The following is a 288,358-nucleotide window of genomic DNA, read 5'->3' on the forward strand; positions in this document are numbered from 1 at the left end:
CTATGCATGTTTGGGTGGGTGGGTGGAAAAAAAAAATATTCTGTCTTTGGTAACCTTAGTCAGGACTTGAACCCCTGACCTTTGGGGAAGATACAAGCAGTGCTTTTAAGCACTGAGCTATGTTGGGGACTTGGGAATGGGAGTCTCCAGAAATGGCTTTAGGTACAAGCTTTGACAAGGGGTAATCATTGCAAGTATCTACAGGTATATTTGATCTAAGAACACCCAAGGAACGTCCAAAACTATTTCAAAATTCTAACGGCTTCTATAATGTCAGATGCTACTTTATGGTTAGGGTTAGGGCTACAGTTAAGTAGCTTGGTAGCTCAGTTAGTAAACAAGCTGTACCAGTTATCCATAGGTTATGAGTTCAACTCGCAGCTTGTCTTTTACTTGATTATAACATGAGGGGTTTATGCTGCAGGAGTGTGTTGTTGGGGTGTTGCAGGGGTGTCTAGGATGACACAGAATAGTCACTTGCATTTTCTACAATGCATTTGAATTTCTTAAGATGAAACCTTAGTGAGCCGGGGAGCAAGGTCACCGCAGCCTCACACCTCAGATGAAAAGGTTAATTTATGAGCGATCTGGGACAGTCTTCAGCGACTCGGAGCCCTCCTCCCGCCTGGCCAGAAGGAGGAAGCTTTGGCGGTGGTGATTTTGGTGGTGAGGGAGGGAGGGAGGGAGGGGGGGAGTCACCTGGCTGCTGCATCTGCACTCCTGCTGGCCACAGACCTACTGATCACAGAGCAGAGATCACAGAAGCACGCAGGTATGTGCGCATGCGTGGCTAGGGTTTATATATATACACGTATCACATCTAATTTTCATCACAAACACATTAGCGAGACTATACACAATACATTAAAAAGTTGAGCTTGGGTTTGATAAAATAAACAGCATAATTTTGACTCTGTATTACATTTATTGAACCATACTTAAGAATATGGGTGTTGCATCCGTGACAACAGTGCTTTACACCATTGAGCCTCAACTGACTGTGATATGATAGCTAAGTAGAGTATACTTTAGCACATTACTAAGGTATGCTATGACAGAGGAATTAGAGACACAGGTGTAGGTCAGTGAGTAAAAGCACTATCTCGATCATCTGTAGGTTGTGAGTTCAAGTCCCGGCTTGTCTTTTACTTGTGGCATATCTACCTTCCAGGTGCACCTTGATGATGTCACAATGAGATCAGCATTGTGCTGCTTGCTATTTCCTCTTCCTGTGAACTGGAAGCCACATTCAGGTTGAATCTGTGTTTTGATTGTGTTTCTTGTTGTGAAGAATGAGCTGATAGTAGGAATGTTTTAAGACCAGGAGAGTGTTCTTTGGAGCAAGATATCACTTCTAAACTATCCTCTCTGAAATAATGTCTCTGGCAAATCAAGAGAAAGCTTATTGGATGAGTTAGGGTGCCTTTCCTGCCAGTCTTTGTGGAAGTTATACGAAGTTTATAAAAAGTCTATATGGTGTTCAAAGTCCTATCCTTTCCACTTCTAATAGGAGGTGAGTATGACATTCCTGTATAGCTTTCTGTGTAGCACACATCTACTGGTTCCCACCTTCCATTACTGATAATGTAAGTTCAACACCCACTCGGTACGTTTCATTTTCTAGTTTTCCTTTGAAACATAACATATTTCTTTTCCTTGTATTAATGGTAAATTGTACAATTCTGATACAGTGTTTTAGTTATGTTTTTCATCATCCTATACTTATCAATGCTGAATGTGTGATAATAAAGAGTATATATAAAGTATAATTTTAAAAAAAAACAAATAACAAAAAACAAACCCGTACTCACGTCTATCACGGGTCCATGAAGGACGTCTATTTTGTGCGACGAGGGACGTCTATTTTGAGGGACGTCTATTTTGCGCAACGAGGGACGTCTATTTTGCGCACGTCTATTTTGCGGGACGTCTATCTCACGCCTAAATATAGTTAATTGTTATTTACGTTTACCGGACGTCCAAAGCACGCCTAAGTTAAACGTACTAATAGAGAATTTACTCCACAGAATATATCCAAAAAAGGAGAAGTTTTACTAATAGATGATTTTAACATGAAGGATGTTGATTGGAGTATCCCTGTTACGGGGTATTCTAGAAGTAGGGAGATCCCGTATTCTCTACAAGGAGAAATGTTCTAGCAGTTGGTAATGGAACCCATGTGAGATGGGGTCATTCTGGACTTCAGGTTCTGGAAACTACAAAGCCATGGAATAGAGGGAGATATAAAAAGATGGATAGGCAAATGGCTGGAAAACAGAAAGCAGAGAGTGGGCATAAATGGGAAGTTCTCTGACTGGGAGAAAGTGACTAGTGGTGTACCCCAGGGCTCGGTACTTGGGCCGATCCTATTTAATATTTATATCAATGACCTCGAAGAAGGAACATCCAGTGAGATCATCAAGTTTGTAGACGACACAAAGCTATGCCGGGCAATCAGATCACAGGAAGATAGCGAGGAACTCCAGAGCGACTTGTATCAGTTAGAGAAATGGGCAGAGAAATGGCAGATGAAGTTCAACGTGGAGAAATGCAAAGTAATGCATTTAGGCAGTAAGAATAAGGAACACGAGTATAGAATGTCAGGTGCAACTCTGGGTAAGAGCGAACAAGAAAAGGACCTGGATAGATAGATAGGACCCTGAAGCCGTCAGCACAATGTGCAGCGGCAGCAAAGAAAGCAAATAGAATGTTGGGCATGATTAAGAAGGGAATCACGAGTAGATCGGAGAGGGTTATAATGCCGCTTTATAGAGCAATGCTCAGACCCCACTTGGAATATTGCGTCCAACACTAGTCTCCCAACCTAAAGAAGGATATAAAACTGCTGGAGAGGGTGCAGAGGCGAGTAATGGGTATGGAGAAACTGGAATACGAGGATCGACTTATGAGACTGGGATTGTTCTCCCTTGAGAAGAGGAAACTGCGAGGGGATATGATCGAGACATTCAAAATACTGAAAGGAATAGACAAAATAGAGCAGAAAAAACTATTTACATTGTCCAATTTGACACGGAAAAGAGGACAGGGAATGAAGCTGAGGGGGGACAAGTTCAGGACGAATATCAGGAAGTTCTGCTTCACGCAGAGAGTGGTGGACACCTGGAATGCTCTCCCCGACGAGGTTATTGCGGAATCGACCATCCTAGGATTTAAAAGCAAACTAGATGCACATCTCCTTATGAGGGGCATAGAAGGATATGGATGACTACAAATTATCACAAAAAATAAATAGAACCAAGGGAGGCTGTTAAATAAATCTATATCCACATAGCACAACCTCAAGAGTATAGGATAACAAGTCCAAGTGTTACTCTTAAGGGAGAAAAGATCTCAGTGTCTAATAGGGAAAATCAAAGCAACCCATATAGACAGGCTAGTTGCAAATATAACTTGCAGCCAGCAGACACATCCTCGGTCAAAAACTCCCAAAAAGATGAGGACACAATTTCACAGTGAATTTCAACAGTCTTAATTCTAAGTCTCAAAAAGTTTTCAAAAAAAACACTTATCTGAAAATTGTTGTCTTCTCAATCAAATTGCAAACACAAGAACGTGATCCTGGAGCTTGGAAGCAGGAGAAAATCACTCCATAGGAGACAAACTCAGAGCATAGCAGCTACTAAATATCACCACTAGGGTTCCCTGTTTCGCTGGTGCGCTTCTTCAGGGATTTGCTGGAAAAAAAACACAAAAACAGAGCTTAAAAAAACTCTAAAAGGACAGGAAAACATATATTCCACTGCAGCTCAACTCACAGCATCGATTCACCCGCTTCAATTTCTGTCAAGAAAATGGCCCCCCAGCATTCTAACTGATATAGGACTCCTCCTGGCACCACACCCACGTGATGACATCAGCATCATGCATATTCACTCCAAAACAAAAGTCAGAGTGAAAAAATTCAAAACAAAAGCATTAGAAAAAGGATTTCCATTCCACACCCCAATTCAAACCAATGGGAGTACAGGAATGAAGAACACATATCCAGCGTTGTTCTCTCTTAAGTAACAGTTGTTTAAAATCCCCACCTCGAATGGAAGGAAACACACACTCCAAAACCCAGCAGCATAATTCTTCAAATGAATGCTTGTAATCCATGCAATGTTGCACCATCGGAGCTTCAGTGCGTTCTCTCAAAAGACATGACCGGTGCTCTATGAGCCGAGTCTTAAAGGCTCTCGAGGTCTGTCCCACATATAATTTATTACATGGACATCTAATGATATATACAATGCCACTGCTAGTACAGTTAGTGGAATAGTATAGTTGATAACATTTCAAATCTGCTGGATTGGTGAAAGATGAACTCTCTTCCATAACACTGCATACGGAGCAATGACCACACTTAGTATGTCCTCTTACCGTATTCATATTCCTCTGTTCACTTACAGCTTCTATAGCTACCCTGCTTGTGGGACACAATTCATCTTGAATAGATTTATTGGGTGCAAAAGAAAACAAAGAATCACATGTGTGTTGCCTTATTCTCAGCAGGCTAGCATCTATGGCCATAGTTTTAAGAAATATTGGAAATGTCTATCAGTGCATCCTTGTTTTCGGGAGTGCACTATGATGTTTTCTTTTGCACCCAATAAATCTATTCAAGATGAATTGTGTCCCACAAGCAGGGTAGCTATAGAAGCTGTAAGTGAACAGAGGAATATGAATACGGTATGAGGACATACTAAGTGTGGTCATTGCTCCGTATGCAGTGTTATGGAAGAGAGTTCATCTTTTACCAATCCAGCAGATTTGAAATGTTATCAACTATACTATTCCACTAACTGTACTAGCAGTGGCATTGTATATATCATTAGATGTCCATGTAATAAATTATATGTGGGACAGACCTCGAGAGCCTTTAAGACTCGGCTCATAGAGCACCGGTCATGTCTTTTGAGAGAACACACTGAAGCTCCGATGGTGCAACATTGCATGGATTACAAGCATTCATTTGAAGAATTACGCTGCTGGGTTTTGGAGTGTGTGTTTCCTTCCATTCGAGGTGGGGATTTTAAACAACTGTTACTTAAGAGAGAACAACGCTGGATATTTGTTCTTCAATCCTGTACTCCCATTGGTTTGAATTGGGGTGTGGAATGGAAATCCTTTTTCTAATGCTTTTGTTTTGAATTTTTTCACTCTGACTTTTGTTTTGGAGTGAATATGCATGATGCTGATGTCATCACGTGGGTGTGGTGCCAGGTGGAGTCCTATATCAGTTAGAATGCTGGGGGGCCATTTTCTTGACAGAAATTGACGCGGGTGAATCGATGCTGTGAGTTGAGCTGCAGTGGAATACATGTTTTCCTGTCCTTTTAGAGTTTTTTTAAGCTCTGTTTTTGTGTTTTTTCCCCAGCAAATCCCTGAAGAAGCGCACCAGCGAAACAGGGAACCCTAGTGGTGATATTTAGTAGCTGCTATGCTCTGAGTTTGTCTCTTATGGAGTGATTTTCTCCTGCTTCCAAGCTCCAGGATCACGTTCTTGTGTTTGCAATTTGATTGAGAAGACAACAATTTTCAGATAAGTGTTTTTTTGAAAACTTTTTGAGACTTAGAATTAAGACTGTTGAAATTCACTGTGAAATTGTGTCCTCATCTTTTTGGGAGTTTTTGACCGAGGATGTGTCTGCTGGCTGCAAGTGATATTTGTAACTAGCCTATCTATATGGGTTGCTTTGATTTTCCCTATTAGACACTGAGGTCTTTTCTCCCTTAAGAGTAACACTTAGACTTGTTATCCTATACTCTTGAAGTTGTGCTATGTGGATATATGACTACAAATTATGCCAGGTGTACACCTGGGAGGGCCTCCGCGTGTGCAGATCGCCGGACTTGATGGACCGTAGGTCTGATCCGGAGATGGCACTTCTTATGTTCTTATATCTGTATGTATGTGATGCCATGGAAGTTGTGGCATTAGGGAGAAGCCTGGGGTTATGTAGGTGCCAGCAATATTCAATGCCGCACCCTCACAACTGCATGAAGTAATGTGAGCTGCCGTGAGAGTTTGCAGCAGCCATTTTCCCAGGCAGCTTCAAGGGACAGGAGCAAGAGGGCTGCTCTCCTGGAGCACAAGGCTGTATGAAGCTACATTTTGGTGACATCCAAAGGGAGTTTGAATAACCTGTGATTGTCTTTTGTTACCATATGACACACTTCAACAGGAAATGTTTTTCCCCTTTGGTTCATTATCATAGGAGACACAGATCTGTAGAGCACAATCAGATAGAATCAGACAGTCAGCATCACAGCATGTCAAAATGTGACACAGCTGCTGTGGCAGAAGAGCCCCGTATACAGGTGTACTGTTGTAGGGTCATGAAATGGTTAACGGTTGTTTAAAATATTGCTCTGGCCTACATAGCTGAAAACAGTGTACAATCTATTGACCTCATCTGCCTGAAATGTATGTCCCTGCCTTACCACATTGTAAGCTAAATAGATGCCATGATGTACCCTGCCCTCCTGTACATGTAACATTTAGAACTGTAAGATTTAGATAAGCAGATAAATGAGATAGTTTCCTATAGGACTATAAGTTGTATCCCTGAGCCTATCATAAGTGCTGGCTTAGGACCAATAATAATTGTAGAAAGTTATAGAAGTAACAAATGAAAATTGTAGTTTTTGCATATATTAGTTTGCATATGTTTAGTGAAAAGGGCATAAAAGTCCGTGCATTTCCTGTTTCGAATACTCTTGTAAGCAGGCTGTTCACTGCACTAGAGTCGGGCATGCTGTAATAAACTTCTTGTACTTTCTTCACGCCTCTGACTTTGTGTGTCCAAGTGACCTTTCAATGTAAGTTACATCTCCCAATCCAGCGTGTACTCTGACTACATGGGAGACAAGTATAGCAGGTCTGCCTAATGGTTAGGGTACCTACAGGTTGCAAGTGGAGAATTTAGCCCCTAACCATGTGGATACAAAGTGCATTCTGAAGTGGCTTGCATTGAGTCATTATTGGATGTGTGGGAGCCCTCAAATAGCTGCATTATGAGGGCATGTAGGTCCCATACTTACATGCTGTTGGAAAGAAGTGGGTTGTGGACAGCTACAGTACATGCCTGTGCGACTTTCTATATTATGGCTTCATTTGGCCGTGGCCAGTGTGCTGGGTTGTAATACTTCTACATGATTTGATATGTTGGATGGTGAGGGCTGTAGTGATAGGACACTGTGGTATAGGTATGGACTGCCTGCATTGCTGGCATCCTTAGGGAGAGTGCACTTGTGTTAGGTATGGTGCTATGCATGTTTTGTGCCTGTATCTCTGCAAGCAAAGGTGTGCAAGTGTTGTCCACATCCAAGGGGATAATGGCAGGGTTTTCATGGATTGCTTACCAGTAACTGATGGACATTGGCTATATCAGCTGCTGGCTGTAATTCATATGAATCTAGGCCACACACAAGAAATAATGGTTCTTGATGTGCTATAAGAGTGATATACTTGATATGAGACCATAGACATCCTATATATAAAAGTAAAGGGCATATGGGCTTGAGCGAGTGGTAACCTTTTATTATGCTGACGCCATCTTGATCTTTCCCACTTCAACCATGTTCCCAGATCCAACACCATTACAAGCCTATCTGTAAACCCTTTCCAGATGTTCTAAATCCTGAAAAACTAATTTGCTGGATGACTGGTTCTCACCCTAAGCCTTCTTTGATTCCATTATTACTTGATATTCCAATCTCTCCCACTGATTCCTTCCACCACCAAGGTATCATTTTTGATTCTGATCTCGCCTGTCAATCAGTCAAGCCGATAGGTGCCGATTGGTGTCTAGGACATGAGCAATAGCCCCAATGTCTTTCTTCCCCTCCCATGAGTTTCCTAGTATGGATGTTTACTCTGCTTTTATTAATGGTGTCCTTTTCTTCTGATTTTCTAGTTTTGTGAACTGCTGTGACCTGGCAACAGAAACTGCACTCTAACAAGCATTTTTAATAAACAACAGAGGTTTGATAGTTTTATTATACAGACCACTACAAGGCAGTAGGGCTGGATCCTATACCTTAAGCAATGGTTCACTTGGTTTTGTATTTATAAGGATGTTAGAGTAATGAGAGGAAAGGGCAGTTAGGAGCAGCAGGGTGGCCTACTGGTTATGTGGAATGATGTGCAACATGGGATTCAGATTAAAATCCCTCGGTGGCTCCAGGTCTTATCTTACAGCTGACCTCACTATCCCTTACATCACTAGCAAACATAGCAAGGGAGCCCTGTCAAAACAGGAACTGGACCTGAGACCCCACAATAGCCGCTGTGTGGTCATATGGCCAACACATGTGAGCAGATAATGAAATGCTTACATACTTTGGGTAGTGAATAATGATGTTGAACTTCCATAGATTTAAAAAAAAAAAAAAAAATATTGGCTTCGGTGGAAGTCACTTTACAGACTGACATCAAGATTCTGGGAGCAATTTTAGATTCTATTTTGAAGATGGAAAAATGAATGAAATAATAAGAAAAGCTTTCTGTAAACTAAAACATCTTAGATGAATTAAACCTTACCTAGAAGTATCTCAAATTAGAACAGTTTTACAATCTATGGTGTTGAGTCAAATTGACTGTTGTATTGTCACTTTGCTGGGTCTACTAGATCGGCAACTCTGACGAGTCCAAATAATTCAAAACATGGCTGCTACATTGCTCTTAGGAGGAAACAATACTTTTCATGTTATCCTTGTCTTGATGAAGCCGGTATAAAGTGAGAGTTCATTTTAAGGTTCTGAAGTTCATTTTCAAAATTATATATGACCTAGCTCCAGACTACCTCCAAGATGTTCTCTCATTGTATTCTGTCCCTAGACTGACTTTATGTAGGAAATCACCCAATAGAACTAGATCTTTGTTAGTCAGTGGACCAATGTTATGGAACAGTTTGCCTCAGGATATTGAGCTATCTCCTTCTATTTGATCTTTAGGAGAGCAGTCAAAAGCAATTTACTCAATATTTAACTATGTCTTAGATTTATTTATTAACCAAATTTTTAAAGCAATTCACTCAGGGAGGTGTATAACAAGAATAAGTCAAACAGTAATATGTGTGTGTGTGTAACTTTCTTATAATTCAGAGGTTTGTCTCTAGGTTAAGCAGAATATAAATTCCCATATTAGATCACTAGCAATCTCCTAATCAGTTAGGTTAGGGGTAAGTGGACAGTGCAGCGTGGACAGAGTGCTTAGTTAGCTGGTTAGTGGCAATTTTCAGTTCATTAATCAGCTAAGTAACTGCTTAAAGTTAGTACAGCAACTGGGCATTAGTATAAACATTGACCAGTGTCTGGATAACCTCTGATACTTGGATATTCAGTGTCAGGAACTATGTATGGCCTAATATTAAATATCCGTAGTCAATTCAATCCAAGGCTGTGAGCAGCTCTGAAGCTGTATTTTACTGCAGACCGACTATCAGGAAGTATATATTTAAGCCTGCAAATGGCACTTAAATTTAAGCAACAAGTTAGAAAACGAGGGGTCTAGTGAATCCGTTTGAGCAGTGATTGGGTGGCGCAGGGGTGGAACTGGCGTTTGTGGGTGTTTTGAAAAACACCAATCTTAGACCTCATCTGCAACTTCTTTAAATTAGTCCCCTTGTTTTCTTATTCCTGTTGCTCTAATCTATATGCTCTATCTTTCCTTACATCTATATTTGACATAGTCCAGTCCGGGTTTTCCTGGAACCCTGTGCACATTCACTCAAACATTCATAGTATAACCACTTTAGAAAGTGCAACAAAAGCTTTTATTTAATACTCTTTCCTGTATTCTTGCTTCTTTTTTTCTTTTGAAAAAAAACCCCTATAAACACAATTCTTATCACGTACACACACAAAAATATGCCAGCATCAGAACAGATGCAACACTGACTCGTATGGTGCACTATTTCACAAAATGGTCGTGGTTTTGATATACTGCCTTTCTGTGAGTTCAACTAAAGCAATTTACATATAGCATATGCAGCTACATAGATGCATATGTTGCCTTTACAAAATAGGTGTGACTTATTCAACTATGTGGTTTCCCTGCTTAGCCGCTCTATTACAAAATTATTCTCCATGTCTGATTATTCATTCTCTTAAAGTGTTAAAAGTAGGAGTCTGATTCAGTATTTGAAATAATACTGGCAAAAATGTTTTTCTTTCTTTTCTTTTTTTTTTTGCCATTCACTGTTGTGCACGTAGTAAGAGTACAAGCAAAAGCAGAAGAGTGCACATTTGTCTTTGAAATGTTTATTCCTTTCCAAAGATACCCTTTGCATTTTGATATACCGAAAAGTCTCACCTATCTGTCTATTCCCACAATTTTAAATCCAAGTTACTTGGAGCCCTGCTTTATAGGTCTGCCTCAGAATACAAAACAAGCCTCAAACTGCTGCATTTAAAGCAGAGATAAGGCAGAGACAGTTTAAGAAGAAAGAAAGAAAATAGGGGATCTGGGAATGAAACCAAAAGAGGAAGTAATAATAATAAAAACCTAAGCAAGTTGACTCTTTAAAGAATTTATTTACTAATGCTTGCACAGATTGAATCAGTTTTGAACATTTCCTGTTATCAGTGGGTAGTCTTGAATGAAACTGTTTTACTGTTCCCTTCATCATTGTTTTTGTGAAAATTAGAGGCATTATAAATGCTTCCTGAAGGGAAATGATGTCCAGCTGTGTGAATTTATTTCATTAAAATGTTTTCTCACTCTGGAAAAAGACAAGGTAGACCTACACTTTGACACATCTGGAAGATTTTATTGTTTGGGTTTTTTAGATGAAATAGTCTCTCTTAACTTTTCTAACTAGACATGCTAAAAAACCCAACCTTGTTTGTTTTTCACATTTCAGGAGACTATTTGCATTTATTTATTTGCCGGGGGGGGGAGGGGGGCAATCAAAAACCTGAGGGAACAGTACAGTTTAGGGGTGAAGAACTTTTGTGCATGAAAGAGAAGTAGGACTTGGGTGTGACAGTAAGTGATGATCTAAAGGTGGCCGAACAGGTTGAAAGGTGATGTCAAAAGCTAAAAGGATGCTAGGATGCATAGGGAGAGGTATGGCCAGTTGTAAAAAGGAGGTATTGATGCCCCTTATAAGACTCTGGTGAGAATTCATTTAGAATATTGTGTATAACTCTGGAGACTGCACCTTCAAAAAGATATATAAGGATGGAGTCGGTCCAGAAGAAGGCTACTAAAATGGTCAGTGGTCTTCATCATAAGACGTATGGGGACAGACGTATACTTTGGAGGTAATGTGGGAGAAGGGAAATATGATATAGGCATTTAAATACCTACATGGCATAAATGTGCATGAGGTGAGTCTCATTTGAAAGGAAGCTCTGGAATGAGAGGGCATAGGATGAAGTTAAAAGGTGATAGGCTCAGGAGTAATTATCTAAGAAAATACTTTTTTACAGAAAAGGTGGTAGATGTATGGAATAGGCTCCCGGTAGAGGTGGTAGAGACAAAAACTGTGTCTGAATTCAAGAAAGTATGGGTCAGGCACGTAAGATCTCTTAGAGAGAGGAAGAGATAATGGTTACTGTGGATGGGCAGACTGGATGGGACATTTGGCCTTTATCTGCCATCATGTTTCTATGTTTCTAAGTAATGAGTAGATGAGAACTGTTGTGGGTCCAAATTTAACTCCCATAAAGAGTCAGAAATAAGCTCTAACAGAGTTGAGGGTTTGAAAAGACGGTGGACTATGGGGTAAGCCTCTTGATCGAGGACCACCACTGTATCTCTTGTACTCGCACCTGCCTGCAACTCTAAATCTTGCAGAAAGGAGGGCTCATTCTATGACAGTAAATTCATACAGATAGTCCCCCTCATCCTTTGAATCTCCATCAGAAAGGCCCACTGGATCCTGGGTAATCTCTGGGAGTCCAAGACCCTTCGTGTGCCTTATGGTGCACTGCCAGACTTCCCCCGGGGATCTCATCCATCCAGATAAGCTTTCCACATTAGATTGACAAATTCTGGAGAAAACGCTGTTTTAGGCAAGGAGGAGTCTTTTAGATGATTCCAGCTTGTATCTTGGGCTCCACGGTCTCCACACTTCTGTGCTTAAGATTACCACCATTCTGGGGCTTTGAAAGGGATTTACTCCCAGCCGATAGACCCTTCAATCATTCCTCAGCCCTAGAGATCAAAGGGGAGGTTAAGTCAGCCACTGCTACCCCTTCATGTGCATGTGGCATAGGGGCGCTCTTTGGGCACCTATCCAACACAAACCTGACATGGTAAAGGGCCTGAGGACTCTATCCTTGACAGTTTTAAAGCAAAAAAAGGTGATTTGGAGGTTCTGGAGAATTTTTTTTTAAAATTGGGAAATCCAAAATGGCCACCGTGGCAGCATTTTGGCACCAAAAACAAAAGAAACCGTGGAAAAGATGTTCTTGATGCAGGCTTTTATTCAGTCAGTAAATAGTTGCAATAACAATTCACATGTGTCTGGAATGACAAGGAATCAAGAACAATTTCTTTTGTTTTGGTTTCTTCATTTACTGTGGAAACATTGGATTTTGTTCTTTTGTTGCTGACTTAACATTTTGTTGCCAACAAAGTGGCTCCAAAACACCGTTAACTTATAACTGTAAAATAAACCCATAAAACTAAAACTTTTTTTTTTTTTTTTTTAAACAAGGGTAAGGGGGATTTTGGTGATAAGGAACCCTAAGGGAAGGTGCAAAAACCTGAAAAAAGGCTTTTAACATCCCCACCCCCACCCACTTTTCCTCATAGGTTGTAACAGCCTGCCTCAGCTCTTAAAGTAGTTGGATCTAGTAGAAGAAATCACTGCCTCAATTGGACTGTCCTCCAAACCTGAATCTTCAGGCTGACAGTTGTACCATAGTCTGACTAAGCCTCTGTGGGAAGGAGAAAGATGCCAGACTGCAGGAAGAAGAGAGAGATACCAGACTATAGAAAGGAGGGGAGAGAGATGTTAGACCATAGGAAGAGGGAAGGAAGGAAAGAAAGATGTCAGACCATGGGAGAGGAGAGAGATTCCAGGCTATGGGAAGGAGAGGAGAAAGATGCCAGACCTCGGGAGGGGGGAACGGGGAAGACAGAGATATTGGCCAAGGGAGAGAGAGGGATGAGATATGGACAGGGATGTAAGGGAAGGAGAGACAGAGGCAGGAGATGGTGCTCAGCAATGTGTGTGGCAGGGAAGAGATAAGAAGACATGTTTCTTATGGATAGATGAGAATAGAGGATAAGAGGGAGATGGTACACATGGATAGATGGGAAGGGAAGACATGGACAAGTAGATCTTGAGAAGAAAGCAGAAAAATGGAAGAAAGTTGAATGTTAAAAGTTAATGCTAAAGATGGATGAAAGGCAGAAAGTGAAGAAAGAAAAAAACAGCAAATGGATAAGAAGTCCCTAGATACCCAATTAAGAGCACAGACAGAAGGAACTGCAGCTAGAGTTTGGGAAAAGATGGTTAGAAAAATAAAATTACCAAACAACAAAGGTAGAGGAAATGATTTTATTTTCAATTTAGTGATTGAAATATGTCAGTTTTGAGAATTTACATCTGTCGTCTATATTTTGCACTTTTCAAGAAGAAATGCACTTGTTTCTATTTCTCTGGGGTTGTGGTGCATGCAAAGTCTGGCATCTTAGGGTTTTGTTGTACTTTTAGTTTGTGGTCCTGTATTTACATAGGGGTTATCTGTATTCTGCATGTGTGACCAAGGTCAGGTGTTCTGATAGGAATGAATGTTGAAAAGCATACAGTGTGCTTTGTGTAGCTTAATTTTGTGGTTAGCCATTATGTGTTTTTAATAAGATTATATTGTATGTGTACATATGAAAAATGAATGGAAAAATGGTATTACAATTAGTACTGTTATGAGGTGGGGTCTGGAGCAGAGCTTTTGTGCCCCCACAAACAAAAATGTGTTCCGCTGCCTATGCAGTGCTGCAGGAGATACATTTAGATGCTACAGAACATGCTAAATTCAAACAATGGTGGGTGGGGATCTACTGTATGTAGATTTTTCTGAAATTAATCCCTGGATGTCCAGATCCACAAACAACTTATAGGATCTAATGGTTGCTCAGAAAACAATAGAGGGTCAGCAAGCGATTGTGTATGCCCCCAATGTTTATAGTGTAACCCTTATTGGGGAGTTGACCTCACTGGGGGATTATCCTCTGCTTGTCGGAGGTGACTTTAACATAGTAACCGATTCCTCCTTGGATAAATTGAACCTGGGTAGACTATGACTATGACCAGCCCAGAAATGACTATACTATATGTTTCTAAAGTAGTTATTGTGATCATTTGGGGGGGGAAGAAAGCAAAATAAATACAAATTATTATTTTTAAAGTATGCTATAATTTCCTCTTTTTTTGCTCAGTATCTTGACACCATCTGCTGGAACTCTATCACAGCATGAAGGCAACTTACATAGATCATTACAGACTTATGCTTTAAAGCTTAGATTTCTTATTAATGGATTTGGGATTTTATTTTTTAAGTAGGGGATTTAAACATTCATTACTTGTCATGGGTTTCCCGATTATGTCCATTTTTCCTCTATATATCTTTTTATGGAGATCAGCTTGTAATCTAAGCCAACTCAAGTACTACAGATGCTCTAACATTTTGTGAAGTGTAGCCCAGCAAACTACAAATATTGTTATCACATTTTGTACTCCATAAAACTATTGTTTTTGCAGGGTTCATATATCATACTTAGAATAAAGTTTATTTAAATTTCAACAGCTAGACATATTATACACTTGTGCACATGAAATAATGGATAGCACTGAAAATAATTATGGGACGATAAACATGTTCAGGGACATCCATTACTGTAAAAAGCAAACAAATATGCAGTTGACAGATATTGAAAACCTTTCATGTTCTGAAAATGCTCCAGAAGAACAAGAATAAAAAAGTTTCTTCACATTTTATTGTTGCACCTTGGTATTCTCACAGACCAGCAGCGTTAGGAGCATCGCTACACAATTAAAACCAGCTGCGTTAGATATATCATTATATCACTTCAGTGGTCTAAATATCTCTACTACAAGGCACATTTCCTGCCACCATAGTACATTTTCAGTCATATCACTCAAATTTCGCAATATTAGGAACCCTGATGAAGGCAAAGGAAACTGAAACATGGACCGTGTTAGATACGATACATGTTTCTGTTCCTATTTTTATGATATATGTTGTTATCTTCATAAGCAATCGGTACTATTTAGGGGAAAAGTCTGTATAGGATGACGGTTTCTGCAGCCGCCTAAGAAGCAGCTGAGAATCACATAATGGCGTCCAATACAGTATCATATCTGCCCTAAAGAACAGATGTCCAATCCCACCTAACCAGCCTGATTCTTTAACTGGTACCTATGTCACACTCGCTGGTTAGAGAATCGCACCTGATCCCTTGCCACAGCTGATCATGGCAAGTGAATCCCCCTGCCATGATCATATGAGCAGCTGTGGCAGGGAACCCCCACTCCCCACAATCTCGGCCAGCAGGAGGCATGGTAGGAGGGATGCCCACTCCCACTGAAACCCCTGAACCCCCCCTGTGAACTTAGGCGGCAAGAGTGATGCACACTTCCTCCCGCCGGACACCTGAATCCCCACCCATTAAGTAAGCCAGGCAGGAGGGATGCCCACTCCTTCATGCTGCCAACCCTGAGACCCCCCCCCCAAGGCTCAGGTCCCCCACTCCCACCTAATATACCTAACTCTACCCCAACCCCCCCATACCGTTCAGTTGAATGTCTGGCCAAAGGGATGCTCACACCCTCCAGCTGATTAGCCTGCCATTCCCAAATGGTGGGCCTTCCAGGTGCATTCTGGGATGCACAGGGGAGTAGCCTAAGGCTTTGATTGGCGCAGATGCCTAAGGCAAATCAAAGTCTTAGGCCCCTCCCTTGTGCATCCCAGGTTGCACCGGGAAGGGGAAGGCCCGCCACTGTGAAGAGGGGGCCTGGCAGCTGGAGGGAGAAGGCATCCCTCTTGCAGGTCATACCATAAAAGGTTTGAGGGGTCAGGGGGGATTTTGGGTGCTGGGGTGGAGGGTGTGTGAGAGGGGTGCCGGGGGCAGGGTGGAAGGTTTGAGTCTGGGGGGAGGGTTGTAAATTGGGGGAAGTCATGGGTTCAGGGGGGCTGCTGGCAAGAGGGATCCTTACTGCCTATTGTGGTTGGGGGGGTTATTTTGGGGGTTCTGGCAGCAGAAATTGGGAATCCTTCCTGCTGGGGATAGTGTAGAGTGGGGAGTTTAGGGTGGAGACAAGAGGAGTTGGGCATCCTTCCTGCCAGGGACAATGTGGGTGGAAGTTCAGAGTGGCAACAGGAGGAATTGGGCATCCCCGCTGCCCATATTGGGCATCCCTGCTGCCAGAGACATTGTCGGGTGGTGATTCGTGGCTGGCAGCAGGAAGAATTGGGCATCTTTCCTGTCGGGGAAGAAGGGAGTGGGCATCCATCCTGCTGGCTGACTTGCGATAGGGTTCGGGGGTTCCCTGCCGCAGTCGCTCAGCTGATCGTGGCAGAGATCAGCTCCACGGCCACGTGCATTTGAAATGTAGGCCAGCATTTTAATGGCCTACATTTCAGACATCTGTTGTGGCTGTAGGGAGACACCTAGGACCACTTAAACTCAACGGGTGAAACCACACTCACCTGGTGAAACCACACCCATGCCCAGCCTTGAGTGAGCTTATGTGTTCCTACATGTCTCCTTAGACCAGTAAAAATGTCTACAATGTAGGCTGCCTGCCTCAGGTAGAATTTTTCTAAAAATGTGTATCCCGATTGGCTGGTTAGACAGCAGTAGGGCACCTACTACTGCCTAAAATCAGGACACCATTTATAGACTTTGCCCCTTAGTGCTCATGTTTCTTTATTTGGACTACTAATTTAAATACATGTGCCATTGTTCAACGGTTCCTGTGACACCCAGAAACTATTGTTCCTTTTTTTGTTTTGGAAGCACCATGGTATTGTAACTTCCCACTAAAATCTTGGGGTCCGATATTCAAAGCAATTGCTTTGTCAGGTCTAGCTGCTAGTATTCAGTGACACTTAACCATCTAAGGGCTAGATTCACTAAGCAAAACGATCGTGTACCGCTTGGTTTGCGCTTACTTTTCTACTACGGCTCGATTCACTAACCATCCGCACCCTATCTGATCTGCGCATGCAAATGAGTAAAAAGGTATGTAAATTTCTTAAGGCATTGATTCATAAAACTATTTCGTCCAAACCAACTGGCGTTTCTGTTCCAAAAAGTTTTGACTGCTGAGGACCAGTCGCTTTACATCCTCGCCGACTATTCCTGCCTAGCAACTGCCACATGAATGTTAAGAATGCCATTAAAAATATATATCTACCCCGCAAAAAATCCCAAATATATCTAAACTTTAAATATATGTAAACTTTCATATACATAAGCGTTAGAAATATTTTTTTTTATTTTTTTAGAATGCATATAGCATGCGCGGGAGTGAATCTTGGATTTGTAATGTGCATGGTGAGAAAATTGCGGATTAACCCCGTGCTTTCCTTGTGCATTGTACGTTTCATATATCAATGCCAAATTTTTAAAAATCAAAAATCTAAAATAACTTTTAAGGGCAAGCTATCCCTCCCCCCTTCCTTCCAGCTAGATTGTCGTGTGCATCTGATGTCACAGGGTCGCCTTTGGTTGCTTCATGCTTCACAGCAGAAAGAGCCACACAGCCTCCTGGGATTCGTAGGCCATAAATAACAGCGCGTCATCCCAGCACATTCAACTGCTGTTAACTGTTGTGCCTTCTAGCAACTTAACAGTTCTTTTCCTGAGAGAAATGTTAAGCTGTTTGGAAGCGTGCAATAAACTTCGAGGTCAATCTCTAAAATAAGGATGAACTCGAAGAATTTCACAGCTCGCTCACAAACCTCCGATGCTATTTCTCCTTAAACCTCTCCAACAAATTTTTCAAAAAGCTACGGTCTCAGCTTATACAACATGCAACAGCACTTAAGAAAAAAAGAGAGGTTGGTAAAAACTACAATTCTTATGTTGCATTTTTTACGACAACAATGCTTTGCGGTAGGTGCATTCCGAGCCCACCAATGACATCCGTGATTAAACCCAGCCCCATTTCTACGCAGTGAAGTCCTAAAGAGCTAGCGCATGCATTATGTGCTTCAAAACCAACAAGGAGACAGTGAGCACGTGCGTCGATCGATACAGCGAGACGTGTTTACGATTTGATCATTTGCATGGACAAGCTTTACTGAATCGATAGGCCAGAATGACTCGGAAACAGATTGGACACGAATAGGATAGATTTGTGGACTTTAGTGAATCAAGCCCTAAGTACCGCTGAATATTGCAGTTAGGGGAAAATTCTAGAAATGGTGCCCAAATTTAGGTACCAGTAGGTGCCATACTGGCACCTAAGTTAATAAAGAAACGCCATTTAAAATGGCAAAAAATGGCACAGTTAAAGCACCTACCAGAGCCTATATAATATGCACCAGAATTGCTCCTATGTAGGTACTTTAGGCCGCTGAACATCACTATGGGTGTAGTTAACGCTGGAGGTGCAATTCTCTATAGGGTGCCATCACATGATTGACATGTGATCGATGTCTTTTTTTAAGGCAGCTACCGATATCAGCACCTTTTAGAGAATCCAGGTCTTAGAGCCTAAATTGAAGCTGGCTTTGTTGGGGGTGTTCCAGGGTGGAATCAGCATTTGGCCACTTAAATGCTGATATTCAGTCCTTAAGCGGTCAAGCTTGCCTCATAAATGGGACTGCAGAAAAGTCTATCCTGTTTTTATTTGCTAACCCTTGGCCGCTTAAGTGCCGAATATCAAATTAAATGACTCGGTGTTAGCCATCTTAAAAAAAACAAAACAAAAAACAGACATTCAAAGCCAGAGCCTGCATAGATTCTGGATTTGATTATCCAGGATTAACACCATCAGTGTCACTGCTTGACAGCTGAATATTGACCTCTTATTTTTCTAATTTACTTCTGAATTCACAATTGGCAATCAAACATCACCATATTTTAGTCTACTTTTTTAGGTGAATTAAACTTGACCTTTTGTTTTGATCCATAATCCACTAAATCCATTTGAAGAAGAAATGTATACTGATGGACAACAGAAGGGATCTCTTGGTTTATTGCTTGTTGATTTAACTAAAGTTTACATAGGAAAAAGTACAAGTGAAATAATTCAAGAAGGGTTATTAGATCTACTGTTTGTTTTACTGTATCTGAATTGGCTACTGTTGGAATCAGAATGCTGGATTTGATTAATCTTTTATCTGACCCAATAGAATACTTCCCATGTTCTAATCTTCTTATTAGATAGACTTAGATATCTTTGAATCAGAAAGAAAAATAATGTATCACATCTTCTGATACTAAACCTATATCTGTTCTAATGTACTAAACTTTTTGAGGGGAGAATTAAGCAGTGAAAGCACTTATACCAATAATTTCCCTTGAGGATGATTTACATAAAATATAAATACTTGTTTTTGAAGTTTTCAGATTGTTGTGACTCCTGAGTTAGGCAATTGCTCCGAAAAATAGAACCAAGTTAAGTCCTTCCTCTGAACTCATTATCTTTGAGGATTTCTTTTATGCAGATCTGTTAGTCCATGTTTTATTATTAATATTTTACAATAAACTTGGTGTGAGGAGGTCTATAGGACACTACCACTCACCATACTGAATATTCCCTCTCAATGTCAGAGCTACTTCACTAGAGAGGAGTGACATGGGAAGGGAGGTGTCAAGGAAGTAACTGCCAGGAAGGGGAATGGGACAATTCAGCATGGCCATATTAAGACACCCTCTTAAAGTCAACCTTTTACCCATGAAGTCTTCCCTCTGGACAACTTTATTTCCAATAAAAAGGGAAACCTTATGATGCGCCTGAAGTCGCTAAATGATGCAGAGACAGGAGAAGAAGACCGCGGGTGGGTGAAGGGAAAGGAAAGAAGCACCAGTGGGGGCAGATGATACAAAGGCAGTAGAAGAAGACCACGAGTGGGTGACACATAGAAACATGATGGCAGATAAAGGCCAAATGGCCCACCCGCAGTATCATTATCTCTTCCTCTCTCTAAGAGATCCCACGTGCCTATCCCATACTTTTTAAAATTCAGACACAGTCTCTGTCTCCACCACTTCATCCTGGAGACTGTTCCACGTATCTACCACTCTTTGTGTAAAAATAAGTATGTCCTTAGATTACTCATGAGTCTATCACCTCTTAACTTCATCCTATGCCCTCTGATTCCAGAGCTTTCATTCAAATGAAAGAGATTCGACTTATGTGCATTTATGCCACATAGGGTTTGCTTGTTTGTTTATTTAATTTAAATACAATATAGAGCTCATAATCTAAAGAGAAAAAGTCCAAAAACCGGCCTGTCGGCACTTGGATGAACATTGTCAAAATATGTCCAAGTGCCAATAATAAAAATGGGTTTTGGACGCATTACTAAACGACCTAGGCCTTCATAGTGCCGCTGAACAACCAAAGCTAAACAGGGCATTTCAGGAGGAGTGTCGAGGGTGGGAGTTGGGCAGGACGTGGGCCGGCTTAGACTTAGTCGTACAGCATGTATAATCAAAAGTTATACAGCCCAGGATTGACGGAACTTGGACGTTGTGACTTAGACCATTTAAAACATGGTCTAAATCACAAAAACCCACCTAAAGTCACCAAATAAGCACTGAAAACACATAAAACAGACCCCACACACACTACCCCAGTGATCACTGACCCCCTCACCTCATAAAAATCATAATAACACCTTTAAAATTCAGCCTCCAGACCATCATCACCTGGCAGCCTGGCATAGGAAAGCCTAGTTGGCCAGCACAGAGGTAGCTTAAGCCATCTTGGGGGTGGGTTAGGAGGACCCATGCCCATAAGCCGCTGTAATCACTGCATTGATAATGAAACATGAGCACTCCCCTATACACTCCCCAAACCCTTTTCTACTGGCATATAAGTGGCTCCTGTAGCTATAAGGACTATTAGGGTGGTAGATAAATGAGTCTAGGGGATTCTGGAGATAGTTTGGGGGGCTCACCATGACCTATAAGGGAGCTGTAGTGAGGAGATGCCATGGAACCCTTTTTGTGAAGTTCACAGCAGTACCCTGTAAGGTACCCCAATATTTAGGTGGCATATCTGGGTTTTCAATCCATCACTTTGCAGACCCCTCCCACGTCCAACAGGGCTTGTTCTAGGCATTTTTGACTTGGATGAAAAGTTGGATGAAAATGTGGTATAAAGATGGACGATTTAGAGACTTGGACAATTAGATCGGCAGGACGTATAATTAGACGATTTTCTAAGCAAAAATAGTATTTTTCGAAAATGTGTCCTAGGCTGTTTTTTACTTTGGATGACTTGCGACTTAGACGAAAACGGACTTAGCCGTTCCTTTTGATTATGCCCCTCAACGTTTTTACACATATGAACAAGCAAATCAGGTAACTCAAATTTCCAAACGCAATATATTAAAAAAAACCCTCACATATATATTGTGAAACAGTCCACATCATGAAAGGTAAGGAGAAAATAAATCAACAATAGAAATAATATAGAAAGAAATATACAGGCTAATATAATCCTGTCTATTAGTGCCTATTATCTATTCAACCTTTAATCAAGTTTCAAGTTTATTAAAAGTTTGTTGTAAACGCAATATCAAATACTTCAATGTGTATGATAATTTAAAATTGGGAGACAAAATAAAACAATTTGTACACATAAACATACAATGTATGTACACAAATAATTAGCGATACAAAAGGGAAGAGGGGTAAACTACAATCTTTAAGGAAAGTAAAAGTACATTTAAGGAAATAACAACATCAGGAGGGTAATGAAGAATGTTTTAAAAATATGGCTAAGCCTAAAAAGAGGATAGGGGAGGTTGTGACCTATACATAAGAACATAACAATACAAGAAGTTGCCTCCGCTGGGTCAGACCAGAGGTCCATCCCGCCCAGCGGTCTGCTCACGCAGCGGCCCATCAGGCCTATCACCTGTGCAGTGGTCCCTGACTATTCCTATAACCTACCTCCACTCCTATCTGTACCCCTCAATTCCCTTATCCTCTAGGAACCTATCCAAACCTTCTTTGAAGCCTTGTAACGTGCTTTGGCCTGGTCTGGTTTGGTCTGGTTAAAATTAGGTATTTGAGCCTCCCTTCTCCCATCTCTTTGCTGAGATTATATCTTATTTCCTCCCAAAAGAAGATTCTCCAATTGATCAGGTTCAAAAAATATATAACTCTTACCTTCATAGGTGGCTAAACACTTACAAGGAAACTTCAAATAAAATGTTCCACCTTTTGAAATTAGCTGAGTTTTCAGAGCCAAAAAGGCCTTACATCTCAGCTGAGTCACCACTGGGACGGAATAGGAGGGAATTCCCTGAAGCAGCCATTCGTTGGTGAAACAAGTGCCTTGTTGGATCTGGACATCGGTTCCTTGTCTTCACTTCAGTGCCGGAAATGTGACTGCAGTAAGATCGTTGCGTCTTTGGATCGCGATCCTGGCTTACATCAACAGCTGTGAAGATAAGTGTTACCTTCTTGAAGGTTCTTTTTCCTGTTCCCTGTGCACAGTGGTGAAATATTTTCCTATTTTGAAAGATTTCATTTAGAGAAGTAGTGGAGTTTTTTTGCCTAAGATATAGAGTAAGAACGGCTAAAAAACTCATTGGGTTGCCGTCTGCATATAAAATTAGTTGAGGCTTTTTTCTCCACTTTATTTAAATGGTTTTTGAAAGGATAGTTCCACCATTTGGCTTATAACATTTTTGCAACAATGTTTTTGCTGCAGTAATTTATTTAAATATCTCTATCATATCTCCCCTCTTCCACCTTTCCTCCAAAGTATACATATTTAGATCTTTAAGTCTGTCCCCAAATGCCTTATGATGAAGACTATGCACCATTTTAGTAGCCTTCCTCTAGACCAGGGGTGAGCAACTCCAGTCCTCGAGGGCCGTAATCCAGTCGGGTTTTCAGGATTTCCCCAATGAATATGCATTGAAAGCAAGGCATGCAAATAGATCTCATGCATATTCATTGGATAAATCCTGAAAACCCGACTGGATTCTGGCCCTTGAGGACTGGAGTTGCCCACCCCTGCTCTAGACTGACTCATTCTTTTTAATATCTTTTCAGCGGTGCGCTCTCCAGAATTGTACAAAATATTCTAAATGAGGTCTCACCAGAGTCATATACAGGGGCATCAATACTTCCTTTTTCCTACTGGCCATACCTCTCCTTATGCAGCCTGGCATCCTTCTATCTTTTGCCGTCACCTTTATGTTCTTATGTTCTTATGTTCTTTTCAATCTGAATGGCCACTTTAAGATCATCACATACAATAACACCCAAATCTCGCTCTTCTGTCATGCACATAAGTTCTTCAACCCCCAAACTCTACTATTCCCTTGGATTTTTGCAGCCCAAATACATGACCTTGTATTTCTAAGCATTAAATTTTAGCTGCCAAATTCATTCATGTTAAAGCATTACTCAATAAGTATAAGTCATTGGTGAGGTCCCACTTGGAGTATTTTGTTCAGTTTTGGAGGCCATATATGGCTAAAAATGTAAAAAGACTGGAAGCAGTCCAGGGGAAGGCAATAAAAATGAGGCTTATGCCAAAAGATGTACAAGAAGAGACTAGAAGACCTGAATATGTATACTCTAGAGCAGGGGTCTCCAAAGTCCCTCTTCGAGACCGAATCCAGTCAGGTTTTCGGGATTTCCCCAATGAATATGGGTTCAGAGACAACGGCGCGAAAGACAAAAGTGCGCACCGACAATTGAGCGCAGCGCGCGCTGCCGCACCGCTCTAAATTACAGTTTTTAGGTGCTCCGATGGGGGGTTTTGTTGGGGGAACCCCCCAGTTTACTTAATATACATTGCGCCGGCGTTATGGAGGGTTTGGGGGGTTGTAACCCTCCACATTTTACTGTAAACTTAACTTTTTCCCTAAAAACAGGGAAAAAGTGAAGTTTTCAGTAAAATGTGGGGGGTTACAACCCCCCACATCCCCCACAACGCCCCCACAACGCGGCGCGATGTCTATTAAGTAAAGTGGGGGGTTCTCCCCACGCCCCCCCCGTCGGAGCACTAAAAACAGTAATTTAGAGCGGCGCGGCGGCACGCGCTGCGCTCAATTGTCTGGGCGCACTTTTGTCCCGGCGCGCTTTTGACCTGACACCATGAATATGCATTGAAAACAGTACATGCACATAGATCTCATGCATATTCATTGGGGAAATCCCGAAAACCTGACTGAATTCGGCCCTGGAAGAGGGACTTTGGAGACCCCTGCTCTAGAGGATAGGAAGGACAGAGGAGCTATGATACATTTAAATATTTGAAAGGTATTAATATAGAACCACATCTTTTCCAGAGAAGGGAAAATAGTAAAACTAGAGGGCATGAATTGAGATTGCAGGGTGATAGACTTAGGAATAATGTTATTAATTATTTTTGACAGAGAAGTTGTTTGATGCCTGCAATACCCTTCTGAGGGAAGTGGTGGAGATGAAAATGGTGACAAAACTCAAAAAAGTGTGGGATGAACACAGAGAATCTAATTAGAAAATGAATGGTATAAAAAGAAGAACTAAAGCTGGTACTGGGCAGATTTGCATGGTCTGTGTCCCATATACAGTATGGCAATTCAGTTTAGGATGGGCTGGGGAGAGCTTCAGTGGAAACTCCAGTAATTTGGAACATAAGGATAGTGCTGAGCATATTTTTATGGTCTGTATCCTACAAATGACAAGATGTTTTGAATGTAGGCTGGAGTGAGCTTGGACGGCAACATTACCAGCAGATGTCTAAGGTGTATGTCCTAGAAATGTCAAAGGAAAAAAAGATAATTTAATCATGATAATGAGTGTGGTCAGTGGCATACCAAGGGCGGGGTGGGCGGTACGGACTGCCTCGAGTGCCAGCGCTAGGGCGATGCACAGCTGGCCAGATCCACAACCTCCTGCACGGTTCTAAACAGCACCTGTACCTCAGCATGGCTGCCATACTTATTCCGTAGCAGAGTCGGCAGCCACGCTAAAATGCAGGAAGGTCCCGCGATGACTGCATCTGCCGCCTTTGCTCCAGGAGACATAAGTGACATTGGAGGGAGTGGACCGGCAGCCACAGTCATCATGGGACCTTACTAATTTGGAGGGAGAGAGGAGCATAGAAGGGTAGTGGAGGGAGAGAAAGGTGGTCAAGATGGTATGGAAGGGTAATGGAGGGAGAGAAAGGGGGTCATGGTGGTATGGAAGGGTGGTGGAGGGAGAGAAAGGAGCAGAGTGGTATGGAAGGGTGGTGGAAGGAGAGAAAGGGGGCCGATGGAATTGGTGTGCTGGGAAAGGAGAGAGAGTCATAAGGGGAAAGGATACTGGATGGAATTGGGTTGGAGGAAAAGAAAGGGGGAAGTTGCAGATGGAATTGGTTTGCGGGCAAAAGATACTGGATGGAATTGGGTTGGAGGGAAAGAAAGGGGGCAGATGCTGATGGAAATGGGGGGGAAGAGAGAGTGAAATGCCAGACCATGGGGGTGATGGAGAGATGGAAGGGGGAGGCATAAAGTTTCTGGAAGGGGAATAGAAGGAGAGAAGATGCCATATAGAAGGGGCAGAGAGAGTGTAGACAGTGGATGAAAGGAAGAGAGTGATAAGAAGATGAGGAAAGCAGAAACCAGAGAAGACAAGGTAGGAAAAAAAATTATATTTATTTATTTTTTGCTTTAAGGGAGATGCATCGCTGTTTCTGTGGTGTCCATTGTATGCAGAGTCCAGCTTCTTGGTGGTTCAATTTAACCTTTGTCTCTGTATTTCTATTTTATCCCCCCTTTTACAAAACTGTAGAGCATTTTTTAGTGCTGGCCATGGTGGTAACAGCTCTGATGCTCAGAATTCTATGAGAGTCTGAGCTATTACCACCATGGCTAAAAAACACACAACAGTTTTGTAAAAGGGAGAGGGGTTAGTTTGTGATTACATATTCCATACTAGGCGAAGCTGTTTTCTGTGTTCTGTGTATTCGAAAGACATGGTTTTCTGTTAGGATTGACTGTGCAGGATTGATCTGTACTAGTCAGGCTTGTTTAGTTTTAAATGGCTGGATTGATGTTCTACTGCTCACTGCAGTATGTAAGATGCTGCCTTTTCCTAGGTACACTCTTGTGTGACGTGTGGATTGTTACTAAAAATCATGTTTTCCATAGATTGGGGGTGTAAAAAAATGATGGGCCCCAGGTGTCACATATGCTAGGTACGCCACTGAGTGTGGCTATTGGGCAGACTGAATGGACTATTCAGGTCTTTATCTGCTGATAATTCTGCAGGGTTCATCTGAGAACATACCTACCTCCTCTGGCTCCGCCATGATTAATGTTTCATGGTAATCATTTTTTACACTGTTTTACAAATTAACATTCAATAAAATTACCTGAATGAAGGAAAACTGTTAACTTTGGCACAAAGTAAGAAAAATGGAAAAAAAGAAACAATCAATAAGAAAGCCAATAACTAATAACAAAAGTTTCCCTAACATCGACCACATAACAGGAGGAAGCTAAAAGAGAAAGTAATAAGATATAAATGGATTATGTCAAATAATTAAAATGAAAACAAAAAATGAAAGGAGTCAGCAAGAGAAACACTTTTAGCAGCAATGAGTTAGCTTTCTTTCTCAGCAGATGGTACACTCACTACAGCAGATGTCAATACAGCATTAGGAACTTCCCTAGAACACAAAAATCCTTGAATCTGTTTGAGATCAACAATATAAAACATTTACAAAGAAATTTGAAGACAGATTTAACCTCCAGGGTTACAGGATTACCTTTGTCAAAGGGCTAAGAAATCGTATGGGGTGGTTATTCAGGCAGCAATGTCAGCATTTTTATGTCCACTGCCTTAACCTCATAAGTGGGGTGGTGAAGGTGGCCTAGTAGTTAGAGCTGTTGCTTTTGCACCCTGAGGTCACAAGGTTAATCCTGGCCTGCTCCTTGTAACTTTGGGCAAGTTACTTAACATTTTATTGCCCCAGCTACCACAGTCAGACTGTAAACCTGCCAAGACAAAGAGGGAAAATACTTAAGAGTACCTGATTACTATTCAACAAACTGCAAACCACTTTGGATGAATCTCTTCATGAAAAAGACTATTAATAAATCTAAAATAATAAATAAATAAGAGCCACTTAAAGCAGTGTCCCGCAAACTTTGTCGAGCCGTGGCTCACTAAACATAGTGGCCGCGGCTCGAGGCATCTGGAAATGTGTGGATGTCAACGTGATAGCATCACCTGCATTCTCATGACATCTTCACATCGACATCTACGCATGCGCGAAGGCCCTTCAGACAGACCCTGAGCCTCCAGTGGTTGTGGGGGTGGTGGGGGTGCTGGCAGGGAAGATGGGAGGCAAAAAGGAGAGGCACTGGTGCCTGTTTATTGCCTACAGGATGTGCCTCTCGCCACGAGAGGCACATGCTTTAGGCAGTCAGCTAGCACCTCTCCTCCCCAACATCTAGTGGCACATCTGAAATTTCAGGAGGCACAGAGTTTGCGATACACTGACATAAAGGTAAGACTTATTTATGCAGCCTAATTTAAACAGTTATCTTTTGGGTTAAGGGCACTAACTGTGAATATTCAGTGATAATAACCAGTTAAGTACCACTGATTATTCATTAATTGATGCAAGTGATTTTAGGTAAGGTGTTGGGGTAGTTTAGTGGTTTTTTTCAATGTCAATTGTATCAGGTTAATGTTTGATGATAATTGACAAGATCCTTGTGGGATACTATAGGGTTTCCCCCTATACCTATCCTTGTTTAATGTTTTTCTTGTTTCTTTGGGATACAGATTGTATCAGAATGGGTTTACCTAGTTTAGTTATACAGATGACATTATGTTGGTAATCCTAGTGCCTTTTCCAGGGTCCTTAGTATCTCCCAAGGTGAATGTTGCTTTCAGTTTGTTTGAGGGCTGGATGTTAGAGCATAGTAGACAGAAGTTGAATCCAGATAAGAATAGGGGCCTCTTCTATCAAACTGTGCTGGCAGTTTGTAGCACAGTGAGCTGCGCTGAATGGCCTGTACTGCTCCCGACGCTCATAGAGTTCCTATGAGCATCGGGAGCAGCGCGGGCCATTCAGCGCGGCTCCCTGACAAAAAACTGCTAGCGCAGTTTGATAGAAGAGGCCCTAAATTTTTTCTTGCCTCTTGGACACCTGCTGTTTGTGTTGCGGAACATATGGTTCACCAAAATTTATCATACTTTTGTATCCACTATGAGGATTTTGGGAGTGATTTTGGGCCTTACCGCATGCAGCCTCAGGTTGATACGTAAGCTCCATGTTCTTAGGGGCTATTTTGTGGAATTGCAATTTAGGTTGTTGGTTCAGGCACTAGTTTTGAATATCCTTGATTATTGTAACATAATTTATCTTATGTGACCACAGCAGTTGATTAGGTGATTACAAGTGGTTCAGAATACTGCTTTGTAGTTGATTTTCTTGTTCAAAAAACATGATCAAGTGACTGAATATTATCTCAGGCTGCCAGTGAGGGTGAGGGTACTGTTTAAGTGGTTTGGCCCCACCTTATTTAATGGAACGGCTTGAGTTTGCCACCTTTCCTCATTCTACTTATAACGTTAACTGTCTTGCTTTTCCTTCAGTTTGTGATTTCTCTAAAAGCAGCTTTGATAAGATAAGTTACTTTCATATCAGGCAGTGCGAATGTGGGAGGAGATGTCAGATTGCTTTCTATCTTCTATTTCTCATGTTGTCTTTAGGCAATAGGTGAAAACCTATTTATTTGAAAAATTTGTTTTGTGTGCTATATATTGATTGTTTGAGGGCTATTTTATTATTTGTCTGTCCCTGGTGATTACCAGGTTTTTTTTTAATTATTATTGTGAACTGCCCTGAGCTGTAATGTTTTTGAAGTATATAAATAAACAGAAAAAATATTCTAACTTGGTTCCCTAAAATATGCTCATTAATATGTCTAAAGTACTCATATACAGTAAATTAGGGATATGGATTTGTTTGAAATGACATGGAAAATGTACAAGGGTAAAATGAAAGCCTCCACCTCCTTAACTTTTGTTTAAAAGAAAATATTATAATGCATACCTTGGGGAGGAATGTAGGGTGGAGGGGTTGAGGGAGGGGGGACTGCAGGCTTGCTATTTTTGGGAGGGAGAGGGAGTTTGGGAGGGGCAATTGAAGTCTTAAAAGTTATTGGTGGAGGGTGGCCCTTTCCTATATCAGTGATAGCACCACTGACTGTTTATTTCGATCTGTTTTGTTATAGTAGATTATACATCTGACTGGGGGGGGGGGGGGAATGGATGGCTTTTGCCAGGGCTTATAAGAGCCCTGGGGTGATTTGCTGTTGCATTGTGACTCTTGTTAGTTCATAGAGATTGGTTGGGAAGGGAATTGTTATATGTTATCTATAAAACTGATGACGACCGTTTCCTTATACTGAGGCTATTTTCATTGTTTCTTACTTGATTGTGCACTGTTTAGTCTCTGTTAATGACTGGATTGCTATTCTCATCAATAAAAATTGTGTGAACATAAAAAAAAAATGAAAACGATGCCTTGAAACTTGCTCTTTACTTTTCTGCATAGTCACCACTATTTGCCACACGATAGACAAATTTTTGAAAGCCGTCACAAAAGAACTGCACATCTTATCTCTTCAACCAGTTTCTCACAGTCTTTTCCTTTTTTTTTATTATAAATCTTTATTGAATTTCCAATCATTAGCAGTGCATTACAGTCTTTTCCATCGATTTATTTGAGTTAAACAGATGCCCCCAAAGTTATTCCTTCAATTTTTTTTCAAATACAGTAAAACCTTGGTTTGCGAGCATAATTTGTTCCAGAAGCATGCCTGTAATCCAAAGCACTCGTATATCAAAGCAAATTTCCCCATAGGAAATAATGGAAACTCGGACGATTCGTTCCACAACCCAAACACTTTAATACAAAATACTATACGTACTTGTATTGCAAGACCTCGCTTGTTTAGAACAGTCACTACACTCTTACAAGATCATGAAGGGCATGGAGAAAGTGGAGAGGGACAGATTCTTCAAACTTTCAAAAACTACAAGAACGAGAGGGCATTCGGAAAAATTAAGAGGGGACAGATTCAGAACCAATGCTAGGAAGTTCTTCTTCACCCAAAGGGTGGTGGACACCTGGAATGCGCTTCCGGAGGGTGTGATAGGACAGAGTACAGTTTTGGGATTTGTGACAGGGAAGCTCCTGTCACGGTTAAAAAAACTGCTAGCCCAGTCAAAAGTACAGCCCTTAAACCTGCAATCCCTAAGATAAAGCCTGTACACCCTGCTAAAAGCACTAGTTTAGTACACAAGAAGGAAGGGAGAAAAGGCAGGTGATGTCACAGCCTGGAATTCAGGTAGGGAGGGCACAGAATACACAGTCTCTTCCCTATTATTCCTTTCCCAGAGTTAGGGAGAAATGTGAGATCAACCCATAAGGGGGTGGAGTTAGCCACCAAGTTCTGCAGTCACTAATGCCTCAAGTAAGAAGACTGCAGGTAGATCAGGGAGCCTCAGCTGACTCTAATGGGAGAAGCAGAACGGAGCACACTGGAAGCAGCCCAACGCTCTGTGCAAAACCCCAGGAACATAGGATTGCCCCAGGCCAACAAGCAGGGAAAGGAATCCAGCAGCCAGCTAGGTACTGTGGTTTCCCAGGGGAGCCTAAGGGGGTAGGGCTAGAGGTTCTCTCAGAGGGAGAGGAACCTAGCCAGGACTTTCCCAAACACCCAGAGAGGGGGACGGGAGTTGGAGAGTGAAGAAGGGGAATTCATGGAGACAGAAAACGACTATAGCCCCAGTGACACAGGGTGGGGTGGGGGTGTAGTGAGGCTGAGGCAGAATTAAGTGTTCCAGAAGAATGTATGGAAACCTGATTTAGAAATTATAAGCTGCTCTAGGACTGTGGTAGCAATTGGGAGGGTCTGATGACCTTGGTGAAAAGGAGGCTTGCTCCACACAGCCTGCAAAGCAGGGCTGTGAAAGTTCTTAGAGGGGACAAAGTGCTAGAGAGGAAAAGTAGTTGCAGAGAAAATATTTTTCTTCTCTTTGTTGGGAAAAGTGTTGGGAAGAAGGGCTGGCACCTGCAGTGCTCAGCCAGTGCTGGCAAGAATTGGTGCTAATAAAAGCCAGCTGCCCTAAGGAGGGAGTATTGGGGCATTTGAGAGACTGAAAAGCTTGTTTGATTTTGGTTTATCTATTTTGCTTACAAGGACTGTCCAGTCCCTGAACTTAGGCACAGATAGAGTGCACTGGAACTAAGTGGAAGGACCTGCATAATTGGTGCCTGTGAGAAACCATTGTTTATTTTGGACTTTTTCTTTTCCTTATAATAAACCCGGTGAAGTTTTGTTTGAAAGAAATCCAGTGTCCGGGTTTTCCTTACACCAACCAAATAAAAGGTGCACTGAAAATCTTATCTGTGGTCCGAGCCAGGTTTCCCACAGGTTCAAGAAGGGATTAGATAATTTCCTGAAGGAAAAGGGGATAGAAGGGTATAGATAGAGGATTACTATACAGGTCCTGGACCTGATGGGCCACCGCGTGAGCGGACTGCTGGGCGTGATGGATCTCTGGTCTGACTCAGCAGAGGCACTGCTTATGTTCTTATGTTCTCCCTTCATGACATCTTTCCAATCGCACCCCACCCCCGTCATAATCCAGCATTTCTCCAAGCCCTTCCACCTTCCTGTAAACCTCCTGATTTCCACCTTCCACAGTTTCAGCCCATCTTCCTCTCTGTCCCTCATTATTTCTCCTGCTAATGGTTTTAGTGCACACTAAAACCATTAGTGCACTTTAATCAATGAAAAGGCAGGAACATTTAATTAGACGAACTGCAGTTACCAGTGTTTTATTTTGTTGTTTCATTATGTTTGCTTTATTTTTTTTGCTTTGTTTGGTTTTGGGGTTTTTTTTTTTCATTTGATTTAATCTATATGCTCGGTATTGTATTTTAATTGTTATTTCTTGTCATTTGTATTTTGCTTAGTTTATATGTTGTATATTTTTACTTTAGTTTTATTCTATTAAAGTTTGAGATATACAAGGAGCAGCTGAAAAGTCTCACAAATTTTTATTTAAAATGTTATATAAACTGAGGAAAGAGGGGAGGTGGAAAGAACATAAAAAACAGAAAGAAAAAAATAACCTAGTAGTTAGAGCAGCGGGTTAAGAACCAGGAAAGCCAGAGCTCAAATCACGCCTCTTCCATTCATGTTCCTTGTGACCTTGGGTAAGTGACTTTATAGTTCTATATTTCAAGTGCAGCTTAATTCTTAATTCCACCAGGCAGCGATTGGCTGGCCTGGAACTTCCTCTCCGACGTCAGAATTGATGTCGAGTGAGGAATGTTGGTCAGCTCGGCTCTTCAGCGTCCTCTTTACAGGGTCGGGAAGCAGGTAGAAAGGAAGGCAATGCGAGTCTATCATGGAGCCTGGGATGGGCTCTGCAATTGACTGGTGTTGCCTTTGCGATCTACTGATCGAATGCGATCGACCTTTTGGGCACCCCTGATCTATTATATTACTGTGTTACAGTGATCATTCTCCATTTGCTGTTGCTGCTTCTGGCATTGTGGTCGATGTCTGGTGATCACTGTGCTTCTTTCATGACTAAAGGGGGTTATTGCTGTTTGTTCTTCAACTGAAGATGCCGGGATTCAGTGCACAAGCATAACCTTAGTTGTATAAGATATCTTCTCTAAGGATAAATGTGTTAATTGGGTCATGAATCGGTTTGTGAAAAGGATGTCAGGTGAAGTGAGTTGCTATTTTGTTTGTGAGGTATCAAAGCAAGGTTGTATGTGAGTAGGTAAAGGTGCAGAAATGTGGATGAGGCAAGGTAGCTATGGGGAAGAGAGGCTTATGGGCAACATGAAGGCAGTCTTTTGGAAGTTTGCAGTTCTTTGGTGGCAGTGATGACTCTGAAATGTTTTGGTCTGGTGCCCTTGTGGAGTGAAACAATTGCCTTAGAAGCAGTAGTATATAAGTGAGGTTATTTTATATTTCAACAGTACATTTTCTCTCCTTCTGCAGAGGGAGAATGCAGAAGGAATGGGGGGATTTTAGTGCTTCTGTGCAGTGGAATTGAGGTCCCTCCTTTTACCTCTGGCGAGCCTCCTCCTCCTCCTCTTCTTATGTTGCTGTTTCTGAAGATGGAGCAACAGCATTATGTCTTGGAGAGGTTAACAGAAAAAAAAAAAAAAAGAAAGATATTTAGTCAGTCATGCAGTCAACCATGATCAGCAGGGCTTATCTTAGTGTGTTTTGTGATCTGAAGAAAAAAGGCTTTTTGTTAGCACACTGCAAAAGAAACTTTTAAGGGAGAAATTAGACTCAGATTTTCACTTTATGAAGAGCGCTTCATCCTAGGAATAAGTGAAGCATGAACTGGAAACAAGTGAGAGACAGCATTAAACAGTCTTTCTGTGATTTTCACGGAAGAATAAGTAGTTCACTGCAAAATCCATTAAAATCCAATGCAGCTGTCTCCTTGCCTGGACTAGGGGTTTTCAGTCATCCTTAGAAATCACATTAGCAGAGTACGTTATCACAGAATAAAGAGAGACCAAAAATGTGTATTCCTGACATAGAATATTAGTATTACAAAACATGATCAGGTATACTGAATTGTAGGGTTAGTAGTAGATTCTGTCTTGTCTACTGGCACATGGGGAGCCAGGAAGAAAATAATTATTAGTGATATTGGCAGCCACTCAGATCTACACTTATAAAGGTTGGATTGATTGTGATATAGGAGTCTTCAGACTGGTTTATTAGAAACATATCAAAATATAGAAAGCTGAAGGCAGATAAAGACCATATGGCCTATTTAGTCTGCCTAACCATTCTATCTAGTATCTGCTCCTCTTCCTTAGAGATCCAGTGTAAATGTCCCAAGCTTTCTTGAATTCAGATACACTTTTTATTTACACCACCTCCACTGGGAGGCCATTTCAAGAATTCACCACCACTCCTTCCATGAAAAAGTATTTTCTGAGGTTACTTCTGAATCTATCCCCTTTCGCCTTCATCCTATGCCCCCTAATTCCATAGTTTCCTTTCAAATGAAAGAAACTCACCTCATGTGCATTTATGCCACATAGGTATTTAAACCACTCTATCATGTCTCCTCTCTCCTGTCTTTCCTCCAAAGAATACATATTGAGATCTTTATGTCTGCTCCTGTACTCCTTATAACGAAGACCACTGACCATTTTAGTAGCCTTCCTTTGGACCAGCTCCTTCCTGTTTATATCTTCTTGAAGGTGCAGTCTCCAAAATTGTACACAATATTCGAAATGAGGTCTCACCAGAGTCTTACACAGGGGCATCAACACCTCTTTTTTCCTACTGGCCATTCCTCTCTTTATTCACCCAAGCATCCTTCTAGATTTTGCTGTCACTTTTTCATTCTGTGTGGCCACCTAGGATCTCACGTGTTATCACACCCAAGTCACGTTCTTCTCTTGTACACAACAGCATTTCACATGTAGGGGTGTTTCCTTATTCATACCTGAAGGTTAGGCCTCTCTGACGTCATAAAGCCTGAATCATCATTCTAGCCTGAACCATGCAAGAAGAGAAAGAAGAAAACATCTTTGCTGTTTATGATGCCTGATACACCCGGGGTTTGTACCAGAACTGTATTTTAGTCAAGGACATCCAGCTATGCCTACATGCTCAGCCTGTGTGAATATTGGAGGAGGCATGGCTCTTATGCTGTTCTTATCTAACGAAGGTGCCTCTGTTTCACAGCCTATACGAGACTCTATACAGAAAGGCTATTCATCTAAGTTCTGTTTCTGGATTGGTCCGGAGAAGTCATCTGACGAGAACCGAATAGAAGGTGTCTATTTATTAATTAGTCTGTGTTAGGATGTGAGGGAGCTTGCATCTTATCATAGGTGTTTTCTGCACATCTTCTATAATAATTAAGACCTGAAAAGTTACCTCTGGTGACTCTCTGCCTGAGAGAGAGAACCGGACTTTTAAACAGATCTGGATTCCATCACATAAAGGAAACCTTTGCTGCCAACCTAATTTACAGCTGTTCCAGTGCCTAACAGACTCTTGTTCCTGGACCAAGAGAATTCTTATCTTCAGTGCCGAGTAGAAGACATCGTCCCTTTCACCTGATTTTGTGCTACAGCCTAATCGGATGGTGAGAATAAGGAATTATATGTCTTTTCAGCTGGGTTAGAGAATTTGATTGTCTTTGGGACAAGGTTACTTAAGTACCTGTGGTGATAAGCTCTATTTTTAGTTGCTGCTAATCAGGAAGTATTATTATAAGGAATTATTTAGTGTGTGTAAGAATTAGTTTTACTCATTTATCTAACAAGTGTGGTGTGATAATTATGTACTGAGTTTCATATATGTATTCGGATATTTTGTGAACGATAATCATTATTTGATACTGGCTTGTGAATTATATTTTTATATTTCTAATAAAGTATTTCTCATAGCCTGGGTCTCTGTGTCGTGTAAGTAGGCAAAGCTTGCTGGACCTGAATGAAATATTATGGTCTTCCCTAGAAAACTAAGACAGGCACGTAACTTGTTTATGTAGCTGATTAGTACAACCATAAATCTTATTACACACCCCATAAACTGTCCTCTGCCTCAGTTTTTTTATTGCCTTGCATTTCTTAGCATTCATTCTTAGCTGCCATATTCTGGACAATTCCTCAAGATTTGGTAGGTCCTTCTTCATGTTATCCACACCATAAGAGGTTTATACTCTTTTGCAGATCCATAAACCAGGAAATCTTACCTTTCAGCAATAGCACTAACAAAAATGTTTTTTAAAAAGAAAACGTCTTGAAGGGGAGACAATAATAACAATAACCTAAACAAGTAGACTTGTAATCACTAACAGCTAACCACCTTTTTTGTAATTGGACGTTTGTCCTTTTCTTTGCTTTTTTTTTTAATCACTCATTTAGAATTTTGGATCCTTTATTTGGGACTTTAGTATTAAGTAAATAATTATCTTTTAAATTTGATTGTTTCCTTATTGTTATATCATTGAATATCTTATTCAATATTCTGTACAAAAAGTTTATTTCTTGATAATTTGTTCAAAAAAAAAAAATAGACCAAAGAACTGAACCCTGTGGCACACCACTAGTAGTATCCTTTTCCTCAAAGTGATCTTCATTTACTACTACCCTCTATTGTTCCTGACCTGTGTGGTGTTTAATAAACTTATTTATTAGACACTTGTGTGAAATAGTGTCAAAGGCTTTGCTAAATTCTAAATACACCACATCTAGTCCAATTCTATCCAATTCTCTGGTCACCCAGTCAAAGAAATTGATTATAGTTGTCTGACAAGACCTTCCTTTAGTGAATCCATGATGCCTTGGGTCCTGTAATCCACTGGATTCCAGAAACTTCACTATTCTCTGTTTTAAAAGTGGTTCCATTAATTTACTTACCACAGAGGTCATATTTACTTGCCTGCAGTTTCCTACCTCTTCCTTACTTCCACTTTTGTGAATAGGGACCACATCCATTCTTCTCTAGTCCAGACTAAAAACCTACTTATTTGAAGCTGCATTTAAACATTGACCCAACCAACATATCTGTCTGTCATTCACTTAATAGTCCCCTACCACCTTTTAGTCCCCTATGTGTTTCTGCCTTAATTAGATTGTAAGCTCTTCTGAGCAGAGCCCATCTCTTGCATGTACAATGTACAGAGCTGCATGCGCATGGTAGCACTGTGGAAATAATAAATTGTTGTTACTGGTACCACTCCTAACCCTAGAGAAGCATTGAAAAGTTGAGCAAGTGCCAGAGCTTCCTGAAGTTCCTTCAGCATTCTTGGATATACACCATCTGGCCTCTTTGTTTTGTCTACCTTTAGTTTAATTGTTCAGGGTCTACCAAACTACATCCCTATTTGCATTTGTCTTCTGCAATCTTACTCCCAGCACTTCAGCTGTGAATACAGAACAGAAATATGTGTTAAGCAATTCAGCCTTATCTTTACCAGCTTCTACATATTCTTCCACTTCACTTTTAAGTCTCATAACGCCACTTTTGCACTTCTTCATATCACTAACATATCTAAAACATGTCTTGTCCCCCCATTTTATTGTGTCGGCTATTTTTTGTTCCATTTGCATCTTTGCTTTCCTGGCCACTCGACCAGCCTCTCTTAACTTTTCCAGATATTTTTGCCTGTCTTCCTGTGATCTTTTGTAGTTAATGAAAGCTACTAATTTTGAGAACCAAGCAACCTTCTTTTCCTCTTACTTTTACTTACTTTCCTTATAAAATGCTTTGCTGTTCTTACAATAGCTCCTTTCAGTTTTGTGCACTGCTTTCTACTACTGTTACTACTTATCATTTCTATAGTGCTACTAGACATATTACAACAAATCAACAAGCCAAAAAAGAGGGACTATGGGAGGTATAAATCCTTAGAACTGAGAAGTTGCTCAGAACCATAAGATGGTAAGAAAATCACAAATCGGGAGCACGACCCTGTAAGTGTTTTCAGTAGTCTATCATTGCACCATCTTCGATAGGTAGAAAGGTATTAACTGTGCAGCTTCTTGTGACTCTGGGTAAGACACTTAACCCTCTATTACCCTAGGTACATGTATTACTATTTAAAAAGGCTTCACTTTAGACCTTCAGTCACTTTCCGCACTGGACAGAATGCCAGGAAATCAAAATAGTATACAAATTAAGTTTTATTACATATATACAATATTTCTAGCCATAATCATTGATTAAGTACAGAATTTGAATCAATACGTTACCGGTTATTACATCATCACGGTTATTACGTCATCACTCTGTCGGGGGACCACGAACAGGAGGCTTATTCAGAATGTCATCACACAGCGTATCAGTGGTGGAAATGTCCCCCCCCCCCCCTTACAGGTAACTTTCCTTTCTGGAAGGCAATATTTATACATATCCCCTCCTTGTAACTGAATGCCGGGAGGATGTTTACCAATCAATATACTCCTAGCCTGCCTCGTGAGCTAATTTCCCATCCCAATGTCGGGAGGATGTTTACCAATCAGTATGTGTTAATTTCCCATCCCCTTCCTTGTGGAGGATATTTACCAATCTGATTACACATCCCCCCTTTATGGATTGAGCTAACTGAATGCTTGTGGATTGAGCTAGAAACTCCTAGCCTGCCTACCAATCAGTATGTGTTAGAAACTCCTAGCCTGCCTGAGCTGACAATGACCTGCTCTCATAATTATCAGTAGGTGCTGAAAAATTTCTGGCCTTGCTCGTTCTCATAATACTTGTGTAACAGCTATCATGGATCCTAGGCAGTGTCATTCAATATTAATAATCCTTTCATACCATACGTTTCACATTCGTGTCACATTCGGTCCTTATTGAGTGATACTGCCATAGGATACCATCGTGGGTCGTGTTGATTTACAGCATAGTCCATAAACCACATAACAATTCCACAAGGACAGAACAAGTACTATTATGGTTACTAATCTGGTGCTCTATTATGCTTTTGTTCAAATTCCTTATGGACTGATTTATCCTACGGGATCCTAGTATTAACTTTCCCAACTTTAAATCCCAATTTGGAACGGAAAAGTTGTTCTCCCAGAATCCTATATCAGGTGTTCAAACATAAGTTTGATTCTGCCAAAGAAGTGTTGACATATTGTGTAAGCATCCTGCAAAGGGTACTATCATTTTTTGGTATTATTGGCTCATTAGTCACCACACATATTACGCGTGGTGCTATTTCAATAATATAGTCCATTCACACACATCATATATTATTGATTGTAATTTACAAATTCGCCCTTGCAATGTGGAGTCACAAAATGTTAAAATTAAATTTAGGTGCCCAGAAAAATTGCTTCTGAGGTTCCCCTAGTATGAGGGGTAACACTACACATGAGTATCATTACATTGTCTTGAAATTGTTTATTAAACACGGTCCTCCATATCTGCTCATTTCTAGTGTGTTCATTGCTTTTAATTTCTGTAATCCATGTATGGTCTCTTGTTGTCACATTTGCAATGATACATCTGGAGTTAGCGCTGCAAGTGAAGTTATCTTGCTTCCGATTCATTGAAGAATGCTTCCATCTCCATGACGTAACGACCCCTTAATACGTCACCCGGGGGCAGCGCCTCTTACCCCATACCATATTCCAAGGATTCCAAGGCACACGTATATCTGCAAGTTTCAGAAAACATTATTACTCTCTCAAATAACATTTCTCCTGAGGGACATATTCCCATTTTTCCACTCCCGGTTTCATTACAAGGAGAGCCTTATCTTTCCCGATTGCAATCACCTCCGCTGGTTCCGGAGGTCCTTTAGGATTGCTAATCCAGATTTTGGCTATGGACAGTTTCCCAATCGTCAAATTGGGGGTTACATTATCCCTCCACTGCCCATATTTGTCATCTGTAGTTAGTTTTTTAAGGGCCTCTTTCAAAAGTCCATTCATCTTCAATTAATCCCGCTGCCTGGGGATAATAGGGCATGTGATATACCCATTCAATATTATTTTCCTTAGCATATTCTTTTATCTGCCCTCCCATAAAATGTGATCCATTATCAGTTTGTATTTGTAAGGGCATACCATAATACTGAATAATCATGTCTAAAGTCCTTAGAGTGCTCCATTGTGACGCAGAAGCACAAGGGAATGCTAGTAATAATCTACAGCAGTACACATATATTTACATTTATGACTTTCGGGTAACGGTCCTATGAAACCCATTTGCCAAATCTGGGCTGGCAAATCGCCCCGTGCCCCATTACCTTATGTGGTACTTCCCGTTCTGATCACATGTTAGATCAAAGGAATCCCTCGTTCCTGAGCCCACCTGTAAGTAGCTTTTTCTCCAAGATGTCCACTTTTCTGATGTGTCCAAATGGCTGTACCTTCCAACCATTCTTCCACCTTAGGAATTTCATTAGTAGTTGTTACAGAAATGGTAGCTGCGGCATCTGCTTGGGAATTAAACAATCGTTCCATTGAATCAACAGGCATATGTGCATCTACATGAAATACTGACACTGTTGTCTCCTGTACAATTTTTTCTATGTCTTGCCACAATTCTTTACCCCACAGTTAACCAATTATGGGACTTCCACCCCATTAACCATGTAGCAAGACCATTAGCGACCGACCAGGAGTCAGTAAAAAGATATCCCACTCCCCATTTCACTGGGGATTCATGAGCATATACTGGCTTTATGATTTCCAGCTCTCCATTAAGAATATTAGCTATTTTTTCGTGCAAAGTAGCTACCCCATGCTCACCTATTTTAGCTCTTTGAGAAATGTACCATTTCCATTTAATAATACTTTGTTCCTGAGCATATCCTACTCTATTTGACTTGGGATCAGACATTATCCATTGCATAATTGGAATTTGTGGTCGCAATAGTACTGTATGACCTAAGGTAATCTGTTCGGTCTCAGCCAACGCCCAATAACATGCTAAAAGTTGTTTTTCGAAGGGAATATATTTTTCACCTGCTTCCGGGAATTTCCTGTTTCAGAATCCTAAGGGTACCCGTTTCCCACTTTGTTTTTTTTTTTTGCCATAATGACCAATTAGCATGCATTTGATTAATAGATACATGTAATTCCACTTCCCCCTCTCTCATGGGCCACAAATCTACAGCGGTCTGTATGGCTTGTTTAGCATTTTCAAAAGCAACCTGCTGTTCTTCTCCCCACATAAACTCATATTTTTTACTAGTTACCTTGTATATTCTTTGGAGTGGGAAAATCTAATATTTTTTGTTTTGCTTTCTCTGTGATTTCCCTAATATCCTCTATTCCACTGAATTCCTAAAAATTTTTACCGACGTTGCCGGTCCTTGTATTTTTGTTGGATTTATTTCCCATCCCTTCTTTTTCATATGGTCAATTAATAAATCCAACTGCCCTTTCACCTCTTCCTTCGTTGTTCCCTGTATCAATATGTCGTCAACATAATGAGAAATTTGTATAGAGGTGAATTTCTGAAATTCATCTAAATGTTCCGCTACTATTTGAGGACAAATGGTAGGACTATGTAACCATCCCTGTGGTAGCCTAGTAAAAGTAGATTGGGCACGTTCAAACAAACCTGAAACCTACTTACAGGAATATACATTAACATTTTATAACATTTCCAATATTCTTTTATCGTTCTTAAAAACTTATTTCGGACTGCTGAAAAGTCTGCGGCCAGCCTTCAGACAGTGACTAGTCAGCCTGCTTGTTACTACAACAAAAGGCACATCCTTCTTTAACACGTCTCACAAAGCTTTCTTCCACATTCTTGTACGTTCGTTCTACAGACTATCTCCCTGCTTTTAACCATCTCTTAAAGAAACAAGGAAAAGAAAAAAAAAATTCAGGCTACATCAGGCAAACAGCTTCTAAATTTTTATCCATAAACCCTTTGGTTCCTTGTTTACATTATTAATTTCATTACAAGTTCCTAAATTTAAATCCATAATTTGTTAATATTTAAGCATATTTTAAATATCGATCCCTGTTTTTGCAACATTCGTAGAATTGCAGACAGACTCCATGCTGTCTCTCTCTATTTTTTCTCCCCTTCCCCCTCCCCTCTGCCTAGTGAACAAAGGAGAAACTTAAAAAGCCCGCCGTCGTCATCGTCAAGCTCACATGATAGCATCGAAGGAGGAAAAAGGTGGGGGTGAAAATCCCTCCCTTTGCAGTTCGCTCTTTCAAACAAAGGAACTTTTACAGCAATATGAACTGCAGATTCCTCAGCTATCTTTTGATAGTGATCTAACTTATCTCTTCAAAGTTTACCACTACATTCCAGCATAAGACAACGCCTCTCTACCGCATGTGCACCATACGGTATGTAGAAGTTAATACCCAGCTCCTTCGAGCCAAAGCAACTACATCACCCGATTTATCGGGGCATTTTTTCTAAACTACATCACCCGATTTATCGGGGAATTTTTCTAAACTTGTACAAGATCAAGTGGTTCTGCCCTTCCCAGAACCCAGAGCAACTACATCACCCGATTTATCGGGGCATTTTTCTAAACTACATCACCCGATTTATCGGGGCATTTTTCTAAACTTGTACAAGATCAAGTGGTTCTGCCCTTCCCAGAACCCAGAGCAACTACATCACCCGATTTATCGGGGTATTTTTCTAAACTACATCACCCGATTTATCGGGGCATATTTTTTTTTCTAAACTACATCACCCGATTTATCGGGGCATTTTTCTAAACTACATCACCCGATTTATCGGGGCATATTTCTAAACTTGTACAAGATCAATTGGTTCTGCACTTCCCAGAACCTTTTCCCATGACTCTGCTAATCCATGATTATTGGCTAGTTCTTGTGCTATTAAATTATACGGTGCCTCGGTCCAGCTGGGCACCTCTGTAGGTTCTTTTGAGGATTTCTCTCTCTTCCTGAACATTCCTGTATCACAAGAGCGCTCAGGTTTTCTTTAGAGAAATCCTGCCGACTACGCCAATTAATGTATTACTATTTAAAAAGGCTTCACTTTAGACCTTCAGTCACTTTCCGCACTGGACAGAATGCCAGGAAATCAAAATAGTATACAAATTAAGTTTTATTACATATATACAATATTTCTAGCCATAATCATTGATTAAGTACAGAATTTGAATCAATACGTTACCGGTTATTACATCATCACGGTTATTACGTCATCACTCTGTCGGGGGACCACGAACAGGAGGCTTATTCAGAATGTCATCACACAGCGTATCAGTGGTGGAAATGCCCCCCCCCCCCCTTACAGGTAACTTTCCTTTCTGGGAAGGCAATATTTATACATATCCCCTCCTTGTAACTGAATGCCGGGAGGATGTTTACCAATCAATATACTCCTAGCCTGCCTCGTGAGCTAATTTCCCATCCCAATGTCGGGAGGATGTTTACCAATCAGTATGTGTTAATTTCCCATCCCCTTCCTTGTGGAGGATATTTACCAATCTGATTACACATCCCCCCTTTATGGATTGAGCTAACTGAATGCTTGTGGATTGAGCTAGAAACTCCTAGCCTGCCTACCAATCAGTATGTGTTAGAAACTCCTAGCCTGCCTGAGCTGACAATGACCTGCTCTCATAATTATCAGTAGGTGCTGAAAAATTTCTGGCCTTGCTCGTTCTCATAATACTTGTGTAACAGCTATCATGGATCCTAGGCAGTGTCATTCAATATTGACCGAATGTGACACGAATGTGAAACGTATGTTATGAAAGGATTATTAATATTGAATGACACTGCCTAGGACCCTAGGTACAAAATAAGTACCTGTATATAATATGTAAACTGCTTTGATTATAACCATAGAATATCAAATCCCTTCCCCCCCCTTATTTGAACTCTCAAATCACTTCTGCTTTTACAGAACACTTCTTTTTCAGCTATTTCATGACATCCAAGTATAATTTATGTAAAAATAATAGTGTGTCTTTTCCATCATTGCATAGGATAGCTGAGGAAGAATATTTGTGTTTTCCTTGCCAAATTACCACAGAGACAAACCTCCTATGATTTGGAATTGTTTTCATGGTTTTAGAAGCTAAAATGATGTTCATGAAAATTGTTACTAATTGGTGATTTTAACATGCCGGATGTTGATTGGGGCATCCCTATTGCAGGGTCTTCTAGAAGTAGGGAGATCCTGGATACTCTACAGGGAGAACTGTTCTAGCAGTTGGTAAAGGAAGCCATACAGGATGGGGCAATACTGGACTTTAGTGCTTACAAATGGGAAAAGTGTTTCGGATATTATAATGGGTGACCAATAATATTAAGACAGGTGTATAGAGGGCTCATTCAAAAGCAAAGGTTCTAGACTTTCAAGTTTCAAGTTTCAAGTTTATTGACTTTTTAATATACCGACCATCACAAAGTATCTGGCCGGTTTACAATAAGCTTTATAAAAATTTTAAATATAAAATGTAGTGAGTGAACATTAAAACATAATTTGACTAACATGAACGTGCGGATAGAAGGGAAAGGGAGGGGGAAAGTTACATATTTTAGAGAAGAAAGGGAGAAGTAGGGATGGGAAAAAACATATTGGGTAGGATCGCTTTTTTAAAGCGGTTGGTTGCATGAATTGGAATCGGAAGAGTTTATGAATAAAGTAAATGGGAAGAAAAAGGAAGAAAAAAAAAAAAAAAAAACTAAGAAAAGGAAAATGCATCTTGAAATAGAAATGTCTTCAAATTGATCTTGAATTTATCTAGATGTTGTTCTTCTCTAAGTTGTTGAGGTAAAGCATTCCATAATGTAGGGGCAACAACTGTAAAATTTATTTTTCGAGTATTATAGAATTCTTTAATAGAAGGGATTCGTAATAGTTTTTGGTCAGTAGACCTCAGAATTCGTGGAGAGCTATGGGGGATAAGTAGTTTATGAAGAAATAGAGGCTGGTTTGCAAGATTTATTTTGAAAGTAAGCAGGATGACTTTATAGGTTATGCGGTGCGCGATTGGTAGCCAGTGTGCATCTTTCAAAAGTGGAGTAACATGATCATATTTGCCTATTTTATAAATGAGTTTTATTGCAGTATTTTGTATTAATTGTAAACGGCGGGTTTCTTTTTGTGGGAGACCAGTATAGAGTGAGTTACAATAGTCTAAATGAGAGATGACAAGGGAATGTACTAGAATTGTGATTGCTTCTGTTCCTAAGATCGAGGTTAATGAACGGATAAGACGGAGTTTGAAAAAACAAATTCTTACAACTGAACTGATTTGGTCGTGAAAGGTGAGATCCTTATCGATTATGAATCCCAATAGTTTTATTTTTGTTTCCATTTGTATAGGAGTGGATTTAATAGCAATTTTATCTGGCAAAGATTCACTGTTTTTAATTGGTAGAAGTAGAGCTGAAGATTTTTCGATATTGAGAGACAATTTATTAGTATATAGCCAGTCATGTATGGTGTCAAGTTTATGATTTATGTCTGTTACGTCTGAAGTATTAGAGGTGTTGATTGGGTGGAGAAGTTGAATGTCATCTGCATAGGCGAAAATAGTGAAACCAACAGACTGAGCCAGTGTGAGGAGAGGAGAAAGGAAAACATTAAATAGTAGTGGGGATAAAATAGATCCTTGTGGAACTCCGTAGGTCAGTGAGATAGGTTGAGAAATTTCATTTTTTACCTGTACTGAAAAACTACGTTCAGTAAAGTAAGAGATGAACCATTGATAAGCTGGACCTGAAATACCGCAGTCTTTGAGTCGATTTAGAAGAAGTGAGTGATCAATAGTATTGAAGGCTGCGGAAAGGTCAAGGGAAATAAGAAGAACCGATTTTTGGTGCTCATGATAGTAGTGAATAGTGGAGATGAGGCCTAGCAAAGACAGTTCGGTCGAGTGTGAAGAGCGAAAGCCTGTTTGACAAGGATGAAGGGCATTAGTTTTTTCAATGAATTCAGTCAATTGGGTATGGATGATTTTTTCTGTGAGTTTAGAGATGAGGGGTAAATTGGCAATGGGACGATAATTTTTTGGCTGAGAAGGGTCTAAGTTGTGCTGTTTTAATTTTGGAATTATAAGTGCTGTTTTCCAAGGAGTAGGAACTATGCAGTCAGAAAAGGATTTAGAGATCATTTCCCAGATAAAGGGACCAAAGAAGGAAAAGTATTTTTTAAGGAGGAGAGGGGGTATGCTCTCTGTTAGAGTATTAGAAGTGTTAAGCGATTGAAGAATAAGAAGAAGATTAGCTAAAGAGGGCATTTTAAAATTTGAGCAGATGCTGAAGGAGAGGTAGGAGGAATCGTCTATAGAGTATGAAAGGGGAGGAGTAGGGGAAGGTCCTAAGTTTGACCTGATGTTTTTAATTTTGGTATCGAAGAAGAGTGATAACTCTTTTGCTGAAGGTTGTGCATCTGTGGGAGTGAATTTCTTTTTAGAATAATTGGAGAGAGAATGAACTAGATTGAAGAGCAATGATGAGTTACGGGTGGTAGAAATGAGTTTAGAATAGTATTCTTTTTTTGTTTGCTGTATGGAAATTTTGTACTGAGAAGCTTTTTCCTTGTAGAGAATTAGAAAATTGTTGAGGCGTGTTTTGCGCCATTTTTGTTCGACAGAGCGAAGTTGTTGCCGAAGTAGGGTAAGTTTATTGTCAAACCAAGGTTGTTGTTTTTTTTTTTTTTTTTTTTGAATCTGGTTTGGGATGGGTGCATATTTCTTGCTGAGGTGCTAGTGAGTCAATTAAGGATTTTGTAGAGACTTCCCAAAGGGAGAACTGTTTATCAACAGAGAGTGAAGAAAAGTCATTAAGGTTTAAATTGAAGGAATTTTGAATAGAGGAAAGAGTTATTTTATTAATATTACTGGGAGAGTAGTGGTTTTTGTTTGTTTTTTGTTTAAGACAGGATGAAAAGTCTGGGTAATCCATTTGCCAGTTAATTAGAAAGTAACTTTGTTCAGATGGAGATTATGTCAAGGAATTGTTGTCTGGTTCGGAACATCTCTTCACATATCCAAAAGACTGCCAAAACCTGTCATTTCTTTTTCTAAAATATCACTAAAATCTGATTCTTTCTGAGTGCACAGCTAAGACCATCATCCATACCCTCTTCATCTCTGTGCATGTACAAAGGCTTTCAAATGCGGCCTTCAAGCTCGGGGAGGTTCGTGTGGAGGCGGGGCTGGGGGAGGAGCAGGACGGAGCAAGGGTGGAATAGGGCGGGACTGGAGCAGAACGGAGCGGAAATCTGGCAACCCTATTCAAGAATAAATACTTTTGATGTGGAAGTTGCCATGTAAATGTGTAGTTGACAAACCTCTGGTGTACCTATTTGAGAGCAAAACTGAGAGCCTTAATAGAGTAATTAAAGTGAGTCAGCATTTTGCACAACTCAAAATTGTCTTTCCTTGCAATGCCAAATGATTACCGTATTTTCACGCATATAACGCGCGCGTTATACGCGTTTTTACCTACCGCGCACACCCCTCGCGCGTTATATGCGTGAGCGCGGTATACCAAAGTTTTAAAACATAGTTCCCACCCCGCCCGACGCCCGATTCACCCCCCCAGCAGGACCGCTCGCACCCCCACCCCGAACGACCGCTCGCACGCGCTCCCACCCGCACCCGCATCCACGATCGGAGCAAGAGGGAGCCCAAGCCCTCTTGCCCGGCCGACTCCCCGACGTCCGATACATCCCCCCCCCCGGCAGGACCACTCGCACCCCCACCCCGAACGACCGCTCGCACGCGCTCCCACCCACACCCGCATCCACGATCGGAGCAAGAGGGAGCCCAAGCCCTCTTGCCCGGCCGACTCCCCGACGTCCGATACATCCCTCCCCCCCGGCAGGACCACTCGCACCCCCACCCCGAACGACCGCCGACTTCCCGACAATATCGGGCCAGAAGGGAGCCCAAACCCTCCTGGCCACGGCGACCCCCTAACCCCACCCCGCACTACATTACGGGCAGGAGGGATCCCAGGCCCTCCTGCCCTCGACGCAAACCCCCCTCCCCCCCAAGAACCTCCGACCGCCCCCCAGCCGACCCGCGATCCCCCTGGCGACCCCCACGACCCCCCCACCCCCCTTCCCCGTACCTTTGGTAGTTGGGCCAGAAGGGAGCCCAAACCCTCCTGGCCACGGCGACCCCCTAACCCCACCCCGCACTACATTACGGGCAGGAGGGATCCCAGGCCCTCCTGCCCTCGACGCAAACCCCCTCCCCCCCAAGAACCTCCGACCGCCCCCCAGCCGACCCGCGATCCCCCTGGCGACCCCCACGACCCCCCCACCCCCCTTCCCCGTACCTTTAGTAGTTGGCCGGACAGACGGGAGCCAAACCCGCCTGTCCGGCAGGCAGCCAACGAAGGAATGAGGCCGGATTGGCCCATCCATCCTAAAGCTCCGCCTACTGGTGGGGCCTAAGGCGCGTGGGCCAATCAGAATAGGCCCTGGAGCCTTAGGTCCCACCTGGGGGCGCGGCCTGAGGCACATGGGCCCAACCTGACCATGTGCCTCAGGCCGCGCCCCCAGGTGGGACCTAAGGCTCCAGGGCCTATTCTGATTGGCCCACGCGCCTTAGGCCCCACCAGTAGGCGGAGCTTTAGGATGGATGGGCCAATCCGGCCTCATTCCTTCGTTGGCTGCCTGCCGGACAGGCGGGTTTGGCTCCCGTCTGTCCGGCCAACTACTAAAGGTACGGGGAAGGGGGGTGGGGGGGTCGTGGGGGTCGCCAGGGGGATCGCGGGTCGGCTGGGGGGCGGTCGGAGGTTCTTGGGGGGGAGGGGGGTTTGCGTCGAGGGCAGGAGGGCCTGGGATCCCTCCTGCCCGTAATGTAGTGCGGGGTGGGGTTAGGGGGTCGCCGTGGCCAGGAGGGTTTGGGCTCCCTTCTGGCCCAACTACCAAAGGTACGGGGAAGGGGGGTGGGGGGGTCGTGGGGGTCGCCAGGGGGATCGCGGGTCAGCTGGGGGGCGGTCGGAGGTTCTTGGGGGGGAGGGGGGTTTGCTTCGAGGGCAGGAGGGCCTGGGATCCCTCCTGCCCGTAATGTAGTGCGGGGTGGGGTTAGGGGGTCGCCGTGGCCAGGAGGATTTGGGCTCCCTCCTGGCCCGATATTGTTGGGGAGTCGGCGGTCCTTCGGGGGGGGGGGGGAGGGATGTATCGGACGTCGGGGGGGGCATCAGGCTTTCAGGATGGGGACAGACCTTCAAGGGGGGACAGTGCACGGAAGTCAGGGGGGGTGAACGGAGAGTCGGGACAGCGCACGGAAAGTCAGGGCGGGCGAAAGGAGCGTCGGGCAGCATGCGCGGTATACCCGTGAGCGCGGTATATCAAAGTTTTTGTGCAAATCATCGTGATTTCTGCGCGCTATATTCGTGTGCGCGTTTTATACGGGTGCGTGTTATTTGCGTGAAAATACGGTAGTTACCTGTCCCAAGAGCCTTCTGCTCTTGGGATAGGCCACTAATCCAGTCCAGCTCTGATTCCTCCAGTTTGCCCTGTCACAACAGCAGCATATTGTTGAGTGAAGCATCAAAACAAAGGGAGGGGAGGGGAGGAAGAGGAATATTTTCTTTCACTTATTTTTCACTTGGAAAGCCCAAAATATTAAAACTGGCCCAGTTTAGGCTCGGAAAGGCACAAACCACTTCATACTTATGAAACTTTAGCTACAACTTCTTGATAGATGTCCCCTTTAAACTATGCAATGAATATTTTAGTAGATTGCTATCTGTAGTAGCTGCAGTGTTTGGGATTAAAACAAAAGAGTTATTACTCAGTGTTAAAACTTTAAAGAGTCTTTGGTCTCATTTATAGCACAGGATCATTATGGAGGTGTTTACAAAGTTACAGCAGTGAATTGTCTTTTATCATAGGAACAAAAACATCAAACAAAACGTTCCCGCTTTATTATCTTGCTAAAATTGTTGTCATAATGATGTAATTATGTAAATTAAATACTTCAATCACACTCAAGTTTTTCTTCCATTTTTTGTTTGTTTTTATGTTTTGGGGTGTAGGATTTTCTTTCTTCCTTTTTATTTTTTTTTTTAAATACATAAGTATTGGATTAAGGAAGCTCAAAATATATAATTGAATGACCAAAAGCAGAGAGTGTGAAAGAGCATGAGAAATTCCCATTGGAACTGCTCCCAATACACTGCATAAATAAAGGTACTGTAACCCCCTCCCCCCCTCCCCTCTCAACCTCCCACCATATGCTAAGAAAGGGCAATGTTGAGTTTGGGAAATGAAGCATTGCCGAAGCGGGCAGCAGTACCTCCTCTGCCCCATTTCTCCCTCAGTTTTCCTTTTCAGAGCAAGTATTTCTCCAGCTTTCTCTCGTTCCTCTTACTCCTCCACAAAAGACTTCCAGCAGAGAGCAGCTGCTGCCTCGTTTTGGCTGCCTTCCCTCGACTGTGGGGGCTTTCACAGGAAATCAATGGTTGCTTATTTTCCCCCTGTACGTCATTTCTATACACGAACTGACATGGCCTCGACCATACTGACCCATTCCACTGAGCTATTTCCATTCAAATGTGCCTCTTTACAAGTAGCGGAAATTAGCAGAGGACCGGTGTCAAACTGCTTGTCACATCTTGTTTTCAGTCTGCTGGAAGCAAATTTTTAGTGTCCTATTCAGGAGCTAAAACTCCCTTTAAAGCTACACAATGCATTCCAGGAGTTTCCTCGGGCGATAAATGCAGAACTACACGTTGCTATTAAAAAATAATCAAAACGATTAGTCTTTTGAATTTCTGAAGTAACTTATTTGCCAGGCATTTGTTGTTTTTAATTGTACAACGTCACTTCTTTCAGGCTATTCATCTAGCAGATATAGTGTAGCAGGCAGTCTCTGCTGGCCTCCAGCATTACAATGCCTCCATAACTTTGGATTTTGTGTTCCTATTGATTAAGAGCAAAGCTGAAAAGTTAATAAGTTTTTATTACAAATAGAGTGACAGTTGGACAGTGGCTGCTCTGAGCTTCTTTTGTAAATTAGCTTGTTTGCACATGATCTCAGAAAATACCCTGCTACATCTTTCCTTCTTTAAATTAAATTTTCAAAACCCCTCTCATTTCATTTATTTCAATATTTAATTTGCCCCTTTGAAACACCCAAGGCAAGTGCATAAAAACACTCATAAAATCTTAAAGTACAATACAAATATAAAGATAATGGAGTTCATAATCAAAGCAATATATGTGAACGTCCAGGAGACACCTCTAATCATTTATACCATTTGTCCAGGGCCAAAATGTGGATATTTGGTGGCATTTAACGTGGTTTAAATGGCAAAAAAAAAAAAAGAGTTAGAGTTAAAGCACCTACCGGTGACTAAAAAATTGGGGCCAGAATTGCACCTCCATAGGCGCTTCAGGACGTCTGTGGATGTGGCTAATGCTATAAGTGGCGTTAGGCAGCCTAAAGTACCTACATAGGCGCAATTCATGACAAAGATAGGTGCCAGAAATATAGGCCTGGAAAAACCTTGCCTAGATTTCTAGTGCCTATCTTTCTCAGAGGCACCATTCTGTATTCAGCACCGTTGCGTGATTGGCATGCCATCAGCGGCCACTTTTTAGGTGGCCACTGATATCAGTGCTGTATAGAGAATCTGGGTTTTAGTGACTAAGCTGAAACTGGCCAATTTGTGGGTCCAGAGGCGGAGTTGGCATTTATATGGTTAAGTGCCAATATTCAGTGCTTAACTGCAAAAGGTAACCACATAAATAAACTCACATACAATGCAGTCCCATCTCTATGCAGTTCACCTTATGCAGTTAAGTGATGAATATTGCACTTAACCACATACACGTGTTAGCTGGCTATGTATGCCCGAATATTGAATGCCAGTGCAAGGATATGGCCTGCCATTGATTGCCTAGGAAAAATGTCAGCAATGACTTAAAAATGCTGAATTCCGCTGGCTGAATGTTTACCTGCAAAACAGCAACGGTAGCAATTTTAAGAATGCAGAAACTGTGATCTTATACCCCAGCCCCAGTATGACTTTTTCAGTGACATTTCACCTTGAAACAATTATAAACAACAAATTCATTTCTAGTCTACTTTTCTCTTTATAAAGCAGCAAAATAAATGTCATATCTTTTGGTCATCTAGGGGCCTATTTAATAGAATCTGCTAAAATGGGGCACAGTCCACAATTTTAACATCTAGTTTGGTATTCGGACAAATTACCAATAGCTAATACTAGCCACCTCACCTTGCCAAAGCAAGAAGACTTCAGATGAGACCATGGAAACAGGAAAACAAGCAACAATATTTGGAAAAGCAAAGAAAAGCTAATAAGAAAGCACAGGTGGACACTAGAAGAAAAAAATAACCATTATAATAAAACCGGTGGGAAAAGACTATATATATATATATATATATATATATATATATATATATGTGGAGGGGCATAATCGAAAGGAACGTCTAAGTCCGTTTTTGTCCAAGTCGTAAGTCGTCCAAAGTAAAAAATAGCTTAGGACACATTTTCAAAAAATGCATCCAAATTATTTTTTCTTTCGAAAATCGTCTAAATATACGTCCTGCTGATCTGATCACCAAAGTTGCTAAATCATCCATATTTATACCACATTTTCGTCCAACTTTTCATCCAAGTCAAAAACGCCTAGAACAAGCCCTGTTGGACGTGGGAGGGGTCTGCAAAGTGATGGACTGAACACCCAGACATGATACCTAAATAGTGGGGTACCTTACAGGGCACTGCTGTGAACTTCACAAAAAGGGTGCCATGTCATCATCTCACTATAGCTCCCTTATAGGTCATGGTGAGCCCCCCAAACCACCTCCAGAATCCCCTGGATCCACTTATCTACCACCCCAATAGCCCTTATGGCTGCAGGAGCCACTTATTTGCCAGTACAAAAGGGTTTGGGGGGTGTATAGGGAGTGCACATGTTTTAATATCAATGCAGTGATTACAGGGGCTTATGGGCATGGGTACTCCTCTCCATGGTTTCCTAACCCATCCCCAAGATGGCTTAAGACGCCTCTGTGCAGCACGACTAGGCTTTCCTATACCAGGCTACCAGGTGATGATGGTTTGAAGGCTGAATTTGAAAGGTGTGATTAATATTTGTATGGGGGGGTCGGTGATCACTAGGGTAGTGTGTGGGGGTCTGTAGTTTGTGTCTGCAGTGCTTATCTAGTGAGTTTAGGTGGGTTTTTATGACTTAGAACATGGTCACAACGTCCAAGTTCCGTCGATCTTGTGCTGTATAACTTTCGGTTATACATGCAGAACGACTAAGTCTAAGCCAGCCCATGTCCCGCCTAACTCCCGCCCTCGACACTCTTCCTGACACGCCCCATTTAGCTATGGTCGTTCAGCGGCACTATGAAGGCCTAGGTCGTTTAGAAATACATCCAAATCCCAGTTTTATTATCGGCACTTGGATGTATTTTGACAATGTTCGTCCAAGTGCTGACTTAGGCCGTTTTTTGGATGTTTTTCTCTTTCGATTATGAGCCCCATACTGTATATATAGTGACAGGAAGAAGAACAAAAGCATGAGTGTAGGAAGAGGGGGCATTTGCCCTCCTTCCCCTGGATTTGAATAAGCATCACCCTTAATATTATTGTCTGCTCCCTAGAAAGCTCTGTTGGACAATGCAAAAAATTACTTTGCCAAGCCCTTGGAGAAATTCCTCCCTATACTACTGGAGGAAAGGTGGGATAGGGGAGATATGATAGAGATGCTTAAATGCCTACGTGGCATAAATGCGCCTGAGGCCAGTCTCATTTGGAAGGAAGCTCTGGAACGAGAGGGCATAGGATGAAGTTAAGAGGTGATAGGCTCAGGAGTAATCTAAGGAAATACATTTTTACAGAAAGGGTAGTAGATGTGTGGAATAGTCTCCCAACGGAGGTGGTGGGGACAAAGACTATGTCTGAATTCAAGAAAATGTAAGACAGGCACATGTGGGGTTACCAGACATCCAGATTCGAATTTACCCGGACATTTCCTTTTTTTAGAAGACTCTCCGGGTGTCCAGATGATTTCCTGGCCTGGAGGGAGTTTGTCCAGGTTTTGGACTCTCTCCTGTCCAGCTCCCACCCTAGAGTCGAGTCTGGGTCTCGTTGGACTCCCCTGTCCCTAGAACCTTCTCTGGCACTGCAGTTTAAAAACTTCAGGCAGCTTTAGCGATGAGATCCTTCTGCAGTCAGCCTATCCTGGAAGCCTTCACTCTGCAGAATTTCCTGTTCCCTCATAGGCGGAACGCTAAAGAGTGAAGATTTCCAGGGCAAGCCAACAATAGAAGGATCACGTCACTAATGCTACTGTCTGCTCAAAGTTTTTAAATTGGACAGAAATCTTACTATGCAAGCACAAGTAGATGCTATAGTAAAAAAGAGTTTTATCAGTGGGACTGTTGTAATATAGTCTATTCTGATGGTCTACAAAATAATTTTTGGAAAATGCAGTTAATTCAGAACTCCGCGGTACGACTAATTTTTAATTTGAACAAAAAAAGGATCACATTACTACTTATTTTCATATACTATACTGGCTTCTGATAGAGGCAAGGGTAGTTTCCAAATGGGCTATTTTCATTATAAGGCACTTTATGGTCTTTTGCCGTGCTATCTGATTAATCAATTTGCTTTCAATATTTTGAGGTGCCCTTCACATTTTTCTGTGTTTTTTTATGTTTCCTACTGTAAGGGGCTGCTCTAAATTGAAATATGTAGAAAATATGTTGGCTTTTCAGGCTGCCAGTTGGGAGACAAAACTTGGTCCTATAATACAAGCATCTATATCTTATGATCATTAAAGAAAATGTTAAAAACGTACCTATTTAAACAATTTTGAGAGGAATAATGTGGACGCAATGCTTGTTTTCATTGTTATCTTATAATTCTCTGTGAATGCACAGTTCTCTTTATGTTAACCGCATAGAACTGCGAGGTGTTTGCTGTATACAAAGAGCGTGTTATGTTATGCTAAGAAAGGAGTGAATGAGTAAAGAAGAAAGTAAGCACTTGGATCAACAGGGAGCCATTGAAAAGCAGAGGATACAGTAAATATCCCCTGGATTTAGGAAGGTACAGCCAGGCTACAACAAAGCACTGCATCTGCAGTCACATCTGAATTTTGACCAGCTTTAGCATGTATTCAGGTTGAGATGGGGTTAGTGTGGAGAGAAGAATTAGAGAGAAGAAGTTCTTCACCTGCATATAAGGGAGAGTTCAAGTGTAACCTAAGAAACTAACTTTAATATTAATTTTTACCTCCCATTATGACACAACATTATGACACAAATTGAAAACATATCTGTTTATAAAGTATTTATTATAATATATTACTTGGGTGTTCTACTTGAAAGCCCCCTTCTTATTTGAATACCTAGGCAAATGCCTATACCCTGCCTGGATGATGGAAGAAGGGGCCCATAAAGAATTTCTTTGACAGAACCAAGGCTGGGGCCAACTATACTGTAAAGCTGGTAGGCTGGACAAGCTGTGCATCAGACTATTCATTGTACTCATTCATTAGCTCCAGACCACACCAGGTATTGAACTCCAAACTTGAACTTTACTGTCTCTCAATTATTGAAAGCACAGTTCCATAACTGCAAACTGTGTCAGCCCTTAAAATATATACACAAGCCTTCCTATCTTCCACTAGCAGGAAAAAAACATTAGTGTTACAAATGATGGCAATTTTCTTAAAGCACCCCCCCCCCCTCCCCCGGTCACTGGGTAAGTTGGAGATATGCATAATCAGTTTTGATTCAAGTTGTTCCCTTAGATGTTATGATCTTATCAGTACAGATTAAGATGATGCACACTTACAAGGTAGTAAGAATCAGGGTGTCAGACACTCTGGCTAGGATGTTAATCCCTCTTGTTATCAGAGCAGGGAGCCTGGATAGTTTAGGCAGATGAAGTCCTGTGAAAATCCTCATCTCCTTCTCTGAGGTCAAATGGAGAGCTCATACTTGTACTGTTACCTCTGTGACATTGCTCCTCTAACAGATGCCTAGACAGGACTAGTCATGAGAGTATAGTCTGGCTGTCACTAGTCACAGGGAATTTGCTGCAGATATTTTCAAGTAGGGTCTCCTCAGGACATGGATCATAGGTGGTAGAAAACCTAAGACCAATTTTTGGTAGCAAAAGTCAGAGCTTAAATCTTTGGGGGTAGGGGTAGGGAGGTGGTATACCACTGCCATTAGCAATACCAAGATCCTCCTCTACTTCTTACAGAATCCAAGCTCCCCCTCTGCTTCTTCCAGAAACTTCCAGAAGCTAAGATCTAAGGCCTCTGACGGGTATTGGTGTCAAAATGTCTGCAACCCCCCCTGCATATAGCAGGTACAGGAAGCTCACATGGGAAAAAAAACAAAGGGTCAAAAGTGCATTCTAGAGTTTCTAGGGTTGCAGGTAGCAGAAAGAAAAAACAACACAGCACTAATAATTTACTGTTATAAACTGGCAAAGAAAAAAAGACTGCCAGATAGCTGGAAACAGAACTGATGATCTTAGAAACAGCCTAAGGAAAAACACACAAACAGCTCTACACTGTATATTTGTCTATGCTGTTACATAATTCTGCTTCAACCTACTGCTGTGGGCTTTATTGGGAGTTGGTGGACTATAATTGACATATTGCATTGTTTCTTTTTGCTATTATGTTTTTGGGGTTTTTTCAACAACACCTTAAGGTGTTCTGTTCTTTTTTCAGAATTGATTCATTATGGAGGAAAAAATGTGGCAAAAGAGTAGATTTTGGTGCCATGTTAATGCACATACAGTATAAGATTGCATAAATAAGCTTCCTATCTTTATTTTATATATCTGTCTATATCTACATCAATTAATTCACTATTTTAGATTTCACCCAAAGCAGCTTTTCATTGAGTAGTAATCAGGTACTCTTGGCATTAGCGCTAGATATTGGCTTAACCTAGATTTACCATATGGCTCTAGAAAAAGGAGAGAAATTGAGACATCCGGGTTTTTACTTCCTTTGCTTTCAATGGAAGTAAAACTCGGATGTCTTAATCCGTCCTTCTTTTTCTGGAACCATATGATAACCCTATAACCAGTTATTGGCTGGCAGTCAAAAATGAAACTGGATATTCAATGTTGGTCACCAGAAACGGCCCAACATTGAATATCTGGGTTCAGCACTGGCAGTTTGCAGTATGGTTAAAGCCTGCTGCCAGCTGAAAATCAGACTCTAATACTAGGTGAAATATGTGCCCATAATGTAGGCACAAGTGTTTCCACCAGCTGTATAGCTGATATAAGTCTGTGAACCTACTCCTAAATGTCTCTAGCATTAGGGAAGTTATACACGTAATTGTAAGTTATTGGACGGGAAACCAAAATGGTATTGCAAATAGACACTCTGATTGTGAACTCCTTACCTTTAGGTTGGGTTTGTTGTTACTTTCAAAACATCAACTTGTCCAAAAAAACAAATAAATTGGCACAGGGCCGTTTTTCTCACTAAAATATCCAAATGCCAGTAATCGAAACAAAAAGGTTAGACCTTTTACGGGATGTTCTACCTCCAGAACATCTAAGTAGTAAAGAGGCATGTTAGAGAACGACTATGGACAGGTTCTGGGCAGGCTTTGGGCGGGTTTAGATTTGGGCGTCTTGTGACTATAATCAAACCATTTCAAGGATGTCCTGGATGGAATATAGATGTTTCAGGCTAGACAAATAGACAATTATCCCATGGAGGACTTTCAAGATGATCCCACGGAAGATTTTCAAAAACAGGGTTTTGATATACTTTCTCAAGCTAACACACAAGGGGTTATATCCTCTAAACCTAGCCCAATAATCCCTTACATTTATTTGATTCTGAAGGTGCATAAATCTTTGAAACACCCACCAGAGAGTTCCATAGTGTTTGGGTGAGGATCTATTTTCTTTATGTTAACCGCATAGAACTGCGAGGTGTTTGCTGTATACAAAGAGCGTGTTATGTTATGCTAAGAAAGGAGTGAATGAGTAAAGAAGAAAGTAAGCACTTGGATCAACAGGGAGCCATTGAAAAGCAGAGGATACAGTAAATATCCCCTGGATTTAGGAAGGTAGAGCCAGGCCACAACAAAGCACTGCATCTGCAGTCACATCTGAATTTTGACCAGCTTTACCCGGTATTCAAGCTGAGATGGGGTTAGCATGGGGAGAAGAATTAGAGAAAAGTTCTTCACCTGCATATAAGGGAGAGTCAACTCCCATTATGACACAAATTGAAAACATATCTGTTTATAAAGTATTTATTATAATATGTTACTTGGGTGTTCTACTTGAAAGCCCCCTTCTTATTTGAATACCTAGGCAAATGCCTATACCCTGCCTAGATGATGGCAGAAGGGAGCCATAAAGAATTTCTTTGACAGAACCAAGGCTGTAGATTTTACATGCAATCTTAAATATCAGAAGCTGTTTCATATGTGAGCGATTCATCACACTACATACAGATATTAAAAACTTTAGCAGTGTTACAGAATGAGACGATAATATTAGTCACCATGGATGTAAATGCCTTTGCACATATATTCCTCAGGAACAAGCATTTCATATTGTTGAATTCAATTTGAAGCAGTTACCAATTTCAGGGGAGTGAAAAGGCGTGGTGGCCGTGTTAGTCCACACTTCAAGGTGATATGTAGAAATAAAACAAAAACATAAGAGCAAAAATATACTTTTTTATTGGACTAACTTGATGTAGTTTATGGTTTGAAAGCTATTTATAAACTACATCAAGTTAGTCCAATATAAAGGTATTATACTTTTTTCCCTATATGTTTTTGCTTTATTTCTACATATTACCAGTTTCAGTGGATACATTGAAGTTGTTGACAACATTAATTCAATTTATAGTGAGCCATAATTATTTTAAATTTGAACAGCAATACTTCTTGCAGATAAAGAGAGTAGCAGCGGGTGCAATGGTGGCACCCTTCTTAGCATGTCTTTTTATGACCCGGTTTGAAGAATAGGGAAGGGGAAAGAAGGTACCAAGCCTCGAAGCAAAGCTAAATGAGCAAGAAGAGGCACTGGAGATGTCAAATCAACCCAAAGGGAAAGCAAACAGAATGCTGGGTATCATCAAGAAGGGTATCACGACCAGGACAAAGGAAGTCATCATGCCACTGTACCGTGCAATGGTGCGCCCGCATCTGGAGTACTGTGTCCAGTATTGGTCGCCGTACCTCAAGAAGGACATGGCATTGCTTGAGGGGGTCCAGAGAAGAGCGACGAAAATGGTAAGAGGTATGGAAAACCTTTCATATGCCGACAGGCTAGAACAGCTGGGACTGTTCTCCCTGGAAAAGAGGAGACTTAGAGGAGACATGATTCAAACTTTCAAGATCCTGAAAGGCATAGATAAGGTAGACAGGGACAGATTCTTCAGACTGTGGGGAACAACAAGTACAAGGGGGCACTCGGAGAAACTGAAAGGGGATAGGTTTAGAACCAATGCCAGGAAGTTCTTCTTCACCCAGAGAGTGGTGGACACATGGAACGCACTCCCGGAGGTTGTGGTGGGGCAGAAGACACTACAGGGATTCAAAGAAGGTTTGGATAAATTCTTGAAGGAAAAGGGGATTGAAGGATACAGATAGAAGTAAGGATAGGTTTTTTTTAGGGCAGGGAACACTTTGACAGGTCATGGACCTGATGGGCCGCCGCGGGTGCGGACCGCTGGGTGCGATGGACCTCTGGTCTGATCCCGGTGGAGGCAACTTCTTATGTTCTTATGTTCTTCTTATGTTCTTATGTTCTAGATCCTTTATTTGCAGTCTGTATCAAAGTTTAAAATAAGCAAAGTTCCAAACAACTGTGGGACTGTGTTGTTTGGTACTTTGCTTATTTTAAACTTTGATACAGACTGCAAATAAAGGATCTCTGACCCTTTGGGTTGATTTGACATCTCCAGTGCCTCTTCTTGTTCATTCAGGTTTGAAGAATGACCATTTAACCCTACCCTTTGTTTTCTATCCGATAACCAATTCCTAATTCACAACTGAACTTTGCCACCTATCCCATTGTACTTTAATTTTCTCAAGAGCCTCTCAAGAGGAACTTTATCAAAAGCTTTCTGAAAATCTAGATACAGTAGATCAACCAGCTCACCTTTATCCACATGTTTATTCACACCTTCAAAGAAGTCAAGCAAATTTGTGAGGCAAAATCTCCCTCGGCTGAACCCATGCTGACTCCGTCTCATTAAATCATGTTTGTCCACTGCCTATAGGTGAACTCCATTTAAATAATCAATAAATTGACATAATTCACCTTCAGGTCTTTGCCATATGAATATGATATCATCGACATATTGTTTCCAGGAAATAAAAATACTGACTAGTGTAATCATGTAATTTTTCTCAATGGAGGAGAGTACACAATGGAGTGCCGCAGGGGTCTGTACTGGGACTGGTGCTATTGAACCTATTTATAAATTATCTGGAAATTGAGTGATTTAATTTGCATATGACACTAAACTGTTCAAAGTTGTTAAAACGCATGCGGATTGTGAAAAATTGCAGGTGGACCTTAGGAAATTGGAAGACGGCGTCCAAATGGCAGATGAAATTTAATATGGACAAATGTAAAGTGATGCACATTGGGAAAATAACCTGAATCACAGTTACCAGATGCTAGGGTCCATCTTGGGGATTAGTAACCAAGAAAAGGATCTGAGTATCATCATAGACAATATGATGAAACCTTCCGCCCAATGTGTGGCGGCGGCCAAAAGAGCAAACAGAATGTTAGGAATTATTTAAAAAGAGATGGTTAACAAAACTAAGAATGTTATAATGCACCTGTATCGCTCCATGGTGCAATCTCATCTGGAGTATTGCGTTCAATTCTGGTCTCCTTATCTCAAGAAAGATATAGTGGTGCTAGAAAAGATTCAAAAAAAGAGCGACCAAGATGATAAAGGGGATGGAACTCCTGTCCTATGAGGAAAGACTAAAATGGTTAGGGTTCTCCAGATTGGAAAAAAGACGGCTGAGGGGAGATATGATTGAAGTCTACAAAATCCTGAGTGGAGTAGAACGGGTACAAGTGGATCGGTTTTTCACTCCGTCAAAAATTACAAAGACTAGGGGACACTCGATGAAGTTACAGGGAAATATAGGTACAAAATGTAGATTTTGAGCCCAGTAGGGACAGAGAAAGTACCTGCACACAATGTGTACTGCACTGTGTAAGTCCAGTAGCGCAATATCAATGATTAGTAGAAGTAGAAGTTTTAGTCTGGATTTCAAAACATTCAGATGGGAAACATGATACACTGACTCAAGACGTCTGATCCAGATATATTTATTTATCTATTTTGATTTCTATCCCGTTCTCCCAGAAGCTCAGAACGGGCTACAAGTAGACATTCACAATCGTTTGAAAACAGACTAGTCATATGATGTCATATGATGACACAATGTGGAAAAAGTGGATATTGGAGTTAACGGCAGAGAAAAAGAGTACAAATTGTCAAGAGCAACATGCCAGGTAAAGAGTTGATAAAAAGTGAAACAAAACTCATGATAAGTATGGAGGACTAACATAGTGAATGCATTTGTAGATAAACAATAAATGGTACACAGAAAACATAAAAGTGGAAAAGAAATAGAACAAGCAGTAGCAGTCACAGCTACACTGAGATAACAGAAAATAAAGGAAAACATAGTAACTTAGTAAATGACAGCAGATAAAGACTTGAATATTCCATCCAGTCTGCCTAACAGTTATATTCAAAAATTGTTTCTACAAACTTTGCTTAATTCGTTCCATAACCTCTGTTCTTGAACCCACTTCAATCCAAATCCTAATTCACTCTTTAATCATTTCACACATAGACTATTGCAACTCTCTCTACCATGGCATAACTCAAAAAGAAACCTGCAGACTACAACTAATCCAAAATACCACAATCAAACTTATCTATAAGGCCAAAAAATATGATCACGTTACCCCGCTTCTTCGAGAGTTACACAAGTTACCATTCTCCCACCGAACTACATACAAAATTATTCTTTTAACTTTCAAAATTAAGACCTCCCACCTCCCTGTTTTCCTAGACAAATATCTTATCCCACATACCCCTCCTAGGGTCCTTAGATCTACAAATCAAAACTTACTGACAGTACCCTCAATCAAGGACCTATACTATACTAGAAATTCCATTTTTTTCTATAGTCACACCCTTGCTCTGGAATTCAATGCAACTTTATCTCCGCAATGAAAATTCCCTAAATAAATTTAAAACGTATCTTAAAACATTTCTCTTTAAAGATGCCTATCAATAAGTGGAAATTAAAAAAAAAGTTTTTAAGAAGCACCATCCCTGTCTTACTCTCGTTATTCCCTATCCCTCTTTTCTTCCTTTTTATTTTTATTTACATATTGTAATTAAAACTTTCCTATCCCCCAGTACCTTTTGTTTCTAATAGGTCTTAATTTGTCATAGTTCTAGTTTTACCCTCCTCTTATTTTATTTCAATTAAATCTTAAATTTTATTAGATTTTTCTAATTTATAATATTGTAAACTGTCCAGATACATGTGATAGTCGGTATATCAAGCCATAAATAAAATAAACTTGAAAAATGTATGCTTAAATTGAATTGCCTTTTTTCTATGATATTATTGGGTGCTAGACCTTAGAAGTCCACCCAGAACTACTGGAGCTGTCAAAATTTGATACCTTGAGTTCCAACTATTGGAGCTACCATTGAAGCTCACTTCAGCCTATCCAAACCATCATATTTCCAGAATGCAGACTGTAAAAGTCTGCTCAGCACGTTCCTCATGTTCTAAATTACTGGAATTTCCATTGAAGCCTTCCCAGCCCATCATAAACCAAATTGTCATATATGGGGCCAATCATTTTCTAATCAGAGATCCACTGTGTTCATCCCACCCTTTTTTAAATTCCATCAAACAATACTAAAGTGCACTGTTCATATTCAGTTTGGATGCATGCCCGTAGAGTCAGCTCATGAACGCAGGATAGGGTTTTTTGGGGGTTGTTTTACACATTTATGTTATTACATTTTTTCAACATTAGAATTTTTTTTGTGTGTAAATCAACTTTGTGCACATTAATTTATGTTAACATTAATGTACATTAAATTGATTTTGTATGCCTTATTATTTTTTAAGCACACTAATGAACCAATTGTATGGTAGCAAATACACAGCCTTAGAAATCATATTGTCATAAAAGCAAGAGAAAAGCTGTTCAATCATTAGAAAGATCATTAGCTGTACAATCATTAGAAACATACAGTAAATGACAGCAGATAAAGACCCACACGGTCCATCCATTCTGTCCAACATTCACCACACTGTGTGGCCCTAATCACTCATGTTTAAACACTGGTTGTCAAATCTCCACCATGCCAACCATATAGGCAGCCAAACATGGTGGAGTCTTGGTTATAACTTTGCATCATCTCCCAAATATTGCAGACAGTATTCAGCTTAGCCAGTCAAGATGTCTTCCTCTCCCCTTCTGAACTGCACATCACCCTTATTCACAGCATGTGCAATAATGTGATTTACTCTACTAGAGTTGCACAATCTTCACCAGTCTTTTGCCATTTGTGGGACACAGATTATAGCAGTCTGTCCGTCATTAAGTGCTGGATTTGGTGAATCGTCTTCAGTCTTTTGCCATTTGTGTTGCAGATACAGAAGTCTGTCTGGCTTTTGCCAGTGTAACAAATCAACACCCATTTCTATTTAGGCATTCCCTGTGTCTATCCCACACATTTTGAATTCACTCTGAACCTACTTACATTATATTACATAAATATTTATGGATTGCTAATATACACACAAAAAAAGTTCAATGTGATTTACAATTTAGGAGAGCTGACCATATCTTTCTCAAAGGACCCTCAGCCACAAGAGGGCATCCGCTCAAACTCAGAGGCGGGAAATTTCATGGCGACACCAGGAAATATTTCTTCACCGAGAGAGTGGTTGATCCTTGGGACGAGTTCCCGGTGCAGGTGATCGAGGCAAACAGTGTGCAAGAATTTAAGAGCAAATGGGATGCCCATGTGGGATCCCTTAGAGGGTTAAGCCAAGGGAACCTGTCACCGGAAGTGGGATCCCTAGGATAGTAGACTTGGGGGTGGGTCAGTAGAGTGGGCAGACCTGATGGGCTATGGCCCTTATCTGCTGTCATCTTCTATGTTTCTATGTTTCTATATCCAGGAATTACAATTTTTCCTTAGGGTTTATGATATGCATATCAGAGTTTGAGTTCACAAAGGCATATGAATTATATCTGGGGCTACAATCATTACATTCTAGGTTCTAGGCATACGAGTGTTCCTTTCCTGGTTTATATAGAAAGAAAGTTATGTTGAGAGTTTGATCATCTGTCAAGATGGATGGGGTGTTTGTGTATTGTTTGGTTTCTGGTATTTGTAGCTTGTTGTTTGTGTGAGGAGGTGATATGGCTTTCAAATAGGTTTTCAGGCCTTTACAAAAGATTTGTTAGGAAGGGGTGTTTCTTAATTGTTCTGGTAGAGGGTTCCACCATTTTGCTGCCAAGATAGGCCCCAACTTTGGGGAAAAAAATCCCATAATGTTTAATTTTAAGTTAACCTACTACTGTAAACCTAAGTTGTGTTTTTTGTATAATTATTCAAAGTAAATAGATTCTATTGTTAGTTACTCAGGCTTATAAATTGAGTGTTTGAATTTCCTGTTATAAAATCAAAAGGAATTTATGGCCCCATTGTCAAGCAATGTCATTGTTATATTAGTGCTATAAATGTGCTGCTTTCTTTCACAAACAAACTTTGGTTTCCTACAAGAACCTCCTGATGTTTAAAATCTGTTAATTGAACCTGAATGGCAGCTGTTAATGGCCTATTTGAACAATTTGATTTTCATAAGAGGCAATGACTGTGCATGATAAATGCTGGATTTGTGTGCAGCTGTGTTTTCAACTCACATGCCACTGGGCAATTATGGGATGGCAAGTGCTGTTTTAACTAAAACAGTTACATTTTTGGAAGCCTGCACAGGAGTTTGACTAATAGCTAGTTCTATTAGTACAATAGATTTGTAATTTGGAGAACAAGGCTTTTTTAGTTTGGTTTTCTTTTTGTTGTTTTGTTTTGGGTTGGTTTTTTTTTAGCAGAAAACTGAATGAGTAAATAAATAATGAAACCATACTCAAAGTTCTAATTACATTCTTATTCAATCTGTGTGGGAAATTCGCTGAGAAACCTAAACTTTGTAAGACACGTTTTTAGTATGTTGCTTTGCTCTATGTAACTTCATCTAAATGATCCTTCCTTATGAAATACAACCTTGTATTTTGAGGGCTCTGCTGCTCTTCCATATCCCTAGCTTTCTATCAGCTTTGTAGGGAGTTCATAAGAATAGCCATACTGCATCAGACTAATGGTCCATCAAGCCCAGTAGTCCTTCCTCACGGTAGCCAATCCAGGTTACTAGTATTTGACACAAACCCAAGGTGTGTACTTCCTAAATCAGAAGAGGAATTCTGAAGGAGGACCAGAGTAGAACTTATTTTTTGTTCTCAAAAGAAAAAACAACAACAACCCAGTAAGCCACAAAGGGGCCAAACTTACTACGTATGTTTGCCTATAAGCAGAGACTAGAGGGAAAAGCCTTACTAAATCAAGCTTTTCAGAACTGATTTTAAGAATCAGACAAAAGTTAACAGTGCATCTATATACTTATGATGTATGCACGTGTTTTCCCCTGTGGATTCATTTTCCATTTCAGAAGTTGCAAAAAGTTAGAATATAATAACATTTTCTGTTCTGACAATACCTAAGTAACATAGGTGTCAGAACGGGGGGAGGGGGGGCATGACCTCTCAAAAAATTGCCCATCCTGTGGGGGATCCTCTGAGGAACACTTCTTGGGAGGCTGGGAGCGGCACCTTGCTACTGGCCAGTGTGCCTGCTGGTCGACCGTCTCTGCCGCACCCTTTTGCCGGCATCCACTCCTCCCGCCTGCCGCCTGTCTAGCTTTAAGTTTTTTAGAAAAGTGCTGCGGTCCCGGTATCTGCTCTCCACTGCAGCTAGCCCTAGCAGAAACAGGAAGTTGTCAGAGAGAGCATGCCACAGTGGAGAGTGGCAGCTGCAGCAGCAACTCTAAAACGCAGCCTGCAACCTCCCTTCGCGCTTTCCTTGTGCCGCGCTCCGCCCACTAATGATGCTACTTCTGTTTTCAGCTTAGGCGGAGCGCGGCACAAGGAAAGCGCAAAGGGAGGTCACAGGCTGCATTTTAAAGTTGCTGCCGAGCTGACATTCCTCTGCCACAGAAAACGGATGCAAGTGGAGGTGAAGGGGGAGGATGTACCAGACCAGGAAGCCTCCTGGACTGTTTTTTTAAAAGGTAAAATGGGGGATGGGTTTCCAAAACCTACTAGACTGGGGGTGGGGAGTGAAGGGGAAGAACCTATAGGGCCAGGAAGAAAGGGTACCAGAGAGAGATGGTGGGCAATGTTGTGGAGGGATAGAAAAGTAGAGTAGTTGGGCATGGGGTGCTGTGAAGGAAAGGGGAATGAGATACTTGAAGGGAAGACAGTTGGAAAGAGGCAGAGATGGTAGACCTGGGGATGGTGTAGAGGGAGGGAGATATATAGAATATGAGAATAGGATAGTTGGAAAGGGAGAGATATAGAATTGGAGGGCAGTTGGGAAGAGAAAGGGACTTGGGGATGGAAGGAGAGGAAGGAGGGAGAAATGTTAGATCTGGGGGTGGAAGGGAAAGAGATGGTATAGATGTGGAAAGGAACAAAGGATAATTATTGGAAATGGTGATCAGAGAGGAGTAAGGTAAAGAGAGATAAGAAGGAGAAATGTTGGATGTGGTAGTGGAGAGAAAACAGTGGGACAGATGGAAATGGATGCAAGAGGGAGGAATGTTGGACGTGATGTAGAGGGAATGGAGGAAGAGATGTGGCATGGAGCTGGAGAGGGGTGATAGAAGCAGAAATGTTGGACATGGGACTGGTGGGCAGAGGCGAAAGATGCTGCACATAGTCCAGGGGATAAGAGAGGAAGAAATATTGGATGTGGCAGTAGAGGGGGTGGGAGAGAGGCACCCTAGATCCCTCTCTGCCTCTCTTTCCCTACTCCCTTTGCAGCAAGGGAAAGACTGAGAGAGATAGATGGTGGATAGTGAAAGAGAGGAAGATATTGCACGTGGGGGTGGAGAAGAGAGGAAGAAATGCTCTGCAGTAGTGGGGAGGGGAAAAAGAGTGCACTTTGTGTATTTTAATTTTGTGGTTACCATTGTGTATTATTAATAAGACTACCGTATTTTCGCGGATATAACGCGCACCCGTGTAAAACGCGCACACGGGTATAGCGCGCAGAAACCACACTTGTATGTACGGAAACTTTTGTATACAGCGCTCATGGGTATACCGCGCATGCTGCCCGACTCTCCTCTGGCCACCCCGACTCTCCTTTCGCCCTCCCCGACTCTCCTCTGGTTGCCCCGACTCACCGTTCACCCGCCCTGACTTTCGGTGCACTGCCCCGCCTCTCCGTGCGCTGTCCCGACTCTCCGTTCACCTGCCCTGACTTTCCGTGCACTGCCCCGCCTCTCCGTGCGCTGTCCCGACTCTCCGTTCACCTGCCCTGACTTTCCGTGCACTGCCCCGCCTCTCCGTGCGCTGTCCCGACTCTGGGGGCGTGGCCTGAGGCACATGGTAGGGTTGGGCCCATGTGCCTCAGGCCGTGCCCCCAGGTGGGACCTAAGGCTCCAGGGCCTATTCTGATTGGCCCACGCGCCTTAGGCCCCACCAGTAGGCGGAGCTTTAGGATGGATGGGCCAATCCGGCCTCATTCCTTCGTTGGCTGCCTGCCGGACAGGCGGGTTTGGCTCCCGTCTGTCCGGCCAACTACCAAAGGTACGGGGAAGGGGGGTGGGGGGGTCGTGGGGGTCGCTAGGGGGATCGCGGGTCGGCTGGGGGGGCGGTCGGAGGTTCTTGGGGGGGGCGGTCGTTGGGGGGAGGGGGGTTTGCGTCGAGGGCAGGAGGGCCTAGGATCCCTCCTGCCCGTAATGTAGTGCGAGGTGGGGGTAGGGGGTCGCCGTGGCCAGGAGGGTTTGGGCTCCCTCCTGGCCCGATATTGTCGGGGAGTCGGCGGTCCTTCGGGGTGGGGGTGCGAGCGTCGGGGGTGCGAGCGTCCTTCCGGATGATGAATCGGGCGTCGGGCGGGGTGTGAAATATGTAAAAAAAAATTTGTATACCGCGCTCAGGCATATAACGCGCGAAGGGTATGCGCGGTACGTAAAAACGCGTATAACGCGCGCGTTATATCCGCGAAAATACGGTAGTCTTTAAGCCTGTTACATTAACGGATGCTAGAATAAATGTGTGTGTGTGTGTCTGTCTTTCTCTCTCCTTGGCCGCTTTCTGTCTGTCTGCCTTTCTTTCTGTATCTCTCTCTCTTCGACTGTCCACCACCACCCCTTGCCTGCTCCCCCCTGTCCAGCAGTACGCTTTCTTTCTGTCTGTCTCTCTCTCTCCTTGGCTGCTGTCTGTCTGTCTTTGTTTCTTTCTGACTCTCTCTCTCTCTCCTTGGCCCCCGTGTCTGTCTGTCTTTCTTTCTTTCTGTCTCTCTCTCTCTCCTTGGCCCTCGTGTCTGTCTGTCTTTCTTTCTTTCTGTCTCTCTCTCTCTCCTTGGCCACCTTCTGTCTGTCTTTCTTTATTTTTGTTTCTTTCCTTGGCCTCTATCTTTCAGTCATTCTTTCTTTCTGTCTCCCTCCCGCTGTCTATCTTTCTTTCTTTCATTCTTTCTATATCTCTCTCTCTCGGTGTCTGTCTGTCTTTCTTTCTGTCTGTCTCTCTCCATGGCCCCCTTTGTCTGTCTGTCTTTTTTTCTGTCTGTCTCTCTCCCTGGCCTGTCTGTCTGTCTGCCACTCCTCCCCCTCCACTTCCCTGTGCAGCAGCATTTTCCTGCTCCTTCACTTCCCTGTATTTACATCATGTAATTCTTACCAGCATGGGATGACTCATTCATTCGACTAAACACCTCGTCTGACAGCCGGACGCCTTGCAGCACCCGCACCCTGTCCGCCTCATCCAGGCTGAAGGACACCCTCATGCCATTGCTCTTGCTGCCACCTATCACCGCCGCCACACCGCAGGAGACAAACTGCCGCATTAAGCGCCACACGCACTGCAAACCACTGCATGCGCCGTAAATCGAACACGGCCATGAAGGCACAAAACACAGAGGTAGGGATAACGCCATTGTAAGTGTGCATGCGCGCTTAGGGTTTTATTATAGAGGATTATATTGTGTGTATATGAAAAATTAATGGAAGAAATGGCATTTACAATTAGTACTATTATTATGGGGGTGGGGTCAGGGTGGAGCTTGGATAGGTCTGGGGTGAGGTCTAGGGCGTAGCTTTTTGGGATCCCCCAAACAAAAAAGTGTTCCACTGCCCATCCTAAGTGACATAAATAAACATTTGAATCCAGGCACCCAGTAGCAGTACTTGAGGTATCAAGAAACTGATAAATGCAAATATTTTGTTCCCTAAAAAAAAACCCCAACATTTACAATTTATAAACACCTAAAAATAGAATCCCAAATTATAAATGGCTCTTTTATTTTATTCCAGACGTATACAATCTTGAAAAAAATTCATAAAGCCAATATTCAGCAGATCCAAATATGCATAAAGATATCCAGATAGATTATCTTGATATTTTTAAATGGATACTGAAAGAGACACTCATGGTTTGAATATACACGGAGAGCTAATCCAGATATTTTGAGGCTTTCTGTTTCTGTGCCTAATATGTCCAAATAAAGGGCCCCTTTTACAAAGCCACAATAGCGAGTACCAGCGCAGCAAATACAATGCAGCCCATAGGAATTGAATGGCCTGCACCATATTTGCCATGTGAGAATCGTTCCTGCAGCTTTGTTAAAGGGGCCCAAATTTAGCAAAATAGTGGTTGAATATTGCTTTTACCCAGCCAGCTTTATAACCTACCTCTGGAGCATCCCTGACCTCCCTAAAGACATTTGAATACATTTTGGCTAGTCACAGACAGTTGCGTAGTAAGGGGGGGAGGCAGACAGTCCTGGGCGCCATCTTCATGGAAGGCGCTGGTGCTGGTGACTCTTTTCCTCTCTGCCCTTCTGTGCACCTCTTTAAACTTTCACCAGCGTAAACAGCACCTTCTATTCGCTGCTCTTGCCGGCGTCGGCTCCCTTCTGACATCACTTCCAGGTCATGGAATCAGGATGTGATGTCAAAAGGAATCCGAGACTGGTGTGAGCAGTAGGTGGAAGATGATGCTCGGGCCAGCATATATGTCAAGGGGTATGTGGGGGCGGGGGCATTCAAGTAGTAAGAAAGAGTGGGGGGGCGTGCAAGGCGCAGCGATTCTGGGCACCAACCATTCTTGCTGCGCCGCTGGCCACTGATTTGTCCAGACAAATGTTATCCATAGACTGATGCCAACATTTAAAACTCAAGGTCTTTTTCAAGTAACTCCTGACGCTTCCTCTTGTTGAATATTGGCCTCCTTTCATTATTGTAAGAACAGCAAATACACTGTAGAACTCATTAAGTTAATGGTCAGCAAGAATTTATGGAAGATGTTACAAATGTCTGCAGAAGTCAGTACAGGATTTGATTCGTGTTTTGTGGTTTGTTTTTCATACAGCATTAATAATCCTTCAGAATTCTGTCTTAGCCCTGTGTTTGAAAAATTGCATAGAAAACACAAGGGGATTTCATGCATCAGATATCCAAAGCTGCTAATGTTTTTCAGGTCTAAATATTTCAACAGAGAAGGCCTTTGCAAAGAAATTCTGTGCATGTAGTTTGTGATAGCAACCTTGGGATATTCAGAATGTAAATAGGTTTAGCTATTTCATATAACCTTTTCATAGTCTAAGTATTGCTGTACCTGGCTTTTTTCAATTCAAGAACTTTAAACAGTGAAAAAAGTATTAAACTTTGATGACTCAGTTTCAGGTAAACACAAACATTAAAATCCCTCCCTTGCCATTACTCTCTTCTCATATACGCATACACTTTCCATTCTGATTTATGTTTAAAGCTTTTAGTTTTAGGTGTTTATACATTTTGGGCCTGATTCTTGAAACGCGCTTCCCTCTTGCAGGCGGCAGTAGACGTCCTATCACCTTTTGGCAGCCAATCGGGATGCATGTTTTTAAAAAAAAAAAAATTGTTCAAGGACAGACACCTACATTGTAGGCATTTGTAGCACATCTACAGAGACGTGTAGGGGATATTTAAGCACGCCCAAGGTGAGTCATGGGTATGGTTTTTCACGGATGTAGCTTTGGGCGTACTTAAGTGTCCCTACGAATCTCCATAAGCGTGAGACAGATGCCTTACATGTAGGCCTCCAAAATGATGACCTATATTTAAGGCGTTTGTTCAGAAATATAGGCGTGATTCTCTTTAGGATGCCCATGGGTGATTCATACACAATTGGCGGCTGCCTTTTAGGTGTCCACTAAGATCAGCGTCCTAAAATGAATCAGGTCCTTTGGGCCTGATTCTATAAAAGGTGCCTAGCAGCACCTATCTCCTACGTGCCAGTTGATACAGTTACCAACCAACCACTAAACGCCATTTACCCCTCCCACTGTATCAGAAGATGCATTGGGAGGGGCTGAAGGCTCTGATTGACTTAAAATCACCATTTTTAGCCAATCAGAGCATTTAGCCCCTCTACTGCATCCCAAGATGCATTGTGAGGGGGAAGCCCCATCATTGTAGCATGCTGCCCTGTAGGCTGGAGGAAGTGAGCTTCCTTCTTGCCATTTGCTCTTCCAAAGGTACAGGGGAGGGGGGTGTTCTGGGGATGTGGGAGAGGGGCCCAGGAATGTTAGGGGGATATGGGGGGCAGAGATGTCGTGGGAGGTAAGGGATATCATTGGGTTGTCGGGATGTGAGGGTGATGTGGGGGATTTTAGGAGGATGTTGGGATGTGAGGGGGATATGGGAGATATCAGGGGGATGGGTGTAGGGCTCATTGGCTCAGCTGATCCTGGCAGGGGGAATCCCCATTAACTGAGCCGCCAGGAATCTCCTGAAACCAGCTTAGCTGATGGGGATTCCTTCTGCCGCGATCAGCTGATGGGAAGCCTAAAGGTTTTTGTTGGGCTTTTTTGCTCTTTGGGTGCTGGGAGGGGGTCATGACCACTGGGGGAGTAAGGGGGGTCATGCCTTAAATCCTCCAGTGGTCTTCTTGTCAGTTTGGGCACCTTTGTGGAACTTAAAATGCAACTCAAACGGGTCTAACTGCCAGCATCTAAGTTCCCTCTAGGAAAGTTTTGATTATGGCTGGGGTACGTCCAGATTTAAGTCTGCACAATTCCCACCAATACCAATACCATCTCCCAATACTCCCTTTTGCTTTCTGGTTGCACAGCAGCCTAGAAGTGCTGCTGAATATCCAGAAAGTTAGTTTTGATTAATGGCATTTGGACGTCCCTGCTATTAGGACGTCCAAGTACTGACTTAGGCTGGGTTTTGGATGATTTAAACTTTTGATTATGAGCCCCTAAGTTGGTTTTGATTAATGGCATTTGGATGTCCCTACTATTAGGACATCCAAGTACTGACTTAGGCTGGGTTTTGGACGTTTTAAACTTTTGATTATGAGCCCCTAAGGTCTATGGCCCAGAAATAACAAAGAAAAAAGATATTTTAATTTAATCATGAAATTGTGATTACAGGGCAGACTGGATAGACCATTTACTGTCATTTACTATGTTACTATGTAATGATGGTCTTGCATTTCCATACCCTCTAAAAGCCCGCTTTTTAGAGACTGTCTTTAACTCCTAACTCCCACTCACTTGTACAGTACCGATGTCTGTTTTATCATTTCCTCTTTGAGAAATTCCCTAACCCCTTTTTTGTCCTGTTTGTATTAATTACAATAGATTGTAAGCTCTATTGAGCAGGGTTTGTCTCTTACATGTTTAATGGACAGTGATGCGTACATCTAGAAACACCATAGAAATGATAAGTAGTAGTAAGGAGTTCTCTGTGCTTTAATAATAGATTGTATAGCATGCTGCCTGCCATGAATATCTGACAAACTTTGCCAAGCCTACAAATAACTTCTCTTCCAGATTGGTCCAGGCAGTAGAAGCTGCTTTTCAGTTAGCCAAGAGTTCTCTCAGTGATGGCCCTTGCTTTGCCAGTAGACCCTGCCATTGCCCTCTTCTGCCTCAATGTGAGGTGAGACAATGAGGGTCATATGCTACTTTTTTGAGTGTAGCCCATATCACCTGTGTTGGAAGGAATGAAGCAGAAAATAATCATGATGTGTGAAACTGGCTGTGAGCTGTAGTGATTGGTTAATGCTGGAATGTTTGTGTATATATATATATATATATATATATATATATATCATAGGCTTACATGTCAGTTATCTGGCCCTTGGTGCTATAACACCAAAAAGGGAGCCCAAGGAGGCCTCAACGATGAGACAATCAAGGTACAACAGAGGAGTCATGAGGATGAGATGTCAATAATTCAGCTACGGGTGTAAAGTTCAAAGTTCACTTTATTGAACTTGGTGCCTTGGTGTTATAAACCACCTGCATGTTTAGGGGGCAAAAGACCTTTTTGCTGTAATTAAAAGTGTCCTTCCCTCTTAGGGGCTTGATGGGCACCTGTGTACAGCCTATGACCCTCAGGACAGATGGGAAATTGGCCATTTAATAGAAGTGTGCGTGAGAACTGGGGTCTGCACTGTGATATGCCAGGCTGGCAGAGGCCCACAGTGACAGCCAGTACAGACTGGAAACTGCCAGTGGCAAATAAGGTTAGGGAAGAGGTGATCTACTAGATGAACTGGCCCAGGGTGCCTCTTGTGTTTGATGGAGCAGAGGAGAGACTGTCTTGGTGGAGATGGTGAATAATACCCTAAGCAGAACCGGTGAAGCTTTGCTCATCTGTGATGTCCAAAAACTGGGCACTGGACCTACATATCTTGAGATAGAGAAAGTACAGGGAGAGGCTCCTTCCCGACCCCCGTCCCTGCCGCGCCCCTCATACCTAAGGTGACCATTTATTTTTTTCATCAAAAGGGGACATCTATTAATTATCAGTCCTGCCCCCAATCCTGCCCTAGCCCCGCCCCAATTGTGAGCCCTCTAGGATCAGAAAAAATACCTATTGTATCTAAATATATAAAACTTCAGCAAGACTGAAAGCTAATGAAGTAGTTTACATTCAGGTACAGTAAGCATTTTTCTGTTCCTGGAGGGCTCACAATTACAAAAATAAATATGAATTAAAGTGGGCTTTGAACCTTGATCCCTTGCTTTACTATTCACTGCACTAACTACTAGGCTGTCCCTCTGCATTATACTGACAGCTGTGTGGCCATTTTATTTTTAAGAATGCTGCTATACAGAGATCCATGTCTCTTGTTTTACAGCTTTTGTAATTTTGCTGTTTCAGTTTGCATAATGGATCTTCATGCTGGATGGTTCCAGCACATGGGCATCCATCTGTTTGTGACATTCTGAGTTGGACATCTTTTTTTGAAAATGCCCTTCCACATGTCTTAAATGGCTCAATTCTCACAAAAACCAGAGCACATATACTGAAGATAGAACATCTCAGAACTCAAACTGTTCACTAAATCTAGCACTTCAGTCCTCGGCAATCTCAAATTGCAGCACATCAACCTTAACTTCTTGATTCAGCCCTCAATTCAAATCATCAGCCAACTGCTTCTATATAACTATACAAATCTTCAAATGCTCTAAAATCTTCCAGAGTTCTGATACTTTTTTAATCCCATCTACTTCCTTTTTTTTTTTTCTTTTTAACAAGAATGCATTTTAAAAAATCCTAGAAGCAGTGGCATAGTAAGGGAGGTTGGTGCCGGGTGCCTGGTGCCTGGTGCAGAGGCGCTTGGCATTGCCATACCATGCACACCCCACTCTTTCCCACCCCCAGTCTTCCCTGCTGCTTGGGTGCCCTCCCCCCAAACTTTTCCCACAGCTTCAGCACCCTACGTCCCCACATACCTCTTAAAATGTTTGCCGGTTTGAGCAGCATCTTCTACTTACTGCTCACGCCAGCATTGGTTCCCTTCTGACATCACGACATTGCCCGTGACAAAGCAGTGACATCAGAAGGGAGCCGATGCTGTCGCGAGCAGCAAGTACAAGATGCTGGCCGAGCCAGCGAACATTCAAAGAGGTATACAGGGGTGCACACTCCCCCCTTCCACACCCCCCCCCCCCCGGTGAAGCTGGCACCCAGGGTGGTTTGCCACTCTTACTAAGCCACTGCCTAGATGAATCCAAAAATTCTAGCAGCTTCAGTATCTTCAGCAACACTCTGCCAACTTATCTTCTGATCTGAGTCATTAATACTTTGCTTGAAAATTTTATAAGCTGGTGCCTAGAGGTATGCATTACATAGGTGCATCGAAGGGATCATTGATTGACAGGTACCAATATATACTAGTACCATTTATGTGCCACAATGATAACTGCAAGAGTATGTACATGTGGGTGGAGAATGGGTAGGACCTAGGCATGTATCCCAGTTATAGGTGTACTTTTTAGCATACTATAAATTATGCATGCCACTTGATATACTAAACATGGGTACACAAATGCCGGCATTTGCTAGCATTCTATGAATTAAATCTTAGGGCTCTTTTTACTAAGGTGCGCTAGCGTTTTTAGCGCACGCAGGATTATAGTGCATGCTAAACCTGTGCTACGCTTCTAGAACTAACGCCAGCTCAATGCTGGTGTTAAGGTCTAGCGCGTGCAGCAATTTAACGCGCGCTATTCCGCCCTTAGTGTCAAGAGGCCATCATAGAATTGACAATAAGGGGCAAATTCTATAAGAAGCGCCCAAAAGTTAGGCACTGATATAGGCACCGTTCAGCACGATTCAAGAACAATTGGCTGCTCTTTAGTGAATCGCGCTGAGCGGCACCTATTTGGGCACCTATTTTGGAGGCGCCTAATAAATAGGCCAGCTCTAGGCACAACTAAAAGTTAGGCGGCCATGCGAGCGCTTAAGCACACTTAAGAGCAGCGATTCTGTAACAAGGTGCCTAATATGAAGCCGCACCCATGCGTGATATCCGTAGTGCCTATTTTTTTGAAGGCCGCCTAAATTTTTAGAGGCGCCTTCTTACAGAATCACGCTTTCTTGATTGGCGCCTATGTTTCAATTAGTGCTGATTAAAAAGCTTAATTGAGCCCCTCCTTCGCCTAAAAGCCCTTGTTTTGGGCGTTTGGGACTTAGGCTTTTTTTTTTTAGGTTGATTATATGGTGTAAGTTTATTCATAGTGGTGGTCTGGGTGTTTAAACAGCTGAATGCAGAGGCAGGCCATTATTTTAAAAAAACCTCCTTTTGGATGTTTTTTTTGAGAATGGACATTTTCCGTGCTTCTACTTTCAACGTGTAGGGCCTTATGCCAAAAGGGGACTTAGACGGGTTTTTTTTATTATGCGCACTCCACGGCTTCATCTATGCTTCTAACTGATCTCTACACATGGCTAGTAGACCCGCTAAATAAAGGGGAGTTTCCCAAAGAAAGAGGCCACATCATCATCAGACCTATCCTGAAAGACATGAAGAAACCAGCTGCTCAGGTTGAGAACTACAGAGCCATTGCCCTAACTCCCCTCTTCATAAAACTAATTAAAGGACTAGTTTAATCCCAACTAATGAACCACATAGAAAAGTTCCACCTACTCCATGATTCCTAATCAGACTTTAGACCATCATTCAGTGTGGAAACTGTAATTGCCTCCCTCGTGAATGACATGTATAACATACTGAGTAAAGGTCTAAATGCACTAGTGATACAAATAGACCTCAGTAGTGCATTTGACCTAGTGGATCACGACTTACTGCTGCTTTGCCTAGACTCCTTTGGACTATCGGGAAATGTCCTCCAATGGTTACAAGGTTTCTTAAAATGTTGCAGCTACCAAGTACAGTCTGGAGAGACCCTATCTGACAAAGGGACCAGCAAATGTGGTGTTCCTCAAGGCTCCCCTCTATCACCACTTCTCTTCAATGTCTATCTATCCTTCCTGGGAGCTCATCTAAAAAGCTTAAATGTTACCCACTATAGTTACGCTGATGACATTACTATTGCCCTGCCTATCACCTGCAGAGATTCAAAGAATAGACTTGGTCTTATCCACTATAGAAGGGTAGATATCACACTTCAAGTTAAAACTCAACACTGAAAAAACTAAATTTTTTCTAGCCACCTCTAGCCACCTCTACCAACTGCACCTTTCCCATCACCCCTTCGATTAGAATCCTGGGAGTTCACCTTGATAGACAGCTATCTATGACCATCCAGGTGGACTAAGTTGTACGCAAAAGCTTCATCAAGCTTTGGAAACTAAGATCCATAAGAAAATTATTTGAACTTGCACCTTTCCAATTACTAGTCCAATTGCTAGTGTTAAGCCTCCTGGACTACTGCAACATTTCATACCTAGCAGGACAATGCAGGCATTTCCAGAAACTGAGTATCATCCAAAACACGGCAGTGAGACTAATCTTTAACCTGAAAAATTTGACCATATAACTCCATTATACCAAAAACTACATTGGCTTCCTATCGAGGGACGAGTTCTCTTCAAATTTGGATGCCTTGTCTACAAAGCCCTACATGGCCTACTGCCTAACTCGTCGCCAAGCCGCTCCACACATTCCTGATCATTTTTTACCTACCCTTCAGTCAAAGGCTGTTCTCAGAAAAGATTCATTAACCGACTCATCATACCAAACCGCTTCCAGGGATCCTGAACTGGGCCAAATGGTTAGAATATCAACATCATATATGCATTTTAGAAAGCTATTAAAAACCCATCTGTTTTCAAAATTCTTGTAATCCCTTCAAAGCAGCATACTGATGTGAAATTATTGTTAACTATTGATGCCAATATTCTATCTATTGTAGGTCACTGACAATAGTCAGCCCATCTCTTTTGTAAACCGCATAGAACCGAAAGGCTTTTGCAGTATATAAATAAAAATTTATGTTATGTTATATTATATTATATTATAAGATGTTTAATATACTTATACAACAATCATGCATTCAACACAGTATTGCATTACCTATCCATACACAGCTCTGGAATTTCTTGCACTTCTTGTGTTAGTAATGATGTATAAATTGAGCAAAACTCATCATTTCTGATACAGTCATGAGGTTGTTAGTACCATGTTTCTAGTGCCTTGTATGCTGAGTGTTCTCTTCAGCCTAAAAGAAAAAAAAAACACAATTTCATTGAGTTATGTTGTTTACAAAAGAGAATTTATTGACCCATCTTGGCAGGTACTGGTTGTATTTTTCAGAAAACTGCATTGATACAGTTCGTTTGTCTTCTATGGCATAGAGAAAAAGTGTTCAGATTATTGTCATGATTCTTACTGACGTCCAGTGTCCTACCCTTTAACAATAGCTGAGCAAGAGGCAACAGCATATGAGCTTAAGTTTGCAATTCATGCTTTGCAAGAGGAGACTGAGGTGAAGATTATATCAAAATGGATTAAAATAAGAAGAAAAAAATGCTGTTCATTTGACATTAACAAAAGAAATACATGCATGATATGGTGCCATCATCAGCAGATGTACAGTATACTGTGTTTCAAAATAGCAGGCCCCCTTTTCATTTTTCTCTATAACATATAAATGTTTCAGTGTACTGTAACAAAAGTTGGCTCACAAATAGACCTATGATAGAGCTATGAAAGAAACATGCAAAAACTATATAGTGCAAGGATGGGTAAGTTTGGTCCTTGAGGGTCACAGATCTGTTGGGTTTTCAGGATTCCCTCAATGAATATGCATGAGATCTCTTTGCATGCAAGAGAGGCAGTGCACACAAACAGATTTCATGTTTATTCATTTGTGGTGCATGAGAATCATGCTTGCCCACCCCTGATATAGAAGAACACCAGATTCATCTGGTGTGATATAACATTAGCTGAGCTGATGTCACCGGCTGCTAATATTTATTGAATGATGGTGTGGGTAAAATGGGAGGGGGGGGCAGAGGGTGAGGGGAATATATGAGGTTTTGTCAAGGGTCTGTAGAATAAGAATTGACAAGCTTATAAGAGGAGGTAAGAAAGGGATAATAGAGCTTAAAAGAAAGAAAAATGATTAGGGAGGCTTCTAAGGTGATGGGGTGGAGCAGTCACATGATTGGTTGGATGTTGTGGCAGTCTGGAGTGAATTCTGTGAGGAAAGGGGAATAGTAGAGTAGTCTCTTCAGGAAAAGATTATTCCTCCCTCCCTCCCATTTGTGCTGGTGTTATGTTTTGTGTCAGTGTTGTGGGGTGGGGTGGGGGGTGTACATGTTATATGTCGAATTGGGTGGGTTTGGTGGAGCTTATGGGGTTGGGGGGAGGTGGTCGCAGCTTTGGGTGGGGTGGAAAATGGGGTTTGGCCCAGCTGGATCTGGGAGCTGAGCAGTTAATAAATAAATAAATGTAACACTCATGCGATGTAACACTCGTATGTGATACCGCTGCGAGGGGAAGCATGACCTTGCGTCACCGTGGGTCATGTTTGGGGGAATGTTATACATCTAAAGACTTAACGGGAGCTAGTTTCGACACCGAATAGCTCTCTGGGTTGGGCCCATGTGCCTAAGGCCCTGCCCACAGGAGGGGCCTAAGGCTCCCGGGCTTATTCTGATTGGCCCAGGTGCCTCAGGCCCCACCTGTAGGTGGGGTTTCAGCTGCCTGGGCCAATCCGGCCCCATTCTGGAACCGGCTGGCCTGCCGGATGGGCGGGCTTGGCACCCGTCCGTCTGGCCAATGTTGAAAGGTACGGGGAAGGGGGGTGGGGTGGGGGGTCGGGGGGTCGACCGGGGGGTCGCGGTTCAGTGGAGGGGCCGATCGGGGATTCAGGGGAGTGGTCATTGGGGGGAAGAGGGTTGTGTCAAGGGCAGGAGAGCCTGGGATCCCTCCTGCCTGTATTGTAGTAGGGGGTGGGGGTAGGGGGTCGCCGGGGCCAGGAGGGCTTGGGCTCCCTCCTGGCCAGATCCAGTCGGGGGGGGGGTCGCTGGGACCAGGAGGGTTTGGGCTCCCTCCTGGCCCGATCGTACTCGGCGGGGGGGGGCACGATCGCCTGGGCAGGAGGGCTTGGGCTCCCTCTTGCCCTGATGTCGTCGGGGGGGTGGGGGTAGGGGGTCGCCGGGGCCAGGAGGGCTTGGGCTCCCTCCTGGCCAGATCCAGTCAGGGGGGGGGGGTCGCTGGGGCCAGGAGGATTTGGGCTCCCTCCTGGCCCGATCGTAATCTGGGGGGTCGCCGGGGCCAGGAGGGTTTGGGCTCCCTCCTGGCCCGATCGTACTCGGCGGGGGGGGGGGCACGATCGCCGGGGCAGGAGGGCTTGGGCTCCCTCTTGCCCTGATGTCGTCGGGGGGGTGGGGGTAGGGGGTCGCCGGGGCCAGGAGGGCTTGGGCTCCCTCCTGGCCAGATCCAGTCGGGGGGGGGGGGGGTCGCTGGGGCCAGGAGGGTTTGGGCTCCCTCCTGGCCCGATCGTAATCTGGGGGGTCGCCGGGGCCAGGAGGGTTTGGGCTCCCTCCTGGCCCGATCGTACTCGGCGGGGGGGGGGGGGCACGATCGCCGGGGCAGGGGGGCTTGGGCTCTCTCTTGCCCCGATGTTGTGTGTGTAGTGGGGTGTGTGATGTATCGCGGCAGGAGAGATGGCTCATCTCCCCTACCGCGATGCCATCACTCCTCTACCCGAACTGCCATGACCTGCGGCAGGAGAGATAGGGCATCTTTCCTGCCGCGGGTCGCGGCAGTTCGGGTAGAGGAGTGATGGTATTGCGGTAGGGGAGATGAGCCATCTCTCCTGCCGTGATGGTTGCGGTGGGTGGGTGGGTAGGTTGCCGGGCCGCTGAACTGATCGCGCTAGCGGCCATCAGCTCAGCGGCCCCTTTTTCAGCACTTAGACCTGGTTTGACTTCGTCTAAGTCAAAAAGGTATAAGTGCTGACTAGGCAACCTGCCTAAGGTTTTGGTTATAGCTGCTGCACACCTAGTTGTAGGTCGGCCCATCTCCCGCCCACCGACCGCTCTTTCCCCTCCTCTAAACACACCTCTTTTTTCTCTGTGCATTTAGAGGCAGGGGAAAGGCCTAAGCTGGTTTTAGATACGTCTAAAAACCAGCTTTGGTTATGGGTACTTGGACGACCAGGCTTTTTGATCGTCCAAGTAGTCATTTAGGACACTTTTTAGACGCTGTTGTGTTTTTTTTTTATTATTATGAACCCCTTATAGTCCACCTTTATCCAAAGCAGATAGCAATATAATATACAAATTTTAAAAACCTGACAAAACACAATGTACAAGCCAACAAAATGTCATTATTGCATATTATCTAGTGAAAAGTTCAATTTGACAAACTGTAAATGACATCATAGTTTAGAAAATGTATGCATATTTGTTGTATGATCATTTTCTAACACTATCATAAGCCTGTTTGTGAGCAGTTTCTTTATTGTTTTAAAAACAATTGCTGTTCTTATTGTGAGCCATTTGTTATAGAGACAAATAAAAGGAGTCCTGTTATTCTGAAATGCAAGTGTAATAATATAGTTTCATTAAATGGAGTGAATTCTTGTCCTTGAAAGTTCATCCCCTAATAAAACGGTCTCTAAGGATCCTGCTCCCTCTGTCAGTTTTGCAGCCAGAGAATTAACATGATTACCCCTCAGGATGTTTTCTGCAGATATAGTCATAATGGCTAAGCTTGTTATTTCAGAACTGAAGGAGAAAGACAAACTGAACTGGTGCCAAAAGTTATTTCTCCTACTGAAATTCCTTTGGTCTCCACTCCTTCGATATTTATCAAATTGAAACGGCATTTTTTCCACTATCTGACTAATTGCTTTCTGGTTCTGAAACTTAGTACTGCTGCTGTCAAGTTGCAAGCAGAAGGAAGAGGTGATAGAATAACTTTCTTAATATTTTTATAATTTATTTGGATAAAAGAGGAAAAGAAAACCATTTGCCAATAAAGAGGCAGAGAGTAATTCTATAAGTGGACACTTCCTTTTAGGTGTCCTGAGGAGGTGTGGTAGGGTCTATACTATAACAGCATCTGGGCATGCAGGCAGTGGCATAGCAGGGGTGAGTCACGCCTGAGGCAGTGGTACCCCTCTTCCACCCTCTTCTCTGCCAACCCCCCCCCCCCCCCGCTGCCCGTACATTTTTATCTTTGGTGCGAATAGCCACAAAGTCGCTGCTCATGGCAGCTTCAATGCTCTCTCTGATATCACTTCCTGTGCGCGGGTCCCAGAAGTGATGTTGGAGAGCGCCAAAGCCAACATGAGCAGCAACTTCGTGGCTGCTCGTGCCGAAGATAAGGTACGGGGAAGGGAAGGGGGGGAAGGGAAGGGGCCCACGGGTGGTAGGGGGCGGAACGCAGGAAGGGTGCCAGTTCCCCAAGGAAGACTGCAAGGGGTGCAGATTGCCCCCCCCCCCTGCACCCCTTGCAGGCAGATTACTGGTATAGATGTTTGCACAAAATTAAGAGAATTGACCCAATGATCTCCACAGACAAATTCAAGAAGAAACAAAAAACATTGTGGAGAAATAATGTTCCAGAGATGGACTTTACTAATATTAAAATTTGGCAAACCACATAAAAACCTCTAGGACGCAGTCCCCTGAAAAAGCTTTGGATCCTGGACCCAACATGGTCTGTGTTTCGACAGAACATCTTCTTCAGGGGCCCCTATGAAGTCCTATGGTAAAGATACATGGATAAAAATGCCAGTCGGAAATAAACTGATCTGTAAAAGCTGTGTGCAGGACATGGGCTCAAAAAGCCGAGTTGCACACCACAGTTACTGCATCCATAGACCTGGCATAGCTGCAGTCATGTAAATATGGCAGGGCCTGCATAATTTATAGCATTCAGACAGATTTAATATGGCATCAGGCTGCCCAGTGGTACAAATTGATTTCTGAATTTTTAAATAAGAAGCCAAAAAATAGTCTTGGAGATATTTGGAGCATCAAGATAAAACAGTATATTTCTGTGTCTCTTTGGCCACGAATTTGGACTTGGAGGTTGAAATGTACAGTGTCAGCATCTATGAGACAAACATGGTTATTTTTATTACATAGGATTTTTTGGACCCCAGTTTGATTACAAAAAATAGATAATTCTAAATCTAATAGATGCTGGCATTGTCATATTAATATAGGGACTTTGCATTATCTGTTATATTTTTGTCCATTGATACTTAGTTTCTGGAAGTCAATTTGGGGACAAATAAATCTTATTCTCGAGTCATCTATTCCCTTAACCTATGAAGCTGTAATTTGTGGTAAGTTACTACATGTTAAGCCTACTTTAGATAAGTATAAAAGCCGCCTTTTCCTGATCATGACGGGAATAGCTGTTCAACTGATCACACATAATTGGAAGAATCATGACAGGATTAATTACACTTTTTGGTGGGTAAATGTGTGTACCATATATAAGTATGAAAGAATGATGGCGGAATGTTTGTGGACTAGTAAGTCCTTTAATGATGTATGGAGTCCATTGACTACTTTTGTTGCATTACAGTAAGTGTCATGTTTCTTCCCTTTTCATTAGATTTCTTTACACATCCAGGGAGGGTGAGTAGGTGGGGGGAGGGAAATGTACTTTGAGGAGTTAAATTATTAGATTATAATATTGAAATCACATCATATGTTTTATTGTATTAATAATTAAGATGCGTTCTATGCAGTATTTTAGGATTTACCAATTGTATTGCACTATCAAAGTTTGAAAATCAATAAAGATTTAAACAAACAAACAAAAAAAAGATATGTGTGTAAATGAGCACCCTGCCCATTGTCCGTCCACGCTCCACCTCTGCGTATGCCCCCTTGCACTGCCATGCTATGAAACTTATTTATTTATTTATTTTTATTTATAACACAGTTTTTATATTGCCATATCGTTTCAAGTTTCAAGTTTAATAAATTTTGATTGTACGCAATATCCAGTATTTCAATGCGTATTACATAATTCTAATATACAATAAAAGCCAGGGATGACAAATACAAATAAGACATAATTATACAGACTAATGATTTTGTTCTATTGATACAAACTGGAACAAATAGGTAAAGGGTAGAAATATAATTTATAAAATAAAAAAAAACAAAAGGAACATTTAAGGTTTGCACACAAGGATAGGGTCATTTGAGAGAGAATATAAAAAAAATTGATTGGAAAGGCGTTAATTATTTTGAAATAGTTCAAAAAAATTAAAAAAATAAAATAAAATAAAAAGTTAGGTAATATTGAGAAAGATTGATCCTGGGTGGTTTACAAGGTTACAGTCATAAAAATAGGAGTTTTTTGTTATCTACCATCAACAAAGAAGTTTGCGTTCTGAAAAATAGCATGCAGTTAAATTCCAATAAAAGTCAGTCTATTGTTCATTCGAGGATCCGAGATGCTATGGTGTCGATAAGGGGGGGGAAGGGAAATCAAGCTTTGGATTAACTTGACTGGAACCTTGCAGTTTTGTGTACCCAGATTGGGCTTTAAGAAACTATTTTTTTTTTTTATAATTCTTTATTGATTTTTAAACAAGAACAGTGTTATATAAATAAAAGAACAGTATATTATTGCATTCAGTCATAACACTAATATCTATAAAGATAACAGAACTATCATTCAATAATTACATTATTTTGCATATAGTAATAACATAAGAACCAAGTAAATAATATAATATGAAACCAAGTTACCTAAAATATCATTATCAATATTTCCTCCCAACCACCCAACCCCCCTGGATGTGTAAAGATAAATAAACCAAGAAAAAAGTAAGACAAAATACAGTATTATATTTGTACAAATGTAGTCAATGGGCACCAAATTTTGTTGAATATTCCACTAAGTCCCCTACACTCTGCATTAATTCATTCATATTTGTATATAGTACACACATTCACCCACCAGAAAGTATAATTTATTCTATCATGATTCTTCCAATTACTTGTAATCAATTGAATGGCTATACCTTTAAGAATTAAAAATAGAAGACTTTTATACTTATCTAAAGTGGGTTTAACATATAAAATTGTTCCACAAATTATAGCCTCATATGTTAATGGAATATTTGAATCTAAAACTAGATTAATTTGTCCCCATATGAATTTCCAAAATATTAATATAAATGGACAAAAATACAACAGATGATCCAGAGTCCCTATGTCAATATGACAAATGCCAGCATCTATTAGACTTAGAACTATCTATTTTATGTAATCTAACTGGGGTCCAGAAAATTCTATGTAACAAAAATAACCATGTTTGTCTCATAGATGCTGACGCTGTACATCTTATTCTCCAATTCCAAATTCGTGGCCAACGAGACACAGAAATATACTGTTTGATCTCGAAGCTCCAAATGTCTCTAAGACTATTTTTTGGCTTTTTATTTAAATCTATTTGTTTTCGCATGTATGTAATTGAGTGCAAATGTAATCAAAATTTGATTTCTGCCTTTTGATGTTATTTTATGATATGTAGGATTTGTTTTAATAACAATTATGTTGTACAGTCAAATTTTATATATATTACTTATGTAAACCGTGTAGGTCATATGCGGTATATAAATTTCTTAAATAAAATAAATAGAACATATCAAATACAAACAGCTAAAATTAAAAATTAAAGCCCCCTTTTATCAAACAACCTTAGGGTTTTTTTCACTAGCTGCTGTGGTAAAAGCTCTGACGCTCATAGGAATTATGTGAGCTTCGGAGCTTTTACCATAGTAGCCAGCGATAATAAACCCTAATGAGGCTTGATAAAAGGGGCCAAAACTAGATAACATAATTCAAACAAAGCTTAATTAAAAGCCTGACAAAACAAAATGCCTTAAGCAACTTTCTGAACTGTAAATAACCCTTAATCTGTCTTAATTCTTCAGCAAGTCCATTCCACAATCTTACACCCTCCATTTTTTTTTTTTTTAAATGCTTGACAGGTTCTCATCCAGTTTAATATGTTTAAAAGGAGTGTGTAACAGCATTTTATTGGCAGACCTTAATGGCTGAGGAGGACAATATATTCTCCAATGCAGTAGTCAAAAGAAATGGTGCTTTACCATTTGCAGCTCTATATATCAGTCAGTACCTTAAAGTGTATTCACCATTCACAGCTTTATATATCAGTCAGTACCTTAAAGTGTATTCACCATTTTACATGAAGACAATGTAATTTTTGCAGTTCATGAGTGATGCGTTCAGACTTAGACTTGCTCTTACAGAATGATGCTTAAGTGCTTAAGGGCCCTCCGATCAAATAATCAAAATTTACTCTCTATACCGTCAATACGGGAATTGTTTTAAGACACTACTCTCAAATTCATCTTTTCAGTTACCGCCCCCTCTCTGTGGAACTCACTCGGAAAATTTTAAACCAAACTTAAAACTTTCCTCTTTAAAGATGCTTTTTCTCTTTAGCATCAGTCTCTGCCTTTTAATTCCCTGATTCATGTGTAGCTTTGAAACATCTAATACTTCTTTTGAAGTGATTCCCTTCCTAATGTCTTTACCACTCCTCACTTACCATCCTTTTTTATTAATTTTACTTCGATGTATGTTAAACAACCTCTCCCTCCCCTACTTTCCTTCTGTTTCATGTATGGAATACTCTTCCCTTATACATCAGAGAAGTTAAAGATCTTAATTTATTTAAAACTAATTTAAAAACTTTTCTTTTTAAAGCTTCTTTTAATCTCTAAAATAACTCTTTTTACCCATCTTATCCCAATCCCAATGTTTTTCCCCTTACTAGACACTCTCTCTCTTTTCATTAGGAAAACAGTATTTTGTAACTTTTTCCCTCCTTTGGCCTTCCCCTAAAGTATTCTAGTTCGTCAGTATTGTCAGTCTGTTGTTTACCCCCCTTTTAATGTAGTAAACCAAATATTTTAATGTTGTACACCATATATTTTCAATGTTACTCGCTTAGTATGTAATAAGCGATTTATCACATTTAAATAAACTTGAAACTATGCTAATCTGAATTTATCTAGTATTTTTAATATTTGATAAATTATTGTTTTTATTTACTTTTAATTGTTTCCTATAATCTTTTATAATGTACACTGTCTAGACATGTATTTTGATAGAAGGTATATAAAAAATAAAGAAACTTGAAACTTGAACTCCGCTTGCCCTTTCTCAAGAAAGTACACACACAAGTAAGTGCTAGTATTCTGTACATTTTTGTACTTTCATGGACATAGATGGAGTGGAGGAGGTAGCCAATTGGTTAGAGCTGTTGTCTCAGCACTCTGAGGTTGAGAGCTCAATCCTAGCCTGCACCTTGTGACTCTGGGGAAGTCACTTAGCACTCCATCGCTCCAGGTACCACAGTTAGAGTATGAACCTGCTGAGACAGATAGGAGAAATGCTTGAGTACCTGATACCTATTCAAAGAACTGTAAACTGTTATAAAGAAGTAATTTCAATTTTCAAAATACATTTCCCTTCCCCCACTTCCCACCTTTAATGTGTAAGATATTGGTGTCTTATTGTATTCATAATTGAGACGAGGGTGAGTGAGTGAAATTGATAGTATTCTATATTATTTGTATAATTAATAGTGCGTTCTCTGTAGTATATTATGTTCAATCAAATGTATTGCACTGTTTAAGTTTGAAAATCAATAAAGTTTATAAAAAAAAAAGAACTGTAAACTGTTTTGGGTGTATCTCTTCATGAAATAGCAGTTAATAAATAAATGTTGAGTCATCTTTGTAATGACAGGAGATGGCTGTACATTTTACTGAGCTAACAAAGGAGTCTTTTTGCTAAGTTGGGGTAAATGTTAGTATGCACTTAGGCCCAAATTCTCTAAATGGCACTGTAAGTTAGGCAGCGGTAGGCACCCTACCATTGCCTAACTTAATTGTTTAATTTTGATTCTATGATTGCGCTAGCCATTCATCATATTATCTGCAATTGGAAAGATAACTCTAAGCTTAACTTCCTTGAGTGGTGTAACCATCTCTGTGTTGTTAGGAAATATAAGGAAATAATAGCGATTAAGCAAAATAATATTGCAAATTTTACTAGAACATGGGCCCCTCTAGATGAGTTCTCTAAGGATTTCAATGATAACGTTAATTGACCCTAATATGCTTTGAGAGTTCGCAGCTTAATCTATTGTAGCACTGTATTATTGATATGCTATATGTACATTACTGTACTATAGTACTGTATTTTTTGTTATGTTTATCTATACATTTCTTTTTTTTTTATAATTCTTTATTGATTTTTAAACAAGAACAATGTTATATAAATAAAAGAACAGTATATTATTGCATTCAGTCATAATGCTAATATCTATATAGATAACAGAACTATCATTCAATAATTACATTATTTTGCATATAGTAATAACATAAGAACCAAGTAAATAATATAAAATGAAACCAAGTTACCTAAAATATCATTATCAATATTTCCTCCCAACCCCCCACCCTCCCTGGATGTGTAAAGATAAATAAACCAAGACAAAAGTAAGACAAAATACAGTAATATATTTGTACAAATGTAGTCAATGGGCACCAAATTTTGTTGAATATTCCACTAAGTCCCCTACACTCTGCATTAATTCGTTCATATTTGTATATAGTACACACATTTCTGTATTTATAAAATTCAATAAAATATATATTTTTTAAAAGTAGGCACCCGGAGACACCTTCAAAAACAGCGCCGGTGTTACGTCTACAATGGCGCCTAGCAGCGCCTAAGCTTGAAATAGGCATGGTTCGAGCTGGAAACGACCTTAGGTGCCTCTGTAGACACGATTCATGTCAATGATAGGCACCGGTAATGCAGACTTTTGAAACCCTGGCCTACATTTCCATCACCTACTTTTGACCTGCGATTCTGAAAAACAGTGCTGTAACGTGATTGACATGTGACCAGTGCTGTTTTTGTAGGTGCCAGCTGATTGCAGCGCCATTTGCAGAATCTGATACTTACTGCACCATAAGATGGCTTACTGTAGGACATGCTCATGCATCCTGTGGGAAGTTCTTAATCTGTACACACTACCTGTGCTTAATATTTTTTACATTTTTGCATGGAGCCAATGCAGTATTTTTTTTTAATGGCAAATTGCAACATTAGCCCATGGCCATTAATGCATGGAAAACAAAACTGACCATTTTATTGATGCACTAAAAATGGCCTTAGGGCATGGGAAAAAGCTGAGTAAGGGTGCACTAAGCCTACTTTATACAGCAGCTAGGTAAAAGCGCCCCAAAGCTTTCAAAGATCTAGTGATTCCTTTTTACTTTTGGCAGTAATGTGTAACATGGGTAAAATCTGACATAAGAAGCCTGAAGTTGGTTGAAAAAGGAGAGATTGAGATATATATTTTCATGCTTTCTTTTTATGAATGTTTCCCAGATTGCTCACTAAAAAATCATATTCTGCTTTTTAGCTTAATAGATAAATATTGCCTAAAAAAGGGACTGGGACTTGTATACTACCTTTTTATAGGTTTACAACCATTCTCAAAGCAGTTTACATACAGGAACGTCAAGCATTTTTCCTATCTGTTGCAGTGGGCACAATCTATCTAATATACCTGGTGCAATGGAGGATTAAGTGACTTGCCCAGGGTCACAGGGAGCAGCACAGGGTTTGAACCTACAACCTCAGGGTGCTGAGGCTGTACCTCTAACCACCTACACCACTCTGATTTCTGAAACAGCAAATAAAACCAACAAACAGATCAGTTAAGTATGTGTAAATATTCAGGTATTTTTTGCATGCCTTTTTTTTTTTTTAATTCTTTATTGATTTTTAAACAAGAACAGTGTTATATAAATAAAAGAACAGTATATTATTGCATTCATTCATAACACTAATATCTATATAGATAACAGAACTATCATTCAATAATAACATTATTTTGCATATAGAAATAACAAAAGAACCAAGTAAATAATATAAAATGAAACCAAGTTACCTAAAATATCATTATCGATATTTTCTCCCAACCTTAAAATGTAGAGTCCTTTTACTAAGCTGTGCTGGGCACTAACATATGCCTAACATAGCAAAATGTGGTCTAACATGGATCACGCTAAAATATCACACATTAGCTTTTGCATTATGGTGCACTAATCACATGGTAAATAATACTGGGGAATTGTTTTTTGAGGGTGGATGTCAGAAATGGAGAGTGGGCATTGCCCTTATCACCTACAAAACATGTGGTGGTAAGAGCTGCTACAGCCATTAATGGAAAAAATAGGAAATTGTTTATTTTTTTAATGGCTGCAGTAAAAATGGCCTTGGTATATGAGAAAGACTCATGTATGGGTGCTTGAAAGCCATTTTATACTGCAGCATTACACAATGACCCTTTAGTGCAGGGGTGTCCAACCTGCTGCCCGAGGGCCACATGCGGCCCCGTGAAGTATTTTGTGCGGCCACGGTCGAGAGCGATACAGTGTTTTTCTCTGCTGCCCCCGGGTGTTTACCGTCTTGCCGGCTCCTTCCTCTGTCTTGCTGCAGTGTTTGCGCGGCCCCAGAAAATTATTTTTCAGACAATGTGGCCCAGAGAAGCCAAAAGGTTGGACACCCCTGCTTTAGTGTATACAAAATTTATTTAATGTGAACTATCCTATGAACTAACATGTAAAGCAAATTTGTGTGTTAAAAAGTTAAATAATACAAAAAAAGTTCTATTAACATATTATTCACAATTATGTGAAACAAACCAAATTTGGTCTGAAAATCAGGAAAAGGCCCAAAAAATTGGACCTTAAGCTGAATGTTTCCCCTTTGCGCACCCCTATTAGCTAGTAGCTATCTGAAAATCAGTCATCTATAATTTATTGTCTTGGTGTCAAGTCATTAAAATTCAGGACTTAGATCATTCTGCAGTGGGAAGTTATTTGTTGACTTAGCAAATAAAACAACCACACCCTATGTTAAATAAGCATGACCGAAAGGCCCTGTGTAAATCTTGAGAAAACTAAATAAATCCAATCTGCAGAGGTTTTAGGAACTTTTCCTACAAAACACATTATATGCTTTGAGGAACATAATCAAAAAAAACATCTAAGTCCCCTTTTGGCCTAAGGCCTTAAACATTGAAAGTAGAAGCAGGGAAAATGTCCATTAGGAAAATGTCCAAAAGGAGGGTTTTTTTTGATAATGGTCTGCCTCTACGTTCACCTGTTTAAACACCCAGACCACCACTACGTCTAAACTAACACCATATAATCAACCTAAAAAAAAGCCTAAGTCCCAACTGTCCAAAACAAGGGCTTTTAGGCGAAGGAGGAGCTAGTCCTTCACCTAAAAGCTGGATTCTGTAACCGGAGTCTGTCAAAAACAACACCGGTTACAAAATTCCCCCCCCCCATAACGATCGGGGCAAGAGGGAGCCCAAGCCCTCTTGCCCCGTGGCACCCCCAAACTGACCGACACTATCGGGGCAAGAGGGAGTCCCCCCAAAACCCCCAATCAACCCCCTGCCGACACGCGACCCCCCCCCCCGCCAACCCCCCTCCCTGTACCTTCAGAAACATTGGTCGGACGGACGGGTGCCATCCATTATATGGCTGGCCTTAGGACATGATTGGCCTAGGCGGCTCAAATCCCGCCCACAGGTAAAGCCTGAGACGCTTGGGCCAACCGAAATAGGCCCAGTAGGCTTAGGCCCCTCCTATGGGCAGGGCCTTAGGAACATGGGCCCAATGCGGGTCGGCGGGGGAGCGATCGGGGGTTTGGGGGGGCCCTTGCTTCGAGGGCAGGAGGGCTTGGGCTCCTTCCTGCCCGATCGTGTCGGGCAGTTTGGGTGTGCTGCGGGGCAAGAGGGCTTGGGCTCCCTCTTGCCCCGATCTTCATCGGGAGTTCGGGGGTGCCGCGGGGCAGGAGGGCTTGGGCTCCCTCCTGCCCTGATCGTTGTGTGGGGGAGGGGAAGGGTGGATCGCGGCAGGGGAGATGAGCCATCTCTTCTGCCGCGATCATTGCTGTAGGGGGTAGGCAGGTTGCTGGGGCCGCTGAGCTGATCGCAGCAGCCATGATCAGCTCAGCGGCCCCTTTTTGGCACTTATACCTGTTTTGAATTGGTCTAAATCAAAACGTATAAGTGATGACTAGGCAACCTGCCTAAAGTTTTGGTTATACCTGCTGCACGCTTAGGTCTAGGTCGGCCCATCGCCCGCCCTTTCCCCTCCTCTAAAAATGCCTCTTTTCTCTCTGTGCGTTTAGAGGCAGGGGAAAGGCCTAAGCTTGTTTTAGATACGTCTAAAACCAGCTTTGATTATGGGTACTTGGACGATCAGGCTTTTTGATTGTCCAAGTAGCCATTTAGGACACTTTTTAGACTTAAGAACATAAGAATTGCCACTGCTGGGTCAGACCAGTTGTCCATCGTGCCCAGCAGTCCGCTCATGTGGCGGCCCCCAGGTGAAAGACCAGTGCTCATATAACTCATGTGGAAGCCCTGATTGCATATTGCATTGCCAAGGATGTAAATGTAGTACATTTAATATCCTGCAGCATGCAACAACAAAAAACTGTGACCGTGTGACTATTGTGGGAAAATTTATACCAGGTTTTGGGGTTGCGTGGAAAGGTTGGTTGAGAGGAGCTGGTGCTTACTGGTAACCCCTCTCTCCAACAGCCTAACCACCTTGCCCCAGATACCTGTATTGCCTAAATTGCCTCCCCCCCCCGACAATCCAACCTGAACTGGCCCCACCCCACCCTGATGACCCAATCTTTATTGATTCACCCATCCACAAGTAAAAGTTTTCTCTAGTAATCTAGTACCCCACCCCCTTAAACAATCTCCTTTCCTCAAATACAAAAATAAAAAAAATGATATCCCTAGTGATTGGTTGCACCCTCCCACACCTGACCCCTCCTTTAGCCCACTCGCCATACCTAACAGGAGAGGCAGGAGTGATGCCCAGTTGATCCTGCCTCCAGCAATGCTATATAGAAAAAGACAGTGGCTTGCTCTGCTAGGGATAAACCAGTTGGAAATCTGCTGCCATATAAAATAATTCTCAAGATGATAGAGCCGGAGGCAGGAGCAAGTAGGAATGGTGGTTTCAGGTGGGTTGGGGTAGTGGAGTACCACTAGACACCAGGGATTTTTTATTTATTTATTTATTTATTTAAGGAAAAAGTGTTGGGTCAAGGAGGCAAGAGATGATTGCCACTAGACTACCAGGGAAATGCAAGTGTGGGAATGTGGGTGGGTGAGGGTCACTAAACGAAGGTGGTTTTTTTCCCTTCTGTTTTTGTTTTATGTTGTTTTGTTGTATTTTAACTGTATGTTTTATTTATTGTTACTTTGTATGTGACTTTTGTTCCCCCCTTTTGTGGATAGGCGGGTTATGAATATTTTTAAATAAATAAATAAAATAAACTACCAGGGTAATATTTTAATTGTGGGTAGGGTGGTTGAGTTGGATTGGGTCAGGTCAGAGAGGGAGGGGTATCTACACATGATTGTAAGTTCATGAGGGAGGGAGATGCTGGTTTGTTTGTTTTTTAAGTGTTACTCTTTCTGTCAGTGCCTGAGCTAATTACCGCTCACGCACCAATAGGAAAGATGACATTTATTAATGAGCACTACCTTAGGCACCTGGGCAAATCAGACCCTAGGCCCCTCCCCAGTACATCTCACAATGCACCGGGAAGGGGCAGGCCCGCCATTCTGAGAATGGTGAGCCTGCCAGATAGATGGACCAGGGACCCAGCCGGCTAACTAAAAGGTTAGTATGTGTGTGTGGTGTTCCAGGGTAGTGGAGGGAACATTTGAGGGGGTTCATGGGTGTAGGGGGCCGTCTTCGGCAGGAGGGCTTGGGATCCCTCCTGCCTGTATTCGGGTCTGTTGGGTGGGGGGGGGGGCAGGAGAGATTTGGCATCTCTCCTGCCGATTCATGGCAGTTCGGGCAGGGTGAGATCGTGATCACAGCAGGAGAGATTAGGCATCTCTCTGGCCGCAATTGTTACAGTGGGGAAGGAGGAGGAGAAGTTACAGACGCCGGTTACAGAATCCTGCTTTTAGGTAAAGGACTGGCCCCTCCTTCACATAAAGGGTCTGGGTTTGGGACTTGGGCAATTTTTGGGTTGGGAATGTGGTGTAGAAACATAGAAACATAGAACATGATGGCAGAAAAGGGCCACGGCCCATCTAGTCTGCCCACACTAATGGCCCACCCCCTAACTACCTCCATGAAGAGATCCCACATGCCAATCCCATCTTTTCTTAAAATCTGGCACGCTGCTGGCCTCAATTACCTGTTGTGGAAGATTATTCCAGAAGATCAACCACCCTTTCGGTGAAGAAATATTTTCTGGTGTCGCCATGAAATTTCCCACCCCTGATTTTCAACGGATGCCCTTTTGTTGCCGTGGGTCCTTTAAGGAAAAAGAGATCCTCTTCCACCTCGATACGGCCTGTGACATATTTGAACGCCTCGATCATGTCTCCCCTCTCTCTGCGTTCCTCGAGTGAGTACAGCTGCAACTTACCTAGTCGTTCCTCATACGGGAGATCCTTGAGACCTGAGACCATTCTGGTGGCCATTCGCTGAACCGACTCAACTCTCCGCACATCTTTTTGATAATGCGGCCTCCAGAATTGTACACAGTATTCCAGTAGTCCTTGTAGCACCTCTCCATGGTTCAGGAATCCAAAGTTCATCTCCCTACACCATCTGTGCAGCTAGTCGTTTATCCTCTGGATACGATCCTCCCTGGCTCTCCCCTTGTCTCTCACTGGGAGGATCGCGGAGAAGACCACCTGCACTTCCTTCCTCCTCAACTTCTCACCCAGGGCTCCAAAGTCTACAGATACAGTCTACAAGTTCTCCGTGGTGTTCCTGGCAGTGTCATTCTGGCAGTCTGGATCAGTAGATTGATGAACGTTCAGGTAGGCCATTCTCAAAAAAAACCTTAATTTGGACTTTTTTTTTGAGAATGGACATTTCACTGCTGCCAACTTCAACATCTACTGACTTAGGCCAAAAGGGGACTTAGATGTTTTTTTTTTATTATGCACTTCCACATAAGTTAAGTGGGTAGTTAGAGAATAGCATTTGGGCCAAATTTGGACAGTTACACATATATGTGTGTATGTAATGGACATATAAATGTTAGCATCTATGTTCAAGCCTATCTGAGTGGTTTACAACATAAATAAAATTCAAATCAATAGGAAGAAAGACAGTTACCATCATTTAACAGAAAGAAAAGACAGTAAGGAAGTCTTTCCTATCTATTTTACACTCCTGACAGTCATACCCACAGTTGCTATCCTCAAGATAGTTGAAACAAATCCAAATTGTATTTAATGATTTATTGTTTTAGAATTGCCACATAAATCTTAACTGTCACATTCTACTGTAGATCATTCTTCAAGCTTCATTAGATCCCTTTTCATGTTGTTCACATCATCTGGGAAGTGTAGCCTATTGTTGATTTTGGTATCATTCGTAAAAGAGACAAATTTACTAGACAGACCTTCTGCAATATCATTTAGAAAAAATTATATAAAGAACTGGACCAAGAACTATTCCCCGTGGCACACCACTGCTAATGTCCTTTTCCTTAGGGTGAGCTCCATTTATCACAATCCATCACCTTTCACGGAACCAGTTTCTAATCCAGGACGCTCAGTTTCTTTATAAAACCAAATACTAAACTCCTGTAACTCAAAATAAAATGTAAAAGCACTGGATGAAGTGATAAACTGATGTTATAATCTTATGATAAGAAAAAAGTTCAGTAACTTCAACAATTTGCACTGCTCAAAAAAAACTGCATGCCGAAGAAAATCCCTGTATAACTAATGCAACGGTTACATCACAATTGTTCTTTCATACTAACTACACACCAAAATGTGTTAATCAAATTATCTCTAAAATATCACAGTATCCATCCATAATATATCAAATTCCAACTAAATGCCCACTCTTTGCACGTGACTAGTGAAAACTTAAAAAAAGGTATTTGGGAGCCTAGAAAAGCATATGTAACTGGGTCATAATGAACAAATACTTTACATGCCATATAATGGATTTATTTCTGTGCTATGAGAAGGGTAGGAAAGGGTTGTTGGGTTTTTGTTTTTTTTTAATTATTACGTCTCCTCTATTGGTGAGTTATTTTATTTCTGATACAGTTTGGAAAATGTTATTGTTATAATCAAAATTTTCAAAAAAATGTTGAACTCCAAATCCTGTATTTAAGCATACGGTATTTCACAAAATTTATCTTGCTGCTGGCTTCTAATAAGTCTGACGAGAGCCTCATTTTGTTTTCTGCCTCAGGGACATGCAGAGCTCAAACAAACTGCTACTCTCCAAATTATCTTCAAACCAGCAGCTGTTTAATTAAAGGGCTTACCAAACTTACCTACTCCTTTGCAAAGCCGCACTAGTATTTTTAGCGCTGGCTGCGGCGGTAACAGCTTGGAAGCTCATAGGAATTCTATGAGCGTCAGAGCTGTTACCACTGCGGCTGGCACTATAAATGCTAGCGTGGCTTTGTAAAGGAAGGGGTTATTGTTTATTCCTTCTTTAATAAAGCTGAAATGTCAAAAAGAATGTCAAAAATGTGACAAAATGTGATAACATCATCTTCAACAAACTTTATGTGAAGAATATTTCATGCATCATTCTTAGAAAAAATGCCTTAGAAAAATATATGTAAATAACCACCCACTCACATCTGATAATCGAATTCCATTCCACAAAATCATTTAAACCTTTAGAGGGGCATAATCAAAAGAAACGGCTAAGTCCGATTCAGCCAGATGCCCAAAATCAGCAGTGGAAAAATGTCCATTCTTGAAAAATACGTCTCGAATATTTTTTCTGAAAATCGTCTATCTGGACGTCCAGGTCATTGATCATCCAGACCACTAGTACGTCTATCTTGATAACACATTTTCAACTGTTTTGTGACACTGTGCTCACAGTATTATAACAGTTAAACATACTCACTATCAAGCTGATTGTGTGCTTGGTGTAGTGAAAAACTAACACTTATTACTTGTTTGTTAATAAAACAATGATTTCAAATGTCATGTTTTTTGCTTCTCCCCTACCAGAGAACGCTACACTCATCTCTCATCTGGTGGCAACGTTAAGAAGTACATGTGACACACTTTCAAACATACATATTAAATTTCCAGTGTTGGCACATTTTCGAGAGAAAAAAAATAGTTGCCATTACTTATGAATCAATCCTCGGCATATCATCATATGTGCTAAATAGATCTTTGTGTTCTTCCCAGCAAATTCTTTTGCAGGTACCATCCACCTGCCAGGTCCCCCCACTTCCACTTTTAGAGCTTTGGGGCCAGTGGTGGGCCCAGTGTTGTGGAATGAGTTGCCTGATACAGTGTGTAGTATTTCTTCATTGTCCGTATTTAAAGTCCACTCAAAGGCTTATTTTTTTCAGAAAGCTTTCCCAGATTTGGATATTATTTGATTGTTTGGGGTAGTGGAGTATCTATGCATTGGGGATCTGGGAACCATGCAGGAGACACACTTTTTTTATCTTAGCTCTTCTATTTTAATGTGGCATTCTTTTTTGACTTTTTAATTTATATTGTACACCACTCTTATGGACTATATATTCTTTAAGAGGTTGATTAAATTAAATACAACGTGGAAACTTGAAACTTAGGGCTCCTTTTACAAAGCACACACACCGATATAGCGTGCACTACCCGATAAACTACTGCCTGCTCAAGAGGAGGCGGTAGCGGCTAGCGCACGTGGCATTTTAGTGTGCGCTATTTCACGTTTAAGGCCCTAACGCACCTTTGTAAAAAGAGCCCTTAGTTTCACTTTTATAACCTTATGAAATAGAGGTGGCTTGATAAAGATACAGAGGGATAAAAACTTAATTTGCCTAAATCATTAAGGGCTGAAAAGCATTGCTATGTGGAAAGTACTCACTGACAGTGATAACCTGCTAGGAAGAAAAATCTAATGTACTAAAGAGATCATTTTCCAGAGGAAGGAGCAGCCTAGTGGTTACAGGTACCCAGTGTCATAGTAGGGGGGAAGGGGTTTGCCCTGGCCGCCATCTTAATGTGGGGTTGGCATCTGTCCTCCCCTCTGCCCCCATGCTCCTACCCACTCCTCCCTCCCCCCCACCCACAGTGTGTATGCCTTTACATCCCCCCAACTATTCCTCTAGCTATTCACTGGCTTGAGAAGCAACTCCAACCTACTGCTTGTGCCAGCATCGGATCTCCCTCTGATGTCACTTCCGGGTGACATCAGAGGGAGAGCTGACACCAATGTGGGCAGCAAGTTGGTGATGCTGCTCATGCCAGCAAAATTAAAGAGGTATGGGGGAAGGGAAAGGGTGCACGCACTTGGAAGGTGCGGGGAGGCAGAGGAGAGGGCGGGGGAGGGGCCCCACCACCCCGGGCACCTCTCATCCTCGCTACACCACTGGAGTTACCAGCTCAGCACCCCGAGGTTGTGGGTTGAAACCCCATGCTGCTGTGACCCTGGGAAAGTCGCTTAATCCTCCATTGCCCCAGGTACATTAGATAGATTGCGAGCTCACCAGGACAGATAGGGACAAATTCTTGAGCATCTGAATGTAAACCACTTAGAAAACCTCCATTGATAAGCAGTATATAAATAACTTAATATTAGGGTTCAGTATTATAGCCCCTGTTGAAAGACATTTTGTGGTTTTTCTTACCATATCTTTTCTGACATTCATATGTCAGGTCCTCAAGAGTAGGATAACTTGAGTCCTGGGATTTGGGTTCTAAGGGGGAAATTCTCGAAAATGCGCCGAAGGTTAGCCAGAGGTAGGGCACCCCACCGCTGGCTAATCATCCAATTCAGAAGTACATGTTCTAAAACAAGTGAGGCACGATTAATGCCAGTGTTGTGCTTACAGAAGCACTTAGGGTCGTGTAAGGATATCTAAGGCCGGCTTAGGCATAGCTTGCACTGAAAGTGGCCTTAGGCATCCTTAGGTGCCCCTAGGCACTTTTATAAGTGTGACACCGGTACTCTAAATGTAGACTTCTAAAATGCTGGCCTTCATGTAAGGCGCCAGTGTTAAAAAAACACTGAAATTCTATAATGGGCCCTGGTTCATGAGTAACACACTGTTAGCAGCCACTTCTTAGGCAGCTGCCAATACCTGCGCTATTATAGAATTCACCCTAAGTACCAAACTGATCATGGAAAAAGAAAAATAAATAAATAAAGGGTTGTCCAATTTTTGTTCCAATATAACATCCAGAGCTTGTGGATGGTCTGCTGAATTCTCTAGAGTGTGGTCCTTGAACCAGGAGGCCTAGAATTTGGAAGGGGACCTTACAGTTTTAAGGAAATGTTTTCATCTCTGGAAACCTTCTTGCATACCAGTAGCAAGAAGAGGTTAACCACTAACAGTCTGTGTTGTGGCCTTGAGGTGCCAGTTTCTGGGATGTGGTTATAAAGCATCACTAGAGACAGCAAACAATAAGTCCTGGCAGCTGCAAACTCAATGAACCATCAGAATATTTAATCCCTTGCTCTTCATGTATTTTGAGTGCCAGCAGATACTGGCTTTGTTTATGGACTTTATGCTGGCTTATGTGGGCTGATTCACTTTCTGTCTATACTGTTGACAGAACCTGAAGAGCTAACATCCAACTTTGTTCCCAGGAAAGGATGGATAAGGTACAAGCAGAGGGAAGCTATTCTTTTCTGAAATCCAGACTCTCATCCTCCCAGAAGTGCTGATGTTAAATATACTGGTGCCCAGAACATAAATCTAGAAGGTTCCCCAAAGTTGACCAACAGGCTTTATTTTCTTCAGATTCAGGTAAGTTTTTCAACTCCCTGTAGACTGGGACCCAGACCAAAATTCTGTTTGCACCTCCTAACACTGGCCCGCTACTTCGAGAATCACATTAGCTACCAGTTTCTCATTGAACAACACACAAAATAATTCTACTTGTCTTTAAAATTAAACTCGCCCATTCATCAGCTATTCTAGATAAACAACTTATTCTACATTCACCCACCAGGGCCCTCAGATCCACCGATCAAAATTTACTGACGTTCCCCCCTCAGCCACAGCCCCTGCCTTTTGGAATGTAATGCCATCAAACCTCCGCCATGAAAACTCTCTTGCCAAATTTAAAACTAAACTTAAAACTTTTCTGTTCCAAGACGCCTACCAAAATTCCAGATAAGATCCTTCCTCCATTCTTTTCCAACAAATAATGAGAACCACTTTTAAGAAGCGACCTCCCTTCCCCCTTGTTTCTTTCCTTCCCTTCTTCCCGCCCGTTAATTTTTATTTTTTTGATGTAATTTAAAATCTCCCTTTACCCCCAGTTCCATATCCAACTTGTCCATGTCCTTGTCCAGTCTTCAATTTGCCCTATACTATTTTTACTTTTATATTTTATAAATTTTAGTATTGTAAACTGGCCAGATACTTGTCGATGGTCGGTATACCAAATTATAAATAAACTTGGAAACTTGGCCCTGCCTCCCATTCAACTGCAGGAAACAGGATGGAAATGGGTGAGTCTAAAGCAGACAGAACAGAACTACACTGACATCTAATCCAGTCCTTCCCTTCTTTTAGTTCATGGAAAGGGTAGAGAGGGACCTCTTCTATGTAATTCTTTATTCTGAATTTGGTGAAGGCCTATTTATGTTGTGTGTGTGATTAATGTGTAGTCTTTGTGTGGGTATCTGTGGCAATCCAGGTTCTGTTTTTGGTTGGTTTTTTTCAATAGGAGGTGAGCTATACATGTACAGTCATTGGCAGAATTTTGTGTTATGTCACAGAGCATTTGGTAATGAAATAAAATGGCATGGTCTGCGGTTAAACTGCATCTTTGAACCCACCTTTGATACTTCAAATTTTGTACTGTATTCTTCCTAAACACTTAGCCATGTGTCTCTCTGCTTTGACTACATTGTAATCTCCTTTGAGCAAGGACTGCCTGGAAAGGTAATTCTATGAGAGAACATTGCTAAAGTTGCTGGTTATGGAGCCTTTTCAAGCATATTCTGTAAAGAAAAGCAAGCACCTACTTATCTTCACAGATTTTTTTCATACCATTTATTTTATTAAAATGTATATATCACCATTATGGATAATAAAAAAATTCACAGTAGTATAAATATTTTTTAAAAAGTTGTCTTCTAACACAATCATACAAACATTTAAAAAGCCTTCGTACAGATTGAAGCACTTAAATTAATAGTCCCTCAAAATTCAACTGAGCCACCTATAAGAGCAACTCATAAATACTGGATTTTCATTAGGATGCTGAAAATTTCCGTAGGTGGTGGTAGGCATCCTAGCACTGCCTAACTTAATTGTTTTAATTGGTGCTAAATGACACGTTAATTGACTGGTGTTTAAAACCAATTAAAAAGTAATTACATGAAAAAGGTACTGCTAAGTGACCTCTGGGACCAACGCCAAGGTCCCTGAGGGTAGCAGTGCATAGTAATGCCGAAGCCTGCAAGTGGGCATGGCTAGGGGTGGTATCAGACTTGGCGTCAGTGTCGTACCTAGGGTATGTGGCACCCGGGGCCCATCATTTTTTGACACCCCCATGTAAAAAATATTTTTTGTAATAACCATGAAACGGTATAAATGGTCAGAATAAAAACAGGGAGTGAAAATATTCTTTTATTGAATCTCATATATGTAACCATTATTCCAAACATAACATAACATAAATTATGTCTGAATTGTCATGACATGAGAAGTACATATGGAGTAGTTGCAGGTGATGCTTGGGACAGTTCTGATTGTGTTAGTTCGGTTTTATGTGTTTTTTTAATAGAAGGGTTTTTATTTCTTTTTTGAAGGTTTTGTAGTCTGTGGTCGAGGTCAATAGGTTGTAGAGTTGGGGGTCGAGTGTTAGGAGGTTGTCGAACAGTTTTTTCTTTTGACGTTTTTGGTTGGAGGGTGTGTGAATGGTGTGCGAGTTCTCCTATGTCTGGTTGAGGTGGATTTAATTATTTAGCTGAAGAAATTAGTTACCCCCCCCCATTCCACACACATTAATTCTCTTCCATTTTTGTTCCCATTATAAAAAAAAACACTGATAAGTTCCCAGAAAAAAAAATACATTAAAATAAGTGAAAACAAAGGCCCCTACAGATGAGAACATAACATCAGAATAGCCTAACTGGGTCAGACCAATGGTCCATCATGCCCAGTAGCCCATTCTCATGGTAGCCAATCCAGGTCACTAGTACCTGGTCAAAACCCAAAGAGTAGCAACATTCCATGCTACCGATCCAGGGCAAGCAGACACTTCCCCCATGTCTTAATAACAGACTATGGACTTTTCCTACAGGAATTTGTCCAAATCTTTCTTAAAACCAGCTAAGCTATCTGCTTTTACCATAATTTCTGGCCACTTCATTTTTAAGCTTAGATCTTTCAGAAAAACTGAGAGGAGACAGATTCATAACAAATGCAAGGAAGTTCTTCTTCACTCAACGGGTGGTGGACACCTGGAACGCGCTTCCCGGAGAGGTGATAAGACAAAGTACAATTCTGGGGTTCAAAAAGGGACTGGATGACTTCCTGGAAGCGAAGGGGATAACAGGGTACAGATAGAGGTTTACCTTACAGGACTTTGAGCGAATAGGGTATGGAAATTTTAGGTTAGGTAAGGAAAACTTTCAGGTCATGGACCTGGAGGGCCGCCGCGGGAGCGGACTGCCGGGCACGATGGACCCCTGGTCTGACCCTGCAGAGGCAATGCTTATGTTCTTATGTTCTTTCTTTCCAAACAGAGACCTTGCTAGATGTCAAATACAGCACAAGGGAACTTCACACGGACTTAGCTGTGAATCTCCTCATACACCCACCTATAGTGCAAAAATGTGCAAATTTCTGGTTTTTTCTTTCGATCACTACATAGCCTAATGCCACACAAGCAGCACTGTTACAAAAGGTCAATGCTAAGGTTAACAAAGCTTCCTTCCTTGGACCACAAGGAGATACTGACAAACCACTGGAAGAGATCCCAAAACAATTACCTAGGCACAATACCCAAAGACCCACTCAGTGTGTGAACCAGTTGAGTGGAGTGGACTAACTGGGAGGTGGAAATGGGCCCGGAGTTTGCTCAGGAGAATTTCCCAGACCACCTCTTCCTCTCAACACATTGACACGCTGCCACCACCACCACTAGGAACACCTCACCGGGTAGGCCAGCAATGCTTATAAACTTTATAAAAAACATTATTATATTTTTTTATAAAGCACATATTTTAACTGAACTCTCTGACATCCTCAGCCTTTCCATTCACAAAAATAGAAGGAAGAAAAGTTCCCATTTCCTGCTGTCTCATGTCCCCGGCCTATACAATATTTTTCTTCTGCAGACCCTTCAAAAGTCTGACCAAATCCTCGTTTCACTTGCATTATAAAGTACTGAGGATGCCATCTCTCCCCAATCCCAGGTCCTAAAGTCTGAGACAGTAGCGCAAACTGCCCGATTTAGGAAGAAAAATTTTGATTCAGCCTATTTAATTGGTTTTTCGATTCGATTTTCCTGCCCAGTTGGGTGATTTTTTTCAAAAATCCTGGTGGGTTTTATAGCTTTTTAACCCCCTTTGGCTTCTCCTAACCACACTGGCACTGTGGTGTAAATAAAATAAAGAAACAAAAAAGACTTTTCCTCTCTCTGTTAAATCCTAGCTCACGTTTGCGGTCTAACACCAGCTCTGGCAGGATACACATTTCAAATCTGACATATTGTAATCACAAAACAGAAAATAAAATTAATTTTTCTACCTTTTGTTGTCTGGTTATTTTTTAAATCTTGTTGGTCCCAGGCTCTGGTTGTCTTCTGATAACTTGCTTGCCAGGGTCTCCTTTTTTCTTCATGCTAACCATCCATCTGCCATCTCTGTCCTCCCTTTCCATTTCCCTTCCCTCCCCAGGAAGTCTGGTATCTTTCCTTTTTTTCATCTCCCTCCACAGATCTACCTTTTCTTAACTACCCTTTCATCCGGCATCTCTCCCTCCTTCTCCACCACCCCAGGGCCCACGTCTCTCCCTTTCTTTTCCCAATTACCCTCCTATCCAGTATCTCTATCCCTCCTCCACACCATCCCTTGTGTCCAATTTCTCTCCCTTTCTGTTCCTTCCCTCCCTAAATCCCATGGTCCATCATCTCTCTCCCTCTCCTCTGTTTTCAGACCCATTATTTCTTCCCCCCCAAAGTCTGGCATATGCACGTCTCTTTGAACACCCCCTTCCTTCTGTGTACTTCTACACCAGGGTCCCCCCCCCAAAGGCCTGTCCCCCCCTTAAAGGTCTGCATCTCACCCCTGAAGGCCTGTCCACCCCCCTTGAAAGCCTGTCCACCCCCCCTTGAAGGCCTGCACCCCCCTTGAAGGCCTGCACCCCCTTGAAGGCCTGTCCCCCCCCCTTAAAGGCCTGTCCCACCCCCTTGTAGGCCTGTCCCCCCCTTGAAGGTCTGTCCCACCCCCTTGCAGGCCTGTCCCCCCCCCTTAAAGGCCTGCCTGTCCCCCCTTGAAGGCCTGTCTGCCTGTCCCCCCCCGAAAGCCTGTCTCCCCCCATGAAGGCTTGTCCCTTCCTTTAAGGCCTGCATCTCCCCCTGAAGGCCTGTCCCCCCTTGAAGGCCTGCACTCCCTCCCGAAGGCTTGCACCCCCCCTGAAGGCCTGCACCCCCCGAAGGCCTGCACCCCCTTGAATGCCTGTCCCACCCCATTGTAGGCCTGTCCCCCCCCTTAAAGGCCTGCCTGCCTGTCCCCCCTTGAAGGCCTGCCTGCCTGTCCCCCCCCCCAAAAGCCTGTCTCCCCCCATGAAGGCTTGTCCCCCCCCTTTAAGGCCTGCATCTCCCCCTGGAGGCCTGCCCGCCTGCCCAACCCCGAAGGACCGCTCGCCCCCCCCCCACCCCGATGTCCAGTTCTTCCCCTTTGGCCTCCCCGCACCATTAAGAGTACCGAAGCAGCCTGCAGCAAGATCGCGATGTCAGTGATCTTGTGCTGCTTGTGCTGTCCTCCGCCGCGGACCCGCCCCCTCCTCTGACGTCAGTGGAGGGGGCGGGACCGCGGCAGAGGACAGCACAAAGCAGCGCAAGATCGCTGACATCGCGATCTTGCTGCAGGCTGTTTCGGTACTCTTAATGGTGCGGGGAGGCCAGAGGGGAAGAACCGGACGTCGGGGGGGGGAACGGACGCCCGAGCACCCCCTCAGGGCTTACACCCGGGGCGGACCGCCCCCCCCCCCCCCCCTCCTTAGTACACCACTGCTTGGCGTCACTATGCGTTGCTAGCCACGATTCTGATGAGACCCTAGGTACCGGAAATATAGGCCTATGAAACCCTGGCCTATATTTCTGGCGCCTAGGGGTCCATCAAACCGTGATTCAGGAAGCAGCACCCGTCGTTGATTGAAACATAGTCCAAAATCGAACAAGGGGAAATCCAAATAAACAATGTAGAGTAAAGCAGAATGGTGAACGTCTGGAACTCTCTCCCGAAAGAGATGGTGGAGGAAACTACCATTCTAGGATTTAAGGGAAAATTGGATGAACTTCTTCTTGCAGGACACATTGAGGGATACGAGTGACTAATGTATTCGCCAGAGTACGCCTGGCTGAGCCGCTGCGTGTGCGGATCACCGGACTTGATGGTCCCCAGGTCTGATCCGGTGCAGGCATTTCTTATGTTCAGATACAGTTCACTTCAAAATCAATCCTACGTGAATCCTGTGTCACATGCACCATATTGCATACCTCTCAAATCAAATAATAAATTTTAGATGTGCTCATAGAATGTCAATTCACAGAGCACCATGCAGTAAATAATTATCTCTTACCGGTGGTGCACAAAGAAATTTAATCATAGCACATTAATATATGAGCATATCGCTCATAAATACACTTTCATGCATATTATCACTTAATTAAAGCCAGGGTTACTTCACCAAGCTAAGTGTCTTACTAATTAAGTGATAATATGCATGAAAGTTTATTTATAAGCGATATGCTCTTATATTAATGTGCTATGACTAGATTTCTTTGTGCACCACTGGTAGGAGATAATCATTTACTGCATGGTGCCCTATGAATTGGCATTCTATGAGTACATGTAATATTTATTATTTGATTTGAGAGTCATGCAATACAGTGGATGTGATACAGAATTCATGTGGGGTTGATTTTGAAGTGAACGGTGATTGACACTTGGCAGGCACAGCTTACAGAATCAGAATCAGCTCCTAAAAGTCCAAAAATCCAGACTGCTCAGGGATTGGGTTGGTCCAGATCCTCAGGTGGTACTTTTAAAATTCAGGTTTAAGGAATAAAGAAGTGATGAACAAGCCAGTTTTGTTGATACAATCACTAACCAATAGAGAATGCTTCCATTATCAAAATGGGTATACCGTATTTCATTATATAGGCCGCGGCCTATTCATGGGTTTTATAAACCTATGTATGACGCACGGCCTAGTTATATGGGGCGGCCTATATAAAAATGTTTAATCATCCCCCACCTCCTTTTTCGGAACTCCCTGAAGCCGAATCTCCAGCAGTGCAAGGCAGCCGCAATCTCTTCGCTATCCGGCTTGCCCCCCCACCGCTTACGGAGTGACTGACATCAGTTCTCGCTTGTCCCTCGAGAGCTGACGTCAGCCATTCAGCAGGCAGTGCAGGGGCAGGCCTAGGTCGCTCAGCGTTACGCAAATGAATCGAAGGACGCCCATATTGAAGCACATTTTCATCTTTGTGTTCCATTCCTTTACTGATAATTCCTAACATTCTAGTTGCTTTTTTAGCAGCGCCACACATTGAGCTGAGGGTTTCAATATATCTTCAGCAAAGATGCCTAGATCCTTTTCCTGGGCAGTGACTCCTAATACAGAACCTAACATCACATAGCTATAATTTAGGTTCCTCTTTCCCACATGCATCACTTTGCACTTGTTCACATTAAATGTCATCTTCCATTTTGATGCCCAGTCTTCCAGTCTTACACGGTCCTTTTGTAATTTTTTGCAATCCTCTTGCAATTTAACAACTTTAAACAACTTTGTGTCATCAGCAAATTAAATTATCTCATTAGCTATTCCCATCTCTAGATCACTGATAAATAAGTTACAAGCAGCTGTCCCAGCACAGACCCCTGGGAAACCCCACTATTTACCCTTCTCCATTGAGAATATTGACCATTTAAACCTACTCTCTGTCTTCTGTCTTTAACCAGTTTTCAGTTCATAAAAGGACATTACCTCCTATCCCATGACTTTCTTTGTTTTTTTTAAACTGCAGGGAAATACTTTTAGTTTTAGTTTTTTAATTCTTTATTGATTTTTAAAACTGCAAGAATGCAATAAAACAAATGTAACATATAATAATAGATTCAACTTTCATATGTTTTTAATCAACTATTTTCCACCCACCTCATGATTATTCAATAAAACACAATAACATAACTTCTCATCCAATCACCCTCCCCCAAATGTAAGTACCCTAGAACCCACCTGAGACAGAAATACCCCCCCCACACACATCCCTAGATATGTACCTAAATAAACAAAATTTGCATCAATAGTCAATTACAAAGATGTAACATAAGATGTCAATGAGCCCCATATCAAATTAAATATATTTCCATGTCCCAAATTATCAGTGTTCATCCTTTCAAGTCTATAACTGGAACAAAGACTTGCCCACCAGAACGAAAACGATCATAGTTCTTCCAGTGTCGGTGATCATCTGGAAGGCTATCCCAGTCATTATAAGGAAAAGACGGCCTCTACATTGATCTGTAGAGGGCTTAACATGTAACATTGTATCACAAATAACTGCCTCATACTTTAGAGCAGTGTTTTTCAACCGCTGTTCCGCGGCACACTAGTGTGCCGCGAGATGTTGCCTGGTGTGCCATACGGTGCAGACACTGATTAGGCCTCAGGCCGGGTCCCGCACGCGCTCCCATGAGACTCACCCGGTCCCCGCTGCTGTTCAGTTTCGATCTTCTGCTCTGACGCAACCGGAAACAGGAAGTTGCAGCAGAGCAGAAGATTGAACACTGAGCAGCCGCACGTGCGCGGCTCTTTGGGAAAGCGTGCATGTCGCCGAAAAACAAAACCTACAAACTAAGGTGAGGCGAAGGCAGTACTGGCTAAACAGTAGGATCGATTGGGCAGGCGAGTGGTGGCTGCGGGGACCGTGCGATCGCTCGTGTTCCCGGCTCAAATTGGAAGGAGGGAGTGAAAGGGAAAAGGATTCTGGGCCAAGGGGATGAAGACAGAAAGAAAAACCCACAGCAGGAAAGAAAGGGAAGGACAGGCAGGTGAGCCAGATGCTAGAAGCAGGGGGGGGAAGAAAGAGGGAAAAAAGCTAGATGGGGTTGAAAAGAAGAGACACACTGGTATGGAAGAGGAAGATAGGGGAAATCTGGACACAGGAAGGTAACAGAAAGAGGGGAAATTATGTGCATGGGGCATAGGGACAGAGACATAAAGGGGACATGCCATGGGGATGGTATATGGACACAGGGGGGGGCAATGACAGATACATAGGGGAGATATTAGAAATGGAGAAAATAGGAGCACAGAAGCGAGATGGTTTGTGGGGATGGGACAGGGACCGAGCTCGCAGGCTCCAGTGGCTTGCACAAATTACATTGTAACGTGCCATGAAAATAAGAGGGAGGAAGGTAGATAGATAAGCCACGTGAGAGGAGCTGAAGGGTAGTAGAAAGGAACAGATGGTAAAGGAGGGAGGGAAGGGTGGTGGTGGAAAGGAATAGGACAGACATTGAAGGAGGGTGGAGAGGAACAGACCCCGAAGGGAAATGTGGAAGACAGAGTGGGAAGAAGACAGATGCCAGACTATGGGGGAGCGGAGGGAAGAAGATGGGTGCTAGACCAATTGGGGGGGGGGGTGAAGGGAGAGGCACAGTAACAGCAAATGGAAGATGTAGAGAGAAGACACACAGTGGATGGAAGGAATTGAATGAGAAGATGTGGAAAGCAGAAACCAGACAACAAAGGTAGAAAAAAAAATTATATTTATTTATTTATTTTTTGTTTTAGGATAAAATAGTATATTAGTTGTGTTGATAAAAATTTATAAACAAAGCCCTGCCAGCTGAACATCTCTTTCTCTAGTTCAGCAGCAGGAACTTTGATTTATAAGAAAGGAATAAGCTAAATATTACAGTACTAAGGCTTATATGGATGCAGCGGGGACGGTGACGGGGCGGTGAATGGGATGGCAGTGGCGGTGACGGGGCGGTGAAAGGGATGGCGGTGACGGTGATGGGGCGGTGAAGGGAACGGCTGTTGACGAAGAGCTACGTGTGTGTCTTTCTTCGATTCCAGCCAGAATATCAGCTTTGTGTTCAGCCAAACAGGCCCAGGTTTCGCACTGAATAAAGTATTTTATAATTTTTCACTATTCTGTTTACTTAATATTTCATAATAAAGTAATTATAAAATACTTTCTTTGTGTTTATTTGATTCCTATTCAAGAGAATTACTTTATATATAGTCAATATAGGCACAGAGTTAAATTTTTTAACATTTTCTAATGGTGGTGTGCCTCGTGATTTTTTTCATGAAACAAGTGTGCCTTTGCCCAAAAAAGGTTGAAAAACACTGCTTTAGAGGAACTGATGATTCCAAAATGGTATTAATTCTACCCCATATTGACCTCCAAGAGCTATCCCATGACTTTCTAATTTCCTCAGAAGACATTCATGAGGTTCTTTGTCAAATGCCTTTTGAAAACCCAAATACTATTACTGCATTACAGATTAAAGTGGTTCACATTAAGAATATAAAAAAAAGAAATGAAAAGAAACTACAATATATAATAGGAATGGATTCAGTCTTATTTATTTTATTTATTTTAAAAAAGTATATTCTGCAATACTCTGCACAACCACACAAATCAGTACACAAAAACCATTTATCAACTCCTATTCCATGTAGGCCCAGTGAAATAAAGTAGTATTCAATAAAAATGGTAAAAGATTCTTCTCTTAGGAGATTGTTCCATAAATGTGGTGCTAAAAATAAAAGGTGCCTTGATGCGTAAAATCAAGTCATGCCAATAACAGTTTTTGTTGAAGCTGGGCAAATAGCTTTCTTCTCTATTGTCTCAGGTACAAGGCATGGAATTTATTGCCCCCTAAGATAAGATCTTTGTCCAGTCTTAATATGTTAAGAGAGCCATAAAAGCTACCTTGGTTAATGAATATGTTTTGCTTCAGAAATAGTAACTTCTTGTTTATTTTATTTAGTTATTATCAGGTAAACTGTAATTCCTAGATAAATGTTTTAGCTCTTGATATGTACCGGTAATCCACCTTAAATTTTGCAGTATAGGCAGAATAGAAGCAATGAATAGAATATATTGTAGAATGCTGTCATTTTTATGTTTCACTCTGTGTTTTGCATATTGTGCTGCTAGCTCTTCTCTTAAATGTTTTGGGAGACTGTTCATAGATGGGGTGTAAAAGAGAAAGGTGCTCTGACATGGAGAATGACACGGGGACAAAATTTTCCCCGTCCTCTTGGGAACTCATTTTCCCGTCCGGTCCCTGCGAGTTCTTTTTCTGTCCCTGCCCCATTCCTGCAAGCTCTGTCCTCATCTGCACAAGCCTCAAACATTTTAAAATCATAAGTGTTCGAGGCTTGAGCGATTAAGGCAGAGCTTACAGGAATGGGGGGACAGGGACGGCAATACTTACGGGGACGAGATGGGGAAATTGAGTTCCTGCGGGCACGGGGAAATATGTGTCCCCATGTCATTCTCTACTCTGACATGCAATATCAAGTCATACAAATGACAGTCTTTGTGATGTTGGGCAAATAAATATATCCTCCACTGTCCTAGGTACGATTTCTAAGTTTTCTTAGGCAGGGAAATACTGTATCTGCACATAATTTACTTTCAGTTTAAATTTGGAAAGGTAGGAAATCAAATCCAAATCCTACCATCACCACAGAGCCCCCCCTCCCACCCCCCAAAAAACACTTGTATGCCATACCCCTACCGCATTATCTCTTTGAGTAGCAACATACTTGTGCCCCTGTAACATACATACATACTTACACATACATGAAAGTTATAGAGTAATAAAATATGCCCTGTAAACTGTTATGCAGTTCTAAACTTAACTCCAGGTTTTTTCAAAAGTGTATTTGCATTAAGAAACTGTCCATTATGTAGCTTAACCAATAATAACCTTAAATATCGACTTTATTCCCAATACCTTAACAAACATGATTCATCCTACTTGAAAAGAAGTTCTCCAAATGGAAGGAATGCTACAAGAAGTGGATCAATCGCCTCAGCGCATGTAAGAAGTAAATCAATTACAGCACATTGCTGCCCTTTGATGAATTGCTCTGTTTATTCAGGTTTAAGGCAGACTTATCATGAAACTAAAGCCCTAAAGCACTGGATAAACAAAGGTCTGCAAACTATGGCCCACAATAACATTACAGAGAAACTAATTGTAAGAAAGGTCATCACCAAGGAAATTCCTGACCCTGGTTTTAGGACATAAGTAAACTATCCATGAACAAAAGGCCTTGTTAAGTACTTCAAGAAAGAATAAATACACAAGTAAAATAACCTTAAACATCACAATTGCCTACCCAAAAAATCCTTACTGTTTTAACTTGTTAGGTTCTTAATTTTATTTATAATCTCCATTAGTTTCATTACTATAACTTTTTCAGAGCAGGTGAACAATTTGTATGACAACATTTGTGGGTTACGGGAATGAGGCACCTATGTTGTCTTTCTAAAATATTCTCAATCAATAAACCAAAAACCAGCACATGAAACAATCTGTCAACCATTTCTTAACCAAACCATTTCTTATAGCCAAACTCCTAAAAACTATGGGCTCCTTTTACAAAGGTGGGGGAAGGGGCAAAACGCGGACCTCACGGACCTTACGGACCTCGCGGATCTAAAACCGCACATCCTTAAAAATCCGTGCATTGACAAGTCCGCCTTCGCTTTCCTTGCAGCTCAGCTCAGGCCCCCGGCTCCCTCGCGGACCTCACGGATCTGAACTCCACGTCACATCCTTAAAAATCCGAGGTCCGCACCACTTTTGAGGTCCCTGCCACTTTTAGTCTCTGGCTCTGACAGAGCTCTATGACAATTTAACTCTGACGGATCCTAATGCTTTTCCCTCCCTATGCTAGGATCCGTCAGAGTTAAATTGTCATAGAGCTCTGTCAGAGCCAGAAACTAAAAGTGGCAGGGACCTCAAAAGTGGCGCGGACCTCGGATTTTTAAGGACGTGCGGTTTTAGATCCGCGAGGTCTGTGAGGTCCGCGTTTTACCCCTTCCCACAAAGGTGCGTTAGGGCCTTAACGCGCAGAATAGCGCACGCTAAAATGCCGCGCGTGCTAGCCGCTACCATCTCCTCTTGACCAGCCGGTAGTTTTTCGGCTAGCGTGCGCTAATCCGATGCATGCGCTATAAACGCTAGCACACCTTTGTAAAAGGAGCCCAATTTGTACTCTTAAATAAATATGAGTGTCTATGAGAGACATAAAAGTTTGTTCAATTTGCTGCTAAGCAACTTATAAGAAACAGTCATTATAAATGGCTGTATATTGATTGACCTTTCAGATCTCACATAGATCAATTTACAACACATTCTACCCCCTCCCCTCCCCCCCTTTAGAGCTTTGCTATGGTTTTAGAAATAACAGAGACATATTTAATGTGCTGAGTTTTGGTTTATTGATTAGTTTTATTATTATTATTATTATTATTATTTTACTGTTATTAGTTTTCATTGGTTTTCATCCATTATAAAATAGGTATGAAACAGACATGTCTTTGACAATTTTTACTGGTGGTCTGTTATAAACTAACACTTGTTGGGGTAATTCTAGATCAATGCACCTATATTTAGGTACTTAGATTACACTTATGTGGCATTTACTCTATAAAAGACAATAGGCATCTACTTTATAAATACTAACATAACAGGTAAAATATACATCTTATAATTTAGGTGTGAGTGCTTACATTAATATAGCACAGATGAAGTATGTGTGTATGCCTTCGAATTGACCACCGACCCATGGCTATGTGCACAGAGAGGAATCCTCCCTGTGATGTATCAAGGCAGAGTACAGGAGTGGTTTGCCATTGCCTTCTCCCACGCAGTGCGTGGCTCCACTATGTCGATGCTGCTCAGCCCTGCAATCTATAGCACCTGGTATTCCTCAGTGGTGCAGGTGAAGTATTCATGTCTAAATAGCAGGGATGCATGTGTAACCTATAGTTGAGAAAGAGAAAACTTGGTAAGATTTTAAAGGTCTTTTACAAAAGCATGAGGTATACTTAGTTCCATCAATATAAATGTGTTACTGTTTATACTTAAGGGAAGAGGGATGAACATTACATATAGGGTTACCAGATTTTACTCGTGTAAAATCCGGACCCATTGCTACATCCCCAGGCCTGCCCAGTTCTACAGAAGGAGCCAGGGATGCCTAAGGTCCCAGAAGACATGGTTAATGGCAGAAGTGACCTTAGCCTTAGGTGCCTCCATAGCCAACATTCATGTCAAAAGATAGTTGCCAGAAATGTAGGCTTTTAAAACCCTGGTGTACATTTCTGGTGCCTATCTGTGCCGTGGCTGCGATACTCAAAACCATACCATTGCGTGATTGACATGTGATTGGCACCGCTTTTTTAGGTGACCGCCCTGAATGGCGCCATTTTGAGAATCTGGCCCTTAATGTCTTCACAGATTTTTTTTTTTTAATGTACAAATTTTTCTACTTCTTTCTGCATTGGCTCATAAGCTCATAAGTTCATAAGCAGAAAAAAGTACACAGATCTTATTAGTGCTAAGTTCTATGTAGAGCTTACTGTGCTTTATTACATCAAACCAAAAGAGTTTAGAGAATGAAAAACAAGATGTAGTGATTCCTACCCAGAATTCTGGCATAGTATGTGCTATAGTACTTACAGTAACCTGGACCCATGTTGCTGTACGTACTGGATTAAAATAAACAAGGCTTTGACTCATATTGCTGGCGCTTGTAGATTGCTCATTGTCCATTCCCACTGCTTTCTCTAATGTGAGTATGGCAGAATGTGAGTATGGCAATGTGAGTATGGCAGAATATAACCTTATATTACCTCAGACATTAATTCCCATTCCTACTTGTATTACCCTTCTACATCTTCCTATCCTATTCAAAATTGTATTTCTCCGTTCTTACCTCCTGTAATTAATCTCAGTCCATAATGTCCATGTAAACATATATATTGTTTTATTTAATGACGAATGTTTCTCTATTCCTCATTTAGAAAATTTTATTGAGCTTAGAAATCTGATAAGCGGGATAACAAATTTTAATAAAACTTGCAAACTTGGCTTTGAATCCAGAGTGGATCATAATCTCCATGGGATAGGACTAGTCTCTTAAGTGGATCTCTACTGCTGCTTACATTTTGCAATACTATATAAATGATTCATTGTAGTAGTCATTGTACAGTACTGTATATTTAAACTTCTTTTAAAATAGGTGCTCCCAATGGTACCTTTAGTTTGGAGAGAAATGTACATGGGTATAATTGAATTTCACTTATCTATGCATTTTTCCCTGGAACTGAAGGTGAACAAAATGGAAGAGACAAAGTTCATGGAAGCTTTTGTATCTGCATACAGCAAGGCAGATTTCAAAATGAACCCACCTCTTTAGAAACATCTGAATGTACCCACAGGCTTCACTGCTGTTTTATTTATTGAATTGTGCCTTCTTTATAGGCAACAGGTAATAAAAGATAAAAAAAATGTTGCATTAAGTCAGTACATTTATCCATTGAGACCACATCCTGATATTGGCTAGTCTGGGTTGCATAGAACTTGATAAATCCTAATAGAAAATTCCATTCTCTATTGCACACTCCCAGAAGCATGAAATAGAGATGCCGAACTCTATCTGTATAATAATTTTTATAGATTTGTCCTCCAAAGACTTGTCCGGACCTTAATTGAGCTATACTGTTAGCCTTGACCACACTCTTTGGCAACAAATTCCACAGGTCAAATGTTTGCTGACTGAAAATATCACTCTGTGTGCATTTGAATGCCAGCCACGACATTTGAAATTACACCAGAATGTTCAATGGTGAATATTTGGGTATAATGGACAAAAGCCATGATTATCCAGTTAATGGCAATATTTAGTGCCATTGTCTGGATAACCATTAGGATAATAGGACAGCCTTTTTTGCCCTAAGTTATCCAGATAGTTATGTGGATAATGGCTCTGAATATCTCTGCTTTCTGGGGAGTTCTTGGCTCAGGCCTGCCACAGACCACCTGCAGAGATTTTCAGCTGCAATATCTGAATAATGCCACTGAAATTTCAGTTATGACCCTGGTCAGTGGCACTTATCTGAGGGCAGCACCTGCTATCATGATCAGCACTTCCCAATCATCGGTACGCAGACCAGTACCAGTCCGTAAAATGTGTTTGCTAATCTATGCACACCAAGCTAATTTTCACAGTACCTAGTTGGGATTCAAAGTTCCATGAGCCAAAGACCTCTCTTGATAATGTAGGAAATGCTGCTCTCCAATTCAGCAGTCTGTGGCAACTGCCCAAGCCTATGACATGGGCACCCTTGCATGCTCAGTTTTCAGCACATGTGCATAAACTAACCATGTGCTGGTATTGGTGGCTCAGGGAGCTGCTGCAGACTGTTGAGATGAAAGCAGCATTTTCAACATCATTGAGGAGAGGTCTTCAGCTGGAGGGTTTGGGATCCTCATTAACTGAGTGTGAAGGATTCAGGGGTTTTCCCTCAGTAAGGCTGTCACTTTACCACTGGGCAGTAGAGGGTGCTGGCCCAATAGTGGGTAAACTACAGGGCCCAGGATTCACTGAGTTCTGTGGCTCAGAGTTCAGTGACACTATATAAAACAGTCAGAGATCCTTTTAACAAGGTGCGCTAGCGTTTTTAGCGCACGCAGGAAATTACCACGCGCTGCACTCATTTCTATTTCTCTCCAAATAATTCCTAACATTCTATTGATTTTATTGGCCAACCCAGCTTCTTTATGTCATTGTGTAGTCATATTTACTTTTTTTTTGCACATGACAATGATCTGCCTATGTGCGTTTCTATAACTTAGGACCTGAATCTATATATAGCACCCAAAAAACTGGCACTGACTATAATGGTGCTTAGCATGATTCCACAAGGTTCTAGATTGCACTAAGTGCCAGAGCGTGTCACAACATACAGTATAGACACACTTATTTAGGCCAGCTAAAACCAGACAGTGGCGTACCAAGGGAGGGTGGGGGGGAGGTCTGCCCCGGGTGCAAGCCCCAAGGGGGTGCACAGCTGACCACCCACCGGGGAATAGGCTGCCGCCGGGGAAAGGCTTCTACTGCCGTCATCGGGAACAAGCCGGCCGAGTTCTCCCTTCTTTTCTTCCCTGCAGGGCCGACCCCGACGTCAATTCTGGCTGGCCCAGAACGTACTCTCCGATGTTAGAATTGACTTTGGGCGGCGAGAGTCGAGAAGAGAAGCAGGGCGAACTCGGAGCCGGCTTGTTCCCGATGGCGGCAGTGGCAGCCTATTCCCCATTGGTGGTGGCAGCATTTTCCCAAAGGCGGTGGCATAGGGGAGGGGAGGGAGAAAGAAAGAAACGGGGGGGGAGGGGGACAGAGAGCCAGCAAGAAGGGGGGCAGGGTGAAACAAAGAAAAATAAAAAAATGGGGCACGGAGAGAGAAAGAGAGAGAAAGACACAGAGAGAAAGAAAGAGGACACGGAGAGAGAAAGAAAGAAGGAGGCAGGGTGAAACAAAGAAAGAAATGGGGCATGAAGAGAGAGAGAGAGAGAGAGAGAAAGACAGATAGACAGAAAGAAAGGGGGCATGGAGAGAGAAATAAAGAAGGGGGCAGGGTGAAATAAAGAAAAAGTTTGGGGAGGGAATGAGGTCTGGAGGCTGAAAGAAGGGAAGAAATATTGGATGCACAGTCAGAAGAATAAAGTGCAACCAGAGACGGATGAAATTACCAAACAAAGGTAGGAAAAATGATTTTATTTTCAATTTAGTGATCAAAATGTGTCCATTTTGAGAATTTTATATATGCTGTCTATATTTTGCATTATGGCCCCCTTTTACTAAACCGCTATAGCGTTTTTTAGCACAGGGAGCCTATGAGCGTTGAGAGCAGCGTGGGGCATTTCAGCACAGCTCCTGCACTAAAAACCGCTATCACGGTTTAGTAAAAAGGGAGGGGGTATATTTGTCTATTTTTGTATAGTTGTTACTGAGGTGACATTGCATAAAGTCATCTGCCTTGACCTCTTTGAAAACCCGCGGAATATAAATGATAATTAACATTTTCTCTGCTTACAGTGTGCTTTGTGTTTTAAAAATTTTATTGTTGGTAGATCATTTTGACTTGGCCACGAAGGTAAGGGGGAGGGAGGGGAGGTGCTGAAAGACATCTAGTAATCCTTGCAGGCTTGACTGTACAGGGAATTATTTTTGTAAAATCATGTTTTGTTATGTGACTGGCATTATTTAGACTTTAATTTCTATGAATGAATAGAATGAAAATGATATAAAATTACTTGCTTGTTTTTATTTGCGTGCGCTGAAGGAAAGTGGAGAGAGAGTGGGCTGAGGACGCTGAAGGGAAATGGAGAAGAGAGAGTGGGGAGAAGACGCTGATTTATAAATTGACAATTGTACAGAATATTGTTTCTTTTTATACTTTAATATAATAAGTTCAATATAAAACAATTTTTGTTTTATATTGAAACATTGTAAGGCTTGTGTGGATGGAATCAGGTGGTTTGCGGGGATGGGGACCGAACTTATTTTCTTATTTCTCATTATTAGTTTTATTTTTATTTGTTAATTTGTAAAGTGGTGATTGTTATGTATCAGTTTTTTCAAATGTACATCTACTGTCTTTATATTTTGCACAGTATTAGAGGACATGTATTACTGTTTTTGTGGTGTTGTAGTGTTGCATTGTATGCAGAGTCTGGTTTCTTGGCGGTTCAGTTTAACTTTTATCTACATATTTCTATTTTTAGTTTGTGATTATTCCATATTGGGAGAGGATGTATCTGTCTGTGTGTATGAAAGGGACATGGCTTTCTGATAGCATTGACTGTACAGGATCAATTGACTGTACAGGATCTGACTAGTTTAGTTTTACAATGTATGTGTTGGTGTTCTACTGCTCACTGTAGTGTTTAAGATGCTGCCTTTTCGAAGGTACATTCTTGTTGTGCGATATGTGGATTGTTACTAAAAATCATATTTTTCATATAGATGGGGGGTGTCAAAAAATGATGGGCCCCGGGTATCACATATGCTAGGTACGCCACTGAAACCAGACCTAAATGCCTGCACCTAAGTTATACATGCACCAAGCATATTCTATAATAATGCACGTGGAGGGCATAATCAAAAAAACCGTCTAAGTCTCTTTTTGGCCTAACGCCTTAAACATTGAAAGCAGAAGCAGGGAAAGTGTCCATAACCAAAACAAACGTCCTTGTTTTGATAATGGCCTGCCTCTACATTCAGCTGTTTAAACGCCCAGCCAACCACTACGTCTACACTTATACCCCATACCTACACTTATACCCCACGACGTCTACACTTATACCCCATAATGAACCAAAAAAACACATAAGCCCAAAGCGTCCAACACAAGGGCTTTTAGGCGAAGAAGGAGCCAGTCCTTCGCCTAAAAGCTGGATTTTGTAACCGGTGTCTGTCAAAAACAACACCGGTTACAGAATCCACCCCACTCAACAACATCGGGGCAAGAGGGAGCCCATGCCCTCTTGCCCCATGATCCCCAAACCCCCCCCCCCCCGACGACATCAGGGCAAGAGGGAGCCCAAGCCCTCTTGCCTCGTGGCACCCCTGACCTCCCCAACACTATCGGGGCAGGAGGGAGCCCAAGCCTTCCTGCCCTGGGCACCCCCGGGTTGGGCCCATGTGTCTAAGGCACCACCCACAGGAGGAGCCTAAGGCTCCCGGGCCTATTCTGATTGGCCCAGGCGCCTCAGGCCCCTCCTGTGTGCAGGGTTTCTGCCGCCTGGGCCAATCTGGTCCCATTCTGGACCCAGCTGGCTTGTCAGAAGGGCAGGCTTGGCACATGTCTGTCCGGCCAACGTTGAAGGTATGGGGAAGGGGGGTGGGGGTGGGGGGGGTTGCGGGTCGGCGGGGGGCCGATCGTGGGTTCGGGGGCGCAGTCATTGGGTGGAGGGGGGTTGTGTCGAGGGTAGAAGGGCCTGGGATCCCTCCTGCCCATATTGTAGTGGGGAGTGGGGGGTAGGGGGTCGCCGGGGGCCAGGAGGGTTTGAGCTCGCTCCTGGTCATATCGAGTCGGGGGTGTCGCCGGGGCCAGGAGGGCTTGGGCTTCCTCCTGGCCTGATGTCGTCGGGGAAGTCGAGGGTGCCGCGTGGCAAGAGGGCTTGGGCTCCCTCTTGCCCTGATGTCGTCGGGGGGTGCCACAGGTGCCCAGGGCAGGAGGGCTTGGGCTCCCTCTTGCCCCGATGTTGTGTGTGTGTGGGGGGGTGATGTATCGCGGCAGGAGAGATGCCTCATCTCCCCTACCACAATGCCATCACTCCTCTGCCCGAACTGCCACGACCCGCGGCAGGAGAGATAGGGCATCTCTCCTGCCGTGGGTCACGGCAGTTTTGGTAGAGGAGTGATGGCATCGCGGTAGGGGAGATGAGCCATCTCTCCTGCCGCGATGGTTGCGGTGGTGGGTGGGTAGGTTGCGCTAGCGGCCATCAGCTCAGCGACCCCTTTTTCAGCATTTAGACCTGGTTTGACTTTGTCTAAGTCAAAAAGGTATAAGTGCCGACTAGGCAACCTGCCTAAGGATTTGGTTATACCTACTGCATGCCTAGGTGTAGGTCGGCCCACCTCCCGCCCACTGCCCGCCCTTTCCCCTCCTTTAAACATGCCTCTTTTCTCTCTGTGCATTTAGAGGCAAGGGAAAGGCCTAAGCTGGTTTTAGATACGTCTAAAAACCAGCTTTGGTTATGGGTACTTGGACGATCAGGCTTTTTGTTCGTCCAAGTAGCCATTTAGGACACGTTTTAGACGTTTGGGTTTTTTTTGATTATGAACCCAATAAGTTTTAGAAACACTCATGATTCGCTTACGATCTGTACTTGGTTTTAAGCCTCCTTTTCAATTTGCATACTGCAACAGATGCATATATTTTAGAGGATCACACTTTCCAAGTTTTATATGTAACTTGTAATTAGTGCCAATTAATATCAATTATGAGGTATTAATTTCAAATTATCAGTGCTGATTTGGCCAATTAATCAAGTTATGCTGAAATCAGCTGTGCGCACTGATTTGTATGCACAACTTAAGGCACCATATACGTAATTTGAGGTTTAATGCATATTTTTGATAATGTTACATTTGCAGGCAGGTAGATGTTCACATGGGCAGTCTGGGCAGAGTATGGGTGGGACTCACACTTATGCAGGTAAATTATAGAATACTGCAAGTTGCATTCATATCTCCTGAATCTAGGTATGAGCATTTACACCACCTCTAGGACTGGTGTAAGTATTCATGTCTAATCTCACATGTGCATGTATACCCAGTTATGCTAGTATTCAATAAGATAAAGTTTTTTCTTTTTTCCTTTATAGCAGGGATCTTCAAACTACGGCCCGTGGGCAACATCCAGCTTGCAATATGATTTTATACGGCCCATGGAAGAATTGTGCGGAAATGCGCCACCTGGACTAATTTTTCAATGAGAATCCGCAAAAAACAAACACACCACAAAACATGGGATTTCAAATGCATAGATTTCAAATGCATTAATTAAAATTGTGTTCAAAATATATTGATATTCCATATTATGTTAATATTAATATTAATATTATTCACAACTTTATTTAATACTGAATCGTAATTGCATACATCGCAGTATTTCTTCATACTTGTTTGGCCTCAATCGACAGTATCAATTCACGGCATTGTAGGTAGCGCTGGTGCTGTGATTAATCTTTAAATTGAATCTGGAAGTTTGTTACTAGTCGTTCCGTTTAAATGTCCATAAGAATAGTTGCAGTGGGGCAGTGTAATATTCAATTTGTAATTGCATAAATTTATATTTAAAGGTGCATATTTTTTCTACAGCCTGCTGAAAAGTACTGAAGTACCCAATGTGGCCTTCGTGGCAAAAAGTTTGGAGACCCCTACTTTATAGAATAGGATCCAGATAGACAAATTTTAGGCACTTAAATATGCAAATTGCTCTTTATGCCTAGGAATCTCACTCTATGGCCTTTAAATTTAGTCTTTGAAGTGGTCCATCCATAGCATCTCTAATTTGTAACAAAGATAATGGGGGATAAAATGACTTGCCTACTTTCCACTGATCCTTCTAAGCTGAGCGGGAGTCCCCCACCTGCATTGCTGAAAGTTGGGGATGCTACTTCAACACTGTGGCCTGGATTCTCTAACTAGCACTGATTTTCTTGGCACCAGTAGGCGTCTATACCTCTATTAAAACTGCTATCCAAAGAGATTTGCGAGTATGTTGCCTAATTATCCCTTCCTTTAACAAAACTGTGATAGTGTTTTTTTAGCGCAGGCCGGTACGCTGAATGCTCTGCGTTACTACAGATGCTCACAGGAACTCTGAGTGTTGGGAGCGGCGTAGAGCATTCAGCGTGCTAGCCTGCACTAAAAACCACTATCATGGTTTTGTAAAAAATGGGGGAATATAGAAGAGGCCCAGTTTCTCCAATCTCTCACTGTACGGCAATTACTCCAGCCCCTTTACCATTTTAGTCGCTCTTCTCTGGACCCTTTCGGGTAGTAACGTGTCCTTCTTCATGTATGGCGACAAGTGCTGGACACAGTACTCCAGGTCAGGGTGCACCATGACCTGGTACAGCAGCATGATAACCTTCTCCGATCTGTTCGTGATCCCCCTCTTAATCATTCCTACCATTTTGTTCGTCCTTTTCGCCACCACCGCGCATTGCACGGATGGCTTCATCGACTTGTCTATAAAATACTTAGTGAAGTGGAAAGGGTAGATGTGAATCGCTTGTTCACCCGTTCCAAAAATACTAGGACTAGGAGGCATGCGATGAAGCTACCAAGTAGTAGATTTATAACAAACGAGAAAATATTTTTTCACACAACATGCAATTAAGCTCTGGAATTTGTTGCTAGAAAATGTGGTGAAATAAGCTTAGCAGAGTTTAAAAAAGGTTTGGATAATTTACTAAAAGGGAAGTCCATATGCCATTATTGAAATGGCTTGGAGAAATCCACTGCTTATTCCTAGGATAAGCAGCATAAAATCTGTTTTACTACTTGGGATCTAGCTAGCTAGTTGGGACCTGGGTTGGCCACTGTTGGAAACAGGATACTGGGCTTGTTAGACCTTCAGTCTGTCCCAGTATGGCAGTTCTTATGATCTCAAGTCTGCCCATTACCAGCCTTGGTTCTTCCAATTATACCCTTCATTTTCTGATTAGAGATCCTCTGTTTTCATCCCATGCTCTTTTGAATTCTGTCAGTTTTCTTCTCCACCACCATTTTCTTATATTACTCCTAAGTCTACCACCCTGCAACCTCAATTTATGTCCTCTAGTTTTACCATTTTCCTTTCTCTGGAAAAGATTTGGTTCTATATTAACACTTCTTAAGTTTTAAAATGTCTGTATCATATCTCCCCTGTCCCTCCTGTCTTCTAGAGTATACATATTCAGGTCTTCCAGTCTCTCTTTGTATGTCTTTTAGCTCAAACCTCCTACCATCTTTGTCACCTTTTTGCTGGACCGCTTCAAGTCTTCTTATATCTTTTGCCAGATATGGTCTCTAAACTTGAACACAATACTCCAAGTGGGGCCTCACCAATAACCTTTACAGGGGCATCAACACCTCTTTTCTTCTACTGATTATATCTCTCTCTATATAGCCTAGCATCCTTCTGGCTACAGCTGCCTACAGTTTTCCCTGCACTGTTTCTGGAGAGTTACAGTAACCTATGGAAGAAAGGTCCAGGAGGAGGGCAGATGCAAGAGAAAATAGAAATGGGACTCTGTTGAGTGAGGGTTAAGAAAAGAAATATCACAGCATAATGATACAGTATTTAGGCAACAGAGGAATCTCAGAAACTATTTCTACCTGGTTAAAAAAACCAACATTTTTTGTCCTGTCACTTGCAGCAGGCAAGACTGAGATACCACAAGATTCTACTTTGTCTGCCCTACTATTTAAAGTCGATAGTGCACCTTTTAGTAAATGCCTAAGTGCCAATTACAGACTTCATGCTGACAATTTGTAATTCTTTTCATTGGTTGGTATTGACATATCAGCTACTCTTGCTCGTATTGCATTGCACATCCAGAATATTAAGTGCTAGATTTATTTTAATAATGTAAAAGCCAAATGACTCTTATTTAGTACTGGTTCCTCCTATAGGGGTCCAATGCAGTTTACAGAATAGTAGATAAACAAGAAGTTGGTCAAAAGTAAAAGTAAAAAATGGTATAAAACTCAATCAAATACAGCATCAATAGAAAATAGCCTAACACTTGCCAAATAAAAAGTTCTAGTTTCTTCTGAAATGCAAAATAATTCAAGTCAGTTTTAATGGCTAATGGTAAGGAATTCCAAAAAGAAGTCGCTTAAATTGTCAATAAAAAGAAAATCCCAACATGAGATCCTTTCCTCACTTACTATTGACTCTTGCCCCCTCTTCTACAAAACTGTGCTAGCAGTTTTTAGTGCTGTGAGTGTCAGGAGCAGTGCGGGCCATTCAGTGCGGCTCACAGCACTAAAAACTGCTAGCGCAGTTTCGCAGAAGAGGGGGTTAATTTATCCACATTGTTAAGTGAGTGAGTGAATGGAAGTCCATGGTAGGATCCCACAAATGAATGATTGCCTATAATCCAGTATAGGGTTAATTCAGTTCTGTCACACCATTTAGTCTAATTCATTGTTTCTATCTTTTAACCAGTTATCACTTACAATAAGATATTGTCTTTTATCCCATGACTGTTTAATTTCCTGAGTAACCTCTCAATTTGTCAACTCTCTTTAGATAATGCAGATACACTAAAATGTTGAGCTTGGTAATTAAAATATAATTTTAAGATACAATCTTGAACTGACTCTAACACAAAGGAAGCAATTAGTGTAGCTGAACCAATAAAATCTCCTTCCATACTGGAAACATTCAAACAATCAGCTGATAATGTTGAATCTTCAGCTTGACATCCCCAGGGTTTCACAGTCATAGATGTTGGAACATAATATGCTTTATTAATCTGAGGCAATAAATCCTCTGGTAACCTTAATATCATTTATACTTAACTTTAATATCATTTAATATTATATTTTATCAAGACATCTAGGTGAAAATCCATCCAGTTGTGGAACATTTTTTTTTTTTTTTTTTAAAGTAAATCTCTGCTATCCGAGACATTCTCTATAACTCGTGCTATCATTAATAAATACTAATTCTCTATATTCCACTTTCTTAAGTCTTAAATCCAAAGCTTTAACCTTTTTAGCCAAAGCAGAAAGCTTAGCAAAATGGTCAATAACAAAGTGCATAATAAATTGACCTTAAGTTTTTTAAAAAAATTCTGATTAAGTGCCTTCTCCGGTGCTTCTTTGGCTAACCAAAGTGAATCAAGTGTGACAACTTAGGATTTTCCAGAGCAGCAACTTAAAGCCATTCAAATGATAATAAATCATTATCATGCTTACCACTAGGACTCCGTTATGATGGAATAATTCTTGATGAATCCAGCAATAAAGGAGTAGCACCATCCACACACAATGGCGTTGAATGAAACAGAGCCTCTACCACTTTTACCTCTTTTGCTTGGAGAACCCTGCTACAGGATGAAGAAGACTCCTGTGCTCTTTGGAACTTACTGTTGTATCCAGGGCCTTTGGAAATGCTGCCCTTCCAGCCAACATTATTCCTCCCATAGCAATCAAACAGGCCAAGCATCAGAGCGGACGAACCTGAACGTGATACAGAATGGGGATGGCTCTTTCTGTTGCTCATGTTGGCGTAAGGCAGCAAGGCACAAACAATAACATAAAAGGCTCCACAACTATTGCCATCTTGCTCCACTCCCCTCTTGCATCACCTCTATACCTCCTCCCAGATATTGCACAGGCAGACCAAAAGAGAAGGCAGCAATTTGTGCTCCTTAGGCTGAGCGTCCTACAGCTTGGAGCATTTTTCTGTTAAAGTTCCTTGTAAATATGGTATTCATTATATAAATGTGAAATTATTTTTTAATTCATTTCAGCTGGTTATCTCCTAGAATTTGGATGATGATGACTAGATGATTATCATGTTGATACATCTGAAAACACAGCACCATTAGAGTCATTCTTATTCCTTCAATATATACTCAATTATTCGCATTCTGCTTGGTATTGGGAAATTTGACCATGTGTCTGAATTTTATGTGAAACTTTACTGGGTGAAGATTGATTTTAGAATTACAATATAAACTGTTGTTACTAACTTACCTTTGCCTTCATGGAATGGCTCCAAGATATTTAATCAACTGTATATCTGAGTATGTACCATCATGTAGTTGTATGTTCCTACTATACAGCAGGCAAGGTTGAAAGTCACAAGAATGGGAGATTTTCTTTTGATGGTCCAGGTGCGCGGAATGCCACTCCATTGTACATTAGAAAGCAAAAATATGTGATTGTTTTTAAGAGGTTTTTGAAAAGACATCATTTTTTGCAAAATGAATCATGGGTGTTGAGCAATTTCATTGGGTAAATTGTATGATATGTTGATGAAATTTGTACGTGTCTTATGGTTGTTTGTAATGCTTATTGTGTATGTGGTATTGTAATCCACCTTGTTAAAGAGGCGATAGAAAGGTGAGTAGTGGAGTCCCTCAGGGTTCAGTGCTGGGGCCGATCCTGTTCAATATGTTTGAGTGACATTGCTGATGATACCAAGATTTGTAACAGAGTAGACACCGAGGAGGGAGTGGAAAACATGAAAAAGGATCTACAAAAGTTAGAGGAATGGTCTAATATCTGGTAACAAAAATTCAATGCAAAGAAATGCAGAGTAATGCATTTGGGGATTAATAATCAGAAGGAGCCGTTTATGCTGGGAGGTAAGAGGCTGATATGCATGGATGGGGAGAGGGACATTGGGATGATAGTGTCTGGATATCTAAAGACGAAAAAACAGTGCAACAAGGCGGTGACTGCTGCCAGAAGGATGCTGGGCTGTATAAAGAGAGGTGTAACCAGTAGAACGAAGGTGTTGATGCCCCTGTACAGGTTGTTGGTGAGACCCCACTTGGAGTATTGTGTTCAGTTTTGGAGACCATATCTGGCGAAGGACACAAAAAGACTTGAAGTGGTCCAGAGGAGGGCAACAAAAATGATAGGGGATTTGCGCCAAAAGACGTATGAGGAGAGACTGGAAGCCCTGAATACGTATACCTTAGAGGAAAGGAGGGATAGGGGAGATATGATTCAGACGTTCAAATACTTGAAAGGTATTAATGTAGAACAAAATCTTTTCCAGAGAAAGGAAAATGGTAAACTAGAGGACATAATTTGAGGTTGAGGAGTGGTAGACTCAAGAGCAATATAAGGAAATTTTTCTTTATGGAGAGGGTGGTGGATGCCTGGAATGCGCTCCCGAGAGAGGTGGTGGAAATGAAAATGGTGACAGAGTTCAAAAAAGCATGGGAAGAAAACAGAGGATCTAGAATCAGAAAATAATAGTAAATATTGAAGAACTAAGACCAGTACTAGGCAGACTTGTGCAGTCTGTGTCTGTATATGGCCGTTTGGTGGAGGATGGGCTGGGGAGGGCTTCAATGGCTGGGAGGGTGTAGATGGACTGGAGTGAGCTTTGACGGAGACTTCAGTAGTTGGAACCTAAGAACAATGCCAAGCAGAGCTTTGGATTCTTCCCCAGAAATAACTAAGAAGAACCCCCCCCCAAAAAAAAACAACAACAACAACAAAAAAAAACAAAACAAATTTTTTTGCATGAATCAGGTTCGGCAGACTGAATGGACCATTTGCGTCTTTATCTGCCATCATCTACTATGGTTTTTTAAACCACAAACCATAGCGCAAAGGGCACCAAGTAAAACTGAACCACCGCCCTTATGTTTTCTCCCTTCTCTCTTTCCTACTATACAGTATTATGTAGTTCATCCCCTTGACCTACATGCTTGTTATGTCTAACTATAACTTTTATACTCAATGTATTTAACCTTACTGTATTTTAGACTGCAAGCTACCTTAAAGGTTTCCCCAAGGTATAGGGTAGTAAAAACATAATAAACTTGGAAACTTGGAAGGGCAATTTTAAAACTGGGCACCTGCATTTATGTGCTACTTATGCATGTAAAGATACAAAATACTGGCACTTTTGCAGGTAAGTGGCAGCAAAGTGACTAAGCAAGTGACTGGTATTGAATCCAGAAAAAAAAGCACAGCTTGTTGGATACAAGGTGGAACAAATCAGAATACTGCTCTGCCTACTCTATATGGTCATTCTGTAATGACAGTTGATTAGATACCTAGGTGTCGCTGTTGATCATCAACTGTTATTCACTTTGCAAATTTTTGGTGTAGTTAGGAAAAAAAATTATAATCATTGCATCGACTATGTTCTAATCCAGTGGTTTCAAACTCAAAACCTTTGCGGGGCCACATTTTGGATTTGTAGGTACTTGGAGGGCCGCAGAAAAAATAGTTAATGTCTTATTAAAGAAATGACAATTTTGCATGAGGTTAAACTCTTTATAGTTTATAAAACTTTCCTTTAACAGTTAAAAAGAAAGATATATAACCTATAAAGAGTTTTACCTCATGCAAAATTGTCATTTCTTTAATAAAATATTAACTATTTTTTCTGCAGCCCTCCAAGTGCTCTATTTTTTCTGCAGCCCTCACATTTAAAGTTTAATATCTTTTCTTTCTCAAAACTGGCACATTTCAATTAATAAATTGAAAATAAAATCATTTTCCTACCTTTGTTTGGTAATTTCATCAGTCTCTGGTTGCACTTTATTCTTCTGACTGTGCATCCAATATTTCTTCCCTTCTTTCAACCTCCTGTATGCTTCCTCTCCTCCAGACCTCATTCCCTCCCCCAACTTTTTCTTTCTTTCTCTATGTCTGTCTTTCTTTGATTCTGTGTCCCATTTTATGCTTTGTTTCTGGCTCCCTGTCCCCCCTTTCTTTCTTTCTTTCTTCCTTCCTTCCTGCTCTCCCCCACGCCACCGCTGCCAGGGAATAGGCTGCTGCTGCTGCCGCCATCAGGAACAGACCAAGATCTCCCTCTTTCTCTTCTCCACGGAGCCGACCAACTCTCGCCACCTTGTCAATTCTAACGTCGGAAAGGACGTTCCGGGCAGCCAGGCAGCGATTGGCTAGCCAGAACGTCCTCTCGACATCAGAATTGACGTCAGGCGGCGAGAGTTGGTCGGCCCCGAAGAGAAGCAGAGAGATCAAATAACACGGTGCGACCTGAGAAGGGAAGGGAAGCAGGTTGGGCACCACTGCTCTAGATGAGCCGCACTCTAGGGAGAACAGTTGACTGCCCCCCCCCCCTTGGTACGACACTGGAGCAGCAGCGTGTCTGGCCGGCTCTTCCGTGGATAGCGCAAGGAGCCGCCAACCCGCGGCTTTGAACAAGCCGGCCAGACACGCTGCTGCTCCAAAAGGAAGATAATGATCCAGTCCAGACTGCGGGCCGCAAATAAAATCTGGAGAGCCACATGTGGCCCGTGGGCTGCGTGTTTGAGACCGCTGTTCTAATCCATAATTATTTTTCTGATAAAACCACTCAAGTTCTTCCCCATGTTTTTATGATTTTTACATCTAGATTATTGTAGTGTCATCTTTTTTAAATATCTTTATTCATTTTAAAGCCAAAAATAAGTGCAACATATTTTACAGACATTTTACACTTTAACAACACTTAACTTCTATCAAATTAATATTTATGACAAACACATATATCATCCCCCCCTTTATATATATCCAACAATTGCACTCTAATTAAAAGTATCTCCCCACCCTGGACATGTATGGTCAAAGGGCAAAATCAACAATCACTTCTTATAAAAGTCTGTCAATGCCTCCCAAACATCCATAAATTTCTTATAATGTCCCTGTTGTATGGCCATCATAAGCTCCATTTTAAAAATGTGGCATAGAGATTCCCACCAGAAAGTATAATTTAACCGATCCCAGTTTTACCAATTTCTTCAAAATAAGTTGTATGGCAACCCCTGTCATAATACAGAGAAGTTTATTATTATGGGAAGATATTTGGCTTTTGGCCCTCATTAACGTGCCAAATAGTATCGTATGTCAATGCCACTGGATTTTCCAATAATTTATTCCAATAATTTATTCACAATGGATCTCCAAAATTTAAGTATCAATGGACAATAGAACAATAAATGATCCAATGTCCCTACCTCAAGATGACAGTGCCAGCATCTATTAGACTTAGAACTATCCAATTTCTGTAAACGAACAGGGGTCTAAAAAACTCTATGTAACAAGAAAAATCAATAATTTGGTCTCTGTTTAATTTCATCTTGAGTACATGTTGTTGTTTTTTTTTTTTTTTTTCAAAATGAACTTTAGAAACACGACCACATTGATTTATTTAAAAATCTCCTGCAGAGTAGTCATAGACTCCTGAAGAAGGTACAGTTTTCTGTACCGAAACACCTGCAGCGTTGAGTCTTTTTTTTTTTTTTACATTTTCAGAACTGAATATCTGTTTTTAATAAAAGTTGGTGTTTGGAAACATCTCTAGTTTCCCACTTGTTGTTTTTTTTACTTTGATCTAATTCTTCATGGGAACATCATGCTGATCTGTGTGCTTCCATTAATATTAAACCACACCATGCGATGATCACTGGATGCCAGATGGTCACCCATTGTAACATCATTTCCCTATTTGTAAGTACTAAGTCCAGTATGGCCCCATCCTGTGTGGGTTCCATTACCAACTGCTGAAACAGTTCTCCATGTAGTAAATCTGGGATATCCCTACTTCCAGAAGACCCCACAATAGAGATACCCCAATCAACATCCGGCATGTTAAAATCACCTATTAGTTCTCAATGACACCATCCATGCAGCCATGCATTCAGCTCCAGGATGCAAGCTTCTCTGCCCGGACCTTTACGAGAATACCACCTGCACACTTGACTGCTTTACCTTCTCTCCGAGAGCCACAAAGTCACTTTTGATATGTTCGGAGGGGGTACCTAGCAGTATCATTAGTGGCAACATGGATGAGCAGCATTAGATAATAATCATTAGGCTTGATGAGTCTCAGCAAGCTCTCCATTACATCTTGGATTTTGGCATGAGGCAGACAGCATATCTCCCGGGACATCTTGCCTCATCTGCAGATGGACTTCTCTGTACCTCTCAAAAGGGAATCACCAACCACCACTACCCTATGCCTCCTAGTAGTTATGGATACAGCAACTTTGGGGATTTCAAGTACCGTGAATATATGCATTGCTATATGTCCTTATACCTAGTTCACAAAAAGCCTTTTGTAAAACACTGTGGAAATTGAGCATATCTTCATCTGGACACCTCAACTCTGATCTTAGCAATCTATCTAAAATGAGCCTTTATGGCTGAGGTTTTGCAAAAGCAGCATCTGAGTGTACAATGTAGATTACAAGAGACTCTTGCTCTTTAAAAAAAAAAACAAGTACTGCTTAAAAAAAGTTAGCAATAAAAATAACTTTTCTTGCTCTAAGCTCTATCATAAACATTCACTATTTTCCTTCAAGTCTTTCTCAGTGGTAGGACAAAATCTGCTCTGAACTACAAAAAAGTGTGTGTGTGTGTGTGTTTTTAATTGTTCCTACTTTATTTCCACTTTAAATCAATTATGAAACATAAGCATCATCACAGCTCATTTTCCCTTTTATTGGCAACAGGTAAACATGAGTGATTGGGACTTTTCATATATTTTAGACTGCGAAGCCCATCAAAAATGTGTTTCATGAAAGGTTGTTTGACTTCTAACTGTGCGGTAGCTTGTTTAGGAAGGACCCCCTTGTTTAGGAAGGCCCCCCCTTGCAGAGGCCCAAGCAGCTTTATGCTCTAGTGGTCTCATTGTATCAGTAAAATGAAGCACAGGAAACAAAAGAACATAACCTTGGCAGTAAATTCTGCATTAGTGGATTAGTATCCATCTGGTACAAACTCATATATGCTCCCAAAAATGTTTAGTCATAAACTAAATTATCTTGTTTTTATTTTTGAAGTTTTTATGATTAGCTCTCTCTGAAGATAGTTAACATGTTCCTTTCCATCCGCTGTGGGGAAAATAGCTCATAATACAGTAAAATACACTCAAATAAGTAAGACTCAAATCCTTGGAGCAAGAAATCTGTTGTCAGAATTGTTTTACAAAATGTAGTTTGCCCTTTACATTCATTCTGAGAGTTCCCATTTCCCCTTGTATGACTCCTTCACACACAAATATCAGGCAATTCATACCAGCAAGTTTGATTGCATTGGGATCCCTTATTTCTGTTTCATGTTTACGATGAGGCCTGGGAGCTCAAGAATGTTGTAAGTAAACAAGTTTGTCTACAGTAGACTAAAGCATATAGCTGTTAAAAATTATTTTAAAGTGTTTTATTCCCACTAGCCTTTGTTTTTATTGGACAGGCCGTTTATAACAATTCTTGACTTAGTACCTTTAAGAAAATAAAACAATCAGCCTGTGGTCTTTCTACTAATGGGCATTAGGAGTAAATGGGCATTTAATTAGTGTTAATCTACATTCTAATAGCCATGTGACTGCACAATGTACTAAATAATTAGCTACATAACACAGTAGAAAGATTAATATGTTAAGATGTCAACAGAAATGCATTAATCTGGAGTCCGGACATCTCTTATTGCAATACAGACTGATGGCATTCAGTTATTGTGCTAGGATATAGATATCTACAATAGAACTTATGCATTATATCATGGCTCGCTATTCATATATATACTAGGATATAACTCCTATGTTCCTCTGTGCTTTGGATATTGTATATAGTTATAGCTGCAGGTTGTGCTGGCACTCTCTTTTTAGATAGGCAGGGATCAGCTTGTTGTATTGCATACATAATATTTTATAATTCTTTGCTTTGTACAACTTGTCTGTATCTTGCCTTGTTAACATTTATTACATTTGTATTTTATTAAATCAATAAAAATCTTTGAACTGGAAAAGAAAAAAGAGAAATGCATTAATGACTAAGGCCGTGATTCTGGAAGCAGTGGTAAGTTCCCTACCGCTACCTAACTTAATTGGTTTAATTGCCTTTAAGCAATGCGGTAATTGACCGTGTTGTTTAAAAGCAATTAAAATGGCATTAAAACAAATAGATAGGTGTCCACTGGTACCTACTTTTCTGGCACTGGAATCTCATCTACAGAGGCGCCTACCAGTGCCTAAGGTCAACGGAGGTATGGTTAGTGCCGGAAATGAGCTTAGGGACCGGTAGGCACCTCCATAGATGTGATTTATGTCAAACATATGCACTAAAAATGTAGACCTTCAAAACCCTGGCCTACATTTCCGGTGCCTATACTTGACCTGGACGCATTTCTGCAACCAGTGCCAGTGTTCAATTAACATGTGAATGGCACCGGTTTTGGAGGTGCCAGTCAATACCTGTGCAGGTTGCAGAATCTGGTCCTAAGGCCCTGATGCTGGAAGCGGCGGTAGGCATCCTACCACTGCCTAACTTAATTGGCTTAATTGCCTTTAAGCGATGCAGTAATTAACTTTGTCATTTAAAAGCAAATAAAATCACATTAAAAATAAAGATAGAGGGGCATTGTGTAGCAAAGCATGTGAGAGGTCATGTTTAGGAAAGCTCCTGTGGGGCCTACTCTTATTTTCTAAATAAAATGCTGACAGGCAGTGGCGTACCAAGGGGGGGGGGGAGGTCCGCCCCGGGTACCAAGCCCTGAGGGGGTGCTCCCGGTCCGGTCCAGTTACCCCCCCCTGCGCCGGGTGTCGCGTCTGGAAACAGCCTGCAGCAAGATCGGGATGCCAGAGATCTTTGCCTGCTTCGACTGTTTCCTCCGCCACGGTCCTGCCCCTCCTCTGATGTCAGAGGAGGGGCGGGACCGCGGCGGAGGAAACAGCCGAAGCAGGCAAAAATCTCTGGCATCGCGCGATCTTGTTGCAGGCTGTTTCCCCAGGGCAGTAGCGTACCAAGGGGGGCGAGGGGGAGGTCCATCCCGGGTGCCGCCTTAGGGGGGGGTGCACAGCTGGCCCGGTCCCTATCGCGCTCCTACCCTCCCAGCGAAAGCAGCATCGGCGCCATTATCGAAAAAGGTAATGGCGCCAGGCCTTGGAGCACCAAGGCAGACCGCTTCTCCCCCCTCCCAGCCGAAACCCCGCTGACCATCCTATCTCTCTCCCCCCCCCAAGTGAACCTTTCTGACCCTCCCAGCGAAAGCAGCAAACCTCCCTCCAGTAGCGTCGGCTTTATCCTCCCTCTGCCGCATCACTGATGACGTCATCAGTAACGCGGCAGAGGGAGGAGAAAGCCGCGAAGGAGGTTTGCTGCTCTCGCTGGGAAGGTCGGAAAGGTTCACGGGGGGGGGAGATAGGAGGGTCAGCGGGGGTTCGGCTGGGAGGGGGGAGAAGCGGACTGCCTCGGTGCTCCATTACCTTCTTCGGGCAGCAGCAGCGTTTACAATTCGCTGCTGTTGCCGGCTTCAGGCCTTGTTCTCTGCCGGGTCCTGCCTACTTCCAGTTTTCATGAAGACAGGACCCGACAGAGAGGAAGGCCTGAAGCGGGCAACATCAGTGAATTGTGAATGCTGCTGCTGCCCGATGAAGTTCAGGACATCAGGACATCGGGGAAGGAGCAGGGAGAAATCGGCTGCTGGCTTGGGGGTGAGGGTAGGGAAAGAATCGTGGAAGTGGAGAAATCGGCACGATGGCTTTGTGCAGGCTAGGGGGAGAGAGAAAGAAAGGAAAAAATAAAGAGGGGGGGCCAGGGGGAGAGAGAAAGAAAGGCAGAAAGAAAGAGGGGGACCAAGGGGAGAGAAAGAAAGGCAGAAATAAAGAGGGGGACCAAGGGGAGAGAAAGAAAGGCAGAAATAAAGAGGGGGTCAAGGGGGAGAGAAAGAAAGGCAGAAAGAAAGAGGAGGGCCAGGGGGAGAGAGAAAGAAAGGCAGAAAGAAAGAGGGGGACCAAGGGGAGAGAAAGAAAGGCAGAAATAAAGAGGGGGGTCAAGGGGGAGAGAAAGAAAGGCAGAAAGAAAGAGGGGGGCCAGGAGGAGAGAGAAAGAAAGGCAGAAATAAAGAGGGGAGCCAGGGGGAGAGAGAAAGAAGAAGGATCAGAAGAAGGACCAGAGACTCATGAAATCACCAGACAAAAAAGTAGGAAAAATGATTTTATTTTCAACTTAGTGATCAAAATGTGTCCGTTTTGAAAATTTATATCTGCTGTCTATATTTTGCACTATGGCCCCCTTTTACTAAACCGCAATAGAGTTTTTTAGCGCAGGGAGCCTATGAGCGTCGAGAGCAGCGTGGGGCATTCAGCGCAGCTCCCTACGCTAAAAACCGCTATCGCAGTTTAGTAAAAAGGGAGGGGGAATATTTGTCTATTTTTGTATAGTTGTTACTGAGGTGACATTGCATAAAGTCATCTGCCTTGACCTCTTTGAAAACCCGCGGAATATAAATGATAATTAACATTTTCTCTGCGTACAGCGTGCTTTGTGTTTTTAAAATTTTATGGTTGGTAGATCATTTTGACTTGGCCACAAAGGTAAGGGGGAGGGAGGGAGGGGAACTGCTGAAAGACATCTAATAATCCTTGCAGGCTTGACTGCAGGGAATTATTTTTGTAAAATCATGTTTTGTTATGTGACTGGCATTATCTAGACTTTAATTTCTATGAATGAATAGAATGAAAATGATATAAAATTACTTGCTTGTTTTTATGTGCGTGCGCTGAAGGAAAGTGGAGAGAGAGTGGGCTGAGGATGCTGAAGGGAAATGGGGAAGAGAGTGGGGAGAAGACGCTGATTTATAAATTGACAATTGTACAGAATATTGTTTCTTTTTATACTTTAATATAAACAATTCAAGGCTTGTGTGGATGGAATCAGGTGGTTTGCGGGGATGGGGACCGAGCTTACGGGGATTAGTCCAATAAAATTGTATTTTTTTATATCTCATTATTTGTTTTATTTTTATTTGTTAATTTATAAAGTGGTGATTGTTATGTATCAGTTTTTTCAAATTTACATCTACTGTCTTTATATTTTGCACTGTTTTAGAGGACATGTGTTACTGTTTTTTGTGGTGTTGCATTGTATCCAGGGTCTGGTTTCTTGGCGGATCAGTTTAACTTTTGTCTACATATTTCTATTTTTAGTTTGTGATTATTCCATTTTGGGCGAGGGTGTATCTCTGTTCTGTGTGTATGAAAAAGACATAGTTTTCAGTTGGCATTGACTACAGGACCAATTGACTGTGCGGGATCTGGCTTGTTTAGTTTTACAATGTATGTGTTGGTGTTCTAGTGCTCACTGCAGTGTTTAAGATGCAGCCTTTTCCTAGGTACACTCTTGTGGTGTGATATGTAGATTGGTACTAAAAATCATATTTTTCATATAGATGGGGGGGGTGTCAAAAAATGATGGGCCCTGGGTGCCACATACCCTAAGTACGCCACTGCCTGCAACTACTCCATATGTACTTCTAATGTCATGACAATTTAGACATAATTTATGTTTTGTTATGTTTGGAATAATGGTTACATATATGAGGTTCAATAAAAGAAAATTTTCACTGCCTGTTTCTATTCTGACCATTTATTCCATTTCATGGTTATTGCAAAAAAAAAAAAAAAATTTTTTTACATGGGGGGGGGGGGGTGTCAAAAAATGATGGGCCCCGGGTGCCACATACCCTAGGTACGCCACTGCTGACAGGTCTTCGATTAGCTGAGAGTTTATACTCACAATTGGTTTGCATGGTGATATCTAAAACACAGTGCATCATAGCAGCATTTGCTGCGATGCAGTCCATGAAGAGAGTGTGCTCTGTCAAGAACCTTCGAGTGCAACTCTAGCATTAGATTTGCAGACTGAGCAATTACAATTACTGTGCCAGAAATTTGAAGCTCTGGACTCTCAAACGCAAACTCTAGAAGTGAAGTCGGCCATTGCAGATTCTCACACTAAGGGCTCCTTTTACTAAGCTGCGGTAGCGTTTTTAGCGCGCACTGCATATTAGCGTGTGCTAACCCCCACACTATGTGGAAAAACTAATGTCAGCTCAATGGAAGCATTAGCATCTAGCGCATGCAGCACTGTAGAACGCACTAAGCTTGCGCTAAAACTGCTAGTGCAGCTTAGTAAAAGGAGCCCTAAATTGATTTCATGACTGCAAATGGAGGTAGAGGATCTAGCCAACTGTAGCAGATAAAATAATCTACAAATTCTGAGCATCCCATAGGCGGCTTAAGCAACTGATCCAACGAGTTTTGTGCGAAATTCCTTCTGGAGCTCTTGAATCTTCATTTTAAAATTGAAAAGGCTTATTGTGTGCCTTTGGGTAAGTTGTGTGCCTCTAAATATCCTAGGCCGATGCATCTTAAGTTATTGAGCTTCCCACAAATATTTGCAATCTTAGCTGCTGCCAGAATTAGACTTGAAATGGCGGAATCATACCATTATAATACTACCAGATTTGGCTAAGTCTACTGCTTTTAAAAGGAAACAATTTCTAGCACTGAGGCCTGAATTGAAGAAACTCAAAGTGCAATATGGCCTCTTTTACCCTGCCAGTATGCGTATCACACTGAATAATGTTACTAAAAACTTTAACTAGCCAGATGATTTGCAGTGTTTTCTGCAGGAACAAGACTCTGTAGCTATGGGGTCCAACTTCCTCAATCTACCTGACTGTCTTCTTCAAGGACTGGAAGACATGGCCCATTTGATGTTTCAGTGCTTATATCTCCGTAGGTTTTATGAATTTATTTTTTGATAGCTAGCTATTGGTCTGATTCCAGAAGTCCCACAGGAATACTCCAGACCCTTTAACATGTCTACTATTCACCCCATAAAGGATCATATCCTTTTGATTTGGAACTTTCTGATTAACCTATTTTATTACAGTTTCTTTGTTGTGTCCAGAGTTGTTTTTGGTTTTGTTTGCCAGTGGTATCTCAGCTGCTTTTTGACGTGTCTCCTGTAATTACAATACAACAAAATATTGGTTTTCATTTTGTTTCTCTAAATGTTAATGGACTAAATAATGTGATTAAGTGGATAAAATAGTCATATTTAAGATCTCTGAAGCCAACTATCGCACTTATACAAGAAACTCATTTAAGCCATAAAAACTCTCTTAAAACTACAGATATATTGGGTTAGACAATTGTCACAATCCTATCCCTAAAGTGCATCTTGCACCAGGGCAGGAGCTAATTAAACCTGTCCCAGGGATTCAGAGGGCCAACCATGGGGATAGGATTGTGACCAAGCCTAAAGGAAAACCTAACTTGCCCTTTAATTCAGTCAGGGCTGATCTCCAGGGAGGGGAGGAGGAGGTTGAGAACAGCTTACAACAGCCCCAGAGAGATCTCCCTCCCCCTGGCTTCTCCCAGCTGAAGGGAATGATTAGGCTCCCAAAGCCAGCTAGGGGAAATCGGCAGAAAGCTCCACCCCCTCCAAGGGCAGGTCAGATTCCCCTGTGTACTTTAGAGACTGCTCTGAAAAGGAGGGAGGGCAGTCTATCCAGGGCCAGCCCTGGAAAGGGTCTCTCCTGCTGAAGGTGTTCCAGAGTCTCAGGACTGGGAAATGCAGGAGCCTGACACAGACCCTTTGGCCAACCAGCTACCCAGTGAGGAGGCTATGGAGTTTGGAGAAACTTTCAGTCTGCCTGAAGATGTGCAGATGGAAATCAGCTAAGTGGCAGGACTGGGAGTTGTAAAGTTTATAAACCTCCTGGGTTTGGGGTTTGCACTGTGTGGGAAAAGGGTGTTTGATTACTGGATGCCTTTGAAGGACTTGTGCTGGCAGCACCTGTCCTGCTTGGGAGAAGCAGGAGGAAAAAAAAACGTTTTTCTTTTTCTTTGTTTGCAAATGTAATGGTGTCAGCTATAGTTAAGCTGGCTGAGGCTGTCAGAGGGTGAAAGTCTTGAGGGAAGGCAGATAGGGGAGAATCCACTGTACATCAGGTTGGGTTAGTGGGGCCATTAGTGGCAAGTCTGAATATCAGATTAGTTAATTAGTGGATTCGCTGACTTCCTTCCCCTCCCCCAGCAGCTCCTGTTGAGCTGGCTGGGAAACAAGCCAGAAGGAGTTTAAGGCTTGTGCATTGGTTCTTTTGGAGCAACGCTGTGCTTATGGACTTTGTGTGCCACTAAAGAGAACTGGTGAATGTTTTTCTTTTTGATTGAAGATTTATTTTGGTGATGACTCACCTGACTAAAGGTTCAGGTTGGCCTCTTTTGTTTTGGGCCACCCTAGCCTGAGTTTCCTGATATAAAGGATTGTGTTATAAGACTGTGAGTGTGTCACTCTATTGGAGAATGCACCTTAATCATACCACCTAATAAAGGGGAAATTTATGGATTAAGGAAGTGACTGTTTTTTTGTCTTTTTGATTTGCTGACAAGACAGTGCATATTATCCAGCAGGACCTCCCTCCGGCTAGGGAGGCACGTCGGAGCAGCGCATATGTGAGCGTGGCCGGGCTGGCGTGAAGCCACAGGTACCGGCTCCGCTACAAAGTGGTATCAGGAGTGGGATAGTGCGCCTCCTGCTGGACATGCAGTGAACTTTTGGGAAAAAAAAAAAAAAAATTAATATTGTTGGAAAAAAAAAAAAAGTTTTTGGACTTTTGACTAATTTGTTTTTTTAGCTTGTTATTTTAGTTTGTTGTATTGGTTCCAGTCCGGGAGGAGCGGAATTCCGGAAGTCTTCCGACCGGGTGTGCAGAGGAAGCAAGTGTCCCGGGTGACCCAGCTGCGCCAGTGGGGAACTAGAATCGGAAGAGGACCAAGGAGACCGCGGACCTATATAAGAGGACAAAAACGCAGACAAGCGACTGGGGGCCAAGGAGGCCTATAAACCAAAGGCACTGACTCACCTAGCCCTCTGGTAAGGTACTTGTCCAGGGGTGGGTGAGGGAGTTAGGCTACCCAGTTGGTTGGTTCCGCACTTGGGTTGGTCTCTCTTTTTGTTTCCTTCCAGGTGTCGGGCCAAGATGGACCAACAACAACTGATCGCTTTCTTGACTGCTGAGAGGCAAAAACATAGGGAAGACTTGCAGGCCATTCTGAAAGCAAGCCAGGACTTGTGGAATCATGAACAAGGATGGGAAACTCAACAGCATGAGGAGCTGATGAGGACGATGGATGCTCAAGCGGGGGTCCTGACACAGCTAGTACAGCACCCGGCTGTCGAGACTTCCTTCATGCCGATATTGAACCTGGACTGCGTATCTGGGGTAGGACCAAGCCTTTTTCCTTTATCGAGTATAAATGAAAGCCCGACAGACCCGAAGCTACCCCATGGGTTGTGGGAGGCCCTGTGGACAACTGATCAAAGGGCTGAGACTCGGGGGGAAGAGGCTAGAGACTACTTAAAGCTAGACTGGTCGGAGAGTCTGAGAGCCTTACCCCAGGCTGAAGGCAGGGCTACTCCCTTCCCCAGGCAGGATAAGGGGGATTCACAGGACACCAGAGTTGGGAAGGTTCCTAGGGGAAAGCCCCTCGGTACATCCAACGCTGGGGTAGAGGGAAGAGTGATTTAGTAGTTTCCCGGGCGCTAGATAAGTATAGCCCTAAAGAATACCAGCTACCCATTTCTATAGCTGGAAGGCAAGTAATGGCCCTAGTGGATACTGGTGCAGACCAGTCGATGTTGGCTGCTGATCAGTACCACCATATTTTCCCGAGGGAGAAAATGAAGGAGATAGGGAGAACTGTGGTTATTAGATGTGTGCATGGTGATGGCATCAGATACCCACTCCGCCCCACTACGCTGTTATATGGAGATAAGGTTTATAGGGTGGATTTGGCCATTGTGCCAAAGGCTCCCTATGCCCTGATATTGGGAAGGGATTGGAAAGGTCTGGGGGAATATTTAAGGACCAGACAGGGCTTGGTGGGGACACGCTCCCAGGGTCCTGTGGTGGTTGAAGAGGAGAAAGAGTTAGACCACATTTTTCCCTTCAGGGGGGAGGTGGTAGGGACCCCTCCTCGGAAGCAGTCTCAGCGGACCCAAGCCCAGAAAAAACAACAGAAACATCAGAGGAGCCAGGCTTTAAGGCAGGTAACCAAGTCGAGAGAGGTACCCTGGCTCCCTCAAGGGGTCAGGGATGCATTTCCTACATTCCCAGCCGAACAAAAGGCAGATGCCTCGCTCCAGGAAGCTTGGCAGCAGGTAGCGGTGCCTGCCCCGGGGAACATTCGGTTCCAGATAAAACAGGGGTTATTATATAGGCAGAGTAAGGGACGGAGCCCTAAGGGGACACAGGAACAACTAATGGTCCCTCAAGGGTTCCGCAAGATGATACTACAAACCGCGCATGACCATCCCCTTGCAGGGCATAAGGGGAAGGAGGCCACGGAAATTCAGGTCTTGAGGAGATTCTTTTGGCCGGGGGTATCTCAGGATGTGGTGAACTTTTGCCAATCCTGTCCGGTTTGCCAAAAACTATCACTCAAGAAACCTGCTCGTGCCCCATTAGTGTCAGTCCCCGGGGTGGAGGAGCCGCTAGCACGGCTGGCCATGGATATGGTGGGGCCCCTAGAGAGGACTCCACGGGGACATAGTTTTATCCTGGTCGTCATGGATGTCGCCACAAGACATCCATGGGCATTTCCTCTGAGAAAGTCTTCCTCTGCGGCGATTATGAAGGAGCTGGTAGGGCTGTTCTGTACAGTAGGCTTCCCCAGGGAGGTCCTGACCGATCAGGGAAGTAATTTCCTGTCCAAAGAAATGGAAAAGTTTTGGCAGGGGTTTGGGATCCGACACATTAAAACGTCAGCCTACCATCCCCAGGCCAACGGATTGGTTGAGCGGTTCAACCAGTCACTTAAACAAATGCTAAAGAAGGTAACAGGCCAAGATAGGAGAGACTGGGACCTGTTCATCCCGTTGGTACTGTTTGCAGCCCGGGAAAAGGTACAGGACTCCCTCGGGGTCAGTCCCTTCGAGATGCTATATGGTAGAACGCCCCGGGGGATACTAGACATTGTGAGAGATCAGTGGGGGTCTCAGGAGCAGGAGGAGGCCAATGTAGTGTCCTACCTGACTCAATTAAAGAGGAGGTTGGCACAGGTGGCGAAAATAGGGAAGGACAATTTGGAATGGAGTAGAAATAGGCAAAAGCTCTATTACGATCGGAAGGCCAAGGGTCGCCAACTGAAAGTAGGAGATAGAGTGTTGATCCTGATACCCTCCGACCCCCACAAATTCCTTGCGGAGTGGAAAGGCCCTGCCACCATCGTGGAAAAGCTTAATGAGGTAGACTATAGAGTCAAAGATGAAAAGAATAGGGTACAAACCTATCATGTAAACCTCCTGAAGCCCTGGCGGGAAAGAGAGGTTTTGGCGCTGATAGCTGAACAGAAACAAGATGAGGACTTCGGGCCTCAGATAGCTGATCTAGCACGTAGTGAAGGGGTCAATATCGGGACAGGCTTATCTGAAGACCAAGCTAGGCAACTGGAAACCCTAGTTAAGGACTTTCAGGATGTGTTCTCGCCAATACCCGGACGCACAGAGGTGGTCACCCACGAGATAATCACTACTCCGGGGAAGATAGTGAGGGTGAAACCTTATCGGCTGGCTGAAAAAAAGAAAGATTTAGTGCAGGGTTTAGTGGAAGAAATGCTGACTCTGGGGGTGATCGAGCCATCCCAAAGCCCTTGGTCAAGTCCCATCGTTATTGTTCCCAAGGCGGATGGCACCCCCAGATTTTGCATTGACTTCAGGCAACTCAATGAGATATCCCAGTTCGATGCGTTTCCCATGCCCCGGGTAGATGATCTCCTAGATCGATTAGGACAGGCCCAATACCTCTCCACTATTGATCTCACAAAAGGGTATTGGCAGATTCCCCTGTCACCCAGTGCGAGACCTAAGACAGCATTCAGCACTCCCTTTGGCTTGTATCAATTCCGGCGTATGCCATTCGGCCTTCATGGGGCCGCGGCTACTTGCCAAAGGGGTATTATGGAAGTGCTAAGGGGGCATAATGCCTATGCGGATGCCTACCTTGATGATGTGGTAATTCATTCGCAGAATTGGGCCCAACATCTAGGACATGTTAGAGCAATTTTGGAGGCTTTAAGGAAAGCAGGGTTCACAATCAACCCAAAAAAATGTTACCTGGGACAAAGGCAGGTCAAATACCTGGGCTATGTGGTGGGGAGGGGACAGGTCAGGCCCCTTGTAGATAAAGTAGAGTGTGTGAGAAACTACCCCTGCCCCAACACAAAAAAACAACTCTGAGGGTTCTTGGGGCTTATCGGGTACTACCGGCGGTTTATACCTGATTTTGCCACCCGGGCCTCGGCCCTGACTGATATGCTGAGAAAGGATAGGCCGGACACACTGAGATGGGAGGGTGCAGGCAGAGAGGCACTGGAGGACCTCAAGGTAGCCCTGTGTACAAACCCGGTGTTGAAGTCTATTGATCTATCCAAACCCCTAATACTGCAAACGGATGCCTCGGGCACGGGACTAGGGGCGATTTTAAGTCAGGAAGTCCAGGGGGTGGAACACCCCGTATTGTATTTAAGTCGCAAACTACACCCCAACGAGCGAAGTTACGCGACAGTGGAGTTGGAGTGTTTGGCCGCCAAATGGGCGATGCAGACCTTGGAACATTATTTACAGGAGCGTGAATTTACATTGATAACCGATCACGCAGCGCTGAAGTGGTTGAATACAATGAGGAATAACAACTCCCGGCTTACCCGTTGGTATTTGGCCCTTCAGACGTTTCGGTTCCAGGTACTGCATCGACCAGGGCGGTTAAGTGTGAATGTGGATAGTTTATCCAGAATGCAAGATAGTCCGAACCTAGGTTTAAAGTCTCAGGATAGGCATCCCTTAAAGGTGAGGGTATGTCACAATCCTATCCCTAAAGTGCATCTTGCACCAGGGCAGGAGCTAATTAAACCTGTCCCAGGGATTCAGAGGGCCAACCATGGGGATAGGATTGTGACCAAGCCTAAAGGAAAACCTAACTTGCCCTTTAATTCAGTCAGGGCTGATCTCCAGGGAGGGGAGGAGGAGGTTGAGAACAGCTTACAACAGCCCCAGAGAGATCTCCCTCCCCCTGGCTTCTCCCAGCTGAAGGGAATGATTAGGCTCCCAAAGCCAGCTAGGGGAAATCGGCAGAAAGCTCCACCCCCTCCAAGGGCAGGTCAGATTCCCCTGTGTACTTTAGAGACTGCTCTGAAAAGGAGGGAGGGCAGTCTATCCAGGGCCAGCCCTGGAAAGGGTCTCTCCTGCTGAAGGTGTTCCAGAGTCTCAGGACTGGGAAATGCAGGAGCCTGACACAGACCCTTTGGCCAACCAGCTACCCAGTGAGGAGGCTATGGAGTTTGGAGAAACTTTCAGTCTGCCTGAAGATGTGCAGATGGAAATCAGCTAAGTGGCAGGACTGGGAGTTGTAAAGTTTATAAACCTCCTGGGTTTGGGGTTTGCACTGTGTGGGAAAAGGGTGTTTGATTACTGGATGCCTTTGAAGGACTTGTGCTGGCAGCACCTGTCCTGCTTGGGAGAAGCAGGAGGAAAAAAAAACGTTTTTCTTTTTCTTTGTTTGCAAATGTAATGGTGTCAGCTATAGTTAAGCTGGCTGAGGCTGTCAGAGGGTGAAAGTCTTGAGGGAAGGCAGATAGGGGAGAATCCACTGTACATCAGGTTGGGTTAGTGGGGCCATTAGTGGCAAGTCTGAATATCAGATTAGTTAATTAGTGGATTCGCTGACTTCCTTCCCCTCCCCCAGCAGCTCCTGTTGAGCTGGCTGGGAAACAAGCCAGAAGGAGTTTAAGGCTTGTGCATTGGTTCTTTTGGAGCAAAGCTGTGCTTATGGACTTTGTGTGCCACTAAAGAGAACTGGTGAATGTTTTTCTTTTTGAATGAAGATTTATTTTGGTGATGACTCACCTGACTAAAGGTTCAGGTTGGCCTCTTTTGTTTTGGGCCACCCTAGCCTGAGTTTCCTGATATAAAGGATTGTGTTATAAGACTGTGAGTGTGTCACTCTATTGGAGAATGCACCTTAATCATACCACCTAATAAAGGGGAAATTTATGGATTAAGGAAGTGACTGTTTTTTTGTCTTTTTGATTTGCTGACAAGACAGTGCATATTATCCAGCAGGACCTCCCTCCGGCTAGGGAGGCACGTCGGAGCAGCGCATATGTGAGCGTGGCCGGGCTGGCGTGAAGCCACAGGTACCGGCTCCGCTACACAATGTACTGGGGAAACATGGAGGTGTAGCCATATTGATAAATAAGCAATCCAATCTCACTATACTTCAGCATAGATCTGACCCAAATGGCAGATGTGATTCAGGTCAGATTTTATATAATGGTAGTCAGTTAAATGTCCTGTCTATATATGCACTCAACAAAGTCTGATACTGTGCCTGCCTCTTCTTCCCCCCAGTGGCCAGCATCCAAACAAAAACTTCCCAGCCACCGAAGGAGACCATGGTCCTGCCTGAATCCTGCCTTGAGCCCATGACAGGCAGGGCCCCAAAGATCTAGGGCTACCATGAGGACCCAACAAAACTTGGGTCCAAGGACCCCCCCAAAAAACTTTGGGGTTCATAATTTAAAAAAAACATCTAAAAGGTATCCTAAATGGCTACTTGGATGATCAAAAAGCCTGATCGTCCAAGTACCCATAACCAAAGCTGGTTTTAGACGTATCTAAAACCAGCTTAGGCCTTTCCCCTGCCACTAAACGCACAGAGAGAAAAGAGGCGTGTTTAGAGGAGGGGAAAGGGCGGGTGGTGGGTGGGAGGTGGGCCGACCTACACCTAGGCGTGCTGCAGGTATAACCAAAACCCTAGTCAGGTTGCTTAGTCGGCACTTATACGTTTTTGACTTAGACGAAGTCAAAACAGGACTAAGTGCCGAAAAAGGGTCCGCTGAGCTGATGGCGGCTGGCGCGATCAGTTCAGCGGGCCGGCAACCTACCCACCCACCCACCGCAACCATTGTGGCAGGAGAGATGCCTCATCTCCCCTACCACGATGCGATCACCCCTCTACCCGAACTGCTGCGACCCGCTGCAGGAGAGATGCCCAATCTCTCCTGCTGCGGGTTCAGGTAGTTCGGGTAAAGGAGTGATCGCATCGCAGCAAGGGAGATGGCCTGCCGCGATACATCACCTCCCCCCCCCCCCGACAATATTGGGGCAAGAGGGAGCCTAAGCCTTCTTACCCTGCGGCACCCGCGGCACCCCCGATTACGTTTGGGGCAAGAGGGAGCCCAAGCCCTCTTGCCCCGCTGACTCCCCAACAGCATCGGGACAAGAGGGAGCCCAAGCCCTCTTGCCCCGCAGAACCCGCGGCACCCCCGATTACGTTCGGGGCAAGAGGGAGCCCAAGCCCTCTTTCCCTGTGGCACCCACGGCACCCCCCCGATTACATTCGGGACAAGAGGGAGCCCAAGCCCTCTTGCCCCGGTGATCGTATGCACCCCCCCATTATGTTTGGGCCAGGAGGGAGCCCAAGCCCTCCTGGCCTCTTGCCCCCCACCCCCTACACGATCGGGAAGGAGGGATCCCAACCATTCCTGCCCAGGCAGACCCCCTACCCCCACCCCCCACTACAATACGGGCAGGAGGAATCCCAGGCCCTCCTGCCCTCGACACAACCCCCCCCAATGACCGCACCCTCAGAACCCCCTATTGGCTCCCCCCCGCCAACCCGCGACCCCCCGCCAACCCCACAACCCCCCTCCCCCAATCCCACTCCATACCTTTGAAATGTTGGCCGGACGGACGGGTGCAAAGGCCGCCCATCCGGCAGGCCAGCCGGCTCCAGAATAGGGCCGGATTGGCCCAGGCGGCTGAAACCCCGCCCACAGGTGGGGCTTAAGGCAACTGGCCCAATCAGAATAGGCCCGGGAGTCTTAGACCCCCCTCCTTTGGGCGGGGCCTTAGGCACATGGGCTGGCTGGCCTGCCGGACGGGCGGCCTTGGAACCCATCCATCTGGCCAACATTTCAAAGGTATGGGGGGAGGGTTGTGGGGTCGGCGGGGGGTCACGGGTCGGTGGGGGGTGTGGTCGTTGGGGGGCGGTCATTATAGGGAATTGTGTCGAGGGCAGGAGGGCCTGGGATCCCTCCTGCCCGTATTGTAGTGGGGTGGGGGGTAGGGGGTCCGCCTGGGCAGGAGGGGTTGGGCTTCCTCCTGGCCCAAATGTAATGGAGGGTGCCGACGATTGCCGGGGCAAGAGGGCTTGGGCTCCCTCTTGCCCCGAACGTAATCGGAGGGTGCCGCAGGTGCCACGGGGCAAGAGGGCTTAGGCTCCCTCTTACCCTGAACATAGTCGGGGGTTTGGGGTGCCGCAGGCCAGGAGGGCATGGACTCCCTCCTGCCTGGATCATTTTAAGGTGGGGGGGATTCTGTAACCGGTGTTGTTTTTGACAGACACCGGTTACAGAATCCAGCTTTTAGGCGAATGACTGGCTCCTCCTTCGCCTAAAAGCCCTTGTGTTGGACGTTTGGGGCTTAGGCGTTTTTTTGGTTCATTATGGGGGATAAGTGTAGACGTTGTGGGGGGATAAGTGTAGACGTAGTGGTGGTCTGGGCGTTTAAACAGCTGAATGTAGAGGCAGGCCATTATCAAAAAAAGGATTTTTTTTTTGGTTATGGACATTTTCCCTGCTTCTGCTTTCAACGTTTAAGGCCTTAGGCCAAAAAGGGACTTAGTTTTTTTGATTATGCCCCTCCACGGGTCCAATCTTAGGTGGGTTGAATTATTTTAATATTTTTTTTTAATACTTTGTTACATTGTCATCGGCAAATTTGGCTCCTGATGAAGGCTGGTTGGTCAAAACACTGGTGGTAGAACCATCAATAGCCTATTTGCTCCCTAAGATTGGCTCTGTATGACACCTTCTTTCATAGAAAAAAAAAAAGCACTGGATAAATTCAGTGAGTTTTGCAATTAAAATTAACTCATTTGTTGGCTCCAAAGTTTCATCCACAATAATTTTTATGGTTAACTCTGAAGTTAACCTCTTAAATATTAATCTGTTAATATCCTGTTAGGTCAACATCCATAGCCAAACAATCACATGAAAAAATAATCCACACTCTGAATAAAAGCAAAAAGCTTGGAAAAAGACAATTATCAAATGTTAAATCATATTTAATAGTGTAAGGAGTGAGCAAACTCAGAAATCTATATGGCACATAAAATTCTCAAATGTAAAGCCAAAGAAGCTGAAGCTTTGTAAGAAGGTATCTTTACATAATACTGTAATTCCAATGCAAGCTTTTTTGATCACAGAAATTCTTTCAAAATTTTATATTTTGATGGGTTTTTTTAAAATTATAATCTTCCTTTGCTCTTCATATCACATGCTATACTCTACCCTGGGAACAGATAAGCTTATGTCTGAAAGCTGACTTAGCCAAAAAAGCTGTTAAGATTCAGCATAAACTACCAAAATGTAGAAAACTTTAACGTTATTGAAGAAAAATCATGGGACCTGTACTCTGCAAAATTGTACAAATGATAAATGCCTGAACATTCTGAACCCACTAATACTGGCTGATCAAAAGGAAATAAATGAAAAGTTCCCTGTACTCGTTTTTCTTTTCTTTTTTTTTTTTTTTCAAGCTCTGAGGATTTGAGTTTTATTTTTATCTAAGAAAAGACAAAATCTAAAAAAAAAAAGAAGCCATTTTGTTTACTATTGCTATGCAGTCTGGAAAATTGTCCATTTGTTTTATAATAAACTAGCTGATGCCCCGGCGTTGCACGGGTATTTAATTATAGCAATAACACTGTAAATGGATTCAAATAAAGATACTTTATAGTGGTGAATGAAATTATTTTTTAACAGCTTTATAAAAAGTACAATATTCAAATTATAATGTGAAATATTTGACAAAATGAATACAATACAACTAACACAAAACTTGATTATAAACAACATTTTTAGTTTCACCTCCAGGAGCAAGAACATATAAATTCTTGGGTGAACCCACCCTTGAGCAAGCAACATAGAATTGACCATGGGAAAAACAGGGGGATCTTAAATCCACTCCACAGTATGTAATAGTCTGTCCCTGTGATTTGTTGATTGTGATAGAGAATGCAAGTCTCACAGGAATTTGCAATCTCGTAAACTGAAAAGGAAAATCTGTTGGAATAAGTGGCATCCAAAAGTTTCAGTATTGATTTAAACAACTCAGTATGTGGAAACTCAGGTTGAAAAGAAACTCCATGCAGTTTTTTCCCGGTTCAGAATGGAACCTGTGTTCCTAGTTCAGCATATGTGAGTACTCATGTAATGTAATAACATTATGAACTGGGGTGCATGAAGGAAACAGTTACAAACACAGTTAGAACATACAAACTCTATATGTATGGTGTCCGTGGTAGAATAGAAACGATGTCCCTAGTGGTTATAGTGTCATAGAAAGTGTTTTATAGTTGGAATTACTGTGAGAATGGCAGCTTTTTACATTTTTTCCATTGACATGAATGGGTGAAATCTGATTTTCTGTTTGTAGCTCCGCCCACGTGTGCAGGTGGGCCTCGAGACCCCCAGAACATATCACCCCAGGTAGTGAGGGATCTGCATACCAATTTTCGTTCAAATCGGTCAAGCCGTTTTTGAATTACTGTGAGAATGGCAGCTTTTTACATTTTTTCCATTGACATGAATGGGTGAAATCTGATTTTATGTTTGTAGCTCTGCCCACGTGTGCAGGTGGGCCGTGAGACCCCCAGAACATATCACCCCAGGTAGTTGGAATTACTGTGAGAATGGCAGCTTTTTACATTTTTTCCATTGACATGAATGGGTGAAATCTGATTTTCTGTTTGTAGCTCCACCCACGTGTGCAGGTGGGCCGCGAGACCCCCAGAACATATCACCCCAGGTAGTGAGGGATCTGCATACCAAGTTTCGTTCAAATCGGTCAAGTCGTTTTTTAATTACTGTGAGAATGGCAGCTTTTTACATTTTTTCCATTGACATGAATGGGTGAAATCCGATTTTCTGTTTGTAGCTCTGCCCACGTGTGCAGGTGGGCCGCGAGACCCCCAGAACATATCACCCCAGGTAGTGAGGGATCTGCATACCAAGTTTCGTTCAAATCGGGCAAGACGTTTTTGCGTTGGCAGCTTTTTACATATTTTCCATTGGCATGAATAGGTGAAATCTGATTTTCTGTTTGTAGCTCCGCCCATGTGTTCAGATGGGCCGCGAGACCCCCAGAACATATCACCCCAGGTAGTGAGGGATCTACATACCAAGTTTCGTTCAGATCGGGCAAGACGTGTTTTCGTTGGCAGCTTTTTACATTTTTGCCATTGACATGAATGGGTGAAATCTGATTTTCAGGTTGTAGCTCCGCCCACGTGTGCAGGTGGGCCGCGAGACCCCCAGAACATATCACCCCAGGTAGTGAGGGATCTGCATACCAAGTTTCGTTCAAATCGGGCAAGACGTTTTTTCGTTGGCAGTTTTTAACATTTTTGCCATTGACATGAATGGGTGAAATCTGATTTTCAGTTTGTAGCTCCGCCCACGTGTGCAGGTGGGCAGCGAGACCCCCAGAACATATCACCCCAGGTAGTGAGGGATCTGCATACCAAGTTTCGTTCAAATCGGTCAAGCCGTTTTTGCGTGATCGCGGCACATACACACACACACACACACATACATACATACACACATACATACCTCCGATTTTATATATATAGAAGATGTGAAAAACTATAATAAACCATGCCCCCCTGAGTAATCCATAACAACTAAAATATATAAATAAATACTGGAGGGACTACTATATTTCATCTGCACTATCTGAAGTGATTTCACATTGCAATAAAAACGGTAGCAGCAAGAGTACTGCAGGATCACATGTATAAATCCAAAAGGATAATGACCTCCATGCAGATAACTAGGAGAACTTGTTTTTCTGTCCTTTAGGTTATATCGAACAAGAACATACACACATAGGGCTCCTTGAACTAAGGTGTGCTAAGCGTTTTAGCGCACGCTAAACACTAACATGTGCATGTTAGTCTATGGACATGTTAGCTAAAACGCATAGCGCACCTTAATAAAACAGGGGGATAGTTTGAAAAAAGATTGTTATCTTTTGCATTTAATTTCTCCTTTTAACCATGCTTTTTTTTCCCTTTTATTTCTTCGTGTCTCTGGAATGACTTTGTGCAGCAGTACTTTTCTTCTCGCGATTCTAATTCCTTTCATTGCAAATAATAACAACAAATGAATGTGGAGCTCTCAGAAAAGCAACTGAGGGGGAAATTTATCATTGTGGGCTGCCATTAAAATGGGTTATTTATCAGAAGTCATAGGAAGCCGATACACAGTATAGCTGGCAGAAGGCAGCCAACATAAGTGCCACAGTTGGCACTGACCCTCCATGTTTAATGTTGGGCCATTTGTGGTGACTAACATTGAACGATCTGTTTTTTTGTTTGTTTGTTTCTGCTAACTTAACTGGTTAAGTGATAATTCAGTGCTGGCTGGTTAATAGCGGACAATAATAATAACAACTTATAATAATAATAATAACTTTAGTCTTCTATACCACCATAATCAGATGACTTCTAGGCGGTTCAAACTGAAGAGAGCTGGATAATCAGTGAATTACAATATGCAAATTATTAAAATACAACATTTTACACAGGAGTGGACATAATAGCAGTATTAGATTTAGTAAAACTTCTGTGTTGGAGATAAATCTATTAAACAATGCAGTTTTTATTTCTTTCCTAAAGGCGCAGTAGGTCAGTCTAGCTCTATTAATGTAGTTGCCTAACCAAAATTGCTGTTTACTTGTTTGGTACATAAGAGTCCTATCCAAAAAGGATTTCTATTTACAGCCAGTAATGCTTGGGTATGCAAATGAATTACAGTTTCTGGTTACCCTTGTAGGACTATATAACACGAAATGAGATAGAAGGTAGGTAGGAGCTAGTCCCCAAACCAGCTTGAAACAAACGCAAGAAAACTTAAACATTATTCGTGCCTCCATTGGTAACCAGTGCAGCAGTCTGTAGTAGGGACTAACATGGTTGCTTTTTTTCAATCCAAATATCAAGCGGACAGTCGTGTTCTGAACAATTTCCTCACTGTTTTTTAAGGTATGCCCAAATAGATGATGTTACAGTAGTCTAATATAGATAGCACCAAAGATTGCACCAGTAATCTAAATAATAAAGGGTCAAAGTATTTTTTAATGGTCTTAATTTCCATAGTGTAAAAAAGCACTTCTTTACCACTATATTTGTGTGTTCAACCATAGTCAAATGTGTGTCTAATGTGACTCCTAGTATTTTTAGTTTTAGAAATCGGGTAATCACGATCTTTTAGTTGTAACATTATTCTGGTAATTTTATTCGTTGGGCTTGCTAAGAAAACTTTTGTAGTCTGATTTGCCTGCTAAACATAGCCAGTCAGCACTGAATAATACTGGTTATTGTTTGATATAGGTGGTTAATTTTATTGGAACTGACCATGAATATCCTGCTGAGATAACTGGTTATCTCGTATTGAATATTTGTGATTAGATGCTAGGAATTATTTAAAAAAGGGATGGTTAACAAGACTAAGAATGTCATAATACCCCTGTATCGCTCCATGGTGCGACCTCACCTGTAGTATGAGTGCCCTGCCAGATTAAGCTGGCAGGGTCATAACATTAGCTGAACCAAGGAGCAGAAGGAAAGGTTATGGGTAGGGGTGGGGGGGGGGGGGGTGGAGGGTGAACTGATTAAAAAATAATAATAGAGGTGCGGGATTGGTGGGAGCAGTTGTTGTGGAAAGGGAGAGAGTGAGATGAAGGATAGGGATTGGTTAATGGGGTAGAGGGTAGAATGTTGAGGAAAGTTTTGGCTATTGAATTCATTCGGGGTTTTGGTGTGGGAGAGGGTGGAGATGAGAGAGGAGGGGTGGAAAGAGTGTTCCCCTCCCTCCCTGTGGTGGTTTGGATGGGCTGATGGTTTTGGGGATAGGGTAATGAGAATGGGGGGAGGTAAGATGGTGGGGGTGGGGCGGTCACAGCTGGGAAAAAGGGAAGTGTGCAAAAACATAGGGGATATTGTTTGATGTGGCTGGAATGGGAATTAAATACAAGTGATGGGGGGAATAAAGGAATTACTCATGGGCGTCACCACCATGAGTTGGGGGTGTGTGATCTGACGATACCTTGGGTCATGCTATGGGGTGAAGTGGCAAGGAGTTGCCTGAGGGGATGAGCTAGTTTCTTCAACGAATGGCTCATGGGGGGAGGGGGGAAATGAGGGGTTTCTGGTCCAGCCAAGTTTACTGTGGTGAAATGTTACCAATAGAAGAATTAATTGTTGGAATGTTTAAAGTTGGGGGTTGATGAATAAAGAAAGCTGCGGCCAAACATTTATTCCAATTAAACAGTATCTATGATTTATTATAGTCAAGGTATTAGAGGTTGACTGGAGATGACCAAGTGTGAATGCTAATGTTATGCGTTCAATTCTTTTCTCCTTATCATAAGAAAGATAAAGAGGCACTAGAAAGGTTCAAAAAAGAGCAACCAAGATGATAAAGGGGATGGAACTCCTCTATTATGAGGAAAGACTAAAAAGATTAGGGGTCTTCAACATGGAAAAGAGACGGCTGAGGGGGAAATATGATTGAAGTCTAAAAAATGCCCTCTTTATCTTCTACCTGAAAATAAAGTAATCATTCTTAAATTGAATACCATCTGTGTTCAGTTACTAGAAAGTTTTTTTTATAAGTTTTAAAGTTTATTAGGTGTTTAAATACTACCTATCAAGGTTATCTAAGCATTTTCCCTATCTGTCCCGGTGGGCTCACAGTCTATCTAACATACCTGGGGCTATGGAGTACTGAGTGACTTGCCCAGGGTCACAAGGAGCAGCACAGGGTTTGAACCCACAACCCCAGGGTGCTAAAGCTGTAGCTCCAACCACCGCGTCACACACTCCTGGAATGATCTTATTTGCAAACCAGATATTCAATGCTATTTAACTGGCTGGGATGGCTCCTTTCTGGATAAATAGCATTTGGTCAATTAACTGCTAATATACAGTGAAAGATAGCCAACTATCTCCTGAATATTAATGGTTAACAGTTTAAACTTGGCCAGCTATATTGCACAATATCCACTAATTTTAAGTGCTGACCGGCCAGGTTTATTGGCCAAATTGAACCACACAAAAAATGGGTCTATCATTGACCACTATGGGCTCCTTTTACTAAGCTGCAATAGTGTTTTCAGCGGACGCAGCATGTTAGCGAGTGCTAAACCCACGCTACGCAGCTAGAACTAATGCCAGCTCAATGCTGGCATTAGCGTCTATCTTACGTGGCATTTTAGCCTGTGCTATTCCGCGCGTTAATGCCCTAATTTAGCTTAGTAAAAGGAGCCCTATAACTTAGCCAGCTAGCACTTAAAATTGACATAAGCAGTTAAGTTTGAGCCAGCCAAAAATAGACCATAAATTTAATGGCGGTTATCAGAAACGGCCCAGCACTGAATATCAGCGATCAATGCTGACCATGGGAGTTACCAAAAAAACACTGTGGAGTGACGATGTTCCTGAAATGGACTTTATTGAGAATTTCAAAGTTCCAAAGGTACTCCACAGTGTTTTTTTGTTTTTCTCTTGGACTCTTTTCTCTGTGGATTCCCTAGGGTCAATTTTTTGGGTTTTGACCATGGAAGTTAACCAGTTTCCCTTCCGTGGTCTCAATATTTGCTCCATTGTGATAATGCTTAGGAAGCCTTTAAAGAATTCAAGTCAAGTTGCAGAATATGTCAGTAAAACTATTCAACCAAATAACTGGGGCATAGCCAATTTAATGCTATAAGCATTATTGTAAAAATCTTAAACATTTTAACAGGCAATAGAGATATGCATTCATTAGTATGCATTTAATTCTTTAGTACACCATAAAATTGTAGTGCATACTAAATTAAATTAACACCTTAACCTATTAATTTATGCATGTTCGGTCCATTAATGCGGATTCAAATTTTTATATTAAGAAGGTGCTAGTGAGCTGTTTAACATTGTAGACATCTAAAATAACTCCTACTCTCAAGTGACACCACCAGCTTATTTTGGCCCCTTATCTCTGCATTATGCTGCTGTAAATATACTTTTTGACATTCAGAGGTCATCCTGATCTGTTATATCTTATATATCTCTACTTTAGGAAACAGGTGAAAGCCTGGGTCTTCTCCCAAGCCTTTAATGCACAACACAGATGACCATCTACCCACTATACATCTGGACTGGGTGCCATATATCTTGTAAATGAGACCAGTTTCTCATTACTTATTCAACTGTAGATATTATGTGCCTTCAAGTTAGCCCTATGACTTTGTACTACTCATGTTGCCTGTCTTGCCCTCTCAGCTGCCATATGACAATCACAACTCCCTTATTAACCAATCAGCACACTCGCCCAAATGACATACCACCAAGGTGTTACCTAAACAACCTCAAGTTAAATTAAAGTGACATAAGCCTGAACGGCTTTAAAAATAGGTAAATTATCCAGGAGGTAGGAAAAAGCCTCAAAACCCCTCCCACACCAATCAAATAAAGTATGGAAGAACCTTACAGGGGTATGTGTACCTCATTGGCATAAAAAAAAAACTCCTCCACTGGACTAATCACCAAAAAGCCTTGTACAATGCAAAAGACAAAAATCATCCAATTTGAAAGAGTGAAAATCTATTACTCATCTGTTAGGAGAAATATACCACACATCAATGATGGGCAGCGTTTCGCCTGGATTGGCTGCCTCAGGATGTGAAGATATTACCTGTCTCCCACAAACACACCTTGATGGCATCTTGGCATATCTGAAAAAGTGTATGAGAGGGGCATGAGAGGGGCATGGGTGGCCCAGAGGAATTCTTTTAAAATGCACACAGTGTTATAGAATTCAGGAGATCACCACCTAACTTGCACTCCAGGATATATGCCTGGTTGGTGTACTTCGCACTCAAAGTTGAATATGAATCCCAGCATACACACCATTTTATAAAGGGTGAAAATCCCAGAACTCCTGTTAAACAATATCATTTAGTTCCAAATTTTTTTACTCCAAATTTGAATGCCATTTATAGAATTTTCCCCTTAATGAGTTAGGAGCATCCTAACGCCAATGTAGAAGTGGCACTAATTTAATTTAACAAAAGTAGAAAAAACTTGATGGTTACATATCAATTAAATACAATATATAGAACCACCAAAATAAATCAAAATGACACTGGATATAATTTCTTTTCTCTTTTTTTCTTTATTTATAGACAGGGACCAACCTCAGAATATTGAGTATTAGATTTTCACCCATTCAGGGTTCTTTCAAAGAGAAAGACATTTCTTTTTTCTTACTCACATTCACATCACTGGCTTGAACCCATCCTCCCTACCTTTTTTTTCTAACATTAAGTATAAATTTTATTTCTTCAATAATTTTCATTAAAACTCCTCCCAGAGCTCATGGAAAAACCTCCGGATTGGTTGCGGCAGGAATGGCAACTTCTATCACCACAGAGATTAAGTCATCTGCTGAGTATTAAGATGCCTAAATTATACAAGGACAATAGAATTTTATTAGATACTTGGAAAACTTTAAAGTTTATAGGTAATTTAATACCTATTTCAATTCATAAATCAATCTGTCAGACTATTTGATTGAACTCTAAGATTAAAATTGGCGGATTTAGGGTAATCTGGAAGTATTGGATAATGGCAGGTATACGGACTTTAGATGATGTTATTGTTAATGGTAAGTTGCTTGATTTTTTATAATTGCATCGTAAATTTGGTCTTAATAAATCTCAAAATTATAGATGGTTGCAATTGAAGCAAGCCATTCAGATCGGGTTTCCTGAATTGAAAAATTTTAGTAATCAGTATAGTTTACCATTCTTATGTTTTCAGGTAGATTTCCTGGGACACCAGGCCACTCAGTGGTATAAATTGATATCTGAAGTTTTAAATAAAAAACCAAAAGTTGGTCTACGTGACATTTGGAGCATTGAGATAAAGCATCAAATTAATGCATCTCAATGGTCACAAATTTGATCTTGGAGGATGAGATGTATGTTGTCAGCATCTATGAGACAAACATGTTTTTTTTTTATTGCATAGTTTTTTGGACCCCAGTTCGTCTAAATAAAGTAGATAGTTTTAAGTCTAATAGATGCTGGCATTTTGTCATCTTGAAGCTGGAACATTGGACTATTTAATATTCTATTGTCCTTTGATAATGGAATTTTGGAGATCTATTTGGGATCGTTAATAATTTATTAGAAAATCCAGTGGCTTTATCATATGACACTATCTTATTTGGAACATTTATGAGAGCAAAAAGTCAAATTTCAGCAAAAAATAACAAACTTTTGCTTATAATGATGGGAGTTGCCATGCAGCTTATGCTAAAGAATTGGAAAAATTGGGATAGATTAAATTATTCATTTTGGTGGGAATCCCTATGTTATGTTTTTAAAATGGAAATGTTCATGGCTATTCAAAAAGGATATTATAAAACGTTTCTGGATGTTTGGGAACCATTAACTAAATATTGTAGAGATTGATTTGTTTTTTTTATATTTTAATGAGGACAATATACACATCCTTGGGTGGGGGGAGGGAGTTATGTTATTAGAAGGTATGTTTAGAGTGTTTTTATGAATTTTTGTTCAATTGAATGGGGGAAAAATAAGTATTCCTATTATTTTTGAAAGTGTAATGTGCTATAATATTAATCTTTTATATAACTGTATCATTTTTGTGTACAAATGTAGTTTTAAAATTAATAAAGAAGTTATTTTTTAAAAAAACTGTTTAATGCTGTTTGATACTAAAGGGACTGTGTAATTCATTCATAATACAGACTATTTAACCTCATAGTTCATAATATTAGCATTCGCACATCATCACCATCATTGATTACATTAAACATAACTCAATAACACCACTTAAACCAAATTTGTGGTATAATATTTGGCCGCAGCTTTATTCAAACCAAAAATTAACATGGAACAATAACATATTGCAAACTCAATAATTCTAACACATAATGCAGCTATTCCCCCAATAACCCCTTTTGCTGGGCTATTCAGTAACGAAAGTAGCTCTTCCTTCTTCACAACCCCATGCCCCTTTTTCCCATCGCATGACCCACGGTATCGTCAGGTCATACTCCTCCCAAACTCATGGCGTTAACGCCCATGAGTGATTCAACTTCAATTCCCCCAAACTCATGGCGGTATCGCCCATGAGTGATTCATTTCCATTTCCCCTTTTCATGTACATTAACTCTCCCCTCAGCCGCATATCACAATAATTTTTCCATACTTCGGCCCTCACCACCCCTCAAAACTGCGACCGCCCCACCCCTCCCTTCCCAACAGTCTTCACAGAAATCACTGCCCTATACACTTACCCTACTAGGAAGGGCGGGAAGGAATCACATTCACACACCCTCTTTCTAACCTACCACCCGCTTCCCTCACAACTCGATACACTATCCTCCCGCCAAGAACACCACACACTTTCCTCCAATCCTCGCTCTCCACATCCAACCAATCAACTCACTCCTCTCTATTCTTTGCACTAATCTCCTAACTACAAATTTAACCCTATAATCACCTGATCCCTCCTTAATACTACCACAAAACCTACCTCTCTCTCTCTTCCTCCACCTCCCACCCCATCAATCCCCCTAACTCCCACTACCTGGTGACTGGCTCAGCTAATATTATGATCCCACCAGTCAAGACCAGTGGGACCCTCTTTCAGAGACTCTGGACCAACAGAAAGTGTACTAGTGCAAAAGTGTACTAGTGCTTAAAGGTGCCATTTCATAAAGTGGCATTTCAAAAAGTGCATATGTGCTGTAAACTTTTAAACCTCATGGACCTTAAAGTACTTAGGTTTGTTCTTATGCTCTTTAAGAACCAGGACCGTTGCTTGCTCCACATTATATGGGGAGGGTCCAAAGAATAATAAATAATAGGAAAAAAAGGGGTCCACACCTTGACTGCATTATAAGTGGTCCCGCATTATATTGAGTCACGTTATATAGGGTCTATGGTGTAACTATAATATATTACTTTTTCCTGGCAGTAACTAGTAACTTTAATATATATAATTTTTACAAAATAAACTTGCACAAATCTGAATGTTAATCAGCTAATAGGTCAGTGAATTTTATCCCCATTGTGTGTGTGTTGAAATCCTTAATACTTAACAATAAGATGTGGCATCCATTCGCTATTTCAAAAGGAAAAGTTAATTTCTTTCTTTACTTGTGGTTTTGAAAAAAACCCCACTCAGCTTCAAAGGATAGTCAGGATGGAAGAGAGAAGGTAGGAGCTCTTTTTCCTTCCCTACTACTTTGACATAACAGGATTGCTTGTTCAGGCTTGCCTCACTGTTGACTAACTCTCAGCTGGGAACTGAACCCCAGAGCACTGTTCTTGGCTTTGCTGAAATTGGCCTGAGATAGTTTGTACTCCAGTAAGAAGATCAAAACAGCAGGCTATATACTCTTTTTTTTAAAATTCTTTATTGATTTTTAATCAAAAACAGTGTCATACAAATGAAAGAACAAAAGATATTCCACATATTCCACTATTATCTATAGAGGTAACATAAATATCATTCAATAATTTCATTTTCCGGCATATAATAATATCATAATATATCCTAATATACAATACAAATAAAGAATAAAGTTACCCAAATATCACTATCAATATTTATTCCCCTCCCTCCAACCCCCCAATCCCCTGGATGTGTAAAGATAAATAAGCCAAAGAAAAGAAGAGATATGATTAAAATACATTGTTTTTACAAATGTAGTCAATGGGCTAACAGGTATAGCCATTCAATTGATTACAAGTAATTGGAAAAACCATGATAGAATTAATTATACATTTTGGTGGTTGAATGTGTGTACTACATACAGATACGAACTAATTAACACAGAATGTAGGGATTTTAGTGAGATATATTTTTTTTTTTTTTTTTTTTAAGTTCAATTATTTTTATTTATTGTAATACAAGAAGAAAACAATTGTTTAGTGAGATATTTAATAAAATTTGGAGCCAATATACTCTTAAAAATACAATAATATTCAAAACCCTTAAAACAAAGGAACCAACTTTTATTGATAAATTTCTCATTCTGTATGATTCTAACAGAACATTACGATCTACTAATCAACATTTGCTTTTTGTGCCTTCACCGGACAATATTCTCAATAACCTACGATTTGGAATGCTTTGTCAGCTCATATTTCAGAAGAACAAAGCCTAGACAAATTCAAAGGAGCCTTAAAATGTTTTCTTTTTAAAGATGCCTTTGACTACTGAATTTTCTCTCTCAATTTACAAGGGATCCAATGATAAAGAAATTTTTCCCCTTTTTCCCCTATCGTTTTTCCCATTTATATTCTCTTTCCTATAACTTATTGTAGTTCAACCCCTTTACCTCTCATCTAGGGCTCCTTTTACAAAGGCGCGCTAACGTTTTTAGCTCGTGCGCTAGCCGCTACCACCTCCTTTTAAGCAGGCGGTAATTTTTCAGCTAGCGTGTGCTAATCTTGTGCGTGCGCTAAAAACGCTAGTGCACCTTAGTAAAAGGAGCCCTTAGTGTATGTATTATTATGTGTTTAATGGTGTGTTTCTTTGTATTTTTGAGTGTATTTTTTGGTTTATTTTTAAATTTGTCCTCTCCTTTTATGTTACCTTTGTAAATCGCCTAGAATTTTGGATAGGCGTTTAATCACATTTAAAATAAAACTTGAAACTTGAAAATTTGGATGCAGATTTTCATATTTAGGCCGTGTTCATCTTTTAAACTGAAGTTTACTCTCAAAAGTAGTTGCTGTTCATAGACATTCTCTCAGTGGAGAGGCAACTCTCCTACTATTATGCTGTCCTATAAAGCTGTACTTTTTTCCTTTCATGTTGTATAGATAAAATGTTCTTTTAACAACATATATTATTGTGGGATGCTTGATTATTGGCCTCGCGCACACACGTACACCTTGCAAATAAAAATGATAATTAGTTCACCTCCAAGTTTTTCTTCCAGTTATTATGGCGAATATAATTAGAACTGGGAAAAGATGAAAAGGCCACTTGAATGAAGCCTGTGTACAGACTCGACTTCAAAGTCGGAAGGCTGAAAGTGTGACTGATGTAGACTGAATGCAGGGCAGAGAAGGAAACTGGATACAAGAAAATTAAAGGATAATGTTGTAAATGTCTGAGAAGTCTGATCTAAGGGAGTGAAAAAAAGTGAAAGCAATTGTAAAGGCAAAGGATAGAACAATAGAACAGAGCAGTATATTAGGGTCCTCTACTCAAAGCCTACCACTAGAACGTTGATTAATGGTACATTATCTGATGCCTTTTATCCTAATAGGGGCATCAGACAGGGATGCCCTCTATCCCCATTACTATTTAATCTTGCATTGGAACCACTGATACAGACAATACGTACCAATCCTGATATTACAGGTTTCAGACTTCAAGACCATGACCAAGATATTAAAATTTCTGCCTATGCAGATGATATTTTACTTTATATAACACCTGCATCTTTTCCCTTTCTACTAGCTGACATAGCTCGATATGCGAAAGTCTCTGGGTACAAACTCAATATAAGCAAGACCGAAGTGATGCCTCTTAATTGTCCGGCAGCGGAATCTGACATAAATTCATACGGAATGAAATGGTCTGCAACATCCATAAAATACCTGGGAGTCCTGTTTGGTCCGAGTATTGATGAAACTGCCTTCCTTAATGTAGAACACATATTAGACATTATTAAATCTTCCATCTCCAAATGGTCTCCACTAAATCTGACGTGGTGGGGCAGAGTGGAAACGATCAAAATGATGATCGCCCTCAAGATTAATTACATATTGTCTATGTTACCCTTTCATTTACCACTCACCTTCCACAAACAAGTGGATTCTCTGCTTACAAAATTCCTGTGGAAAAACAAGCAACCGCGTATTGCTCTTGCTAAATTAAAAGCACCTCGCATATTGGGTGGAGTCAATTTCCCTAGTTTTCTACATTATCACCAAGCCTTCATCCTGAAACAGTGGACATCGGGGTATCATAGGCCCAATACATATGATCCTCCTGTTTGGCTCTCTGTTGAAAGTGCATTATATGGAGATAGACGCATTAGACATCTAGCTGGAATCACCCTCTCCAAATCAGACAAGCAGGATAAGATATTGGTGGCTTATAAAATAGCGGTGGATAGCGCTGATTCTACTTTCTCATTTCGATGGTCGTATTCCACCATACTACCCTTATGGAACAACGATCGGTTCAAGATAGCAGAGTCTCCAATCTCATGGCCGGAATGGCAAAAATGTGACATATACCTGGTGAAGGATCTCAGAAAAAGAGATGACTGGGCATCTTTTTCAGATCTATCGACTAATCGTGGTCTACATGGATCTCAATATTTCCGGTGGCTTCAACTAATGCATTGTGTACAGCACTCAGTGCAGAAAGATGGCATGCAGTCAGCGGACCCCGATATGCTTCAATTCTTACGTTCTCTCCCAATGGTAATGTCAAAGCTTCTACCTGGTATCGTCTTTTACAAAGAACCTCTTTTTCTGATCCCTTGGAGTTGGAAGTGAAATGGTGTAGTGACCTCAACTTACCTTCTGATGCCATTGATTGGGTGTCCTTATGGCAAATTTTTTTCAAATCCATCCGCTCAGCATCTCTACTACAATCCATATTCTTTCTTTTGCACAGAGCGGTTTGGACGCCTATACTGTCACATAAGATAGATCACTCGATGTCCACTTTATGCTGGTCCTGCTCTACTTCAGATGGTACCATAGAGCACCTTCTTTTTTTGTGCCCACTCTTAAAAGACTATTGGAACAAAGTGTGGAACATGATATGTGATATATTAGATATTAAAGAGTCCCTGACCTATTCCATACTTATCATAATGTCACAAGCGATCGTTCCACCTATGAATCCAGATAATACTCGTTTATTTACTATTATGATATCTCTGGCAATACAGACAGTGTTGTTTTGCTGGAAAGATTTTACCAAAATAGATTACCATATGTGGTGGAATGTTCTCTGCCTTACAGGGAAATATGAAAAAGTATATGCGGAAAGGATTGACTCTATGCCTAGATTTCTGGCTACATGGAAGCCTCTTCTCCTATATTGTAATATATAACCTTTGCATTTTTACGCTTTTGTACACTAGCTTGCTTGATACCTCCATAGTTATTTCATTAGACAATGCATCTAGGGCATGAGTAATGCAATTGTGATCACTATATGTTGACATTGTACTAGAGTATTACCTCGTATTTATACCACCATCAGTATATTTTGTATATGGATGTGATTTACATCATGAACTGTATTTGTATTTGTATTCATCTTTGTTTTTGTTCTCTTCTGTACATTGAAAACTCAATAAACAGTTTTGAACTAAAAAAAAAAAAAGAACAGAGCAGTATTGGAAAGGATATTGAGGCTGGAAAGAAAATAAAAATGTATGAAAGAAATGGGGAACCTAATTTCAGAAAGCAAAATAGAATGTTCAGGTCAGTTTTTCAAAAGTATTTCAGCCTTTTATCCCTAAGTGGCAGCTGGACTCTTTGCAGTAGTACTGTAAGACCATCACTAGAGGTCACTGGTGATGTTTTGAACCTAATGCTGGCACAGGCAGGAGGGTGGTTCCAGTCCCGTTCTCTTTTGATTCCAAGCATTTGTACAGATAGGCCAAATGGGGGTCTATGGGTGGGTGAGGGGGCTTTATGGGAAAGGAGGCAGTGGTTCTTCAGGACAGATATAATGGAAAAGCTTTGGAAGGGAAGATGAGTATGCAGGTGGAGAACTTAGGTGAAGGGGAAGATTATGGATTATTGCTCAGTTTATATTTATTTATATTTATACTAGTCTTTAAGCCCGTTACATTAACGGGTGCTAGAATAGATGTGTCTGTCTGTCTGTATTTCTTTATCTCTCTCTCCTTGGCCGCTGTCTGTATCCTTCTGTCTCCCCCTCCCTCCTGAGCAAAGCTGTCTGCCCCCAGCACCCACCTCCCCTCCAAATGTCTCTCCATGGCCCTCTTCTGTCTTCCCACTCAGAGCAAAGCTGTCTGTCCCCAGCACCTCCCCCAAAAGCAGCCCCCTTTCCCTATCTCTCCATGGCCCCTTCTGTCTCCCCCAGCACACCCCTCCCCCCAAAGCAGCCCCCTATCCCTCTCCCTGTCTCTCCATGGCTCCTTGTGTCTTCCCCCCCAGAGCAAAGCTGTTTGCCCCAAGCACACCCCTCCCTCCAAAGCAGCCCCCTTTCCTTCTCCCACTGACTCTCTCTCTGGCCCCCTTTCTCTGTCTGTCTTTCTGTCCCTCTCCCTGCCCCTGTGTCTTTCTTTATTTCTGTCTCCCTCCCTCCCGCTGTCTGTCTGTCATTTTTCCCCCATTTCCCTGTGCAGCAGCATAAGGGGTTAGGGAGTTTCTCAGGCTGGCAAACTGTCCTCTCCTCTCCCTCTCTAATGCTCCTCCTATGCTTTCCTTTTCTTTTCTGTTCTCTTCCTCCTTCACCATCCCCTCCTCTTTGTCCTCTCTCTCTCTCTCTCTCTCTCTGCTTCTCTCCTCCTCTCCGATTTTCTTCTTCTACCTTGCCTCTCCTCCACCCTCTGATGCTCGTCTCTACTGATTCCCCCCTTTGGTGCTGCCCCACCCTTGGTTGGCACCCATTGGCTGCTGCGCGCGAGACCTGCCAGCGGCCGGATCCAATGGGAAGCAGCCATCTGTTGGAGGCTGGATTCGGGAGTCAGCGCCAGGAGCTTTAACGGCTGGTGGTTCCGCGTAGAAAGAATCCCGCGCCTCTTTGAAAACTGTCACGCCGCTGGAGCCGGGAGGCGACGGAGAGGGCAGGGGGTGCTAGCGGCCGGCAGCCGCCGCCCCGCAGGTGTAGAGCAGGGAAGGGCGCACATGCGCACTTGTCTTGCCTCGCATGAGGCCATGCATGCGCACTTCCTAGCTACAGCTCACGGAAAACGGACGCACGCATAGGAAGTGCACATGCACGGCTTACCGTTTTATTATATTAGATACCACTCTTCACTATAACATCAGTGTGGTTTACAAAAAAATTAAGGAAAGGAATATCAATATTAAAAAAGATAGAAAGACAGAGATAAAAAAAAGTTTAATAGTTGCTGCAGGACTTTGGCCCTAAAAATTGCAAATTCAAAAAATTTAGATTTAGAGAATAAAACATCAATAAAACCTAAAATAAAAAAATTAAGAAAATGGCAATCCAAAAGATAAGTCTTCAATGAAGTCTTAAATTTAAAGTAAGAAAGCTCACAACATAGTTCATTTGGAAGAGAGTTCCACAGACTTGGAACTGAAGCAAAAAAAAGCAGAGTTGCGGGTTGATGCTAGCCTGACCAAGTGAATTGAAGGTAAGGTTAATCAATGAGAAGTTGATGGACATAAATTATGAGTAGGTTTATATGGCACAAGCTACGGTTAAAGCCTTATGCATTAGCCCCCTCCTTTACAAAGCTGCGCTTGCATTTTTAGCATTTTTAGAATTCCTATGAGCTTCGGAGTTTTATCGCCATGGCTGGCATTAAAAACACTAGTGTGGCCTTGTGGCCTAAGTAATATTTCATAGGAAGCTTCTTAAAGAGATGAGAAACATGATCATATCTGTGAGCATTAGTAAGAATTCTAATAGCAGTATTTTGAGCAGTCTGCAATTTCTTGATAGATATTTGTGGGAGTCCAGAATATACAATATTCCAATAATCCAATTTTGAAGTAACCAAGGCATAAATAAGAGATTCACAACAAGGTGTATCAATATATGAACATATTGAACGTATCTTACATAAAGAATAAAAACAAAATCTAACCACAGAAAACAATTGTGGATGAAATGTCAATGCAAAATCTAATTGAACTCCTAAATATTTCACGGTATTCAGCAGTTCAATAGGATACAATCACAAAACTGGAGCTACAGTTGGAGACTTTAAAGAACCCGTAATCCATAGCCCAGTAGTTTTATCAGGATTCAAAACTAATTTGTTTTGCAGAGTCCATTCATCAATCATATCTAAACAAGATTGTATGGGGTTCGGATTGAGATTATGTGGGTTTTGTGGAAAGACAACCAGTATATCATTAACATAAATATAACTCAATCTGATGTTCTTGAATTCTTAAAGCAAGATGACTCAAAAAAATATTAAATAACAGAGACGACAAAATAGAACCCTGTGGCACACTGCAGGAAAGCTGACAAGATGAAGAAGTAGACCCAAATGAGGTTTTAAGTGTTTTATCTGCTAGAAAAGACTTAAAACATCTGAGCACAGTACTCGTAATGTCCAGTGATTCAAGCTGAGAAAGCAGAAGAGAATAACTGAATAAGTCAAAAGCTGAAGAAAAGTCCAAGGAGATTAATAATACAGCTTTTTCCTGGTCTAACATGGTATAACAGTCATTAAGAAGTGATGCTAATATTTTTTCAGTAGAATTAAACTTTCTCAAGCCTGATTGTAAAGGATGAAGCATATGAGAAAACTCTGAATGCCAACTTTAGGTATAAAATGGAGTTTAGAAATAGGACAAAAATTGGATGCCTGTGATGAATCCAATGAATGATTTTTTAATTATAGGACAAACAATAGCAGTTTTCCAATCTAAAAGGGACATTCCTGGATAACAAAGCCAACTTAAGTCACCTCTGTGCAGTTCTACTAGGCTTTCCTATGCCAGGCTGCCAGGTGCTGATGTTCTGGAGGTAGATATGTAAAGTTGTTATTATGTTTTTTTATGGGGGTGGGGGGGGTCAGTGATCACTGGGGCTGTGTGTGGGGATCTGTACTTTGTGTATGCAGTGCTTATCTGGTCACTTTGGATACCTTTTGTGGACTTAGACCTGGTTTTAGATGGCCTAAGTCACAACTTCCAAGTTCCATCTAGGTAGTGTTGTAAAAATACATGCAATATGATTAAGTCTAGGACGTCCCACGTCCCGCCCAAATCCCACCCTCACCACTCCTCTTAAAACACCCCTTTTAGCTCTGGTCATTCAGCAGCACTGTGAAGGCCTAAGTCATTTTTAAATACATCTAAAACCCTGTTCAATTATCGGCACTTGGATGTTTTTCGTTACTGATTGTCCAAGTGCTAATTTAGGCCGATTTTTAGATGTTTTTCTGTTTTGATTATGAGCCCCATAATCTTTTTCATAGAACATATAGTTTTCTCTAAAGTAGTAAGAAAAGGTAGGTTAAAAGCTGACCAGGATGAAGATACCTCTAATGGGGACTCATCAATTGAAAGATCATTAACCTGAGATGAAGAAACTAGAGTAGGTGAAATAGGAAACAAATATCTCGAAGAAGACATTTTAGAGACAAAATAATCAGCTAAATCTTGAGCTGTCAAGTTTTAAGCTTGAGAAGGTAAAGGATTAAGATTAGAAAGTTTGTGTAATGTAGCAATATTGTTTAGGCATGTTAGGAGCACTCTTTATTTGATCTCTATGATAAGAATGACAGGCATATGTGAACAATATTTAGCATAGAATAAATGATATTCCTGAATATCTAAAGCAGGGGTGCCCAAATGGTCGATTGCGATCGACCAGTAGATCGCAAAGGCAACGCAAGTCGATTGCATTACTTTTGCGATCTTTTTCTCCCTTCTGCTTCCCCGACTCACAAGACTTCAATTCCCTTCACTTCACTTCCGAAATAGCGCTCCATCCAACCACCGCATCCCGGCGTCAGCTCCCCCGCAGAGTCATTCCAGCGAGGCGATCTCCAAACCCCATGGCAAACTTAACCCGGCCGGCAACATGACTTCAATCCATCGCGCAGGCTTACTGATAGGCGAGCGAGCTGTGTCCTCTCATTGATTGCGCTTTGCTGGCCCACTGCGTGGTAGGCGGAGGCAAAAGGTGAGGCAGGCTGGTGGGTGGGGAAAAAGTGCAGGGCCCACAAGACTTTACCTCTGGTGTCAATTCTAACATCAGAGAGGAAGTTCTGGGCCAGCCAACTGCTGTCTGGCTGGCCTGGAACTTCCTCCCCGACATTAAAATTGACGCCAGAGGTGAAGTCTTGTGGGCCCTGCACTTTTTCCCCGCCCACCAGCCACCTCACAGGGTTGTTTTTTCCTTTCTGTTGTGGAGCTATAATGATTTACCATATGACATTATGAAATAGCATCTATTATTAGTGCCTCAGTAGGGGGAACTGGGCTACTAATGTTATTGAAATCATAAAATTCCAACAGTGCCATCATTGCAGTTCCATACATATAGATTTAATTGATGCCTTTTAATTGTTAGCGCAAAGTAGAGAATGATACGTGGAAAAAATTTATCACCGTTCCTGCCATGTCCCCGTGAGCTCATCCCCATCCCTGCCCCATCCCCACGAGCTCGGTCCCCGTCCCTGCCCTGCAAACTGTCAAATCCCACCCGCACAAGCCTCGAATAGTTACGATTTTATACTGAACTTATTTTATTAAAGTATAAAAAGAGATAATATTCTGTATAATTGTCATTTTATAAGCACAAATAATACAAAGCAACGATCAACAAAACCCCTGTCTCCCCTCCCTTTCACAAATATCCCCTCCACTATTGTGAAAACTGAACAAACCAAATTACTACAGAATGCTATATAGAAAAATCAAGCTAACAGAATACTTTAGTCACACATGGCAGGAATAGTGTTAGGGGAGTGCAACTAGGGCAACTGCCCACTGATCAGAGAGAGCCCTAAGCCAGCTGGAAGCTAAAGAAGCACAGTCTGGGCTTTGCAGTCCCCAGTTATATCTAATACCAGCTATAGCAGGATACATATTTCAAATCAGAAATATTCTAATCACAAAATATAAAATAAATTAATTTTTTTCTACCTTTTGTTGTCTGGTAATTTTATTCTTCAAATCGCATTGGTCTGAGGCTTTGGTTTTGGGTTCCTTCTGTCTTCATCGTGGCATGGCTGGCTCCTAAAGGTAAAATAGGTGCAAGAGGAACTAGAGAGGAGATACCGAGTCTGACATGGGTTCAACTTTTTTTTATCACAGGAGTAAGACTTTTCACCGTTCTCATGGGGAGGTAAAAAGTCTTGTCCCCGTTCCCGTAGGGCGGTGAAAGATCTTGTCCCCATTCCTGCGGTAAACCAGTTGCAAATGTCTCCATTCCTTGTCGCAACCCACGGGGTCCTGATCACCGCAGCGAGCCGGGATCACCGCGACTGTAACTTCTCCCAGGATGTTTCCTTCAACTAGGGAATCCTTCAGGCTATATAGACACCTGCCTAGGGTAAAAACCATAGGACAAATGACCTCAGTGAAAACAGGCAAGGAATATCACACACACACTCCGGAAGGTCCAAAATAAGGATATATTTATTTCTGACTCTAGGTCAGGCTGATCTGGTGTTATCAGTAGGTTATAGCATTTTTCAGTACATTTGTTCAGAAACAAAGGATGCAAAACCAGGACCAACCTGGCCACACTGGCTTCACCAGTATACGAATGAATGCTCTTTCAAAAATCAGAAACAATAAAGGAAAACACAAAATCAGAATTATGGCTGGACTTCTGTCTTTGCAACTCAGTCCTCTTCACCAGCCTTAAATGGTAATATAGTTTTAGCAATGCTCTCTTCCTATGAAGGAACAGTAGGGAGAAGCACACAAAATATTTGCTGCATGAAAAAAAATAAAACTTTTCCAAACCACAAGAAAAAAGTAAACTGCTAAACTTGGAATCTTTCCACAGGCTGCCTGAAGCTAGGGAACTCACACAAATGGAGCTGCTCTGTCACTGGCGTTTCCTGCAGAAACTTATCACTGCTAATTAGCCTCCCGCTGTGTGCAGAGGATTAAAACAAAAGGCTGCCTAGCTTGCAAAAGTTTAGGCAGTTCAAGGCACCAAACAATGTGAAAGCTTTCTTCAGAGCCTAGCTCTGGGAAGTTTAAGCACTTCGTAACACATAGCAAACACAGTTCCAAAACTTTCATCAAACAGGTACGAATCAAAAATTTGCAAAACACTTCCAACCTTTTAGCTTGTGTCCATTGCTTCCAAACTCTCCCTGGGAATACTTGGCACACCAATGTCCATCGGTTCCCAGCTTTCCAGCTGCCTCTCAGCGGTGAGATCAGACACCTCTGAAATGTCCACCATCTCACAGTCTCTTGCCAGCTCGTCAGCATTCAGTTGGGGAGCGGAGTTTTGCTGCTTCTCAAGCTCCGGTTGCAGCCCCCTTGGCTCCTCCCCCCCTCTGGGTCTCATATGCCCTGTTTTAACCGGCTTTAATTCGCCCCTCTCTGCTCTGAAGAGGGGGAAGGGAGAAAGCTCTCTCTGCGGCTGTGTCTGTCTACGTGACAACTTCCTGCTAGTTCTCTGGCATTCTGGGAGGTGTAATCCTCTAGCTCCTGAGTTCCTTAGAGCTCTAATAGCAGGCTTAGGAGAATAACCTGGACCTGGACTGAACTCTCCCTGGCAGGCGGTGTCTGTCTCATAGATAGTACAAGGGAAGTCAGCGCTATTACAATCGGCCGGGCCAACCTGGTCAGCTCTCCTGCATAGGGGCTTACTGCTCTTCCTACATACTCCTGTGACAAAACTAGGAAGAGAGCTAGATTTGTCACATCCTGCGTATTTACTGCAATGATCCTGGTTTCCCGCGGTACACAGTCCCCGTGTCATTCTCTAGCTCAAAGCAAGTAGCTTTCAGGTAACTCTAATGTCCTCAGAGTGCTTCCAATTCAAGTTTGCACCTGTGAAAATAGGGAGTGATGCAACTTGTCCAGGGTCACAAGGGCCATCACTGGGATCTGAGCCCTGGCTTTCCCATTTGTCAGCCTCCTTTTCTAACCTCCCCCTTGTTACTTACAATTATATGGGAACTCATATTAAACCATGGTAAAGTTTGCAGGTACCATAGCTTAACGTGATTTTACCATGCAGTGGCTACAAATTTAATGCAGCTGTTATTGGAGGAGCATTTACACTACTTAGAGATGAAGTGGGAAACTACAGGCTGGTAAGCCTCATTTCAGTTACTGCAGGAGTGTCGAAGTCCCTCCTCAAGGGCCACAATCCAGTCGGGATTTCAGGATTTCCCCAATGAATATGCATGAGATCTATTTGCATGTACTGTTTTCCTTGTATGTTAATTGATTTGAAGGCAAAGAAACAGTGTGACAAGGTGATGGCTGTAGCCAGAAGGATGCTAGGCTATACTGAGAGAGGGGTAATCAGCAGAAGAAAGGAAGTGTTGATACCCCTATACAGGTCATTGATGAGGCCCCACTTGGAGGTATGTGTTTAATTTTGGAGACTGTAATTCCTGGGTGTGCCACAAGAGATTCCAGAATTTTACTTTATTTAAAAAAATTCCCTTCATAAGTATACACTAGAATGGATGAAATGCATGTCATGTACACAATAATATGTTAATGTTACGTGCATCTGTGTGCGTAAGGATACAACTGCCCAGACAAGCATTATTCTTTGACATGATTGGTACTTGAAAACTAATTGCAAGTAATTTTAGTTTGATTTTTTTATGCAGTATTTATCCTAACTTGAGCAACAAATCACTCAAGGCTTTATTACCATTTGGATATTCTTATCTTTGTGAACTTGGATTTTCAGCTATGACAGATTAAAAAAAAAAAAGAGAATGAGTACAGATGGTGGATGATGAAATGTGTGTTTGCTTGTCGACTATCGAGCCGTATTTTGAGTTAATTTGCACTCAAGAACAAGCACATCCATCGCATCGATTAGAAATTCTATTTTATTTACTTTAGGGATCCTTTTATCAAGCTGCGGTAGGGGTTTAACGTATGTGATACCACGCGTTAAACCGCCTGCCGCACTAGCCGCTAACGCCTGCATTGAGCAGGTGTTAGTTTTTTAGCCGGCCGTGGGGGTTAGTGCGTGATGAAACATCCGACACGCTAACCCCGCTAGCATGGCTTGATAAAAGGATTCCTTAGTTTCACCATTGTTACAATTAATCATTCATAACTTAAAGAATTTTAAATAAATAACTCTCAAATTGAATTTTATGTTAGTTTTGCAATTTTATAATTTCAATTATAATGTGCCACAAAAAACACTTCTTTGTTTAGTGTGCCGTAAAAAACATTTGCTCCATTTACCCCCTCTTTTACTAAGGTGTGCTAACCGATTAGACCAGTGGTTCCCAAACCTGTCCTGGGGGACCCCCAGCCAGTCAGGTTTTCAAGATATCCCTAATGAATATGCATGAGAGAGATTTGCATATAATGGAAGTGACAGGTATGCAAATCTCTCTCATGCATATTCATTAGGGATATCTTGAAAACCTGAGTGGCTGGGGGTCTCCCAGGGCAGGTTTGGGAACCACTGGATTAGACTAACATGCACGTGTTAGTGTTTAGCGCGCGCTAATCGGTTAGCACGCCTTAGTAAAAGAGGGCCTTAGTGAGCCAGGACAGGGGTATAGCTTGACAAATCAGATCTAGAAACAGGGACGAAGTGTGAGATAATAAAATATGCGGACAACACCAAACTATTTAGTGGAGCTCGGACCGCGAAGAATTGCAAAGGGACTTGAACAAACTAGGTGAATGGGCGACAAGATGGCAGATGAAGTTCAACGTTGAGAAATGTAAAGTATTACATGTGGGAAACAGAAACCCGAGGTACAACTATACGATGGGAGGGATGTTATTAAATGAGAGTACCCAAGAAAGGGACTTGGGGGTAATGGTGGATATGACAATGAAGCCGACGGCACAGTGCGCAGCGGCCGCTAAGAGAGCGAATAGAATGCTAGGTATAATCAAGAAGGGTATTACTACCAGAACGAAAGAAGTTATCCTGCCGTTGTATCGGGCGATGGTGCATCCGCATCTGGAGTACTGCGTCCAATATTGGTCGCTGTACCTTAAGAAGGACATGACGTTACTCGAGAGGGTTCAGAGGAGAGCAACGTGTCTGATAAAGGGGATGGAAAACCTTCCATACACTGAGAGATTGGAGAAACTGAGTTTCTTTTCCCTGGAGAAGAGGAGACTTAGAGGGGATATGATAGAGACTTACAAGATTATGAAGGGCATAGAGAGAGTAGAGAGGGACAGATTCTTCAAACTTTCAAAAAAATAAAAGAAGAGGGCATTCAGAAAAGTTGAAAGGGGACAGATTCAAAACGAATGCTAGGAAGTTCTTCTTTACCCAACGTGTGGTGGACACCTGGAATGCGCTTCCAGAGGAGAGCGTAATAGGGCAGAGTATGGTACTGGGGTTCAAGAAAGGATTGGACAATTTCCTGCTGGAAAAGGGGATAGAAGGGTATAGATAGAGGATTACTGCACAGGTCCTGGACCTGTTGGGCTGCCGCGTGAGCAGAGGCATTGCTTATGTTCTTATGTTCTGATAGTGCTAAGATGGGCACGATAATGCCTTTTTCCTCTCATATAACACCTTTGATTTGTTATTGGAAATCACAGTTCCAGTTGATCTTGGGCTGTTAGTTTGGCTTTCCAATCCATCTCATTTGTTGGATAGTGGTCTCAGAGAGGCCCACAAAGCCTGCTTTTGGCATGATTTCCCGCACATGCTTAGTGTAGTCAGTGTTTTAAGAGATTGGGAAGTGAATTTCATTGCAGAATTTAGTATAAAAAGATGTTTAAACGTACTCTGTGAGTGCTATGGCCTTAGTTTGGGTCATCTAATGTGTGAAATGCTGAACAATATCAGATCCCTGTTCTGGGTTACAATGGGTTTTAAGAATTTAAACGTTTACATAATTCAGTTTAATGCAGTAGTGTGACCTGATTTAAAGTGATTTTGTCCAAAAATGAGGTGTTTTTAAGGATTAATTTTGTGTGTTTCTATAGGTTTGAGCTCTCTTCTGTAAATATGCAGAGACGAACTTTCCATAGAATCTCAGTGCATGAAGCTGATTGGCTGCATAAGTCTGTTGAGGGTCTTATTTGCAACTCTTTGCTAGAAGTGAGGGTTGGGTAAAGAGAGAAGCTTTTAAGAGATGGTGTGTGCGTGAAGTGAATAATTTAAAGTAAAAGAGATAAATTCTGTAGAGGTTTATGGGAATGTAATTAAAGGATACCGTTTCTTATTTGACCTTTGAAATTTAAGGAGAAGAATAGGTTTTCTTTGAAGATTAATACTTCCTTGAAAGGGAATAAGGAATGTTATAAAATAAATTAAGTAAAGTTGAATTTAATAATTTGAAATATTAAAGAAGGGATCTTCTTATTAACCTCCTCCTCCTCCCACTACTTTTTACTAAGCCATTTTAGAGGTTTCTACCGTGGCCTGGAACGCTAAATACTTTGATGCTGCTCCGATGCCCATAGAATTCCTACGAGCATTGGAGCCATGTCAGAGCATTTAGCACCCTGGGCAGTGGTAGAAACCTCTACTGTGGCTTATTAAAAGAAGGCCATAGGAAGCATTGTTGTAATAACATTTACTTATCTGATACTGAAGTGTGTTGTTCAGTACTCCTGGTATAGTTACTCTAAAGAAGGTTGTGATTTTAAAAGTGTTTCTGCCTGTTAAATTGAACAAAAAACCCCCACTGAAAACGGAACCTTCATGTCAAATATTCAGCTGAATTTACTATTTAAAGAGTTCCAACATACTTTTTAATTATTAGTTGAATTTTATTACACATTTTAACTTATGTGCATATTTTTAATTAATCCTTTAAATGTTTTTAAACCACCTTTTTAATTAGAACAATACAATTTCATAATTTTATCACTTTTAATGGTCATCTTTCCTTGATTTATTAGTCATTTGATAATAAAATATTCAACATCAGCTATACACACATTTTAACATCAGTCTATTTAATTGTGAATTAATTAACTCTGAAACTATATTTTCCTCTCATCTTCTTTGAGAAGTTGAGACGAGGTCTGTTTGTGTGTGTGTGTGTGTGATTGCTTTGGTTCCTATGCAGAACAAACCCTGTCTGCGGTAATTTTGCTCAGCCACTGGTGACATTTATCAAGAATACCTTTTATAGAATCATGCGTAAGGGCTCCTTTTACTAAGCCGCGTTAGGGCTTTAATGTGCAGAATAGCACATGCTACATTGCCGCGCGCGCTAGACCTTAACACCAGCATTGAGCTGGCATTAGTTCTAGAAGTGTAGTGCATGATAATTTCTTGCATGCGCTAAAAACGCTAGCGTACCTTAGTAAAAGGAGCCCTAAGCATCTACGTTCTAGCTGCCATTTATATAAAATCATTTGTTTAAAATCATTTCGTAAAAGGGGCCTATAGTTCCCAGTACCACAGTATTGTTGGAATGAATCCATTAAAAAGTGGATAAGCTAGTGTAGTTGTTGTTCAGTGGTCTCAAACTCAAACCCTTTGGAGGGCCACATTTTGAATTTGTAGGTACTTGGAGGGCCTCAGAAAAAATAGTTAATGTCTTATTAAAGAAATGACAATTTTGCATGAAGTAAAACTCTTTATAGTTTATAAATCTTTCCTTTTGGTTAAGTCTTAATTAAGTCTTAATAATATTGTAATTTATAGCTAAAGAGACATATGATCAAGAAACTGTTTTATTTTATTTTTGTGATTATGATAAACATACAGAGGGCCTCAAAATAGTACCTGGCGGGCCGCATGTGACCCCCGGGCCACAAGTTTGAGACCACTGTTTTAGAGTGTGGTGCAGTGGTTAAAGCTACAGCTTCAGCACCCTGAGGTTGTGGGTTCAAACCCACACTGCTCCTTGTGGCCCTGGGAAAGTCACTTAATCCCCCCATTGCTCCAGGTACATTTGATAGATTGTGAGCCCATCAGGACAGACAGGAATAAATTAATGTAAACCATTTTGAGCTCCTCTGAGAGAACAGTATAGGAAATTGAATAAATAAAAAAAAATAAAACCAACCGGACGAAGAAGGCTTTGCCTTTGAAAGCTGGTCAAACAATGTATTTTTAGTCCAATAATAAATGTTTCACCTTATTTTTTGTTTCTTTTATTTTAGCATCATTAAAAAAAAATATAAACAAAATGGATAACTTTAAAACATATTGTCTCTGAGGCACTTTCCCTTAAGTGAATTCAGGGTTCACTTTTAGTAAAAGTCTTCATAAAAAGAAATTCACAGTGATCACCTGAGCATGAATTCTCAGAGAGGTCAAATAGTTTCATTTAATCTAAAAACACCATATGTTCAGTTTAGATACCCCATCTCCCCAGATTTCAAAATAATCTCTTATAACAGATGTGGAGTTTTATAATAAATAACTTGTCCTTGGCAAGTTTAAGGACACCTCAAACATTAGTGAGGACTTTGCAGAAATTCCAAAGGAATGGGGGAAAAGAGGCTTGGAAGCTAACCCTCTCCACCCTAAGAGTATTTAAAAACTAAACTGATATGTTACTGATATGTTCAGCATATTTTATTTTTATAAAGACATGGGTCATATTCTAGGCATTTCATTGTACCTTTGCACAAAAGCTTAAAATGCTCATCTTGTAAGAACGGTAGCCAAGCCATTCTCAGAGTCCTTTTTCATTGCTACAGGTGTGGACAATACAATATGTATCTTATTGTACTGTGATTCAATTTACTCTGACAGCCAAACTTTACAAGTTGGGATCCATGTTAAAAAAACCCCCACATATAATCAGATAGGATAAAATATTCACTAAGACCCCAAGTCTATAAATGGCACCTAAAACATAGGCACTGAGGAACGTAGCGCTTATTGCATGTTGATATTAAGTAAGATGCCATTTATAGAATCATGCCTAATATCACCTAAACTGGACACAGATGCTGGAAGGTACCCTAACCATAGGCACACTCCTTATTTATGCAAGAGTTTTCTTGGCCAGAATACTAGCACTTAAATCCAGTTTAGGCGCCTATAAGCAAAACACACCCAAGACAGCCCACAATTCCCCCCCCCCCCCCAGCCAGGCCCACTTTCTAGTAGGAGCTTTGGACTAAGCACCTACCTGAATTAGATGCTTACCACCCAACTAAGGGCTCCTTTTACTAAGCTGCATTAGGGCATTAAACACGCGGAACAGCGCGCACTACAATGCTACGTGCGCTAGACGCTAATGCCAGCATTAAGCTGGCATTAGTTCTAGCTGTGTAGCGTGGGGTTAGTGCGCGCTAATCTGCTGCATGCACTAAAAACTCTAGCGCACCTTAGTAAAAGGAGCCCTAAATTAAGCCAATTATGAGGTCCTGATTGCTTGTTATTGACACTGATTAAGTTAGGCACCTAGATCAGCTAGGCATGTTGATCTAGGCAACTAACTTTAGGCCTCTTTTATGACTAATTCTGGCTTCTTGAAGTTTCAGGTTCATTTTTTTCTGCATATTTTCACTTTTAGGGCCCCTTTTACAAAGCCACAGTAGCGATTCCTGCATAGCAAATGACACACATCCCATTCAGTTCCTATGGGCTGTGTCATATTTGTCATACCAGGATTCACTACTGCAGCTTTGTAAAAGCGACCCTTAGTTTGTGATTACATCTTGTATTTGGAGGGGCTCTATTTGTGTTTGCATTTGTGATTGAAGCCAGATTTTCTGATATAGTATTCCAGTTTGTTCAGTTTTTCTCAGTAGGGTTCACTGCAAGGAGGGAGGGCTAGAGGCTGCAGAGAAGGGAGAAAGGTGCTGGATTTACAAGGGGGAGGCAGGAGGCTGCAGGGAAGGCCTGCATGGAGGGGATTGAGGGTTGTAGGGAAGGATAGAGGTGCTGTACCAAGGGTGAAGATTTAGAGGGAAGGGAGAGAGATACCAGGCCAAGGGGATTAAGGAAGAGGGAGACAAATGCTCAACCCGCAGCGGGAGAAAGAACCAGATGCTGGAAGGGAGAGAGAAGTCAGAGGAAGAGAAGCTGGATGGGTGAGATCAAAGAGGAGAGAGACATATTAGTGTGGATAAGAGAGAGAGGGGAGATGATGGGCATTGGATAGGGAAACAAAGCTATATTATGCTGTATGAACACAGAGGGGCAAAACTTGATATGGAGAAGGGAATATGGGGATAGAAAGATAATGCTCAATACTGTGAGGGGAGGTGTATATGGACACAGTAGGGGAGATATTAGACATGGGGAAAACAGAAACTCAGACGAAAGGTGCTGAACATAAGAATACAGTGGGTGATGCCGGACACAGGGGGAAGGGATATGAACATAGCAGAGATATTGGACGAGAACGATAGAGACACAGAAAAGTGAGTTGCTGAACATGGGGGGGATGATAGGGACACAGAAATGGGAGATGAATAGGGGACATGAAGAGAGAAGATGGATGAGGGACATGGCGAGTGAGTTAAGAGAAGACAAAGAAAAGCAGAAACCAGAGTGATCAGACAATAAAAGATAGAAAAATTGCAGGTATAGTTCTCATGGATGAACTGAACATGCTCATGGTGCTTTGCTGGCAGCTCAAGTTGGTGCCACTAACTGACATGCCTCAGAAAAACCAAAGGGGTTTGGCAGTCCCAACCTATCATCTCTCCCTAAGATATGATGTGATGGCAGTGGTGTACCTAGGGGGGGGCGGGGGGGCGGCCGCCCCGGGTACCAGCCCTAAGGGGGTGTTCCCGGCCTTGCCGTTCAGTCCCCCGCCACCCCCGAAGGACAGCTCGCCCCACTGACCTTCCTGCACCACCTGTGAAGCAGCCCGCAGCAGGATCGCGAAGTCAGCGTCAGCATCCCTGCGCTGCTTCCTGCGCCGCGATCCCGCCCCTCCTCTGACGTCAGAGGAGGGGCGGGACCGTGGCGCAGGAAGCAGCGCAGGGATCGCTGACGCTGACTTCGCGATCCTGCTGCGGCTGCTTCATAGGTGGTGCGGGGAGGCCAGGGGGGCGAGCGGTCCTTCGGGGTGGGTCGGGGCATCAGGCCTTCAGGGTGGGGCGGGCGGGCAGGCAAGCAGGCTTTCAAGGGGGAGGGGGGTGACAGGCAGGCAGGCAGGCCTTCAAGGGGGGACAGGCCTTCGGGGGGGGGTGCAGACCTTCAAGGGGTGCAGGCCTTCAAGGGGGGCAGGCAGGCCTTCAGGGGGGTGCAGGCCTTCGGGGGGGGTGTAGGCCTTTGGGGGGGTGCAGACCTTCAAGGGGGTGCAGGCCTTCAAGGGGGGGAACAGGCCTTCAAGGGGGGAAAGGCAGGCAGGCCTTCAAGGGGGGGACAGGCCTACAAGGGGGGGGACAGGCCTACAAGGGGGGGGACAGGCCTACAAGGGGGGGGGACAGGCCTTCAAGGGGGGGACAGGCCTTCGGGGGGGGGTGCAGACCTTCAAGGGAGTGCAGGCCTTCGGGGGGGGGGGGGGTGCAGTCCTTCAAGGGGGTGCAGGCCTTCAAGGGGGGGAAAGGCAGGCAGGCAGGCCTTCAAGGGGGGGGACAGGCCTACAAGGGGGGGAGAAGCTACAAGGGGGTGGTACAAGCCTTCAAGTGGGGGACAGGCCTTCGGGGGGGGGGGTGCAGACCTTCAAGGGAGTGCAGGCCTTCGAGGGGGGTGGTGCAGGCCTTCAAGGGGGTGCAGGCCTTCAAGGGGGGACAGGCCTTCAAGGGGGGAAAGGCAGGCAGGCAGGCCTTCAAGGGGGGACAGGCCTACAAGGGGGGGGGGAGAAGCTACAAGGGGGTGGGACAGGCCTTCAAGTGGGGGACAGGCCTTCGGGGGGGTGCAGGCCTTCGGGGGTGCAGACCTTCAAGGGGGGGACAGGCAGGCAGGCCTTCAAGGGGGGGACAGGCCTACAAGGGGAAGGGACAGGCCTTCAAGGGGGGTGCAGGCCTTCAAGGTGGGACAGGCAGACCTTTAAGGGGGGACAGGCCTTTGGGGGGGGACCATGATTTAGAAGTACACGGAGGGAAGGGGGTGTTCAAAGAGACATGCATATGCCAAACTTTGGGGGGGGGGAAGAAATAATGGGTCTGAAAATAGAGGAGAGGGAGAGAGATGATGGACCATGGGATTTAGGGAGGGAAGGAACAGAAAGGGAGAGAAATTGGACACAAGGGATGGTGTGGAGGAGGGATAGAGATACTGGATAGGAGGGTAATTAGGAAAAGAAACGGAGAGATGGTGGACTCTGGGATGGTGGGGAAGGAGGGAGAGATGCCGGATGAAAGGGTATTTAAGAAAAGGTGGATCTGTGGAGGGAGATGAAAAAAAGGAAAGATACCAGACTTCCTGGGAAGGGAAGGGAAATGGAAAGGGAGGACAGAGTTGGCAGATGGATGGTTAGCATGCAGAAAGAAGGAGACCCTGGCAAGCAAGTTATCAGAAGAAAACCAGAGCCTTGGACCAACAAGATTTGAAATATAACCAGACAACAAAAGGTAGAAAAATTAATTTTATTTTCTGTTTTGTGATTATAACATGTCAGATTTGAAATGTGTATCCTGCCAGAGCTGGTGTTGGACTGCAAACGTGAGCTAGGATTTAACAGAAAGAGGAAAAGTCCTTTTTGTTTCTTTATTTTATTTACACCACAGCGCCAGTGTGGTTAGGAGAAGCCAAAGGGGGTGAAAAAGCTATAAAACCCACCAGGAGTTTTGAAAAAAATCACCCAACTGGGCAGGAAAATCGAATTGAAAAACCAATTCAATAGGGCTGAATCGAATCAAAATTTTTTTTTTCCTGTATCTGGCAGCATTAGTTTGCGCTACTGTCTTAGACTTTAGGACCTGGGATTGGGGAGAGATGGCATCCTCAGTACTTTATAATGCAAGTGAAACGAGGATTTGGTCAGACTTTTGAAGGGTCTGCAGAAAAAAAATATTGTATAGGCCGGGGACATGAGACAGCAGGAAATGGGAACTTTTCTTCCTTCTATTTTTGTGAATGGAAAGGCTGAGGATGTCAGAGAGGTCAGTTAAAATATGTGCTTTATAAGAAAATATAATAATGTGTTTTATAAAGTTTATAGCATAGCTGGCCTACCCAGTGAGGTGTTCCTAGTGGTGATGGTGGCAGCGTGTCAATGTGTTGAGAGGAAGAGGTGGTCTGGGAAATTCTGCTGAGCAAACTCCGGGCCCATTTCCACCCCCCAGTTAGTCCACTCCACTCAACTGATTCACACACTGAGTGGGTCTTTGGGTGTTGTTTTGGGATCTCTTCCAGTGGTTTATCTCCTTCTGGTCCAAGGAAGGAAACTTTGTTATCCTTAGCATTGACCTACAGAATATGTTTGTAACAGCGCTGCTTGTGTGGCATTAGGCTATGTAGTGATCGAAAGAAAAAAACAGACCTTTGCACATTTTTGCACTATATGGTGGGTGTATGAGGAGATTCACATTTCCTGCACAGCTAAGTCCATGTGAAGTTACCTTGTGCTGTATTTGACATCTAGCAAGGTCTCTGTTTGAAAGGAAAGATCTAAACTTAAAAATGAAGTGGCCAGAAGTTATGGTAAAAGCAGATAGTGTAGCTGGTTTTAAGAAAGATTTGGACAAATTCCTGGAGGAAAAGTCCATAATCTGTTATTAAGACATGGGGGAAGTGTCTGCTTGCCCTGGATCGGTAGCATGGAATGTTGCTACTCTTTGGGTTTTGACCAGGTATTAGTGTCCTGGATTGGCTACCATGAGAATGGGCTACTGGGCATGATGGACCATTGGTCTGACCCAGTTAGGCTATTCTTATGTTATGTTCTCATCTGTAGGGGCCTTTGTTTTCACTTCTTATTTTAATGTATTTTTTTTCTGGGAACTTATCAGTGTTTTTTATAATGGGAACAAAAATGGAAGAGAATTAATGTGTGTGGAATGGGGGGTAACTAATTTCTTCAGCTAAATAATTCAATCCACTTCAAACAGACATAGGAGAACTTGTGCACCATTCACACACCCTCCAACCAAAAACGTCAAAAGAAAAAAACTGTTCGACAACCTCCTAGCCATTCGAGCTACAACACTCGACCCCCAACTCTACAACCAATTGATATCAACCACAGACTGCAAAACCTTCAAAAAGAAATAAAAACCCTTCTATTCAAAAAACACATAAAACCGAACTAACACAATCAGAACTGTCCCAAGCATCACCTGCAACTACTCCATATGTACTTCTAATGTCATGACAATTTAGACATAATTTATGTTATGTTATGTTTGGAATAATGGTTACATATATGAGGTTCAATAAAAGAAAATTTTCACTGCCTGTTTCTATTCTGACCATTTATTCCATTTCATGGTTATTGCAAAAAAAAAAAAAAAAAAATTTTTTACATGGGGGGGGGGGGTGTCAAAAAATGATGGGCCCCGGGTGCCACATACCCTAGGTACGCCACTGTGTGATGGAGAAGCCACCAAGCCTTTCTTGCTGTTTTATCTGGGGATGAGAGGTGGGACCATCGAGCTTCTCTTTTTGTGTTTTTGGCGGTGTTATATGTTTTCTGTTTCATGTGTTAAGAAAATCTTCTTGGATGTTGAAGACAGCTGTTCCATCAGCTCAACCCAAAGCCACAGAGTTTGTGATCTGGTTCTGATTCTAGTTTTCATGGATGTTTCAGACAACTACCATTAGTTTGGCTCATAGTGACAATGGCTTTGCATTGTCTCTCTATAGTCACTTCTATTTGAGTATGATCTGAAGAAGGAATGGGGGATGAGGCAAAGTTTACTTTATTTTGGTGCATGCACCCATCTGGAGGTCATGCTAGCTCTCCTTTGCTTTTGCCTCTTGTTTGTGGGTCCACAATAACTTGCTGCTTGTTTAATTTTGCTTTTTTTTCCCCCTGCTTTTATTTTTAGGATTTTTCTTTGGGGGTGCTTTAATATTGAAATTTTTCCTTCTGTTGTGCCTTTTCCCTCTTCCTTCCCTTTATATAGGTAAATGTAAGTAATTATTTATTTCATAGGTACTATAGTTAGATTGTAAGCTCATTGGGACAAAGAGGCAAATTCAAAGTACCTGATTAGATTTTTGGCCATTACTTAAGTCAATTTAATTGTTTGTTTTATAAATCGCTTCAAATCCTTTGGGAGATTTAGTGGTAAACTGTATAACATATCACATTAATCCCCCCTTTTACAAAACCATAGCATATTTTTTAGGGACGGCTTTGATGCTCATAGGAATTCTACGAGCGTCGGAGCTGTTACCGCTGCGGCCGGAGCTAAAAACCACACTATGGTTTTATAAAAGGAGTGGGGGAGGGAATTAAATTAAAATTAAATTAATTTTAGTTCAGCACAAGTTGTGTTATTTGATTTGCATAATAACGAGGTGCTTTGCATGAATTTTCATGCTTTGTATCTCAGCCCACATTGACTTTAATACACACATGATTTTTCCATTTAACACGCATTAAATGGCAAAAATCATGCGTTATACCCTTAATACATGCTACTATCCTGAGAACAGAGTGGTTTAAAAATTATATAAAATAACCTAGCTGCATAGCTTCAATTATAAAATACTAGCATAAACCAGTATTGGCACTGCTAACATCTAGGTGCCAGAATTTATGTCTACCATAAAGCTGGTGTAACTGTAAAACCTCCTGTTTTACTAAGGTGCGCTAACCGATTTAGCGCGCTTTAATCAAATTAGCGCACCCTAAATGCTAACGCGTGCATGTTAGTCTATGGACGCATTAGCGTTTAGCGCATGGTAATTCAATTAGCGTGCGCTAAATCAGTTTGTACGCGCTAAATCGGTTAACGCACCTTAGTAAAAAAAAAGGGGGTAAGTGTAGCATGGATGCACCTAATTTAGGGGTCTTTTTACTAAGCTGGGGTAAAAAGTGGCCTTATTGTGCCCTTACCTGTGTCTTTCCTACGTGCTAAGGCCATTTTTACTGCATAGTCATAAAATGGTCAATTTTCTCTGTTTTGTATTAAAGGCCATGTGCTAATGCATGGCCATTTAAAAAAAATCACTATGTGAGCACTTACCGCTACCCGTTTTGCAGGCAGTATGGATTCACGTGGTATTCCTGTGCTAATTTAGCATGTGGTAATGTAGATGGATTAAGCCCCTGATTCTATAAATGGCACCTGATGGCAAGGCACTGCTCGGCATGGTTGTCAATCAACCGCTAGGTGCCATTTATAGAATTGTGTCTAGCAGTGCCTAACTTGACTTAGGCACCAAAAGATACATAATGTTAGGTGCTAGAGGTGTAGTAAGTGTGTGTGGGGGGGGCGGCAGACCTCCCTGAGTGCCGTCTTGATGGAGGCACTGGCACCTTTCTGTCCCCCCCACGCCATGCTCGCGCTCTTCCTTCCCTGCCCCGTACCTCATTAAAATCTTCACCAGCGCGAGCAACTACTCTAGCCTGCTGCTGGTGATGGCCTGGCTCTCTCTAAAATCACTTCTGGGTCATGGGTTCAGGAAGTGACTGTGACACGTATGTGAAACGGATGTTATGAAAGAATTATTAATATTGAATGACACTGCCTAGGATCCATGATAGCTGTTACAGGGAAACACAAGTATTATGAGAACGAGCAAGGACTTTTCAGCACCTATTGAGCAGGTCAGTCAGCTCAGGCAGGCTAACACATAACATTCCACAAGCATTCAGTTAACTCAATCCACAAGCATTCAGTTAGCACATCCTCCACTAGGAAGGGGATGGGAAATTAGCTCATGAGGCAAACACATACTAATTGGTAAACACAATCCACAAGGAAGGGGATGGGAAATTAGCTCATGAGGCAAACACATACTAATTGGTAAACATCCTCCACTAGGAAGGGGATGGGAAATTAGCTCATGAGGCAAACACATACTGATTGGTAAACATTCCCCCCCTCTGGCATTCAGTTACAAGGAGGGGATGCATATAAATATTGCCTTCTCAGAAAGAGACAGAGGAAGGACATTTCCACTACTGACAGAGGAGGGACATTTCCACTACTGACAGAGAGGGACATTTAAGCTGTGTGATGACATTTTGTGAGTAAGCCTCCTGAACATGGTCCTTCGACAGAATAATGATATAATAACCGGTAACGTATTAATTCAAACTCTGTACTTAATCAATGATTATGGCTAGAAATATTGTATATATGTAATATTATGGCTAGAAATATTGTATATATGTAATAAAACTTAATATGTATACTATTTTGATTTCCTGGCATTCTGTCCAGTGCGGAACGTGACTGAAGGCCTTTTATTGCCTTTTTAAATAGTAATACATTAATTGGCGTAGTCGGCAGGATTTCTCTAAAGAAAACCTGAGCGCTCTTGTGATACAGGAATGTTCAGGAAGAGAGAGAAAGCCTCAAAAGAACCTACAGAGGTGCCCAGCTGGACCGAGGCACCGTATAATTTAATAGCACAAGAACTAGCCAATAATCATGGATTAACAGAGTCATGGGAAAAGGTTCTGGGAAGTGCAGAACCAATTGATCTTGTACAAGTTTAGAAAAATGCCCCGATAAATTGGGTGATGTAGTTGCCCCAATAAATCAGGTGATGTAGTTGCTCTGGGTTCTGGGAAGGGCAGAACCACTTGATCTTGTACAAGTTTAGAAAAATGCCCCGATAAATTGGGTGAGGTAGTTGCCCCGATAAATCAGGTGATGTAGTTGCTCTGGGTTCTGGGAAGGGCAGAACCACTTGATCTTGTATAAGCTTTAGAAAAATGCCCCGATAAATTGGGTGAGGTAGTTGCCCCGATAAATCAGGTGATGTAGTTGCTCTGGGTTCTGGGAAGGGCAGAACCACTTGATCTTGTACAAGTTTAGAAAAATGCCCCGATAAATTGGGTGAGGTAGTTGCCCCGATAAATCAGGTGATGTAGTTGCTCTGGGTTCTGGGAAGGGCAGAACCACTTGATCTTGTATAAGCTTTAGAAAAATGCCCCGATAAATCAGGTGATGTAGTTGCTCTGGGTTCTGGGAAGGGCAGAACCACTTGATCTTGTATAAGCTTTAGAAAAATGCCCCGATAAATTGGGTGAGGTAGTTGCCCCGATAAATCAGGTGATGTAGTTGCTCTGGGTTCTGGGAAGGGCAGAACCACTTGATCTTGTACAAGTTTAGAAAAATGCCCCGATAAATTGGGTGAGGTAGTTGCCCCGATAAATCAGGTGATGTAGTTGCTCTGGGTTCTGGGAAGGGCAGAACCACTTGATCTTGTACAAGTTTAGAAAAATGCCCCGATATATTGGGTGAGGTAGTTGCCCCGATAAATCAGGTGATGTAGTTGCTCTGGGTTCTGGGAAGGGCAGAACCACTTGATCTTGTATAAGCTTTAGAAAAATGCCCCGATAAATCAGGTGATGTAGTTTAGAAAAAATGCCTTGCTGCCACAAAATATAAGATGTTGGAGTAAAAGTTCCTTTGTTTGAAAGAGCAAACTGCAAAGGGAGGGATTTTCACCCCCACCTTTTTCCTCCTTCGATGCTATCATGTGAGCTTGACGGCGGGCTTTTTTGAGTTTCTACTTTGTTTCCCCAGGCAGAGGGGAGGGGGAAGTGGGAGGAAAGAGAAAAAAGGAGAGAGACAGCATGGGGTCTGTCTGCAATTCTACGAATGTTGCAAAAACAGGGATCGATATTTAAAATATGCTTAAATATTAACAAATTATGGATTTAAATGTAGGAATTTGTAATGAAATTAATAATGTAAGCAAGGAACCAAAGGGTTTATGGATAAAACTTTACCAAGCCTTATGCTATTTGGAGTTCCGATTAGCCGATATAAGCTACTTGAAGTTAATTGAAAGTTGTTTTGCTGTTCAGGAAACAAAGAAAGTTTATTTAAGTTTGAAAGAGTTTCTGTAGGGTAGATCTATGCTGTTAAGAACAATGGAGGTAATTTAGAAGCTGTTTGCCTGATGTAGCCTGAATTTTTTTTCTTTTCCTTGTTTCTTTAAGAGATGGTTAAAAGCAGGGAGATAGTCTGTAGAACGAACGTACAAGAATATGGAAGAAAGCTTTGTGAGACGTGTTAAGGAAGGATGTGCCTTTGGTTGTAGTAACAAGCAGGCTGACTAGGCTGGCCGCGGACTTTTCAGCAGTCCGAAATAAGTTTTTAAGAACGATAAAAGAATATTGGAAATGTTATAAAATGTTAATGTATATTCCTGTAAGTAGGTTTCAGGTTTGTTTGAACGTGCCCAATCTACTTTTACTAGGCTACCACAGGGATGGTTACATAGTCCTACCATTTGTCCTCAAATAGTAGCGGAACATTTAGATGAATTTCAGAAATTCACCTCTATACAAATTTCTCATTATGTTGACGACATATTGATACAGGGAACAACGAAGGAAGAGGTGAAAGGGCAGTTGGATTTATTAATTGACCATATGAAAAAGAAGGGAAGGGAAATAAATCCAACAAAAATACAAGGACCGGCAACGTCGGGAAAATTTTTAGGAATTCAGTGGAATAGAGGATATTAGGGAAATCACAGAGAAAGCAAAACGAAAAATATTAGGTAGATTTTCCCACTCCAAAGAATATACAAGGTAACTAGTAAAAAATATGAGTTTATGTGGGGAGAAGAACAGCAGGTTGCTTTTGAAAATGCTAAACAAGCCATACAGACCACTGTAGATTTGTGGCCCATGAGAGAGGGGGAAGTGGAATTACATGTATATATTCCCTTCGAAAAACAACTTTTAGCATGTTATTGGGCGTTGGCTGAGACCGAACAGATTACTATTGCGGCCACAAATTCCAATTATGCAATGGGTAATGTCTGATCCCAAGTCAAATAGAGTAGGATATGCTCAGGAACAAAGTATTAAATGGAAATGGTACATTTCTCAAAGAGCTAAAATAGGTGAGCATAGGGTAGCTACTTTACACGAAAAAATAGCTAATATTCCTAACGGAGAGCTGGAAATCATAAAGCCAGTATATGCTCATGAATCCCCAGTGAAATGGGGAGTGGAATATCTTTTTACTGACTCCTGGTCGGTCGCTAATGGTCTTGCTACATGGTTAATGGGGTGGAAGTCCCATAATTGGTTAGCTGTGGGGTAAAGAATTGTGGCAAGACATAGAAAAAATTGTACAGGAGACAATAGTGTCAGTATTTCATGTAGATGCACATATGCCTGTTGATTCAATGGAACGATTGTTTAATTCCCAAGCAGATGCCGCAGCTACCATTTCTGTAACAACTACTAATGAAATTCCTAAGGTGGAAGAATGGTTGGAAGGTACAGCCATTTGGACACATCAGAAAAGTGGACATCTTGGAGAAAAAGCTACTTACAGGTGGGCTCAGGAATGAGAGATTCCTTTGACATAGATGTGATCAAACATGTGATCGGAAAATGTCCGGTGTGTCAACATATCAAGAACGGGAAGTACCACATAAGGTAATGGGGCACGGGGCGATTTGCCAGCCCAGATTTGGCAAATGGGTTTCATAGGACCGTTACCCGAAAGTCATAAATGTAAATATATGTGTACTGCTGTAGATTATTATTAGCATTCCCTTGTGCTTCTGCGTCACAATGGAGCACTCTAAGGACTTTAGACATGATTATTCAGTATTATGGTATGCCCTTACAAATACAAACTGATAATGGATCACATTTTATGGGAGGGCAGATAAAAGAATATGCTAAGGAAAATAATATTGAATGGGTATATCACATGCCCTATTATCCCCAGGCAGCGGGATTAATTGAAGATGAATGGACTTTTGAAAGAGGCCCTTAAAAAACTAACTACAGATGACAAATATGGGCAGTGGAGGGATAATGTAACCCCCAATTTGACGATTGGGAAACTGTCCATAGCCAAAATCTGGATTAGCAATCCTAAAGGACCTCCGGAACCAGCGGAGGTGATTGCAATCGGGAAAGATAAGGCTCTCCTTGTAATGAAACCGGGAGTGGAAAAATGGGAATATGTCCCTCAGGAGAAATGTTATTTGAGAGAGTAATAATGTTTTCTGAAACTTGCAGATATGCGTATGCCTTGGAATCCTTGGAATATGGTATGGGGTAAGAGGCGCTGCCCCCGGGCGACGTATTACAATTAAAGAAGGGGTCGTTACGTCATGGAGATGGAAGCATTCTTCAATGAATCGGAAGCAAGATAACTTCACTTGCAGCGCTAACTCCAGATGTATCATTGCAAATGTGACAACAAGAGACCATACATGGATTACAGAAATTAAAAGCAATGAACACACTAGAAATGAGCAGATGTGGAGGACCGTGTTTAATAAACAATTTCAAGACAATGTAATGATACTCATGTGTAAATATATAGTGTTACCCCTCATACTAGGGGAACCTCAGAAGCAATTTTTCTGGGCACCAAAATTTAATTTTAACATTTTGTGACTCCACATTGCAAGGGCGAATTTGTAAATTACAATCAATAATATATGATGTGTGTGAATGGACTATATTATTGAAATAGCACCACGCGTAATATGTGTGGTGACTAATGAGCCAATAATTACCAAAAATGATAGTACCCTTTGCAGGATGCTTACACAATATGTCAACACTTCTTTGGCAGAATCAAACTTATGTTTGAACACCTGATATAGGATTTAGAACAAATGTATTCTGGGAGAACAACTTTTCCGTTCCAAATTGGGATTTAAAGTTGGGAAAGTTAAAAGCTATAATACTAGGATAAATCAGTCCATAAGGAATTTGAACAAAAGCATCACTAATAGTACTTGTTCTGTCCTTGTGGAATTGTTATGTGGTTTATGGACTATGCTGTAAACCAACTCGGACCACGATGGTATCCTATGGCAGTATCACTCAATAAGGACCGAATGTGACATGTATGTGAAACGGATGTTATGAAAGAATTATTAATATTGAATGACACTGCCTAGGATCCATGATAGCTGTTACAGGGAAACACAAGTATTATGAGAACGAGCAAGGACTTTTCAGCACCTATTGAGCAGGTCAGTCAGCTCAGGCAGGCTAACACATAACATTCCACAAGCATTCAGTTAACTCAATCCACAAGCATTCAGTTAGCACATCCTCCACTAGGAAGGGGATGGGAAATTAGCTCATGAGGCAAACACATACTAATTGGTAAACACAATCCACAAGGAAGGGGATGGGAAATTAGCTCATGAGGCAAACACATACTAATTGGTAAACATCCTCCACTAGGAAGGGGATGGGAAATTAGCTCATGAGGCAAACACATACTGATTGGTAAACATTCCCCCCCTCTGGCATTCAGTTACAAGGAGGGGATGCATATAAATATTGCCTTCTCAGAAAGAGACAGAGGAAGGACATTTCCACTACTGACAGAGGAGGGACATTTCCACTACTGACAGAGAGGGACATTTAAGCTGTGTGATGACATTTTGTGAGTAAGCCTCCTGAACGTGGTCCTTCGACAGAATAATGATATAATAACCGGTAACGTATTAATTCAAACTCTGTACTTAATCAATGATTATGGCTAGAAATATTGTATATATGTAATATTATGGCTAGAAATATTGTATATATGTAATAAAACTTAATATGTATACTATTTTGATTTCCTGGCATTCTGTCCAGTGCGGAACGTGACTGAAGGCCTTTTATTGCCTTTTTAAATAGTAATACAGTGACATCAGAGGGAAAGCCAATGCCAGCAAGCGCAGCAGGCCAGAGAATCTGTTTGCACTGGCAAAGATTTAAAGAGGAACAGGGGTGGGAAAGGAGGGCACAAATGTGGCATGGGGGCCAGAAGGAGTAGGAAGGTTGGCATGGGAGGAGCGGGGGGGGGGAGGGGTTAGAGAAGATGGCAAGGGGGGACACCACTTCCCTGGGCGCCTCCTACCCTTGTTACGCTTCTGGGTGCTGGTATGTTAAGCCAGGGTTTTTGTGGCCTAATTTGCCATCACCTAACAGAGATGCCTTCTGGTGCCTAATGCTTTCTAATCTAATCTTCAATTTTTGTATCACTCTCTATGCCTATCTAAATTCAAGGTGACTTACAAATCAAGAAATTTACATTATGTTTAGGAGTTACAACAATTAAATATAAAGTAATCAGTATACTATGAGGTAGTTACCAGAGACAAGAGATGTAGTAATCATTCAATAGAAGGGAACATTGAGATGTCATTACAATTACAGTTCAGCACCAAATTTTGTGCAGGTACCTTGGTGTAGGTGTACAAGGCACCAGGCCAATTTCTACATGGAACTTAAATTTATATTTTTAATTAGCTGTTAATGGTGTTTTAAATTATCAAGCTAATTAAGCAAATTATTTATATTTTTTTCTTTTGTGCAGAAATCAGCCAGGCACCAGTGATCAAGGCACTTAGCCTAGGCACCATTTATAGAATCAGGACCTGTTTAGCATGGAAGCACCCACTCTGTGCCTCCTGACTTGCTCCCTCCCCAAAATATATATTTTTAACACATGGATATCATATGTTAATTTGGCATTTATCATACGACACCTAAACGTGTTCCACAGTACATAATTTTATGCTATGTTAGTCACATTTTAGCACCTAATGCAACTTAGGGGTCCTTTTACTAAGGGGCCCACGCTAAATGCTAAGGCAGCCATAGAATATAATTGGCGCCGTTAGCATTTAGCGTGTGCTAATTTTTAGTGTGCACTAATTTGGTTAGCGCGCCTTAGTAAATGGGTCCCTGATAGAATACTGTAATTTATGCACATAACTGGGAGCCCTGACTATCCCCTAACTATGCTCCTCCTTGAATATGCTACCCTTGCAAATAGGGCTATGTGAGATAAGTGCTTAATTACTGAATAGCACGTAGGCAGGATTTTTGCATTTACACTCTTAAGTATGCACATACTGTCAATGGTGTAGCAAGGGTAGGAGGCGTCCAGCCTCCCTTCCCCCCCAACGCCCTGCTCTCTATCCTCCTGCTTCTTCTGTGCCACACTCATACCCTCCCTTCCCACACCATACCTCTTAAAATCTTCACCAGCACAAGCAGCTTCTCTGGCCTGCTGTTCGCACTGGTTTCCCTCTGACATCACTTCCTGGCCCTGCAACTAGGAAGTGATTTCAGAGGGAGCCGGCCTGCGTGAGCACTGTTTTCAATGTTTGGGCAGGATCAGGCACTAAAAACCCAAATTGTTTATATAAGTTCAAAAACAGTGTTGTCCCAAAATTTTTGTAGCCTGGAACCGGGCATCTTGTCATCTCTGCACTTCACTTGCATATCAGTAACATCAGTGGAATACACAAGCTATTGACACTGCATTTAAGCAAGTTATTGACTGATATTAACACACTTTAGCGTATCTTCCTCCATCAGTTTCTTATGTCTTAAAGGAAGAAAATCGACTACCAATTAGAGAGATAAATTTCTTAGTAATCTGTGACACTAGTTACTATATACTATTATAATCACAGCTATAATTTGAAATAGAAGTATTTTTCTTTTTCTTTAATAATTAAACAAAAATTATTTTTATATAAATTATTTGTGAAGTGCTCAGACCAAAAAACCCTTGTGATAGTGATGTCACTACAATGAGGTTTTTATGGGGACCATCATCGCCTTCACAAGTCCCCAGCCCTCCCTGTGTCTTGAGGCCTGTATAGTGCCTATCTAATTGATGTATCCAACAAATAATGTTGTTCTATTTTGGGGAGCTATTAACGATGTTGCCTCTCATTGGTGACTGATTAAAATAACAAAAAAACAGGGAAATAAAAATGAATATAAGTATAAATATAAAGTGCTTATCTAAAATGTAGTACTGATCATTTTCTCTTATCTGATTGAATTCCCGTCCCTCCGACCCGGATTTCGTCTCTTCGTCAGGGAGGAACACTAAGAAAAAATCAGATAAACACTATATAACTGCTTAACTTAACGTGTTAAATAATAATAATAATAATGACCCTACCGTGTGACTCTAGGTCTAAACTCTATTAATGCTTTGTTAGAAAACTGAAAGACCCTATGTTCAGATTCTTATAGGTTTTATAAATTCAATTTTTACCTGTTAAAGGCTCGCTTGTGGCGTGAACAGTCAAAGCGGACGGGCCGTCTGAACCTATTTACTGCTTAAACGCTATTTATATTGACAGAACGGAAATAGTAAAACTTCCAACAACCGGAAGTAAACACAACGTCAGATGGTTACTTTCTAAAGATCTAAATTGCTAGCCAATCAATGTCTAAATTTAAACCATTTGGTTCTAAAGTGTGCCAGTTATATATCAATCGCTGTTCTTTTTGTATTAAAGATTTTGATATATCTCCGTTAAAGGAAGAAAAGGAATTTTTTTAAAATGGAAATCTAGAACTAAATTGGAATATGTTTATTTTGTATTTAAACATGAAACAAATAAAATATCCTCCTTTTAATTTATATCCTTGGAACAGCTACAGTTTTCACCTTAATTTTAGCTAGTTCATTTGAACATTATTGAATTCTTTTTTTTTTTTTGCCCTCTGGCAAGATAGCATTTCGCTGCTGCAGTTTGTTTGGGCCTGGATAATGTTGCATGTTCAGCATCATCTAGTTAAACCCTATTGCGCAATCAATTTAAACTCGTTATTGTCATTGGAATTTTGAAAATGTAATAAGCAATTACCTGAGCTCATGCCTTTATGTTTTTTAATTTCTACCGAGATGATGTTCAATTTTCAGACCTGCACCAGACCGGCTCTCCAGAATGCTTAATGGAATGAGGCCATAACTCAAGGCTGCTCTTGGCTGTGTTTTCCTACTTAGATTTATAGAACCTAATGATATCTCAGAGATGAATGAGCAAACAGCAAGTACAAATCATAAGGATCTGACATAGATATACTATTTAATTTCACAAGTTGGGCAAGTACAGAATTCCCCCCTGCAGTTTGTTATGCCTTTTCTGTGTGTGTAGGTGTGTATATTTAAAAAGGACTTCTTGTTACTGATTTTTGTTTTTAGTTACACTGAATGCACTCATACCATAGCATTAAAGCTAATTTTTAAAATGTAAAGGAATGAAAGTCTTGATGGTATCCACACCAAGGATCATGGGTTTTTTTTCCAAGTTTCAAGTTTATTTAAAATTTCTTATACAGCCCAATCAAGCCTTCTAGGCGGTGTACAAAAAAAACGCCAAAACTAAGCGCCAATTAAAATACAATATAAACAAGACAAACCAGGGGAAATGACAATTTTTAATGACATTGACGAACGGGAACAGAAGGGAAGAAGGGTTAAAACTACAATTGATAGAAAGAAAGAGAACATTTAAGAGAAAGACTAACAAAGGGAGGGGGAACTGAAGGTAGAAACCTTGTTGAATCTAAGTCGTCCTTAGAAGGACAGTTTAAGTTACAAAAGCATCAAGGAAGAGAAATGTCTTTAACTTCACCTTAAAATTGGCCTGGATTACAAAAGAAAAATGGTACTTATTTGTTTATTTGCCTTAATAAAATAGTATCATATCCTGCAGAAATTGCCATTAAAATGAATTTCATACATTTTTACTCACATACATATACTGTGTATATATATATATATATATATATATATATATATATATATATATATATATATATATGAAATCTTATAAGAAGCATCCCTGACCTTCCACCCTCTAAGCAGCATTCCCACCTCCTTTGCCGAACAAGCAGAATCCTCCACTTACCAAAGGGGAAGCATGTCTAGCAGAAACCCCCAACCCCCTCACCTCTCCCTAGCAGCATCACCAAACACTACCGCCTAATCCCCCCTCCCCCCTAGGATTGTACCCAGTGGGTTAGCAAGGAGGCATGAGAGATCCCCAGATGCTTCTGAACTTTGCCAGCTAGGGCTCAAAATGGTGGCTTTGACCTCCAGCTGTAGTCTTGCCATACTACTGCTAGGGATAGAGTTGCCCCCTCCCTCACCCCCCCCCTAAAAAAAGCTCTGGTTTTAGGTAGTATAGACTCAGAGGGGACTTTCAACTCTTGGCTATAATCTTTCCACAAAGTATTCAACAGCAGTAAACCTTTCAAAACATGAACATTTATACATTTTAAATTCAGGCTAGTAATAAAATAATCGGAAACTTCCAACTTGCAGTATATTATGGCATGATTTTTTTTTTTTTTTTTTTTCCCTTTATTTATCATTTTAAAAATTTTAACAAAATCAAAACATTTTGTACTGAAAGATTGTCAGATCGAACACAAATAATAAGTAAATCATTAACATAATAAGAACAAAATTCAAATCGGACAATCTCAAGTCCTCAATAATTATGTGATCCAAGATATATATAAAAGAGTGAACTTTTAAGGAAATCAATTGTAAATTCTATATAATAAAGAACAGTATCATGTGTCTGACTTGAGGAATTATTCTATACCAAGTCCAACAATTACTTAGTTGTTATTGTGGTAGTTGTTGTTGTACCCTCTTTTTCCAGACGTTTCAGTGTCAGAAAAGCTGTAAGTTGAGATGGCTCAAAAAACACATACTTATTATCTCGATATCTTACTATACATTTACATGGCATGATTTTTTAACAAATATGCAATGTATGTACACAAATCCTATATACTGATTGACAGTCAACAATTTAACCTCTTACTCTCCATTCTTCTTTTTTTAAAATCTTTATTAAGGAACAATGCAACAAAGCAATACATAAAGATCACTCAGAACAACAAAAATGTAGACAAAATACTCCACTAAAACGTCAACCAAGACAATGATCAATAATCAGCCAACATATACAGAAACATGTAAAAATTAAACACTCAAATACACTACCTAAACTAGCCTACAAGGAGGAAAACTGGAAAGGCAAAACTGCATTTATAATCAAACTTGCTAGAAGAACTCTTGACATTATCCAGAGGCAGTTCTCACTTGATAACTCCTATGCAATATTGCTCTAAAAGAACCAAATAATTCAAACTGCTCACAAAAAACAGACCATTTTCTCAACCACACACATAGGGCTACTTTTACAAAGGTGTGCTAGGGTTTTTAGCACACGCACAAAATTACCCCGCGCTATAGTATGCGGTAGCTGAAAATCTACCACCTCCTAAAAAGGAGGTGGTAGTGGCTAGCGCACTCAGGAATTTAACATGCGCTATTGCGCATGTTAAGGCCCTAGTGCACCTTTGTAAAAGGAGCCCTTACTTGCATAAACATGCTCAATGGATTGCCTACTGAATAACCACCAGCCTTCCTGGAATATATCTTTCAATAATGGCGCCAGTCCTAACAAGAAAGCTGAGGGAAAATAAACCCGCCCCTTTCAAAAAAACATCAGCACTAGCCAATCAAAAAAGGCTACAGTGATAACCAATCAAAACATTCCAAACAATCACACTCACTAAAAAAAACAGCTGGTCTAACATCACACACCTCCAAACAAACGTCAAAAACGTAAACAGCAGTCAATCAAAAAAGGCAGCAACCATAACTACCCTTTCTAAATTACTACTTTCAGTAATGGCACTGGTACTAACAAAAACACCACAGGAAAATAAACCCGCCCCCTTTCAAAAAACATCAGCACCGGCCCTTCCAAAAAAAGAACTGTAGCTATAACCAATCAGAACATTCATTCAACAAAACACTCGCTAAAAAAAAACAGCTGATCTTACGTCACTCACCACCAAACAAACAAAACCTCAACTCTCAAAATTTATTCCCTACTAATATATAGAAAACACTGCCAGGGAACAAAGCAACTGCTGTCATAACTCTCACAGCCCACTAATCTTATTATCATCTTCCTCACACATTCATATCCCATCCAAAGCCTAGAAAATAAAAACCAAAATACTGAAACCTCTAAAAGAAAGCCCTCCACTCCACAGCCCAATTTAAACCCACAGGTTCAAGGGTGTGCAAGTGATATATGCAGCGCTGTTCCCGCTGGGTCAAATACTTACCAAGGTCACCCCCCTCTGCTCCCTATGGTCACCCTATTGATCGCAATTGTTAAACAATTGAACTGGTGTCCAGTATCTTGACAGTGTTGAACAAGGGGGGGGGGGCACCTATTATCATAGAAATCAGTGACAAGAAATCAGTGACAAGGAGTTTTATTTCCCCTTAGAAATCAGTGACAAGGAGTTTTCTTTCCATCTGTCATTTACAAGCTAACCCCCTCTTTTACAAAGGTGCGCTAAGCTTTTTAGCGCACACTAAATATTAGTGTGCGCTAAACACTAACACGTGCATGTTATCCTATGGATGCATTAGCGGCTAGCGCACGTGTTGATTTTTTAAAAGGGGGTGGGGCTTAATATAAAATGGAATTATGAGTTCTGATTTTGTTCTGCCCTATGTCATGCCTTAATCACTTTCCTTTATTTTTTATATGTGATTCATAGGAATTACAGAAGCGCCATAAGCTTCTTCAAACCATAGTCATCTTGTTAGTTTACATTCTATATAATAAAACTCTAAGCGCCGCATGCGCACTTAGAGTTTCGTATTCCCTGCTGCTGTGGTATGTGATCCGTGGCCAGATTCTATTTTAGAACGCAGTGGCAGGGAACACTCTGGAGCTTCCCCCCTTCACTCACTGTGAAAGAAACCGCTGTCGCCACCGCCGTTCCTTCTGCTCCCCTCTTTGGAGTGTCCAGTGCAGGCCAACAGGGTTCTTGGGCAGCTGAACGCAGTCTCCAGGCAGCCGCAGCCTCAGCAAACGCCGGTCTTCCTCCCAGCTCGGGTCCAGAGCCTTTCCAGTGTCGTCGTCTTCGCCCACCCCTAGTCCCCCTCCCCGGCGCATCCGATCCCCCATTGAGCCTCCCATCAGACCCTCCAACCGCGGTCTGGCCGCTCCCCTTCCCTTCTCAAGGTCCCGACAAACCTCTTGACTAGCAGCGGCCGCAGCACTCTAAACAGGCTGCTTCGGGGCCTTCTCCCGCTAGGCCCTTCCATGTGCCGCGTTACTCCAAGCCCCGTTGGTTCAGCATTGGGCTGAACATTCTCATACAGTAGAGGAAATGAAATGGGGAATTATTGATAATCTTGAGATAGAGAATGAGGGAGGGAATTGGGAGGATAAACTAAATTTTATGGAACAAAAATGGATATATCGTTTGAATACAGTCATCCCCAAGGGGTTAAATTTGGAATTAGAATGGGCCTCATTGATTTGATGGGTTTAGAGGGGGATTCCTCCAGGAATCTAGTATAAGGGAGTGCATAAAGAAACTACAAGCAGTAAAGTCAGAACTCCCCCTTCGGTGCGATCGTCCTCAGACGTAATAACGTCAGAGGTTGCAACGCATGAAGAGAGGATATTTAAACAGGCTTTGAAAAAGAGGAGGCCATGTAAACTCAAACCCATGGTCAAAAGAGGTGGAGGGGCATGATCAAAAAAAGCGTCTAAGTCCCTAAACGTTCAACTCAGAAGCAGGGAAAGTGTCCATAACCAAAACAAACATCCATGTTTTGATTATGGCCTTCCTCTGCCTAAATGCCCATTCTCCACTACGTCTAAAAGTACACCCACAGCACGTCTACACTTTTTAGCCATAATGAAAGAAAAAAATGCCTAAACCCCAAACGTCCAACAGAAGAGCTTTTAGGTGAAGGAGGAGCCAGTCCTTCACCTAAAAGCTGGATTCTGTAACCGGTGTCTGTCAAAAACAACACCGGTTACAGAATCCCCCCTCCCACAACCATCCAGGCAGGAGGGTGCCCAAGCCCTCCTGCCATGTCAAACCACCAACCCCCACTCCCCCCCCCCGACAACATCGGGGCAAGAGGGAGCCCAAGCCCTCTTGCCCTGCTGAAGCCGCAACCCCCCGACTCGATCGGGGCAAGAGGGAGTACCAGTAGGCGGGGCTTTGGTACGGCTGGGCCAATCCGGCCTCATTCTGCTGGTGGCTGCCTGCCGGACAGGCGGGTTTGGCACCCGTCTGTCTGGCCAAAGAAAAAAAGGTACGGGGAAGAGGGGTGGGGGTGGTCATGGGGGTCAGCCGGGGGGTCGCGGGTCGGCTCGGGGGGCGGTCGGGGGTTCTGGGGGGGAGGACATTGGGGGGAGAGGGGTTCATTGAGGGCAGGAAGGCCTGGGATCCCTCCTGCCCGTAATTTAGTGGGGGGTGGGGTAGAGAGTCGCCTGGTCCAGGAGGGCTTGGGCTCCCTCCTAGCCCGATCGAGTCGGGGGGGGGTAGAGAGTCGCCTGGGCCAGGAGGGCTTGGGCTCCCTCCTGGCCCGAACAAGTCGGGAGTGCAGCGGTTGGCTGGGGTAAGAGGGCTTGGGCTCCCTCTTGCCCCGATGTTGTGTTGGGGGGGGAGTGATGCATCGCGGCAGGAGAGATGCCTCATCTCCCCTACCATGATGCCATCACTCCTTTACCCGAACTGTCGTGGGTCGCGGCAGTTCGGGTAGAAGAGTGATGGCATCGCGGTAGGGGAGATGAGGCATCTCTCCTGCCGCAATGGTTAGGTCTCCGGGCCGCTGAACTGATGGCGCCAGCGGCCATCAGCTCAGCGGCCCCTTTTTTGGCACTTAGACCTGGTTTATTTCGTCTAAGTCAAAAAGGTCTAAGTGCCGACTAAGCAACCTTTAACTGTTTTGGTTATACCTGTTGTACACCTAGGTGTAAGTCGGCCCATCTCCCGCCCACTGCCCGCCCATTCCCCTCCTCTAAACACACCTCTTTTCTCTTTGTGCGTTTAGAGGCAGGGGAAAGGCCTAAGCTGTTTTAAGATACGTCTAAAAATCAGCTTTGATTAGGGGTACTTGGACGATCAGGCTTTTTGATCATCCAAGTAGCCATTTAGGACACTTTTTAGATGTGGTTTTTTTATTATTATTATTACCCCCATAAGATAAGATAAGGAAAAATGGCTCTGTTAACAGATAGAGAAAGTATTTAATGTTAATGGAGTATAAATAAGTTGAGGATTTAAGGCACATATTGAGTAGAAACTGATATTTGTTATTATACAATTGCAGGGGGTTACAGCCTTGCCAAAACCGTTTGGTGAAACATGTTGGCTAAATTACCCTTCAATGGAAGACCACAATAAGATAAGTTATTAGTCACCTTAAAGAACGAAAAATAAATTATATTTCACAATAAAGAGAGCTAGGCTTTTATATATGCCCCGTTGAGGAGACAGCACTTAAATTCTAAAGACAATGAATGGAATTAGGTGGTATTTCTGAGGGTCTTTAATAGCCCAGCATTTCATTGATAAGAATGTGAATGAGAATAGTTGGTGGAACAAGAAAACTACATGCTCCATTGTTGAAATAGTTGATTTAAAGTTCTCATTATAATATTATACTTAAACCCAGAGCTGTTTGAAAATGCGTTACTGATGACATCATCAGTGATGCAGCAGAGGGAATGCTCCACCGGTAGAAGGCCGTGAAGCAGCCTGTTTAGAGTGCTGCCGTTGCTGCTCTTTGCAGGGCGGTATGTAGGTCTCACGGGTCGGAGGGTCGGCAGGGTTCAGGAGGGAGGGAGAGATGGAAAGATGGAGGGTCAGTGGGGGTTTGGCTGCGTGGTGGGGGCAGGGGCAGGGGGCAAAGCACTGATGCCAGCGAATCCAGGGACTAGGGCTTATTTTTGGGGTAGAGCTTATATTAAGACCTACCCTGAAAATCACGCTAGGGTTTATTTTTGGGGTAGGTTTTTTTTTCAGGGAAACGCGGTAGATATATCCAGGATTGAGAAACTGCTGACAATATCTTTCAATGACATTATTAACAGAATATATTAAGTTTTTAGGCCTTGGTCAAAATTCCTTTTAGTGAAAAGCAAAAATATGTTTGCATTTCTTGCCCCTCTGTTAGGCCTTCCTGTAGTATAATATTTCAGTTAGAATTTTTTTTAATTATTAGGGCTAACTGGTGAATTGGGGATTAATACATGAATTATTTGGAGGTCATCATGTTAACCTTTTGAGGTACGGATTACTTTTATTACAGCAATTTTTCATGCTAGATCATAGCTTAGACTTTAGACTAAAGAAGACAGGGTTAATCAGGTCCACAAGGCTATTTTACATCAAAGCAGGTCAAGATTTAAGTATTATATGACAAAGAAAAGCTTAGTATGCTTCAGAAACATGAAGGGCATGAAATGAAGTCTCAGAAAAAAAAAATTGAATAGCCTTGACAGAAATGTTTAAAACTCCTTCTGTAGGATATTTGCTGTCCAAAGCAGACACCTGCTGATAGTGTCTGCTTTAAAATTCAAAAAGGCAAGAGACAAGGAATCATCAATAATCCAACCAGTATGCAAGCTTTGCTAAATCAGCTGCCCAGGTATATACGAGGGATCTTCAAAAAGTTTCCACACTTTTCATATTTTCATGGGAAATAGGTGTGTCATAGAATATCATGTGACCAGTCAGGCAACAGGGTGATTATGTGGAAAAGTGATATAATTTGCTTTCGAGATATTTAATAAATAGTGTTTAAAAGTAAAATGCAAAACTATCAACATTTCACTGTCCATTCTCAAGATGGTAAATCAAGTACTCTTTCTTCTTAAGAATTTTTTTTTTTTTTTTGGGGGGGGGGTTCTTCTTAGAATTAGCTTTTAGGAGAGGAAGGACAATAAAGGAATATTTAGCTACTCAAAGGTAGGAATTTAAGGACACATATACACACTTCTTGCAGTCATTGCCAATAATATGTACTGACTAGCTGCTCAACGTGGTTCTGAGCAAATAAACACTTCCAGCTGCCGCATATACTGAATATGGAAGTCATCTAGCAGCGATGCTATTCCGCATATGCGGCAGTTGGCAGTGTTTGTTTGGAACCACATTGAGCAACAGGCAACAGACTGTGTATTGAGAGCATTCCTTTCTGGTTTTATAGCCAGTACCTTGGCATCTACTGGGCTTCAATCATATATCTTTGAGGGAGGCTGTTCAAGCCGAAACACAGACCATGTTGGGGTCCAGTATAAAAAGGATTAAAGGACTCTCTGTTAGGTTTTCTATATACTATGGGGCTTATAATTTTAAAAAAAATGTCTAAAAAGTGGCCTAAATGGCTACTTGGACAATCAAAAAGCCTGATCGTTCAAGTACCTATAATCAAAGCTGGTTTTAGACGTATCTAAAACCAGCTTAGGTCTTTCCCCTGCCTCTAAATGCACAGAGAGAATAGAGGCGTTTTTAGAGGAGGGGAAAGGACGGGAGGTGGGCCGACCTAGACCTAGGCTTGCAGCAGGTATAACCAAAACTTTAGGCAGGTTGCCTAGTCGGCAATTATACGTTTTGACTTAGACCAAGTCAAAACAGGTATAAGTGCCGAAAAGGGGTTGCTGAGCTGATTGTGGCTACTGCGATCAGCGGCCCCAGCAACCTGCCTATCCCCTACAGCAATGATCGCGGCAGTTGAGATGGCTCATCTCCCCTTCTGCGATCCACCCTTCCCCCCCACCCGCAACGATCAGGGCAGGAGGGAGCCCAAGCCTCCTGGCCCACGGCACCCTGATTAGGTTTGGGGCAGGAGGGAGCTCAAGCCGTCCTGCCCCGCGATCCCCAATCCCCCCCTGAGTCTGATGGGGCCAGGAGGGAGCCCAAGCCCCTCTGGCCCTGTGCTTTCCAACCCCCCTCCCCCCAACGATCCATCCAGGAGGGAGCCCAAGCCCTCCTGGCCATGCGACCCTCACCCCCTACAAGATCGGGCAAGAGGGAGCCCAACCCCTCCTGCCCAGGTGGACCCCCTACCCCCCATTAAATACAGGCAGGAGGGATCCCAGGCCCAACCCGGCCCATGTGCTTAAGGCCCCGCCCACAGGAGGAGCCTAAGGCTCCCGGGCCTATTCTGGTTGGCCCAGGCGCCACCTGTGGGTGGGCCATACCGTTTTCAAGATATGGGTGGTGGGATTGGGGTGGGGGGGTCGTGGGGTTGGCCGGGGAGGTTGTGGGTTGGCGGGTGGGGCCAATTGGGGGTTCAGGGGGGGCGGTCATGGGTGGTGTTGATTCGAGTAGGGGTGAGGGGTAAACTTGGGTAGGAGGGATTGGGCTTCCTCCTGCCCAATCTTGTAGGGGATGGGGGTCACGTATCCAGGAGGGCTTGGGCTCCCTCCTGGCTGGATCGTGGTGGGGGAGGGGGGTTGGAAAGCGCAGGGCCAGGAGGGCTTGGGCTCCTCCTGCCACAAATGTAATCGGGGTGCTGCTGGGGCAAGAGGGCTTAGGCTCCCTCTTGCCCTGATTGAGTTGGGAAGGTTCAGGTTGCCGCGGGGCAAGAGAGCTTGGGCTCCCTCTTGCCCCGATCATTGTTAGCGGGGCCAGGAGGGCTTGGGCTTTCTCCTGGCCTGATTGTTGTAGGGGGGACGGGTGGATTCTGTAACCAATGTTCTTTTTGGCAGACACCGGTTACAGAATCCAGCTTTTAGGCGAAGGAATGGCTCCTCCTTCGCCTAAAAGCCCTTGTTTTGGACGTTTGGGGCTTAGGCTTTTTTTAGGTTGATTATAGGGTATAAGTTTAGACATAGTGGTGGTCTGGGCGTTTAAACAGCTGTACGTAGAGGCAGGTCATTATAAAAAAAAAACTCCTTTTGGACGTTTTTTTTGATAATGGACATTTTCCTTGCTTCTACTTTCAACTTTTAAGGCCTTAGGCCAAAAGGGAACTAGACGTTTTTTTTTTATTATGCCTCTCTTTTTGTATATGTTATATATGTTTTAGTTATATATTTTCAATAAATTGTTTGTCCTTGAAGTTGGCTGATCGTGTCCCTTCCCCACTTCTATTTGACTATATCAAGGCCATCCAGGACCAACTCTTAAATATGACAATTTTGTTTCAGCAAACTATTTAGACATATGCTAGCTTTAATGTAGTTTACATCATTAACAGACTTAGCTTCATTGTATGTCCCCTACTCCTAGAATTTTTGGAAAGAGTGGACAAGTGATTCACATCTACCCTTTCAGCTCCACTCAGTATTTTATAGATCTCTGTCCTATCAGCCCTAAGCCATCTCTTCTCCAAGCTGAAGAACCCTAGCTGTTTTAACCTTTCCTCATAGGGAAGTTATTCCATCCTTTTTATCATTTTTGTTGCCTTCTCTGTGCCTTTTCTAATTCCACTATATCTTTTTTGAAATATTCTGAACAGAATTGCACACAGTATTTGAGGTGTGGCCGTACTATAGAGCAGGGATCTCAAAGTCCCTCCTTGAGGTCCGCAATCCAGTCGGGTTTTCAGGATTTCCCCAATGAATATGCATTGAAAGCAGTGCATGCACATAGATCTCATGCATATTCATTGGGGAAATCCTGAAAACCCGACTGGATTGCGGCCCTCAAGGAGGGAGTTTGAGACCCCTGCTGTAGAGCAATACTAGGACATTATAACATTTTCATCTACTTTTTCCATTCCTTTCCTTATAATTGCTAACATTTTATTTGCATACTTAGCTGTCTCTGCACATTGAGATGAGGGTTTCAACGTATCCTTAACGATGATACCTAGATCCTTTTTCCTGGACAGTGACTCCTAACTTGTAACCCTGCATCACATAGTTATAGTTCAGGTTCCTTTTTCCCATATGAATCACTTTGCACTTGCTTACATTAAACATCATCTGCCATTTTGATTTCCAGTCTCACAAGGTCCTCTTGTAGTTTTTCACAATCCTCATGCAATTGAACAACTTTGAACAACTTTGTGTTATCATTAAATTTAATTATCTCACCAACTATTTCCATCTCTAGATTATTGATAAATATGTTAAAAGCAGTAGTCCCAGCACAGACCCCTGGGGAACCCCACTATTTAATTACAAAAAATACTCACCGCAAACACAATCTTTTTATATTTATACCTTGTTGTAGCTTGAACATAAGTATAACAGTGCAATTGCTGTATTGGAAGGAAAACCTCAGGCTCCCGTTTGCTATTTCGATTTAGCTTGCAAACTATAATGGGACAAACATTATTGGTTTAAACCTCCCCCTACCATTTAAATTATAGCTCTTAGCTTCTAGACTTCTGAATTCTTCAAAAAAATATATATATATCAAACAATTCTGGTACTTAGCTTTAGCTTTCGTACCAGGCTATTACCCTTCTCCATAGAGAATATCGACCATTTAAACCCACTCTCTGTTTTCTGTCTTTCAACCAGCTCTTAATCCATAATAAGACATTACCTCCTATCCTATGACTCTCTGATTTCCTCAGAAGTCTTTCATGAGGTACTTTATCAAATGCCTTTTGGAAAATCCAAATATATGATATCAACAGCTCACCTTTACCCACATGTTCATTTACTCCTTCAAAGAAATGCAGTAGATTGATGAGGCAAGATATTCCTTGACTAAATCCATGTTGGCTTTGTCTCAAAAATCCATGCTTATGTATATGTTCTGTCATATTGTTCTTTATAATAGTCTCTACCATTTTGCCTGGTACCAATGTCAGACTCACTGGTCTTTAATTTCCTGGATCACCTCTTGACCCTTTTTAAAATTTGGTGTCATGTTGGCCACCCTCTAGTCTTCTGGTACTATGCTGGATTTTAGAGAAAAATTACAAATTATTAACAATTGCTTTGCAAGTTCATTTTTTAATTTTATCAACACTCTAGGATGTATACTATTCGGACCAGGTGATTTGCTACTGCTCTGAGCCATGCTGTTTTGAGCGACTGTCAGCCTTCCCCCAGAGAGATAAGGTTAAGACTAAATGAGCATAAATCAAAAATTGTTAGACATTTTACAAGTGCCTTTGGTGTAGCATTGGATATATATATAAAAACAATGTACAGGATATTCAACCAACCAGTTTTAATCCAGTTCATTACTTTAGATCCTAACTTCAGCCTGTAAAATTTTTTCAAGAGTCTCTTATAAGGAACCATGTCAAAAGCTTTGCTGAAATCTAAGGGCCCCTTTTATCCAGTTGTGCTAGAGGTTTCTAGCTTGAGGTGGCTCGGTAAATGCTCTAATACTCATAGAATTTCTATGAGTGTCAGAGCACTTACCTCACCGGCCCACGCTATAAACCTTTAATGCAGCTTGATAAAGTAAGAAAATTATTTGATAAAGTCAGTAAATCACATCTAGTGCAGTGGTTTCAAACTCACGGCCCAGGGGCCACATGTGGCCTGCCAGGTACTATTTTGAAGTCCTCAGTATGCTCATAAGAACATAAGATTTGCCCTCTGCTGGGTCAGACCATTGGTCCATCGTGCCAATCAGTCCGCTCAGGTGGCGGTCCTTAGGTCAAAGACCAGTGCCCTATTTGAGTCTAGCCTTACCTATGTATGTTCTGTTCCATTAGGAACTTATCCAACCTTTTCTTGAACCCTGAAGGATGCTTTCTCCTATAACAGCCTCCAGAAGAGCGTTCCAGATTTCAACCACTCTCTGGGTGAAGAAGAATTTCCTTACGTTTGTACGGAATCTTTTCCCTTCTACCTTTAGCGAGTGCCCTCTCATTTTCTTCACCTTGGAGAGGGTGAACAATCTCTCTTTATGTACTAAGTCAATTCTCTTCAGTTTCTTGATGATATGTCTCTTTAGCTATAAATTACAATATTATTATTAAGACTTAGCCAAAAGGAAAGATTTATAAACTATAAAGAGTTTTACCTCATACAAAATTGTCATTTCATTAATAAGACATTAAATATTTTTTCTGAGCCCCTCCAAGTACCTACAAATCCAAAATGTGGCCCTGCAAAGGGTTTGAGTTTGAGACCACTGATCTAGTGCATGACCTTGATCCAATTCTCTGGTCACTCAGTCAGAAATAAGAATCATTTGGCATGATTTACCTTTAGTTAAACCATGTTGCCTTGGATAAACAAAAGGCAAAGAGGCTGATAATCGAAAGAGAAAAACATCCAAAAATCGGCCTAAGTCAGCACTTGGACAAACATTGGACAAGCGCCGATAATAAAACCAGGTTTTGGACGTATTTCTAAATGATCTAGGCCTTCATATTGTCGCTCAACGTCCAAAGCTAAACGAGGCGTTTCGGGAGGCATGTCGAGGGTGAGAGTTGGGCGGGACGTGGGCCGGCTTAGACTTAGTCATACATCATGTATAAGTTTAACAACAGAGCCTAGACGGAACTTGGACGTTGTGACTTAGACCATGTAAAACATGGTCTAAATCACAAAAACCCACCTACACTCACCAGATAAGCACTGAAAACACATAACACAGACCCCCACACACTACCCCAGTGATCACCAACCCCCCACCCCCATAAAAATTTTATTCACAACTTTAAATTTCAGCCTCCAGACCATCATCACCTGGCCACCTGGCATAGGAATGCCTAGTCGTCCAGCACAGAGGCAGCTTAAGTCATCTTGGGGGTGGATTAGGGACCCATAGAGAGGAGGACCCATGCCCATAAGCCCCTGTAATCACTGCATTGATACTGAAACATGTACACTGCCCTATACACCCCCAAAACCCTTTTTTACTGGCATATAAGTGGCTCCTGCAGCCATAAGGGCTATTGAGATGGTAGATAAGTGGGTCTAGGGGATTCTGAAGGTGGTTTGGGTAGCTCACCGTCACCTATAAGGGAGCTGTAGTGAGGAGAAGCTATGGCACCCTTTTTGTGAAGTTCACAGCAGTGCCCTGTAAGGTACCCCACTATTTAGGTGGCATGTCTGGGTGTGCAGTCCATCACTTTGCAGACTCCTCTCATGTCCAACAGGGCTTGTTCTAGGCGTTTTGGACTTGGACAGAAAGTTGGACGGAAATGTGGTATAAAGATGGATGATTTAGCGGCTTGGACGATCAGATCGGCAGGACGCGTAATTAGATAATTTTCGAAAGTAAAAAAAAGTTGAACGTATCTTTTGAAAATGTGTATTAGGCTCTTTTAACTTTGGACGACTTACGAGATGGACGAAAACGGACTTAGACGTCCCTTTCGATTATGCCCCTCAAAGTTTATAATCCAGAGCTAAGGAAGGTTCAGTAGTTTCTGAAGAAATAACTTGAAAATTATTTTGTAAGCTGATGGCATTTCTGTTAACATGGTCATTTAGCATGGCTTTATACTGTTTTATGTGGGGTGATCTGATGAATTCCTCCTTTCAATACGGAGGCCCAAGCATTTCAATTTATTATCTTTTTGTAATTTCAAATTTCTTTTTAATTTTCAGTAAAAAGATTGAATTTGAAATTAAAATCTAATACTTCATTCTAGCCTGTAGCAAAATAAAACCAAAATACTCTTTCTTCTTTTCAGTTGGAATGGACTAAATTAAAGGGTCAGAGGTTAAAATTTCCTAAATTTTTTGTCACTTAAATCCTATACTATCAACATTCTTTAATATCAGGTATTAGAACCAAATTCTTGTAACTAACATTTGTAATTAAATAAGCTTCCAAAGTATTTAATTTAAGTAAACAGATAAAGATTATGCTTCTCTGCAATGGAGATTAATTAGCAATCCTGTCAATATCATAAACATTTGCACTGCTGACTCATTAAGTGTGCCACTTTTCAGATTGCCTGTATAGGTTATAAATCAGATTCATGAGTTCGCTGAACTCTTGACAGCTATCTGCTTTTTGCATTAAAACACTGGTCTGGCTAACCTTGAGCATATCAAACAAAACCAACCCTGGCCTCAAAATTATCTAAGGCAGTTAGGGAAGCTTGACTTTTATTATGTGGTTTAGGGTTTTGTGGTAGTTTCAGGAATTTCTTCAAAATGCAACAAGTGTTAAACATTTACAAAGTTGTTTTTTTTCAAGACTGCATCAGGAAAGGAGCTTTTTTCTGATTTTTCAGAGTGAAGATGACAACTTACTCCCCAGCTATACATGCAGCTGAAAAACTATTGCTTTTGGTATTATGCAGGATTACATTCTGCCTAATTTAAAATGCACCTATCGTTTGCGCTCCATTCCAGCTGGTCCTGATTATCAGAAATGGAACGCTCCCCTCCCGAGATAAAGAGCTCCCTTGCTTGCATTTGCAAGATGGGCAATCTTATTGTTCTGCTTGATTTCACAACAGGAAACATTATGCAGTCACATTTTGAATGCAATAGATATTAATATCTCTTAAAGTCCTTTGTTTCCATTCTGTGCACTTAATCCTGAAAGAAGTCTTCATGTTTAACATAATGATTTGTCTTTATTCTCTTGATTTGGTTTAGGACAGCATAGTTGGAACTAGCTAACAGTTAATACGAGAGGGTGCTGAAAAGTTCTCAGCCCAACCAACCAACTTCCTAAATTCTGAGCGTTATTGTGCCACTATAGCTGAAAAGAGTGTTATCTTCGGGGGTCCTTTTATTACCATTATATTCTATAGGTGCCTTAGCATTTAGTGTGCGTTAATCTGTAGAACACCTTAATAAAAGGACACTTATTTTGTTAAGTGCCAATTTGCAGAAAAAAAATTCTATGTTTTGACATTGTTTCAGATCATTGATTGAACCAAATCCACATCATTTTCTTGTCTGAACTGAGAGCTTTTCAGCACTCCTATATAAGAGAGAGAGATAGAATCTCTATTATGTCATTTTGGGTTTAAAGTGCCATTCTAGATATTTTTCTCTTAGGTCAGAAATGCAGGGATTCCTTTGTCAGCTTTGGAAGGTGTCCTTCTTTCATTTGAAGTTCAAATCTTTTTCTTATTTCCAGATAATACATGGCCATGGCTTCATATTTCCTAAGCATGGAATGCTCAAGGACAATATCTCAAATGCTGCTTTTCATAAATCAGCTAACCAGGTAACAAAGCAGCACTTGATCAACATCCATCATATCCATCTTGCCTCCTAAATCTAACCTAACAAAGGCATGAGACCTGAATTCAGATAGCCTTAACATGGAAAGGACTCAAATTGAATTCTTATATACCAATCCAATGAAATAATGCAATTTATGCCATAAAATCATATTCAAGAAAAAAAGTGCATGGGGCTAGTTGCACTTTTCCATTCCTGTCACAGATTTTTTTTTACTGCCTCTTTCACCCCCATCCAGTATTGCAGTTATAGTAGATATATTGGCACCAGACTGGTCAATATTCCAATATTAGGGATCTGCAGATGTCTGAAATAACATGGAAAATGTCATTTCCCTTGTTGTTTCATGTTTTTGGCACAAACCAACAGATAAAAAAGCCTCAAAATTTCAATTTTCTTTTCTGTCTCATAAATAATACACTTTCTTTGGAAAGAGAGAACATAATTTACAAATGGGGTGCATTATTATTGAAGAATGTTTACTATCAGGGATGCCTGAGGCGCATTTGCGTCCGTTTCTAAATTGTGATCGGAGACGTTACACCCTGAGGTAGCTGTAGAGTGAAACGCTGGCCACCGTCGGTATACCGATCATTTAAAACTAAGTAGTGATAAGATATTTTTTATCTATCATTCAGTATTTCCATTTAAGAACTTTTTAATAGTGCAGAGTTCTTGTTATTTCAGGAGGTTTTTTAGCCAATGAGGTGAACGCCTTACCACCGCTACTCCACCATTGTGGAGGTGGGAGGGCCCTTGTCTGAGGCTTTTTCCTCCGTTGACATCTACATTGAACCTGCACTTGTCTTTATTCCATCTGTAGACTTCTGATATCCGACCATCGTAGAAGTTTTTTTCTATTACTATCAGGGAATAGTACACCTTGGGGGAAATTCAACAAATAGCAGGTAGGCACTCTACCGGTACCTAAGTTAAATAAACGCTATTTAAAATGGTTAAAAAATTGCATCGTTAAAGTGCCTACAGCGCCTAAATAATACATGCCAGAATCATGCCTACATAGCTGCTTTAGGCTACCGAATGTCACTAAAGGCCTGGCTAATGCCAGAAGTGGCGTTAGACAGCCTAAAGCACCTACGTACATAGGCACAATTCATGACAAAGATAGGCACCTTGGCCTACATTTCCAGTGCCTATCTTTCACAGAAGTGTGATTCTCTTTAGGGTACCGTTGTGTGATTGACACGCGATCAGTAGCATATAGAGAATCTGGATCCTTATTCATATGTGGAGGGCCATAATCAAAAGAAATGTCTAAGTCCTATTTGGACATAGGGCGTTAGTCACCCAAAGTAGGCACTGGTAAAATGTCCATTCTTGAAAAGTACGTCTAAACTATTCCGTTTATTTGAAAATCATCTATCTGTACATCCAGGCATTTAATCGTCCAGACCACCACTACTTCTATCTTTATACCACATTCTTGATCAAAATTTTGTCCAAGTCCCAAACACCCAGAGCAAGACCTTTTGGATGTGGGAGGTACTAGTATTGTGATGGGCTGGCCACCCAGACATGGCAACAGAGCAGTGGGGTATCTTACAGGGCACTGCTGTGAACTTCAGAAAAAGAGTGCCACACAAACATCTCACCACAACTCCCTTATAAGTTATGGTGAGCCCCCCCAAAACATCTCCAAAATGCACTATAACTACCTGTCTACAACCCTAATAGCCCTTATGGCCACAGATGGCACCTATATGGCAGCACAGTAGGATTTGGGGTTTTTTGGTGGGCTTACATGTTATACCATAAATATAGTAGTTAGAGTGGCTTATGGGCCTGGGTCCTTCTATCTATGGTTCACAAGCCCACCCCCCAGACTACTTAAGCCACCTCTGTGCAGCTCCTACTAGGCTTTCCTATGCCAGCTGCTGATGTTCCGGAGGCAGGTATGTACATTTTTATCCTGAACTTTGTGGGGGTGCGACGAGGTCAGTGAACACAGGGGGAGTATGTGGGGGTCTTTACTTTGTCTCTGCAGTGGTTATCTAGTCACTTTCGAAACCTTTTGGTCACTTATACCTGTTTTTACATCATCTAACTCACAACGTATAAGTTTTGCCTAGGCAGTCTCATCAAACATTCAATTATCCCTGCAGGACGACTAAGTCTAGTTCAGCCCACAGATGGACACACATCTGAAAAAGGGCCATTTTTGGAAAAAAAAAAACAAAACCCAAGATAGATGTTTTACAGTTTTGAAAAGGGCATGTTTGGTACTGGATTTTTGTGCATCTTCTGCAAAACATCCTAACTCGGATTTGGACATCATTTCGAAAATACCCCTCCACATATTATTGATACTTGGTAAAGATTTAGCAATCTCTACTATTGTCAGACTATGGGCACAAAACTTACTGTGGGTGTTAATTATCCAGATTAATACCTTACAGAAATTAGAATGCAAGAGAACTGTGGAAAGACATAAAACAGGGTTACTTAGCTTAAGATTCCAAATAAATGGGTGAAGTTTTCAAGTTTTTTTTCAAGATTTATTAGGATTTGATATACCGCTTATCAAGGTTATCTAAGTGGATTTTTACAATCAGGTACTCAAGCATTTTCCCTATCTGTCCCGGTGGGCTCACAATCAATCTAATGTACCATCTATCTAACGAACATTTATCTGAAGGTGAATTTTCTTTTAGTGACCATAACTTGAAAATGCTTCTAAATGCCATGTTTACAGACAACTCTAAGAGTATTAGCTATATTTCCAGTTAATATCAGGCATACCTAAATGCTGAGAAAGCAAGCAGTTTGCAAATGAGAAACAAAGCATCAGTTGGTGACACTTGCAAAACAACTGTTAGTTATAGGAATTAAAATGATAATACCAAGCTTAAAATCCTTTTATCTCAGTGTCTATCAACACAAAGAAAAAAGAAGACATTTTAAAATTTGAAAGTCTCTTGTCTAATGCCCATTCTTGTGATGGAGCTTTAAGAAAGTCCCAGAAAAATATATAAACATTCAATGAGATTCATCAGCAAGCATCAACATGACTCTTAAACATTAGAAGATCTGGCTTGGGATTTGTCTTTTATGATTCTCAGCATATCTAAGATTGCAACTAATTAGAATTTAAACAGACAGTGCGGTGACTGAATCTATATACCCTGTTGCTCCGTGATGGGTATATTGATTTTACTGCATGCTGGCATTTTCTGTTTAAATTTTCTACTGTAAATGAGGTCATGACAAAAAATAACCACATAAGCTGCAAACTCTCAAAGTGGAATTAGTTTGGCTCACCAGGATAGCATTATTCAATTTATGGATCTGTTCTTTTTAGTAAATGTACAGCACAGCAGAGGAGCCAGAATTCATGAATGCACTAGAAACCAATGTCTGCTCTTTACCCACTGAGGGAATATAGCAGAGTTTCTTAAAACGATTCTGGCAATCTTCAGAAGTCCACAAATTCTCATGCCAAGCTAATATTAGGCCTCTTCATAAAAGACTATCGTCATGGCTGCAGTCTAGTGATCATGCCAGTGGCGAGCTTATCGATACTGTGAAACGAAAATAGACCTATTTATACATTACTAGTTCAGCTTAGAAAAAAAATAAGTTCAAGAAATGTATGGAATATCAGGAATGGTAGTTTTGTTTGAATATTTAAAGAAAAGGGGATGGGACTTATATACTGACTTATTGTGGTTACATATTTAGTACCTGGAGCAATGGAGGATTAAGTGACTTGCCCAGGGTCACAAGGAATAGCTCTGGAAATCAATTCCACAACATCAGGGTGCTAAGATAGCAGCTCTACTACGAGGCCACTCCAGGATATGTACAGACTGATTCACAACCCTGCTTGGAAGTACAGCAATAGCAGCTCCATTTGACTGTGCATGCCAACCTCTAACTCTCTTCTCTTCCCACCTTGTCCAGACTTTCTGCTAGCATTTTCTCCATAGCTCTGTTTTTCTACAGGACTGTGTGGTTCCATTTATAGAATCTGGGACTGAATGCCTAGATATAAATTGCTGCAGCGACCAGCATTAAAAAACAAACAAAAAAACACCACCATTGGCTGAATACTAAGGGGTAAATATTTTAGCAAACTGAAAGTGTGTTAACAAATTCATATCACTAGTTGTTTTATAGGCCCTGACCTGACTATCAAGCATGCAAATTTTCAAGCATAGCAGATGTGGCTCCATCTGGTGGGGGGGAGGCAAAACTCAGGTTACATCCATTAGTGAGGTTGGGGACTTGGTGAGCTGGGGGAGAAGCAGGAGAAAGGTCTGACTGTAGAGGAGTCTGATTTTTTTTATGATGGAAGTGAAAGAGATGCATGTGCTCTAGTAATGTGACTTACTCATCTCTGTATCTTTTCCAGGCCTAACAGCTTTGCAGGGTGTTTCCTGGCTCCCCTGATGCACAGGCCTCATGCCAGAGGAACCCACAACTGCTTCTGAGAAGCAGAGATGGAAGCCGGCATACGATGGCTTCAAATAAAATATCTAAAACTGGGAAAAAAAACCCCAACAAATGCCAGAATATAAGTTCTTACAAAAAATAAGACAAGCCATGTGGAAGATTAAAAGGGTCTTTGATTATCTAAAAATAAGTGTTTTAATAATTAGTGAAAAGGAAGCTCATTGAATAATTTGGAAGCTCAATCAGGGCTAAGCTAGTCAACTGAGTAAACAATTTGCAACATAATTTACTGAAACACCTGCTCTCTTTGGCTAATTTCACTTATATTTTTCCAGCCCTTTTTTTTTAACCTATAAGAGTATGAAAACAACAATTGTTCTCCGAATTAAAACTCGCTCTCTATACAAACCATAAAACATTGGGAGAACTCACATCTCCCTCTCTTTATTGTATAAAAATAATTAATATGTTCTATGTTTCCATATAAAATAGGGAGCTATTTACTAAGCGGTATTAGCTGCTAATGAGGTAGTTAGCATACATTAGTGGTTAATGTGTGTGCCACATTTAAGAGTTCAAGCTGTGTCGGAACAGTTTGCATGCACTAATTTCCACATTACAGCCAATCTGAAATGGGATTGAATGGGAAGTAAATGGGAAATGAATGGGTAGGAACTGTGCCTTAAAGTTGATGTGGAAGTACTTATGGCAACAAAATCCCAACAATTTAGCTAGGAAGGATCTGTTTGTAATAACAATATTAAGCATCTTAACTCAATAAATTTTAAACACCAACTTTTAATTACATCCGTTTTTACTACATAAATATTAGAATGTTTATAGTGGACATCAGGATAAATGTACAGGGGTCATAGGACATCTTGAATCCATAGCTTTTGCAAGTTCAGATCTCAATCAATTTCTTAATCACCTGTACACTCAACCACGAAATGTGGAAACTTTAATTAATTTTTCACTGTTCATTCAATTTTCATAATGTGGCAAAAGAAAAAAAAAAAGAGCAATCATTTATCTCACTTATAATTTTCTCAGCACTGAGTCATTGAAATCACCCAACACCCACCAGCCTCGTACATTATTAGTAACTGAACAAAGAGTTCAGGCAATGGCGTTTCAGTAGCTTCCAGAGTTATATCCATACAAAATGGATCACTTCACATCTATTTTTTAATGCAGCAGCAATTGCATGTCCTTTATTAAAAGCTTGAGGAAGCAGGCTTGTATTGCTGCCAAAACACCAAGTTTGAATATTGTCACTAACAGGGTATCTTCCAGCTCTGCCAAAATTCTGCCCCCCCAAGACTGCCCCAGCACTGCCTAGATAAAGCCAAGGTGGACTGCCATGACTTTCAGCTGCGCTATCTAGGTAAAAGCCACAGAAAATCCAGGCATGACCAAATCAGTAGAAACTTACCTGGATAGGAGCCTTTGAATATTGGACTGATAGATGTTTTCTCTATTTGCTTTAATTGCTGTGATTTATTCATTATATTGTATGATGTTGATTGTGCTATTCCTTGCTCTTATGTCCTGTCAAGAAGCTGTGGGGGTAATTCTGTAACTGGGTGCCTCCAATTAGGATTCCAAAAGTTATGATCCTAGGGGCCCAGGTTCCATTAGATCACTAGTGCAACTGGCTATCAGTGACCTAAAATTTTAGGTGCTCACACTTATGCCAGCCATAGAGCTGAAGTACATCTGTGTGCTTAAGTGAGGCAGGGACTTCCTTTCCTTTCAGTTTTAGGACAGTAGGACAAAGTCCCCCCTCCCTCTTACAACCTCATAATAGATTATTAGCTTCCTTCTGATAAGCAGTAGCCAAACTCTTTTATATATTGAACACATCATACTTGTGATGTGGTAACCATAAGGAATATGCACATGGTGTTACAGAATTCCAGGGGTCTGTGCCCAATTTCTATGCCAGGATTTACATCAAGTTTCAGTTTGTATAAGCCCTCACACCCAAAGCTGGACATGTGAATCTCTGCTAAGTAGTATTCTATAAAGAACACTCATCCCAGATTGGAGGAGTAATCTAATGGTCAGTGCAGGGAACCAGGTTCAATCCCCATTGTAACAACTAGGGACACTGGGCAAGTCACTCTAACCCTCCATTCTCCCAGATAAGAAAATAAGTACCTGTGTATAATATGTAAACCACTCTTCCCACCCCCACCCCCCCACACACTTTTATCAAGCTGCACTAGAGGTTTTTAGCGTGAGCCAGCGAGGTAAGTATTCTGACACTAAGTCCACCTAACCCTGCCTAACCACCCCAATTCTCTAACTGGCATCTATGTCTCAGGCGTTGGTTAGAGAATTGCATTGCCGCTGAGCTGATCGCCGCAAGGGAATCTCCCTGCCATGATTAGCTTAGTAACAACTGCAGCGGCAGGGTCGTCGTCCCCCCCGCGAAGTCGGTGGCAGGAGTGATGCCCACTTCCTCCTGCCACTACCCCCTCCTGAAGTATCCCCAGGCAGGAGGTGTGCCCAATTTCTCCTGCTGGAACCCCCCTGAAATACCCCCCTACCCAACCGTGATAGGCAAAAGGGATGCCCACTCCCTCCTGCCAGAACACCACCTGCAACAATCCCCCCCACCCCCACACGGTGATTGACTAACCTCTCCACTCTCCTGGTGACCACCCCTCCACTTGCCAACCCCCACCTACTCAGCAATCCTCCTACCCCCCCCCCCACTAAATACCCCCATACCTTGTAAACTGAAGGTCTGGCTGTAGAGATGCATATACCCTCTGGCCGGCAGGCCCACCACTGGAAAATGGTGGGCCTTCCCCTCCTTGGTGCATTCTGGGATGCACCAAGGAGGAGCCTAAGACCTTGATTGGCTCAGATGCCTAAGGACCCTCTCATAGGAGGGGCCCTAGGCACATGGGCCAACTAGAATCTTAAGCCTCCTTCCCAGTGCATTCTGGGATGCACTGTGAGGGGCCTAAGACTCCGATTGCCCAGATTCCTAAAGCACCTCCCAGCTATAATACAGCTTATCTTATAGCCAAGGGGTCATATGTAGATATTAGATAGGGAAAAGATGGGTCATATCTCATTCATGAAACATCTGAATTCTGGAATTATTAATAAAGGAACTGTTAACATCTTCAAGTTCTCAAAAGTGCTTTTATCTAATGTGGAGGGGCATTTTTGAGTCTAAGTCCGACTCAGGCCATCCAGAGTTAGATGTCCAAAAATAGAGTCCATTATCAAAAAGATGTCCAAGAAAATAGAACGTTTTGAAAATCATGTCCCTAAACATCTCTAAGCTCACCGTATAAAACCTGTTCTACTTGATGTCCATGTGTTTCGATTATCAGATTCCTAAAATGTCCAACTCACATGTCCTCAAAATATGATTATACAACCCGCAACACATCTAAAGTAGACGTCCCATTAGTTGTGCTAGAAAATGTCCCCGATGATGTCAAAATATTACCGTGATAGTAACAGGACGTTCCTGACATCCTGCACATCTATATATAGCCCTACACGTTGAATGATTTTTTTGTGGGCTGGCTTAGATCTCTTTTGCAACATCTGTTGTCTATTTCCTCTCTGCGTCACATTAACACAATGCGTTCTACAATATTTTTAGTGACCACATCATCACTATGGAATGCAATGCTGACCCATTTAAGGAAAGAAGCATCAGTAGATCAGATTAAATCAAATCTAAAAACCTTTCTCTTTAGGGACGCTTTTAATGTATAACTATCCAATCTCAAGACGCTCGGTCCATAAGACCTATACCTCAATCATTTGTTCAAACTATCAAAATGATGTTTGTCCCTGTAATTTGTTATCAGATGAGTATATTCCAATTTATTTTCAAGCATATTTTTATAAAAAAATAAATAGAATTCTTTTGGGTTTCATATGGCTAGGAAAGACTCCTAGAATATCTTTAGTACCTTTACAAAATTCTCAATCCATGAGAGGGATAAATTTTCTAAATTTTTATAGATACCATCAGGCACATATTTTGTGTCAAGGTATGTATTGGATCCTCCCTGAACTTATGGAAAGTCTAACAGATTGGCTTATTCTTGAGGGACATCTTATGGCTCCGCTTCACCTTAAATATCTATTGAGCATTGGACTTCCAAGAACATATAAAAGTAATAAGATATTTCATTCAACTTGGAAAACTTTGAGATTGTTAGATCTTTTACTGCCAGTCCCTACTAAAAAAAACAAAAAGTCAATCTATATGGTTAAATTCAAAAATTATGGTGGGAAACTCAAAAATTCTATGGAAATAGTGGATACAGGGTGGAATTCGAACTTTGGATGATATAATTTCTCAAGATAAATTGGTCTACAGACAGGACCCTTATCCTTATTTGTTAGCCATTCTCATTTTATTATTCTATAATTGATTGATGTAGTTCTACCCCCTCCCCCACCTTTCCCCCTTGCCTGTTTGATCTTTTTAAGAAATACCCTTTTTATTTAAAAAAATATATATATATTTATATTTTATATGTACTCTGCTTAGAAATTTGATAAGCGGATTAGCAAATTTTATATAAACTTGAAACTTGAATGTGGTGGTAAAGAGAGAGAGAGAAAGAGGAGGTGTTAGAAAAGCGATTTACAGACTGAGAGAGTGAGAAAGAGAGAAAGAGTGCTAGTGTGAGAGAGAGAGACAGAGAATGTGAGAGTGACAGCTAAAGAGAATGTGTGAGAGACAGAAGGTGAGAAAGGGCTTGATAGAGAGTGTGACCCCCCAGAGTGTGTGAGCGAGTGGCTGTGTGAGTGAAAGAGGATGTGATTAAGTTCAATTTTATTAAAATTTTGATTAAACGCAAATCAAGATTTCTAAGCATTTTACAAGTTATATTAAAAGGAGGGAGACATAATTTGACAGATTTCCACTGAACAAACATTTGACTAACAGAAACAGGTAGGAAAGGTAGGAGAACTACAAATTTAAAGAAAAGAATACAAAAAAGGGAGACCACAATAGGAAGGGGAGGCAGTTAGAATTATCAAAGAAATTTATCCCTGATATACAGAGATAAGGAGTTCCACAACGTAGGAGCAGTAACTGTGAAGGAAGTAGCCCGACGTGAGCCAATAATTTTCAATGGCAGTATATGGAGAAGGTACTGCCAGGAGGATCTTAGGACTCGTGTAGGTTCATGTGGGATAAGGAGTTTATGAATAAAGGCCGGTTCTTTAGTGTCTAAAGATTTAAAGGAGACAAGTGCTATCTTATAAATGATACGGTGTGGGATTGGTAGCTAATGAGCGGATTTTAGCAGTGGAGTGCAATAATTTTTATGGCCATATTTTGTATCAATTGTAACCGGCGAATCTTTTTGATAGATACCCTTGTACAGTGCATTACAATAGTCGAGTTTGGATATGATAATGAAATGAATTAAAATGTTGAGAGATGGGGGGTCCAGGATATTCGCCAGTGATCGGATCATTCTTAGTCTAATAAAACAATTCTTTATTACGGCACTGATTTGTTGGCGATAAGTCAGTTTATCATCTATTATTACATCCAGAATTTTAGTAAAATATACAGATGTAATAGGAGTATTATTTATTGTAATGAGATGTCTAAGCTGAATGTTCTCTTTCCATGGAAAGAAAAGACATTTAGTTTTTGATATACTGAGTGACAGCATATTCCCATGGAGCCATTGACAAACTTTATCTAGTTTAGAATTAAGAAGTCTAATGTCTTCTGAACTGCTTGCGTCAATGGGGCAAATAATCTGATGGTGGAAAGAAGTCCCATATGCAGCTCCTGCAGCAAGTCAGTCATGCAAAGGGACTTGCTTTAGGAGCTGCAGCAACAAGGTCAGGTCCTGGGCCAAATTGTGGGGCTCCTGCAGCAGCTTCTGGAGGCATGTCAGCAGCTTCGTTAACAGATTGGCCCATAGAGCACAACAGTGGGCAGACTGAACAGGCCAACAGTCCATCGAGGGCCAGATCCTATTTCCAACTGTGGCCCGTCTAGCTTACAAGTATCTAGAAACATCCCAATGACTGACAAGGACATTATGAGGCCTATCCTTCCCATATCCTGTGGACTTTGCCATTCTGCATTTCATCAGGACGTATGGATATATGTGCTGGGACAATATCAGCCTACTCGGTGTTATTGTCTGCTCTGCTATGTGCTGTCACCACATTTTCTACCAATAATTGCAAGAGTTGATGCATTATGTTGAAAAGCTAATTACAAGGTGATGCCACAGTTCACAATTGTCAGTTTGAGTACCGGTCATCTGAGTTCCTTCCAGGACATCTTCGGATAGGCTCATTTATCACTGCAAGACATCCAAGTTTAAACACACCCTAAGCCTGCCCATAACTCGCCTCCCAATACACCCCCCTGGAACCTTGGATGCACAACGGCTAGGATGCCTCACAAGACATCCAGAAAGATGGTTTTGATTATCATCACTTGGACGTCCTGGTGGTTAGGATGTCGAAGTGCCACATTGTGATGCTTTTTGGACATCTTACTCTTGAATATGCTCCTAATTAGTTTATATTTCATCTAATTTGTCTCAGACACATTTCACAAGATTAGTGTCTGTGTCCTTTCTTTTCGAGTTCAGCACTTGCATTGAAGTAATTGTGACTGACTTTAAGTAAATTGGTATGTTATTTGTTGAAATGGAAGGGGAAGCTGGTCATATTATGTATCCTGTACATCTTTTGCACATCAACAAAGTACATTTTTAAAGCGGCAATCCACAATCACCTTCACCTGGACAAGAGGAAATGCTACTCAGTCACACATTTGTTTCACTTTTCTACTGAGCTGCTGATGACATCTTCTGCTATGGGATCTGGTGGAAGGAAGACAAGAATAAACTTGTTTGGCAGCTTGTCAAAAAGTTCCCATGTAATTGGTGCTTGGTGAAGTAACTCATGCTTCCCCCCACACACCCATCTGAAAGTGGCTCCAGTTCTCCTGCCCCTTGTTTGCTGCTGAAAAGAACAAAACAAATAAAAATTAGTTTTAAATTTCATCTTCTCAGATCTCTGACTCAGTTAAAATTCTCATCTGTTATAACATTCATCTGAAAAAGAATACTTCTCTAGTAGCTAACACAGCCGTGGTTTGTATGATATTTCTTGAGGGAAATTTTGTTGTTTTTGAGAATAAATGTGGATAGTGGGTGGTGTTTTTCAACATCATTTTTTTTTTTAAACTCAGCAACATACAACACAAAGCAAAATCCATTCATATAACAGTTAATTCAAGACAGACACAAACCGAAATTCTAGCAAGCTATTCACTTCTATCCCGGTATTTACAGGTTATTACTAGTATGAGTTTTATGATGCAGGGCAATTTTTATGCCTTTTGAGGTCCTGATTTTTGCTTCCTTGACAAGGTCTATCTATGTAATGAGAACATAAGAAAAACTTTATATACTGCTAAAATAAAAGAGCTCACAGTATTAAGCTTACATCCGAGACTAGCTATGCTGATGTTTGGTTAGATGATGAGGGGAGGGGTTGTTGGAATGTGGAAAGGATTAGGAAGCAGGTTGATTGGCTGGGATCTAAACTGAAGAAAAATGATTAGTGGAGGGTTCTTGGAGAAAGGAGCAAGTTGGGTTGGTCGTGGTTTTGGTGGTCAGAAAAACATTATTCTAGGAAGGAGGGTGGAGGTGAGAGTTGAGGCATTTACCCACCCTTCCCTCCTTGTTTGGTTATGTTTTGGGGGACGGGGGGTTAGGGCTTGGGATGGATACTTGAAGCTTCTGTGGTGGTGCAATGATATGGGGTTTTCACAATGCGGAGGTGGCCTTTCTTGAGTGGGAAAGTATAGGGAAAGGGTAAGAAAATGTGGTCTCGTGTGCAGCACGAGACCTTGAGTAGTTTACAGGTCCTGTGTTACCGTGGGCTTGTATTGAGTGGGGTTATATGAAATGTAAAGTGATGAATGAGGCTAGTTCGACTAGCTTCAGGCGTGGGAATAGGTCTCCTCTTGATTGGGATGCATTATTGTTTTATGTGCTATTCATCTTGCATTGCTATTGTTATATGATATATTTTTTGTGTGGAGTGGTGGAGAAGAAGCTTTAAAAATCTTTATGCAAGAATTAAATCAAAAAGATGCTAATATAGCTTTTACATACACATATCATAAACATCAAATATCCTTTTTGGATATTAAGATTGTTAAAAATGAACAACAAATCTCCACCACTCTCCACAAGAAAAAATCTGATCGAAACACACTGTTACAATATCAAAGTTTCCATCCCAAAGCCCTCAGGAACAGTATCCCAATTGGACAGTTCCTTCGTATTCGAAGAATTTGCTCTGATGAATCTGATTTTGATAAAGAAGCACATGATATGTATGACAAATTCATTCAGAGAGGGTATCCTGGGAAAATCGTTAGAAAAGCGTGGAAAAGAGCTAAAAATTGTCACCGCCCCTGGTTAATGCTCAACGATCATAACAAACAATCTCAGCAGGATATGGTTTGTGTGATGCCACATACTAGCAAAGGTAATGCCATAAAACATATCATTTTAAAACATTGGGCAATACTGCAATACCACCCTTCCTTTCAAAATCCACCTAAATTCGCGTACTCCCGGGCTTCTAATTTGGGCGAATTGCTCAAATATAACTATCATCAACAAAGCCCCATAAACAGATTACCCCACAAACCTTGTGGTAAATGCAGGGTCTGTAGTTATGTATTAGACGCTACTTCTATAGAAATCCCGCCATCACGAGCACGACATTTCTTTCTGAACACTGGGACCAATTGTGACTCTAAGGGAGTGGTTTATTACATACAATGCCCATGCAAAAAAGTCTATATTGGTCAAACGATACGTAAAATCAAAACCCGAATTACGGAACATTTAAGCAACATCAGAACCAATAGGGTTACCGCCCCCCTCGTCTCCCATTGGGCCCAGCATTCGCATAAACTAGAAGATCTAAAGTATACAGTGCTAATCCACACACGTAAAACAGAAGGGGATATATCAAGATCTTTAATATTGAAAGAACAGCGCCTGATATATAACTGGCAGACCCTGCAGCCAGCAGGATTAAATTTACATATTGAATGGTTGGCAATATAGATCCATACCCTGCGAAGTAATCTCTCAATGCTGCATTTACTTCCGGCTGTTGTCAATAAGAGTATAAGTTAAGTTCCGGTCAGCCTTTCTATATAACACATACACAGTGAAGTGAGCCTCATTCGCTCAGTCCATTCTGAACTTCTCTGATCATAGCGAGCCGATATCAGGTAATTTAATAACAAATAAGATGTAGTTTAGAAACTGGTTATAAGAGTTTTTCAAGTATCTAATTACTGCTTAGATGGTAGAAATATAACCTAGTATACTTTATTTTTAGTTTGCTGTTTGAAATTTCTTAGTGTCCCTCCCTGACGAAGAGACGAAATCCGGGTCGGGGGGACGGGAGATCACCTAAGAAACTAACAACATTTTTAAAGAAGCACGAGCACTTTAATATACACCAGTCACCAGTGAGAGTTAACACCTTCAACATGAACAACCCCTGAACGAAGATAAGTACCACCACTAGTTAAGTAAAAAGTATTCAATATTCAGGGATGGCAGGGGACAAGTGAATGCAATGATGGTCCCCTAGTTAACCTCATTGTGGTGACATCACTACTAAATGGGTTATCAGGTCTGAGCACTTCACAAATTATTTATATAATTTTATTACCGTTATTTGTTTTTTAACACTCACAAGTAGTTTGTATTCTAAATGATTTATAGCTGTGAAAAATTGAAAAATTAATTGCTATTGTTATGAAATAAACTTTAATTTCATTAAAGCTGTGGCCCTATTAGAGAATCATGTGGCATTATCATATGATACAGTTTTATTTGGTATGGAAATGAGAGCAAAGAAACAAATCTCATCTAATAATAACAAGTTATTATTAATTTTAACAGGGGTTGCCATTCAACAGATCACTTATAATTGGAAAAATTGGAATAGGTTGAATTATTGTTTTTGGTGGAACTCTGTATGTCATATTTATAAGATGGAAAGGACAATAGCTGTCCAAAAAGGAATTTATAACAAATTTCAGGATGTGTGGAGGCCATTAATAGAATATTGTAATGATTAAAAATAATTCTTCCCTGAATAAAAATTTTAAGACATTAAGGGGGGGAGGGGGGAGGGAATTCTGTTTTGATTATTAATAAAATTAATCATTTTCATAATTGAATAGGGGAGGGGGTTATTAGTTTATAATACGAGGATTAATTGTAAGTTTTCAAGTGTATTTGAAAGTTTAATTAATAATTGTACATATTGTACTTGATTTATGATTTGAAATTTTTTAAAGATTAAAAAAAAAAAAAAAGCTGTGGCCCTGTTTTTGCTGCTTTTGAGTTTGCTTAATTTATTGTTAATGTGAGTTTATGAACACGGAGTGATGTGAGTTCTGAGGTTAAGGAAAGAGTAACACTGAACATGTGATAGTATCCTAGCAAGATGAAAGCATTATAGACATCAGAGATGATGCATGATACAAAGAAACAAATACTGTAATGAAAATAATGCAGAAATAAAAGCACTGCCACCATGTTTGTGAAAAATAAATGTTGGAAGAAAACCCTATTCACAGATGATAGGAGAAAGTGTGTGGCCTCCACATTCTGCCCTCTAACAGGAATAAATATATTCAGCTGAAAGCAGACATCTTTGCCTAGTCAAGGGACCCTTTTAATAAGCTGTGCTTATAAATGGGCTTAACCTGGCACCCCCTTAAGCAGGTCTTTCCCACACACTAGCCCCCAAATTCGATAAAAAGTGCTAAAACTCATGCATACAATTTTGGTTACAAACCCAAATTACACACACAATCTAATTCAATAATAACCTAATTAGTGTCAATAATAAACTTCTTATCAAGCTATTATTGGTGTTAATTAAAATTAATTACAAGTAAATTTTATGCATACCTAAATTTTATGTATGAGTCACAAAAAGAGGGCATAGAAATGGTGGGTCATTAGGGGGTATTAATAGGGGCAGAAATAAGTGGATCAATATTTATTTATTTATGTATTCCATTTTCTATATTTTCTTGCAGGGAAGCTCAGAACGGTTTACATGAATTTATTCAGATACTCAAGCATTTTTCCCTGTCTGTCCCGATGGGTTCACAATCTATCTAATGTACCTGGGGCAATGAGGGGATTAAGTGACTTGCCCAGGATCACAATAGAGGGTGTTACTTCTAATTATGCACATGATTGTAGAACATGGAGATCCAAGCATAAATTTAGGTGTAGTCAATACAAATCATGCCACACTCTGTTCTATTTAGTTATTATAAATACCACTTTTGAATTTACAGAAATTTTCATTCATCTCATATACTATTTCATCTTTCCATGGTCTTTTCATCAGACTTCTATGGCCTCAGCGGCTACACTCAAGTGTTCTATTTCATGTAACACTAGAGCTTATCAGTAGCCAGCCTCCTCATCGGGCTATAGAACAATTTTCTTGACTTCAATTATAATTTAAATAAATATATAAGTTAGATTTAGTGAAAAACTTATCTCATCTTTAAGAAGATGCACTGAATGGGGCTCTGACGTGAATTCAGGGTTTCGCATTATATGCTGTTTCAAGGATAGTTCCCCATTTAAGAAAGTACACCACTATCTCCGTGTATATTATGTCCGTGTAGACGGAGATAGTGGTGTACTTTCTTAAATGGGGAACTATCACATACAGAATTTTGCCCTAAGTCCATTTCTGGTTATTTGTTTCATTTCTGATTGTGCATTAATTAGCACTTAGGGCCAGATTCTGTACAGGGCGCCTATACTAGGAGTCGGTAGGTTCCATAAATCAGGACATCTAGTGACCCCTAAATTCTTGAAATCTGTGCTCAACTTTTTAAAAAAAAATTAGTTTAATTCTCATGGTAATTGCCCATTCCAGTTTTCAACCAATCAAAAGAAAATGAAAATGAGCAATTAAGAGTTTGGTTCCAAACTCTTAGGATGTCTAGCAACGCCTGAGTAGAGGCATACTCTGACACCTAATGATACCTACCTTAAAAGTAGGAGTGGTTGACTTAGGTATCACTAGGCATCCAAGTTAGGCACAGATAAATTAAGTCAAGGAAAACCTTGCCTAATTTACCAGCACCCACCACCAGGACACCTAGGGATGCCTAAGTACACCTAGGCAGGATTCTGTAAATGGCACCCAGCAGATGATTAAGAATAATAATAACTTTATTTTTATATACCGCAATACCACAAATAGTTCAGAGCGGTTTACAGAGGAAGAAACTGTATTCAGACAGCGATTACACAAAAAAACTTTCAAACTTATATTGGAATGTTGAGATTAATCGAGTTTATCTGGGAGTGTTTTAGGAATAGTAGTAGAGTCAGAGAAATTTGTTGAAGAGATAAGTTCTGGTTGACTTCCTGAAAGTTTGATAAGAAAGTGTGTTTGAAATAAAGTTGGTTAAACATTTGTTCCATTTGCCTGCTTGGAATGATAGTGTTCGATCAAGGAATCTCTTGTAGATGAAGCTCTTCAAGGATGGAAAGGCGAACAAGGAAGCACTACGTGTGCAGGTTGTGCCTAGAAATTTGAAATGGTGAGACAGGTAGATTGGGGATGAACCTGTTATGGTTTTGAAACAAAGGCAAGAAAACTTAAAGATGACCCTTTAGGGTTTTTTTTAATAACTGTATATTCACTTTTAGCATACAGTCTCTTTTTTCCCCCTCCTATACTAACGCTTAGCGCAGGTTTTAGCTCCAGCAGTGGCGGTAACTGTTCCAACGTGTTAGTAAAGGAGGGGGCGTTTGTTATTGTCGCTGTGTATTTGCTTTTTTTTTTTTTTATTCTGCTATTTTGAGTCTGTGTGCCTGTAAGCTCCAAGGAGAAGTGGTCTGTCTTTAATCTGGTATGTGCTATTTAAACTATGATCATAATAAAACAATAATACAGTAATTAGTAATAGCAATACTAAATTGATTTTATTCAGCATGTGTATGAATAAACTGAATGGCATAAACAGAACATATTAGGTATTGTCTCCTATATTCTCTTGAATTTTTGTTTTAAGCCTGCATGATTTGTAATAAATATCTTCACAATATCTTTTTTTTTTTTATCATATGCTACTCAGCTAAAACTAAATACTTCCAATTATATAACTTCCAAATGGAAAAATATTTTGAGCGAATCAAGTCTTTAAAGCACGTTTGTATAACGTTCATCAAAGCTTTGACACATCTGGGCAGCACCAGTTTCATTCCCGGCAGGGTTTTCCCCCCTGTATTTCCAATGTTCCACTAACCCCAGGATTCCCTGCAGTTCAGAAACTCCAAACCTAAGCAAATATGGAAAGGATTTTACACATTTTCCCACACTAGCAGCAACCTTAGCTTGACTATTGTTTCATCAAAGGTCGCTACCATTCATCAAATATGTTGGTCTGATTGTTCAAATACAGCTAAATCTGTTATAGATTTGTTCCACACACAAAGAAGGCTTAGAATTGCATACTTTGGAAGAGAGTCTTCACAATCCCATAAAGCTCACCACAAAGGATTAGGATTCCTTGAAAGAAACGTGTTGCACGTTTGGCTTGTGACCAGAGAAGAGTCTTGTTTAATAGTATCACAATGTTAAAAATAGACCTACAATAGAAATTAAAAAGACAGTTCTAAAACTGGGCCCTATAAATGGTGTTTACTAAGACACAGTATACAAATTTTTTTTTATGAACAAGCCAAACAATTTATGATCAAAATAAATACATGATTAAAAAAATTGGAGATGTACTCCATAGTTCAAGCTGGGATGTCTCTGCTTCAAGGTATTATATGGTCTAGCCCCTAAATACATAACAGACCTCTTCTCATTCCCATCCAACAGACATGAGAGAAGTACACACCTGAAGTTCGTCTCCCCACCGGCTAGAGGATGCAAATATAAGAGATACCACCAACAACTTCTATCGTATCAAGCAGCCTTATGGGGCAAAGACTTAGAAAAACTAATTACTCACACAAATGACTATGGAGAATTTAGAAAACACCTAAAAACATACCTGTTCTCGAAACACCTAGGTAATGAACCAGGACAATAGCCCCCTTCGCAATAGCCCCCTTCGTAATATCATTCCCAAAACCGAATTTGTAAACTGCTAACCCCCAATCATAAACTATGAATATCCCATTCAATTTATGGAATTTTTCTAATTCTTTGTAAGACGCATTGCACATCAAGGCCCTGCAGCATACGAACTGTTGTTATTATCATTAATGTTCCTATTATCAGATGTACAGTGCTATACTCTGTAATTCGCTGTATGTACAGTTTCTCTTTAGTGTAAACCGCCTAGAAGTCGCAAGATTGTTGGCGGTATATAAGAATAAAGTTATTATTATTATTATTATTATATATACTTTGGAAGAAAGGCGGGAGAGGGGAGATATGATAGCGATGTTTAAATACCTACACAATGTAAATGAGCATGAGTCAAATTTCTTTCATTTGAAAGGAAACTCTACAATGAGTGGGCATAGGATGAAGTTAAGAGGTGATAGGCTCAGGAGTGATCTAAGGAAATACTTTTTTACAGAAAGTGGTGCTACTTATATGTAAGCAAGAGCAAAAGTGGAAATGTCCAATCAGAATGGTGCACAAAAAGTGTCTTTCAACTCATCTGATAAATCCAAATGTCTTTATTCATCCAAATTAACTCATTCATCCAAAGTAACTCAATGACTCGACATGATCATGTTTCGGCCACCTGGCCTGCATCAGGAGTCTTAGGAGTCTTTGGGTATCAATTGGATAAATATGCTCTAAAACACAACGAACAAAACGTTGCTCCGAATCTTGTGACTCTACAAACCAACACGACCTTGCAATTGATACCCAAAGACTCCTAAGACTCCTGATGCAGGCTGGGTGGCCAAAACATGATCATGTCGAGTCATTGAGTTACTTTGGATGAATGAGTTAATTTGGATGAATAAAGACATTTGGATTTATCAGATGAGTTGAAAGATACTTTTTGTGCACCATTCTGATTGGACATTTCCACTTTTGCTCTTGCTTGTTTGATTTTTGTGGATTTGTTTCCCCTGTTTTAGTGTGGCTACTTATATGTAGACATTGCTAAATTAATATAAATAGAAAAATAAATAAATAAATTCAGGTGATCTTCATTGGTAACACATCCTTAATTACCTTTGAAAAAATATATATACTTATAAATATTTAAATATATATGTGTGAAAAGCTCAGACCCAACAACCAACCTCTAGTGATAAACACGGAGGCAGTTGTAAATGAGACCATCACAGCTAAATTGCCACTTCCACAAGGAAGTTCTGTCACTTTCACATGGATTGCAGATTGGTTCATGTTTTTCATTTTCTCTAAATGGCTAATTCTACTGTGTGTACTAGCAAATGCACATGCACTCCTGTACATTCTTATGCATATTTTACCAAAAGCTCCACCCGTATCAGAGTCTTTTGTAAAATACCAGTGGAACTGATCATGTCCTGCTCTGGGTGTTTCAATTCCAGTCTCAATGTTCTACATAAGATGGGCCTTCACACATGCCTGCATGAAAAAAAATCTACAGTATTTATCCTTCATTCAGTAACTAGCCACTCATACTTGAACTGCAATAACTAAATAACATCTAAATATTTCCTGTAACTGATGATTGGTCTCTTGCATCACCCTGGAGGAATTTTGGTCCATTCATCCACATAGGGCTGATTCAGCTCTGTGGCATTTAAGGACTTCTTTGCCTGAACAGCTTGCTTCAGACCTTGCCACAACATTTCAATAAGATTTAAGTTAGAAGTTTTAACTTAGCCAATCCGAAACACAAAATCTTTTCTTCTGCTGCTGCTGCCATTCTGTACTAAAATTTACTTGAATGTTTAGTGTCATTGTCTTATTGCATGATCCATTTCTGGCTCATCTTCAGTTTATGGATGGATGACCTGACATTCTCATCTAGAATTTATAATTCCATCAACGATGGCAAACCATTCAGGTCCCGATCCAACAGAGTAGCCCCAGACTTGACAGGAGGGATGAGGTTCTTTGGAAGGCAGTGACAGGTCTTTTTTTTTACCATACCAAACATTTGTTATTGTGATTATTGACTTATTTATCTAAAAAAAATATTTTCTAATGGTGTAGGTGTTCTTTGGTGAACTGGAAGCAAGCTACTATTGGTCTTGGTTTTGAAATAACACCTTTCTGTGATATGACCAAAGCAGTTTACATATATTATGTGCAGGTACCTTCCCTGTCCCTGGTGGGCTTATACTATAGTATAAGGGCCTCTACTATTAAACTATGCTAGAAGTTTCTAGCGTGGGGAGCTGCACTGAATGGCCTGCGCTGCTCCCGACGCTCATAGGCCCTCTTTTACTAAGGTGCGCTAACCGATGAAACTGCACTAATTGATTTAGCATGCGCTAACCGATTAGCCTGCGCTAATTGATTTAGCGTGCGCTAAATGCTAACACGGGCATGTTAGTCTATGGATGCGTTAGCATATAGCGCGCACTAATTCAATTAGTGCACGCTAATCAGTTAGCGCAGCTTAGTAAAAGAGGGGGATAGGGTTCCTATGAGCGTCGGGAGCAGCGCAGGCCATTCAGCGTGGCTCTCTGTGCTAAAAACTGCTAGCGCAGTCTAATAGAAGAGGGGGTAAGACTTGTACCTTAGGCAATGGAGGGTTAGCTGACTTGCCGAGATCACAGGGAACTGCTGTGGGAACTGAATCCAGTTTCTCAAGTTCTTAGACCATTAGATAATTTTATAACCAGAAACCTAGTTTTGGAGGTCAAGAAAGCTTCAATTGTTAACCTATTGGCGCTTACCCCTCAAATTCTGCATATGGTGCCTTAAGTTGCACGTAAATTAATGTGCACAGCGAATTTGCACTCACAACTTGATTAATTGGCCTAATTTTAATTTATTTAATTTTCTATACCGTTCTCCCAGGGGAGCTCAGAACGGTTTATATGCATTTATTCAGGTACTCAAGCATTTTCCCTGTCTGTCCCGGTGAGCTCACAATCTATCTAATGTACCAGGGGCAATGGGGGGATTAAGTGACTTGCCCAGGGTCACAAGGAGCAGCGTGGGTTTGAACCCACAACCCCAGGATGCTGAGGCTGTAGCTTTAACCACTGCGCCACACTCTCCTAATCTACACCAATATCTCACCCCATCTTCTGGATCTGTCATCTCCCCACCCCTGAATGTCTGGCATCTCTTCCTCTCGCCCTATCCCATGGGTGTGGACTGATCTGGCCTTGCCTCGCCTTGTTTCCCCACCGTGTGTCTGATATCTGTCCCCTCGCTCCCTCCCCCCAAGTTCGGCAGCATTCCCATCCTCCATTTCATCCCACTTCCGGATCCAGTGGCATACCTTCCTCACTTCTGGTCCTGGAAAACTAACAAGTTGCAGGCAGCACTAAAGATGCGCTACTTTCTGCTGCCCCTGTTCTTTCAGCATGGTCCTGTGCACAGGAAGTTGCATTTAAAAAGGAGATGCAAAAAGAAAAATTAAAAATTAATTTGGAAAAAATTAAAAATTAAGTTGGTGAAAGAAGAGTACAAGATAAAATATTAATTCAGAAAATTAAAAATATGCATTGAAGACTATTAATTTCATAATTGTCTTTTATTTTTAATAAAACTCATAACTTTCTATTGACCCTGCCTATTAGAATGCTAAAAAGTGCTCCCAAGGAGATCCTTTGGTCTAAAGCCAGTAAAATCTGCAGGTTCAAGTCCCAAGACCCTGCTTCCACTTATGAGCCCTCATAAAATCATATCATAATGAAAATTTTGTTTGTGAAAAGAGATATTTCAGTGGCATTTTCAACTTCCAAAATCCACCAGTAATCCTAATTGTATGGTCTGCCTAGAGCAGTGATGGCTAACCTTTTTGAGCCCGAGTGCCCAAACTGCCGCACAAAACCAAAGAATTTCCTCAAAGTGCCAGCACGTCAATTAAACCTTAATAACAAGATTTTAGTATCTAAAAACTCTTTATAAAGTTGCCTGAACTATGTAACATCATTTTTAAAAGTTGAAATCTTTGTATTGTCAGAGAATCAATTTGATTCACAATCCTTTGGTTTTCATTTCAATTTATTGGCAATTTATAATGTTTTAATGATTTCATTCATGGGCCGAATACACACATACTTTTCTCTGTCACCGCACTCTTTGACCAAAAGATTTGTAAGCCTGCAACCACGTCAAGGTAGACTCTTTCAGCAGCTCCCCTCCCTCCCCCTTACCTTTGTGACCAAGTCAAAATGATCTACCAACAATAAAATTTTAAAAACACAAAGCACGCTGTACGCAGAGAAAATGTTAATTATCATTTATATTCCGTGGGTTTTCAAAGAGGTCAAGGCAGATGACTTTATGCAATGTCACCTCAGTAACAACTATACAAAAATAGACAAATATTCCCCCTCCCTTTTTACTAAACCGCGATAGCGGTTTTTAGCGCAGGGACCTGCGCTGAATGCCCCACTCTGCTCTTGAAGCTCATAGGCTCCCTGCGCTAAAAAACGCTATTGCGGTTTAGTAAAAGGGAGCCATAGTGCAAAATATAGACAGCATATATAAATTCTCAAAACGGACACATTTTGATCACTAAATTGAAAATAAAATCATTTTCCTACCTTTGGTAATTTCATCAGTCTCTGGTTGCACTTTATTCTTCTGACTGTGCATCCAATATTTCTTCCCTTTTTTCAGCCTCCTGTATGCTTTCTCTCCTCCAGACCTCATTCCCTCCCCAAACTTTTTCTTTGTTTCACCCTGCCCCCTTCTTTCTTTTTCTCTCTCTCCATACCCCCTTTCATTCTGTATGTCTGTCTTTCTCTCTCTCTCCGTGCCCCATTTTTCTTTGTTTCACCCAGCCCTCTTTCTTTTTTTTTTTTTTGGCTCCCTGTCCCCCCTTTCTTTCTTTCTCCTTGCCCTCCCCTATGCCACCACCATTGGGAAAATGCTGCCACTGCCACTGGGGAATAGGCTGCCACTGCCGCTATCGGGAACAGGCTGGTGCCGAGTTCGCCCTGCTTCACTTCCCCACGGGGCCGACCAACTCTCGCCACTCGACGTCAATTTTAACATTGGAGAGGACGTTCTGGGCCAGCCAGGCAGCGATTGGCTGGCCCAGAACGTCCTCTCCGACATCAGAATTGACGTGGGTGGCGAGAGTTGGTTGGCCCCACAGGGAAAAGCAGGGAGAACTTGGCACCGGCCTGTTCCCAATGGCGGCGGTGGCACTCAAGTGGCTAAAGAGATGCAGTTTGCCAGCCTAGGGAGAACACTGGAGGGTGGCCAGCTGTGTACCCCCTTGGGGTGTAAAACCGGGGCAGACCGCCCCCACCCCCACCTTGGTATGCCACTGTCTGTACCTTACTCCCTCCCTATAACCAAAAATTCTCCTTTCTTCTATTCCCCATGTACACAACCATCTCTTTCCCTCCCTTCCTCTCTCCCAAGTCCTTGCCTTCTGTGTCCAAAAACACATTCCCTCCCCCACCTCAGCATCTCTTTCCCTCCCTTCCTCTCTCCCAAGTCCATGCCTTCTGTGTCCAAAAACACATTCCCTCCCCACCTCAGCATCTATTTCCCTCCCTTCCTCTCTCCCAAGTCCATGCCTTGTGTCCAAAAACCCATTCCCTCCCCCACCTCAGCATCTCTTTCCCTCCCTTCCTCTCTCCCAAGTTCATGCCATGTGTCCAAAAACCCATTCCCTCCCCCACCTCAGCATCTATTTCCCTCCCTTCCTCTCTCCCAAGTTCATGCCTTCTGTGTCCAAAAACCCATTCCCTCCCCCACCTCAGCATCTCTTTCCCTCCTTTCCTCTCTCCCAAGTTCATGCTTTCTGTGTCCAAAAACCCATTCCATCCCCCACCTCAGCATCTCTTTCCCTCCCTTCCTCTCTCCCAAGTTCATGCCTTCTGTGTCCAAAAACCCATTCCCTCCCCCAACTCAGCATCTCTTTCCCTCCTTTCCTCTCTCCCAAGTTCATGCTTTCTGTGTCCAAAAACCCATTCCATCCCCCACCTCAGCATCTCTTTCCCTCCCTTCCTTTCTCCCAAGTTCATGCCTTGTGTCCAAAAACCCATTCCCTCCCCCACCTCAGCATCTCTTTCCCTCCCTTCCTCTCTCCCAAGTCCATGCCTTCTGTGTGCAAAAACCCATTCCCTCCCCCACCTCAGCATCTCTTTCCCTCCTTTCCTCTCTCCCAAGTTCATGCTTTCTGTGTGCAAAAACCCATTCCCTCCCCCACCTCAGCATCTCTTTCCCTCCTTTCCTCTCTCCCAAGTTCATGCTTTCTGTGTCCAAAAACCCATTCCCTCCCCCACCTCAGCATCTCGTTCCCTCCCTTCCTTTCTCCCAAGTTCATGCCTTGTGTCCAAAACGCACTCCCTCCCCCTTTTGTCTCCCAGCCCATCTTAGCAACTTTCTCAGCAAAATGTAGCTCGAGCCGCGTAGGCTTGCCTTCTATTTCCTGCCTGTCCCGCCGCGCACACATAGCCAACCAGAAGTCTTCCCCGATGTCAGCGCTGATGTCGGAGGGCGGGCTTTGCTTAAGCCCTCCCTCCGACGTCAGCGCTGACGTCGGGGAAGATTTCCGATCGGCTGTGTGAGCGGCAGGGCAGTCGGAGTAGAAGACGAGCCTCGCGGCTCGAGCTACATTTTGCTGAGAAAGTTGCTAAGATGGGCTGGGAGACATTTAACCCCGCGGGTCCCCCATCGTCCCCGTTCAGCTCTCTCTCCTGTGCACCCCCTGGTAGTACTGCCCTGATGGCGGCCCTGCGCGTGCCAGCTGCAAGGCCTTCGCGTGCCACAGTTGGCACGCGTGCCATAGGTTCACCATCGCTGGCCTAGAGGAACCAGATCTATGGTTGTCAATGGCTTTATTACTAACCTTTTTCATAGCTGAGAATTTTATAACATTAAATAAAAATGCCATTTTATAAAGGAAGTTTATATGGATGATGCACATATGTTTTTTTAATATACTTGTGCCTGTACAAGTTATGTGTAGACCTTAACAGCCAAAGAACTTTTGGAAATAAATGGAGAAACTATTTTCTTTTTTGCAACTCTGACTTGTTTTGTCTAGCCTGGAAACATGAAAGGCTGATTCAGCCTTACTGGGATTTAAGCCTTGGAGTTCTAGGTCTGTGAAAATGTTATTGGCTAATACTTTAGATAGGCTATTATTCTGGCCCATTAAAATAGTAATCCCTTATGCAGCTAAAAACAATAATAGAATTGTATCCAAAATGTACAGCCTGTGCACACTAAGGGAAGAGTAGAGGCAACTATGCTCAGAGACTTTAGAAAACAGTTTCTAATCATTTTGAAATTGTCACATAGGCAAAGAGAGAAACTGTCACATAGGCAGAGAGAGAAAGAGATAATGGTTACTGTGGATGGGCAGATTAGATGGGCCATTTGGCCTTTATCTGCCATCATGTTTCTGTTTGTATGCTTAACTTTGGTGGAGGGATGGGTAAGGACAATAGGGAGGTCAGAATAGTGGAGAATGTTTACTTTTGCTCCTCCCCCTTAGATCAAAATGTGTTGACTATAGGAGGGAGACAGTGTAAACTTTCTCTCCTTCTGCCATTTTAACGAGGTCATGCTGAAAAGTTCTCAGCCCAATCAACCAACTTCCTAAATTCTGAGCATTATTTTGCCTGTGTAGCTGAGAAGAGTGTTATCTTATTTTGTTAAGTGACAATTTGCAGAAACAAAATTCTACAGTATGCTTTTGGACATTGTTTCAGATCATTGATTGAATCATATGCACGTCATTCTCTTAGTTGGGCTGAAAACCTTTCAGCACCCCCTTGTATTTATCAATCTTCAATTCTTATTTCTACCTTTGTTTTTCAATACCCTTTTTCAGGTGTTTTTTTCTCCCAATCTTCCATTTATCTAGCCTTTCCTTATGGGTTTATTTTTCTTCTTTCACTTCAAATTCTAAAGGTCTAAAGGTCAAATGGAGTTGTACATTTAGGCACTTATTTTCTTTCTTTTTTTTTTAATGTACCTTGAGTTTACTAAATAAATAACTTTTCTGTGAATAATTTTGCCGTTGTGCTTCGTACCATCAAACGCTACTTTGACTTCCTCTCCTTTCGACTGTTGGCCCAATCACTAATCTTAAACATCTTAGACTATTGCAACATTATATACCTGGGATCCTTTAAGAAAACCATCAAACGCCTGAGAATTGTACAAAATGCTACCATTCGCCTCATTTACAATCTCAAAAAATTGCACTGGCTTCTAATGGAGGCAAGGATCATCTTCAAATTTGCTTGCCTCTGCTTCAAAACCTTAACAGGCTCTTCCCCAATCTACCTGTCAGAACACTTTGAACTTTCAGGCCTCACTCGCACACGAAATGCCTACCTGTTTGTCTTCCCATCCCTAAAGGGCTGTATCTACAAGAGTTTCCTTGATAGATCTCTAGCATTCCAAGCAGGCAAATGGAATAAATGCCTAACCACCCTCATCTCTAATTCACCCTCCTACCAAACTTTCAGGAAATCAATCAAAACCTATCTCTTTGATAAATTTCTCTACTCCCCCTACCTTGCATCCCTGTCTTGATTTCTGATATGCCTCCGGATTTACCTGACTTCTCCCGACATGTTAAGTTAATCTGAACGCCCAAGTTAAACTGAATTCCAAGTTCAACTGAATGTCTTCTTTGTAACACTATTATCTTGTACGCAACATCACTGTCTTATATGTAACATTGCTGTAAATGTACAGTCTCTTCCTCTTTTAACCGCTCTGAACTGCTATGGTACTGCGGCATACAAAAATAAAGTTATTAATATTATTCCCCATCCCATCCCTTCCTCTAGCTTCCTTTGCCTTCCCCAATGTCTTACTGCTGTAACCTCTTCATATCCACAGCTGATAAGACGGTCCAGAAAAGGCATGGAGAGTGAGCAAGTGAGCAGATGCCAGATGTTTCATCTCACACTGCCAGGGAGCAGGCCTCTGCGGTGGCTTCAATGCCCTGTGAACTGTGCTGCTGCTGCTGCTGCTGCTGCTGCAATTCTAATGGGATGGAAGAGGAAGTCTTGTCATCTTGACACATGCCTAGTAATAAAAGTACTCCTACTCTGGTCAGAGCTCTTTAGACAGATGCTGAAACCTGCAAAACAGTGCTGAAACAGGCACTTATTTTCAAAGCAGACGAATGTCTCAAAATGCCCAAGAAATGGCCATCTGCCGAAAATGTTGAAATTGCTACTTTCAAAAGACAGAACTCACCGCACTTCATCCAAATAGCAAGGGGGCGTGTTGGAGGGATGTTTTAGGTGGTACTAGAGTGGGCTCAAGATGAGGGTGTCTTTCAGCAATAATGTAACAGGAAGAAATGTCCTAGGCAATGAAGAAGGAGGGTTTTTTTTAAATCTAAACTTGTTTCAATCACATCCAGGGAACCAAAAAATAAAAATAAAAATACCCTGGTTGAGCAGCTGACCACTGCAGGGATGAAGGCATGAAACCTCCTTTATCACCCAGTGGTTACTGTCTCCCTCCCACCCCTTAAGAAAAAGTGACAACTTCAGGTGTTATGGCCTTTTCTTTTTTTTTTTTTTTTTTGTAAATTCTTTATTCAGTTTCAAAATTACATTAAGTGTAAAATAAATTCATTCACAGTAACAATAAATACACAATTCAAATAAGGTTATGGCCTTTACTAATGAAATCACACCAACCATCAGATCACTGGCAGGATTATTCAACTTCAGGAAAGCGGTAAAAAAAACCCCATCTTTTTACTTAATTATCACACACAAGGATAACTCGTATCCCTAAACTAACTTTTGACTAGATCTACTTTTATGCTATCTCGGGAACCCTCCCCTATGACTAATAAAGAATAGTTACAATTAACTCGCTACTAATATAAGACCCAACTCAAATGTTAGATTTCTCACACTGAGTTTAGAAACTGTTCTATTACCGTAAGAAGTCTGTGTGCCTCTGCTGTTAAAATACGTAGAACCATCTTTAATTGAAGTCCTCACTCCACCTGTCTTATTGCTAGCTCACACTGTGCCTAAATTATATTATAAGTCTTATCCTTATTTGTAGTCCTTACTCCAACTATTGTATTGTTAACTTATGCATGTAACCCGTTTGGGCTATTTTGGGAAGATGAATAAATAATAGAGCAGCAAGCAAATGAGAGGGGTATTTTGGCTGCTAAGGGGGAACTAGGCATTCAAAATGCAGTTCTATTTTTCATGCTTAAAGAAAATTGAAATATATTATTTTTATATATTATAATGACTGTAGGCCCCAATGCACAAAGCATACCAGTTTGCAACATTTCATTTAGACTGGTTTTAGCCAGTCTAATTTTTTTTTTTTTTGCTGCTAATGCACAGAGGCTTTCAGCCACTGCTTTACCATGCACAGAAACAGTGACCAAAAGTCTTATGCTAATGAGCTCACTAGCATTAAAATGTCACTTTCAACCTCACTTGTTAAACATAGGGTGTTATTGCACAATGCATATAGATGAGCAAGATGCAAAAAATAGAGAATTATTGTTGTCTACTGACCATAAATGTAAAAAAAAACTGATAGTGCACAGACTTGGTAGTAAGATTTTCCTCTCAAGGATCAGAAATATCCAAAATTATAAGGAAGAATTGGGACATAGTGCAATTGCACCCTTATTTAAACAACTAGGGTTGTGAGTAGCATTTTCATGAGAGCTTGAGAAGAACAGCCGATGCCAGGGATTTTGTAGAATTCTGCAGAGCAAGTATGGAATTCTGTATGTTCTGCAGAGGTGAGGAATTTTGTACAAATTCTATAATGCCAACGGTGCAGAATTCCCCCAAGAGTATCTGTTTATTGCTTTCCCTCTCCCTTAGACCCTCTTTTCTATGTCTGATTTTGCTCTTACTATTAGTCTGTTTGTCTATTTGTCTTTCTAAGGAAATGCAAATAAGTGTCCATCTTTGTATGTCACTGTGGCACTGGCGATGGAGTTTTGCTACAAAAGAGTGTCATCAGTGATTCAAGAGGAAGCATTCATGGAGATCTTTACTGCATGCTAAAAAATAACATGCACATGCAATCTACACATCACAAGCAGCAATGGTTCCGTGTTGCTACAGAGCGCTTAACCGTCTTTCATACAAGAAGTATAATAAATTATTGGCAAAGTTATTCCCACACTATGATGGAACCTATGGCATATCAGTTAAACAGATGTTCTAAATCCACAGCTTACTGCTCAAAATGGAGGGAAATCCAAGGGTTCCAGTTTCTAAAATGGATATACCATAGCAGCAGCAATATAGAAGAAAAGGCAGCTGTATAAATCAGAATGCATATTACTTCCATGCCTTGTAACTGGCTAATATCACAGACACAAGTGGAACGTAGCTTAATGCCCAAGGTAATAAGGTAAAGTATAATGCGTATGGCTTTGGCCACAGGGTATGACAGAAGCAACCCTGGAGCAAATCACAGGTCTCCACATTAAATGCTGATACCTATAATCAAAAAATGCAGTGAATACTGCTGCCAAGCGCCATTCAATGGAAAGGCAGGGATTTTCAATATGGGAAACGGTATGTGACAAGTTTCAACTTGTTTGGTGCAGTCAATTGTTTGTGAACTACGGTTGGGAGAAGGTGTGTTTTAAGGTATGATGCAAATCATGGATCATGAACAACGCATGAACATTAAATTTTGTTTCAAACTGCAAAAAAATGCTAAAGAAACATCAAAATGTTAAAATTAGTTTACAGTGATGCTGCAGTGACCATGAAGACGGTTTACAAGTGGTTCATGTGATTTCATAATGGTTGTGAATTGGTTGCAGATGAGGAGAGATTGGGATGTTCTACCGCATCAAAAACCCAAGAGAATGTTGAAAGAGTATGCAAAATGATTTGATCAAACAGGGACTATTAGGGAAATTTCTGAGGATCTGAAGATCTCTTATGGTTACATTCAAAACATTTTAACAACAGATTTGAACAAGAAAAATAGGCACATGGTTCCATCCTCCATCATGACAACGCTCCATGTCACACTGCTTCTGCTATGGCAATTTCTATCAAATAAAAATTTTATGGTGTGTCCTCATCCACCTTATTCACTGGATCTGGCACCATGCGACTTCTGGCTCTTCCCCAAAGTCAAAATGACCATGAAAGGTAAATGTTTTGAATTGATTCAACCAAATCACAAAAATTGGTAAGCAAATATTAATCTCCTCAACTGGACAGCCTACAATGGAAAGATCATTGCCGTTTTGAATTGATTCAGGACATTAAGAGGACTTCCATAATTGCTTCAGGATGTAGCAAGAATAATGGGATAAGTGTGTTCGAAGCAAGGGGAGGGGGTATTTTGAGGGGGATTAATAGCAATATGTCTTACTTTTTTTAAAGCATTCACCACATTTAAAAAAAAAAATCACACCTCATATGCTGGTTGTGCAGGAAGGCCCAGATGTCCTGAAAGCAATTTCTTATACAGGAGAGTGGTCAAAGAGTGTGGGTTACTATGCTGAAAAGAAATGCTGCTGGAAGAGGCCGTACAGAGTTGCAAGCATTTTAGCCTAATTGAACACTGTAAGAGTTGTAGCTGCAGCTGTGTTTTCATCTCTTTGATCTCATCCCAAAAAAACCTGCTACATTTCCAACAGCTTTCTGATGTCTTACATCAGCCTCAGTTTGAACATACTGTTTTGTTGGTTATTTATTTGTTTGCTTGGTTTTTTCTTTCTTTTCTTTACTAGCCTGCTTATCTCTATAGCCTATAGGGGCTCCTTTTACAAAGTCGCGCTAGGGCCTTAATGCGCGGAATAGCACACGCTAAATTGCTCCCCGCGCTAGCCGCTACCACCTCCTTTTGAGCAGGCGGTAGATTTTCAGCTAGCGCGCGCTATAGCATGCGCTAATCCGGTGCATGCGTTAAATACGCTAGCGCACCTTTGTAAAAGGAGCCCTAGGTCTCACACAATCAAATATTTTTCTTTCTTGCACTGCTGTGCTAGGAGGCTTTCATTCTGTTGTATAGGAGTCGTTTGCCATGATGAGCTGGTTGGTCTTTGCTCTATAAAGTCTCTGTCACATTGTCACACTTAGAGGACTCTGCAGTTTGTTGCACTGTTTCCAAAGTCTGGCTCTAGGAACATGCTTATTTGGAAGCTCATGGAGAAACTCATGAAAAGGCAGAGCCATTCCACAGGATAATGAAAACATTTTCTCTGGCCTGAAAGGAATATAGTCGGAGATCATGCAAGCTACTGACTCAAAACTAATATATTCCCAGTATGACCATAGAAGGAGCTACAAACAGATACTGTCGTTCTCTAGTGCATGCACAAAACACTGTCATAGTAGCCATGAAAGCCTCTGGTGCTGACTAGGGCAGAATACTTAAAGCCAGAGCTAGTCCCATATAGGACTGTAAACCATTTCTATCTATTAAATGATCCTTCCATAGGGCAGAAGGTATACAGCATGCTACCCATTCTGATGGTGGCCTGATTCATGAGATAAGCATGGGATATGAACTCTTGATCAGATTGATTTTTGTGTGATTCTGTGTGATTTTGCCTTGATCTTGCATCTCTTGTCCCTCTACCATTTCTTCAGATTCTCAGCATCTCCATTATTGAATCAATAGAATGTACCTTGTGGCATCTTTGTTCCAACTCCCCACCCCCCATATCTCTTGCTTTGTGTATGCACTGACTTTAGCACCTGCACATCCAGTGTTTATTTTTTGCATTGCCATCAATTCCATCTCTTCAGGAGCAAGATTTCTCTTTTGAAGCAGAACCTTTTTTTTTTTTGGGGGGGGGGGATAAATATCTGCAAGGGCGTACAGTACATGTGTATGTAATCACCACTTACATGTGGAAACCATCACTATTTAAAATGTGGCTTATTGCATGCAGCTTTTTTTAGAAATTCACCATTTATAGAACTGTCATAATTGATGTACATTTCAACTGGTTTCATATACAAGTGATCAACATAAACGCACAGAAGGCTATGCATGTTGGCCTAGATTTCCCAATTGCTCATGCAGGTTGCAGGTGCTGAAATAACTCCTTGACTGGATCTTGCTGTCTGAAATACAAGAGGAGCTTAGTCTGTGCTTCTCACTTTTCAAGAAAGTACTCCTGGCAGAACTGTATTGCTTAAAAGTATTTTGGAAGTTAATAATTAGTTGTGGTATATTTCCAGGGCTGAAAAGAACAGTTTTTCAATGTCTGTATTTAGAAATGGATTGATTCTAATTGGGTCTAGAGTTTTAATATACTACTGCATTTGTAGAAAATAATGCCTCCTTTCTCTCCATTCAATAATTCTGCCTCCAGAGTCCATGTTCCTACCTTCCCAGACGATCCCCTTCAAATCCATTCATGACCCCCTTGACTCCCTGATGACTCTCTGTCCACAAAACAAGCGCCCTTAGAGAACTTCTATGACCTACCTAGGGTTTCACTGGTTTCCAGTATCAATAACATTCTGTGGCATTTCTGTTGCTAGATACTAATTAAAATTCTATGGCAAAATTATAACTCACATATTGCTTTGCTAAACAAGGGGCCTTCACACATGTTTGACCTTCAGGAAAAATTTCATGTTGAATAGGAGCCATTCATTGTTGGACTGCACTAAGAGAAAAAGCAAATATTATTTTTTCTTCAACTTCCTTAGTTTTTAGTAAATTCAATACTCTTGACTGCCTGTCACCATATAAATCCATATGGACTTTGTTTTTATAAAATTTAGGTACAATGTAAATGACAGGCCTTTCTGTTTTCAGTCATTTTTTTTTTTTTTTTTGCCAATCCATTACACGTGCTCTGATGAAACACAGGTTTTCTGCTTGAGCCAAACTGTTAGACTTCTAATGAACTCAGAGAACTTATTCCATGTGTAAACCTATTTGTTTTAGTAATTGGATCTACCTGTAGATCTGATCTGATCTGCAGGGTCTGCATAGCAGGGTCTAGCTTTTATTTAACTAAACTAACTCTCCCAATAGTGCTGAACAGTTATCGATTAGTCTTATGCGCTGGTACTTCTTAAGAATAATGCTATGCATCTGACTGGTGTCACGGACATCATTGCACAGAGATGGAAAGAGTCACTTACCCTGACATCACTAGGGAAGAATGGAGTTAATGAGAGGTACCTGTCAAAATGTAATTGACTGACACTATAGTTTTCAGATTAAATGCATGCAAAAATATACTTCTGTTCACTACTACTAGCCTGTCATACAGAGAGTAATTTTATAAAATGTTGTTGAAAGGAAGGACAAATGGGCACCTATTTTTAACCTATTTTATAAAGCCACATAGGTGCCTATGGGTCTTTTAATAGTACCAGGGAAAAGCAGCCTGCTCAGGAATGGGCACCCCCCAAAATTTCATTTTTGTGTTCTTTTTTTATCATTACCAAACAAATGCTATTAAGAGTGTACACTGTGGGCCAGATTCTATATATAATGCCATAAAAATTGGTGTGGGAAAAAATGCACTTAGTGGTATTCTATAAACTGAATCTATAGTTAGCACCTTGATTAAGTTTAGGCGTGACCATTTAGGCCAACTAAAACCTGATTTAAATGCCACACCTAAATTATGCACAAATCAGGCATATGCTCTAGCAGTGCACATAGCCTGCCCATGCCCATTCCATGGCCACACCCCCTTTTCAGACCTCAGCCTTAGAATTTACATGCACCACTTTATAGAATACACTTAGAAGGTTAAGCACTTAAATTCTAATTAGTGCCAATTGGCACAGATAATTGCTTGTTAGTGGCCTATTATCAGTGCCTATTTGCTCATTAAAGCCCCTTTTATCGAGCATTTTCATGTGGGCCATTCAGTAAACGCTCCGATGCTCAAAGGAATTGAATGAGCATTGGAGCATTTCCCAAAGCAGCAGGGGCTTGATAAAAGAGGGCCTAAACAATTAATTTGTGCATGCAGTTTGGCCATGTGGCCAAATTTGCACACACAACTCTAGTCACCATTTACAGAATTAAAGGGATATGCACATACTCTCCCATTCTATTAATGGCACGTAAAGTTAGGTGCACAATTGTGTGCCCAGTTATATAATAGGGTCAGTAATATTTATTTATTTATTATTTATTTTAAAAATTTCTATACCATTTTATATCAAAACGGTTTACAAAATGGTTACATAAATAAAATGTTAAAACAAATCAGGACAAGTAGAAACAGCATTATTTCTAACAAAAGTCAATACTCAGAAATGCATCAACAAATAATTGTGTTTTTAGCAGTTTTCTAAATGAACTCCTGTCACTGCATTTCCGAATTTGGCCAACAAGGGCATTCCATAGTTTTAGCCCTGCACATGAAAAGGTCATTGCATTGGTTTCCGCATATTTTGGGTTGATATTTGTTTTCAACAGTGCAGACTTCTCCAAATGCATTGATCTTGTTGGTTGATAACTAGACATCTTACTCTTAAAGAATTCTGGAATCATGCCATATAGAAATTGGTGACAGATTATAATTGCTTTGTATTGGATTCTAAATCAATGGATCAATGGATGGCCCAATTCAAACTGAAACTCAACTCAGAAAAAAACAAATTCTTCCTAGATAGCCCAAATGATAAACTCAAAGTCTTCAATTTCCTTGAATGGTCAAGTCTATCCTATTGTCAACTCCATAAAAATTCTGGGAGTTACCCTAGACCGTCACCTTACTCTTGAAGCGCACACTGAGCTAGTGATTAAAAAAGGCTTCTCGACTCTATGGAAACTAAGAACCATCAGAAAGTACTTCGATGCGACTTCATTCCGTTTATTGGTGCAAGCCTCCATACTAAACTTACTCGACTACTGCAACATCATTTATCTGGGATCTTTCAAGAAAACTATTCAAAGACTTCAAATCATCCAAAACTCAGCCGTCTGACTGATTTTTGGCATTAAAAAATGGGACCACATAACCCCCTATTACCAAAAATTTCATTGGTTGCCCCTGGAGGCAAGAGTCTTGTTCAAATTTGCCTATCTTTGTTTTAAATCTTTACTTGGCTCGGCCCCCACATACCTGGTAGCACATTTCAACTTGGACTGCCCCAGCAGATCTACACGCAGAGTCCATATGTTCACCCATCCATCAATAAAGGCCTGCCAATACAAAAGATACCTAGACAGAACACTTGCTTTCCAAGCAGACCAAATGAACAACTGGCTGAGCATTTTAATAACGCACTCTTCCTCCTATCTAAGTTTTAGAAAACTAGTAAAAACAAACTTGTTCAACCGATTTGTATCCTAATTGCTCCCTTTGCCCTATCGCTTTACTCCATCTGATTTTTACCACGATCTCTCATTTCCGCTCTGCTCTCAGCCTACTGGAATTGATGTCTGTCCAGTGCCCCACTCTCGCTGATTGTTTGCAGCAGGCTCCTGCTCTCTTATTCCTGTATCCGCTTCATGTACTTTAAAACCTTCTTTGTACCTATCTTCGCTGATTGTCCAGCTCTTCTTATTGTGAACCGCCTCAAACTACTATGGCTTTGGCGATATATAAGAATAAAATTATTATTATTATTATATACAAATGGCAACCAGTGAAATTATCGAAGATATAGCGTAATGTGCAAAACATAATTAGCTAATTGGTGCTAAATTGGCAATTAATTAGAGATAAGTATCAAATGTTGTTAACAAACACTAATTAGCACTGATTAGAAGTTGCACACATAACTAACATTCCTATTCTGTATACTGAAGGCCTGATCCTGTATAGTGTGAACAGTTGTGCACGCAAATCTGTGTGCCTTGCTGATTTGTGTGTACAAATTAATTGTTTTACAAGCTAATCGACAATAATTGGCACTAATTGGAATTTGCACACACAACTTTCTTTGAATATCCTATATAGTGGTACTTGTAAATTCTAGTGTGTGTGATCTCAAAAGAGGGCGTGACCAGAGGAGGAGCAAGGGCAGTTCATAAGCAATCCTAAATGTTAGACACACTATTATAGAATATACCAGCTCCATGCACAACTTAGGCACAGGCATTAAGGCCTGGATTTTATTGGCCTAAATGGGTGTGCCTAAATGTGAGTCACGCGTATGGACGCTAAGCATGATTCTATAAACTGCACATAACTTCAGAGGCATTTTATAGAATCGCGCTAAGCACTGTCCTTTTAGGAGCCAGCATTTTAGGCATCATATTTTGAATATGGCCCTGAGCATCAAAGTTCTATAATAAGCAAATGCTAAGGGGGTGTTAATGTGGGAGAGGCATGGGTATGTCAGAGACATTCTGACTATTCCTGGATGCACTTTATAGACTATTTGCATTTATGCACCTAACTGCTGCTTTTAGGCTCCAGCATTTATACTATAGTAGACCAGGTGTGACCAGAGTAGACAGATGTCCTTAAATACAAAGCAGACTAATTTTTAAAGATTGCAAAGTATTCATGTCAATTGCTGAGACAGTTGTAAATAGGAATGATAAACAAGATGGGAGAGTTAGAAAATATTGCAACACATGAAAATATAGCTATAATAGCCATCTCTGAGACAGTGGCGTACCAAGAGGGGGTGGGGGGGGCAGCCTTGGGGGGTGGTGCACAGTCAACCAGGTCCTCTTACCTTTGTGGCACTTCCCGCCCGACCGACCCCCCCGCCCGCCTGACACAGGTCCGGTCCAACAAACCTTCCTGCCCTATGGCCGCGAGTCTAAATTACCTTCTTACAGCAGAGGAAGCATTGAAACTGCGTGTGGCTGCCGTAAAGGTCATCTCTGATGCAACCGGAAGTTGCATCAGAGACAACCTTTACGGCAGCCATATGCAACTACAATGCTCCGGCTGCTGTAAGAAGGTAATTTGGACTCGCGATCATAGGGCAGGGAGGTTTTTTGGTCTGGGCCTGTTGTCGGTCGGGCAGGGGAGAAAGGGAGGAAAGGTGGAAAGGAGAGGAAAAGACGCTTAAGAGAAATGGGTAAAACAGAGGGGGGAGAAGGATGCTGAAAGCACATGGAGAAGACAGAGGAGGGAGAAGGACGCTGAAAGCACATGGGAAAGACAGAGGGGTAGAGAAGGATGCTGAAAGGACATGGGGAAGACGGGGGAAGAAGGATGCTGAAAGGACATGGGGAAGACAGAGGGGAAGAAGATGCTGAAGGGAAATGGGGAAGAGAGAGTGGGGAGAAGACACTGATGGGAAATGAGGAAGAGAGAGTGGGGAGAAGACGCTGGCAGGGAAGAAGACAGAGATGCCAGACTATGGGGGGAGTGGAGGAAAGAAGATGGGTGCCAGACCAATTTAGAAGGGGGGAGAAAAGGAGAGGCACAGTAACAGAGCAAATGGAAGACGCAGAGAGAAGAGAGACAGTGGATGGAAGGAAATGAAGAAACCAGGCAACAAAGGTAGAAAAAAATTCTATTTCTTTTTTTTTTTTTTTTGCTTCAGGATAAAGTAGTGTATTAGTTGTGTTGATAAAAATTTATAAACAAAGCCCTGCCAGCTGAACATCTCTTTCTCCAGTTCAGCAGCCAGAACTTTGATTTATAAGGAAGGAATAAGCTAAATATTGCAGTACTGAGGCTTGTATGGATGCTGCGGGGACAGTGACGGGGCAGTGAATGGGATGACGCTGATGGGGCAGTGAAGGGGATGGTACAGTGACGGGGACAAATTTTTTCCCTGTATCATTCTCTAGTGCTCACGTCAATAGCTTCCCTCTGACTCAGCTTCCTGTTTCCACTTTTGACCGAACACCACATTGCCGATCTGAAGTTCTGTTGATGCCAGGGGTAGAAGGAGGCTCGTTGCCAATCTTAAGTGTCATCGTGGGGGGGGGTGCAGATCTTGTTGCCAAAATTGGAAAGGTGAAGAAGGGAGAAAGATGGGCCTGTGGTAGATGGAGAGATTGAGAGAAGGGGACAGATGATGGAAGTAGGGAGAAGAGGCAGATGATGGAAGTGGGGAGAGAGAAGAGGGCAGATGATGGGGGAAAAGGACCGAGTTAGGGAAATACTGGAAGGGGTGAGGGAAAGAGGTGGCGAGCTGTAGGTAGACAGTAAGAAAGGAAATTGATGAGAGGGTAGTAAGAACATAATCTAGATGGATGCAGAAAATAAATTGAAAAGGAAAATGAGGGAAGAAAGGGATTGCAGGAGAGAGGTGTGGGAGAGGGAAGGAGAGGAGAGAGATGCCAGACCAATGGGGGTGAAAGGAGAGATCGAAGGGGGAGGCATACAGTTTCTGGAACGGGCATAGAAGGAGAGAAGATGCCATATAGGGAGGGGCAAAAAGATGGCAGATAGTGGATGGAAGGAAGAAAGTAACAAGAAGATGAGGAAAGCAGAAACCAGAGAAGACAAAGGTAGAACAAAAATTTTCTATTTATTTATTGCTTTAGGAGACATGTATCACTGTTTCTGTGGTGTTGCATTGTATGCAGAGTCCAGCTTCTTGCTGGTTCAATTTAACCTTTGTCTATGTATTTCTATTTTATCCCCCCTTATACAAAACTGTGGAGCGTTTTTTAGCACCAGCCGTGGTGGTAGCAGCTCTGATGCTCAGAATTCTATGAGTGTCAGAGCTGTTACCACCGTGGCTAAAATCCACACTACAGTTTTGTAAAAGGGGAAGGGGTTAGTTTGTGATGACATATTCCATACTAGGCGAAGGTGTTTTCTGTGTTCTGTGTGTTCGAAAGACATGGTTTTCTGTTAGGATTGACGGTGTAGGATTGATCTGTACTAGTCTGGCTTATTTAGTTTTACAATGGGTGTATTGATGTACTGCTCACTGCAGTATGTAAGATGTTGCCTTTTCCTAGGTACTCATGTGTGACGTGTGGCTTGTTACTAAAAATCATGTTTTTCGTACAGATGGGGGGGGCAAAAAATGATGGGCCCCAGGTGTCACATATGCTAGGTACGCCACTGCTCTGAGACCTGGTGGAAGTAAAATAAACAATGGGATTAGAACAGAACACAAGATGAAGATCATGAAAATGATGAAGATTTTAAACTTGAAAGTGATAGAATATAAAGTTGTAGAGAGTTTTAATCTCTTGGCTTCCTTTGTAAACAAGGAAGCAACTAGCAGTGAAGAAATATAATATGCCTTAGAATGTTATAGAGCTCTATAATGAAGGCTCTTGACAAAAGAAATAACACTCAAAATGAAGATCAGACTTGTTCATACACTTATTTTCTTGATGGTTAATTATGGATGTGAAAGTTGGACATTATGGAAGCAAGACAGTAAAAATATTGATTCATTTGAATTTTGGTGCTGGAGAAGGGTTATATGTGTTCCATGGACCGTCAGAAGAACTAATAAATCAATTTTGGGAGAGATTAAACTGACTATGTCATTGAAGCCCACATGATGAAGTTATGATTGTCTTATTTTGGTCACCCTGTTAGAAGGGATAGATCATTAGAGAAAGATATTATGTTTGGGAAGATTGAAGGAAACAGGCAAAGAAGCCGTCTTGCAACTAGATGGCTGGATACATTGAAGATGACTATGGGAATGACACTGGAGGACCTTGTTGGACTAGCAAAAAACCTACTATTTTTTGGATCTGTAATTCATCACCTAACACAAACAAGGAGGAAGGAAGACCAAATGGAAGCACTTTAGAGGAACAATTAAGGCTGAACAGAGTAAACAAATATGTATCAGGTAATGATCCATCAACAGCAGTGAACATATGGAAAAATGGTTCAACAACATGGAGGATTATATAGAAGTGAAGATATCATCCAGAGTGTGACCCACTATATGAATAGGTAAAATAATATGCTATGTAAGATGGAAGTCATGTATAAAAATGAGAATGTCCTTTTTGTGTGAAGCATGAGGGTCATCAAAGTGCACACTGAAGTCTCCTAAAATGATTAGATGATATGAGTCAGAGTTGATGAGCAATCTGATTTTGTAACTCAAATATAGAAATAGTAGATGGTGAAGGGGTGGTAAAGAGAAAGAAATCAATAAAATAGGAGAAACAAGCAAAAAGACAGATATTTTAATAAAGGATGAGTCTGGGAGATAAGGATATGAGGAGATAACTGAGAAGAAAAAATCACTGCTGACTTTCTCCCTTCTGTTTTTGGTTCTTAAAAAAAAATAAAAGTACCCATGTTTCAACTGGGTATATTGGCCCTGATTCTATAAATGGTGCCTAAATCGGTGGGCACCTAGGAAAATGGTACCATCATTCAAAGTTAAATACCATTTCTAGAATCACACCTAGTGGCACCTAAATTGAGTTAGAGGATGCTAGGTGTCTGAAACGTATGTACAACTTACCGCTGCTTAGTAAAATGGGGGATTAGGTTCCAGAAGGCATCATGATGTTAGGTGCCAGTATATTAGGCCAGGATTTTCCTGGTCTAATTTCCTGACACCTAACACAGTCACCTACCAACACCTAAGTTATACTACGCCTATTCTCCATCCCTAATCATGCCTACTTTTCAGGTAGGCATGGGGAGACGCCTTGGTTTAGGCATCAGTAGGTGCCATGCCGATTTCCACGTGAACGTTGATTGATTTTTAATTGTTTTTTAACTGGCTTTTAATGGCATTTTCAATTACCACCCCAATTTTAAAAATGTAATTTCTATGTGGAAATCGGCTAGGCGCCACTAAGCACCACTTATAGAATCAGGGCATACATGCTGTTTCACAGGATTATTTATTTCATTATAATTTTCTCACATAGAAACATAGAAACATAGAAATAGACGGCAGATAAGGGCCACGGCCCATCTAGTCTGCCCACCCTAATGTCCCTCCCCTACCTTTGCCCTGTGAATAGATCCCATGTGGCGATCCCATTTGGCCTTAAAATCATGCATGCTGCTGGCCTCAATCACCTGTAGTGGAAGACTATTCCAGCAATCAACCACTCTTTCAGTGAAAAAGAATTTCCTGGTGTCACCTCGTAGTTTCCCGCCCCTGATTTTCCACGGATGCCCTCTTGTTGTCGTGGGACCCTTGAAAAAGAAGATATCTTCCTCCGCCTCGATGCGGCCCGTAAGATACTTGAACGTCTCGATCATGTCTCCCCTCTCTCTGCGCTCCTCGAGCGAGTATAGCTGTAATTTGTCAAGCCGTTCTTCGTACGGAAGATCCTTGAGTCCCGAGACCATCCGGGTGGCCATTCTTTGCACCGACTCCAGTCTCAGAACATCCTTGCGATAATGCGGCCTCCAGAATTGCACACAGTATTCCAGGTGGGGCCTCACCATGGATCTATACAATGGCATAATGACTTCCTCCTTACGACTGACGAAACCCCTTCGTATGCAGCCTAAAGATGTATTGTTTTCATCTGTCATTCACACATACATTTAGATATTCATCTAATTTTTTCATGTATCCAGTCAGTTTCTAACTTCTAATTTCATTTGACTACACTAAGTAACATTTTTTGTTGTTATTGTTCGTGGGTAATAAGTGTTCTTTCTTAATTGCCTATATCACAAAAAAATATAGAAAATGGCTATCATTCCCCTCAGACTTTGCTTTTGTCACCAGGACATTGATATTTTGAAATTTAACTTTTCTGCAGAACATTCCAAATTGATTCCAAGCTCAGTAAACTTAGGGGCCCTTTTGACATCTAGGCTCAAGCAATGGAACTTGTTGGATGAAAGTGTGCAAGTCACAGATCAGAGGAAGTGCTACCAAGCTTTCTCTACCTTCTTCACCCATCAAGACGTGCTCTGCTTCTGCCACAATGAGGCAATTTGAATCACCTGTAACCTGAAAGAGTGTCATCGCTTCATTGACAGCTCATCCAAGAGCATCAAAGCTGTGCTGCTTCATAATGGGAACAAGTACCCATCTCTTCCACTGGCTCATTGCACCTCAAAGAGGATTACAACAGCATCAAGACCTTACTAGGTCCCTTGAAGTATGATGAGTAATGGGTATGATGAGTAATGAGTCTCCAAGGTGGTTTTACCAAGTTTCCCTGCTGTCTCTTCCTTTGGGTCAGCAGTGACATAAAGGTGCACTACCAAATATGGGACTGGCCACAGCAGACTATGGGGAGAAACAGCATCAGATAGGAACCACTGCTAGATCCCTAGAAGATGCTGATGCCACCACTGCACATCAAATTGGACCTAATGAAACAATTTGTCAGAGTTCTAGATAAGGAGTTTGCAGCCTTCAAGTACCTTCAAGACATTTTCCCTAATCTGTCTGAGGCAAGAGTTAAAGCTTGTGTCTTTGTCAGACCACAAATAAAGAAGATCCTGGAGTGCAAGAAATTTCCTAAGAAATTAACTAGGAAGGAGAAAGTGGCTTAGAACAGCTTTGTCGCAGTGGTTCAGAGCTTTCTGGGCAATCACAAGGCCAAAAATTGCATAGAGATGGTTGAGAATCTGGTGAAGAATTACAGTAAAATGGGCAGTAGCATGTCTCTCAAAGTCCATGTCCTTGATGCTCTTCTTGAGACATTCAAGGAGAACATTGATGCATACTCAGAGGAGCGAGGTGAGTGTTTCCACCAGGATATGCTGAACTTCGAATACTGCTACCTCGAACAATATAATGAGAACATGATGGGAGACTATATCTAGAGGCTGATTCGTGAAAGTGACTTACAATATAATCAAAATCTTGAAAAACTACTCACTTCAAAATCTTCTGTGGTTATCTTTGAATAACTTCAATAGAAATATACAGTACATGTTAATTATGATTCATATGTTACTTTTAATAACTTTATAAGCATGAAAAGATGAAAATTTATAATTTTCACCTTGTAAGTATGTAAATTGTAAAATTTGACTATCCTGGTCACAAAATCAAAGTTTTATGGAAATAACAGACATTTTCTATACTTTTTAGGCATGAGCAGTTAGGAAATTATACTTACTGCCCAGGAACAAAAACCTTGTTATATAGTGTTATCATTAAAAAGGAAGAAATGAAATCTGATAAAATATAAATTGTTATAAATTTCACCATATGAAACACACAAACAAAAAAGCATGCTATGTTGTAACAAGGCCAAAATATGTTGATGTATACTATTTAAGGAGTCCTTTTACTAAACTGCGGTAAGCTCTAGCTCTCTTACTGCACACTTACTGCACTTTAAAAAAGCTTTCTGTGGGACTGTGGTAGAGTTGAATTTTTGTGCACATACACCATATATTTAAAAATATTTTTGATTTTTTTTTTTTTAAGAGGGTATATTTGGAGATGGAAAGTGGGCGTGAAAGTGTTAATCAGCAGTGAGGATATGCCACATACTAATTGGAAGCACAAAGAAGCACAAGGGACCTTCAAGTCCCGAGTAATCAAAAAGAAAATGTATTGAAGGACCTGACACGATCTGTGTTTCAGCATGTCCATCTGCATCAGGGGTCATTCAAGATTAACCAAACAAACATCTAATATTGAGGTGCTTAACAAGCAGAATCCTTGGCGTAGTGAGAATAAGAATGAAAACTTCACACATATTTACTAACAGCATGGGGTTAGTATGTGGGCCCTTACCCCCTACAAAATAGGTGTCAGGGGGGAGGGGGCTCACATGGTAATGTTTTTTGAATGTCCACTCAGCAAGGGCAAAATTAGTGCATGGCCATTAATTCAGAAATGGAAAAATGTGCCATTTTCTGGCCACAGTACAAGTGGTCTTAGCATGCAGGAAATACACACATATTTGGCGCGCTAAGGCCACTTTTACCGTGGCTTTAGTAAAAGGACCCCTAAATGTACTCTCGGACTGCTGAGAAATTTATTGTATGTATGAAATGATGTCAAGAGGAAATGAGATGCAAGCAAAGTTAAAGGTCTTAAGGACAGACTCGGAATTGCCTTCATTATAATTAGTCATGACATGGAACAGTTCCATGTGGTGAGTTGTCCTATTAAAGTGATGTATTCCAGAATGGGGGCTATGCCAGAATGTTTGTAGCTGTTTTAAGGTAATCATCATTGCTGTCAACAAGGCAAAAAGTCCAAAGCAGGAGGTCAAATACACATTTGTAATCATTTTCTAAACTTAAAAGAACTACAGTTTTAGCATAGGGCTCCTAGATTACTACAGGCATTTGACATGCATCATTTACCCCAGGGTCCATTTTAAGCAATGGTACTTATTTTTCTCTAACATAGGTTAACAGCGTTAACACATGATAATGTGATAGGGCACATCGGCAAACTTAACGCTTTTTTCCCCCTGCAAATGTATCTTGTATGGTTGTGGCTGAACAGTTCCATTTCAAAAGCCCAAAGCACTTTGTGCTACAAAGATTCAAATGTAATCAAGGATTTCTTTTCCTATACTTTTGCTAATGGCTTTGGTGATAGCACGGGAGGGTGGGAGGAGGGGGGAAGAAATCCTCTTTGCTTGCTCACCCTTCTAATTTGGACAAGTTAGATGGGAGATTTGCAGGTACTGTATTCCATTTTAGGCTTGCTGAACATTCATTAAATAGCACACGAGGACAGCATATTTACCATGGTCCAGTTAAAGTCTCATTTGCTTGTGATCTTTACTTCATTTACAGGCTCTTAGATAGCAATTTTAGTATGTTGATTCTAGCATCACTGGGCACCCAATTAGCCTGCACATTAAGGTATTTCTGCATAGCATACTACAGTATGTTTAGATGTGTAAAATCGCCCGCAGGCAGACTAAACAAATTTTGATAAACACCAAGAAGTGCCCACTAAGCTATATTGCATAGGTCCTTATGATTAAAGTCGATTGCAATTGAAATAATAAATAAATCGCTGCAGTGTGCATGCAGAGAAATCCATTTAGATAAACAGCTGTTAAAATAATAATAAAGAGATTGCTTCTTTATAGTTATTAACTATTTTATATGTGCAGATAATGTTATGATTATGATTATGCTGTTGTTTGTTCTGTTTTTATTAAGTCATTTTGGACTATTTGGCAGTAGTGACATAAATTATTTGGACTATTTGGCTGGGTGAAATAAATAAAAATGAGTGAAAATGAGATTTTAGAAAGCTCGCATTGTGTTTGCAGATATAAATAGTGGGTTTAAAGTGGTAAATGGCCCTATGCTTCTAGGTGATTTTAGAAAAGCTCGTACTTGCATGTGTTTTATCTACAGCATGAAAGATATGTTTTCTGAATGTAGTCTGGGTGGGCTTGAAAATTAAGTATGCATAGTTTAAAAAGAAAGGTACCCACTGACTTATACATCTGCTATAAATCATGAGTGTCCGCTAACTGCTTATTTTGGAATTTGGCATTTGAAGAGTGATTGATGGAGCAGTTGCAAGTACCTCTCTGATGCTTAGGGTCAGTTGAAGAAGCCAACAATTACAGCTTTTGGAACTTTTGCTCCTTATTTGGCTCCCCTTGGCTGTCCAGTTTTGAGAAATCTGGCACTGGCATGTGTCAATGGCGGCACATACAGTCGTAAGTTGCAAAAATGACTGTTTACTTAACTGCTGTTACTTTATGTTCAAAGCCTCAAGTGGTGATATTCATTTTTGGAATGTTTCCTTGTAAATTAACTGTTCTTACTGTACATGTCTACCAAATATGTGGTGCCCCTTATAAGCATTTTATAAAAGGTTCTGTGTTTATCAAGCCTTTTGTAAAATATGCTTCAAATTGTGTGCACCCTTGTCTTGGATATCACTTTTTCTACTTAGATGGCCTATGCAGAATCAAGCTGCAAAATTAGAACCTGAATATATTACTAATCAGTAATGAAAACCCCTAGGTGCTCCTTGTGATCCCACTGGGAAAGACAGGGAAAAATGCTTGAGTACCTGAATGTAAACCACTTAGGCTATAAGTGGTATATACCGTAAATACTTAAAATAAATAAACTAGTGCTAAAGACCCCATAGGGATGTTTTTACCAAGCTATAGTAAGCAGCTATCATGGGTTTTACCAGACACACTGTCTACCACACTGAGCCCAACAATTACACTCCAATTTTGCCAAAAATCCTACTATAGCAATAACACAACGAGGCAAACCAAGTCACATCAGGGTTCATACGGGGGAGTTAAACTTTAAACTATACTCACAACTCACAAGCAAACAAAATATGTGATTGTAACAATGTGAAGGGTGCTCTCAGTGTGAACCATCAGCGATAGGAGTCCAGCTCCGGCACTTCACTTCTGGGTCAAGGCGGTAAGCCCCCACCCCCACACCATCATCGAGCACCCTAAGTGTGCTGAAATTAAAGCAACTTTTCACCGAATAAATCAATAAACCAGTGAGTAAATCAATATAACTCAAACAATAATACCTGAGCGATCCCCAAATGAACCCTGCCAGCCAGACCCCCCCCCAGAACACGCTACAAAACAATCAAAAATCACCATACAAAGAATGAAAAAAAGGAAAAATACTTATCTGAAAAACATCACACGAACTGCCAAATGAAAACCGCGCCAGGAGAAAAGGTTCAACCACGCTGGTTTCGGGGATGAACCCTTCTTCAGGAACCTGTCCCCCGACGAAAACGAAAAACACAGAGGTCGGCTGGAGGGCGGGGTGCCTGGGCGGAGCAACACTCGTGCCTAAAACGGATCGAGAGGCGACGTCATGCACAAACCAACCAATCACACAACACATGCCGACCAATCACACGGAGGGGCAAGGATACGCCCACATTCACACGCCTGAAAATCACATATTTTGTTTGCTTGTGAGTTGTGAGTATAGTTTAAAGTTTAACTCCCTTGGCGTCCCCCGTATGAACCCTGATGTGACTTGGTTTGCCTCGTTGTGTTATTACCACACTGAATCAGCAGAGCGGCAACAAAATTCTGGTAGAGGAAGAAACTGGGTATGACCTGTGCCAATAGACCGATCCAGAGTAACCACACAAAAAGCACTAAAATGCTCACACCCCCCCCCCCAAAAAAAAAAAATCAACAATAAACAGAAATATTAAATTTAAATTTAAATTTAATGAAACGTATCCTCAATATGGGACAATAAGCATAAGGAATCACCGTTCCAGTGCTTCTCTTTAAGGCTAAGGGCTCTTTTTACAAAAGCATGCTAGCAATTTTAGCATGCGCTAAAATGCCGCATGCGCTAGCCACTACTGCCTCCTTATAAGCAGGTGGTAATTTTTCAGCTAACATGCGCTAATCCTGTGCGTGCGCTAAAAACGCTAGCGCACCTTTGTAAAAGGAGCCCTTAATGAGCTAGACTAGCTCACTTCAAGCCGAACACCATCGTAAGATACGTTAATAATGTGCATGAATCCAATGGGAATAATCAGAAGTGCACAAAAATGTGAATTTTTAAACTTGTTGAACTTATCTGGGAGCCAATTTAGAAAAACCACATATCAGTTTTTTTTATTACTATTTAAGTGTGGAATTCTGAAAAGGACGCAGTCTCCTTCGTGTGAAGTTTAAAAGTTTAGAGACTTAGAAAAAAGCATTTAATTATTTTCTAGGGGGGGGGGGGGCTCTGAAGGTTCAGCGTTGTGATAATTGAAGTTACTCCATGTAACAGTAATCCTCATAATGTGGTTCAACCAGAGCTGGTATCAGGAGCGTAATCAGCCCCTTTCATCAGGAACCGACGCCAAACACAGAGAAAAGCAAAGCCGGATGCCGACGGTTTTAAATCGGCTGACAGGCAAATGAAAGGCTGCATTTGTGCAGCATTTGAGATATCCCAACTATAACAGGTAGCATACTAGTCAATACTGCATGCTAGCTGTCATGACTGCTGACAAAGTGGCTGTAAGCACAGCCATAACAGCAAAGGAACAGAAGGAACCTTGCCTTAAAACGTAAAAGTATTGCAAAATAAAGGCAAGTCGGACACTGATACGGCTGTGTTTATCGGCATTACTGCAATTATATAAACGCTCTGTTTCATTTTTTTATAAATCTACTCGTGTCCCCTAAAGAAGGCATCCCATAATGCCGAAACTGGGATTCTAGTTGGGGCGTCTTTTCCATGGAATAATTTGATCTCACCAGTTCAGAATTTTTGATGCATGTAGTATGTTCCTATTGAAGGACTGTCTATTTTTATGTTTCTTGTACAATAAATTTGATAATCACTTGCCTTTACTTTGCAATACTTGTAAATACCGTCATGCCACCTTTAGTCCTGTAGCACAGCCTCAGATGTGCTACCACAAGACTTTTCTCTTCCTCCTTGCCAGCTTCCTTGATACCCCAATCCTTGAATACTGATAAAGCGGTATATCAAATTTTAAAAAACTTGAACTTGAAACTTGATCCCAAACTCCACCTTGACACCTCTGTTCACAACCCCCATCTTAACATATCTGATCTCAACTCCAACCCCTTTATCACTCAGATTATCCCCTCCCTGAACCTAAGCCCTGACCATATGTGTCACTGGAAATCCTCCCCCCACTACTCCTGGGCAGGGCCGCCATCAGAAATTTCTGGGCCCCTTACTGAGCAATCCTATTGGGCCCCCCCACGCACCCCTTCCCCCCCCCTTTTGTCCGGGGGGGTGCTATCAGGAAATCAGCAGGGGACAAAAAAAAGTATGACAGCAGTATTTATTGTTTATTGTTGTGCACAGCAGAAGCATAATACAGGAATTTGTGCTATGGTGGCCTAGGACCAATGTTTCCTCTAAGGATTGATGAGGTGTGTGCAAAAAAAAATATGCATGAGCGACAAGTTACATACTCCACAAATTTATGAGCAGGCACGGAGGACGCATTTTTAAACAATTGTAGTTTATCCTTGTACTCCTTATGTATTTTTAATCATCTATGGATATGTTTGTATGTTTATTATTCAAATGGTTTTATTTATTTCCCCAAATTTATTTTTGTTATACGCATTGAAAATATTTGATATTGTGTTTAAATCAAAATCTCAATAAACTTGAAACTTGAAACGAGTGCCCGTGAGATTGTGGGAGGGTTAAATACTCAAAACTTAGAAGAATAACAATTTACTTAAAGTTTTTGCTACGCCAGCTTTCTGGTATCTTTACATACAGTGGCGTACCTAGCATATGTAACACCCGGGGCCCATCATTTTTTGGCACCCCCCCCCCCATCTGTAAGAAAAACATGATTTTTAGTAACAAACCACACGTCACACATGAGTACCTAGGAAAAGGCAGCATCTTACATATTGCAGTGAGCAGTACATCAATACACCCATTGTAAAACTAAACAAGCCAGACCAGCACAGATCAATCCTACATCGTCAATTCTAACAGAAAACCATGTCTTTCAAACACACAGAACACAGAAAACACCTTCGCCTAGTATGGAATATGTCATCACAAACGAACCCCTCCCCCTTTTACAAAACTGTAGTGTGGATTTTAGCCACGATGGTAACAGCCCTGACGCTCATAGTATTCTGAGCATCAGAGCTGCTACCACCACGGCTGGTGCTAAAAAACGCTCCACAGTTTTGTAAAAGGGGGGATAAAATAGAAATACACAGTTTCAACGCTCTAGCTCAGAGATGCCCAAACTTTTTGGGCTTGCGAGCTACTTTAAAATGACCAAGTCAAAATGATCTACCAAAAATAAAATTAAAAAACACAAAGCACACTATACGCTGAGAAAATGTTAATTATCATTCCTATTCTGGGTTTTTTCAAAGAGGTCATGACTCTATGCAGTAACAACCATACAAAAATGGACAAATATACCCCCCATCCTTTTTATTAAACCACAATAGCAGTTTTTAGCGCAGGGAACTGCGCTAAATGCCCAGCGCTGCTCTCGACGCTCATAGGCTCCCTGCACTAAAAAACACTATTGCGATTTAGTAAAAGGGGGCCATAGTGCAAAATATAGACAGCATATATAAATTCAGACACATTTTGATCACTAAATTGAAAATAAAATCATTTTCCTACCTTTGTTTGGTAATTTCATCTGGTTGCACTTTATTCTTCTGACTGTGCATCCAATATTTCTTCCCTTCTTTCAGCCTCCTATATGCTTCCTTTCCTCCAGACCTCATTCCCTCCCCCAACTTTTTCTTTCTTTCTCTATGTCTATCTTTCTCTGATTCTGTGCCCCATTTTTTTGCTTTGTTTCTGATTCCCTGCCCCCCCCTTTCTTTCTTTCTTCCTTCCTTCCTCCGTGCCCCATTTTTTGCTTTTTTTTCTGGCTCCCTGTCCCCCCCTTCTTTCTTTCTTCTTTCCTGCCTCCCCCATGCCACCACCGCCGCGGAATAGGCTGCTGCCGCAATCGGGAACAGGCCGAAATCTCCCTGCTTCTCTTCTGCACTGGGCCGATCAACTCTCACCGCCCGACGTCAATTCTAACGTCGGAAAGGACATTCCGGGCAGCCAGGCAGCGATTGGCTAGCCAGAACGTCCTCTCGACGTCAGAATTGATGTCGGGCCCCCGCTAGAGTTGGTCGGCCCAGCAGGGAAGAGAAGCAGGGAGATCAAAGACACGGTGCCGGCCTGATCCCCGATGGCAGCAGTGAGAAGGGAAGGGAAGCAGGTTGGGCACCACAGCTCTAGACGAGCCGTGAGCCGCACGCTAAGGAGAACAGTTGACCGCCCCCCCCTTGGTACGCCACTGGAGCAGCAGCGTGTCTGGCCGGCTCATTCGTTCAAAGCCGCGAGTGGCGGCTTCTTGCAAGATCTGCGCCTGCGTCTGAAGCCTCTCTGATGGTGTGACGTCAGAGAGGCTTCCGATGCAGGAGTGGATAGCGCAAGGAGCCGCCAACCCGCGGCTTTGAACGAACGAGCCGGCTGCTGCTCCAAAAGGAAGAGAATGATCGCCTCCAGACCGCGGGCCACAAATAAAACCTGGAGAGCCACACTTGGGCCGCGTGTTTGAGACCGCTGCCTAAGAGGGAACACTGCTTAGGACCCTTGGGGAGCCCGGGCCCCCTGTCTCCTCCGGGCCCCTGAATGCAGGACTGGTAGTACTGCCCTGATGGCGGCCCTGCTCCTGGGACTTACATAGAGGTGAACCCTGACTTTGTAGTAGGCTGGGATGGGAGCAGTCCACCTCTGCTGCTCCAACCCATCCAGATTCAGGGATCACAAAAGCTGTCATGACACCTGCCACTAGGAGTATCCTTCCATATATGGAGATTAAGTCATTTAAAATAAGAGCCAAATATGCTTAGAAAATATGCGAGAGCCTAACCTTCAGTCTGTTCTATTTCTCAGTGACTGAAGGATATTTTAAGTTCTCTTCTTGTAACAGACCAACCTTAAATCTTTTGTAATCCGCCTTGAACCGCAAGGTAATGGCGGAATAGAAATCTCTAATGTAACATAATAAGACAATCCATACTGGGTCAGACTAATGGCGCATCTAACCCAGTATCCTACTTCTAACAGTGGCCAATCCAGAGAACAAGTACCTGGCAGAATCTCAAAGACTTGCAAGATTCCGTACTACTGACCTCCAGAATAAGTAAGGCCTTTACGCATGTCTACCTTAATAGCAGTTTATGGACTTTTCCTCCAGGAACTTATCCAAACCTGCTGTTACCACATCCTCCAGCAATGAGTTCCAGAGCTTAACTATTCATCGAGTGAAAAAATATGTTTTCCTATTCCATTTTAAAAGTAGTACCGTGGCTTGTCTCTTTGTCTTTAAAGTTTTGGAAAGATTGAACAATCGATTCACATCCACCCACTCTGCGCCACCCAGGATTTTATATACTTATATGATACCTCCCTCCAAACTGTCTCTCCTCCAAGCTGAAGAGCCCTAACCTCTTAAGCCTTTCCTCATATGAGATGGGTTCCATCCGCTTTGGTCACTTTTTCTAATTCTGCAATATTTCTGAGATATGGCAACCAGAATTGCATATAACGGTGCACTGTGGAGTGATAGACAGGCATTATAATTGTCTTATTTTCTATCTCTTTCCTAATAAGTTCTAACATTCTTCTTTTTTTCCCCCTACTGCCACACAGTGAGCAGAAGTCAATGTTTTGTCCACAATGACGCCTAGATCTTTTCCTTGTGTTGTGACTCCTAATGTGGAACCTGTCATTAAAGACCTGATTCTATAAACGGTGCCGTTGTTGGCAGATGACTAAAAAACGACTGCAAATTGCGTGTCAATCACACAATGGTACCATTTCAAGAATTGCGGCTTCGTGAATGATAGGCACCAGAAATGTATGCCATGGTTTTAAAGGCCTACATTTCCGGTGGCTGCCTTTCATGAGAATCGCAGCTATGCAGGCGCTTTACAATGCCTAATGCCACTCCCACCATTAGCCATGCTTATAGTGGCAATAGGCGTCGTAAAGCACCTCTGTAGATGAGAGAACAGTAGCCATTTTGGAGGCGCCCTTAGCACCTCCATTTTTTAAAAATAAATTTTAGTTGGTTTTAAACAATGTGGTCAATTACTGCATCGTTTACCACCAATTAAACCCTCCACCTCCAATTTTACTAAGCCATGGTAGAGGTTTCTAACATAGCCTGGAGCACTAAATGCTCTGATGCTCATAGAATTCTTTGAATGTAGAAGCATTTAGCGCCCTGGGCTGCGTAGAAACCTCTACTATGGCTTAGTAAAAGAGGGCCTAAGTTAGATGGCAGTAGGACGCCTACTACTGCCTAATTTAGAGTATCATTACTAGAATCAGGACCTAAGTATGTAAATATGATTTTGATTTTTTCTTCCCAACATGCATCACTCACTTGGTATTTCTCAACATTAAACTTCATCTGCTGTTTTGATATTCAATCTTTCAATTTCCTGCGGTCCTCCTGCAATTTCTCACAATGAACATGTGATTTAACAACGTTGAATAGTTTTATGTCATCTGCAAATTTAATCACCACACTCATTCTTCCCATTTCCAGAACATTTATAAATATGTTAAATAGCTCCGGTCCCAGTATAGATCCCTGGGACATTCACCTTCCTCTGTTGAGAGAAATGGCCATTTAACCCTACCATCTGTTTTCTATCTTTTAACCAGTTCCCAATCCACAACAGAACACTGCCTCCTATCCCATGGCTTTTTAATTTTCTTATGAGTCTTTCATGAGCGATTTCATCAAATGCTTTCTGAAAATCTAGATACATTACATCAACTGGCTCACCTTTAACCAGATGTCTATTCACTCCAAAGAATAGAAGCAAATTGGTGAGGCAAGATTTCATTTGACTGAATCTATGTTGACTCTGTCCCTTCAAAGGTGTTTTTCTATATGCTCAGTTATTTTAATTTTTTTTTGTAATAGTTTAGATCGATCATTTTGCCCAGCACTGATGTCAGGCTTACCAGTCTATAATTTTTCAAATAATCCAGGAACCCTCTTTAAAAAAATGATGTTGCATTGGTCGCCTTCCAGCCTTCAGGTATCACAGACAATTTTTATGACAGGTTGCAGATCACTAATAGTAGATCAACAATTTCATATTTGATTTGTTCAGTACCTGGTCAATAGCATTGTGTAGCTAACTTTCTGTTGCAATTACGCTGACATCCTACATTATAATACATGAGGAGATTTGGACCCACCTCTAGAAAGGCCAAGGTTTCAGTGAGTCACTCTAATAAACAGAGTGGAGGAATAGTCTAAATGTTAGAGTAACACTGCAGCTGCTTGTGGTCTTGGGCAAGTAATTTAGGGCCGGAAGCTACAAAACACGCTGATCGCATGTCAATCGTGCAACTGCACAATTTGTAGAATTGCGGCTACCTCAAACATAGGGGCCAGAAATGTAGGCCAAGGTTTTGAAAACCTACATTTCTGGTGCCTATGTTTGAGGTGAATCACATCTGCGGAGGTGCCTAAGAATGCCAAAGGTTGTTTCTGGCATTAGCCATTTCTACTTCAACTTTAGGCATTCTGTGGTGCCTCTGTATATGCAATGAAGGCACTATTTTGTAGGCACCTCTAGGTGTCTACAGATGGTTTTTTTTAATGATTTTTAAATCTTTTTTAACAGCTTAAGACACCATTTATAGAATATGCCCCTTAACCCTTTCAGGACCATAAGGATCGTAGGCCAATTTTTGTGGTTTTGACGACATTTTTATGGTAAAAAGGGCTTGCAGATGCCAAAAAATTGATTTTTTTTTGTGAAATATCATTATTTTTATTTAAAAAAATCACACTTCTGGCTTATGGACAGTGTGGCAAGTAAATCTTCTCATCAATCTGGCAACGACGCTAATGAATGAATGTCGGAACCAGTTTGTTTACATAAAGGCAGTATCATATGGAATCCGTACATATCAAATTTAGAACTGTAGACTATCCCAATCAAAATTTATAGGATTTTAAAGTTATGGGACAAATATGTCCCTTGGTCCTGAAAGGGCTACGACCAGATTTTACAAACAGCACCATTATCAGTGGCTACATAAAAAAAAGAGCCACGTGTCAATCACGCAGTGGCACCGTGTATAGAATTGTGGCTACCTCAAATATAGGCATCAGAAATGTAGGCCAGGATTTTGAAGGCCTACATTTCTGGCGCCTAAGAATGTCTAAGCTCATTTACAGCATTAACCATACCTACTTCGAACTTAGGCATTCTAAGGTGCCTCTGTAGATGCAATGAAGATGCTGTTTTTCCAGGCACTTCTAGGTGCATATATTTTTTTAAAAAATTTAATAGTTTTTTAATGGTTTTGCCAATTAAGTTAGGCACTGGTAGAGCCCCTTAATCATTCTACTGCCCCAGATGTGACTCAGACTGTATATAAGAACATAAGAGTTGCTATACTAGGACAGACCAAAGGTCCATCAAGCTCAGTATCCTGTTTCCAACAGTGACCAGGTCGCAAGTACCTGGCAAAGTCACAAGGAGTAAAAAAAAAATTTGCTGCTAATCCTAGGAATAAGCAGTGCATTTCCTCAAGTGCATCTTAATAACTGCTTATGGACTTTTTATTTATTTATTCAATTTTCTATACCGTTCTCCCAAGGGAGCTCAGAATGGTTTACTCAAATTGATTCAGATACTAAAGCATTTTTCTCTGTCTGTCCTGGCAGGCTCACAATCTATCTTATGTACCTGAGGCACTGGGGGACTAGTGACTTGGTAAATCATATGACAAAAAAACCACACAGCTAAAAAGTCTATCCAACATATAACCAAAAAGCTGTGAACAATTAGTAGTGAAAACAAGCTGAACACATCCAGAAGTTTTCAGGAGGAAAAGCCTCAGAATCCCGTTAGAGGAAACCCTCTTCTTAACTAGAAAGGGTAGATTAACTTCATCGGCATAAAAACCTCCTTAGACCACAAGATATAGGCACATACAGTTAGCAAAACGCTTTGAATGTAGACTTTTAAAACTGTTCATTCAAAGCAGTCACTGTACCAGTACTGAAAAAGTTGCAAAACGTATCTTAGAGCATGTAAATCAGCCAGACTCCTATCCCCTCCGATGATGGCCAAATGTTTCGCCTCACGGCTGCATCAGGGATTGAGGAAAACAGAGCCTGCTAAAACAAAGATAAGTTATTTTGCAGAGTGGTACATTAGAAGGTACCTTTAGTAATGTCACTCACAGTCAGTAAACTTTAAGGGCTCCTTTTTCAAAGCCATGCTAGCGGTTTTAACGCAAGCAACGGATTAGCACGCGCTACAGCGTGCACTAGCCAGAAATCTACCGCCTGCTCCAAAGGAGGCGGTAGCGGCTAGAGCGTGCGGCAATTTAGCACGCGCTATTCCGCGCGTTAAGGTTTTGTAAAAGGATCCTTAAATCGACACTCTCAGATTTAAAGTTTAGTGTTTGTGAGTGATATTACTAAAGGCGCTTTTTAATGTACCACTGTGCAAAATGAACTATCTTTGTTTTTGCAGGCTTTGCCTTCCTCAATCCCTGATACAGCCATGAGGTGAAACGCTTGGCCATCGTCAGAGAGGATAGGAGTCTGGCTGCTTTACATTCGCTAAGATACGTTTATGCAACTTTTTCAGTACTGGCACACTGACTGCTTTGAATGAACAGTTTTAAAAGTCTAGGTTCAAAGTGTTTTACTAACTGTATGTACCTGCATAATAAAACTTCTATACATTTTGAAGGAAAATTTTCAGATAGTGCCTACAAAATCAGCACCAAAATAAAACACTATTCTATAAGTTGCCCAGCTGTCATGCTTAATTTTTTACATCAATGTAAAGATCCATAACCAATTGGCAGACTTGTTCAGCCCAGCCTATTACAAAATACTCTGTTAATTTACACTCATCCACTGGGAAATTTAAATAACTTCTTTCATTTATTTCATTTGTTTCCACAAACCTCAGCAACACCACTTAAGACTCAAAAGCTCTTATTGTCTCAAAGCTTTACGTGTCTAATTGCCAAGTCTTCTCTTCACTGTTATGCACTTTAAATACTGTTCTTTTCTCATTATATTACATTTTATAAGTAAACATATAAATATATAAATTTTTTTAAAAACTTAGTTTAAAAGCTTAAATATCTTGCTCAACCGTTAGCCAGGGGTACTTAATAGCCAACATGTTTTGTAAAAATTGCTTTCTCAAGGATCTTCCCATTCCATTGTTGCCACAGACACCTCTCATATCCCTATATCATTTCACATGCACCAATGAACATGTGGTGTAAATACCTGTTGCCCTTATTCTATTACTAGTTTTTTAGCCCGTTACATTAACGGGTGCTAGTAAAGTCTCCTTCCCTCACATGTACCCTATGGAATTGGCAGTGGAGGAGAAGGGTAAATCTAAGAGTAGCTTATCTGAAGAACGGAATATGCTCTGTGCGCTGGCGAACATTTAAAGAGGTATGCAGAGAGGAGAAGAGGTGCCGGCACCCCCCACGAAGACCTCCCCCGCCTGTTGTTTGTCTGGCTCTTTGTTTTGGGCAAAGGTTTCAAATTTAAAATATATCCTAGGTAGTTTGCATAAAGCATAACTAAAATTAATTGAAAACAGAGAGACTTGACTTAAACAATTCAAATAACGTAGGAGTCTGTCTTTGATACAAACAATGAAGGAGACAAAAGGAAGACAGCATAGTTCTATCATATCATTAAAAAAAAAAATGAAGGGGGAGGGAAAACCAAGAGGAAGTGTGGTTATACCCCAAAGGCAGCCTTCAAGACCTTGGCTAAATAGATTAAGGCAAATTCAACTTGAGCTCAAGCTACTTCCTGGATAGAGGTTATTTGGAGAGTGGAACTCAGTCGTTCTTGCATTTCTTTCTAAAGGAATGTAAACTCTGATGTTGGTTTTTGGCCTGAAAATGTATTTTGGCAGTGCAGTTTTGTAGGGGCTGTCTTGACGGCAGGACTCTGCGATCGCTCCCTCCGCTGCCATCCGCGTCCTCTTCAGATCGTACTGGCCCAGCATCTGCCCTCCGCCGACAGCCGCCTCGCCTCGAAGCCCTCCTCCCGGCAACCGCCGCCAGCACCGCTCCTTTAAGCCCTCCTTCTGTAGCGCATGCGCACTCTTGCCACCACATCCCGACAGATCAGGGATCAGGGAACATGCGGCGCGAGTGCGCATGCGTGCTTAGCGTTTTATTATTATAGATTATGCATGTAACTTAAAAGAATGTCCCCCGATCTGCCCATGGCACACCCATTTCCACACCCCCATAAAATGTAGGTGTAGATCCCATTTCTAAATTAACATACATACGGTATGTTGTAAATGATTCTAATTAGCACCAATAATTGCTTATTGAAACTCAATTATTAGTGCTAACTAGTTTATTATTCAGTTAAATTGTGCAATGTTGGATCTAAGTAGAACATCTGCAGATTACTCTTCTATGGCAGAGGCGTGGAAGGCTTCTCCTCTGTCCTCTAGACCTCCTAGATGTGCCTGGATGCAGACAAAAAAGCAAATAGGATGCTAGAAATTATTAGGAAAGGGTTAGATAATAAAGAAAACCTAAGAATATTATATTATACTTTAATCTTTGTACCAGTTGTCATGTGCTAAGAGGTCTTCAATTTCACTTTTTCTTCTGAAATTTTCTGATGAGGCTTTTGTGTTTAAACAGTACCCTAAACTGCTCTCAGTAGCTGCATACTCCTTCCACTATCTTCAGCTTATTAAATGGAATAACTCTTCATAATGCATTGAAAGCCACAAACTGAGTGTTTTCATTGTTCCCCCTTTCCTAATCATTCCAGTGATTTTCCGGTCAATTGAACTATAGTACAACCCAGCATGCCAAATGTATAAAAATTTTTCCCCGAGACACAAAAATATGAGAAAAACCTTTTATGGCATCTGGTCTACTGTATGCAGAGACAAATATGCTTTAATGTGAATGAAAATGCTTTCTTTAGCAATATACTAGCTGATGCCCCGGCGTTGCACGGGTATTTAATTATAGCAATAACACTGTATTTGGATTCAAATAAAGATACATTAAAGTGGTGAATGAAATTATTGTTTTACAGCTTAATAAAAAGTAAAATATTCAAATTATAATGTGAAATATTTGACAAAATGAATACAATACAACTAACGCAAAACGTGATTAAAAACAACATTTTTAGTTTCACCTCCAGGAGCAAGAACATATAAATTGTTGGATGAACCCACCCTTGAGCAAGCAACATAGAGTTGTGGGCCGAGAGACCCCCAGAACATATCACCCCAGGTAGTGAGGGATCTGCATACAAAGTTTTGTTGAAATAGGTCAAGCCGTTTTTGATTTACTGTGAGAATGGCAGCTGTTTACATTTTTTCCATTGACATGAATGGGTGAAATCTGATTTTCTGTTTGTAGCTCCGCCCACGTGTGCATGTGGGCTGCGAGACCCCCAGAACATATCACCCCAGGTAGTGAGGGATCAGCATATCAAGTTTCGTTCTAATCGGTCAAGCCGTTTTTGAATTACTGTGAGAATGGCAGCTTTTTACTTTTTTTCCATTGACATGAATGGGTGAAATCTGATGTTCTGTTTGTAGTTCTGCCCACGTGTGCAGGTGGGCCACGAGACCCCCAGAACATATCACCCCAGGTAGTTGGAATTACTGTGAGAATGTCAGCTTTTTACATTTTTTCCATTGACATGAATGGGTGAAATCTGATTGTATGTTTGTAGCTCCGCCCATGTGTGCAGGTGGGCCGCGAGACCCCCAGAACATATCACCCCAGGTAGTGAGGGATCTGCATACCAAGGTGCGTTCAAATCGGTCAAGCCGTTTTTGAATTACTGTGAGAATGGCAGCTTTTTACATTTTTTCCATTGACATGAATGGGTGAAATCTGATGTTCTGTTTGTAGCTCCGCCCACGTGTGCAGGTGGGCCGCGAGACCCCCAGAACATATCATCCCAGGTAGTGAGGGATCTGCATACCAAGTTTCGTTCAAATCGGTCAAGCCGTTTTTGCGTGATCGCAGCACATACATACATACACACATACATACGTCCTATTTTATATATATAGATGCTGATGTATAATATTTAATAAGAAAATAATTTTAGGCTTGCTTTCCTATACTGCAATCTTGCATGAATAAGCACTGCTTGAATGTGTGTGTGTTTTGATTCATAGAATCTGCTATAATAAAACCCTTAGCTCGCATGCGCACTTTAAACTCCGTGCCTCCATGCGTTTATGCTTTGTGCTTCCGTGCTGCCGCTTGTGCAGTATAATAATTCACCTTCTGCCGCCTATCACCCATGCCTGCCTCAGCTGATTTCCTGCCTTCTGCCCCGATCTCCGAAGCCGGCTGACCTTCTGCCTTCTCCCTGTGCTGCCAGGACTCTTCTTCTTCTCACCCCTGGACCAGCAGCTGCAATAGCCGTGCTTTAATCAAGCAGCCACGGGGCCTTTGCTAGGCCGGCCCACTTCAATAATGAGAGGCGGACTGGCCTAGCAAAAGCCCCAAGGCTGCCTGATGAAACCACAGCTAAAGCTAAACTAAAGCTAGCAGATGCTGGACAGGGGGAGCAGGGAAGGGAGAAGGGGTACTGCTGGACAGAGGGGGAGGTAAAAGGAAGGGAGAAGATGGGGGAGGGAAGGAGAACCAAAGGAGAAGCATGCAGGAGGTCCTGGAAACATTGTTAAAAGCACAGAAAAATAAAGTCACCAATAAAGGTAGGGAAAATAATTTTATCAATAATAAGTGCGCATGCACACTTGAAACTCCTTGCATCCATGCCTTCATGCTTCAATGCCTCTGCATGCGCAGTACAGCGCTGTGCCTTCTGAGAGTGAAAGGTGAGGGTGAAGGAAGGGAGAGACGGACATGATCAGAAGGTGGGCATGACCATCTGGAAGGAGAACTGGTCATGTTCTGAGGGAACAGACCGTCTCCGTTTGGGGTGACAGAGGGGATCAGAATGGTCCAGGAGCAGAGGCAAACGAGACCGGCCCAGTGAGAGCGAAGTTGACAGAAACTGTCACAGTTTGAGTGAGAGAGAGCATGTGAGGGGGGGCGAAGAGAATCCCGGTGTGAAGGAGCAAAGAGACAGAGGGGGGTCGGAACGGGCATTGTGACTGGGTTCGCTTGTCCAGGAAGCCAAGGAGTAGGAGGTAAAAGGGAGGAGAACTGCGATCAGACATCTTGCCTGCATCTCGGGGAAGCATCCTATCTACCTCCGCAATTGACCTAGCTGGAAAATGCAAAAAATGCTGAATCCTCCCTCCCAACCGACTGGAAAGGAAATTAAATCCTTGCAGAGTAGGGGAGATAGGAAGAAATAAAGACAGACAGGGGGCAGGGAGAGAGACAGACAGAAAGAAATGGTGCAGGGAGAGAGAGAGAGAAAAAAAAAACAGACAGAAAGAAAGAGAGAGAGAAAGAAAGAAAGAAAGAAACGCCTTAGCACCCCATTGTGCTAAAAGTCTACACATCTATTCTAGCACCCCTTTAATGTAACGGTCTTAAACACTAGTGGTGGAATAAAATGATACTGGTGTATTTCAAACAGAGTCTGCATTTCAGATTTCACCAGCTATTACTCTTCCTGTATGCTGCAGGTTGGATTCTAGTTATGAAACTAACAGTACTAACAGTCAGTTGTGGCCCACTACCCTGGTGATCTCCAGTTCAGGGCTATACCAAGGAGAACAACTGTGGAACCGATGTTCTTGATACAGTCGTTTATTGAACCAATGTAGTATATAAAGTGCAGTACAAAAGCAACACAGTAAAAGAATCGTGGTAAGGATCCAACACGGCCCGTGTTTCGGTCACAAAAGACCTTCATCCAAGGTCCGTTGTTATTAACCACAGGAAATGAAATGTAAATATGCAAAACAATATACCGTGTGCGAAATAATGTTGCCAAACTAGCAATAATGCTACTCGGGTCCACACCACAGTTCTCTTACTGTGTTGCTTTTGTACATTGGTTGAATAAAAGACCGCATCAAGAACATCTGTTCCACTGTTCTCCTTGGTTTTGCTCTCCTGTGGAACTCCTTGGTGGAATTTTGGTTTGTTTTGCGTTCAGGGCTATATGCTATCTTCCCTGGGGTATATTAAACCAGTGTAAATAAAGGTTTAAGATTACTGAAAGAGAAAACTGGACTTAGATTATAAGACCTTGCTGGATCAATACCATGACTCCATCTGCCCTCAAACTAAGACTTGGTAAGCATTTTTGGAAGTGAAGCAGGTGAGAGCATCACAGGGAGAAAAGGAACCATAGCTCAAAATCCCCAAAGTTCCAATGCCTGTTGCATGAGAAATAAGGTTCTGGATCTAGAGAATGTGATGGAAGAGGCTGATTTGGATTTATTGGCAATCATGGAGATTTGAGTCACAGAAAGCCATGAATCATAAGTCATGGCAACTATTTTTTTTCTCTTGAAAATGCACCAACACTAGAAATCAAATATATATGTTTGAAAATGTGTGATATGTACATCTTAATGTTACTACCCAATAAGGGATGAGTGCAGGAGTCTCTAGTAGGAAAGAAGTAAAAACCATTACATTTGAAATCATAGTTTTATTATGGCATAAATGTACAACATAAATATCCTTCAAACTGGTCTACCAGGTTGTCCACAGTTCATTGCCATCAGTGAGGAAGCCAGTGAATACCATCAGCTGTATTTGATTCACTAATATGGGAGTGGGAGTATGTGGCACAGTGGTTAGAGCTAAAGTCTCAGCATCCTGCGGTTGTGGGTTCAAACCCTATCCTACTTCTTGTGACCCTGGGCAAGTCACTTAATAGCCCAAGGTACATTAGGTAGAATGTGAGCCCACCAGAACAGAAAGCAAAAAATGCTTGCATACCTGAATGTAAACCATGAGGAGGGGCATAACCAAAAGATACGTCTAAGTTTGTTTTGGGCCTAAGTCGCTAGTCACCCAAAGTCAGACATGGAAAAAGTCCATTTTCAAAAAATATGTCCCCAAATTTTTTTTTCCAAAAATCATCTAACTGTACATCCAGCCGTCTGATAGTCCAGGCCGCTAAGTCATCTATCTTTATACCCATTTTTGTCCAAAAATTCATCAAAGTCAAAAACACCTAGAAAAAAGACCTTTTGGATGTGGGCAGGGTCAGCAATGTGATGGACTGAAACCCAAACTTTGCACCAGAGACTGACATAAGTGGGAACTAGTTGCACTGATAATACTAGTTGCACAGAATACTAGTATAACCTGCCAAGTATCTAGGATCCATTATAGAATATAAGCTAGATTAGGAGCCTTTAATGAATTTTATTTTCTAACTTATTTCAAGTCTTCCACTTTTACCCTCCCTGTTGTTTTTTTTTTCCTTATTTGTTTTCTTTTCTATCAATAATTGTATTTCTTTTCCCACTTTTTTCCTTTTTTGTGTGGCATGTTTTGTCTGGTTAGTCAAAATGGTTTGTTCTGTCTCCCCTGAAATTTGTAATTTTACTTTTTGTACATCGCTTATAATTTTGAATAAGCGATTGATCAAATCTTTAATAAACTTGAAACTCTTACCTCACACCCTCTGGGTGCTGAAAAGTTCTCAGTCCAACCAACCAACTTCCTAAATCTGAGCATCGTATTGCCACTGTATTTATTTATTTTTAAAATTTCTATATCTAGAAAAAGGCATTTACAAATAATTGTGTTTTAAGTAGTTTCCTAAATTTGCCTTTTTCACCACATTTTCGTAATTGACTCACAAGTGAGTTCCACAATTTAACTCCTGCACAACAAAAAGCCATTGAGCTTGTCTCAACATATTTTGGGTTAACTTTTGCTTTTAACAGGGCTGAATTTTCAGAGCGCAGTGATCTAATTGGTAGTTAGTCATCTAGCTCTTAAATAATTCAGGTATAATACCGTACAGGAATTGATGACAAATCATCACTGCCTTGTACTGAACTCTGAAAATAACTGGCAGCCAATGTAATTGTTGGAGAGAGGGTGAAATATGAACATATTTCGACGTTCCCGTTATCAATCTTGCTGCTGTGTTTTGTACAACTTGCAGTGCCTTGCACCCCGTCTTAGTTATTCCAAGGTACAGGGCATTACAATAATCAAGCCTCGACAAGACCATCGCTTGAACAACAGTACGAAAATCAAAAGGCGACAGCATAAGTTTCACTCGATGCAATATGTGTATCTGTACAAAACATGCTTGTACTTTCTTAGCAACTTGTCGGTTCATTATCAGGCCTGAATCCAACCTTATGTCTAAGATAGTCATTGGCTCACTCACTGGAAGCATCAATTACCTTTAATTCCTTAGGCCACTTATGATCAAGTTTCCCCAGAAACATTACTTCTGTCTTGTCCACATTCAATCTCAAACCCTGCTCTCCCATTCATTCAACAATTTTACTATAGTTGAAAAGAGTGTCATCTTATTTTGTTAAGTGTCAATTAGCAGAAACAAAATTCTGTGTTTTTAACATTGTTTCAGATTATTGATTGAACCATATCCACAACATTCATGTCTTGGTTGGGCTGAGAACTTTTCAGCACCCCTTTGTAGGATTGTTCCCTTAATAAAGTGTATTGCAAACTGTGTGTCGCCTGAGATTCGAGGTGGGCCAAGAGACGCCGTGGAAGAGGAGAGGTGCAGGTGACAGCTGCTTGCCTACAGAGCGTGCTTCTTGCGGTGAGAAGCACATCATGTAGGCCAGGGTTGCCCAAGTCCGTCTTCGAGATCTACTGGCAGGCCAAGTTTTTAGGATATACACAATGAATACACAATGAAGAAGGCAGTGCAGGCAAATCTCTCTCATGCATATTCATTGTGGATATCCTGAAAACTTGGCCTGCCAGTAGATCTCGAAGACCGGACTTGGGCAGCCCTGGTATGGGCAGTCAGCCAGCGCCAGCACCACTCCTTGTCTCCATGCCTCTTCCCTTCCAGCACCTCCCACAGGTGGCTCAGGGCCCTGTCTGGAGGGCCTTCACGCTTGCGTGGACATTGACATGATGACATTCTACATCGGGGGTCTCAAAGTCCCTCCTTGAGGGCCGCAATCCAGTCGGGTTTTCAGGATTTCCCCAATGAATATGCATGAGATCTATGTGCATGCACTGCTTTCAATGCATATTCATTGGGGAAATCCTGAAAACCCGACTGGATTGCGGCCTTCAAGGAGGGACTTTGAGATCCCTGTTCTACATGCATGCGATGTCATTGCATCAACGTCCGCGCACTTCCGGATGCCTCGAGCCCCGGCCACCACGTTTAGTGTGCTGCGGCTTCTCAAAATTTGCGAGACACTGCCTTAATACATGCTTATTTGTCTGAAGGCAATCAGACCAAGTACAAAATGACATCAACACAAGACAACATAAAGCAAGAGAATAGCAAAAACAAAATAGAAAGATAATATACCATAATAAATTGAAAACTGCAGGAATAAAACTAGCAAAAAATAATGTCCCAAACCTACAGAAAATAAGCTGTAGCAGAGCAATTCATACATTCAGATACTCTGCAGTCTTTTGTACCGGCAACATTAAAATGATCAATACTTATTTCTTATACCTTTCTCCCAAAATAGGCAGAATTTATTTTATGTAAAATGAAAACTTCTATCATTTTTAAAACTTTCAATAAGTGTAACATAAAATACAATCATTTTATACTTTAACATCACTTAATATACCATCAAAGTTTAACTCACATCAAATATCCCTCCCCCCCTTATATCCAACAATTGTACTTAAGCATAATAAATCATAAAATATTCCCTCCCCCCTCCCCACCCTGGACATGTATGAACAAAGGGAGAAAATAATATTCATTCTGTACAATATTTTTTTAATGGCTCCCAAACATCCCTAAATTTCTTAAAATGCCCCTGTCATATGGCTATTACCTGTTCCATTTTAAAAATTTGGCATAATGAATTCCACAAAAAATTATAATTCAGCCGATCCCAATTTTTCCAATTTTTCATAATTTGCTGTATGGCAACCCCTGTCATGATGAGCAAAAGTTTATTATTAGAAGAGATTTGATTCTTGGCTCTCATGGAAATACCAAATAACATAGTGTCATATGGTAATGCCACCGGATTTTCCAGTACATTATTCACTTGGCCCCAAATAGATTTCCAAAAACTAAGGGCTCCTTTCTCGAAGCCGCGTTATTGGCTTTATCGCACGCAACTTTTTAGCGTGCTAACCCCCGCGCTAGACAAAAAACTACCGCCTCCTCGGTTAGCGTGGCCGGCAAATTAGCGTGTGCTATTACACGCGTTAAACCGCTAACGCGGCTTCGTAAAAGGAGCCCTAATTATCAATGGACAATAGAATGGTAAATGATCCACTGCAACATAGAAAATGCTTCTAAATTTGCTCCCTTTCGTTTCTTCTGTAATTAATTTTGCCAGTTTTAAAACATTCAAAAATCTGCTTATCTGGCTTTTGTTTAAAAACATAACTGATTCTGATGTTAATTTCTTACTGTATAATTTTATGCTGTCTTCATGTTGATTACTGTTGATATATGAAAATGCTAATAAAGAGATCTGAAATAAAAACATAACTAATTAATGGAAAGACGTTAAAATATCTGTCATCAGTCCCAACTTTCAGCATAAGCTGCGTTAGTGTTATCCAATAACAAGGTCAAATGATGCAAAGTGTAAAATCCCTTTTGCAGAATGCAAACGTGTCAGAATAACGGATGTTAGTTAGCAGTGGGCACAAATTATCTTGGGTAAGTGGCATTCATGGGTGTGTTTACAGGCAGATAACATTTGTGTACGTTGCGAGCTGCATTTAAAGGATTAATCCTTGTTTATGTTGACGGTAGACATTTGTTTTCCCTGATTTGTGTGATATTACACAAATGCCCCATACTGCAGCATTGTCAGAGCCCAAACCATTCATCTGTCAAATAAAAATCTCCCCGTTATCTTTTTAAAGTTAGTCGCACAGTATTTTGCTGTGCTGGCTTTTCTGTTTATCGCTCCCCTCCTCCTGATAAATAGAGGCTCTGTTCATGCGAGACAGTGAAGCAATACTTAATTTGGCCATTACTTGAATCTGCTTGTGTTTGGCCTGAGGGTCCAGCTTTGGATGCGAACAAATGGAGCCTGTGTAGTTGACGTCCATCACCAACTGGATCTTTATATAGAAAACCCCGAATTGTTTTGATGAGAATTAATGAACTAGGCTATGTTTAGACTGACTGAGCTTGTGGCTGTCAATTATGAAAAAAAAAAAAAATGCTGCCCAAACTACAACACTGCCTTTATAGTGATGGTCTGCCATGGGTGCAAGGCAAAGCTAAAGAAGGTGAAACAGGTTCGTGCATCTGCAGGCTATGGAAGTTTGACATTTTATGGTTGGCAGCCAGCATCTGGTTAACCACTCAGAGCTTAGCTAAAAATGCTTACATGCATCAGGTTTTGAACAGACGAGGAATGGTCACCTGGCATATTGGCTCTTTGCATGCGCTTTGCTTCTGGGGGATGGAAATAGCTCAAAGCCTCATATATCAACCAGCAAATTGAGTAACATAATAAATTGCCCATATATCTCCCATGTGTTTTTATATTCTCAGAGTGTGCTGAATAAGCTATTCTGGGATTCTTCTGCAGCTTAACAGAATAACAGTGCTGCCGTGTACTGTAATTGTACTAAGCTATAGTTACCTAGACTTTTCATTAGCAGTTATATAATCATTTAAAATACATATTAAAGGAGCTCTGATCTGTAGGTACAAACTGGTTTAAATGAAACATCTGTATACAGTATATAAACAAAGCTGATACTGTTGAGAAAATACCAAGTGCTTCATGAGGCATTGCACGATTTAATTTGTCATCTCTGCTATACCATTAAAGTACCACAATCCCCACTCCACTGTACTATTTAAATGCTGGGTTACTTATTGTACAACCCGTTGTAAACCAATATAGCAGTGGAAAAGAAACTACACGTCTTATGTACATGAAAAGAACAATCTTCTTGTTCTGAGTTACATTTCTTCACCCTTACATTTATTCCTGCCAGGGTCGGCTCAAGGGTACCCTAGGAAAAGCTTGAAGAATGGTCCAGAATTTGGTAACTAAGATTCAATGCTAAAAATGTGCAGGGTACTGTATTTGGGCCACAAAAACCTGAGGGAGTAAGGGGATGAAATAATTTTGTGCACAAAAGAGGAGCAGGATTTAGGGGTGATAATATATGAGGATGTGTGGGAGAGGATGGAGGCGGTCCAGAGAGTGGCTACTAAAATGGCCATTGGTCTTCATCATAAAACATATGGGGACAGATCTAAAGATTTCAATATGTATACTTTGAAAGAAAGGCAAGATAGATGCATGTAAATACGTACCTCTGTGGCATAAATTCGAAGGAGGTGAGCTTCTTTCATGTAAACTGCTGTGCTTGTACCCACAGAAAGGTGGTATATAAAATCCATCACACTTTACCCTTTAAAAAGGAAGCTCTGGATTGGAGGGGGGAGTCATAGGATGAAGACAAAAAAAGAACATACTCAGGAGTAACCTAAGGAAGTACTTCTTCATGGAAAGGGTGGTAAATTTCTGTAAATTATATGTTTTTTTTTTAATCTGCCGTGTGTGCGTGTTGAAGTAGGGGACTTTTGAGGCATCTTGGCAGTTTGTGATGTTGGAGATATATTCAGAGATACTTTGAGGGTGGGAGAAGTTTGGGGGTAGTTTTTGATGGTGGTGACAGATCACAGGATAGTAGGTAAGCTGAGGAGGATTGTTTGAGGAGACTGGGGACAGCTTATGGAACTGTTGTAGAGGAGTACTTATTAGGGGGGGAGAGTTGTGGGATGGGGTATTTTATGAATGGAATGGGATGATTCATCGCAGCCACCCTGAAACAGCTGCACTGAATTGTCCAATTCCTCTCTATCATCATCAGTTTTTCTCTCCTGATCAGCCCCTGACCTGGAGCAAGGAGCCCTCCCCGCCTTCTGGTTCTTAGTTTCCTGCAGTGCAGCCACTGAATTTGCCAATGTAATTGGGCTGAACTGCCCTTACATCTTGTTCGATGAGCCAAGACAATGGGAGTGGGCAAGCTGGGTAAGGCGCCAACAGCTGAAAGGGGCTTGCCCGCTGCTGCCAGGGGATGGAAAGGAGAGGGGAAGGATATAATTTGGGGGGGCATGGAGGGAAATTGCCCCCCAGATGGTGATTGGGATGATTCATTGTAGTCAGTTCATCATGCTGAAACAGGCGTGCTTAAGCATACTACAGTCAAAGCTCGGTTTGCGAGTAACCCGGTTTGCGAGTGTTTTGCAAGACGAGCAAAACATTCTCGCAAATCTTGTCTCACAAACCGAGTGTTGACTCGATTTGCGAGCACCCCCCACCCCGATAACCGGCATCGCTCCCCCTCCACTCACACAGGCCCCCCGTGCGAACCAGCACCCCCCCCCCCGTGCGAACCATCACCCCCCACCCAAACAACTTCAAAGTTGCCCCCTGTCTGCCACTGGCTCGCAGCCTACAGGATGTGCCGGTGCCGCTTGAAGAAGTTCCTGCCTCTGCTGGGCCTTGAGCATGCATCTGCACATGCTCAAGGCCATCTAGTTCTCCCTCTCGCCGAGGCAGAGGCAGGAACTTCTTCAAGCGGCACCAGCACGTGCTGTGGGCTACATGCCGGTGCCAGACAGGGGGTAAGTTTGAAGTTGTTCGAGCGGGGGGGGGGTGCCGGTTTGTGCGGGGGGGGCGCCAGTTCACGCGGGGGGGAGCGATGCTGGTTCTCGGGGGGGGGGGAGCAGTGCCGCTGGCCTCGGGGAGGGTGGGGGTGGGTGGGAACGCATCAAGCGAGTTTCCCTTAGTTCCTATGGAGAAACTTGCTTTGATATATGAGTATTTTGGTTTACAAGCATGCTTCTGGAATGAATTATGCTCGTAAACCAAGGTTCCACTGTATACCTGTTTTTGAAGGTGGGGCAATTGAGAGGGAAAAAGACCCTTAGGTGTCCCTCAGGAGGGGCATTGTGCTGCTGAATTAAATCTACCATAAGGTCTATGAACTGTGTAAAAAGTGCATATTTTCCTGTCAGCACAAATAATACTTTTGCAAGAGGACTTCATCTTTTGCCCTAGCAGCTGGCAAAAATCTGCTGACTATGACAAATGGTGGATGTTCTATTCTGGGATATTCCGAGAAAATGCTTGGGCCACAAGAAAGCCACAATGTCAGGTTAAGATGACATGGTCAAAATGATATCATCTGTATATAAAGCTGCTGACAATCTACAAGCAAGATTAGAAGGGAGGGTGAAGGTGCCCACTCTCAGGGATCATTGATCTTAGTATTAAGAATGCATTGTCAGAGGAAATAAAGAAGCCATATTTGACAGGTGACATCATGCTTCAGTATGACTCAATGACCAATATGTATACCATCCAATCAACAGTAATGACAGATGTGACAATCCAATGGAAAGTGAGTATGTAATTTGTAACCAGGAAGTACATGTGACTTTAGGCTATTGTACTAGAGTATAAAAGTAGTAGCCCGGCTGGCTTAAACCCCGGGACGGATCCATATCAAAACCCGGCTCTGTATGTAATCCATTGGCCTAATTTGCTGTAAGCTGTCTTTTGTTTATTACTAATAAAACTATATTTTATTAGTAATAAACAGCAATTAGGGTGTCGTGTGAGGTCATTCCGACTTATTTTGAAAAGGTTAGCAGCGCCTTTTCACAATTATGGGGGATGTTTTGGGGATACTGCATTTAGCAGGGTGATGGGTCAGTTGCAGGGCTTAATCTTTTGAGGTGAGACATTTGCAGAAGATAGGTTTTTAGGAGGTAGCAGTAGTGTGTGTGTGTGGGGGGGGGGCAGTTGTGAGGAAGGTAGGTTTTAGGAGTGATCAAAGGGGACTACAGCCGTATAGGATAATATAAAACCAAACAAAAAAACGCACTGTTAATATGTTTAGCAGGTTATCTCATTCCTCCAGTCAAAGAAACAAAAGTAATAAAAAAAAAATCATAAATACAAGAAGTGGAGAAAAACAGACCTCATACACAGACAGCCGGGACTATACTATACCCTAAGCCTTCTGTATCATCACTGGTCTGAAAAAAAAACTCCACACATAAATATCTTATCAGTCTCTCATAAATCAGCTGGACTTATGTTTCAAAATTTCTCTGTAAAGACAGGATGGCAATCAAGATTCCACTGCGTAAAACTTCATGTCAATGGCTACAACTGGGTAGAATGCATATGTAGTACAACATTCATAAATAGTTTCTCATGAAATAGAGCGTGAATAAAGACTTATCTGTCTGAGGCAATCCATTTATTCTCCCGACCTTCTCCCGACAGAAAGACTTCTGTTTTGCCTCCTTGGTGAAGCTATATCAGGAGAAAAGCAGCAAGAACATTGAGCATAGATCCAAAAGTTTGTAATAGCTTTCACGCAACTATAAAAAAAGGTTTGGCAAAAAAACAAGATGGCCGCAGGTTTTAGGAGTGACCATCTCTTTATCACACTGAACTGCCTACTCAAAGTGCCCTCACCCCCAACTTCCCCTTCACTATCAGAATATGGCCGAGCACTTCCATGACAAGGTTCACAAGATTAGCCTTAAGTTCTCAACCAGCTCACTTCCCTCTCCCTCCCCCGGTCCATTCTGTTAACCTCCCTTCATCCCCTGCCATCTTTTCTTCCTTTTCTGAAATCACTGGCAAATCTTATTTCTTTTTTTTTATATATATATACTGTATATTTAAATATTTTATTGATTTTCAAAATAGATATACAATAATGACAATAATCATAAGAAATGTACAATGATCACAAATGTACAAATATACAGCAGTTAATTAAAGCAAGAAATCACCTAATTGTAACAATCATCAATGACATTCTGTAAAAGAATGTAGATTATCAAATTGTACAATGAGTGTCTCCTGTCAGATGTATATAGCAAGACCAGTACATGTAGATTCAGTAAAAAATGTGCAAGAATATTTCCCAATGAGTATCACTAAACTACTTAATTTACAATAACATTGGATTTTACACTAAAGCACTGTATGTCAATGGTCCAAATCACAGTAAGATTGGACTGGACTCCATATTCTGTGGAATGAACTAGTGGAACTATATTTTTCAGCAATAACGCTTTCATATTTGATAGTTATGCAGACAGTATTCCACCATACAATGTATTTTACTTTGGATAAATTCTTCAGTATGTTTTTTTATGTTCAGTATGTTTTTTATAGCCAAGAACAATAAGCAGGTGGGCATTAGGTTCGGGCAAAGGTTGTATAAGGCCATTTTGTCCAAGAATGATGATTTTAAGGTGTAAGGGTTCATGAATGTTTAAGATGGCAGATATCGTATTCCAAACTCTATCCCAATATTTCTTGAGGTGTGGACAATGAAATATCATGCGGGCAACGTGCCTATGAGTTTTCCACAAGAGCAGCATAGATTGGAGCCTTTATTAGAAAATTTGGAGAGTTTCTGTGGAGTCCAATGCGACTGATGCAAAAGGAAATATATTGATTGAAGGACTGACGCAGATTGAATAGATTTAAATGCTCTAGTCCAAACACTTTACCAAATCTCATCAGCAGCAGTAATATCAGATTTTTTTTTTTTTTTTAGGATATTTTTCAAAGCCATTTATCTACATAAAAATTAGGTAAATTGACCCCTCCGAACATCCTCCTTCTCCTTTAAGAACATGAGAATTGCCGTACTAGGACAGACTGAAAATCTGTCAAGCCCAGCCTCCTGTTTCCAACAGTAGCCAACCCAAGTCCCAAGTACCTAGCTAGATCCCAAGTAGTAAAACTTATTTTACACTGCTTATCCTAGGAATAAGCAGTGGATTTCCCCAAACCATCTCAATAATGATCTATAGACTTCTCTTTTAGGAAATTATCCAAACCTTTTTAAAACCCTGCTAAACTAACTGATTTCACCACATTCTCTGTCAACGAATTCTAGTTTAATTATACATTGTGTGAAGAAATATTTTCTCCGGTTTGTTTTAAATCTACAACTTAGTAGCTTCATTGCATGCCCCTTAGTCCTATTATTTTTGGAAAGAGTAAAGAAGCAATTCACATCTACCCTTTCTACTCCACTCAGTATTTTATAGACCTTCATCATATCACCCCTGAGCCATCTCTTCTTCAAGCTGAAGAGCCCTAGCTGCTTTATCCTTTCCTCATAGGGAAGTCACCCCATCCCTTTTATCATTTGTGTTGCCCTTCTCTAATTCCAGTAAAGAGTTCCTCCTTAATACTATAAAGCTGAAGACAGATGGTGCAGGCCCTATGGGGTAAATTCTGGAAAGGACACCTACAGTTAGGTATCTACGATGTGGACATCCAGTAACTTAGACGTCCAAATAAATTAGACAATGAGCTCAATTAATGACTTTAACAAACAATAATTGAAAGTTAGATGTCCAAGGACTGTGTGCGATTCACAAAATAGGCATCCACAATTTTATGGACGGCCATCGTAAAAAGCTGTGCCTAACAGGATATGCGCGGGCGTGACTTTATAGTTCTAAACAGCATGGAGAATGTGGTGATATCCTCTAAATGCGGACACTCCATGAGACAGCTAATTTGTGAAACGTGAATTCATGGCGTTGCTAAGATAAAGTTATTTATGGCATTAAGTTGCACTATTTATAAGTAAATATGAAAATTGACTGATGAATAATCAAACTTTACATGAAATATGACACATGAGTGTATCCGCTGAGGTCATTGTTGAATTGTGATAAATATACTAAATTATATAATTGAGAAGAAGAAGTTTATTACAATTTTTTAAATATGAGTATGGCTATTGGTAAGATTATTACATAAGCAAAGCACATTTACATTTGCACTCTGCCCTTTCCAGGGTCCAGAGGGAAACTTATTTTTATCCTGAGATGGTTATGATCTCCTAAGATATCATCTCACATGACAGGAGACCCTCCATAAAAGTAAGCACCTATGGCTCAGTGGTTAAAGGCACTGCTTCCATCTTCTATAGGTCATGGGTCCAAATCCCTAGTATCGTCAGGTAACCCCAACACATATTCTTATTTTTTTATTGACAGTCTGCCATCTAGGTGCATATTGATGTCACAATGATGTCAAGATTGTGCATCAGACATGCCTACTTGTTCTGAGCCATAGCCATTGTGAGTAGGGTTTCTCTTCTTATTAAACTTTGGGAGTGAGGTTTAGTATGCAATACATTTTATCATGTGCTTTGCATAAGTAATGCATTATTAAACTTAATTTTCCATTATTATCAAAGATGAGTCCTCTTTTCCCCCCAAAATAGAAGCCCCGTTCACTTATATGTGGATGCTTATGGCATGTCTATTTGATGCCTAAGTCCCATCCACATAACTCGCGCCCAACTAACACCCAAATGTAGACCTGATTTTGCAAAGGAGTTCTCTTTACACCAAAAAATAGTTTTAGTATGCAATATATATACTGTATATATTTTTTCATGTGCTTTGATTGAGGAACACAGAGGCCAAAAGAGGAACTAGACAAGTTGTTGAAGGTGCATGTTTGATATTTATCCTAGAGAAATGACTGCATATGAATCAAAAAGATATAAACTTGGCTTTTGAATTAACAATGTGTGGGGTGCAGTGTTTAGAGCTATATCCTCAGTACCCTGAGTTGTGGGTTTAAACCCTTCACTGCTCCTTCTGACCCTGGGCAAGACTCTTAATCCCCTGGAGCCCACCAGGATAGATGGGAAATATGATAAAGTAGCCAAATATAAAAATGGGCTGCCTTCTGCATGCCATTTTACTACATACAATTTTAATGTAAAAAACAGCATAAAATTGCTATTCTTAATGATGTCATAATGTTAAAACATGATAACTTTATAGACGTGAAGACATCTAAGTGACACCTAAAAGGCAATTCTATAAAGCACACCTAACTATATAGGTGCACTTAAATTTGCTGAGCACAATTCTCTATTGTGCATCTATGCTTGATAGAATCACGCTCAGTGTTCTGCTGCTGAATGTCTAAACGATGCTTAACTTTTAGACGTCCTTTACAGAATTTGCCCCCAAATGTCCAGATGGTGTGCCTTGGAACTAAAGTACCACAATGATTGCACTGAATAGAAGTCATCCTAATTAGTTGGTATGAGGATTGGCTGAGAAGTATTCTTGATTACTGGGTTGTCTATATATCAGTAGCAAACCCTGGGATGAGTGAGGTGTGGGTAGGGTGGATGGAACTAAAGTTCTTAACACAGCAGAGAACCAAGCAGATAAGAACCAAACTTCCCCAAAAAGTAAAGGTAAAGAGGGTTTTTTAATTATTTTTTTTTTTTACTAGCTGAAAGTAGAGTAGAAGATTGAAGGGAAAGTGAAATTATTAGATTTTATGCTTAAAGCAAAATTAGGAATATAAATTCAATATTACTTAGCTCTTTGGTTTTTTTGGTGTCATGGGTTTTCATTCCTCTGTATCTAGTGCTGTATCTCATGATTCAGCCTTTGTGGCAAAATATAAATTCATGTCAAGTAAGTAAGCTTAGGGCTCCTTTTACTAAGATGCGCTAGCGGTTTTAGCATGTGCTAACCATACGCTAAATGAAAAACACTAACGCAAGCTCTATGGAGGCGTTAGCGTTTGGCATGTGCGGTATTGTAGCGTGCGCTAAAACCACTAGCTCACCTTAGTAACTTGATTTCGTTATGCAGATGACTTTACAATCATTATCCCATTCTCCACTTCTCTCTCTGAAGCTACCCCCATGGCAACAGAAGTACTAAACTTGATGGAACAATGGTTGACTGAATTTAGACTGAAGCTTAATTCAGAAAAAACAAAATTGTTTGTAGCCTCGCCACACCCACTCGTCACTAAAACATCACTATGCATCAACAAACTCAGTTACCCTATTCAACCTACAATGAAGGTTCTGGGAGTAATACTTGACCAAGGCCTAACCATGAAAGACCAAGTGGTCTCATTGGTTAGAAAGGGATTCTTTACTCTCCGGAAGCTTCGGTCCATCAGAGTATACTTCATCATTTAGAATTCTGGTGCAATCCCTTATACTAAGCCATCTGGATTACTATAATATCGCCCACCTGGCAATCTCCCAGAAGAACTTGCAGAGACTACAACTGGTACAGAATGCAGCGGTTAGATTGATTTTTGGGTTGAAGAAGTCCGATCACATAACCCCTTCCTACCATCTCCTGCACTGGTTGCCAATGGAGGCATGTGCGAAGTTTTATCTGGGATGTTTCTGCTTTAAGGCACTATAGGGTTTAGCCCCTAAATATATAACTGATCTCTTCTCCTTCTCAACCAACAAACATAAGAGAAGCTCACATCCAAAGTTCATCTCCCCACCGGTCAGAGGATGTAAATTTAAAAGACACCATCAACATCTTCTCTCTTATCAAGCAGCATTATGGGGCAAAGACCTGGAAAAATTACTTATGGTGAATTTAGGAAACACCTAAAAACATATCTGTTCTTGAATTACCTAGGTAGCTGATCCACACAATCTTTCCCACAACAACTGCTCTCATATTCTGTTAGTCACTAATCTCCAACTGTGTAAGTTCTACTCAATTTGTACCATTCTTTTTAATCATTGTAAACCACATAGAACTTCACAGTCCTGGGGTATATAAACTGCTATTATTAGTAGTAGTAGTAAAAGGAGCCCTTAATCTCCTGCTATGAAATTATGACTTTGAAGCCTGAATTTTCAAGACAGTAAAGATAAGTTATTGAATTACTCATTTATATTTGAATGCATAAGTAAAAATAATATATTAAAGTTTTTGATGACCTAATGAAGAAGTTGGAAAAAGTCCTTTGAGGATCAGCTATAAAGCCACAATATCTTGAAGGTTAAGCCACAGAAAGTCACTTACCTTTAATTATGCAATTACTATAAAGTATATATGCATAATTATGTTGGGATATTATTAATCTTAAGTTTCAAGTGCCTTGTTTAAAGTCAATTACTAGAATACTGCCATTTATGTACCTTCTTGTTTCCAAATCTAGGCAGCTCTTTGTTGAATTTACATAAGGGAAAGTAGAATAAAGCAATCAATAAATGAAAGAACAAATATTAAGGAACGATGCTATAATTAAATGTACTGACCCACTATACAAGAAATATAAGGACATTGTTAAAGCAATTAAAATCTCTTGACAGAACACAGGGTTGCAAGTATCTTGAATTTACCCACATCTGTTAAACATTATGTTGTATGTATTAAAAATATCATATTCCACACATGCTTTCTTTCAACAAATACCACCCAATCTTGATTGTTGTATGGAAAAGAGAAAAAAAAAGTAATAGTGCACCAAGAATTGATTCTCCTTCAAAGGTATCCATCATTATTTCCCCTTACAGACTTTAAGGTAATAGCAAACTTTAGTTAGAGAACTGGATGCAATGACTGTGAAGATGTAGTTAATCCCTCCTTTGATGTGATATACACAGAAATGTTACCTTTTAATAGCCCTTTCTGTCCTTTGTATGAGCAATGTGGAGGAAAGCTGAAACTGAATTTATCAGTCCCACACTGGAATGTTATTTCTAAGAAGTTAAACTGCAATGTGTGTTATCATGTGATCGGGTCGAGCAGTCAACACCCATCTCACATATCTGTTCCCAGGTACTTCCGGTCTTCCTTCTTGGTCTTCAAACACTGCTAAAGCAATAAACAACAAAAAAAATTTATACTTTCTGTAAAAACCCCTGACCAGATCCCTCCAGGCACTTCTTGGTCATCACTGGGTCCTCCCTGATCATCTCCGGGTCCTCCCTGACCTTCATTGGCCCTCTAGCTCTTCAGGCAGCTCCCAGTACCATTTATCAGTCTCTCTGCCAGTTGCCAGCAGCCCCGCCAGTCCCTCCACCAGTCACTCACCAGTCATCTTTGCCCAATGTTCTTAGGATCTATTAGGCTACTTCCTAGGTAGTCTTCTGATGGTTCCTGATGCCATTTACCAGTCTTTCTGCCAGTTTTCATCACTCCCACTGGCCCCTTCATCAGTCACTCACCAGATCCTCTCAACCTTGAACCTCGACTCCTCCAGTTCTTTCAGCTACTTGAGGGGCCACCGCTAGTCCCTTACGCTTGGGTTCTCACAGGTCCTGGATACTTCACCAGTCACACTGCCGATCACCAAGCCTGAGCCCTCTCCTCCTCCCCCCCACCCCCGGACTACAGGCTCTTCCAGGCTACTCCTCCGTCTAGGCCCTTTCACAGTTGCTCACTCTCACTCTCGCTCTCAAAGAGCTCTTCCTGTGAACTCTTTCCAGTCCCTCAGATGCTCTCAAAACCATAATGCCAGATTCTCAAAACCTTAAACCCAGATTCTCAAAACCTTAATGCCATCGCTATACTGTTTACCGATGGTTTAGCCTGTACACATTTTAGCGGTGGATTATCAAAATAGATTATCTCTATCTTTAGTGAGCTTTCTAGCAGTCTCCAACAATGACATGCAAATGGGCTCTTCAACGATGAAATGAACCCTATGGTGGATTCTTAAAAAATGATGAGCCATTTTCTAAAAGCAGCATCGGCTATTGGTGACAATGGTTCAGGGATGCTGGTACAGGCATGGCAGTGTCAGAGACTGCTAGAAAGTCATGTTGTGATACAGCGGGAGAGATGCCCATTCTCTCCTGCTTCATCACAATACCCCTCCCTTACAGCGGTAACCCACTCCTGCAGTGGGAGAAATGCCAATTCTCTCCTGCTACTAACAACACCCCCCCCACACACACACACACACTGCAGCGGGAGAGATGACCACTCTCTCCCACCACAAACAACCCCCCTGCATCTGCCATGACCCCATTGCTGCGGGAGAGATGTCGATTCTCTCCTGCCATAAACACCCCCCCCCCAGTGAGATAGATGCTGATTCTCTCCTGCTGCAAACAACCCCCCCCCACCCCAGTAGCAGGAGAGATGCCCACTCTCTCCCCCTGCCTCTGACGCTCACCCATTTACCTCCATGTAGATGTCTGACTGGAGGGATGTGGATTCCCTTCACCCAGCTGGCCCATCGCTTCAAAATGTGCCTTCCCTTCTGGGGCATGAGGCACTGATTGGCCCAAGCTGTTTAAGTCCCCTCCCATAGGAAGGGCATTTTACAACCTGAGCCAGAGTCTCAGGCCCCTCCCCGGATGCACTGGCTGCTCAGTGACAGGACCGTTTGTATTTATTTGTGCATGCACAACACAAGTTAGCTGGAAAAGCATAGCAGATAAGGTAATTTGGAGCCCTGACAAGATATTTGAAGGTTCAGGGAGCTCCAGAGCTGGTCACCCAAGACAAAACCTAGCAACTACAGAAGGTCAGCCAGAACATTTTCATTTTGTGTTTTTTCCCATGTCATTTCCAAGAATGTTACACAGAGTAAGTTAAGGCAGAAAAAGATCATTTTGATAGTTTTCATTGGCCATTTTTTTCCTCTTGGTGCAAAGTTATTGAGTGTACACTCATTTGAAAGAGAGCACACATCTCTTTCCTGACAACATTGGCGTGCGCAATTGTACACTGCTTCACAAAAAGTACATTCTTTTTTCCAAATTTGGCAGCATAAATATTTGTAGCCGCTATTAATTTA

The sequence above is a fragment of the Geotrypetes seraphini genome, chromosome 1 (assembly GCF_902459505.1).
Source record: "Geotrypetes seraphini chromosome 1, aGeoSer1.1, whole genome shotgun sequence".
NCBI classification, from domain to species: Eukaryota; Metazoa; Chordata; class Amphibia; order Gymnophiona; family Dermophiidae; genus Geotrypetes; species Geotrypetes seraphini.